The following is a 246694-nucleotide window of genomic DNA, read 5'->3' as shown; positions in this document are numbered from 1 at the left end:
AAAAGCAGAAAGGGGACTATCAATATCGCCACAGGTGGACCCAGGCCCTCGTAACCACCTGGCAAGAAGACACTGGCAATTTTTGTCGGCAGGGGTAAGCAACAGCCATTTCTGAGAGAAAAACCCAGAGGAAAAGAGTGAGATGTAGCCATCCCCTCCCATATCCCTTTTCCCCCACCAAAAATACCGTGACTGATTGTGCCAAACTAGGATTGCAACTACTACCTTCCTATATCTGCATGTGTCTCGGACAATATGAAGCGCAACATTTCTTTTTTTTTTTTTTTTTTTTTTTTTTTTGAGACGGAGTCTCGCTCTGTTGCCAGCTGGAGTGCAGTGGCCGGATTCAGCTCACTGCAAGCTCCGCCTCCCAGGTTTACGCCATTCTCCTGCCTCACCTCTCGAGTAGCTGGACTACAGGCACCCGCCACCTCCCCGGCTAGTTTTTTTTTTTTGTATTTTTTTTTTTAGTAGAGACGGGGTTTCACCGTGGTAGCCAGGATGGTCTCGATCTCCTTACCTCGTGATCCACCACCGCTCGGCCTCCCAAAGTGCTGGATTACAGGCTTGAGCCACCGCGCTCGGCCGCAAGCAAACCATTTCAAAAAGCGCCCACAAAGAAATGCTCAGACGAATTTATTCCTTTACTGGTTTGTTCCTAGCCAAAAAAGATGTTTCTGCTGTCTGAGGTATGCTGATTTCAGCAGTTGTTTTTTTCTATATGGCTATTCGTTTTTTTTTTTTTTTTTTCCTTTCACTCTCTCACTCTCTCTCTTTTTTTTTTTTTGGCTTCACTGTGTTGCCGTAGTTTCTTAAGTGGTGTCTTGAACCCTCCCAGGGCTATTTTGACTTGTACATAGCTATCTGTATATTTTTTCTTGGGGGAAGTGTAGAGTTAAAGGCTGGTATATCCTGCTCTTGCTCCCCCAAGTGATTTTATTCCTCCAAGCTAATATTTCAGGCTTTCAATTTACTCGTGCTTTCATCTGTTCAAACATAAGTAGAAATTACTTTTTCTCTCCACATTTAGATTTGCTCTATCTACTTTAATTGCTAATAGTGTCTTAGTCATAGGATAGATTAGTTAGAAAAAGTATATTTTTGACATTATAAATGATCCTTTCAATTTGTGTCTAAAAGTGGAAAATATTAGAGAGCTTAACATTTATTATTGTGTCCAGACCAGTATTTCCTCCAGATGACCTTTATTACAACAAAGATAATTTAATGAAGATCTCTCTAATGGTAAAGCTGGTGGCTTTGTGCTATTATAATATCCTTAAAATAAAGTGACAGTCTGGTGGAAAGACCAACTAAAGCAAGGGTTAGGAAAAAAACAGTTATTACCTTCATTTTGGTCTCACTCTGCATTAAGAGTTTTCATTGTGTCAAAGATTTATTATTCATTAAGTAACCTAATGTTCATTTAATAATAAATGGATCCTATTAAATATGATTTTTAAAATTATAATCACATTACTTTTATTCACATCTGTCTACTGATGCCATTCATAGATGAGAATGGTATAACGTTATTTTATTTTTTTCATTTTGCCACATCTTTATTTACTTAGGTTTATGCTATATCGAACAATGTATGTGTGGGAGTAATGGGTGATTCAGGAATGCATGAGGGGGAGGTTTAAGCTCTTTAACTTTGAGCAATTAAAATTAGCAACATAATATTGAAATACATGCATAACACTCAAGTGGTACTTTCAAAATAGGGTATATTTCCTCTGTTTATTTGTAGCTTTTAAATCCAGCTAGAAGTATTCTATTTCTTTTAGGCATCATAAGTCTGAGAGTCTGTAGTGAAAGCTACAAGTAGTAAATGATGCTAATTCATGTGCTCCCACCTGTGGAAGAATTGAATGTCTTAGATAAAAAAAGATGGTGCAATTGGTGTACAAAGTATCTTAGAATATAATTTGGTGGTGGTTTTTCTGTTTCTGTAGCAGAGTAACATATATAATATATCCAGGTCATCAAGTTATTTAAATATGCCTTTAAACAGGGAGAACTGAAAATAATACTGTGAATCCTGGTAAGTGTTTAAAAATAATGAGGAGAATATTGCCTTTAGAAAGTCAAAATTTTTGGTTTGAGACAGGGTCTTACTCTGTTGCCCAGGCTGGAGTGCAATGGTGCAATTATGGCTCACTCCAGCCTCGACCTCCTGGGCTTAAGCAGTCCTTCCCTGTCAGCCTCCCAAGGATCAGGGATGACAGGCTCATACCACCATGCCCAGCTAATGTTTTTTATTTATTTTTTGTACAGACTTAGTTTTGCCATGTTGTCCAGGCTTGGAATTAAGTTTTGTAAAATGTAGCTCTGGTATTGGTTAATAAAGCTAGACAATTTTTTTTTTTTTTTTTTTTTTTTGAGACGGAGTCTCGCTCTGTCACCCAGGCTGGAGTGCAGTAGCGTGATTTTGGCTCACTGCAAGTTCCACCTCCCGGGTTCATGCCATTCTCCTGCCTCAGCCTCCCGAGTAGCTGGGACTACAGGCGCCCACCACCATGCCCAGCTAATTTTTTGTATTTTTAGTAGAGACAGGGTTTCACCATGGTATCCAGGATGGTCTCGATCTCCTGACCTCGTGGTCTGCCCACCTCGGCCTCCCAAAGTGTTGGGATTACAGGCATGAGCCACCGTGCCCGGTCGACAAATTTTTTATACCAATGATTTTCATGAAAGTAAAACACTAGTTTGAATACATTTTATTAAAACATCCAATTAAAAGAAAGAACAAGGCTGGGCATGGCTCACGTATCATGGTGGCTATAATCCCAGCACTGTGGGAGGCTGAGGCAGGCAGATCACCTGAGGTCAGGAGTTCGAGACTAGCCTGGCCAACATGGCAAGACCCCATCTCTACTAAAAATACAAAAATTAGCCAGGCATGGTGGTGCACACCTGAAGTCCCAGCTACTCAGGAGACTGAGTCAGGAGAATCACTTGAAGCTGGGAGGTGGAGGCTGCAGTGAGCAGAGATCATGCCACTGCACTCCAGCCTGGACAACAGAGGGAGACCGTCTCAAGAAAAAAAAAAAAAAAAACGAAAAACAAAAAGGCTGGGTGCCGTGGCTCACATCTGTAATCCCAGCACTTTAGGAGGCCGAGGCAGGCAGATCAGTTCAGGTCAGGAGTTCGAGACCAGCCTGGCCAACATGGTGAAACCTTGGCTCTGCTAAAATACAAAAATTAGCCAGGTGTGTTGGCAGGCACCTATAATCCCAGCTACTCAGGAGGCTGAGGAGGGAGAATCACTTGAACCCCCTAAAGAAAAAATCCTAATCCTAACCCAGAAATAAAATGGCTCTACTCTAATGAATGGGAAAGTTTGTAATCTTTGAGATTTTACATATATAGACACACACACACACATAGTATGTATACATATACGCACTGTCAGTCAAATATTCACATTCTAAATGACTGTCAGAAATATTCCATGGAAACTTCATCTCTGAAGATTATGCATGTTTAAACTGAACATCATCTATCTACAGCAAATCACACTTCCCATCTTTGAACTAAAAGGAACCAGAACTTACCCCACCTCCTAACAAGCAATATTTGGTCCTATTGCTTCTAAACTATTGCAACCAGAATTCCAGTAACCAAAACATTTGCTGTGTTCTCTAGGCATATCAAGTGTTTTATTTAGACCATTCTGAGGATTTTGCTTTAAAGGCTTTACATGCAGCATTCAAGTATCTCTTAATATAAGACAGTCTAGTCTTTCAGAGATCATGTATCATCGAGGTCTGTAGAGTTTTCACTGTCATTTGCAACAAGAGCTTCTCTGTTCTCGTAAGTCCAGAAGCCATTCAAATCGATTAGAATGGTGGTTACCGTGTCTCCTTGATTACTGTTGATTAAATCCTGAAGAGAGATTTTCAAAGGATCCTTTGGTTTTACCATGTCAAAGATTTCATCCTGCAAAAGAAAAAAAAAAAAAAATACAATGAAATTTGATCCACTTAATTTCTATCACACATCGTGATCCAAAATTCAGGGCTGTCTGCATCCACTGAAGTACAGAGGAATAAAATTGAGGGCTGCCACTTGGGCTTATGTTAATTTTTTGTTCTACTTTTTTCTTTTCCATTTAACAGGCAGTTTCCTTTTCTCTACCTACAATCACAAAATTTTATTGGATAACTCCTTAGCTATGTGACAGCTATCCTTCATTTTGTAGATGAAGAAACCAAGGCTCAGTGTCTAATCCAGCTACATAGGTAATTAGTGGCAGAACTATTTAATGCAGTGTTCAGGGACTGCATGTTAACTAATTTCTTACATATTTTTCTGTTGCCTTCTAATTGGTGGTGAAACAAGATTTTGTCTGTAGTTTTTGTTTTTTTTATTTTGTTTTTGAGATGGAGTCTCGCTCTGTCATCCAGGCTGGAGTGCAGTAAAGCGATCTCAGCTTACTGCAACCTCCGCCTCCAGGATTCAAGCGATTCTTCTGCCTCAGCCTCCCGAGTAGCTGGGACTACAGGTGTGCGCCACCACACCCAGCTAATTTTTGTATTTTTAGTAGAGATGGGGTTTCACCATATTGGCCAGGCTGGTCTCGAGCTCCTGACCTTCAGTAATCTGCCTGCCTTGGCCTCCCAAAGTGCCGGAATTATACGCATGAGCCACCGCACCCAGCCTTGTTTTTTTTTTTTTTTTTTTTGAGACAGAGTTTCACTCTTCTTGCCCAGGCTGGAGTGCAATGTCGTGATCTCGGCTTACCGCAGCCTCTGCCTCCTGGGTTCAAGCGATTTTCCTGCCTCAGCCTCCCAAGTCGCTGGGATTACAGGCATACACCACCACATCTGGCCAATTTTTGTATTTTTAGTAGAGACGGGGTTTCTCCATACTGGTCAGCCTGGTCTCAAACTCCTGACCTCAGGTGATCCACCTGCTTCGGCCTTCCAAAGTGCTGGGATTACAGACTTGAGCCACTGTGCCCAACCCCTTCTTTTTTTGTGTGAGATGGAGTGTCCCTCTGTCACCCAGGCTGGAGTGCAGTAGTGCGATCTTGGCTAGCTGCAACCTTTGCCTCCTAGGTTCAAGCCATTCTCCTGCCTCAGCCTCCCGAGTAGCTGGGATTACAGCTGCGTACCACCACGCTCGGCTAACAAGGGTTTGGTTTAATTTTTTTTGCCAACAGTTCAACTCAATTAAACATCTAAATGTTTCAGAGATAGTGACAAAGCTTCATTTCCAATATTGATGTCAACATTTTATTAGGATAGGAGAGGAGTTCTTTCTGGATATGCATTAGATATCCAAAAAGAAGCTAAATTCTGCTGAAACTTACTGGAACATATAGAAGACCTCCTTCTATATTATGAAGTGTACAACAGATATTTACAGGGAATTAGTACATGTTTTCTAATCTTTTTATAGTAAAATTACCACAAAATTTGTAGTAAAATAAAATTTGTAGTAAAATTACTCAGGTGAACAGGCTTTTTGAGGTAGCATACTAAAAAAAAGTGCCTGAACCTAAACAGTTTCCAAGGCAAAAATTCAGTTTACAGTTGAATAGACTGCCATAGGATGTAGACTGTACTGACTGTCTTAATTTTCTTTTTTTTTTTTTTTTTCTTTTGAGACGGAGTTTCACTCTTGTTGCCCAGGCTGGAGTGCAATGGCGCGATCTCAGCTCACTGCAACCTCCACCTCCCGGGCTCAAACGATTCTCCTGCCTCAGCCTTCCAAGTAGCCAGGATTACATGCATGCACCACCACGCCCAGCTAATTTTTGTATTTTTAGTAGAGACGGGATTTCACCATGTTGACCAGGCTGGTCTTGAACTGCTGACCTCGGGTGATCCGTCCACCTTGGCCTCCCAGAGTGGTGGGATTACAAGCGTGAGCCACTGCGCCTGGGCCCCTGACTGTCTTAATTTTCAATTAAAATGAATGAATGCTTCCAATGAGAACACAGTGATGACAATACTAAAATTATAAACTATATAAATAGTCCTGAGGGTCCTGACTGTTAGAAGGAAAACTAACAAAGAGAAAAAAAAAAAAAAAAAAAAAAATAGTCCAAATGTGGTCTCAGTTCGTAATGATTTAAATATCAGTTCAGAACAAAAAGCAAATACTTGATTCAAATAGTACTTCATTACTTGCTTTCATATAAAATTTCATGTAATACAAATGACTATCTCATAATTATCTGGTAATATGTAAATTAAAGGAAAAGATAACCTTGACATCTTGAAATGAAACAGGATCTTGTCCATGGATTTTCATTAGTTCCTGTATGGCCTGTATTTGATAGAAATAAATCTGTAAGTAAAAAATGAAATACACAACATCCCCTCTCCTGCCCCACAACCCCTTTCTACTTATACTTCCTTTCCTATCAGACCACAAACCTCATCATTCTCTCTCTTGACAATCTTTTTAGCTTTCTTGACCTTATTCCACATCAATGAGCAAAACCTAAATTCTCAGTGTATTGACCTTTTTAGACCTGTATCTTAACTATTGAGAACTTCAGGAAAAAAAATAAAAAGACTACAGATTGCTGCGTCTACATAGGAATGTTCTCCAACTTCAAATGGGCCCTCAACGTGGCATCACAGTTATTCTGTTTGATCTGCTCCTCTCATTTTCCACGAATGTTATTCCTGTTTTCACTATTCTCTTAAGACCCCCAATGTACTGTCTCCCTTCCTACCCTACACTTTGCTTTCTACATAATACAAGAAATGGAGGTAGACCTCCCAAAACTCTTCCTTTTTATAAACTTTAACAAAAAAATGAAGAAACTGCTGTCATCCAGTGGGACTACAAAATACTTCAGGTGAGCATTATTCAGTGGAAATGTGAAGTTTAAAATACTTGGTGAATAGTCAACTAGCTTTGTTCCTAATGCCTACTCTGTATGTGTTAGCACTAATAATCAGAGTATCCATAAAGGAATCTCTTTGAAGTAGATAAGCATCTGAGTACACGCTATGTTAATATAGTAATAGGCTTGGATGGTATGATCTAGAGTGAATCATCCAGGCCCAGCTTTATCACTAGGATACTGATGTCCGAAAGCTCTATGAATAGCCCAGGATTATAGGGCTCAGCATTGGACACTTTTTTTTTTTTTGAGACAAAGTCTTGCTCTGTCGCCCAGGCTGGAGTGCAGTGGCCGGATCTCAGCTCACTGCAAGCTCCACCTCCCAGGTTTACGCCATTCTCCTGCCTCAGCCTCCCGAGTAGCTGGGATTACAGGCGCCCACTACCTCGCCTGGTTAGTTTCTTGTATTTTTTAGTAGAGACGAGGTTTCACCATGTTAGTGAGGATGGTCTTGATCTCCTGACCTCGTGATCTACCCACCTTGGCCTCCCAAAGTGCTGGGATTACAGGCATGAGCCACTGCACCCGGCCGATTTTTAAGTTTAATAAAAGCATTTACATAACAGATTTCAGAAGGAAATCAAGTCTGTTTTTAGTTTTTTATTTCTTTCCTATTTAAAAAAATATAAATGAGTTAAAGCTGATTTGACTAGATGTAAAATAAAATTATGTATATGTCAGGGGCTGTACTACCACTGGAAATACAAATATGTGATAAATTCTGTACTTGTGATGAAAAACTTGTAAGATGCTAAGCAGTTCAGAAAAGGTAGCTCCTTTCCACAGAAATTTTTATAGACTTTGGTAGTTGTATTTTTTTTTTTTTTTTTTTTTTTTTTTGAGACAGTCTTACTCTGCTGCCCAAGCTAGAATGCAGTGGCGTGATTTTGGCTTACTGCAACCTCCGCCTCCTGGGTTCAAGTGATTCTCCTGCCTCAGCCTCCCGAGTAGCTGGGATTACAGGCAAGTGGACCCAGTTATTGGGGAGGCTGAGTGGGAAGATTGCCTGAGCCCAGGAGTTGGAGGTTGCAATGAGCTGTGATCGTGCCACTGCACTCCAGCCTGGGTGACAGAGCCAGACGTTTTCTCAAAAAAAGAAAAAAATAAATAAAAATCACGAGTTAGGTAAAATGGTTACTAAATATTTAATTTACACAAAATGATACATCTTTAATTTGCTCCTTTTTCTAATTTCCTAAAGTAGATGCTGATTTTAGATCTTTAACGTTTTCCAATATACACATTCAATATTATAAATTTCCCTCTAGCCAGTGCTTTTGCTGCATCTCACAATTTTTTTTTCTTTTTGAGACAGACCCGGCCACAACCAAATGATACCTTAAGAAACGATGACTCACTAATGCAAATGAGACTTACCCTAAAGAAATAATTAAGTGAAAAGACATTCAGATATCCTTTGTTCTCAATATCAAGCAGTTTGAAAATATACTGTAGAGCTGCGGGTTCCTTTCTGTTTTCTAATGCAAGGACAAAGTCCAAGTATGTCTTATAGTCCTGCAGAACAGAAAATAATGTTCATTAGAGAGGCCTTAGTTGAAATTAACTTTCAAGTGCATATTAAGATTTGAAGCTATTTTGCAATCAAAGGTGGCAAATTTAATTTTTTCCCTAAGTTATGAAATGAGAAATCCATTTATATACTTAATATTGGTTTCTAGGAATTTTTTTTCTTTTTCTTGAGACGGAGTTTCACTCTTGTTGCCCAGGCTGGAGTGCAATGGCACAATCTCGGCTCACCACAACCTCCACCTCCTGGGTTCAAGCAATTCTCCTACCTCCTGAGTAGCTGGGATTACAGGCATGTGCCACCATGCCAGGCTAATTTTGTATTTTCAGTGGAGACAGGGTTTCTCCATGTTGGTCAGGCTGGTCTTGAACTCCCGACCTCAGGTGATCTGCCTGCCTCAGCTTCCCAAAGTGCTGGGATTATAGGTGTGAGCCACCACGTCCAGCCACAGGAATGCTATATACAATCTGCACAGGACGGTTTTGAGGACATAGTTTTTTTTTTTTTTTTTTTTTTTGAGATGGAGTCTCGCTCTGTTGTCCAGGCTGGAGTGCAGTGACACAATCTCAGCTCACTGAAACCTCTGCCTCCCAGATTCAAGCGATTCTCCTGTCTCAGCCTCCCAAGTAGCTGGGAATACAGGTGCACACCACCATGCCCAGCTAATTTTTATATTTTTAGTAGAGACAGGATTTTGCCATGTTACCCAAGCTAGTCTCAGACTCCTGACCTCAAGTGACCTGCCTGCCCCGGCCTCCCAAAATGCTGGGATTACAGGCATGCACCACTGTGCCCAGCCCTAGTTCATTTTTTTATGAGAGATTTGCTGTGTTAAACTATAGTTTTCTTTCATTATTCATAAAACAAGAACATTATTCTTGTTTTTGAGACAGGGTCTTACTTTATCAACCAGGCTGAAGTGAAGTGGTCACTACAACCTTGATCTCCCAGGCTCAAGCAATCTTCCCACTACAGCCTCACAGGTAGCTGAGACTACAGGTGCACGTCATCACACTTGGTTAATTTTTAAAATTCTTTGTAGAGATGGGGTATTCCCGTATTACCCATGCTAGTCTCAAGCTCCTCGGCTCAAGCCATCATCTGGCCTTGGCCTTCCAAAGTGCTGGGATTAGAGGGATGAACTACTGCATCCTGCTTCAAACTTTTGTTTGACTGACTAAGTTATAAACTTGTATCTTCATTTCAGTGCAGTTATTTTGAAAAACAAATTTTTCATCTGGAATGAATAGAACAGCATACTTTTTTTTTCTTTTTTTTTTTGAGACAGAGTTTCGCTCTTGTTGCCCAGGCTGGAGTGCTATGGTGTGATCTCGGCTCACCACAACCTCCGCCTCCCGGGTTCAAGCCATTCTCCTGCCTCAGCCTCCCGTGTATCTGGGATTACAGGCATGCACCACCACGCTTGGCTAATTTTATATTTTTAGTAGAGAAGGGGTTTTTCCATGTTGGTCAGGCTGGTCTCAAAACTCCCAACCTCAGGTGATCCACCCGCCTCGGCCTCCCAAAATGCTGGGATTACAGGCATGAGCCACCATGCCCAGCCTCAGAACAGTATACTTAAACTGCTATTTTAAAATATTATTTAAAATTTTAAATTCAGATTTCCAATAAGAAGCTGTCTTGAGATTGCCAGGCATTTTACAGTGAGCTGACACTGTTCTCATCCATACAAAGGCAAAATGTAAAGGCCAGAAAGACATAAAGAGAACAGAAAGCCTTCCCTATAAAAACAGGATACTCATAGATTTTTTTTTAATGGTAAAAAGTAGTGAAGTAATTGGGAGATTCTCACTTAGATAAAAATTTTATATTCTTAGAAAAGTTCCTTTCTGCATAAATTGCAGTAAAGAGTTAAAGAATGCAGATTGTGATCTGACTTCATCCACAGTTGTGGCCTCTGATTTTCTTTATTCACCAGGAATCATTATATTAATACTACAAGCGCCTCACTGTCTACTGTTTACAGCTGTGGGAGTTACAAAATAAACTTTCTGTGCCCTTTCCCCTCTTGTGTTATTAATAATGGTGTTATTTAGCAAACTGCTATTGAAGCTAAATGATAAAATGTAAGGCCCCCATTCTCATGACAGTATGACTATTTTTTAAGCATAACTGCTTTGGGAAATTTATCACATTCTTTTTTTTTTTTTTTTTTTGAGAGGAGTCTAGCTCTGGTCACTCAGGCTGGAGTGCAATGGCGCCATCTCGGCTCACTGCAAGCTACACCTCCTGGGTTGACACCATTCTCCTGCCTCAGCCTCCTGAGTACCTAGGACTACAGGTGCCTGCCACCACGGCCGGCTAATTTTTTTGTATTTTTAGTAGAGACGGGTTTCACTATGTTAGCCAGGATGGTCTCCATTTCCTGACCTCGTGATCTGCCCGCCTCGGCCTCCGAAAGTGCTGGGATTACAGGTGTGAGCCACCACGCCCAGCAGGACATTTATCAGATTCTTAACCCATGTTTTTAGCAGCAAAAATGGTGATTTTAAAATGCTGTTTAGAATTTTCCTTCTCAAGTATTTTGCATTGTCATAATAAAAAGACAAGTCCATGTTATCTTCAACTGCTCATATAGCCACTTCTAAAGACTAATACAACCTGATTCTCAGAATTAAATCATGGCATATGTGTTACTACATCTGACCTGGTAATTTAATGACAGAACTATCTAAATGAAAATAGCCATAATAATTTGCTAATGTTTCAGCTTTTTTTTAAGAGACATGGTCTCACTCTATAGGCCAGACTGGAGTGCAGTGGCCTCATCATAGCTCACTGCAGGCTCAAACTCCTCAGGTCAAGCAATCCTCCTGCCTCAGCCTCCCAAGTAGCTATACTACAGGCACATTCCACCCATGCCCATGTAATTTTTTTATTTTTTTTGTAGAGACAGTCTCGCTATATCGCTCAGGCTAATCTCGAATGACTGGCCTTAAGTGGTTCTCTGGCCTTGGCCTCCCAAAGAGCTAGGATTGTAGTCATAAGCTACCAAGCCTGGCCTCAGCCTTTTTTTTTTTTTTTTTTTAACTAGAATGCACTATTGTACAATAGGTGTACTGACAATGAAATCAACAAAATAAGCTTTTCTATTTGCCCTGAGGCCATAATGCAGATGTTTTTAAGTGAATTTACATTAAGACTAAAGGCTCTGAATCTCAAGTAATTTGACCAGTTTACACATTTTAAAGACACTGTTACACATTAATATAAATAATGCTGGGCCGAGTGTGGTAGCTCATGCCTGTAATCTCAGCACTTTGGGAGGCGGATCACCTGAGGTCGGGAGTTCAAGACCAGCCTGGCCAACCTGGTGAAACCCCATCTCTACTAAAAATAGAAAAATTAGCTGGACGTGGTGGCATGTGCCCATAATCCCAGCTACTCTGGAGGCTGAGGCAGGAGAATCACTTAAACCCAGGAAGCAGAGGTTGCAGTGAGCCGAGATCATACCATTGCACTCTAGCCTGGGTGACAGAGCAAGACTTTGTCTCAAAAGAAAAAAAAAAAAAAAGAAAAGAAAAAGGGCTGTATTACATCAAGAAAAAGGTTTCTGGAAACTCTGGGAGCCTAAACTTTTTAAACTTTGTAGCAGATTTAAACCACTACCATTTCTCCATCATAAGTGAGACACTCCTGGAAAACACGGTCTAAGAAGACATTGGTCATGGTAGCTGTTCCATAGCGTGAGAGTTCTTCTTTACTGAGCATGCCATTGTGATCTTTATCAAGATTCAAGTACTGGCCTTGGAAAGAAAAATAATAAAGACACTTATGACCACAATACAATTTTAATCAGAAGAATAGACTAACAAAAAGTTCTTTTTCTTGGTTAATATTTTGATTTTCAAACTATTCATGTTATGGTTAGGGTAGTGGCCTATGTATAATACTATCAGCTACCTTTGCAATCTTGATCAGAACAACCCTTGGGCTAGAAACAGCCAAAGAAAACCCATCATGAAGGTCATGGTCTAGGATGTTTCACTTACATCACTGTTTTCAGTTTGCAGTATTTTTAAACATTCCTAGGTTTCTAAATTAAATGGAGGTAAGAGGCGAACAAAAAGCACTGAAATGCCAGCACTTGAAAGTAGAGATAAGAACGCCAAAAGGGGCACTTTGGGAGGCCGAGGTGGATGGATCAGAGGTCAGGAGTTCCAGAGCAGCCTGGCCAACACAGTGAAACACCATCTCTACTTTAAAAAAAAAAAAAAAAAAAAAAGCCAGGTGTGGTGGTGGAAGCCTGTAATCCCAGCTCCTTGGGAGGCTGAAGCAAGGAGAATCGCTTGAACCTGGGAGGTGGAGGTTGCAGTGAGCCAAGATCATGCCACTGGACTCCAGCCTGGATAACAGTGCGAGACTCCATCTCCAAAAAAAAAAAAAAAAAAAAAAAGCCAAAGGAGTCAAAAGATCACCCAACAAGATAATGTAGAATAGCTCCATCAGTAGATCCTGGAAACAGCATTTTATCAACAAAGCATGACAACAGCTAATGCTCATAACCGTGCTCCTGAGTCAACAAGGATCAAATTACATTCTATTCTATTGAAAAGAAACTGTATAACTTAAAAAGGGTTCTGCTGGATGCAGTGGCTCATGCCTATAATTCCAACACTTTGGGAGGCCAGGACAGGTAGATTGCTTGAGCCCAGGAGTTTGAAACCAGCCTGGGCAACACAGTGAGATCCCGTCTCTAAAAAAAATTTAAAAACTTAGCCAGGCACGGCGCCTGTAGTCCCAGTACTGGGGTCGGTGGGGTGGGGTGGGGACACTGAGGTTGGAGGATCGAGCCCAGGACTTCAAGGCTGCACTGAGCCATGATCGTGCCAGTGCACTCCAGCCAGGGTGAGAGAGTGAGACCCTGTCTTCAAAAAGGTTGGGGGGAGTCCAAAAAGTTAAAACATTGGTATTTAAACAAGTAAATTTTGGTAATGTACAATACTAGAGCTTAAGGTAATTAAATGCTTTGATCTTAAGCTATATCAGTGTATGTATAAAACTGTCCTCTGAACACCAATCACCTGAAGAATGGATAATTCAAATTTTAGCATTATGATAGGAACATACCATAAACTCTTAGGGCAGAAGGAGCAGAAAACCAATTTGTTTCTTGACTCTCCTTGGACAGTTCCTCATCCCTTAGCTAATGGAACATAAAGACATAATTAGAAGATAGCAACTGTCAAGTGATACAATTAAGTAGTTTAAAAACATTTACCTCCAATAAATCATCTAGGAAGCTGCATGCTAAAATATCTTGAATTTTTATCTTTCCTTTAAGAACATAAAGAAACACAATTAATTTCATTTTAAGAAAATAGCAACTCATTTTAAAAAAAAATTTTTTTTCACAAAAGCAATCACACAATTGATATTTTAAAGCTTCTAGCTCTTATGCTCCACAGTCCTTAATACATATTGTTACAAAGAGAGAAATCTCCGCCGGGCACAGTAGCTCACATCTGTAATTCCAGTACTTTGGGAAGCCGAGGCGGGTGGATCACCTGATGTCAGGAGTTCGAGACCAGCCTGGCCAATATGGTGAAAGCCTGTCTCTACTAAAAACACAAAAAATTAGCTGGGTGTGGTGGTGGGCGCCTGTAATCCCAGCTACTCTGGAGGCTGGGGCAGGAGAGTCGCTTGAACCCAGGAGGCAGAGGTTGCAGTGAGCTGAGATCAAGCCATTGTACTCCAGCCTGGGAAACAAGACCAAAACTTCATCCCTATCCCGCAAAAAAAAAAAAAAAAAAAAAAAAATCTACAGGCAACATTTAATAACATCTCTACTTGTATACCTCAACTATATAAATCTAAGTGCTAAATTCTAAAATTATAGTGATGTCAGATTTTCAAAAAAGTTTGTGATTATAGATATAGTACTGCTAGTACATAAACAGGGATACTGTCTCCATTTATTTTTGGCAGGTTCTGGACTAGAAAGCAATACACAGGTGTGGTTTAAGAGCAGACAGATGAGAGTTTGTTTTCTTCTTCTTCCTTTTTTTTTTTTTTTTTTTTTTAAGACAGTTTTGCTCTTGTTGCCCAGGCTAGAGTGCAGTGGTGTGATCTCTGCTCACTGCAACCTCCGCTTCCCGGGTTCAAGCGATTCTCCTGCCTCAGCCTCCTGAGTAGCTGGGACTACAGGCACCTGCCACCACACCCAGCTAATTTTTTGTATTTTTAGTAGAAACGGGGTTTCACTGTGTTGGCCAGGCTGGTCTCGAACTCCTGACCTCAGGTGATTCACCTGTCTCAGCCTCCCAAAGTGCTGGAATAACAGGTGTGAGCCACTGCACCCGGCTACTGCTGCGTTTTTGTACAGAAGAGGTCTTGCTATCTTGCCAGGGCTGGTCTTGAACTCCTAGGCACAAGTGATTTCTCACATCAGCCTCCCAAAGCGCTGGGGTTACAGGTGTGAGCCACCACACCCAGCCCAGATGGTAGTTTAAATGCCACTTTTAAATATGTAACCTAGCTAAATCTCAGTTGCCTTACACATAAAATGTGGACAATAATGTACCTTCCTTATGGGGTTATGAAACGACAATGAATGAACACATGTAAAATGCTTAGCATACTACATAACAGTCAAAACATCTGATATTATTTTGTAAAATTTGAAAGAGAGAGTGTATATGTGTGTACTTAAGAGTAGAGGAGTTCAAAAAACACTGTCAGCTACCATATGCTGTGATTGGGTTCATAACTGGATTTTTTTTTTTGGACACAAGGTCTGGCTGTGTTGGCTATGTTGCCCAGACTAGAGTGCAGTGGCGCGATCTTGGCTCACTGCAACCTCTGCCTTCTGGGTTCAAGTGATCCACCTCAGCAGCTTCCCAAGTAGCTGGGACTATAGGCGCGCGCGCACCACTATATCTGGCTAATCTTTGGAACTTTTTTCTTTTTTTTTTTGAGATGGAGTTTCACTCTTGTTGCCCAGGCTGGAGTGCAACAGCGCGATCTCAGCTCACCACAACCTCTGCCTCCTGGGTTCAAGTGATTCTCCTGCCTCAGCCTCTCGAGTAGCTGGGATTACAGGTGTGAGCCACTGTGCCCGGCCAATTTTTGTATGGTTTTTTTTTTTGTAGAGACAAAGTTTCACCATGTTGCCCAGGCTGATCTTGAACTCCTGAGCTCAAGTGGTCCACCCAACTCAGCCTCCCAAAGGGCTGAGATTACAGACGTGAACCACTGTGCTGGGCCCATAGTTGGATTTTCAAGGACAGAAGGATAATCAAGCACTTTGATTTGGACTTCTCTGTCCTTTCCTCTGCTCCAGTTACATGTATTTAAGTCTGGGCAGGCTTGAACAGTTAATAAAACATACTGTTAATGAGGCCATATTTACCAATCCGATCCCCATAGAAAATGAGAAAAATATGCATCACGGCTAAATGGCTCTCATATCTCCAAATACATGTTTTTCATCAAAAAGAGAACAATTCTGCAGTATATCACATAGCAGAGACACCAAATCATATCCGAATAACTGGCTTCCTAAAATGGGAAGGAGGCATTTATGACTCATTACCCAGTTCATACTTCTTCACTGTTAGGTGACATCCCCCTATCTGTCACATAGCAGATTATAGTCAGTGCAAGTAAATCATAAAAGATCTTCAGATAAACATAACCAAGCATTGCTACTGTTTTTTGTACCTTTTTATCTCCTTGAAATTCACCAAATTTTTAATGGCAGTGACAGGAAAATAAATGACATTTTAAGAGTTTTCTGTAGTTATTGAGATTTAGATATAATAATATCCTCGTGTAAGTTAGATAAGATTTTCTTTTACCTGTTCTTAAAGGATCTAAAAAGAAGAAGAACTTCCTAACTGCTGTACAAACATAAAAGGAGTAGAAAGATTTTTCCAGACCATCTAATTGTGGCAAAGTAGGGATAAGTTCCAATATGTAGTTTTCTAAATCCTGAAAATAAACAAAATAAAGTGTCAAATGTCCAATCTTGATTCTTCATTACATACTAGAATATAATTTCATTACTAAAAATTATTCAGCATTAATACTATATTGATAAAGAAATTCATGACTATTTTAGTGGTAAAACTATTTTACATTAAATTTTGTTTCTCCTAATTTAAGTTTTAACATTTTTTGAAAAGTAGTCAATTCTACATAGTTCCAAATTCAAAGGGAACAAAGATATTGATTAAAAAGCCTCTCACCTATTTCTTCTCCCCAGAGGTAACCCTGTATTATCAACTTCTGATGTAATTTCCCGAAGGTAACAGATACAAATATGAACCAATACATATATATTTCTTCCCCTCTTTTTTTTTTTTTTTTTTTTTTTTGAGATGTAGTCTTGCTCTGTTGCCAGCCTGGAGTGCAGTGGTGCGATCTTGGCTTACTGCAACCTCTGCCTCCCAGGTTCAAGCGATTCTCTTGCCTCCTCCTGAGTAGCTGAGACTACAGGCATGCACCACCATGCCCAGCTAATTTCTGTATTTTTAGCAGAGGCAGGGTTTCACAGTGTTGTCCAGGATGGTCTTGATCTCTTGACCTCGTGATCCAGCCACCTCCGTCTCCCAAAGTGCTGTGACTACAGGCATGAGGCACTGCACCCGGCCTTTCCCTCTTTTTACACACAGGATGTATCAGCATACCGTGAAGAGTGCTTTTGTCATTCAGTAATATACTTTATAGTCATTCCATCTTGACTTTCAAATAGCTATATATCATATCATTGTATGGATGTGCCATATTTAACTAGGCCTCTATTGGGACATTTAGTTTTTTCCTAATATTTTGCTACATGAAAAGTAATACCATAAGGGCTAAGCTAATTATTCATTCATAGATATTGTGGAAGAATATAAAATACAATTTCTGTAAGTGGATCTGCTGGGTTGTGGCATATGCACATGTAGAAATTTGATAAGACACTGGGAAACTTCCCATCTCCCCATAAATGCCATGTGAATTTTATACTCCCATCAGCAATGTGAAAGCTATTTCTACAGTTCTGAATTCTGCACACAGGTGTCCCAGGAGCACCACAGTTAATGTACAGGGGTGCATCAGGATATTTTAAAATTTTGAGCGAAACAGCAACATTTGTCAGACACTGCATGATAGATATTGAAATAAGCTAGAACTACGTGCTCAAGGTAGTTCACATTTTCAATACTGGATCTCAATGTATTCCTTTTTTTTTGAGGCAGGGTCTCTGTCACACAGGCTGCTGGAGTTCAGTAGTATGATCTTGGCTGACTGAAACCTCTACCTCCCAGGCTCAAGTCATCCTCCCACCTCAGCCTCCTGAATAGCTGGGACCACAGAGATGCACCACCACACCCAGTTAATTTTTTGTATTTTTGGTAGAGATGGGGATTCACCATGTTGCCCAGGCTGGTCTCAAACTCTTGAGCTCAAGCTATTTGCCCACCTTGGCCTCCCAGCGTTGGAATTACAGTTGTGAGCCACTGTGCCTGGTGATTTAAATTTTTTAAATCATCCAGCCCAAAATGTCATGAATATATTCCTCTTTTTTTTTGAGATGGACTCTTGCTCTGTCGCCCAGACTGGAGTGCAGTGGCGAAATCTCGGCTTACTGCAACCTCCACCTCCTGGCTCAGCCTCTTCAGTAGCTGGGACTACAGTCCCGTGCCACCATGCCTGGCTAATTTATTTTATTTTATTTTATTTTATTTTGAGATGGAGTCTCGCTCTGTTGCCCAGGCTGGAGTGCAGTGGCGCGATCTTGGCTCACTGCAAGCTCCGCCTCCCGGGTTCACACCATTCTCCTGCCTCAGCCTCCCGAGTATCTGGGACTACAGGCGCCTGCCACCACGCCCGGCTAGTTTTTTGTATTTTTAGAAGAGATGGGGTTTCACCATGTTATCTAGGATGGTCTCAATCTCCTGATCTTGTGATCCGCCCGCCTTGGCCTCCCAAAGTGCTGGGATTACAGGCATGAGCCACCACGCCCAGCCAAATATATTCCTTTTAATGACATAAATCTTTGCAACGCTAGGTTTTGATGGTTCCTGTGGTAAAGTACCACACAAAAATCAGTGAACAGGAAATGAGGAGGACAAGTGTCCAGTCTAATTCCCAGGTTTAAGTAGTTGTACACATCCCATTAATAACTGTACTTAAGAATGAAATAAAAATATCTTCTTTCAACTTAAGTATATTATTTTTTCAAGTGGCTAATAAGCTTAATGAATACTCATTAAATTGTTTGGGATTAACTGGCTAGTACGTGAAACTGCTAGGGATTTCTTTTGACTCAGAAGCACTGTGAAAGAATTACTCAAACGCTAAAGGTGTCAATTCAAACTTTTTGATCTTTGCTAATTTGATAGGTGAAAAATGGCAACTTAGTGTAGATTTATCTGGCATTTCTCTTATGTGAAGTTAGTTGTTTCTTATGATTAAGAAGCATTTGAATTTTACTTTTTATACATTATCTATATCCTTTGTGCAGTTTTCTATTGGGTTAATGGCTTTCTTCTGGATTTCTGGGCACTTTTTATACATTAGGGTAATTGGCCATTTGTGACTGTTTCAGATATTTCCCCCAGTTTGTTGTTTTTTTTACTTTAACGTGGGCTTTGCCCTATAGATCTTCTCAAAATTTAGCTGAATTTATTGTTTTCTAGATTTCTGGGTTTTGTCATACTTAGAAAGGCCTTGCCTATTACAGGATTATATATTTAAAAGCCTCCCATGGTTTCTTTCTCTCTTTTTTTTTGAGACAGAGTCTCAGTCCAGTCCAGTCTGGAGTGCAGTGGTGCAGTCTCAGCTCACTGAAACCTCCACCTCTTGGATTCAAGTGATTCTTGTCTCAGCCTGACTAGCTGGGATTACAGGCACGTACAACCACGCCTGGCTAATTTTTGTATTTTTAGTAGAGAGGGGGTTTCATCATGTTGGCCGGGCTGGTCTTGAACTCCCGACCTCAAGCAATCCGCCTGCCTTGGCCTCCCAAAGTTGCTGGGATTACAGGCATGAGCCACTGAGCCTCGCCATACTTTGAGTTCCTTACATCCTCCATAGGGCATCCAGAAGGATCTTTTAAAATGTAAATCATATCCTGACAGACTCAGCTTAAAACTTCCGATGGTTTCCCATTAGCTTCAAAGTAAATCCAAAGTCCTTACTGTGGACTAAAAGGCCCTACATGTGGCCCCTGCCTACTTCTCCAACTTCATTTTCCGTTATTGTAATCCTTGTTCTAGCCACACTGGCTTCCTTCTGTTCCTAGAACAGGTCCAGGCTTAATTTTGCCTTGGAGACACTGTATTTGCCATTTCCTCTATACTATGTCTTCATAAGACTGGCTTCTTTCTCATACTTCATGGCTAAAACTTAATCCCTATCCCAAAAAGATGCTCCTTCCAGCCTACCTGAAATTGTCCACCAATCCCAGTCATATCCCTGCCTAGTTTACTATTTTCTTTTTCTTTTCTTTTCTTTTTTTGAGACAGAGTCTCGCTCTGTTGTCCAGGCTGGAGAGAAGTGATGCAATCTTGGCTCACTGCAAGCTCCGCCTCCTGGATTCACATCATTCTTCTGCCTCAGCCTCCTGAGTAGCTGGGACTACAGGCACCCACCACCACGCCCGGCTTATTTTTGTATTTTTAGTAGAGTCGGGGTTTCCCCGTGTTAGTCAGGATGGTCTCGATCTCCTGACCTCATGATCCGCCCGCCTTGGCCTCCCAAAGTGCTGGGATTACAGGTGTGAGTCACCGCGTCCGGCCTACTGTTTTATTTTCTACATGTAACTTGTTGCTATTTGATTTTATCTGCTTATAATTCAGTGTCTGTCTTCCCACTCTGCTAGAAAAAATAGGTCTAAGAGGGAACAAAAATTGTACTGTGTCCCTGGAAAGATTTTAAAGTATAACATTTAGTATGAGCTAACAGATTCCATCTACAGAAATTTGGGCAAAAAAAAAAAAAAAAAAAAAAAAAAAGAAAGAAAAAAGAAAAAAAGAAATCTGGGCAAAACAGATTGTAACAAAGTAAAACGTGAGCCCTACAAGCTTAGAATAATACCTGCCCCCAAATAAATGTTTATTAACTGCTTAACAAGATTTAATAAGTGAATTATACTTTGTATACTCTACTCAGATTATAAATGTTGGTCTGGAAGCCACTGTCTTTCAAATTAGTAAGACACAAAGCCTGGGTTTCAAAAGGCAATGGGCCAAGAATGGATGAAATACTTTGAGAGAAGTGTTTTCTTTCATTGAGAGAAGGGGAAAATTATTCCTTTTTAGAAACAACTATAGAAGTACACTGTTTCTCTTCTCTCCCGTTTGCCCATCTCTCTTTCAATCTTTGTTTCCATACATGGAAAGAGGCAAGACAAACAATAACAGGGGACCGTTTTTATAAATCAATATTGCTGTTTCTATAAATCAAGTGAACTGCTAACAAGAATTCTCAGAGCTAGAGAACTACTACAGTTTGGGACCTGACCTCTCAACAAGTACCAACAGGTGGCTAATTATGTCTTCCTTGCTAGAAAGAGATGGCCAGAAGCAAGAGCCTTTTATTGTCAAGTTGGTCTGAACCTTAAAGAGAATTGTAGTGTACCCCCTTGAAAGGTTTTACAGTATAACTAACTATTCAGAATGAGCTAACAGATTCTATCTACAGAAATCTAGACAAAACAGAATGCAACAAATTATAGCAGGAACCATACAAACTGTAACAAGAAATTTACATTTAACTCATATCTGAATAATTATTTGATTAATTAACCTAGTTTCTATTCATGCCCAACTCCCTTCCCCTCTCCCCTACAACCTTAAAAAATGCACTGCATATTTGGGAAAAAAGCCTGAGGTGAAAAATAAGTCCATATAATTTAGATACCCATATTTAGAAGAAGCATAGCCATTTGGGCCATGAAGTTATAATTATCTGTTGATAACTTGGCCTAATTACAGCAGTGCCTAATAGGAAACAAGCAGCCTCTTGGTAACTGACCTAGCAACCTTACACCCAGAGGTGGGAATACAGTCACATTCATTTTCTCTCTCATATTTTCTTTTTTCTTTTTCTTTTGAGACATAGTCTTGCTTTGTTGCCCAGGCTGGAGTGCAGTGGCGTGATCTCAGCTTACTGCAACTGCTTCCTGGGTTCAAGTGATTCTCTTGCCTCAGCCACTCTAGTAGCTGGGATTACAGGCATCTGCTACCATGCTCAGCTAATGTTTTTGTATTTTTAATAGAGACGGGGTTTCACCATGTTGGCCAGGCTGGTCTCCAAGTCCTGACATCAAGTGATCCACTCACCTTGGCCTCCCAAAGTGCTGGGATTACAGGTGTGAGCTACCGTGTCTGGCTTCTCTTATATTTTCTTAAAAAAAAAAAAAAGGTGCGGGGGAATTCTTGGCCCTTTAAAAAATAGTGACAAACTGATATGATTCATGAATAATCAAGAGTTTTTCAGTAATTTTAAATGTTAAAATGCTACATTCTTTTTATTTTCCCCTTTAAAAGATTTTTTTTTTTTTTTTGAGACGGAGTCTGCTTTTGTCGTCCAGGGTCAAGTGCAACAGCCTGATCTAGGCTCACTGCAACCTCTGTCTCCTGTGTTCAAGCAATTCTCTTGCCTCAGCCTCCCGAGTAGCTGGGATTACAGGCGGCCACCACCATGCCTGGATAATTTTTGTATTTTTAGTAGAGACAGGGTTTCTCCATGTTGGTCAGGTTGGTCTCGAACTCCTGACCTCATGATCTGCCAGCCTCAGTCTCCCTAAGTGCTGGGATTATAGGCGTGAGCCACCGTGCCCGGCCAAAAGGCCTTTTTTTATTGTTAAAGTTTGAAGAAAAAGAATCTAAAAAGGAATTTGTATAGTCAATATGCATTGAACACTTGTTTAGTAACACATGTCATTTATTAAAAAAAGAAAGAAAGAAAGAAAGAAAAAACCAAACCCCAAAACAGAAACATCCTGCGTCTCAGCAAAAACTATATGGAATCAACACCACCGAGGTCTGTGGAAAGAAAAAGAAAAATCTGTTCCCTTTGCTCTGCTGGAAGCTGGAAGGTGCTAGGCCCCTGTGTAGTAGTGCATAGAATTCTAGTTGCTTTCCTCTCTTGAGCGCAGAGTATACTACGTCTCCATGTGAATATGGACAGTAAGCATTTACCAACTTCTCCTTGTCTACCGTCTCTTGTTTAAAAAAAGAAAATAAATTTTACAAAATGGGGTTATAGAAGGTCAGCAAAAGGTAGGTTTGAAACGTTTGGATAGTTTAAAGTGAGCATTTTGACAGAGTCGCTTTTCCTTTGGCATGTTTAATTGTGATTTTTAAGGGACATCTTGCATGACATTTTTAAAATAAATTCTCTCTTTTTTTTTTGAGACAGGGTCTCCCTCTGTTGCCCAGGCTGGAGTGCAGTGGCGCAATCTTGGCTCACTGAAACTTCCGCCTCCTAGGTTCATACGATTCTCCCACCTCAGCCTCCTGAGTAGCTGGGATTCCAGGCGTATGCCACCACAGCCCAGCAAGTATTTCTATTTTTAGTAGAGACGGGATTTCACCATATTGGTCAGGCTGGTCTCACACTCCTGACCTCAAGTGATCTGCCCACGTTGGCCTCCCAAAATGCTGGGAGTACAGGCATTGGGAGTACAGGTATGAGCCACTGCACCCGGCCAATATATATATATTTTGTTTTGAGGCAGAGTTTTGCTCTTGTTGCCCAGGCTGGAGTGCAATGGAGCTATTTCGGTTCACAGCAACCTCCACCTCCTGGGTTCAAGTGATTCTCCTGCCTCAGCCTCCCGAGTAGCTGGGATTACAGGCATGTGCCACCACAGGTGGCTAATTTTGTATTTTTAGTAGAGACAGGGTTTCTCCATGTTGGTCAGGCTGGTCTTGAACTCCCAACCTCAGGTGATCCGCCCGCCTCAGCCTCCCAAAGTGCTGGGATTACAGGTGTGAACCACCATGCCCAGCATAAATCCTCTCTTAATGATGACTTTAACCCTGCCACTCCATAGGAGAATCAGTAGAATCTGTAGGATCTTATTTGGAATTGACATTCTCTATTGTAATTTTGTTTATTTTTAAATTTGTTTTTTGTTTCACTGAAAAGATGATGTTCAATTTTAAAAGTTGAAAGTGTACAAGTTGCTTTGTTACGGTAAAACTAAATATGTACATACAAACACACACAAACAGAAATAAAACAAAGTATTATATGAATAGCCTGTAATCCCAACACCCAGTGATAACTAGTTTACATTTTGATGTCTATAAGAGTTAATATAATGTCTATAAGGTTAATACTTACAGATTCCCGAAGGTATCCCTGCCCAGCGACATCATATAAACTGAGTCCTATTCTTGTTTGATGAAGCCAAACTGACAATAAACAAGAAAATGAAACGTAATTCTTAAGATTTATCCTTTAGATATGAAAAAGGAGATAAAGAGCTAGATTTGAGATGAGCTAATCTAGTAACTCTAAAAACTATTTCTTCTCACCACAAAATTGCTTGAAACAAAAAACTATAGAATGGCAGAGTTCAACAATTCTATCATGACTAAAGCTATAATAAAACTGACATCTTGAAGATACTGTTCTTTACCAATTAAACTTGGTGTTCCACCCAACAGGGACAGCTAGTATAATGTTATGCCTTCAATGAAGCTGCTTTTATTTCTGAGGTTAATTACAGCAACCAATTATTAAAGATTGTATACAGTAGGCTTTCACAGATTATTATGGCACTTGTAGGAATCATAAGTCCAAGCTGTTTAATAGATGCTCCTTGAAACTGATATCACAGTTGTGGGTTTGAAACTATCCTTTCAGTCAACTCAACTTGTAATATATTGGTAAAATAAAATTATCAGTAAATTGAAATTATTTCAAATCACCATACATTAAAACCCTTGGTTTAGCTCTTAATATTTTTAGTCTACTATTATCTTTAAGATACATGAGGGTTTAAAAACTTTTTGTTTTTTTATGATAACCTAAGTTTATGTAACACATCTTGGTCAAAAGAAAAGAAGGTCTACTTCAAACTTAGAGTGATTTCACATGGAAGAAATACTTATAAAAGCACAGACCAAAAACCTACTTGCTTCCCATATAAGGAGTTCAAGCACAGTAAAAATGAATCACCTTTTCTCATGACATAATTAAAGAACTGCATGATGGAAATTCTTCCATATGAATCTGTATGAAGGAGTTTAGCAAAGACTTTTGCTGTGAAAAATTGCCTAAGAAAAGAAAATAAAGATTTAAATGATCATAAGAGAAAATGCCTTCTACATAAAATTAGAAAACGGCATAAATTCATACAATTAAAAAATGAAAGAACAATAGAGACTGCTTAGAATTCAAAAACTAAAAATATTAAGCCCTACTTTTTTTTTTTTTTTTTTTTAAGAAACAGATTTGGCCGGGCACAGTGGCTCTTGCCTGTAATCCCAGCACTTTGGGAGGCCGAGGTAGGAGGATCACAAGTCAAGAGATCGAGACCATCTTGGCCAACATGGTGAAACCCCGTCTCTAGTAAAAGTACAAAAAGTATTTGTATTGGTTATTTATATTGTATTATACTGTATTTATAATTATAATTTTATTATATTTATAGTATTTATAATTATAATATAATTATTAATAATAATATATTATTCTTACTTGCACTTGGGAGGCTGAGGCTGGAGAATCACTTGAACCCGGGAGGCAGAGGTTGTAGTGAGCCGAGATTGTGCCACTCCACTGCAGCCTGGCGACAGAGCAAGACTCCATCTCCTGGCCTCAAGTGATCCACCTGTCTTGGCCTCCCAAAGCACTGGAATTACAAATGTGAGGCACCATGCCTAGCCTAAGTCATAAATGTTTGCTTTTTTTTTTTTTAATTAAAAGTTTTATTTTGCAGAGATGGGCATGTGAGTCACAGTGCCTAGCCTTGCATTCTTTTTTGTTTGCTTTTGTCTGTCTTAAGGCTGAAAGTGTCATAAACTATATATGTACATTTTTTTGAGATGGAGTTATTTAATAACTTCATACCAATGTGATTTTTTGACGGTAAATAATTTTATTAAATTTCATTAGTAACTTGACTCAAATGTCATACCATTTACTTCAATTAATATTTGAGGATTTGTTTATTTTTTTTAAAGGCAGGGTCTTGCTCTGTCACCCAGGCTGGAGCGCAGTGGCTTAATCACAGCTCATCCTCCCAGGCTCAAGCAATTCTCCCACCTCAGCCTCCTGAGTAGCTACAGGTATACACCCCCACACCCAGATAATATTTTTATTTTTAGTAGAGACAAGATCTCCCTAAGTTGCCCAGGCTGGTCTCAAACACTCCAGCTCAAGCAATCCTCCCACCTCAGTCTCCAAAACTGCTGGGATTACAGGTGTGAGCCAGTGTGCCTGGCCAATATTTGAGGCATTTAAAATGCTTAACATAACATATTCTTTTGTTAATTATATTATTCTTACTTGCACTTTGCTCCAGCCTTTTCACCAACCTTCAAAAAGTTTTCATAATTGATCATTGCTTCCTCTCCAATCATAGGTGGTGTCTGGTGTTTGTCCAGCAAAAACCATAAGTTCTTAAGAGAATTGTGGAAGTGAAGATGTTATAAGTTAAAAACAACAAGATTTTAAAATGTAGTTAAATGCGTGCTTTCCACTAAAATGATAGTTTGTTAGCAAAGTCAATATTAAGATAAATCTCATTTCCTATTATCTTTTTGATTACTAACAATAAAAATAACATGTATTGAGTGCCAACTAAGCTTTTGATATACACTTCCTCTTTAATCCACATAACTCTATGATATAGTTAGCTATCCCTACTTTAGAGATGATAATCCAAGCACAGAGATGTTAAGTCCATTGCCTAAAGTCATATAGCAGGGCTGGAATCTGAACCGCTGTAGTCTGACCCTACAGCAGTGGTTCTCAACCTTGGCTGCACAGTATAATCACCTAGAGCCTTAAACAACAACAACAAACAACACTATTTTTGGGGTATATGACCTATGTAAACTCAGCGGCTGCTTCTGGTGGGAACTGCTGCTTCAGAGCTTATGCAGTACCACTCTGTAGTATGGACTCCATTAGGCACCAAGAAATCTTGCATGATTTAAGTAGCACAAATGAGAAATGGTTAACATCTAAAGCAACTTTTTGCTTCGTTCTTACCTGTAATTCTTCATTATCTAACAGTTCTCTGCTTTTTCTTTGTAGAAAGACAGCTCTTGATTCCTCTCTTAATTTCTGTAGTAACACTTCATCTTCAGCAGGAAGCTGAAAATACAACATAAATTTCTACATGTAAATTTTAGACTACTGGATCCTGTAAAATGTATGTGGTCTCATAAAATAACTGTATGCCACAGCCTCAAATTATTTCTTGTATCTCACCTTAATTGTGCTTAACATTTGTTTAACAAAAACTGATCCACAGAGAATCAAGTGATCAGCAAGGCTGGATCTCTGCCCTGAAAAAGCTATTCTAAAAGCTAGTCTAGTCCAAGTTTCATTTTATTTCCTTAAAGCACTGTGTTTCCATTGTCACCTTAGAATGATATAGAATTGGCTGGGTGCGGTGGCTTCCTTAGAATGATACAGAATTGGCTGGGGGCAGTGGCTCACACACCTGTAATCCCAGCAGTTTGGGAGGCCAAGGCAGGTGGATCACGAGGTCAAGAGGTCGAGACCATCCTGGCCCCGCCTCTACTAAAAACACAAAAATTAGCTAGGCATGGTGGCATGTACCTGTAGTCCCAGCTACTCAGGAGGCTGAGGCAGGAGAATCGCTTAAACCCAGGAGGTGGAGATAACAGTGAGCTGAATTGTGACACTGCACTCCAGCCTGGCGACAGAGTAAGATACCGTCTCAAAAAAAAAAAAAAAAAGATATAGAATTAAATGAGGATTAACTGAAGACTGACAATTTCAAAACCACCTTTGCAAAATTATAACACTGAGAAAATGATGACAGTGAAAGAGATCTGACCTAACCAACTTCATCTTGTTTTTTTTTTTTTTTTTTTTTTTTTTTTTTTTTTGAGAAGGAGTCTCGCTCTGTCACCCAGGCTGGAGTGCAGTGGCCAGATCTCAGCTCACTGCAAACTCCACCTCCCGGGTTTACGCCATTCTCCTGCCTCAGCCTCCCGAGTAGCTGGGACTACAGGCGCCCGCCACCTCGCCCGGCTAGTTTTTTGTATTTTTTTAGTAGAGACGGGGTTTCACCGTGTTAGCCAGGATGGTCTCGATCTCCTGACCTCGTGATCCGCCCGCCTCGGCCTCCCAAAGTGCTGGGATTACAGGCTTGAGCCACCGCGCCCGGCCTTCATCTTGTTTTTAACCTCCAATCTGCCCTTGGTCATTCCTGGGCATGGGCCAAGATATTAATAAATTTGGGAGAAATTTAGTTTATGATTTAAATGGTAATAGCTCATCCCCAAACTAAACTGCCTTTGTAAAACTAATGAAAGGCCACCAGGTCAGGAGGATGACAAAGACCAGAATTCTGCTAAGATGGAGGCCAGTTAAATGATTAGCAGTCATTATTCCAGAGGTCACAAAAATCTGCAACATCCTCAATTACTCCTGTAAATAACATCACTATTGTAGTACACAGGACCGGCCTTTTGAGATGTCTTCTCAGGCTTTTGCACTTCTGACTACCCAGTGGCCCCTCTCGGACCAGCCACTCCTCTGTGGCCCCAACCCAGAAGCAGACTCAGCACGCAAGGACCAGGACTGTTTTTCTATAACCCTGTGATTGCATCCCCAACCAATCAGTAGCACTCATTCCCTAGCCCTCTGCCTACCAAACTATCCTTGAAAAACCCTACCCTCCAACTTTTCAAGAAGGCTGATTTGAGGAATAACAAAACTCCTGTCTTCCATTTAGTTGGCTCAATGTGTATTAAATTCTTTCTCTGTTGCAATTCCCATCTTGATAAATTGGCTCTGTCTGGATAGCAGGCAAGAAGAACCTGTTGGGTGGTTCTCACCTATAATTCTTCTTGTCCAGCAAAAACCATTTATTCTTCTTGTCCAGTTTTAGGAAAGTATGCCTGTTGAGATTGGATCACCTTCGTTCTTGGAGATGGTCAAGGCAGTGCCTATTATGTTGGCCTCCCAGGCAAGAGGGTTTGTCAACTGGGGTGATTTCCATGAGCAGAGCTTTAGAATGACTCATTCCAACCTGACTTAGAACAATCTACTTCATTTCTTCTTTTTTAAATTAATAATAGAGGCAGGGTCTTGCTATGTCGCCCAGGTTGGTCTTGAGCTCCTGGGCTCAAGCAATCCTCCCACCTTGGCCTCCCAAAGTGCTAGGATTACAGGCATGAGCCACCACACCCAGTCAGAACAATTTACTTTAAAGAGTTCTTCTTCCTCTTCTACATCTTAGACCCATTAAATGTACCTCAGTACACCTTAACGTCAAAACTCAGGGTTATGGTTTTTATCTTTCATTTCCAGGAACTAAGATGCCATCCCTCCCATCAGAAGGAACAGAGTTAAAGGAGTATAAACCAAAAATAAAATTCTAAGGCTCCCAGCCATCTGAATGGTCTTCCTCCTCAGTCAGGGCCCTTAAAATTTAACCTGAGAGACTGTTTCAGGGCATGATGGGAAGTGAGGGTCAAACATGCCTTATTATACCTCTCTGGCATTAACATCAACACAGACTTTAAGTCTAATAAGAAACATTTTGCAAGCTATTCTCTCTGAAGCCTGCTGGCTAAAAGCTCCACCTGCATGATAAAACCTTGGTCGCCACAACCTCTTAACTTAACCCAGACATTCCTTTCTGTTTGATCCCTGGTCTTTAGAGAAACTCAACCAAGTGTCAACCAGCAAATGTTTGAATTTACCTGTAGCCTGGAAGTCCCGCTTCAAATTGTCCCACCTTTCTGGACCAAACCAATGTATTTCTCAAATGTATTTGATTGATGTCTCATGCCTCCCTAAAACGTGTGAAACCAAACTGCACCCAAACCACCTTTGGCACATGTTCTCAGGATCTCTTGAAGGCTATGTCACAGGCCATGGTCACTCATATTTGGCTCAGAGTAAATCTCTTCAAATATTTTACAGAGTTCGACTCTTCGTCAACAGAAGAAACATTAGGAGGTGGGGATGGGGCTGCAGTTGGGGCTGACTGAGATTGTGTTCTAGTGACTAGTTAACCAGCTAATCAGCGAAGGAAAGAACTGGTGACTCAAGATAATAGATGTTTTCTCTGAAGCAGTGGGGACCATGGAGAGGAAGAAGAAAGAAGGGAAAGAACTTTTTTACAAATCCATAGCTGCAGACAGGAAACCATCTAAGATCTAGAGGTGGCCCAAGAGAGAAGTGACACGAAGACAGGAAAAAAAGGAGTTTCCCTCGGGAACCAGAAAAAGAAGGCAAAGGTTTGGTCCTGGAAGTACAAGAAAGTTCAGTCCTAGCCTCAGGAATGGGATCACACCATTCCTATCCAAGAGCTGTTAGGAATGACACACAGTAGGAAAGGGGGCTTGGGTCAGCTCACTCCCACTACGGCACTCTTTCATGCATTTCCACTGATTACAAAACCCACGCCATCATCTCACTGACACCACAATGTCTGAACCATGCCTTTTACTCAAAAGAATTCCAGTAACTAGCCTTAGGAGATAACCAGAGTTGTGGAGTGGGTGTCCTATCTAGGGAAGGAACACTGAACAACTGATTTAGAGCCGTGTTGCCCCTAGCCAGACCAGGTAGCCCACTGCTCAAGATAACCATAGCAACCAGATAATGCAGACCCGCATACTCTACCCGATCTGCTTTGCCCAGCCCAGCCTGCATACCCCACCCTAATATCACTCCCTGATTTTAAAAAAAAAGCCCTACCAGCTCTTTTCAGAGAGTCAGGTGCTCTCTCTCCCTTTTGCATTGAGAACCCAAGAACTTGTGTTCAAGTAAGATATTATTTAAGAATCCAGGTTAAATGAGATAATACAAAGGGCTCTGTGTGGGAAAAAGAAAGAGAGATCAGACTGTTACTGTGTGTATGTAGAAAGAAGTAGACATAAGAGACTCCATTTTGTTCTGTACTAAGAAAAATTCTTCTGCCTTGTGATACTGTTAATCTGTAATCCTACCCCCAACCCTGTCCTTGCAGAGACATGTGCTGTGTCTACTCAAAGTTTAATGGATTTGGGGTTATGCAGGATGTGCTTTGTTAAGTGCCTAAAGGCAGTATACTTGTTAAAAGTCATCACCATTCTCTAATCTCCGAGACACAAACACTATAGAAAGCCGCAGGGACCTACGCCTAGGAAAGCTATGTATTGTCCAAGGTTTCTCCCCATGTGATAGTCTGAAATATGGCCTTGTGGAAAGGGAAAGACCTGAAGGGTCTGTGCTAAGGAGGATTAGTAAGAGAGGGAGGAAGGCCTCTTGGCAGTTGAGATAGAGAAAGGCATCTGTCTCCTGCCAGTCTCCCGGCAATGGAATGTCTCGGTGTAAAACCTGATTGTATGTTCTATTCACTGAGGTAGGAGAAAACAACCTTAGGGCTGGAGGTAACGTGCTAGTGGCAATGCTACTTTTAAAGCCCTGAAAATGTTTATGGAGATGTTTGCATATGCACATCAAAGCACAGCACTTTTCCTTAAACTTATTCATGACACAGAGATCTTTATTCATATGTCTCCTTGCTGACCTTCTTCCTACTATGACCCTATGGTCCTGCCACTTCCCCTCTCTGAGATGGTGAAGATAATGATCAAAAAATACTGAGGGAACTCAGAGGCCGGGCCGGCTTGGGTCCTCTGTATGCCGAGCGCCGGTTCCCTGGGCCCACTTTCCTTTCTCTATACTTTGTCTCTGTGTCTTTCTTTTCTTAAGTCTCTCGTTCCACCTGACGAGGGAAACGCCCACAGGTGTGGAGGGGCAGGCCACCCCTTCACTCTGCAGTGCTTAGACACTCAATAAATGTCAATTCCCTTCTCTCTCCCCTAGGTTATCAAAAATATTCAGTTATCTAGCTGCCCCTGTTTAAGAAAAGTGTGAAATGCAAAAAGCAGTAAAGGTATGTATGATGTAATCCCATTTAAAAAAATACACTGATACCCACAAAAATATGTAGAAAGATTCATATAAAATGTTCTGTTTACATTGTTGGGTGATGTTGTTATGGGAAGAGATCAACTTGTTTAGCCATATTTTTTTCCTTTTCTACAATAAATATAGGCTAGCATTACTGGCATATGATTCTTAAAAGGTTGAGAAGTATATAGTATGTTGGAAGGTTTCCAACAAAAAATGTTCAGTGAAAATTTTGCACTTGAAGAAATAGTTCAGTATCCAGATAATTCACTTATATAAATACATTAACCTATAAGAACACCACTTAAATAAATGTTTACTATATTTGCAAATAATGTTATAATTAATAGAGTTAGAAGGTAACAGGTTCAAGGGACATCCAGCTAAGATTCCAGTTAACTTGTATAGTGGTTACATTTTCCATAATACTAAATAGATATTTTTTGGTAGACCTCACTTTCAGGTATAAATAGCTTTCTTTTTTAAAAAATAAATAAATAAAATTAAAAAAAAAAGATGGGGTGAGCCTGGCACAGTGGCTCATGCCTGTAATCCCAGCACTTTGGGAGGCTGAGGCAGGTAGATCACCTGAGATCAGGAGTTCCAGACCAGCCTGGACAATGTGGCAAAACCCCATCTCTACTAAAAATACAAAACTAGCTGGGTGTGGTGGCACGTACCTGTAATCCGAGCTACTTGGGAGGGCTGAGGCAGGAGAATTGCTTGAACCTGGGAGGCAGAGGTTGCAGTGAGCTGAGATCGGGCCATTGCACTCCAGCCTGGGCAACAGCGAGACTCCGTCTCAAAAAAAAAAAAAAAAAAAAGATGGGGTGTGGGGTGGTCTCACTATGTTGCCCAGGCCGGCCTCAAACTCCTAAGCTTAAGAGATTCTCCCTTCCTCACCCTCTCAGAGTAGCTGGGACTACAGGTGAATGCCCTACCATACCCAGGTTGTAAACAGCTTTTTTTCTTTTTTCTTTTTTTTTGAGATAGGCTCTTGCTCTGCCACCCAGGCTGGAATGTAGTGGCATGATCGCAGCTCACTGCAGCCTCAACCTCCTGAGCTCAAGTGATCCTTCCACCTCAGCCTCCTGAGTAGCGGGGACTACAGGTGTGCACCAACATGCCTGGCTAAGTTTTTTTGGAGAGACGAGATCTCACCAAGTTGCCCAGACTGGTTCTCAAACTCCTGGCCTCAAGTGATCCTCCTGATTTGATGGCCTCCCAAAGTGATAGGATTATAGGTGTGAGTCACTGCTCCTGGCCAACATTTTTTTTTTTTTTGAGACAGGGTCTTTGCTCTATCACCCAGGCTGGAGTGCAGTGACCCTATGGTAAATAGCTTTTCTTAAGGTCTATTTTGTCTATATGTCCCTTCAAGCCATTTTCAGAGTTTTGGCACAAGGAAAGAAATAGTCAAGTGAAATTCCTTTTTGTTTGTTTGTTTGAGATGGAGTCTTGCTCTGTCACCCAGGCTGGAATGCAGTGGCGTGATCTCAGCTCACTGCAACCTCCACCTCTCAGGTTCAAGAGATTCTCCTGCCTCAGCCTGCTGAGTAGTTGGGATCACAGGTGCACACCACCACTCCTGGCTAATTTTTGTATTTTCAGCAGAGACTGGGTTTCACTATATTGGTCAGGCTGGTCTCGAACTCCTGACCTCGTGATCCACCCACTTTGGCCTCCCAAAGTTCTGGGAATACAGGCATGAGCCACCATGCTGGCCTCAAGTGAAATTCTTTAAGTTTTCCATTTTCAACCGATTTTTTGGTTTAGCCTTGAGTAAAATTTTAAAACTTTATAACAAAGTGTTGTATACCTGATAACACAATCCAATAGAATACTTACTACTAACATCTATAATAAAAATTAGAAAAAGCCGACAGTTTAACAACTTTGTGTTTACATACCCACTTAAATCTAAACTTGGGGTTTTATTGGGCTCAAAATGTTTTATAATAGTGATAAGATCAATTACAATAAAATAATAAAAATACAAAATTTAAAATATAATCCTCTATTTTTAAAACATAAAATTCTGGTCCTATTTTTAAAATTACTTTTTTCTGGGGGTGGGGGGACAGGATCTAACTCTGTTGCCCAGGCTGGAGTGCAGTGACACAATCACGGCTCACTGCTGCCTCGACCTCCCGGGCTCAAGTGATCCTCCTGCTTCAGCCTCCTGAGAAGCTAGGACTACAGGCATGCATCACCATGTCCAGCTATTTAAAAAAAAAAAAAATTTTTTTTTAGAGATGGGGTCTTGCTATGTTGCTCTGGCTGGTCTCAAATTCCCAGACTCAAGCGATCCTCCCACCTCAGCCTCCCAAAGTGTTGGGATTATAGGTATGAGCCACCTTGCCTTGCCAAAAATTGTATTTCATTTTTAAACTCTGCAGGACATTTGATTAGACACTACTTACCCTATAATAAAACCGGGGAATGGTCTTATAGAATTCATTTGTGTTTTTTCTACCTCCTTTCCATTCGGAGTAATATTTTGTAAATAAATCCATTTCTTCATCTTTTAATTCTTGTTCACTTTTTTTTTCTGGTAACAAAACAGATTAAAGGGAGTACTTTTAAAATCAAGCAGTACTTTTACTCAGGTCATCCTATATATTAATAATTTAATTAAAATAGTTGCAGTGCCAAAAATGCCTTCACAATTGTGCTTAGACACTGAGCATATTAACTTTTCTGAAATACCAAGAATCACTATCTTCTACTGAAGCAGCCTCCTCTACATCTTCAACCATTTCTCAGCATGCTCCTTCTACTTCTGTTTATTGCTAAAGCTAGTCTCTTCCTCAAGTCATTACCTCTCCTATAGGACTCTGTAGAGTGCTCCTAATTCATTCAATGAAAAGAATTTACTGAGCACCTACTATGTGCAGAGAGCACTGTAGTAGACACGGAATGAGGGGTGAGCAAGACAGCGCCAGTCCCTGACCTTATGGAGTTTCAGCTTCACAATCACTGTTTCTCTACCTAATGTAGAGAAAACAAACAAACAAAAATCCTCTATCTGAAGCTCAAAACTCAGGGCTCTATTACCCTGCAACTCGCCTGCTATTGGCACGTGGCTGTCTCATTCAGCCAATTCCTCCCCACTTATTTGTGGACTACAGTGACCGGTATACAGTGCTCTTCACAAGGTCCTGCAATCATTTAGGACAAATAAACATTTATGTGGGTGACCATGGGTCCTACAACTCTAAAGACTTTCACCTCCAGTTCATTCTGCCACTTGGTTCTACAGCAAGATCACAGATTTTACTTGTACCTTTTCTGAAATCTTAAGCTCAAATATACTCTCAGATCATCCTTTCTGGTAATTCAAAACCTCACTGCCATAGCATTTCCACTTCAGCCTCACTGAGCTCTTGAATTCTGTGATCTGTTTTCTCAAAAGTTATTTTACTCTTTCTGGTCTCATTTCCTTCCCAACAAGCCTGTAATTGTTTCCTTGAATTCCTTTTATGACTGTATTTCTGCTGCATCTGTTAATTAATTTTTTTTTTTTTTTGGAGACGGAGCTTCGCTCTTGTTGCCCAGGCTGGAGTGCAATGGCACAATCTTGGCCCACTGCAACCTCCGCCTCCCAGGTTCAAGTGATTCTCCTGCCTCAGCCTCCTGAGTAGCTGGGATTACAGGCATGTGCCACCACGCCTGGCTAATTTTGTGTTTTTAGTAGAGATGAGGTTTCTCCATGTTGGTCAGGCTGGTCTCGATCTCCCGACCTCAGGTGATCTGCCCGCCTCAGCCTCCCAAAGTGCTGGGATTACAGGCATGAGCCACTGTGCCTGGCCTATTATGTTAATTTTTAACTTTAGACCAAACTTATAAGTTAATTTCTTTACTATGGCTCAGTGCTGTTGGAGAAAACTGCTAAATTTTTCAAGTAAAATCAAGACTGACAACTGACCACTGAAGTTAACAATATGGCGGTCAATGATGATTCTTGACAAGCAGGAATTTGAGACGAGTACAGATTTAACTAACAACTGTTTTAACAAATATTGCTGTAAGGGGAACAGAAAAATGAGGAATGGCTAGAGGTGGAAATTAAGTCAAGAAAGTTGAAGACGGGAGAAATACCAGCATGTTTATATGCTGATGGGAATGATTAAAGAAAAACTGATGATGCAGGAGAAGGGATAACTGCAAGAGTACATCCTGCAGCAGGCAAAAATGGAATCTACTACAAAGGATAGGATCTAGTACACTGATGAAGGAACCAGACTTAAGCAGGTGCTGTACAACCTATATAATTTGCTTATTATTTATTTCTCTCCACACCAAAGTATAAGTTCTATAAAGACAGGGATTTTTGGGTGTTCTAAGCTACAATGGTACTTGGCACAAAACAGGCATGGAATAAGTATCTGCTAAAAGAATGTAATGTGTTCAAGAGTTAAGGGGTCAAAAAAGCACATAAAGTACAGGTACTTTCTTTTTGTTTTTGAGACCGAGTCTCACTCTGTCACCTAGGCTGGAGGGCAGTGGTGTGATCTTGGCTCACTGCAACCTCCACCTCCTGGGTTCAAGTGATTCTCCTGCCTAAGCCTCCTGAGTAGCTGGGATTACAGACGCTTGCCACAACGCCTGGCTAAATTTTGAATTTTTAGTAGAGACAGCGTTTCACCACGTTGGCCAGGCTGGTCTCGATCTCCTGACCTCAGATGATCCACCCACTTCAGCCTCCCAAAGTGCTGGCATTACAGGCGTAAGCCACTGTGCCCAGCCAAGTACAGGTAACTTCTTTGAGAAGTTTTCCTACAAAGAGTGCAGAGAAATGCAGCAGAAGCTGGAGAGGGATGTGGGATTAAATGACTCTTTTTTTTTTTTTTTTTTGAGATGGAGTCTCATTCTGTCGCCCAGGCTGGAGTGCAGTGGCATAATCTCAGCTTACCGCAACCTTTGCTTCCCGGGTTCAAGCGATTCTCCTGCTTCAGTCTCCCAAGTAGCTGGGATTACAGGTGCGCACCACTGTGCTCGGCTACTTTTTGTATTTTTAATAGAAACAGGGTTTCACCATGTTGGCCAGGCTGGTCTTGAACTCCTGACCTCAAGTGATCCGCCTACCTCGGCCTCCCAAAGTGTTGGAATTACAGGCGTGAGCCACAGCGCCCGGCCCAAATGACTTTTTTTTTTTTTAAGACAGGGTCTGACTCTTGTCACCCAGGCTGCAGTATAGTGTCATGATCATAGCTCACTGCAGCCCCAAACTCCTAGATTGAAACAAACCCTCCATCCTCAGCCTCTAGAGTAGCTAGGACTACAGCGGTGCACAACCACCAGGGCTAATTTTTTTACTTTCTATTTTTGTAGAAACGGTGTTTCACGATGTTGCCCAGGCCAGTCTCAAACTCCTGGCCTCAAGCGATTTTCCCATCTTGGCCTTCCAAAGTGCTGGGAGTGAGCCACCCGGCCTCCCAACAACACTCCCCCCACCCACCCACCTTTTAAAAAGATGGGTGATATTAACAGCACACTTGTGCTGGTGAAAATGATCCAGCAGAAGGAAAATCTGACGATGTATGAAAGAAAGGATGAGGCTGGAAAGAAGTCAGTGAATACAGGAAAAAGAATGCAATCTAGTGGTGGAGTGGAGGGACTCTTAAATAGGAGCATGGACAGTTCATCATTTTAACAGTGAAGCCCGAGTGTATGGGCACCTGTGGGGTTGTGGGGCTGAAAGAAATGTTAAGGGGGACAGGTGAGGTTCTCCTTTGACTGCTTTTTTTGAGACTGAGTCTCGCTCAGTCGCCGTGGCTGGAGTGCAGTGGTGCAATCTAGGCTCACTGCAAGCTCTGCCTCTCAGGTTCAAGCGATTCTCCTGCCTCAACCTGTGGAATAGCTGGGACTATAGGCGCCCGCCACCACGACCGGCTAACTTTTTTTTGTATTTTTAGTAGAGACGGGGGTTTCACCGTGTTAGCCAGGATGGTCTCGATCTGCCGACCTCGTGATCCGCCCGCCTCAGCCTCCCAAAGTGCTGGGATTACAGGCCTGAGCCACCGCGCCCGGCCAACTGATTCTCCTTTCTTAATGAGATATATATTAAAAAAACAAGTTCATCAGCTTAAAGAAAGAAGTGCGTAGGGCAGACTGCAGGTGTAGGAGATGAGAAGAATGGACTGTAAAAGCGCCTGGGCGCTCACGTCTGTAATAGCAACACTTTGGAAGGTGGAGACGACTGCCTGAGGCCAGGAATTCCAGACCAACCCTGGCAACATAGCCAAGACCTCATCGCTACTAAAACTAAAAAATTAGCGGATGTGGTGGCGTGTGCCTGTACTTCCAGCTGCTTAGGAGGCTGAGGTGGAGGATCCTTTTGAGCCCAGGAAATCGAGGTTGCAGCGAGACGTCACTGTGCCGTGCACTCTAGCCTGGGCAACAGAGGGAGAGCCTGTATATAAAAAAAAAAAAAACCAAAGTGTATCTAGGGAAACACAGATTGGCAGTTTGGGAGATGAAAATGGAATGTAGGAGAATGAACGTCCAGGAAAACACAGTAGACATGACCGAAACACCTACTTTAGATTAGTGGACAGGTACTAAAAGTGAGATAACTCGGCGGGGCGCGGCAGCTCACGACTGTAATTCCAGCACTTTGGGAGGCCGAGGTGGGTGGATCACGAGGTCAGGAGTTTGAAACTAGCCTGACCAATATGGTGAAACCCCGTCTCTACTAGAAATTAACCCGCCGTGGAGGCGCGCGCTTGTAGTTCCAGCTACTCCAGAGGCTGAGGAAGAAGAATCGCTTGAACCCGGGAAGCGGAGGCTGCAGTGAGCTGAGATGCTGCCACTGCATTCCAGCCAGCCTGGGCGACAGAGCAAGAGACTCCGTCGCAAAAAAAAAAAAAAAAAAAAAAAAAAAGTGAGACAGCTCACCAAGGTTCTGTTTTTCTCCAGCCACTTTCAACAGCCCTTAGTGAGGGTGTGGAATAGGAAAGCTAGATTTAACGAGGTTAGTTAATAAGCAATGTGAAGGAGAAAAAAAAAAAAGGAAAAATGGATTATGAAATATAAAATGAATTAGGAGGGAAGCAAAAAGCGTGACAGTAAAAAGGCGGTAGGACAATTACAGGTCCTGGTGGGGTTGAGGCGTTGTTGGATCCGGGGTTCTAAGTTATTCTTCACAAGTTTAGATTAAGACCATGGAAGTCAGTGACTAAGGCTAAGTTTTTCGTTCCCCCAGACTCTGTCCCAGGAAAGTTTGGGTCAACCCGATCGGGATCCCTAAAGCACATTCCACTCCGCCTCCTTTGTGGGGAGGTTTCACAGAAGCGGAAAGTGCGGCTCCCCCTTGCTCCTCCTCCCCACCTCCCCACTACCTCTAGGAGTTTAGGGCCGGGCCATCCCAACGGGCGGCCCCTCCCAAAACTCACTGTTTGGACGGGTGTTGGGCGTCGCTAAGCGCCGACGAAGAACTTCTTTCCAGTCCATGGCCGACTCTCGCGCAGCAGCTTCTGCATTTGCTGTTTCCTACCTGCTCCACCCCTACCAACTCAGGCGTCAGCACCGCCAGGCCCCGTAAAGGTTAGGAAGGCCGCTCAACCACCATCTTGAACAAGGGCGGAAGTCTTGGCTAAAGAGGCAGAAACAATTACTGTCACTGCCGCGGAGAATACCGCTACCACGCTGACTGGGGGAAAAGCTATGAAAGAGATGGAAAATGGTTCTCCTTCAGGAGGCGTCCCAAGTTCACCAAGCCAGATTTTAAAGGCCAGGATAAGCCCGCGTTTTCCTTTATCGAGCGCCTTTGGCGCGTGCGCACCACGTGACCCAGGAGTTAATTGGTTCCGGCTTGAGGGAAGCGCTTTCACAATTTCTTTTCATTGTTCATTTCGGATATCTGTAAGCCCTCCAGGTCCCCTGAATGTAGTAGACGCTTCAGCAGCCGTCTCGTACCCCTTTTGCCACTAAATGCTTCCAAATTGCCTTTTTTCCTCGCCGCCAGGCCAGGCGGAACGCCTAACTCCGGATCAGTCTCGTCAGTCGGCGGGGGTGGCGCGGTGCATAGTGGGCACTGTAGTTTCCGCCGCGTTTATGGCCACGTTAAGCCTGAGTGCCGCGTTGAGTTGTTGAATGAAGTGAACTTCGTTTGTCAGCGATAGGTACACAGTCTAGGCAGCGCCCTTCCTGGATCTCTCTTCCTTTCAGCTCTTCACTCCGCATCCCTCCATCGGAGGAGCTTTGCGGTCTTTGGAGAGTTATGCAGGGTGAGGGCCACTAGACTTTGACTTTCGCCGTTGTTGCTGGTGGGCTGGAGTTGGAGGCTCCTGGATACGGTTTTGGCTTTATACCGCCTTTCTAGCAAGCTTCCCGTGGGAATCTGTTCCTTTTCAGGAGAACTGTGATCCACGTGAGTAAAACTGGGCGTTCCTTCTTGTGCTTTTTCCTCAGGTTCATGAACTGGAATGTAAGAGGCACCAGAGGATTCCTGCTCTGTCCCCTGGTTTGCGGCTTTCGACGTTGGACATCCCCGGATTGTTGTTTAATAGAGAAAAGTCACCTGCCTTCTTGCTATTAAGTAACCCCAAAAGCAGAACTTTGATTTGTCTGTAAGGAAGAAACACAAATCTTCTTTTAAAAAGCTGCACTTCGACTCTCCACCGCCAACCCCCAATCCCTTTAATTTTGCTTATAGAAGAGGGTTTTTTCCCAACATTTTTCTCACTATCTGGTGCTGATCTCACTGCATAATGACTTTCTATTTGTTTGGTATTCGAAGCTTTCCTAAGCTTTGGAAGAGCAACTCATACCTTGGGCTAGGCCCAGGGCACTCTTGTGTCTCTCTCTTTCTTTCAGACAGCTGTGGCATCAGGAACCAACAGAGGTTGTTTTCTCTTAAAACAATGTCTCCACAGAATACCAAAGCAACGAATCTGATTGCCAAGGCCAGATATCTCAGGAAAGAGGAGGGCAGTAATAAGCAAGTTTCTTCTGTTCCTCATTTTTTTTCAGCTGGAGCAGCTAAGAAGAGATCACAGATGAATCCTGAAAGTAAAGATCATGCCTTGCCACCTGTGAGGAACACTATTCAACTCCCAACACAACCTTTGAATTCAGAGGAGTGGGATAAACTTAAGGCAGATTTCAAAGGAAAGACCAGTTTTGAAAGATGGATCATTTCACAGATGGCTAACTGTCATAGCTCTGTAGATGTGGCTAAATCTCTGCTGGCATGGGTAGCAGCAAAAAATAATGGTATAGTAAGTTATGATTTACTGGTCAGATATTTGTATCTCTGTGTCTTTCATATGCAGACATCTGAAGTTATTGATGTCTTTGAAATTATGAAAACCAGATATAAGACTTTAGAACCTGGAGGTTACAGTCTTCTCATCCGGGGATTGATCCATTCAGACAGATGGAGAGAATCATTGTTGCTGTTAGAGGACATCAAAAAAGTTATGACTCCTTCTAAAAAGAACTATAATGACTGTATCCAGGGAGCTCTCTTTCATCAAGATGTAAACACAGCTTGGAATTTGTATCAGGAATTGCTAGGTCATGATATTGTTCCTATGTTGGAAACTTTAAAAGCTTTCTTTGATTTTGGAAAAGACATAAAGGATGATAATTATTCAAATAAACTACTAGATATTCTTTCATATCTAAGAAATAATCAGCTGTATCCAGGGGAATCATTTGCACACAGTATAAAAACATGGTTTGAGAGGTAATTTTGATTTTTTTATATGTATGTTTTTATTCTTTAATTTTTTTTTTGAGACAGGGTCTTGCTCTGTTGCCCAGACTGGAGTGCAGTGGTGTGTTCATAGCTCCCTGTAATCTCAAACACCTGGCCTCAAGTGATCCTCTCGCTTCAGTCTCCTGAGTAAAACTACAGGCATGTGCCACCATACCTGGCTAATTATTTTTAATTTAATAACTTAATAAACCTCAAAGTAGCCACTCTTTTTTGTTGTTAGTTGCTGAGAATCATTCTATTCTGATTATACTTTTTTCCATCTCTTAGTAAGGTTTATTTTCTCTTTAGGACAAAATTTTCTGTCTTTAAAAAAAGTAGCAGCATACATAATTTGTGCTAATCTTTACCCATCACATAAAAGTGAAATTATATGGCACTTTTAATTTTTATATATTTTTTTCCTTTTAGAAGGATCATTAATTTTGTTTTCTTAGGCATCTAGTATGATGTGAGTACTTAATACTACTTATGGCCAGTGTTCATAGCAAGAAAAGAATATAGCATTTGACTGGAACTGTCTCGGGCCATATTAGTGTTTTCAGAAGTTCCTCTAAAAATGTGATTATGTGCTTGTATTTATTCTGCCTACTCACTGTCTTTTTTTTTTTTTTTTTTTTGAAGACGGAGTTTTGCTGTTGTTGCCAGGCTGGAGTGCAGTGGTGCGATCTCAGCTCACTGCAACCTCCGCCTCCAGGGTTCAGGCAATTCTGCCTCACACTCCCAGGTAGCTGGGATTACAGGCATGCGCCACCACGCCCACCTAATTTTGTATTTTCTTTTTAGTAGAGACGAGTTTCTCCATGTTGGTCAGGCTGGTCTCAACTACCTCAGGTGGTCCGCCCGCCTCGGCCTCCCAAAGTGCTGGGATTACAGGCACAAGCCACCGCACCTAGCCTCAGCTTACATTTCAAAGGTGAGATTATAGATGACAGATAATATAAATAAGCCATATCATCCGAGTTGTTGAACTATAGCGAGTAGACAGAATAGGCCGGGCGGATCACCTGAGGTAGTTTTTCTTTTTTTTTTTTTTCTATATCATGTTTACAGAGCTTTGAAGTAGTAATTATGCTTAATTATCTTATTGAATATCAAGGGAGGAGCCCGGTTGTGAAAATTTTTGAATACCAAGGAGTTTGGATTTTATTCTCTGATCAAGAATGCTGAATATGGCCAAGTACTGTGGCTCATGCCTGTAATGTGAGCACTTTTAGAGACTGAGGTGGGAGGATAGCTTGAGGCCAGGAGTTCGAGACCAGCCTGGGCAACATGGCGAAACCCTGTCTCTACAGATAATACAAAATCTACCCTGGCATGGTGGTGTGTGCCGGTAGTCCCAGGTACTTGGAGACTGAAGCAAGAGGATCACTTGAATCTAGGGAATCAAGGCTGCAGGGAGCTGTGATTGTGCCATGCACTCCAACCTGGGTGACAGAGCAAGACCTTGTCTCAAAAGAAAAAAAAGTGCTGGAATGGAGTTTTACAAAGGCAATTGCCAAGTGAGAAGAGTAGATAGGAGAGGGATTAAGATTGAAAACAGGGAGATCTGCGTGAATACAATTTTAGGTTTAGGTGAGAGATGATGAGAATTAAGAACTGAGGAAGGAGAGAAGGCAGTAGAATCAGAAGAACTGATGGTAATATGTGGAAGAGGAAGGAGGAGAGGATACATTGATTGAACAAATACATCAATACATAGCTTTTGAATGCTTCCAGGTAGGCTAGGCATTGCAAGTGTTTTATAAAATCTTTTATGACATTCTCAATTTAATTGGGAGTAAAATACCACACAGTGAAATAACAGTGGTAGGTAAGAGGTAAATTACTCTGAGCAGGAGCAATTTCTGGCAGCTATATGGAGAAGGTAAGAGTTGAGTTTGGTATAGAGGTTATGCTACTAAGGTCAGCTGCTTTCTGTAGACTTGAAGATGAGAATTAGTTGGTGGGAGGAGAACCATAGGGAAGAAGGAGATCCAGAGCAGGGTACCAGCAGCTTCTTAACCTCATCCAGGATATCTGCCACTTTTTAAATTATACCGTTCTACAGAAGTGTCTTGAACTTTTCGGAGTTCTTGCTTATAAGAGTTTCCAAATATCATGAATGTCTTTCATTTCAGTAGGAATCTAACCTCATGATTTGGTTTTGCAATCTTCATAGTGTTCCTGGAAAACAATGGAAAGGACAATTCACCACAGTCCAAAAAAGGTGATGACCAATGTTTATTTTTAACTTGTTTGTTTTCAGTTTAGTAGGTTTTGTTGCTATTGATTGAAAAGTATTTAATAACATCTTAAGGATAGGATAATTACAAGTTTGTAATTAGAGTATCTGAGGAAAAAAACATACTTTGCATACAGAGACGTAGCAGTACCCAAAATGTTTTTCCAGTGCGTATTGTGAGCCTATATGATGTCTTAGAGATGTTTTTCCCTAGAGCTTCCAGACCCAGTTGTGTTTTAGGATTGATTGATTGATTGATTTAACTCACCAATATGATATTCCACATAATAGGAATTACTTTTAAAATGTCATGCGAGCTGGGTGCCGTGGCTCACACCTGTAATCCCAGCACTTTGGGAGGCCGAGGCAGGTGGATCACGAGGTCAGATTTGAGACCATCCTGGCCAACATGTTGAAACCAAGTCTCTACTAAAAATACCAAAATTAGCTGGGTGTGGTGGTGTACGCCTGTAGTCCCAGCTACTTGGGAGACTGAGGCAGGAGAATTGCTTGAACCCAGGAGACAGAGGTTGCAGTGAGCCAAGATTGTGCCACTGCACTCCATCGTGGTGATAGAGCGAGACTCTGTCTCAAAAAAAAAAAAAAGTCACCTGAGTCAGGCATGGTGGCTCATGCCTGTACCTGTAATCCCAACACTTTGGGAGGCTGACTTGGCAGATTGCTCAAGCCCAGGAGTTCAAGACCATCTTGTGCAACATTGAGAAACCCTGTCTCTAGAAAAAATACAAAAATTAGTCAGGCGCCAAAATACAAAAATTAGCTGGGTAGGGTGGCACGTACCTGTTGTCCTAGCTGCTTTGGTGGCTGAGGCAGGAGGATCCCTTGATCCTGGGAGCTTGAGGATGCAGTGAGCCGTAATTGTGACACTGCACTCCAGCCTGGGCAACAGAGTGAGACCTTGTCTCAAAAAAAAAAAAAAGTCATTCAAATGGCCGGTCTACTTTTTTGGTTTTTCTGGCACACTAATTTGTGATATTATCAGGTTTACAAAAAATTAGATGTATGTGATTATTACAAAGGTTTTAATGTTCTTTATTATTACCTTTTAATTTCCTCATTGTTCATTTCACAAAATTTTTTCCCCAGAACATTATTTGACATATTTAAATATTATTATTTAACAATTATAATTACAGTGGCCAGTGTTTGGGCTGTGGAAAAACCATAGAGTCTATTCAGCTGAGTCCAGAAGAATATGAATTTCTTAAGGGAAGAATCATGAGGGATGTGATAGATGGAGGTGACCAGTACAAAAAGACAACGCCTCAGGTGAGTCTAACAGGTTTGATTCCTTCTTGGATTGCTTGTCTAGAGCAGGGGTCAGCAATTTCTGTAAGATGCCAGATAGTAAATATTTTAGGCTTTGTAGGTCATCGGTCCCTGTTGAAACTTTTCAACTCTGCTGTTGTAGTTAAAACAGCCATAGATAGTACATAAATGAATAGACATGGCTGTGTTCCAGTAAACTTTATTCATGAAAACAAGCAGTAGGCTGGATTTGGCCTGCTGGCTACAATTGCCAACCTTTTGGAGAGATTGCTTTAGAATTTCATAGAATAATTGGGTTAGACCATCATCTGTTGGAGTCAATCCTATTATATCGGGACATAATAAGTGCACTTAAACTAAAAAGATGCTTATTTTTTCTGTAAGTGCTTCTAGAAAACTGTGTTTAAGTAGACTGCCATGAAAACATTGTGGTTTCTCACAACTTTTCTAGTCAAGAGTTTATCACGTTAACTGATTTGTGTATGTTGAACCATCCTTACGTCTCAGGGATAAATCCCACTTGTTGATGATGAATGATCTTTTTAATATATTTTGAATTTGGTGTGCTAGTATTTTGCTGAGGATTTTTGCATCAATATTCATCAGAGATATTGGCCTGTAGTTTTTTGTTTGTTTATTTATTTTGCTATGTCTTTGCCTGGTTTCGGTATCAGGGTAACACAGTCCTCATGGATTGAGTTTGGAAGTCTTCCCTCCTCTATTTTTTGGAATAGTTTGAATAGGATTGGTATTATTCTTTAAATGTTTGGTAGAATTGAGCAGTGAAGCCATCAGGTCCCGGGCTTTTCTTTGCTGGGACACTTTTTATTATGGCTTCCATCTCGTTACTTGTTATTGCTCTCTTCAAGTTTTTTATTTCTTCATGGTTCAATCTTAAAAGATTGAATCTGTCTAGGAATTTGGCCATTTCCTCTAGGTTTTCCAATTGATTGGCATATGGTTGCTCATAGTAGCCACTAACGATCCTTTGAATTTCTGCAGTATTTGTTGTAATGTCTTCTTTTTCATCTCTGATTTTATTTATTTGGGTCTTCTCTCCTTTTTTCTTAGTCTGGCTAAAAGTTTATCAATTTCATTTAACTTCAAAAAACCATCTTTTCATTTCATGATCTTTTGTATGGTTTTCTTAATTTCAGTTTCATTTATTTCTGCTCTGATCTTTATTATTTAGTCTCCCCATTTTGGGTTTGGTTTACTCTTGCTTTTCTAGTTCTTTAAGACACCTATTTGCCAGGTGCAGTGGCTCAGGCCTGTAATCCCAGCACTTTGGGAGACCGAGGCAGGTGGATCACCTGAGGTCAGGAGTTTGAGACCAGCCTGGCTAACATGGTGAAATCCCATTTCTACTAAAAATACAAAAAAAAAAAAAAAAAAATTAGCTGGGTGTGGTGGCGCGTGCCTGTAATCCCAGCTACTTGGGAGATTGAGTCAGGAGAATCGCTTGAACCCAGAAGGCGGAGGTTGCAGTGAGCCGAGATCACACCATTGCACTCCAACTTGGGCAACAAGAGCGAAACTCCATCTCAAAAAAAAAAAAAGATGCATATTTAGGTTATTTGAAGTTTTTCTTCTGTTTTGATATAGGGACTTACAGCTGCTTTTGTTATATCCCACCATGCTTAGATACATTCAATGTTATTGATAAGTAAGGACTTAGTCCCTCCATTTTGTTTTCTGATTGTTTTGTGGTCTTCTTTTTTTCCTTCCTTTCTTCCCTTTAATGAAGATGATTTTCTCTGGTGATACAATTCAGTTTCTTGCTTTTTATTTTTTGTGTATCTGTTATATGCTGTTTTTTTTTTTTTTTTGAGATGGAGTCTTGCTGTGTCACCCAGGCTAGAGTGCAGTGGCACAATCTCGGCTCACTGCATCCTCCACCTCCTGGGTTCAAGAGATTCTCCTGCCTCAGCCTCTTGAGTAACTGGAATTACAGGTGCACACCACCACGCCCAGCAATTTTTTTTTCTTGTATTTTTAGTACAGACAGGGTTTCACCATGTTGGTCAGGCTGGCCTTGAACTCCTGACCTCATGATCTGCCCGCCTCGGCCTCCCAAAGTGCTGGGATTATAAGCATAAGCCACCACGCCCGGCCTTGTTGTATGTTTTTTGATTGGAGGTTACCATGAGGCTCACTAATACATTTCTATAGCCTATTATTTTAAGCTGATAATAATTTAACACTGTATAAACAAACAAGCAAAAAGAAAACTAATAAAAACTCTACACCTTTACTTTGTCTCCCTGCTTTTTAACTTTTTATTGTTTCTATTTATATCTTATTGTACTATTAGTGTCTTGAAAAGTTATAGCAGTTATTATTTTTGATTGGCTCATTGTTTAGTCTTTTTTTTTTTTTTTTTTAATCAGACAGAGTCTCGCTCTGTTGCCTAGGCTGGAGTACAGTGGTGCAATTTTGGCTCACTGCAACCTCTGCCTCCTGGGTTCAAGTGATTCTCCTGCCTCAGCCTCCCGAGTAGCTGGGACTACAGGTGCCCGCCACCACGCCTGGCTAATTTTTTAATATTTTTTAGTTGAGACGAGGTTTCACTGTGTTAGCCAGGATGGTCTTGATCTCCTGACCTCGTAATCTGCCTGCCTTGGCCTCCCAAAGTGCTGGGATTACAGGCGTGAGGCACTGCCTCACTAAACTCATTGTTTAGTCTTTCTAAAGATAAGAGTAGTTTACACACCATAGTTACGGTGTTATAATATACTGTGTCTTTTTGTGTACTTGCTATTAACAGTGAGTTATATACCCTCAGATGATTTCTTATTGCTCATTAATGTCCTTTTCTTTTCTTTTTTCATTGAAATGGAGTCATGCTGTGTTGCCCAGGTTGGAATGGAGTGGCATGATCTCAGCTCACTGCAACCTCCACCCTCCGGGTTCAAGTGATTCTTGTGTCTCACCCTCCCAAGTAGCTGGGATTACAGGCACCCGCCACCAGACCTGGCTAATTTTTGTATTTTTAGTAGAGACAGGGTTTCACCATGTTGGCCAGGCTGGTTTCGAACTCCAGACCTCACGTTATCCACCTGCGTCGGCCTCCCAAAATGCCGGGATTACAGCTGTGAGCCACTGCACCCGGCCTACGTCCTTTTCTTTCTGCCTTTTTTTTTTTTTAAATGTAGAGGCAGGGTCTTACTATGCTGCCCAGGCTGGTCTCAAACTCTTGGGCACAAGTGATCTTCCCACCTCGGCCTCCCAAAGTGCTGGAATTATAGGCGTGAGTCACCAGAGCAACTGTCCTTTTCTTTAGGGCAGAGTAACTGCCCTAATCCTTTCTTTATTCATTGAAAGTTGAATTATTTGGCCGGGCGTGGTGGCTTACACCTGTAATCCCAGCACTTTGGGAGGCCAAGGTGGGTGGATCACCTGAGGTCAGGAGTTCGAGACCAGCCTGGCCAACATCGTGAAACCCTGTCTATACAAAATATATAAAAATTAGCCAGGCGTGGTGGCAGGCCTCTGTAATTCCAGTTACTTGGGAGGCTGAGGCAGGAGAATCATTTGAACCCGGGAGGCGGAGGTTGCAGTGAGCCAAGGCCAGACTATTGCACTCCAGCCTTGGCAACATAGAGCAAATCTCCATCTCAAAAAAATAAACAGAAAAAAAAAGAAAGTTGGATTATTTGGCCAGGTGCGGTGGCTCACACCTGTAATCCCAGCACTTTGGGAGGCTGAGGTGGGTGTGAATCACTTGAGTTCAGGAGTTCAAGACCAGCCTGGCCAACATGGTGAAACCCTGTCTCTACTAAAAATAAAAAAAAAAATTAGCCGGACATGATGGTGCATGCCTGTAATCTTAATTAATCGGGAGGCTGAAGCTGGGGAATCATTTGAACCCGTGAGGTGGAGGTTGCAGTGAGCCAAGATTGCACCACAGTACTCCAGCCTGGGTGACAGAGTGAGACTCCATCTCAAAAAAAAAAAAAAAAGAAAGAAAGTTGGATCATTCAATGCCTTGAGGTAGTCTTTTTTTTTTTTTTTTTTTTTTTTTTGAGACGGAGTCTCGCTTTGTTGCCCAGGCTGGCGTGCGGTGGCATAATCTTGGCTCACTGCAACCTCTGCCTCCCAGGTTCAAGTGATTATCCTACCTCAGCCTCTTGAGTAGCTGGGATTACAGGTGCACGCCACCACGCCCTTCTAATTTTTGTATTTTTAGTAGAGATGGGGTTTCACCATGTTAGCCAGGCTGGTCTGGAACTCCTGACCTCATGATCCGCCCACTTGGCCTCCCAAAGTGATGGGATTACAGGCGTGAGCTACCATGCCCAGCCCTGACTGTGTATTTTCAAATAGCCTGTCTTCAATCTCACTAATCCTTCTGTTTGATCCCTTCTGCTGTTAAAGGACTCTCATGCATTCTTTAGCATGCCAGTTACATTTTTCAGCTTCAGAATTTCTGCTTGATTTTAAAAAATTTTTTTCAATCTCTTTGTTAAATTTATCTGGTAGAATTCTGAATTCCTTCTTGGTGTTATTTTGAATTTCTTTGAGTTTACTCAATAGACCTATTTTGAATTCTCTGTCTGAAAGGTCACACATCTGTTTCTCCAGTATTGTTCCTTGCTGCCTTATTTGGTTCATTTTGTGATGTCCTGTTTTCCTGGATGGTCTTGATACCATGTCTGGGCATTAAAGAGTTAGATATTTATTGTAGTCTTTGCAGTTTGGGCTTGTTTGTACCTTTCCTTCCTGAGAAGCCTCTCCAGATAATTTAAAAGGACTTGGGTGTTGTGATCTAAGTTGTATCTGCTTTAGGGGACACCCAAAGCCCAGTAATGCTGTGGTAAGAGGCACTGCCTTGATGGTCTTGAACAAGATCAGGGAGAATTCTCTGGGTTACTAGGCAGAAGCTCTTGTTCTCTTCCCTTACTTTCTACTAAACAAAGAGAGTCTCTCCCTCTCATTCTGAGCCACCTGGAGCTGAGGATGTAGTCACACAAGTACCCTTGTGGCCACCACCACTAGGACTGTGCTGGGTCAGACCTTAAGCCAGCACAGCACTGGGTCTTGTCCAAGGCCTGCTTAACTACTCCCTGGCTACTGTCTGTGTTCACTCAAGGCCCTGGGGCACTACAATCAGCAGGTGGCAAAGCCAGCCAGGCCTGTGTTCTTCCCTGTGTTCTTCCCCCAGGCCTCAGCAGGTCCAGAAGTGCCATTTGGGAGCCAGGGAGTAGAGTCAAAAATCTTAGAAGTCTACCTGGTGTTCTATTGTATTGTGGCTGAGGTGGCATTCAAACCATAAGACACAGTTCTTTCCTCCCCTTTCCAGAAGCAGGGGAGCCCTACCCTGTGGCCGCCACCACCAGCCCACAGGGAGTTCTGCCAGGCTCCCACTGATGTTCTCCTAAGGCCCAAGGGCTCTTCAGTCAGCTTGTAGTGCATGCTGCCTGGTCTGGGACTCACCCTTGGTGCTCTACCCACCTCTGGCTGAGTTGGTATCTGAAGCTGGCAATATCAGAGTTTCACTCAAGGCCTATGATGTACTACCTGGATATTGCTGCTGCTTATTCAGGGCCCAAGGGCTCTTCAGTTAACAGGTGATGAATCCTTCCATGACTGGGTCCTTCCCTTCAAGGCAGTGTGTTCCCTTCTGGCTCAGAGTGTGTCTAGAAATGTCTATGAGCTAGGGCCTGGAAAAGGGGGTGTCTCATGACTCTGACCGGTACCCCATCCTGCTGTAGCTGAGCTGGTGTCCAAGATGACAAAGTCCTCCCCACTCTTCCATCTCCTCTCCTCAAGTAGAAGGAGGGGGTCTGTTTAGGAGACTGTGAGGTGTGGGGCCTAGCCTTAGGGGAGGTATGGCACCAGTACTCCCCTAGCTATCCTAGCTGGTGTCTCAGTAGGCCACATGCCCCACCAGTCCGCTGGCTCTGAGTCCGGTTCACCAGTAGGACTCACCTAGGAGTTACAGTCCTTGTGGCCTAGACTGCCTTTCAAATTTATTTACGGGCCCGGAGCATTTTGGCCCATGGTGGTGAGGCTTGTGGGAACTCCAGTCTCAACCACTAGGACGGGCAGTTTCCCTCTGGCTAGAGCTAGTTTCAATGCCCCCTTTGTGGGTGGGCATCAGCTGAGTTTGTTCTATTTTTGCTTTCTGCTGTAATGGGGCAGCACTGAGTTCAATGCAGTGTCTCATAATTGCTGCACTCTCCCTCTCCCAAACATTCAGATTCTTTCTCTGCACCACATTGCTGCTGCAGGGGGATGGGAGAGGAATGGCAGTGGTGATTCAAGACTGTTTTTCGTATCTCTTCAGTGCCTCTTTCAGTGATACAAAGTTAAAACCAGGTACTGTGAGTGCTCACCTGAGTTTTGGTTCTTTTGAAGGTGCTTTTTTTATATGTGTAGATAGTTGTTAAATTGGTGTCCTTGCAAGGGGATGATCAGTGGAGCCTTTTATTCTGCCTTCTTGCTCCACCCCTTCTCCTCTGTCTATGGTACTTTTGTCCTGCAGAGTTGAGTAGATATAAAGGAGAACATGTGGCCTACAGAGCCTAAAATATTTACCATTTGACCCTTAACAGAAAAAAATTGCTGATCCCTGGTATCAGTGAATATCATAAACCTCAGTTGAGGTCAGGAGTGGAGAAGTAATGAGTGTGAAGGAGCAGTGGCATCTAGGAGAGGGCCTCTCCTTTCTCACTGGTTGGTCCTATAACATACTATAGGATAATGAGCAGCTATTATTAAGAAGCATTGTCATAGGTTCTGGGGAGCCATTAAAATGTTTTAAGCAGGCCAGGCATGGTGGCTCATGCCTGTAATCCCAGCACTTTGGGAGGCCAAGGCGGGCAGATCATGAGGTCAGGAGTTTGAGACCAGCCTGGGCAATATAGGGAAACCCCATCTCCACTAAAAATACAAAAATTAGACGGGCATGGTGGCACACGCCTGTAGTCCCAGCTACTAAGGAGGCTGAGGCAGAAGAATTGCTGGAACCTGGGAGGCGGAGGTTGCAGTGAGCTGTGATTGTGCCACTATACTCCAGCCTGGGTGACAGAGCGAGACTCTATCTCAAAAAAAAAAAAAAGTGTTTTAAACAAAAGTGTGATATGTATATTTTAGAGAGACCTCTCTGGCAGCTGGGTGGAAAAAGGAGTTGAAAAGGATAAGATTGAGGCACTGAAGTTGAGTCAGAAGGCTGCTGAGTGATCCAGGCGTGGGATGATGAGGGAAATGAAAGCCAAAATAAGAGTAGAGGAGGACCAGCTCAGCTTTGAGAACATTTTAGGAGATAAAAATTGCACCATTTGGTTTGGCTGCAGTGATGGGAGAAGACAGGATGATGTTCAGGTTTTCGGCTTGGGTGATGGAATGAACAAACTCTCACTCCCTAATTCCTTTTCTTTTGTCACCCTGGAAAGATGCTATCTACCAGGAACAGGTGAGAGGAGAAGATAATTGAATATCTGACAATGGGGTTTTTTTGTTTGTTTTTGTTTTTTTGAGACAGAGTTTTGCTCTTGTTGCCCAGGCTGCAGTGCAATGGCGCAATCGCTGCTCACCGCAACCTCCGCCTCCTGGGTTCAAGCAATACTGCCTCAGCCTCCCGTGTAACTGGGATTACAGGCATGCACTACCACGCCCAGCTAATTTTGTATTTTTAGTGGAGACGAGGTTTCTCCATATTGGTGAGACTGGTCTCTCAAACTCCCAACCTCAGGTGATCCACCCACCTTGGCCTCCCAAAGTGCTGGGATTATAGGTGTGAGCCACTGCACCCGGCCCATATTGGGTTTTAATGTCAGCAGAAGATCCAGGACTTGGGTTCCAGCTTACAGGGGAGAGTTAATGCTGGAGGTTTGGGTACCATCAACGTAGTAGAAATAGGTTAAATGCTAAGAGTGCCTCAGCTCATCCAGGAAAACAGTGAGAAGAGCAGTGGGCTGAGTTCACAACTTTTTGGGGGTGTGATGGGGAACACCGGCATAGGAAGGAAGGTCAGAGAAGAAGTTTCATATATTAGAACAGTCAGAACAAGGCAGAAAGAATCTATTCAGTAGTGTCACAAATATCAAAACAGAGTACAAAATAGAGATTTAGTAAGGTGAGGACTGAAGGGATACATTGGGTTTGGCAACTAAGAAATCATTGATGACCTTAGGAAGAACAGTTTCAGTAGTTTAATGGGGGCCAAATTCAGCCAGGTTATAGCAGCTGAGTGAATACACGTTGAGTGTAAACTCTACTTTTGAGAAGTTTACATGAAAATTAGAAAGATGATATAGTGGTGGCTAGAGGATGGTGAGTCAAGAGAGGGTTTAGGGAGATAGGCTTGTGCCTGTTTGAAGGAAGAAGAAAAGAAAAGAAGGAAAAGAAAACAGAGATAAAAAATATTGAGTAAACAGGATATGTAGGAGAGAAAAAGTAATATTGCTGAGCAGAAGTAGCAAGGTTGCCAAAAAGAGCGCAAATGGGGAGGTTGGAAATGAAGGAAATATCATTTGAGGCTGTAGAAAAGAAAGTGAAGATGGGTGTGGATGATATATTGGTAGAAAAAGGGAACATTAGGAGAAATGATACCTGCTGTGTTAAGCAGTATACAAAATGAGAGAGATGAGAGTCAAGTAGATTACTAGAGAGAGTGGGGAAGGTTTGGAATGGTTCTTGAGGGGATGTCAAGATGCTAACTCAAGGCAGAAGGATTATGGCAGAGGGTGGGTGCTGAGGTTTGAATCTGTGAATTTGTATACATTACTCTGTGTGATTGTGTGATTTAATATATTTCCAACAGAGCTTGGCTCACCAAGAGCAGAAGTAGTAAGGACAAAGGGTAGCATTGGTCCAGAGTTTGGGTTTTGTTGGTTAGATGTGGCACATGATAGAGAGCAGGAGAAGGCGCTTCTGACAGAGTAAGTAGTTAACATGGTCTGCATGGGGTCCAGGCCAGATAGGAAAGGGAGAAAGGCCAAAGAGCACTATATGAGAGGATTTCAAGGGACTGGTTGGCTCTTCGCGCGTGCACGTGTGTGTGTGTGGTTTTGTTTTGGTTGGTTGGTTGTTTTTTTTTCTCACCATTTGTATTAATTTGCTAAAGCTGCTATTGTAAATACCACAGATCGGGTAGCTTTACCAGCAGAAATTAATTTTCTCACCATTCTGGATACTAGAAGTCCAAGATCAAGGTGTCGTCAGATATGGCTTCTCCTGATCCCTCTCTCTTTGGCTTGCCGATGGCTACCTTCTTGTGGTATCTTCACGTGACCTTCCTATGGTGTATTCCTGTTATCATCTTTGTATGTACAAATTTCCTCTTCTTATAAGGACACCAGTCAGATTTAATCAGGGCCCATCCTTATGACCTTATTTTACCTTAATTACCTCTTTAAAGGTCTATCTCCAAATACAGTCACATTCTGAAATACTATGGGTTGAGACTTCAACATATAAATTTGGTGAGGGGACACAAGTCATTATAATACTGTTCATTGTAAATATGTATTAATAAAACTATATTATATTCAGCATTTTAAATTATTTTGTGTTAGGAGCATTAGAAACATCTAGTTGACAAATAGCTGGAACTGCCTTCAATGTTGCTTTCCAAAGCTTGCCTATAATTTGAGATTATGAGGTATAAACCAAGGAATAATTATTAAATCCATGTTGAATACTTTTGTCTACTTAAAAAAATTATGTCAGCTAGCCTCCATAAGCACCTAAAATGAGCATTATAAAAGTTATTTTAGGCTTATATGTTTTCCCCAAATAGTACTCTTTTGTTCAAAACAAAGTAAATGAGATGATATTTCCCTCTAATGTAGTGGCTTTCAACCCTGGCTGCTGGTTAGAATACTTGGGAAGTGTTTAAAACTGCTACCTGGATGGATCCCAGCCACTAAGATATTAATTTTTTTTTTCCTTTTTTTTTAGACAGAGTCTCCCTCTGTTGCCCAGGCTGGAGTACAGTGATGCCATCTGGGCTCACTGCAACCTCTGTCTCCTGGGTTCAAGTGATTCTCCTGCCTCAGCCTCCTGAGTAGCTGGGACTACAGGTGCATACCACCACGCCTGGCTAATTTTTGTATTTTTCGTAGAGATGGGGTTTCACCATGTTGGCCAGGCTGGTGTCAAGCTCCTGACCACAAGTGATCCGCCCACCTCAGCCTCCCGAAGTGCTGGGATTGCAGGCATGAGATGCTGTGCCTGGCCAAAGATATTGATTTTTTATACAAGTTTTTTTGGTTTTGTTTTTTTAAAATTAGAGACAGGGTCTCACTGTGTTGCTCAGGCTGGTCTTGAACTCCTGGGCTCAAGTGATTCTCCTGCCTTGGCCTCCTAAGGTGCTGGGATTATAGGTGTGAGCCACTGTGCCCAGGAATATTTTGATTTTTTCAACTATTGTTTTATTGAGGTATATCTGACATACAGTAAGCAGCATATATTTAAAGTGTACAACTTTATGAGTTTTGACATATGTATATACCTGTGGAACTGTCACTGCAGTCAAGATAATGAACATATATATCACCCCCAAAAGTTTCCTCATGCCGTTTTGTAATGACTCCCTTGTCCTACCATCCCCAGGCAACCACTATGGAATCATACAATATATACATTTTTGGGGGGGTCTGATTTGTTTTATTCAGCATAATCATTTTGAGATTTCATCCTTGTTTTGTGTCTCAATTGTTCTTTCATTTTTATAATTGAGTAGTATTCCATTGTGTGACTGTTTTACAATTTGTACATTTGTTGATGGACATTTAGGTTATTTCCAGTTTGGTGCTACTATAAATAAAGCTGATTAGAACAGTCTTAGACAAGTCTTTGTGCTTTTGTTGTTAGTTTTCTAGGGCTGCCCTAACAAATTACCACAAACTGGGTAGCTTCAAATGACAGACATTTACTGTGTCACCATTCTGGAGGCTAGAAATCTGAAATCAAGGTGTTGGCAGGGTCATGCTCCTTTTGAAGGCTCCAGGGAAGAATCCTTCCTTCTCCTTCCTACCATCAGAAGCCAGATCCTGGCAATTGATGGTGTCCTTGGCTTTTAGCTGCATCACTCCATTCTCTGCTTCTGTCTTCACATGGCCTTCTCTGTGTGTGTGTATCTCTGGGGGCCGTGTCTTCTTCTTATAAGGCTACAAGTTATGGGATTAAAGCCCACCCTGATTTAGCATGACCTTGTCTTATTTCATTTACAAAGACCCTCTTTCTACATTCACGTTCTGTGTTTCCTGCTAGCCATAAATTTTGAGGTTACACTATTCAACTTACTACAGCTTTTTTTTCTCTTGGGTAACTCTCTTAGGACTGGAATGGTTGGGTCTTATGGTAGATGTCTTAGGGTAGATGTGTGTGTGTTTGTAGCTTTTTCAGAAACTGCCCAGCTGTTTTCCAGAGTAGCTGTACCATTTTGCATTTCCACCAGCAGAGTATGAGGGCTATAGTAGCCCCACATCCTTGCCAATGCTTAGTATGGTTAAGGTTAGTCTCTTTACTGTTCTAATAGGTGTGAAGTGATATCTCATTGTGATTTTAATTTAGATTTTCCTAATGACTAATGTTGTTGAGCATCTTTTTATGTGCTTAATTGCTATCCATGTATCTTTGGTGTAATATTCGTTCAGATTTTTTGCCTATCTTAAAAATTGGATTGTTTTATTATTGAGTTGTAAGAACTGTTTCTACATTCTACATATAAGTCCTAAGTCTGATATATTTTGCAAATATTTTCTCTCAGTCTGTGGTTGACTTCCATTTCATAACATGGAGATTCTGATTTAATTGTTTTGGCTTGGTGGAGTCCAGGTATTAGGATTTTCAAAACCTTCCAGGTGATTTTAAAGTGCAGCCGGAATCAAGAACAGTTGCTTCTAATGTGAGATTTTGAAGAACCTTAATGTATGGCAGCTTCTTTTCTGTTGAATAGCTTTGGGAGAAAAATCTCAGTTATTATATAAATTTTTAGCTTTTCTGTTTTAAACATTTGTTTACTGTAATTAGACAACATAGCCAGCAGATGGCAATAATGTTACATATAAATTATTCTAGGTATGACCAGGTCAGTCAGGTTAAAGGATTTGTTGAACTTTTTAAATATTAAACTGAAAGATATCTGTCAGTTTTGTGTAGGTCAGATTAGTGATAGTAGGTAGAGAAGAGAGTGGTATATGTGAATTTTAAGTGAACAAAGCAGAATTCCAAATAATTTGCATCTACTGATTTAACTACTGAAACTAATTGAGTGGGCATCAGTGAAGGTCAAAAAGTGAATTTGGAGCTAGGCACATAGTGTTACTTCAATGTTAATTAGGTTTTTTCTTATTTTCCTTCTTTTTTTCTTTTTTGTTTGTTTGTTTTCTTTTGTTTTTTGAGACAGGTTCTTACTATTCACCCAGGCAGGAATACAGTGGCATGATCATAACTCATTGCAGCTTTGAACTCCTGGGCTGAAGTAATCCTCCTGCCTCATCCTCCTGGGTAGCTAGGATTCAGGTGTGTGCCATCACATCTGGCTAATTTTTTTATTTTAATTTTTTTTGTAGAGATGGGGTCTCGCTATGTTGCCTAGGCTGGGCTTGAATTCCTGGCTTCTAGTGGTCCTCCCACCTTGGCCTCCCAAAGTACTGAGATTTCAGGTGTGAGCTACTATGCCCAGCCATGGTTCTTGATAATAACATTAAATGACAGTCAGATTTTTTATATTCAACTACAAAGATAAGAATTCAATTCTTTAATCTTTTCATTAGAGAAAATTTCAAACATATGCAAAAAGAGACTAATATAATGGACCCCCATCCTCCATGATTATTAACTCATGACCACTTTTTTTTTTTTTTTTTTTTTTTGACAGGGTCTTGCTCTGTCACCTAAGCTGGAGTGCAGTGGCACAATCATGGCTCACTGCACCTGGGACCTCCTGGGCTCAAGTGATCCTCCCACCTTAGCCTCCTGAGTTGCTGGGACTACAGGCATATGCCACAACACCTGGGCAATTTTTTTTTTTTTTTTTTTTTAAGATGGAGTGTTGCTCTTGTCGCCCAGGCTGGAGTGCAATGGCGTGATTTCGGCTTACTGCAACCTCTGCCTCCTGGGTTCAAATGATTCTCCTGCCTCAGCCTCCCGAGTAATTGGGATTACAGGCACCTGCAATGACGCCCAGCTAATATTTGTATTTTTAGTGGAGACAGGGTTTCGCCATGTTGGCCAGGCTGGTCTTGAACTCCTGACCTCAGGTGATCCACCCACCTCAGCCTCCCAAAGTGCTGGGATTACAGGCGTGAGCCACTGCACCCAGCTTTAATTTGTTATCTTATGTAGAGGTAGAGTCTCACTATGTTGCCAAGGCTGGTCTCAAATTCCTGAGCTCAAGCATTCCTCCCACCTCAGTCTCCCAAAGTGCTGAGATTGTAAGTGTTAGCCCCCACACACGGAAGCTCATCCTGTAAATTATAAATTCATTGTTTTGTTTTTTTTTTTTAGGAGATGAGGGCTTGCTCTTTTGCCGAAGCTGGGGTGCAATGGTGTGATCATAGCTCACTGCAGCTTTGAACTCCTGGGCTGGAGCAATCCTCCCACCTCAGCTTCCCAAGTAGGTAGGACTTACAGGTGCATGCCACCCTGCCCTGCTAATTTTTAAATTAAAAAAAAAATTAGATGGTGTAGAGATGAGGTTAGGGCTTGGTGCCTCACACCTGTAATCCTAGCACTTTGGGAGGCCGAGGTGAGTGGATTGCCTGAGCTCAGGAGTTTGAGACCAGCCTGGGCAGCATGGCAAAACTCTTTAATAAAAATGCAAAAAATTAGCTGGGCATGATGGCGGAAGCTTGTAGTCCCAGCTAGTCGGGAGGCTGAGGCAGGAGAGTTGCTTGAACCCAGGAAGCCGAGGTTGCAGTGAGCCGAGATCACGCCACTGCATTCCAGCAGCCTGGGCGACAGAGTGAAACTCTTGTCTCAAAAAAAAAAAAAAAAAAAAAAAAAAAAAAAAAAAAAAAAAAAAAAATTGTAAAGATGGGATCTCACTGTGTTGTCCAGGCTGGTCTCAATCTCCTGAGCTCAACTGATCCTCTTGCCTTGGCTTCCCAAAGTGCTGGGATTACAGGCATGAGCCACCATGCTTGGCCTAAATTCTCTTTTAAACAGCCTTCTTTGTTTCTCTTGTTGTAAAAAGTACTTCTTTGTAAAGTTGTATTTTTCTTGTACTTTAAGAAATACTTTAGAATTGCAGTTCTAAAGTATTTCTTATATATTTTATATATTTAAAAATTATTGAACATTCTAGAGAGCTTTTGTTTTTTGTTTTGTTTTAGAGACAGAGTCTCACTCTGTTGCTCAGGCTGGAGTGCAGTGGCGTGATCTCTGCTCACTGCAACCTCTGCCTCCCAGATTCAAGTGATTCTCCTGCCTTAACCTCCCCTGAGTAGCTGGGATTACAGGCATATGCCACCACACCTGGCTAATTTTTGTATTTTTAGTAGAGATGGGGTTTCACCATATTGGCCAGGATGGTCTGGAACTCCTGACCTCAAGTGATCCACCCACCTCGGCCTCCCAAAGTGCTGGTATTACAGGCGTGAGCCACTGTGCCCAGCCAGATACATATTAATTTATTGAATATAATATAAAAACTGATATGTAGCATAAATAATTTTTTTTTTTTTTTTGAGACAGAGTCTTGCTCTGTCACCCAGGCTGGAGTGCAGTGGTGCGATCTTGGCTCACTGCAAGCTCTGCCTCCCGGGTTCACGACATTGTCCTGCCTCAGCCTCCCCAGTAGCTGGGACTACAGGCGAGCACCACCACACCTGGCTATTTTTTTTGTATTTTTAGTAGAGACAGGGTTTCACCATGTTAGCCAGAATGGTCTCGATCTCCTGACCTCGTGATCCACCCGCTTCAGCCCCCCAAAGTGCTGGGATTACAGGCGTGAGCCACTGCGCCCAGCCTCAATAACATTTTTATAGAAAATAATTCTATTATCCAGAACAAAACCAATATTGGTGAGAAGAGTACATTGTCCTACATTTTTGCAGGTCTTTTCAATAATATGGCTTAATAAAAGATGGGTAGTTTTTTAGTTTTTTTTTTTCGTTTTGAGACAGAGTTTTGTTCTTGTTGCCCAGACTAGAGTGCAATGGCACGATCTTAGCTCACTGCAACCTCTGCCTCCCAGGTTCAAGCAATTCTCCCGCCTCAGCCTTCCCAAGTAGCTGGGATTATAGGCATGGGCAACCAAGCCCAAATAATTTTGTATTTCTGGTAGAGACGGGGTTTCTCCATGTTGGTCAGGCTGGTCTTGAACTCCCGACCTCAGGTGATCTGCCCACCTCAGCCTCCCAAAGTGTTGGCATTACAGGCGTGAGCCAACACGCCCAGCCGAAGACAGGTAGTTTTTTCAAAATAAATGGCAAAGAAAAACCCTTAGAATTAGCCCATTGGACTCAGTTTAGGTTATCCCAGTTTTGTTGGCAACATCCAAAACATCATAGTTAGGAGCCGGTCAAACATAGACTGGCTTCTCTCTATCAGTCCTGATTAGGGTGTTGATCGTGGCCATGTCATATATAACCTGTTTGATCTGGTGCTTGTTGGCTTTGATAACCACAGTGAACACAGATGTGGTATTGTCTTCACGGTCAGCTCAGTGGTTAAGGGGAACTTGATGGCATAATAGTAAAGCTTGTTTCTCCTGCAGGTTCTCTACTGAGGATGTTTGGCTACTTTCAAAGCCAAAGTGTGTTGGGCTATTGGAACATAGGTGACCTGCAGATCTTTTTTTGTGTGCGAATGGATGCCTTTCAGCACTGCCTTGTTGGCCTTCAAAGCCTTAACTTTGGATTTGGCTTTGGGAGGAGCAGGGATTTCCTTCTTTGCTTTCAGCATCATCATTTTGGTGAAAAGGGTTGATAGCTGGATTTTTATATCTGTTTCTATATTCAGTCTGTTGTGGTATGGCATTTTGGTTGAAGCATATGAAGAAAATGGAAGCTCATGGAAATAGGTAGTTGGAAAAGCAGAGAGGATTTTGTTGGCTCTTAGAGATAATCATAATTGTTCTTTGATACTATGCCCAAATTCTACTGTACACTTGTGAGCAAATGAGAGTGAAAACGGCATATAACATCTCAGTGTTATGAAAATAGTTTTAACTTTGCAGATCCCCTGAGAGGGTCTTGAGGATACCCAGCAGTCCTTGAACCACAGTTTTAGAAAATACTCTGGTTTAGACATAATTTTCTTTTTCTTTCTATTGTAAAAGTTCAAGTAAAGTTTATTTCCCTCTATTTTATTACACAAGCATATTAACAAAGGAAGCAAAAAAAAGACAACAGTCTCAGTACTCAGTATATTTTGTATTAGTTTCTTATGTTCTTTTTTAGTTTGTTTTACAAGACCCTTGTCACCCAAGCTAGAGTGCAGTGGCGTGATCATAGTTCATTGCAGCCTCAACCTCCCAGGCTCAAGTGATCCTCTCACCTTAGCCTCCTGAGTATTTGAGACTACAGGCACCTACCACCATGACCAGCTAATTTTTTAATTTTTTTGTAGAGATGGGAGTCTCACTTTGTTGCCTGGGCTTGTCATGAACTCCTGGGCTCAAGTAATCCTCCAACCTTGGCCTCCCAAAGGTTGGGATTACAGGCATGAGCCACTGCACCTGGTGCTTTTTTAGTTCTTATTGAGACTTCTTAATCATTTTCTTTTACTTTTCAAAATGGAAGTGGGTTTTATTCTGATTATAATAATTATTAAGTATAAAAAATTTCATCAACACTTGTGAAAAGGGGAAATTTTTTTTCTGTCAAAATAGCTATAAAGAAAGATAAAAGGCCAGGTGCAGTGGCTCACACCTGTAACCCTAGCACTTAGGGAGGCTGAGGCAGGTGGGTAACGAAGTCAAGAGATCAAGACCATCCTGGCCAACATTGTGAACCCCGTCTCTACTAAAAATACAAAAATTAGCTGGGCCTGGTAGTGCGCGCACTTGTAGTCCCAGCTACTCAGGAGGCTGAGACAGGAGAATCGCTTGGACCCAGGAGGCAGAGGTTGCAGTGAGCCGAGATTGTGCCACTGCACTCCAGCCTGGCGACAGAGCAAGACTCCATCAGGAAAGAAGGAAGGAAGGAGGGAGGGAGGGAGGGAGGGAAGGAAGGCAGGCAGGCAGGCAGCCAGGCAGGCAGGCAGGCTAGCCGGCCCACCCTGATCCATTCATTTTGAACTTTAATTTTATTATGTATTTATTTATGTATTTGTTTGTTTTTTGAGATGGAGTTTTGCTCTTGTTGCCCAAGCTAGAGTGCAATGGCACTGTCTTGGCTCACTGCAACCTCCACCTCCTGGGTTCGAGTGATTCTCCTGCCTCAGCCTCCTAAGTAGCTGTGATTACAGGCTCCTGCTACCATGCCTGGCTAATTTTTTTGTATTTTTAGTAAAGAAGGGGTTTCACCATGTTGGCCAGGCTGGTTTCAAACTCCTGACCTCAGGTGATCCGCCCGCCTCGGCCTCCCAAAGTGCTGGGATTACAGGTGTGAGCCACCGCACCCAGCCCCATTTTGAAGATTTAATGAAACTTTAATCATAATCACAGTCCCCATAATTCTGTGATTTAGAAGTTTTTAAATAAAGCTTTAATGATTTAGGATTCTCCTTTCTGGAAAAGAAAAGGAGGCAGGCAAATTGCCTGTGCTACATTTAACTGAGTTTTTAGGGTTAAGTTTAAAGCAAACCATTTGTGCTGCTTGATGGTATCTCTTCAGTTAATTGACAAAGAGGGGGCCTTCTGGTGTTTCTCTAAATACAAATTTAAGACAGGACATATGACCCAAATGAAATGTCGGTATAAGAACTTATCTAATTTAGGTCTTTAGGGATATATATTTTTTTCTTTATTTGGTTACAAACTGAAAGATGTGAACTGAGCTCTTTATCACAGTCTCCAGAGCCTTCTCTTTTCTCTGGGTTTGAAGATCTTATCATCTCTAAAATGAACTGTGGGGTTTTTTCCCCAGATTTAAATAAATGTTGTGTGGTAAACGGAAAACTTTGGGGGCTTAGTGATTTTTTTAAAATCTGAGAAAGAAATTTAATTATCTGCAAAATATTGTTTTAAGCCATGTATTTTAAAGTACAGGCATACTTTGAAGACATTGCAAGTTTGGTTCTAAGCGTTATTGTAAATATTGCAATAAAGTGGGTCACACAAATTTTTTGGTTACCCAGGTCATATAAAAGTTATCTTTCCGTGGCTGGATATGGTGGCTCACACCTGTAATCCCACTGCTTTGGGGCCTAGGCAGGAACACTGCTTGAGGCCAGGAGTTCGACTCCAGCCTGGGGAACATAGTGAGACCTCATCTCTACAAAAAATTTTTTTTTAATTAGCTGGGCTTGGTGGTGTGTACCTGTAGTCCTAGCTACTTTGGAAGGCTGAGTTTGTAGGATCACTCAAGCCCAGGAGTTTAAGGTGACAATGAGTTATAATTGTGCCACTGAATTCCAGCCTGGGCGACAGAGTGAGACTCTGCCTCTAAACAATAACACAACTTATCTTTCCACTATGCTGTAGACTATTAAGTATGCAATAGCATTATATCTAAAAACAAACAAACAAACAAAAACCCAAAACTGTATATAGATACCTTAATTTAAAAATACTTTATTGCTAAAAAATATGCTGATGGTCACCTGAGCCTTCAGCAAGTTGTAATCTTTTTGCTGATGGGGAGTCTTGCCTTGATGTTGATGGCTGCTGACTGATCAAAGTGGTGGTGTTTATTGAAGGCTGGGATAGCTATGATAATTTCTTTATTTTTTTGAGACAGGGTCTCACTCTGTCACCCAGGCTGGAGTGCACTGGCAAGATCATGGCTTACTGTAGCCTCCACTTCTCAGGCTCACATGATCCTCGCATTTCAGCCTCCTGAGTAGCTGCAACTTCAGGCTCACATCACCATGTCTAGCTGATGTTTTCTAATTTTTTGTCAAGATGGGGTTTTGCCATGTTGCCCAGGCTGGTTTCGAACTCCTGGGCTCAAATGATCCACCCGCCTCAGCCTCCCAAAGTGCTGGGATTACAGGCATGAGCCACTGTGTGGCAAATTCTTAAAATAAGACAATAATGAAGTTTGCCACATAAATTGACTCTTCTCGTCACAGAAAATTTTTCCGCAGCATGCAGTGCTTTTTGAAAGCATTTTACCACATTAGAACTGTTTTCAAAATTGGAGTCAGTCCTCTCAAATCCTGCTGCTGCTTTGTCAACTAAGTTTACATATTCTAAATTCTTTGTTATCATTTTAACAATATTTACAATGTGTCCACTAGGAGTGAGTTTTATCTCAAGAAATCACTTTCTTTGCTCATCCATAAGAAGAAATTCCGAATCCAAGTTTTATTTTGTGATTGAAGCAATTCAGTCACATCTTCAGGCTCCCCTTCTAATTCTAGTTCTCTTGCTATTTCCACCATATCTGCAGTTCCTTCTTTCACTGAAATTTTGAACCCCTCCAGGTCATCCATCAGGGTTGGTGTCAACTTCTTCCAAACATGTTACTGTTGATATTTTGACCTCTTTCCATGAATCACAAATGTTCTTAGTGGCATGTAGAATGGTGAATCCTTTCCAGAAAGTTTTCCATTGACTTTGCCCATATCCTTCAGAGCAATCACTGTCTATGACAGCTATAGCCTTACAAAACATATTTTTCAAATAATAAGGCCAGAAAGTTGAATTTACTCTTTGATCCATGGGCTTTAGAATGGATGTTGTGTTGGTAGACATGAAAACCACTTTCATCTCCTTATACATCTACATAAGAGCTCTTGGGTGACTACGTGCATTGTCACTGAGCAATATTATTTTGAAGAGTCTTTTTTTTGGAGCAGTAGGTCTCCACAGTGGGCTTGAAATATTCAGTAAACCATGCTGTAAACAGATGTGCTGTTAGCCAGGCTTTGTTCCATTGATAGAGCTTAGGCAGAGGAGATTTAGCATAATTGTTAAGGACCCTAAGATTTTTGGAATGGTAAATGGGCATTGACTTCTATTTAAAGTCACCAGCTGTATTAGCCCATAACAAGAGAGTCAGCCTATCCCTTGAAGTTTGGAAGTCAGGCACTGACTTCTCCTCTCTAGCTATGAAAGTTCTAGATGGCATCTTCTTCCAGTAGAAGGCTGTTTTGTCTCCACGGAAAATCTGTTGTTTAGTGTAGCCACCTTCATCAGTGATCTTAGATCTTCTGGATAACTTGCTGCAGCTTCTACATCAGTACTTGATGCTTCACCTGGCACTTGTTTTGTTTTTTGTGTTGGTTCCACCCGTCTTTGCCTGTAACCTCCCAGCAGCCTATATGTTGCACTTTTTAATTTTTTTTTTTTTTAATACAGTGTCTCATTCTGTCATCCAGGCTGGAGTGTGGTGCTATGATCATAGTCCATTGGGGCCTCGAACTCCTATGCTCAAGCAATCCTTCCATCTAAGCCTCCCGAGTAGCTAGACTACAAGCATACCACCATACCTGGATCATTTTAAAATTTTTTGTAGAGATTGGATCTTGCTATGCTGTGCAGGCTTATCTCAAACTCCTGACCTCAAGTGATCCTCTTGCTTCAGCCTCCCAAAGTACTGTGATTACAGATTGAGCCACCATGCCTGGCACCTTGCATTTTTATGTTATGGAGATTGCTTATTTTCTGAAACCTTTTGAGCCAAATTCTGCTAGCCTCCAACTTTTCTTCTGCAACTTCCTCACCTCTCTTAGCCTTTGTGGAATTGAAGCATTCAGGCCTTGCTCTGGATTAGGCTTTGGCTTAAGAGAATGTTGTGGCTGGTTTGATCTTTTATCCAGACCACTAAAACTTTCTTCATATCAGCACTAAGGCTATTTTGCTTTCTTATTTATTGGTTCACTGAAGTAGCACTTCTAATTTCTTTCAAGAACCTTGCATTTGTAAAGTTTGGTACCTAGCTTTGGCCTATCTTAGCTTTTTTTTTTTGAGGCAGAGAGACAGTGTCTCGCTCTGTCACCCAGGCCGGAGTGCAGTGGCACAATCTCGGTTACACTGCATCCTCCGCCTCCCAGGTTCAGTTGAGCAATCCTCATGCCTCAGCCTCCCGAGTAGCTGGGGATTACAGGCATGTGTCACCACACCCGGCTAATTTTTAGTAGAGATGGGGTGTCACCATGTTTCCCAGGCTGGTCTAGAACTCCTGGCCTCAAGTGATCCGCCTGCCTCGGCCTCCCAAAATGTTGGGATTATAGGCATGAGCCACCATGCCCAGCCCTATCTTAGCTTTTGACATGCCTTCCTCACTCAGCTCAATGATTTCTAGCTTTTGATTTAAAGTATAAGACCTGAGACTCTTCCTTTCACGTGAACACCTAGAGGCCATTGTAGAATTATTAATTGGCATAATTTCAATATTGTTGTGTCTCAGGTAATAGGGAGGCCTGAACAGAGGGAGAAAGATGGGGAAATGGCTGTTGGTGGAGCAATCAGAAGTCACACAACATTTATTTTCTTTTTTTTTTTTTGAGACAGAGTCTCGCTCTGTCACCCGGGCTGGAGTGCAGTGGCCGGATCTCAGCTCACTGCAAGCTCCGCCTCCCGGGTTTACGCCATTCTCCTGCCTCAGCCTCCCGAGTAGCTGGGACTACAGGCGCCCACCACCTCGCCCGGCTAGTTTTTTGTATTTTTTTAGTAGAGACGGGGTTTCACAGTGTTAGCCAGGATGGTCTCGATCTCCTGACCTCGTGATCCGCCCGTCTCGGCCTCCCAAAGTGCTGGGATTACAGGCTTGAGCCACCGCGCCCGGCCAACATTTATTGATTAAGTTTACTGTCTTACAGCAGCACAGTTTCTGGTGCCCTAAAACAATTACCATTCAAGTGTGTTGGTGCAAGAATTCTGGCCAAAAATGTGAAACTTCTAGAAAAATCAATGAATTCAGAATTTTAGAAAGGTTAAAAACTTAAAAGGACAAGCAGGTCACTCCTAGCAGTGGCCTTCCCAACGTCAAATGCTTTCCTTATTTCTTCATTGTTTTTCTTTTATGTAACACTTGACTGAAATTCTACCAGCTGGGATCCAGTCTTTTTTATGAGATTTAGCTTGAAGCAGTGTACTTTCCTGCTAAAGCATAGCTGAGTTTGGCTTTACAAGGAAATGAGAATTATGTGTGGGTATGGGTGTTTGGCTGCTGCTGTTTTAGAGTTGGGTTGGTGATTTTTCATAGAGAACGTTTTGAGGGGCTGATCTGAGGGGGGTGCTCAAGTGGAACGTTGTATGTGGAGTAGTGTGCTAGAGACAGAGGGATAAAGTCACCTTTACGAGGTTTAAACAAGGTGGGAGTGTGCAAAGTCTAATTTTTGTGACAATACTACAAGGAAGGCAGCCTCCCCTTTTTTGCTAAACCTCAGAGAGGTTAAGTGACTTGCCAAGCAAGGTTTGTAAGTAACAGAAATAAGATTGGAATGCACATCTGTCTGATTCCCAAATATGAGTTCTATTCATTAAGCTTCCCTGTATTCATAATGAAAGGGTCACTGAAAAATTTAATAAGATATTGTTCAGTGTTCTTCATTTGATGAAAGAAACTGTATACTATATTTCTGACAACAGTTTCCATCTTGGATTATCTTGACTTTAAAAGATTAAAATGAAATAAATTGGGTGTTTAAAGGAGCATGACTCAGTTATCTGGAACGTTTAGGTATATGTAGAGTGCATTATTCCCCCAAACTGCAAAGTAGAAGGGAGTATTATTTGTATTCTTAGAGAAGGTTAAGAGGTCCTCACTCAAATACTAATTCTGTTTGTTAACTAATTTTAACTTGCTTTTTAAAAAGCAAATATTTATATAAGGGTTATTAGAAGCTAGTCACTGTTATGAGTACTTTATAAATATTAACTAACTTAACATATATCTTTATAATAACCTTGGGAAAGTTACTTCAGCACTTTGTTCTTTTTCCTGGTCTTTAAACAGAGACAGTTGGACCAGATGATCTCCAAAGCCCACTCCAGTTCTGCAATGTTAAGGCTTTCTAACTAACACATACATATAGTTAGTTATGTGTTAAGAAAAGTTAGATAAGTTCAGCTTTTCCTAGTGGGAGCAGAGATGAGAGTGGAGCCCCAAAGACAGTGCAGAGTAGGACAGGAAGTTGTGATTTAGGTGAATTAAAAGTGCAGAGTCTGTATGTAGCACAGTGTCAGTTTGGGAGGGAAGGAAGGCAGCATCAAATCATTGCTGAGGTTTTGATGATGTGAAGCTCTTTAGTCTACCTCTCTCCTTTCCTTAATATCTAAAGGGAGAAATTCCAAGTTGTTATGTCTTGAGCAGAGCACATGACACCTCCTTATTAACCAACACTACTTTTTAGCTATAGGTTGAAATATGGCTCGTGGTTCTTCAAGATTTTAAGAAATAGGGAATAGGAGAGTTAAGGATTTGGTACATGAAAATATCAAACCTGAATCTGATCAAGCATCTAGAGCTCACTACTAATTTACTGGAAATACAAGGGGGCAGAGGAATATGTTAAATTACGCCTTAAGGCTACAATTACCAAATACCATCTGTGGGAAACTACAGGACAACCCAGTTTCTTCCAATAAATCAATTGAAAAAGAAAAGAGAAAGAGATGGAGCAATGACCTATAGATAAAAGCAATTTGAGATAAAGCAACCATTTGCAGTGTATGGATCATATTGGACCCTTAGTTCCTGATTTGAACAATCAGGAATCTGAACACCAGTTATTGGAGGTATTAAGAAATTTTTGCGGTGGCTCAAGCCTGTGATCCCAGCACTTTGGGAGGCCGAGACGGGCGGATCACGAGGTCAGGAGATTGAAACCATCCTAGCTAACACGGTGAAACCCCGTCTCTACTAAAAAATATGAAAAACTAGCCGGGCGAAGTGGTGGGCGCCTATAGTCCAAGCCACTTGGGAGGCTGAGGCAGGAGAATGGCGTGAACCCGGGGGGCAGAGCTTGCAGTGAGCCGAGATCGCGCTACTGCACTCCAGCCTGGGCGACAGAGCGAGACTCCATCTCAAAAAAAAAAAAAAAAAATTTGTTGATTTTTATTTAGGGTTAATAATGTTAGTGAGTTAAAACTCCCTTTTTTTTTTTTTTTTTTTTTTTTTTTTTGAGGCAGGGTCTCAATCTGTCACCCAGGCTAGAGTGCAGTGGTACAATCACAGCTCACCATAGCCTCAACCTCCCAGGCTCAGGTGATCCTCCCACGTAAGCCTCCTAAGTAGCAAGGACTACGGGTGCATACCACCACACCCGGCTAAGTTTTGTACTTTTTGTAGAGAGGGGATTTCACCATTTTCCCAGGCTGGTCTCGAACTTCTGGGCTCAAGTGATTGCCCTTTTTGGCCTCCCAAAGTGCTGGGATTACAGGCGTGAGTCACCGTGCCTGGCCCAAAGTCTTTAGATTCAGAGCTAAACACTGAAATATTTATGGATGAAATGATGTGATGTCTAAGATATGCTTCAAAAATAACTGGGAAATAGGGGATGGAATAGATGGAGTTATATATGAAACAAAATTGGTCATGAGATGATAAAGCTAGTTTATGGGTTCATGGGGATTTATTATACTATTCTGTCTGCTTTTATATATGTTTAAGATTCTCATCTTGAAAATCTTTTTTTAAAAGCTGACAAAGGGCTGGCTGTGGTGGCTCACGACTGTAATCCCAGCACTTTGGGAGGCTGAGGTAGGAGGATCACTTGAGCCCAGGAGTTTGAGACAAGCCTAGGCAACATAGTGAGACCCCGTGTCTATTAAAAAAAAAAAAAAAAAAAAAAAGCTGACAAATACACATATGCTTTCAGGATAGAAGTTATGAAAAGGGAGATTATAAAACAATGCTTTCTTAGTGATTTTCATGCAGAAGCAAAATCTTCCTATAGTAAAGGTTTCCTCAAGTAAACATTATATGTTCATTATAATATATATAGTATATATTCATTAGAAAGGATATAACCGGTTCAAAAATACCACTATAGAGAGTGAAAGTCCCCTTCTTAAAGTACATGATACTTTTTAAATGTTGAAAATTGTCATGACATTTGCACATGTTTCTTTTTCCATTTTTGAAATGCACAAGATAAAATTTCTTAATAGAATAGAACTAATTTAGATTCAGAGTCAGTTCTATAAAGGTTTCCTACTGTACTGCATTGTTTTTGCTTTGCAAAGAGGTTATTAACATTTTTTTTTCTGGGTTGGGGAGGAGATTTAAAAAATCCTGTACAGGTTTTTAAAAAATCCTGTACAGGTTTTTAAAAAATCCTGTACAGGTTTTTAAAAAATCCTGTACAGGTTAATCCATTGTGTGGTAAAAGCTATAGCTAAAGAGGCAATGTGGAATGCTCCAGTGTGCACAACCCCTGCTTTTATCACAGGTGGCAACTGCAGATTAATTCTGGTGTGGTTAGGCTTTACACAAAGGGAAACTTGAACCTGAGAGCCTATGTCCCCAACAGTGCTAATTGGGAGATGTGGAGTGAGGGGATTTCCACTCTTTATAAGATCTCCGGTGCATTTCCTCTTTGTTTTTGCATTTTCCTTGGCTATGAAGCAGCTGCAGAGAAGTAAAATGTGATTTCCTGCATTTAGGAGTTCTGGCTTTTCTTTCAGAGACTTATAATTGGAAGGGTGGAATGCGTATGGATTAAGCTACCTACAGGGCTAAATTAAATGTAGATGTTTTATTTTTGTTTTTGTTTTTGTAATGAGTTCATTGCATTTGTGCCAGGAGTATTTTTGTTCAGATGTTTTGAATTAGCAGATAACTCAGGTTGTCTCAAAAGCAGGCTTCTCTCTAGGCTGATCACTGCTTTAACAGTGTGATTCTTTGCAAGCTGACTGAAAAACCACTAATGGCAAAAGTGCATTCTGTCATATTAATAAAAATACTGTAGTTCCTTTGCAGATTCATACAGTATAAATGCTTATCTTGATTACTTAACCTGCAGAATTTTCCAAAATGAGAAAAATAGGCAGAGGATATTTTTCAAGAAAATATGGTAAGGCCATATCAAGGTACAATGTTCCCAGATACAATGTCAGTGGGAATTGAAAAGAACTTATTCGCAGAGTAGATGCTCAGGCATCATTAGACTTAGGTGAAAGTTCTTATCATAAATTAATGCTTTTTTTTGTAGTCATTGTCAATATTTCTTGTCCTATTAACGATAGTTGATTTTTTTTCTTTCTTCTTTTCTTTTTTCTTTTTTTTTTTTTTTTGAGACGGAATCTTGCTCTGTCACCCAGGCTGGAGTGCAGTGGCACGATCTCGGCTCACTGCAAGCTCCGCCTCCTGGTTTCACACCATTCTCCTGCCTCAGCCTCCCAAGTAGCTGGGATTACAGGCACCCACTACCACACCCGGCTAATTTTTTATATTTTTAGTAGAAACATTAGCCATGTTAGCCAGGATGGCCTTGATCTCCTGACCTCGTGATCCTCCCGCCTCGGCCTCCCAAAGTGCTGGGATTACAGGCATGAGCCACCATGCCCGGACGTTCATTTTTTTCAAAATATACTTAGGAGCCTATCCTAAACATGGGCCAGACCTTAGGATATTTTTGGATGTGGTTTCTTCCCAAGTCATTCACCATTGTGTTGATGGTACAAGGCTTCTCCACTTGCAATCAGAGAAACGTGAAATGACTATTAGTAAACAAGAACTGATTATTAAGGACCAGATTAGCAGAGCTGGATGATCAGATCCAAACCACAGCATTCATTATTACTGTTAACTATGTGATCAGTGAAGCTAAACTAGTATTTAAAACCCAGGCACCCACCACCACACTCGCCTAATTTTTGTATTTTTAGTAAAGACAGGTTTTCAGAATGTTGGCCAGGCTGGTCTCGAACTCCTGACCTCAAGTGATCCGCCCGCCTTGGCCTCCCAAAGTGCTAGGATTATAGGTGTGAGCCACAGTGCCTGGCCTGTTAGTTTCTATTAATAAGTACCCAACACCCTAAACAATTCAAGGCATCTTAATCTCCATTAAGAACAACAACAAAATAATTTTTGTCATGCTGTTAAATCTATCACTGTGGATAAAACTGGTGCAAACTGGTCAAATGGATCCAACAAACACTGATGTCCAAGTTGGAATATTGGTAACTATTAATAATGCATAACTCTTGGTCAATAGTTTAAAAGATCTTCTCTTCTTTTTCTTTTTGAAGGTTCTCAAAGAGCTTTGTTGTTTTGAAATATGTTGTTGAGCTTCCCAGTTTGCTTTCTCATCCTCAAACTGACAATGTTTTTTCTCTGATTCTTTGTATTATGCTTCCTTTTCATTTGCTCATGGCGCTGCCATTGGAGCTCAACTTCAGAGTCCTTCAGTTTTTGAGCTTTTTTTTTTGACCTTCATTTCAAACACCTGCTCCATCTCCAGCTCCATCTTCTTCATTTTAGCTACATACTCCTTTCTTCTTCCATTTGTGCCAGAAGTCTCTTAGCCCTTATTTGTTATCAACTACATTATAAGTCACAACTGCCAGTTTTCTGCTTTCATAGTGGGCATTTAATAACGTCTTTCAAATCATGCATATGTGTTATTAACATATTTCTTAAAATTGTAAAAACAATGTTCACCATTTTTAACTTTAGCAACACCCCAAGGATACTGCCTTCCCCTAACCCTTTTGCCATTAAGTTCAATGATACAGTATTACTACCTACCTAAGCAAGAGGTAAATGGTCCTTCATCTTTTTAACAAGCTTGTCGTCCTCTTCATCTGTTTCTGGAAATTTATGTGTTTTAAGTTCTTAGATTTCTTTCATTATCTGTTTTAAAGTTATTATCTGGTTTAATTCCATGTCCTGAAGGAGCAATGAAGTATAAACAAACCTGCACCCTGTTATCGGGCACCTGACATCTGTTCACTCATGATTCTGCATTTAGGTAGTCCACAGATTTACTATCAATGTAGTCGATAATGAGCTGCCAGCAATTACTATTATCTACTGCATCTGCAAATCCTGGGGTATCAACTATTGTAAGCAGCAACTTAACACTACCTTCTTTGATTAAAACTTTGGATTGTTCCTCCTGTACAGTCTTTTTAGTAATAATTCTATGAGAAAGACTTGGATATTCTGGAGAAAGCAAATCTATGAGGAATCATGAGTAGATTAATGTTGTCTTTACTGGATTTCCCACTACCATAAGTGTGAATTCAAACCTTCTCTTCACTGATTCTCTGAATACTTGATTTCGGAGATTGGCAGATCCCACATATTTCCATCATTCCAGTTGTCCAGATTCCAACAGAAGAAATCCACAGAGGAACCACAGTGCTGCTGTTGACGCTCCTCTCCTAAGCACCAGTGGATCTTGCACTCCAGGTCATTCTTTTCAAAACACTGATGTAATCCTGTTACTCCCCTGCCTCAAAACCTTCAGCAGTTACCCATTCCTGCCCTGAAAGTAATTCCTCCAGTTTGGCCGCAGCCTACTTTTCAGGCCATATTGCTTACCATTCTCCTCTAGAGACACTGCTTCAGCCAGTGCCAGCTAATTAGTGGCTCTAGACTGCTTTGTATTTTCTTCCTCTTCTTTTTCCCCTTATCTAAAATATACTTCTACCTCCAAATCCTGTTTTTCCTTCATGGCTATCTCAGTCCCTTTTCTGTCACACAGCCTTTTTTGACCTCTGTAGTCTGCATTTATCTTTTCTTCCTTTGAACTTGTAGCATTTATTAACCCTGGCACACATCTGGCTATTGGTCCTATACTATGTGTTCTTGTTTTAGTGTTTAGTTTTTCACGTTAGTGTCTATTGTTATTTCAACCAGATTAGAAACTCTGAGGGACAGGACACCCTTTTGCGTATTTTCCACAATGCGTGGCATCCAGTAGGTGTGTGTAATAAATATGGTTATTTATACATTAAATAATCCAGTGTTTACATTTATTATGTCATAGCCACCATTTCAGTTAATCTTTACAGTAACTTTGAGGGAATGAGTATTTTCTCTCCTTGACAAATGAGGAAACTGAGGCTCAAAAAAGTTCAGTAACTTGCTGAAACAACACAGGTTAAATGATGAAGTCAGGATTCAAACCCACATCTTTGGACTCAGTAACACATGTTGTTTAACCATGCCGGTAATTCTCCCTCCTTATGAGACTGATGTATGTTTTTTGAGGATGGGAAATTACCTACCACTTAACTTACTATTATTTGCTTAATAATGGCAGAAGAAAAAGTGTGCAAACCTGGATTTGTAGTGATTCCTAGCAGGAATAATGAAACAGATTCAAACTGTGCCAAAGTTCACAGGAAAATAGAATTTCCCTTAATCTCGTTGATTACTGGTGGAATGACTCATCTTCCAGTTGTACGTTGCTCTTGAGTTACTCAGATATTTGTATAAGTTAGACAGTGGAGGGAAAACCACCAATGAGATGTACAAGACACGTCATTTGAGCTGATGAATGTTCCCGGGATATCCCCAAGATTTCTACCTGAATATTCTTGCCTGTCCTATTTACTGTTTGACTCTTTCACCTTTTGGTTTTCTTTCAGAGTAAAATCACTTCCCATTTCCTTTCTGCTTTCCACTTGGATAACTTTCACAGGCTACTCTCTTACTACTGCAGTGCACAAAGATTTACTGTCTACATATTTAACATTAGTCAGATTTACTGTTGAATTTATGCACTAGAAATTTCAGGAATTTAAATTTTTACTTTTTCATTCTCTTCTCTGCTTCCGATTTTTTTTCACTAAAAGAGACCAAAAATAACCCAAACCATATTCTTTTTATAAAAAATTAGCAATAGAATTGAGTAGAGATGGTAGTAAATTCTGCTTCATTTCTGTGGGAATATTGAAAACTTGATGGCTTCTGCAAATGATTGATAAATTGTTTCTGCTTTATAAAGAAAGGAAATAGCTCATTCAATTCAATGAAGTCATTAGTAAATGGAATTAGAAATAAAGATTGTGTATTTTTTTGTTGTCATTAATTTGGTCTTTCTGTCCGCATCCCAGTTTTCTCACAGGTTTGTTTTGAGGATAGATCAGAAGACATATGCACACTGTAAAGCATAAAGTAATCCTTAAGGATGCACTACAGGCAGTCCTCAGCTGAGAAACTTGATTTATGAACCATGCATACATGCATACTACAAAGGGATGGATCTTAACTCAGTCTAGTGCCCTTTGAAGGTGACAAGCTAAATGGTCTTTTTGGCCCCTGAATCAGAATACCTGGGAACAACTGAAATGTAGACATATTTTTCTTATACATGTGGGAGCAGTTAGGTTATGGGTCCTTTCAGGGATTCATCTACTCTGCTGCCATGTGAAGACAGGAGCCCATTTCTCAGTCAGGAATAGGAAGCAGGAAAAGTTACTTTCCTGGTATCCAATGTTAAAACCCAAAGAGTTTATAAATGTTGACAAACTATTGGTAAAACTTGTGGTATTATTATTTACCTAAAGCACATACAGGGGCTTTTATAGTATAGACTTTTTACAGTCAAATCTAATTTTATTGAGTCCTTACAATAGCCCTTTGAAGTATGTATTAATAGCCCCGCCCCACTTTATTCCTGAGGAACGTAAGGCTCAGAAAAGTGAAGCGACTTGATCAGTGAAGGGGCTTAAGTTTTCTACACGTTTCCTTTCAAAGACGAAGGGAAGTTAGGCACTGTGTTGGCACTTTAGAACAGGTTCTGGGTTAGTTGTGAAGCAGAGGGGATTTCCAGGGTGTGTAAGCACGAACAAACTCCTTGAATGAAAGCAGAATTTTTTTTTAAGTAGTTAACAGCATTTTGGGGTTTGCAGGACTCAGGCTGTGTTACTGCCTTTTTTTCTTTTTTTCTTTTTCTTTTTTTTTTTTTTTTTTTTTTGGCCTGATTTGTTTCTTTCTAATTTAGGAGCAAGATTTTATAATTAAAAATATATTGCCCTTTGCCCTTTCTTTTAGCCGTTCTCCATAAATCTGTCAGAATATGATATGAAAAGGAAGGAGAGTGGGATTAAAAATAATATAGCTGATTCTGTCTAGAAATTTAATTTCTAAACTATCTTTACCTGAGTTAGATCTTTCTGCAAAGCTCAGACAAGATTTAAGAAATAACTTTAAACTTGTAAGTAAATTCTGTTCTATCTGGAATTTATAGGAGAATGTATTAATACTTGGAAATAATACCTAACTGCTAGGGAGCATGCATCTTTAGCTCATGATTCTAGATGATTGAGAATTTTTTAGGGAAAGTTTTTCAGTCCTTCATGTAGTTGATAGTGGGCTATCATTTTATATTTCAAGATTAAAAAATAGATAATCTTCTTTCTCCTTCCTCTCCTCTTCCTCTTCTCTTTTTTCTTTCTAGCTGTATGGAATGACAATTTAATTATTCATTGAGTCTTCTATTAATGAGTATTTAAGTGGTTTCAAATCCTTCACTGTTACAAAAGTGCCACAGTGAATCACCTTAAACATTTGTAATTTCTCACATCTTGATATAGATGTAAGATAGATTCCCACAAATTGAATTGCTAGCACAATGGAGACATATTAATTTTGATTGGCCTTCATGGAAATTTTATCAGTATATACTCTGATCAGCAAAATATGAGAATTCTTTCTCCACACCTTTAAGATTCAGTGTGCTATCAAACATTTTGATCTTTGCCTATATGAAGTAAAAAATAAAATTGCAGTATAGGATTAATTTACAGTTTTCTTGGAGCGTGGTGGAGCAAATTTTCATAGGTTTGAGAGTCACTTATATTTATTTTCTGCAAACTGTTTGCTCCTGTCTTGCCCGTTTTTTGAGTTTTGACTGTTTTCTTATCAATTTTAGGAGCTCTTTATTTGAAAAATCATCTGTGATTTAAATTACAATTTTTGAAGCTTTACTTATGTTTTTTTCTCTATGAACATTTTAAAATATTCATATTTGTCAGACTTTCCTTTTATGGCTCCTGGGTTTCATATTTAGAAAGATTTTTTCTGTTGCAAGGTTATTGAAAAGCCAACAGACACAAAAACTTCCTTTTGCTCCCTACACTTTTGTTGTTTTTCTCTAAATTTTTCATCCATTTGGAATTTTTTTCTGATGTGAGGTATAGTTCCAACTTAATTTCCTCCCCAGCTAATTAGCCAATTGTGTCAACATCATTTGTTTAGCAACCCATATTTTACCCGACTAGTGATAAAGTGGGATGTTACTTTTAGCATGTACCAAATTCTTCATATGAATATTTAGGTCTCTTTTTGGACCTTCTTTTCTGATTCACTAATCTGCATACTTAACAGTATGACACTATTTTGATTATTATAGTTTTATGATATATCTAATATCTATTAGAGCTAATTTTTATAACTTGGGTTCTGGCACTTTCTTTAATAAACTTACCAGAGGTAAATATTATACGCCTATGATAAAATGTATTAGTAATGTTCCCTGGGGCAAAATCATGTTTTATATATGTGACAGAGTCCTATTACCAATAGCTTTTAAGCATTTTTGAACACAACACAGATACAATATACATATATGTAATAACACATTTATAAATGAAAAAAATGTGTACATTAAAAAAATTATGGACTCTTGCTATATTTGTTGCACTCTATTTTTAGTTCTGTTTATTTCTCTCTGAAATGCTGGTTGCAACTGTATTAAATTGATCTCACGACCTAGTAAGGTGTTGTGACCTGCAGTTAAAAAACCACCTTATTATTTGATGTTTTAAATCATAGCCATTCTAACTGGTGTGAGATGGCTATCTCATTGTGGTTTTAATTTGCATTTCTCTGATGATTAGTGATATGGAGCATTTTTTCATGTTTATTAACCACTTGTATGCCTTCTTTTGAGAAGTTTCTGTTCATGTCTTTTGCCTGTTTTTTAATGGGGTTGTTTTTTGCTTGTTGAATTAAGTTCCTTATAGATTCTGGATATTTGCCCTTTGTTGGATGCAGTTTGTAAATATTTTCTCCTATTCCGTAAGTTGTCTGTTTAAAGTAAATAGTTTACTTTGCTATACAGAGTCTCTTTAATTAGTTAATTAATTAGGTCCCACTTGTCAATTTTTGTTTTTGTTGCAGTTGCTCTTGGGGACTTAACCAAAAATTATTTGCCAAGGCTGAAGTCAAGAAGGGTATTTCCTAGGTTTTCTTCTAGGATTTTTATAGTTTGAGGGTTTACATTTAAATCTTTAATCCATCTTGAGTTAATTTTGATATGTGGTGAAAGTTAAGGGTCCAGTTTCATTCTGCTACATATAACTAGCCAGTTATCCCAGCACCATTTATTGAATAGGAATTCCTTTCCCCATTGCTTGTTTTTGTTGGCCTTGTCGAAAATCAGGTGTATGTAAGTGTACAGCTTTGTTTCTGAGTTTTCTGTTCTGTTCCATTGGTCTATATGTCTGTTTTTGTACCAGTATGAGGCTGCAGAGAAAGGGGAATGCTTATACACTGTTGATGGGATGTAAATTAGTTCAGCCACTGTGGAAAGCAGCCTGGAGATTTCTCAAATAACTTAAAACAGAGCAACCATTTAACTCAGCAATCCCACTGCTGGGTGTATACCCAAAGGGAAATGGATCATTATACCAAAAAGACACATCCACTATATGTGCATTGCTGCGATACTCACAATAGCAAAGACATGGAATCAACCTAGTGCCAATCAGTGGTGGATTGGATAAAGAAAATGTGGTACTATACACCATGGATACTACGCAACCGTAAAAAAGAACAAAGTCATGTCCTTTGCAGCAACATGGATGGAGCTGGAGGCCATAATCCTAAGCAAATTAATTCAGGAAGATACTGCAAATTCTTATAAATGGGAGCTAATCATTGAGCATACAAGGGCATAAACATGGCAACAACAGACACTGCAAACTGCTAGAGGGGGTGGGGTGTGGTTTGAAAAGCTACCTACTGGGTACTGTGTTCACTACCTGGGTACAGTATACCCATGTAACAAACCTCCACATGGATCCCTTGTATCTGAAACAAAAGTTGAAATACTAAAATAAATAAAAATAAGGAAAAAAGAAAAATACTTCATTATGTGTCCGGAATTGGTGGGTTCTTGGTCTCACTGACTTCAAGAATGAAGCCACAGACCCTCACGGTGAGTGTGACAGTTCGTAAAGATGGTGTGTCCAGAGTTTGTACCTTCAGACATTTAGACGTGTCTGGAGCTTCTTCCTTCTGGTGGGTTCGTGGTCTCACTGTCAGGAGTGAAGCTGCAGACCTTCCTGGTGAGTGGTGCAGCTCATAAACCCAGTGTGGACCCAGAGTGAGCAGCAGCAAGATTTATTGCAAAGAGCAAAAGAATAAAGCTTCCACAGTGTGGAAGGGGACCCAAGGAGGTTGCCGCTGACTGGCTCAGGCAGCCTGCTTTTATTCTCTTATCTGGCCCCACCCATATTCTGCTGATTGGTCCACTTTACAGAGCGCTGATTGGTCCGTTTTGACAGAGTGCTGATTGGTGTATTTACAAACCCTGAGCTAGATGCAGAGTGCTGATTGGTGCATTTACAATCCTTGAGCTGGACACAGAGTCACAGAGTGCTGATTGGCGCACATACAATCCTCCAGCTAGATATAAAAGTTCTCCAAGTCCCCATCTGGTTCGGGAGCCCAGCTGGCTTCACCCAGTGGATCCTGCACTAGGGCTGCAAGCGAGCTACCTGCCAGTCCCAAGCCGCACCTGCACTCCTCAGCCCTTGGGCTGTGGATGGGCCCGGTGTGGGACCGGTGGCCACTGAGCAGGAGTTGGTGCCCGTCAGGGAGGCTCAGGCCTTGCGGGAGCCCACCGCAGGTGGAGGAGCTCAGACATGGCAGGCTGCAGGTCCCAAGCCCTGCCCCAAGGGGAGGCAGCTAGGGCCGGGTGAGAATTTGAGTGCGGCTCTGGTGGGCAGCACTGCTGGAGGACCCGACGCAACCTCTGTAGCTGCTGGCCCAGATGCTAAGCCCCTCACTGCCCTGGGCCGCCCTGCTTGCTGGCCGCTCCGTGTGCAGGGTCGGCGGAGCCTGCACCCATGCCTGCGGGAACTCAAAGGGGCCCGGGAGCGCAGCCCCGGTTCCCACCTGCGTCTCTCCCTCCACACCTCCCCACAAGCAGAGGGAGGAGGCTCCAGCCTCAGCCAGCTCAGAGAGGGGCTCCCACGGTGCCGTGGCGGGCTGAAGGGCTCCTCAAGTGCCGCCAGAGTGGAAGCCAAGGCCGGTGGCTGAGGAGGTGCAGAGAGTGAGGGCTGCTAGCACATTGTCACCTCTCAATTAGACGTATCCGGGTGAAATACCGTTAGTCCTTATTAGTCTCTTTTGGGGAGGGAGTAGGGGAGTGGGAGTGATGTATCTCCTTAAATAAAATAGGGAGACCACATCAAAGAAAGTAGGATTTCTAAGCCAAAAAACTCATGAAGGGCATTTGCAAAGTTTCTTTCCCATTGTTTGCAGGTACCTTGCAGGGAAGGGCAGCAGTCTTGATTGGCATGCCTTGCTTAAGAATACAGGGCACACTACTGAAATATACCGTATAGGAAGAAGGAAATACTATTATAGTGCATATGCCAAGAGGTTTAGGCCCCATGTGTAAACTCCATGATCCTTAAACGTAGTTGTTTTGAGGTCTTCTGGTTTTTGGGATTTCTAGCTTGAATTTCTTAGTTTTGAGATGGGGTCTTACTATGTTGCCCAGGCTGACCTGGAACCCCCGGGCTCCAGCAATCTTCCTGCCTCAGCCTGCTGAGTAACTGGGGTCCAGCTTGATTTTTGTTGCTCTGAGGGATAGTACAAGAGAATGAACTTCTGGATTTTGAACCCCAAGTTCACCATTTACTAGTTAGGTGATCTGCTTAACTTCCCTGTGCTCTATTCTCCTAATCTGTTAAGTGGGAAAAATGATAATATCTACCTCATACCATTGTTTCAGTAATAAGAAAGTTAGTATATGTAAAGTACTTAGAATTTTTGTTTCTTAATAGCATTGTGATCTACATGGCACATGGAAAGCACTATGTAAGTTTATGGTATTATTTGACTCGGAAGTGTGTAGGATTTTTTTCTTTAACCTCACAATTAAAAATTTTGTGGGAATGTGATTAGGTGATTTTTTTCATTGTTTCCCTGAATTTCATGTCATGTGTCCTTTAAAATGCAAGGTTTTTTTTTGGAGACAGAGTTTTGCTCTGTTGCCCAGTCTGGAGTGCAGTGGCACAATCTTGGCTCACTGCAACCTCTACCTCCTGGGTTCAAGCAATTCTCCTGCCTCAGCCTCCTGGGTAGTTGGGATGACAGGCGCTGGCCACTACGCCCAGCTAATTTTTGTATTTTTTGTAGAGACAAGGTTTCACCATCTTGGCCAGTCTGGTCTTGAACTTCTGGCCTCAAGTGATCCACCCACCTCAGCCTCCCAAAGTGCTGGGATTACAGGTATGAGCCACTGTACCCAGCCAAAATGTAGATATTTTTTATTCTTGAAGTTTTATTTAAAAAAAAAAAATTCTTCTTTTTGTTTTGATTTATTCCTTGAGAACACCCTTTTGAGGCTTAAAAGTTGGATCTCTGTTCTCTGTCCCTCATACCTATAATGTTCTTTCTCTTAACATTCTTTTTCCTCTTTTCTTCTGCACTGAAGTAGAATTTCTCAAAATTTGTGCTGCATTTCATGAAATCCATGTTCTAGTATATTAGTTCTAATCTTTACTGCTTTCAAAGCATATTTAAATTCTGTTGTTGCATTTTTTTCATTTCTATTTTATTTTTGGATCTCTTTGCATCTGTTGCTATTCTCTCCTTAAAGCTTATTGCTCTTTCTTCATAGATACAACCAAATTTGTCCTCTTCTTCTCTTCTTTGAGGGATCCAGGCAGAGGTCTTCTAAATTCTGAATTGTATTTGAGTTTCAGAACATGCTTTTATCTGAATCTTTTTTTCTTTCTTTTTTTTTTTTTTTTTGAGACGGAGTCTCACTGTCGCCAGGCTGGAGTGCAGTGGCGCAATCTCAGCTCACTGCAACCTCTGCCTCTGGGGTTCAAGCGATTCTCCTGCCTCAGCCTCACAAGTAGCTGGGACTACAGGTGCGTGCCACCATGCCCAGATAATTTTTTTGGTATTTTTAGTAGAGACAGGGTTTCACCATGTTGAACAGGATAGTCTTGATCTCTTGACCTTGTGATCTGCCCGCCTTGGCCTCCCGAAGTGCTGGGATTACAGGCATGAGCCACTGTGCCTGGCCTATCTGAATCTTTAAGGCAAAACTCCTAACAAATGTTGCTGTATCTTTCATTGGCCTGTGATGGATTTTTTCACCCTATTGAATTATCCTTGAGAAAAGAGATCCATTAATGCTCAGCATATGCCATTAGGTAGATGGGCAGAGTGTACTTACCCCTTCATTGTCCTTTTGGATGCTGGCGGTTTCCACCTTTTGGATCTAGACTCATCAGGATATTAGTCCAGTTTATCTGGTAAGCTGCATGAAGATGGGGCATTTTCCCACTCTGGCTTATCGAGTCAGATGTGGTTTATAATTCTCCTCTGAACAGCATATGACAGATTATTCCTTGGTGTCATGTACTTGTCTTACCTCACTTTCAGTACTATTACCAGCTTATACCACTCCTCTTTAGATGATGAAGTGTCCAAAGATGTTGTGTTCTCCTAACTCTCCTGCCTTGAAGGTTAATTACTTAATTAGGATAGAAGAAAACAGCTAATGGGCCACCTGGATTGAGTGGTAAAGGAAACTTGTTTGAGAGATGTTTGACATGTGGTAAGGAGACCATCACCGTTTTTTCTGTTTAATGCAGCCCTTGTTCCTGAAATTGAGTTAAAGTATTTTTCCTGCTTTACTTTGAGTCACCTCTACTCTTTTTTGTCTCAAAAAGTGGAGAAATGCGCTAAGATAGTTTGTCTCCATAAATTACCATTGATTACCATTGATCATTTGGTTAGGAGAACTCTCCCAAACTTCTCTTTAGTTTACAGTACTGTTGTTGCCAGTTTAAAATTTCTCTAGCCTCCGTGTTAGTTGTTAGGTTGCAATGATACTTTTTAGCCATGTGGCTTCATTTTCATTAAGGCAATCATGTTAATGTTCTTATTTAGGATCGACTTCTATGGTTTAAAGAATGCACAGGAAGTAATTAGATACAGAGATGCATTTTTTATTGTTGTTCCCATGTTAAGAGCACTGCTTCCAACCAAAATAGCTGGTATTCCCCTGTTTTTCCACATCTACTATGACTAAAGCTAGTTTCTTTAAAAAGACCTTTCTCACTTAATATCCTACTCTAGCAACTAAGAAGAAATAAGTGGAAAACAATAATGCATACTCAAAACTTTACGTAAAAAGCAGTGATTGTCACATGTTAACTATATCCATGTACTGCAGACACAGATTCTAAGGATTAGAAAAAAGGGAGTGTTAAAGCAACTGGCTTTACCACCACATTCTTCCCCCGTTCCTTCTTTAGTTAATAGACACTTGAATTGTTTTCAGTTTTTGGCAATTAAGAATAAAGCCACTGTTAACATTCAATATAAGTCTTTGTGTGGATGTGTATTTTCATATTTCTCCTGCGAATACTCATAAATGGGACTGCTCAGTTTTATGATAAATATATGCTTAACTTTGTAAGAAACTGCTGAATTATTTTCCAAAGTAGTTGTACCCTCCTGCATTCCCACGAGCAATGTTTGGAAAGTCCATTTGCTCCACATACTTGTCATGGGTCAGTCTTTTTAATTTCGGCCATGCTAGTGGGTGTATAATGATATCTTGCTATGGTTTTAAATTTGCATTTTCCTAAAGACTAATGATGTTGAGTATTTTATAATAGTTATTGGACCAAAGGTTATTGTTATCATCTTTGTAACATTGATATGATAAGATTATCTAATCGAGAGTTGATATTCAGGTTTTGTCACTTGTCCCAATAATGTCCTTAACAAGCTTTTCCTTCCTCTAGATCCAAACTATGACCACACATTGGGTTCAGTTGTCATGTTTCTTTGGTCTCTTTTAATCTCAGTTTTCTTTGTCTTTCTTAGACCTCAACTTAAAAAATAATAATAATAAAGCATAGGCCTATTATTTTGTAACATGTCTCTCAATTTGGGTTTATCTGATATTTCCTTACGATAAGATTTGGGTTGGCATTTTTGGCAAGAATGTTACAAAAATTATGTTGTAACCTTTTCAAGGGCATTGTATCAAGGGCCCCACCTGTGAATATTAATGATGACTTTATATGTTGCCCAAGAAATTTATGCCTATTCTGATGTTGCTAAGAATTTTCCTGTTTTCTTCTAGAATTTTCATCATTTTGGCTTCTAGGTTTATGATCTATTTAGAAATATTTTTTGTGTGTGAAGTGAAATAGGGATTGAGGTTCATTCTTTTTTTTTCCCCAACATTTTGCCTTATTAGCTTTTCCTATTTCTTTTATTTTTGCTTATTATTATTCTACTTTCTTTGAAATTTAATTTGGTCTTCTTTTTCTACCTTTTTAAGTTGAAAACTTAGGTCAATTTTTATGACCTTTCTTCTTTTTATATAAGTATTTAAAGCTATATATTTCTTGCTACATACTAGTAACACTGCATCCCCTGAATTTTGATATGTAATTTTTATTATCACTTAGTTCAAAATATTTCCTAATTCCCTTTGTAATTTTTTTTTGATCCTTGGGTTATTGAGAATTGTATTTAGGAATATTTGCGGCTCTTATAGATATTTTACTGCTATTGGTTTTTTGTTTAAGTGTGTGTGTGTGTATGTGTGTATCAGCAAATATACTCTTTAAGATCTCAGTATTTTGAAATGTATTGAAACTTATTTTATGGTTAGTCTATTCTCATACTGCTATAAAGAACTGCCTGAGCCTGGGTAAATTTACAAAGAAAAGAGGTTTAATTGACTCAAGGTTGTGCATGGCTGAGGAGGCCTTAGGAAACTTACAATGATGGCAGAAGGGGAAGCAGGCACGTCTTACATGGCAGCAGGCAAGAGAGCATGTGAGAGCACAGGAAAAACTACTGTTTATAAAACCTTCAGATCTCGTGAGAATTCACTCACTATCATGAGAACATCATGGAAGAAACCACCCCCATAGTCTAATCACTTTTTACCAGGTCTCTCTTTCAATACCTGGGATTACAATTCAAGGTGAGATTTGGGTGGGGACACAAAGCTGAACCATATCAATGGCCTAGCTTGTGGTCTGTCTTGGTAGATGTTCCATGTGCACTTGAAAAGGAATATGTAGTCTGCTATTGTTGGGCATAGTGTCCTACAGATACAGATTTGTCTTCTAAGTCCTTACTGATTTTTACCTACTTGTTCAATCAGTTATGCAAATAAGGTATTGAAATCTCCATCTGTAATTGTAGATTTACCTATTCCTCCTTTGTTCTGTCAGCTTTTCCTTTATCCACATCTTGAAGCTCTATTCTTATGACTTTGATGTATTGATCCTGTCATCATTATGAAATGTCCCTTCTTTTTGTAGTATTCCTTTTCTTCCAAGTCTATTTTGTCTAACATTAGTGTCACCATTCCAAGTTTCTTAAACTTACTGATGCATGATACATATTTTTCCCTACTTTTCACTTCCCACTTATTCTGTATTAAAGATAAGTACATCTATTATAGATAGCATTTTTTATAAGGTTGGATTTAAACATTTTATTTTGCTATTTGTCCCAGATGGGTCTGCTTTTTGTTCTTCAGTTTCTCCTTTCATGTCTCCTTTTGGGTTAATCCAATTTCTTTTAATTTTTCATTTAATTCATGTATTGGCTTTTATCTATACCTTTCTACTTTTTTTTTTTTTTAACTTTTTAAAAATTTTATCAGCTCTGGCCTACAGATCTACATTATTTTTTAAATGTACGATTTGAACTTTACAATCTGAATCCTTAACTTAATTCAGTCTACTTAGAATTTATATTGAACCATTTCACATGAAATATCAGAACATTATAGCAATAGGATTCCATTTACCACTTCCTGGTCTTTGTGCTATTGTTTTATTGTAGCTTAAAACATATGTTACATCTGTATATGTTTTAAGCCCTATAATGTAGTGCTGTGATAAGCTTTGCTTTAAGTAGTCATATGTCTTTTAAAGAAATTAAAAGAGGAAAAAGTATATTCTTTTTTATAAATACCCACATCTCTATCATTTTATTTTTGGTGTTTTTTCATTTCTTCCAAGTCTAGCTTTTCATCTGATATTATTTCCCCAGCCTGAAGAAATTGCTTTAGCATTTCTTTCTTTCTTTTCTTTTCTTTTTTTTTTTTGTGACAGAGTTTCACTCTTGTTGCTCAGGCTGGAGTGTAATGGCTCAGTCTCAGCTCACCACAACCTCTGCCTCCCGGATTCAAGCAATTCTCCTGCCTCAGGCCCCCGAGTAGCTGGGATTACAGGCATGTGCCACCACACCCAGCTAATTTTGTATTTTCAGTAGAGATGGAGTTTCTCCATGTTCGTCAGGCAGGTCTTGAACTCCCAACCTCAGGTGATCCGCCCGCCTCGGCCTCCCAAAGTGCTGGGATTACAAGCATGAGCCACCGCGCCCGGCCTTCTTTCTTTTTTATAGAGACAGTATCTTGCTATGTTGCCTAGGCTGGTCTTGAATTCCTGACCTCAAGTGATCCTCCTACCTGGGCCTCTCAACATGCTGGGATTACAGGAATAAGCCACGGCACTGGCCAGCTTTAGTGTTCCTTATGTTGCAGGCTTGCTGGTGATGAATTCTCTGTTTTCATTTACCTGAATATATCTTTATTTCACCTTAATTTTTTTTGGCCTCAATTTTTAAAGGATATTTTTACTAGATACAGAATTGTGGATTGAAAGCAGTTTTGTGTTGTTGTTATTTTATTTGTTGTCTGTCATCCTTTTAAAGATGTTCTCTGGCCCCATTGTGTCTGATGAGAACTAAACTGTCATTTGTATTATTATTCCTTTTTATGTAATGTATCCTTTTTTTCTGACTGATTTTAAGGTTTTTCTATTTTTGATTTTCATCAGTTTTACTATGATGTGCCAAGTTACAGTTTTACTTTGGTTTTCTTTGTGTATATTCTGCTTTGAATTTGCTCTGCTTCTTGGGCAAGTTATGTATTTCATCAAATTTGGGGATGTTTTGGCCATTCGAATACTTTTTACTGCTCTGTCCTTTCTATCTTCTCCTTCTGGACTGTAATTACACATGTTAATCTGTTTGATATTGTACCACAGGTTACTGAGACCCAATTCAGCTTTTTGTTTTCATTAAATTGTATAATTTTTTGTTGCTCTGCCTTTCATGTTCACTGACTGTTTCTTCTGCCATCTCCAATCTGCTGTTAAATCCATCCTATGAATATTTTATTTCACATTTGTGGTTTTTGGTTCTATAATGTTCATTTTGTTAATTTTTCTAGTTTACAGTCTCTGTGGAGATTTTCTTTCTTTGTGTTCATTATGACTATATTTACCTTTACTTTTTTTTTTTTTTTTTGAGATGGAGTTTCACTCTGTTGCCCAGGCTGGAGCACAGTGGTACAATCTTGGCTCACTGCAAGCTTCGCCTCCCAGGTTCAAGTGATTCTCCTGCCTCAGCCTCCCAAGTCGCTGGGATTACAGGTGCGTGCCACCACGCCCGACTAATTTTTGTAATTTTAGTAGAGACAGGGTTTCACCATGTTGGCCAGGCTGGTCTCGAACTCCTGACCTCAGGTGATCCACCTGCCTCAGCCTCCCAAAGTGCTGGAATTACAGGCATAATTCTTGATTATATTTGCAATAGTTACTTTATAGTTCTTATCTGCTAACTCAAGCATCTACACTTTGGATTGGTTTCCCTCTTTCTTTCTTTTTTTTTTTTTTTTTTTTTTGGCAGAGTCTCACTCTGTCACCAGGCTGGAGTGCAGTTGCACGATCTCAGCTCACTGCAACCTTTGCCTCCCGGGTTCAAGCAATTCTCCTGCCTTAGCCTCCCAAGTAGCTGGGACTACAGGTGCACGCCACCATGGCCAGCTAATTTTTTATTTTTAAGTTAATTTTTTTACTTTTAGTAGAGACGGGGTTTCACCATGTTGGCCAGGATGGTCTTGATCTCTTGACCTCGTGATCCGCCTGCCTCGGCCTCCCAAAGTGCTGGGATTACAGGTGTGAGCCACTGTGCCCAGCCAGTTTCATTTTTGTTTTTGGAGATGGAGTTTCTCTCTGTTGCCAAGACTGGAATGCAGTGGCATGATCTTGGCTAACTGCAACCTACGCTTCCCGAGATCAAGTGATTCTCTTGCCTTAGCTTACTGAGTAGCTAGGATTACAGGCATGCACTACCATGCCCAGCTAATTTTTGTATTTTTGGTAGAGGTGAGGTTTCACCATGTTGGCCAGGCTGGTCTTAAACTCCTGACATCAAGTGATCCACCCACCTCAGCCTCCCAAAGTACTGGGATTACAGGCTTGAGCCACTGTGCCCAGCCCAGTTTGGTTTATTTTGAATCCCTTTTTTCTTGACTGTGTGGATCACATGTTTGTATTTTTTTATGTTTATTAATTTTTAATTGTGTATCAGACATTGTGAATGACACATTGCAGAGGCTTTAGAGATTATCTATGTTTGTCTGGAAATTACTGATTTTTTGCTAATTTAGTAGGCTGTTAAAGTTCTTTAGACTTAGTCTCCAAACTATCTCCCTTGCAGTGGGTAGCAGCTGAGATCTCTGCTTAGGTTTTTTAAGTCTTTCAGCTGTTGCTTTTTTGCTGGGCTCTTTGGAATCTTCTCCAAGCATGTGCAGATCATGTTTTACCCAAGAATTTGAGGAGATTTATGTGCAAATTTTGTGGTTTTATCCTTTCTAGGATTCCCCATCATTTTCCAGCCTCTGGTTGCCCCAAACTCTGTCTTCTCTATCCTCAAATCAGTAAGTTCTGCAGCTTTCTGCTTGATTTCCAGTTGTTCCTGCTGGTCACACTGTCTGGAGATTGCCCGCTGACCTAGACAAATTTTACCTGGTATAATTCCCTTCTTTTCTTTATTTTCCCAAATATAGTGGCATTAAAAAAAAACAACCCTTTATTACTATTATTATTATTGTTCTCTCTCATGGGTCTAGGGGTTAATGAGACTTTGTTGATGGTTCTTGCTTGGGTCTCCTATGGTTGTAATCAAATAGGGGCTAGGGGTCATCTTGAAATCCCCCTCAGTCTTATCGGTGTGGTAATTGATGCTAGCTGGCTGTTGGCTGGGATTCCGTTGGACTGTCAGATGGAACACTTACATGTAACATCTACTTGGGCATTCTCAGGATGGCTGGTTTCCAAGAGCAAGCATCCTGAGAGTGAGAGCCAGATGAATGCTGTATTATCTTTTATTTCCTAGCCTCAGAAATCACATAATGTCACTTCTGCCACATCCCATTCATTGAGGCAGTTACAAAGGAGAGCCCATATTCAAGCACAGGGTATTAGACACCACCTTTTGAGAGGGGAGTGTCAACTAATTTTCAGACAGATTTTAAAACTACCAAACCTTTCAAATGTCATGTCCTCTCCAGTTTCTGCCTGCCTTTGCTCATTCTTTGGTACTTTCAAATCGTTGGGTATTTATCTAAAATTTATATTATTATCTAGTAATCCAATACAAACTATTCCATCATTACCAGAGGTGGAACTCCCTCCCCTCTTTTTTTTCTCCATAGCATTCTCACATTTAATATTATTTACTTATTTACTTGTTTTATTTTGTGCATCCTCCCACTAAGCTCCATTAAGTTGGGGTTTTTTTGTTCTGTTTTGTTTTGTTTGTCTCTTTGATAAACTGCTAGGCATATAGTAGGTGCTCAGCAAATATTTGTTGAATTAATGATTGACTGAATCTTTACCTCTCCAAAACAGCCATAAGTAAATAAAAGCTCTTGATGACAAAAGAGGACCTATACGTTTTACAGCCTTGTTCTTTCAGCACAGTTGCAATGGTAGAGTGGCATATCTAAGGTTCACTTCTCCTTGGCTTACAGAACAGGACTTAGAGATTTTGACAGTTCATTCTTATCATAACTATCATGTGGGTTAATTTAGAAGTCTAGATAGGCCAGCTGCAGATCAAATGAAATTACATATGAAAGTGCTTTGTGAAGTGTAAAGCACTATAAGATTATAAAGTGTGTTAGATAATTGTTTGCAGTTGCATCCATTAGGCTGGCTTTTTCAGATTGCATTTTGAGAATATTGCGTGTGTGTGTGTGTGTGTATTTTTAAGGGATGAATATTTTGAATTATCAAAACAGTAATAAAGGTTACTGCAGTGTGTTTATCATAAAGTCCTTGCTAAGTTCTTATTAATGTTTTGTCTGACTTTTCTTTATTAGGAACTTAAGAGATTTGAGAACTTCGTAAAATCTTGTCCTCCTTTTGATATTGTCATTGATGGCCTCAATGTTGCCAAAATGTTTCCTAAAGCTCGTGAATCTCAAGTTGTAAGTATAAGTTTTACTTTGTTATTCCACATCTCTAGAAACATTTATTGTATTCATTTATGACCTTCTTGGGGCTCTTAGCTCCTCAGTTTTTCTTCCTCTAAAACTAAGGTCCTCAGGGTGCCACAATGACCAACTGCATGCTCCCCTAACATTTTCTATTTTCATCACGAATAAGTTGCTCTTCAAGGCTGGGAGAAAGCGATTAAAAGTGAGGAATTAAAAGAAAGATTGCAATGCAGGGCCAGATTTTCCCGTTTTGTGTAAAACTAACTTTCTCCTGGGTCTCTGCTTTCTCTTTGGGATCACTCTGTCATTTCCCTGTGGGTCATATTCTTATATTTGAAAATTATCAATATACAGTATTAAGAGATATTAATCACTCGTTACTCACATTTGTTTTTTCCAAACATAGTATGTTCATAAATTAACCTAAGCAGTTTTTTTCTATATGGTAGCCATTTGTCAATTTATAAATGCGCTACTAGATTTTAATAAGAATACCATTTTTCATAGCAGCAATTAGCAGTTACTTTAATCTCTATTTTGCAGATTAAAAAATTGAGGCTAATTTTGTATAGTAAATCTATAGAAAACAGTCATAATATCAAAATTGGATTGTAGAGAGCTCCTGGGTTTCAGACTTGTGGCTCTTATCACTGGCAATCTATAGCCATTCATCTGTAATTAAACTGTGTCTTAAAAATTGCTGCCACTGGGGGGCACAGTGGCTCACGCCTGTAATCCCAGCACTTTGGGAGGCTGAGGCTGGCAGATCACCTGAGGTCAGGCGTTCGAGACCAGCCAGGCCAACATGGTGAAACCCTGTCTCTACTAAAAATACAAAAATTAGTTGGGCATAGTGGCACATGCCTGTAATCCCAGCTACTTGGGAGGCTGAGGCAGGAGAATTGCTTGAACATGGGAGGCGGAGGTTGTGATGAACCGAGATCACGCCATTGCACTCCAGCCTGGGCAACAAGAGTGAAACTGTCTCAAAAAAATAAAAAAGTAATGATAAAAGGAATAATAAAATACATAGGTATTATTTTTATATTTGAAATTCAAGCCTGTTTAAGATTGAGGAGCCTTAATGGGAAGAATAGAGAAATTTGCTACAGTTAAAAACAAAACAAAACTAAACTAAAAAACATAAGCACTGTTAAAAGACAACAAACTACAAAATGTAAGCCGGGTGTGGTGGGTCACGCCTGTAATCCCAGCACTTATGGGAGGCCGAGGCGGGTGGATTGCCTGAGGTCAGGAGTTCGAGACCAGCCTCGCTAACATGATGAAACCCCATCTCTACTAAAAATACAAAAAAATTAACTGGGCATGGTGGCACATGCCTGTAGTCCCAGCTACTTGGGAGGCTGAGGCAGGAGAATCGCTTGAACCCGGAAGGCAGTGGTTTCAGTGAGCTGAGATCATGCCACTGCACTCCAGCCTGGGCAACAGAGCAAGACTCTGTCTTAAAAAATAAAAAATAAAAAATAAATGTTTACAGTATGTGACAAAGAGCAAATTTCCTGACTGTATCAGGACTCTTACAAACCTATAAGAAAGAGATGAACCGGCTGGGCATGATGGCTCATGCCTATAATCCCAGCACTTTGGGAGGCCAACGCGGGTGGGTCACTTGAGGTCAGGAGTTCAAGACCAGCCTGGCCAACATGGTGAAATCCCATCTCTATTAAAAATGCAAAGATTAGCCGGGCATGGTGGCGGGTGCCTGTAATCCCAGCTACTTGGGAGGCTGAGTCAAGAGAATCGCTTGAACCCGGGAGGCAGAGGTTGCAGTGAGCTGAGATCATGCCATTACACTCCAGCCTGGGTGACAGAGTGAGACTCTATCTCGAAAACAAAAAAGAAAAAGATGGACCATGCAGTGGAAAAGTGGTTTAACTTTATTCATATTTATAGATACAGAGATTAAAATATTTATCTTCCAGATTGGTAGATATTTAAAAGTTGGTAATATTCAGTGTTTACAATAGTTTGAAGAGGTAGGAAGGATGGTATCAGTGCAGTATTTTTGGTGGATGATTTGTCTATAACTTTCATCATCTAAAATATTGAAATTCTACTTTCAGGAACTGAAACATAGTAACACTAGTACATAAAGAAATGTATTCAGATATGTTCATTATTGCATTATTGGTAAGCAGAAAAATCTAAACAACCTAAACATCTATCAATCTAAAGCCCAATACATATTTAAATATTCATTTTTGTGAATAAGGTAAACTTATATGTGCTGCTGTGGAACAGTTGTCAGAATGTAAGTGTAAGAAGCAAAATGAAAAACAACATGCTTAGAATTGCTCTACTTGTATTAAAAACAAAGCAAAAAATTACCCATCTATAGATAAATGTTTGTTAGATAAGTTTGCATGTGCATGCCCAAAAAATTTCTAGAAGCTTAACACACACACACACGTGCGTGCACACACACACAGTTTAACAGTGTAGTTACCTTTGGGAATTGGGAATAGAATACTGTATAAGAGAATGAGAGGATTTCTGGTTTTTGTTTACATTTTTTGAATTTTCTTTTACCATGAGTATATATTACTTTAAAATTTTAAAAATATCAGGAAAGGAAAAAGGTTAAAAAGCATTCTTGGTAAATATTTTTAAATAATTTTATAATACTCTGTGTCTTGTGGATACACAATAATTTTTAAGTCATCTCTTTGTTGTTAGACAAATGAGGCTTTCCATTTTTTACTATGATAAGTAATACTTTGGAAGACAACCTCTGTGCATGTTTCATAGGATGTCTTTGGAATAGATTTTCAGAAACAGGACTCTTTAGTCAAAGAGTATGTATATTTTTAAAGATCTCACTATATATTGCCAAATTGCTTTCCAAAATAATTATAATAATTTATACTACCAGCAAAAGTGTGTAATGGTGCCTAAATATAACACATTTCTTTAAGGTTACTTATTACATGATTGTTTCAGCCACTCACCTATGCCATGAGTCTGCTAAGTGAAAAGGACTGGACGGTTTTTTCCCCATTTTTTAGGTCAAACAGATTTTTTTTAATGTGGAACAAACTTTAATGAAATAGTTCCAGAAAGGGAATATTCTTCATTGTCTTTTATGTCCTTATCTTTCTCTTAATACATTACCTTTAAGTGTACATAAAGGAAAAATTAGGAATTTGAAGTTCTATAAGTCTTAAGTTTTTTCCATCTTTGAAGAGATTTCCAGATTTTTTTTTTCTGTGGAATGATGTACGTATTATTTATGCTCTTCCTGTAAGCTCTCTGCATTATATGTTACACATTTTTCTCAGTCCTTTTACATTAATGGTTGATTATATATCTAGTATTATTCTCTGTAAGTTCATTAATGAGAAAATAACTTTTTTACATTCATTGTTTAAGGAGTAGCACCATTATCACATATCTTGATCTCAGAGTCTATAGCTTAAGGGTGATAGAGATTAAGGAACTAAAAAAAGAAAGTTCTAGTTGTGAATGTATTTTATTTTCTCAATTTTCAGATGAATCTTTTTTATATTTTAATTTTTCTGAAGTCTGAGTATATGCTATAATTAATGTCAGTAGAAACTTGACAGCCACCATGTAGAGATTTATTGGTGACCATCATTGCCTGGGTGTGTACAAAATTAGCCATATATAGCGTATGTCTATTCATCTGTTTGCCACGTCAGTTGAATTAGTTGTATTTGTACCTCCACACGCTGTTACACTGTTTAATTTTAACCTAAATCTTTTTTTTTTTTAACTTTTATTTTAGGCTTGGGGGTACATGGGAAGGCTTGTTACATACATAAACATTTGTCAAGGGGGTTTGTTGTACATATTATTTCATCACCCAGGTATTAAGCCCAGTACCCAATAGTTATCTTTTCTGCTCCTGCCCCTTCTCACACACTCCCCATCAAGTAGACCCCAGTGTCTGTTGTTCCTTTATTTGTGTTCATAAGCTTTTATAATTTAGTTCCCGCTTATAAGTGAGAACATGTAGTATTTGGATTTCTGTTTCTGCATTAGTTTGCTAAGGGTAATAGGCTCCAGCTCCGTCCACGTTCCTACAAAAGACATGATCTCGTTCTTTTTTTGGCTGCATAGTACTCCATGGTGTATATGTGCCACATTTTCTTTATCCAATCTGTCACTGATGGGCATTTAGGTTGATTCCATGTCTTTGCTATTGTGAATAGTACTGCAGTGAACATTCGTGTCTATGTGTCTTTATGGTAGAATGATTTCTACTCGTCTGCGTATATACCCAGTAATGGGATTGCTGGGTTGAATGATAGTTTTGCTTTTAGCTCTTTGAGAAATTGCCATACTGCTTTCCACAATGGTTAAACTCATTTACACTCCCACCAACAGTGTATAAGTGTTCCCTTTTCTCTGCAACCTCACCAGCATGTATTATTTTTTGACTTTTCTTATAATAGCCATTCTGACTGGTGTGAAATGGTATCTCATTGTGATTTTGATTTGCATTTCTCTAATGATCATTGATATTGAGCTTTTTTTCATATGCTTGTTGGCCACATGTTTGTCTTCTTTTGTGAAGTATCTGTTCATGTCCTTTGCCCACTTTTTAATGGGGTTGTTTTTCTCTTGTAAACTTGTAATTTTAACCTAAATCTTAACTTTAAATATTTGCCAAAGGTTTCCTGACAGTGTAATAAAAAACAGTGGAAATTGACACTTTTCCAAGACTAAGGTACAGAATTTTAAAGCAAGAAGAGGTTGTTATGACTGATTTTTTTTTATAAAACCATATTTTTTATTTTTATTTTTTAATTTTTATTATTATACTTTAAGTTCTAGGGTACATGTGCATAATGTGCAGGTTTGTTACATATGTATACTTGTGCCATGTTGGTGTGCTGCACCCATCAACTCGTCAGCACCCATCAACTCGTCATTTATATTAGGTATAACTCCCAATGCAATCCCTCCCCCCTCCCCCCTCCCCATGATAGGCCCCGGTATATGATATTCCCCTTCCCGAGTCCAAGTGATCTCATTGCTCAGTTCCTACCTGTGAGTGAGAACATGCGGTGTTTGGTTTTCTGTTCTTGTGATAGTTTGCTAAGAATGATGGTTTCCAGCTGCATCCATGTATGACTGATTTTTGCATTTTGAAAAGTTGTCACTGAACCTGCAAACTTCTACCTGCCAATACCTTTCCATAGACATTCAAGCAAAGTTGACTAACTTCCAGAATGGCATAATTCAAAGAAAGAGAAAGCAATAATCAGATGTGAAATACAGGTAAGCTCTAGTATTTTTCAACCTGTCTCAGTGTCATACTGTTGGTCCTAAAAATGTTATAAAAGTGAAGATGAATAGCACAGGCTCTAAGGAGAGTGGTATGTAATGTGTCACCATGAGGATGTACAGAACTGTTATGGCCAAAAGTGATCTAGAACAAACAGCCTTCAACTCAGATATGAAAGTGTATACTTACATGTTAATTGTGATTCCAAAACAAGGTTATGGTATGGAACTATGTGGATTAATGTATGATTTCGTTGGTTACTGAAATAGTATACTTTTTTGTTTGTTTTTTTGCTTAAAAGTTATTTATTCCTAAATCAATGTTTCATCTTATAGTTTCTGGCATCTTAATAATGAAGAAGTATGATTACAAGATGTGCTAAGTGGAACTGTGGACTATGAAGTCCCTGGGCTCAAGACACCCCCAACCTCAGCCTCCTGAGTAGCTGGGACTACAGACACGTGCCACCATGTCCAGCTAATTTTTGTATATATATATATATATATATATTTTTTTTTTTTTTTTTTTTGTGGAGACGGAGTTTTGTCATGTTGCCTGGGCTGGTCTTGAACTCCTGGGCTTAAGCAATCTGCCTGCTGTGGCCTCCCAAAGTGTTGGGATTACAGGTATAAACCACCGCGCCAGCTAGATTTTGCTTTTGACACAGTTGGAGACTTGGCCAAGTCATGTCTCAATTCTTTAATGTTGGCTTTTTTTTCTTTTTTATTGAGAAATATAATATTTATATACCATAATATTCACCCTTTTAAAGTGTACAATTTAGTGGTTTTTACTGTATTCACAAAGTTTTTCAATCATCACCACTATCCAATTCCAGGACATTTTCATTTTTCTTGAAGAAACCTCATACCCATTAGCACTAACTCCCAATTTCTTCCTCCCCTTGGTCCCTGGCAACCACTAGTCCTCATTCTGTCTTTTCCTTTTTCCTTTTTTCTTTTTCTTTTGAGACAGGTACTTGTGTTGCCCAAGCTGGAGGGTAAGGGTGCAGTCATGTCTCACTGCAACCTTGACCTCCTGGGCTCAAGTGGTCCTCCTGCCTAAGCCTTCCAAGTAGCTAGAACTACAGGCACACACCACCAGGCCCAGCTAATTTTATTATTTATTTATTTTTTCATAGAAACAGGGTCTCACTGTGTTGCTCAGGCTGGTCTTGAACTCCTGGCCTCAGGCAGTCCTCCCAAAGTGCTGGGATTACAGGTGTGAGCCACCATGTCCGGCCTTCTTTACATCTTTATGAATTTACCTATTCCAGGCATTTCATATTTTCACTTAGCATAGTGTTTCAAAGTTCATCCATTTTGTAGCAGGAATCAGTATTTCATTCCCTTTTATTGCCAAATCGTGTTCCATTGTATGGATATGCCACATTTTTTTCATTCGTTCTGTAGTTGATGGACTTTTGGGTTGTTACCGCTTTTTGGCTATTATGAATAATGCTACTATGAACATTTGGGCACAAGTTTTTATGTGGACATGGGTTTTCATTTCTTTTGCCTATGTACCTGAGAGTAGAATTGGTGGGTCATATGGTAACTTTGTGTGTAATCTTTTGAACTTCTCAACTGTTTTCCAAAGCAGCTGCATCATTTTGTATTCTCATCAGCTGTGTATAAAGGTTCCAATGTCTCCACATCCTCACGAACACTTGTTATTTGTCTTTTTGATTGTAGTCCTCCTAGCGGGTGTGAAGTGGTATCTTTTTTTGTTTGTTTTGGTCATGTAAGAAATGCAGGAAGTAGTATCTTTTAGTTTTTTTGGTTGTTGTTTTTTTTTTTTAATAGATGATGGAGTCTACTGTCACCGAGGCTGGAGTGCAGTGGCATGATCTCAGCTCACTGCAATCTCTGCCTCCCGGGTTCAAGCAATTCTCATGGCTCAGCCTCCTGAGTAGCTGGGACTGCAGGCGTGCACCACCATGCCTGGCTAATTTTTTTTTTTTTTTTTTTTTTTTTTTTTTGTATTTTTAGTAGAGACGGGTTTTCGCCATATTGGCCAGGCTGGTCTCAAACTCCTGACCTCAGGTGATCCACCTGCCTCAGCCTCCCAAAGTGCTGGGATTACAGGTGTGAGCTACCTCACCTGGCCCAGTATCTTGTAGTTTTGATTTGCATTTGTTAATGATGCCTGATGTTGAATATCCTTTAATATATTTATTGGCCATTTGTATATCTTCTTTGAAGAAATGTCTTTTTTTTTTTTTTTTTTTTGAGACGGAGTCTCGCTGTGTTGCCCAGGCTAGAGTGCAGTGGTGCGATCTCAGTTCACTGCAACCTCCACCTGCCAGGTTCAAGTGATTCTCCTGCCTCAGCCTCCTGAGTAGCTGGGATTACAGGTGTGCACCACCATGCCCAGCTCATTTTTGTATTTTCAGTAGAGACGGGGTTTCACCATGTTGGTCAGGCTGATCTCGAACTCCTGACCTTGTGATCTGCCCATCTCGGCCTCCCAAAGTGCTAGGATTATAGGTGTGAGCCATCACACCCAGCCGAGTTATAGTTTTTAACTATATACCAAATATTAGATCTTTATCAGATATATAATCTGTAAGTATTTTTTCCCAGGCTTTGGATTCTCTTTTCAGTGTTTTGATGATATCCTTTGAAGCATGGAAGTCCAATTTATTTTTTCTTTTGTTGCCTGTGCTTTTGATGTCTAATCTAAGAAATCATTGCTTAGGGGCCGGGCGTGGTGGCTCATGCCTGTAATCCCAGAATTTTGGGAGGCCAAGGCAGGTGGATCAGAGGTCAAGAAATGGAGACCATCCTGGCCAACATGGTGAAACTCTGTCTCTACTAAAAATACAACGATTAGCTGGGTGTGGTGGTGGGTGCCTGTAGTACCAGCTACTCACGAGGCGGAGGTTGCAGTAAGCCGAGATCGCGCCACTGCACTCCATCCTGTCGACAGAGCAAGACTCTGTCTCAAAGAAAAAAAAAAACAAGCAAAAAGAAAATATTGCCTAATCCAAGGTCATGAAGATTAATGCCTTTGATTCTTCTAAGAGTTTTATAGTTTTAATTCTTGCACTTACAATGTTTGCATTCTTAGGGAAACGGTTCAATCTTGAGTACATGATAAGGCAACATAATTTAGAATATACTGAGATTAAAGGGGACTAACCTTCACCCTATTTATTTTTTTAACCTGTAAATCTAGGCAGACTAAGTCTTGCTACTTATCTTGTAGCTGTTTTTCAAGTGTAAATTGTATTTTGCTTAAAGTATTTTTGTTGTTGTTTTTAGAGATGGGGTCTTGTCATGTTGTCCAGGCTAGTCTCAAACCCTTGGGCTCAAGTGATTCGCCTGCTTCAGCCTCCCACAGTGTTGGGATTATGGGTGTGAGCCACGGTGCGCAGCCTGCATAAAGTAATATAATTCCCTGATTTCAAATTTTGAGAAAAAGAAAAATTCTGAGCTTTTTTTTTTTTTTTTTTTAAAGAAGAGGGAAGGGTTCTGAGTGACTAGCAGATTGATTATATAGCCTACATTTTAAGAAGAATAGTTATAGAAACTTGGCAGGGAATTATTAGGTTGATTCAGTTACTGTTTCTTGAGCACCTGTTCCAAGCCAGATAGTGTTTTAAGCTGTGAGAATATGACCATAGATCAATAACAGGAATGCTAGGCACAAGGTTAGGCTAATGGTTGTGTTATCTAAACAAGAAATGCATATTGTGCATCCTGTTGTCTATTGACAATGATTCTTGTGTTTGTGCATGACTCTTTTCCTTAAAGATTTACTTGAATTGTCAGAATGGAAAATAATATTTAGCCAAAATACATGAGATAAGTTTTTTTAAAAAATAAGTATTGCAGGCCAGGCATGGTGTCTCATGCCTGTAATTCCAGCGCTTTGGGAAGCTGAGGTGGGTGGATCCAGAGGTCAGAAGTTCAAGACCAGCCTGGCCAAGATGCCAAAACCCTGTCACTACTAAAACTACAAAAATTAGCTGGGTGTGGTGGCACTTGCCTGTAATCTCAGCTACTCGGGAGGCTGAGGCAGGAGAATCACTTGAACCCAGCGGCAGAGGTTGCAGTGAGTGGAGATCATGCCACTGCACTCCAGCCTGGGCGACAGAGCGAGACTCCGTCTTTAAAAAAAAAAAAAAAAAGGGCCGGCCGCAGTGGCTCACGCCTGTAATCCTAGCACTTTGGGAGGCCGAGCTGGGCAGATCATCTGGGTCAGGAGTTCAAGACCATCCTGGCCAACATGGTGAAACCCCATCTCTACTAAAAATACAAAATTAACCGGGTGTGGTGGTGCATGCCTGTAATCCCAGCCACTTGGGAGACTGAAGCAGGGGAATCGCTTGAACCCAGGAGGCGGAGGTTGTAGTGAGTCGAGATCGAGCCATTGCACTTCAGCCTGGGTAACAAGAGTGAAACTCTGTCTCAAAAAAAAAAAAAAGTATTGCAAATACTTTTAGTATTTAGTAACATTTAAATCTCTAGAATATGTTGTTATTTTGAAGAAACTATGACTAAATTTATTTTTTTTTAATTTTTATTTATTTTTATTTTTTTGAGATGGAGTCTTGCTCTGTCACCCAGGTTGGAATGCAGTGGCATGATCTTGGCTCACTGCAACCTCTGCCTCCCAAGTTTAAGCGATTCTCCTGCCTCAGCCTCCTGAGTAGCTGGGATTATAGGCATGTGCCACCACGTCTGGCTAATTTTTGTATTTTTAGTAGAGATGGGGTTTCACCATGTTGACCAGGATGGTCTCGATCTCCTGACCTCCTGATCTGCCCGCTTGGCCTCCCAAAGTGCTGGGATTACAGGTGTGAGCCACGGCGCCAGCTGACTAAATTTAAAAGTATTAGTTATAGACCCTTATATTCTACTTGAGTCAACTTTTATATAGCACTTGAACCAACATCTCTTCATCATTATCTGTTGCAAGGTATTTTAGATTTTCTTGAATTGGATTTCTTTCTTTTTTAATTTAATAAACTTAATTTTCCTAGAGCAGTTTTAGGTTCTGTATTTCTTTTTATGAACAGCCATTTCCCTATATGTTATTTGGACTCTTACAAATACTTCTGAACAAAGCCAAGCATGGAAGCATGCACCTGTTATATGATTTGGTTATGTCCCCACCCAAATCTCATCTTGAATTGTAGCTCGCATAATTCCCACATGTTGTGGGAGGAACTTGGTGGGAGATAATTGAATCATGGGGGTGGTTTCCCTCATACTCTTCTTGTGGTAGTGAATAAGTCTCACGAGATCTGATGGTTTTATAAGAGGTTGCCCCTTTCCCTTCTCTCATTCTCTCTTGCCCACCACCATGTAAGACGTGCCTTTTACCTTCTGTCATGATTGTGAGGCCTCTCAAGCCACGTGGAACTGTGAGTCCATTAAACCTCTTTTTCATTATAAATTACCCAGTTTCAGGTATGTCTTTATCAGCAGCAAGAAAACAGACTAACACAACCGGTAATCCCAGCACTTTAGGAGGCTGAGGCGGGAGAATCATTTGAGCCCAGGAGTACAAGACCAGCCTAGGCAACATAGCGAGACCCCATCTCTACAGAAGATCAAAAAGATTAGCTGGATGTGATGGCATGCACCTGTGGTTCCAGCTTCTCAGAAGGCTGAAGCAGGAGGATTGCTTGAGCCCAGGAATTCGAGGCTATAGTGAGCTGTGATCATGCCACTGCACTCCAGCCTGGACAAGAGTCTCAAAAACCGAAACCCAAACCAAACCAAACCAAAAACAAAAACAAAAAACGAAAAAAAAACTGGAGTGGGTAATTGGCACTACTATCCACCAAATTGCTCAAGCCAAAAACCAAGTATTCCAGCCAGCCACAATTACTCTTTCTCACTACCCCCATATCCAGTAGACTGACAAGTTTTCTTGGTTTTAACCCCCCAAAATATCCCATAGTCTAGTCGCTTCTTTCCATCTCCATTTACATCATCTCTCACCAAAACTCCTAAGTGATCTCCTTGCCTTTTTTCATGCTTGCCTCAATAACTTCCCATTACACTTAGAATAAAATCCAAGTTCCTCATCATGGATTATAAGAACTCTCATTATCTGGTCTTTACCTCTCTTTTCAACCTCATCTGGTTTTTTCTCTTTGTCTTTCACTGAATTATAGGTATACTAGAATTTTTCCTGTCCCTCAAACATGCTGAATTTGTTCCTGCCCCCAAATCTTCGTGCTTGCTATTTCTTTAGTATTCTTCCATCTTCAAATGACTGGATTATTATCAGCACCTCAAAGATTTTTCTTGATTCTTCCAAAGTAACCTCATTCTGCCTCATCATTTCTGTCTGTATTTTCAGTTACATCAGGATTGCCAAGTCTAGCCCAGGAACTAGAGATGAGTTTCAACATGGCAATGCAAAACTGTCTTTGCCTGGATTCTCTTTTTTTTTTTTTTTATTCTCTTTTTCAATATCAAGTTCCTTCATAGTAGTTTTATGTGAAAAGAGACCATGCTTTTGTTGACCATTTATCCTAGAATGATCAGGGAGGGAATTCTAAGTCTCCATGACTCATACTTTACAAGTACCTTTGTAACTTTCATTTCAAGAAATTAGGTTTTCTTTTCAGTTATCACTAATAATTGGTGCTGTGAGACCCCCTTGAGGAGGCAGGGACAACATAGTATAATAACTTTCCATTAAGAAAACAAAAGGAGTGGCTGGGTGCAGTGGCTCACACCTGTACTGTAATCCCAGCATTTTGGGAGGCCAAGGAGGGTGGATCACCTGAGGTCAGGAGTTCAAGACCAGCCTGACCAACATGGTGAAACCTTGTCTCTACTAAAAATACAAAAACTAGCCAGGCGTGGTGGCGAGTGCCTGTAATCCCAGCTAGTAGGGAGACTGAGGCAGGAGAATCGCTTGAACGTGGGAGCCGGAGGTTGAGTGAGTCAAGATCGCGCCACTGTACTCCAACCTGGGTGACAGAGTGGAAAAAAAAAAGGAGAAAGACAACAAAAGGATATAAAGTGGAAAGCTTCTAATGCTGCATTTTCTTTCTCATTCTCTCTTCCCCCACACACCTACCCATGATTCAGTCCTGATGCTTTTGTTCTTTGTTCCTTTTGCAGCTTGCATTTTGGATTTTCAGTGTTTATAGCTGAATATATATATCCTCTAATAGAGGATATATGGGGGAAAAGCACATCATTTTAGTTAATCATGCTAGCTGTTCAAAATTCTCCTCCCTATTTCTGTGGATAACTGAGAATTAGTTAAAATGGCTTCAGCAGAATGAAAATGTATAATGTAATTTAAAAGAATTATGGCTGACACTAGCACTGAATGCTTTCATTCTTATAGCATGCTTAGGGCATTGAATAGAGAGTGGTTTGGTGAAAACACTGTAGAATTTGTTTTGATTGCCATCTCTTAGTTGGTTTTACTACAGTGAGAGAAAAATGGAGGCAAGAGTATTAGTCATTAAAGGTCATTTAGCGAAGTGTTTATTTGGCAGTAAGTTCTTATTTTTCTGCCACTCAAGTTATTTTATTTCTTTCTGTCGATTTACATAACCTCTTGTAAAAGTTTCAATACCATAAAGCACCTAAGATACAGTAGACTATGCCCAGTATTTTTGTGTGTATATAATCCCGGGCATATATATATATATATATATATTTTTTTTCCCCCAAACTGTAGAAATGTTGAGTTTCTCAATCCCTGTCCTTGAAATTATGTTTCAATCATGTTAAAGTGGGAAGGAAACTTAAAAATACCCTATTATGTTTACAATAGGAAATGTTAAATTAAATATTGAAGTAGAATTTTTATCATACCTCCTTAACTTTTAAATACCCTTTTCCATATAATTGTTTCTCCTGCTTAAAGACTCTCTCTTAACATCTGGCTTTAGAGGTGGAATGTCTTGTTCCTTATGTCCCAAAACTTGGGTGTCTTATTCACACTTGGATGTCCTTCTGGAAGAACATACTGTCCTCATGTCTGCTCTGAGAAGCTATTTGAGGATTTTTTTCTTTTCTTTTCTTTTTCAAATACATATATGAGGACCAGCATATTAGAGTTTGTATGTATGGGTTGAAAGTGGAGGGATGGGATTAATACTAGAGGCAGGCATGCTTACATTAGGGAGAAGAGAGAGACTGCTGCCCAGGTTGAAAGAGAAATGCTGCCATAAGAAGTCAAAAAGTCCTTCACATTCCCTTGTAAGTTGTATTTCTAGGTATTTTACTCTCTTTGTAGCAATTATGAATGGGAGTTCACTCATGATTTGGCTCTCTGTTTGTCTATTATTGGTGTATAGGAATGCAACCCAAATGCCCATCAATGATAGACTGGATAAAGAAAACATGGCATATATACACCATGGAACACTATGCAGCCACAAAAAAGGATGAGTTCATGTCCTTTGCAGGGACATGGAGAAAGCTGGAAACCATCATTCTCAGCAAACTAACACAGGAACAGAAAACCAAACACCTCATGTCCTCACTCATAAGTGGAAGTTGAACAATGAGAATACATGGACACAGAGAGGGGAACATCACACACCGGGGCCTGTCAGGGGGTGGTGGCCTAGGGGAGGGATAGCATTAGAAGAAATACCTAATGTAGATGACGGGTTGGTAGGTGCAGCAAACACCATGGCACATGTATACCTATGTAACAAACCTGCACGTTCGGCACATGTACCCCAGAACTTAAAGTATAATAAATTAATTAATTAATTTTTTAAAAAAGTCAAAAAGTACAACTTTCTGGATCTAGCTCAGCCTTCTGTCAAACAGCTCAGTAACCTCAACAGCCATTACTGTATTAAAGAAAGTAGCATCCAATATATAATCTTCAAAATTATAAAGAAAATCTTAAACTAGGACTAGTATATCCTATTTCAAAAGATAGGCAAATTGTGATTTCTTTTTTGAAAATTTATAATTGTAAAGAAAATCCTAAAGTGTAACTATTCTGCATAATTAAGAAGGCAAGAAAATCATAATGCTTTTCAAAAAGTTCCTCTCGCACATGATTTTAAGTTTTATTGTTTATCTTGAAATTCATTTATATTAAACTTATATTTGAACAGTGTTCAGATAAATGTGGTATTAGCATATGCAGTGTTTTATTATATAAAATATTTTACTTATAGATATTATAAAACATTAACTAGGCATACTCTCTTATACCATAAGATATGTGGAGTCAGTTTGGTACTGTATCTATTCAAAATATACAGTGATGTATCAGTTCCACTTTCAGAAATCTGTTCTGAGGAAATATTTGCACAGGTACATAAAGATACATAATTTTTGTTGTATCTCTATAATAGCAAAAAATTCGAAATTATACAGAAACCAAATGAATACTGGAGGTGAGTTTACTGACATAGAAAGATACCCACGATACATGAAAAAGACAAGTTGAAAACAAAATGTACAGGATGACCCCAGTTTTTGAAAATAAAAAAAAATTACTGTGCATGTGTTTATGCATATTCAGGGAAAAAAACCTGGAAGTAGAAATTCTTCACTGACCAGTCACTTTTTTCTTTATATAGTTATGTGTTTTTACAAATACTTACTCTAGTTCTTTTTAAAAACTCACAGGTATTTTAAAGATAAGAAACTAAAATAAATCATCAGTGGTATAAACTTAAACACTAATGTTTCTGCCATTCTGCAGAGTATTAATTCTCAAACTTGAGTTTGAGAAACTCAAAAACAAGCAATTTTATAAGTCACATAGGTCTTTTAATGATTCTTAGGGTAGAAATCTATTTTTTTAACTACATATGTGAAACTTAGGAAACTAGAACTTAGTTCTAAGAGTGATATACTTCTTTCATTTTAAAAAAAGTTTGTCATATTTTCATAACCAACAGTTATGTTATTGAGGAGTTACTTTAGTATTATAATAGTTTAAAGTACCTAGATTATGACTTTAAAAAACTTATGTTGAGTAGCCCAAGGAGAATGTATAAATTGGGAATGTATAAATTGGGAAAAACCTCAGACTTAAAGTAATTATATGTAATATCAAAGCAATGTAATTGTAAGTTTCTCCCTAGGGAATCTGAAATATCACCCAACAAATATCACCCAAACAAGTCACTGTTAGTGTGGATTCATGGAAGAAGATCTAAAAATAAATAAATCAATAGAAATGGTAAACTTGGGCTGTGAATATTAAAACAACTAATCAGGTAGCAGCATTTAAATCCTATATCAGGCCAAGCATGGTGGCTCATACCTGTAATCCCAACACTTTTGGAGGCTGAGGTGGGAGGACCACTTGATCCCAGGAGTTAGAGACTAGCCTGGGCAACATAGTGAGACCTCCCTGCCCTCTGCCATCTCTACGAAAAATAAATTTTAAAAAATAAGCTGGATGTGGTAGCACACACCTGTAGTCCCACCAACTCAGGAGGCTGAGGCGGTGGGAGGATCACTTGAGCCCTGGAGATCTAGGCTGCAGTGAGCCATGATTGCACTGATGCACTCCATCCTGGGTAACAGAGTGAGACCCTGTCTCAAAAAATAAATATTTTTATCACATGGGGAAAAGTAAATCTAATCACAACTCCTTAGTTTTAAGGAGTTAACTGCTGGGTAGTCTAGGGTGATACAAGTGACTTGAGGAAATACATTTGCATTCATGGATGCCAATCCAGAAATCACTAAATAACACAAAAGAATGGTTGTTTTTTTTCTTACTATTCATTTTTCATGACATGGCAACTCAGGGAAGTCACATTGCCCTGGGTCAAACAGTGCCAAGCTGACTACTTCCTTTTGTCATGTATCACTTCACCCACTCTTGTCTTGACATGTGTAAGAGTTGTTTTGTCATGTGACTGCTGGGATAGTCTGCATCACTCAGAATTATTCTTACCAACTGCTAATGAAGTTAATGATCAACTGTCAGCTGGGTTTTTAGTGAAGTGATCAAGGGCATAACTAGCAAGATGAATGGAGCCAGGCAAAATTTCTAGAGTGATTTGGCTTCATAGTCCTTTCTTTTCAAATGTCCCAGAAAGGAACATTCTGCATAGTGTTTGAAACAAGATTTCCCCAATTGTTGTAGAAGTCAAGTGATCCAGTGTCTTCCAACAGCTTTAAAAACACTGTGTTGCCAAGCTCCCATATCTGTCCTCTCTCTGGCAAAATCCTAATAGCAAGTTGATTTCCCATCACTGATGCGTCATTGATAATGTCTGTGTAATAACCATTTAGGGTGTGGTGGGATTGTCTCTGTGAGTCATTATTGTGTATATCTTGCTTCCATGACAGTGTTTTAAAACACTCTTCTTGAGAATGTGGTAGGAAGAGGCCACTTATGAAAATATAATATCCATTTGACCAAAAAAGTTTAAATATTTTTGTCAGTAAGGTAAATGGCAATTGCAGAGTGAGTAGTAAATTTACTTAAACTTTTTATAAAGCTATATAAATTATTCTTACCTAATTATTACAGTGGTAACACTTTATTAATCATAATTTTCTGGTAATGTTTATTTTAAAACAGCATTTTTTTTCTTTTTAAAATTGTTTCTGGCCGGGCGCGGTGGCTCAAGCCTGTAATCCCAGCACTTTGGGAGGCCGAGACGGGCGGATCACGAGGTCAGGAGATCGAGACCATCCTGGCTAACACGGTGAAACCCCGTCTCTACTAAAAAAATACAAAAAATTAGCCGGGCGAGATGGCGGGCGCCTGTAGTCCCAGCTACTCGGGAGGCTGAGGCGAGAGAATGGCGTAAACCCGGGAGGCGGAGCTTGCAGTGAGCTGAGATCCGGCCACTGCACTGCAGCCTGGGCGACAGAGCGAGACTCCGTCTCAAAAATAAATAAATAAATAAATAAATAAATAAATAAATAAATAAATAAAATAAAATTGTTTCTATTTCACAATTTTCACTAACATAAAGGCTGGTTTTTATCCCGGTCAAATACAATTAAGATCAGTTGATTAAGATCAGTTCAGATCTTAGATTTTTTTTGCAGTGATTTAGACATAGCTTGTTTTCTAGATAGTATTAGGAAGGGTATATTGTTCCTTAGAGTATTCGCTCTGTCACCTCAAGTAGATACTCCTTACTGATATATTATTTCTACCCCATTTTGTCTTATGAAAGATGTAGGATGGTTATAATGTATGCGATACAGAAAATAAAATAAACTTAAAATAAATTAATGTAAAAAGGATACAAAGAGAAAATAAGCTTAGGGAAATAAAAGGTTTAAGGTTTGTGCACAAAATGCATATGGTGAAGTGCTCTATTAATTTGGCTGTAAATTCTGTCAACAAACCTGAAGATAGATAACATGATCACTTAAGAGCAGGGGCTCATGCTTTTATCTGCTTGCACATCATTTATAAGTACCTCACATTCTCATCATAAACATTTCTCTTTCCTGAAGAGATTCTCCAAGGAGGTAGGCTAAGATCAGGGGCAGAAGAGAGAGATCAGAACTTTGGAGAATGGGGAAGTTTGAAGGAACACCCAATTCTGATATATCTTCCAAAGGAGCTATTTCCACTATAAGACTCATTCATTTATAGGCTTCACATAATTCATAAGATTAAATAGAAATAAATTGTTCAGAGAATGCTCCATTATTCCTAATATTGAAACCAAAGGGATTTTTCCTGTGGACCCTCACAGGGCAGGGCCATGTGGGCTCTCTGAGTACTATTCCCAACATTCTTGTTAGGAGCAAGTGAATGGATTGTGTAAGCATCAGCAGTAAAGGAGTCAGGAGAACCATGAGTGAGCTTGAGAGAGGCTTCTGAAAGTACTGAACAGGCCTCAATAACTCAGCAAAAACTAATGCTAGGAAGTTGGTCAGAAGACTAAATAGGAAGACTCCTGCCCTTTGACCCTTTTGGAAAACGAATTTTTAAGCTGATGTTTCACTTCAGATCCACGGTAATCCACAGCAGTGCTAGACCTTGTTTTAAAATTTTATAATTATAGTTTCATTTTAGTTTTTTTTAAAGTTTGGTTACAAAAAGAAGCATATGTCCCTAATATTACTGCTGTGTAGTAAGCACTCTGAAGAGGTGCTTATGTAAGTTCTAGTATCAGAATTGCCTTCAATGTCTGTTAAATAATTATAGTGAGGGCTGGGCGCAGTGGCTTATGCCTGTAATCCCAGCACTTTGGGAGGCTGAGGCGGGCAGATCACGAGGTCAAGAAATCAAGACCATCCTGGCCAACATGGTGAAACCCCGTCTCTACTAAAAATACAAATATTAGGCCGGCCATGGTGGCTTACGCCTGTAATCCAAGCACTTTGGGAGGCCGAGGCAGGTGGATCACCTGAGGTCAGGAGTTTGAGACCAGCCTGACCAACATGGCGAAACCCCATTTCTACTAAAAATACCAAAAATTAGCCAGGCATGCTGGCGGGCACCTGTAATCCCAGCTACTCTGGAGGCTGAGGTAGGAGAATTGCTTGAACCTGGGAGGTGGAGGCTGCAGTGAGCCGAGATCATGCCATTGCACTCCAGCCTGGGCAACGAGTGAAACTCCATTGAAAAAAAAAAAAATACAAAAATTAGCTGGATGTGATGGCATGTGCCTGTAATCCCAGCTACTCGGGAGGCTGAGGCAGGAGAATCGCTTGAACCTGGAAGGCAGATGTTGCAGTGAGCTGAGATTGTGCCACTGCACTCCAGCCTGGCAACAGAGTGAGACTCCATCTAAAAAAAAAAAAAAAAAAATTATAGTGAATATTTGCTATAGTTTGAATGTGTCCACTCCACATTCATGTTGAAACTTAATTCTCAGTTTAACACTATTAACAAGTTAGGCCTTTAGGAGGTGATTAGGTCAGTGAGGGCTCTGCCCTCATGGATGGGATTACCACCCTTGTAAAAGGGCTTCAGGGAGTGAGTTCAGCTCTTTTTGTCCTCTTTTCCTTTTGCCTCACTGTGTGAGGACACAGTGTTCAAGGTGCCATCTTGGAAGCAGAGACGCAAGGCCTTCTCCAGATACAGAACCTGCTGGCACCTTGATCTTAGAGTTCCCAGCCTCCAGAACTCTGAGGAAACAAATTCCTGTTCTTTATAAAGTACCTAGTCTCAGGTGTTTTGTAGGAACAGACTGAGACCGTACTATTTATTTAATGTGGAAAAAGAAGCTTGCAAAGTCAACCTGACATCATTTAGTTTAGTCAGTCTTACCTAGACTACAAATACCTAGAAATTGCTTATACATGTAAAGTTACAGAATTAATTTAAATGGAAACTTTCCAATTATAATAGGTCTCTCTCTCCATGTTATGTTATGAAAACCTCTGTTATATCAGGAAAATCTGAAAATTTTCTCATCTGCTGAGGAAAGAGATAACAGGTAATCTTATTGAGTTTAAACTTGGAGGATAAATGGAAACAGCTGTTCATCTTCAAATGAACCAAAATAATCCTGCAAAATAAAAATACAGTATTTTAACAGTATTCATATTTTACCAAAAGAACTTGAAGGTGAAAATCCCAAAAGCCACAACAATTCCATGATTGTGAAAATATTAAGTATGCAAAATTTTTGTTTGTTTTGTCTTTCTTTTGAGACAGAGTCTCCACTCTGCCGCCCAGGCTAGAGTGCAGTGGTGCGATCTCGGCTTACTGCAACCTCCGCCTCCCAGGTTCATGCAATTCTCTGCCTCAGCCTCCCAAGTGGCTGGGATTACAGATGCCCACCACCAGGCCCAGCTAATTTTGTATTTTTAGTAGAGACAGGGTTTCACTATCATGGCCAGGCTGGTCTTGAACTCCTGACCTCGTGATCCGCCCACCTTGGCCTCCTAAAGTGCTGGGATTACAGGTGTGAGCCACCACGCCCAGCCTAAGTATGCAAAACTCTTAATTACTCTCCAGTATTTTGTTTTAGCATCTCCATTTCTTATATCTCATTTAAACAATATTTTTAAATTAGTGTCATATTATTTTTATTAATAAAATAATTCTTCAGGAAGAATTGACTTTTATGATATTTATTCATCCCATCTGAGAAAATTATATATATATGTTATATATATAGCAGATTTTAAGTTTTTTTTACAATAAGACTTTTATTTTAGAATAGTTTTAAATTTATAGAAAAGTTTCAAAGATAGTAGAGTTCTCATATACCCCACACCCAGTTTTTTCTATCACTAAGATATTAGTATGGTACATTTGTCAAAATTAGTGAACCAATGTTGATATATTACTGTTAACTAAAGTCCATACTTATTTAGATTTGCTTATTGTCCTTGTTCTCTTCTGGAATCCCATCCAGGATACCATATTATATTTAGTCATTTTGTTTCTTAGGCTTCTTGTTCCTATGACAGTCACTCAGACTTTTCTTCAGTTTTGATGAAGAAATTGACAATTTTGAGAATAATGGTCAAATATTTTGTAGAATGTCCCTCAATTGGGATTTCTATGTTGTGTTTTTCATAATTAGACTGAAGTTGTGGGTTTTTTAGTAGGAAGACCACAGAGGCAAAATGCCATTCTCATCATACCATATCAAAAGTAGATAGTATCAACATAACTTATCACTGTTGATGTTAACCTTGATCACCGGGCTAGGAAGTTTTGTCAGCTTTCTCAATTGTCAAGTTACTCTTTTTCCCCCTTGCCATACTGTACTCTTCAGAAGGAAGTCACTATGTGCAACTCTCAGTTAAAGAGCTGGCAGGAAGAGTTATGTTTCACTTCCTTGAGGGCAGAGTATTTACGTAAATTATTTGGAATTCTCCCCATGAAATTGTCTGTTCTACCTTGTTTACTTATTTATTTATGGTAGTATGGACTCAAGGATATTTATTTTTAGTACTTTGGATTGTAATCTAGTACTACTTTATTTTGTTGCTCACAGTGTTCTACCTTTAGCCATTGCAAGCTTTTTGTTGCTGTAGGTGTTTTTTGTTTATGTTTTTTTAGTACTTCCTTACTCTCTGGCACTACAAAATGCCTCATTGTATACAAGATTTTATTCATTTATTTATTTAGAGACTGAGTCTCGTTCTATCACCCAGGCTGGAGTGCAGTGGTGCGATCTTGGCTTACTGCAGCCTCCGCCTCCCAGGTTAAGTGATTCTCATGCCTCAGCCTCCTGAATAGCTGGGATTACAGGTGTGCACCACCATATCTGGCTAATTTTTGTATTTTTAGTAGAGACGGGGGTTTCACTGTGTTGGCCAGGCTGGTCTTGAACTCCTGACCTCAGGTGATCCGCCCACCTGGGCCTCCCAAGGTGCTGGGATTACAGACATGAGTCACCGCGCCTGGTCACAAAATTATTTTTTAAAAGCTAAAAAACATGATAATTAGGTAGGTTCTTCCAATCGTCTTTAAAAGAAAAATGCTGTTCCTGTTTTTAATTATTGAGGGCAATTAAAGGAAATGTGTTTCTGCCACTCGGTGTCACAATTTTGGCCAGTCACCTTATTATTTTTTTTTTCAGGGATTAATCTTATTTGCGGGTTGTCTTTTTGGAGGATTAGCATGTATTTTTGATTTTTGTTTTTGTGTTTCCTTAGCAATGAAGTAAGAAGGGCACAGATAAAAGGAGAAATTTAAGCAATTAGTATAAACTTATTTAGAGCAGCTCTCCTATTACTGTCTCATGCGATCAAAAGGTGGTTTTTTGTTTGGTTGGTTAGTTTGGTTTTTTTATTTTTTAGAGACAGGGACCACCCAGGCTGGAGTATAGTGGCGGGATTATAGCTCACTGCAGCCTTGAACTCCTGGACTCAAGCAGTCCTTCTGCCTCAGCGTCCTGAGTAGCTAGGACAACAGGCATGTGCTGCCACACCTGGCTAATTTTTTTTTTTTTTTTTTGAGACAGAGTCTCGCTCTGTCGTCCAGGCTGGAGTGCAGTGGCCTCATCTCAGCTCACTGCAAGCTCCACCTCCCAGGTTTACGCCATTCTCCTGCCTCTGCCTCCTGAGTAGCTGGGACTACAGGTGCCCACTACCACGCCCGGCTAGTTTTTTTGGTACTTTTTTAGTAGAGACGGGGTTTCACCGTGTTAGCCAGGATGGTCTCGATCTCCTGACCTCGTGATCCGCCCGTCTCGGCCTCCCAAAGTGCTGGGATTACAGGCTTGAGCCACCACGCCCGGCCTACACCTGGCTAATTTAAAAAAAAATTTTGTAGCGATGGAGTCTTGCCATGTTGCCCAGGCTGGTCTTGAACTCCTGACCTCAAGCAATCCCCTCACCTTAGCCTCCTAAAGTGCTGAGATTACAGGCGTGAGCAAGGGCACTTGGCCTGAAAAGTGGTTGTTAAAACTCAATTGATAGCACCAGTTACCTCCAAAGGAGAAGTTTAAATAAAACGTTGGTTTTTGATATTACGTATTTGTATAGTGTTAATTTTTTTAATAACAAGGTTTTTTAAAAATAATCTGGAAAATAATAAAGGTTTATTTTTAGAGTTACTGGAAATGCAAAGAAAAGAACTTACCCTTTCTGTGGTTTGAAATACTTTAGAACTTGAGAACTTTTTTCCATACTTGATGCACTCAAAAGTTTTGATTATTTTGCATTGATTTTGTTGGGCTGTACCTGTTTTTCACTAGTTTAGCTGTGCTAATGAAATTGGCACTTCGGCTCAATTGTTTTTATTTAATTGCAATGATCACTTTAGCATTTGAAGAGTCCGAGGCCAGCTTGGGCAACATGGCGAAACCCTGTCTCTACAAAAAATGCAAAAATTAGCTGGGTGTGGTGGTGGGCTTCTGTATTCCCAGCTACTTGGGAGGCTGAGGTGGAAGGATCACTTGACCCCAGAAAGTGGAGGCTGCAGTGAGCCAAGATCACACCACTGCTCTCCAGCCTGCAAGACAGAGTGAGACTCTGTCTCAAAGAAATTAAAATTAAAATTAAATTAAAAATCCAGATTTTAGTCTAAGGATATTCTTTTGATAGAACCAATCATTTTATTATTGCATGGAGGCAATAACAACAAAAATTCTCCTTTGAAGATAAAGCAAGAACATCCTCAGGTTATTTATTGAATTGGTTCGTTAAATTCTGAACCACTAAGTATGTACATATTGTATAGTTATCTTGAGCTTTGTATTTCACAAATGGTATCTGTTACCTCCCTTAATCTGGCAACCACAAAAAACTTCCTGTGGAGGAACACTTTGTATTCTTAAGTAATACTCTACTTATTTACCTTTCTCCTTTAATTTTTTTTTCTTCCACTTTAAACCTTTGTCAAAGGTGATACTCGTGTCACATGGTCGTGTTACTGGAAAGTAGTATTGGGAAAAGATTTGAGAAAGAAATGAGAAGAAAAGTTTTTTTTCTGCTTGAGAAAGAAAATAGGTCAATGAGACCACAAAACCTAACATTTAGTTTTATGTGTCAAGACTCCTGCCTTGCTAGTCACAAAGTTACCCCTTAAGAACACTGTTCAATTTCTTTAATGAATCACATTCTAGTTACTTTATGATTTTATTATATGTTTTTTAAGATATTGCTATGCTACAAAGTTACCAAATTTATTTGGCCTGTCTTCAGTGACCACAACTACATTGATCTGAACATCCTAATCATTTTATTCATCAAGTATTTTTTGAGGCGCTCCTTGTTTTAAGACCCTGTACTGGGTGTTTCAGAAGTACAAAGGTGAAAGAAACATAGTCTTTATCCTTAAGAGTTTTATAATCACTTGGGGGAAATAAGAAAAAAAAAGATAAATATCTGTAACAGAAGACAGTATCAGCAACATGTTCATTGTACCAGTAACTCTATGTACAAGAACTGCAAGTAACATTTCTTAGATTTCTCAGATTTTCTTATAGTTCAGACTAGTCTTTCTGTCCAGTTGTTCAGAAGCATTAAGCCTCTAAGGTATTTCCAGTTAACTTATTATAATGGCCCCAACATCTTTTGCTTTTTTTTGGTTTTCACTAACATTAAGAATTTCACATGTACCAGCAACTGTTTTGAGTACTTTATACACATTATCTCATTTAATCCTCTCAACAGTCTAATAAAGTATTATTTTTATTTTACAGATGTAAAAACTGAGGGTTAGAGAAGTCAAGATACTCGCCCATGATAAATTCAGAGCTAGTAAATATCAGAATTGGGATTCAAACTCAGAATTTCTATGCCAGAACCTGAGCTTAATGATACTATTATTTTCTCTCTCTATGGGCTTTGTCAACATTCTTCACATCTGCTCTCTTTCTTTTAAAAAAATGCAGTTTTTGTTGTTGTTGTTTTGAGATGGAGTCTCGCTCTGTCGCCCAGGCTGGAGTGCAATGGCATGATCTCAGCCCACTGCAACCTCCACCTCCCTGGTTCAAGCAATCTCTTGCTTCAGCCTCCCGATTAGCTGGCATTATAGGTGCATGCCACCATGCTTGGCTAATTTTTTTGTATTTTATTTTTTAGTAGAGATGAGGTTTCACCATGTTGGCCAGACTGGTCTTGAACTCCTGACCTCAGACAGTCTGTCCACCTCGGCCTCCCAAAGTGCTGGGATTACAGGTGTGAGCCACTGTGCCCAGCCTACAGTTTTAAATATAGAGACAAGGTCTCGCTATGTTACCCAGACTGGTCTCGAACTCCTGGGCTCAAGCAATCCTCCCACCTTGGCCTGCCACAGTGTTGAGATTAAAGGCATGACCCAGCATACCCAGTGATACCTGCTCTATTAACAGAGAAAAGCAGTTTCAGAAGGGAAAGAAAACTTATTAATGGTTTTTGTTTGTTTTAATTCGGTATTTATGGTTTTGAAGTAGAAAATATTCAGTCTAGCAAATGACTCAAGTTTGTACTATCACCATGGTGGCTTCATACACACAGTTTGTTTTTGTTTTTTCTCACACCTCTCAGGGATGAAAACGTAGCTTTTTCACTGGGCTAATTTCTTCTCACCTTTCAGGTCTCAACTTGGGAGGTCCTCTCCAGGAAGTCTCCCTTAATCTCCATCCTACCCCTGCCACCAAGTCCTCTTCAGTCTGTGCACTTGTCCCCTCCTGTGTTCTCTCTAAGAAGCTTATTATAATCTCTGTCATACCACCAGTCACACCATTGCAATGATCTCAGCTCCTTGACAGCAGGGACTGTTCTTTGTTTTAGAAATCACAATATCCAGCATGGTGTTTGGCATGTCATAGGCACACACAAAAAAAAAAATGTTGAATGAGTGTTTGACTTGAAGTGCATTTTCAGACTTGCAGAATGTTTGGTGACTCCTTTTAGTCTGTGTTTTTGCATCAAATGTGACTTGTGATAGAGTGCTGCTTATGATGGACATGTCCCTTTTGATCCTCTAGTCTTTCTGGCAAAGAAGGTGTGTTTTTCATATCTGAATCCTTGAGCTGGGAGAGGAGTGAGGGAATGATGTTAGCGAATTCCCTGAGTGAGGTAGAGGACACTGTTACTCTGCTTCCTTCTTCCCCTGGTAAGAATGTGGCCAAGCTTTAGAGTTTGGAGGAAGATAATCACGATAATATTAAGCCCCAGAGATTATCAGTAGTAGTTCACTGTTTACTGGTTGGGACTTCTGTTTTAAGTACTGGCCAGGTCTACTCTGTTCAGACCCATAGCTGTTTTATACAGCTTTATATTCCCACCAACCAGAGCCAGGTTTAAACTTTGTAACTCGAGATGATAGATCATTCCTGAGTGTTCACTTCCAACCTGAAATCATCTTCTTTACCATAAGTCTATAGACTAGCAACATCATCATATATCAGAAGGCAGGAGAACTGCACACCATCCCACCACCACTGTTTATTGACTGGGTGATTATAGGTAAGATAGTGAGCCCCTCTGGGCCTTAATCATCTCCTTTCTAAGGTGGGAATGCTAAGATTTTATGTTCCTGAGACCATGGGGCTGAACTGGATTTTTTTGTCAAGGTCCATTCCATTTCCATATTAAGATGCATAATTTATATGAAATATTTATCACATTCTAATGCTCACTTAGAAGGACAATTAGAAGTTTTCTTCTCTGTAGGGATTATACATATATCATTTCTTTGTAATTTAACTGTTGAAATCTTAACACATGAACTTATTACATTCATGGTTGTGATTTTAACCCCTGCATTTTCCTGCTTTTAGGATTATTAATATCACATGAAGGCCTCTCTTTGTAAATTTTTCTTCCCAAGGTGGCTGTTTTTCTTTCTTTTTTTTTTTTTCTTTAAGGCTAACAGCCTAATATGCCAAACAAATGTATACCGTCAGGCCATTTACGTGGGGATGGCAGAGCCCTTTGGGCACATGCATACATTCATATCAGTACATGAGATGCATGCTGAAATGTTAATGTCTACACGCTTTAACTCTCTACTCTCAAAATTCAGTTCTCGAATGTAAAGTAAAAAGACCTTACAATTCTACTTTATTAAAGGCTTACTTCCTGAAGGCAGAAATCAGACAAGGAAAGTTAAGAACTGTTGTAGTCACAAAAAATTACCTTCTTCACTATTACTACAAATACATTGTTGTGTTATTCACCATCAATAAAGAAACTACAAAGTATACAGCATTTTTAAAGAGAAGGGTATCTGTAACAGGTCTTCTAACCCTCTCATTCATTCCTTTTTCTATTATTTCATGTTGCTACAGCCTTCCTGTTTCCCTTTTTATCAGCATTTTATTTATAAAATGTTCAAAAATACAACAAAATTTAAAGAATATGTTATAGTGAACACTTAACACAGCTGTCTCCTTAGATTACACTATTAACATTTTATTGTACTTGCTTTCTTGGGTATCTATCCCTCCATTCATTAATCCATGTGGGTTTTTAAATGCATTTCATAGCATATTGAAGAGGTCTATATCTATACCTATTTCTCTTTTGATGAGTTTCATTTTTCTGCTAAAATTCACTGAGCTCAAGTATGTAGGCACAATTACATCTTCTTACTGACTTATGTAAGATGTAACTCATATCACTGGCCTTATTAGTACTGTGCTGTCAGCCTGTGCAAAGTGGTTTTCATAGAGTTGACCAGTGACATTCTAGATTAGCACCAAAAGAAATATAATGTGGTTTTAGCTGGGCATGGTGGTGAGCACTTGTAGTCCCAGCTACTCCTGGGGCTGACACAGGAGAATCCCTTGAGCCCAGGAGTTCAAGGACTGATGGGGCAGACTATTATTTTAGTGAGGCCCCATCTCTGAAAATAATAATAATTTCTAAAAATTATAAAGACAGACATATAATGTAATTTTAAATGTTCTAGTAGCCACATTTAAAAAGTTAAAATTAATAGGTCAAATAGTTTTAAATTTTATTTAACTCAGCACATCCAAAATGTTATCATTTCAACATGTAACTTAAAAATTTTTTTTTTTTTTTTTGAGACAGAGTCTCGCTCTGTCGCCCAGGCTGGAGTGCAGTGGCCGGATCTCAGCTCATTGCAAGCTCCGCCTCCCAGGTTCATGCCATTCTCCTGCTTCAGCCTCCCGAGTAGCTGGGACTACAGGCGCCCGCCACCTCGCCCGGCTAGTTTTTTGTGTTTTTTTTAGTAGAGACGGGGTTTCACTGTGTTAGCTAGGATGGTCTCGATCTCCTGACCTCGTGATCCGCCCGTCTCAGCCTCCCAAAGTGCTGGGATTACAGGCTTGAGCCACCGCGCCCGGCCAAAAAAATTATTAATAGCTGGACATGGTGGCTTACGCCTGTAATCCCTGCACTTTGGGAGGCCGAGGCAGGCAGATCACTTGAGGTCAGGAGTTCGAGACCAGCCAGGCCAACATGGAGAAAACCCATTTCTACTAAAAATACAAAAATTAGGCCGAGCATGGTGGCTCACACCTGTAATCCCAGCACTTTGGGAGGCTGAGGTGGGTGGATCACCTGAAGTCAGGAGTTCAAGACCAGCCTGGCCAACATGGTGAATGAAACCTTGTCTCTACTAAAAATATAAAAATTAGCCGGTCCTGGTGGCCCATCTGTAATCCCAGCTACTCAGGAGTCTGAGGTAGGAGAATTGCTTGAACTTGAGAGGCAGAGGTTGCAGTGAGCCAAGATTGCACCACTGCACTCCAGCCTGAGTGACGGAGTGAGACTCTGTCTCAAAAAATAAAAATAAAATAAATAATAATAAAAATAAAAATACAAAAATCAGTCAGACGTGCTCACTTGAACCCAGAAGGCAAAGGTTACGCCACTGAACCCCAGCCTGGGTGACAGAGTGAGACTGCCTCAAAAAAAAAAGTTATTAATGAAATACTTTACCATCTTTTTTATAGTAACTTTTATACAAATCCAGTACATCTGAATTCTAATTAGCTGTACTTCAAGAGCTCAATGGTAGTAATATGTAGCTAGTGGCTTCCATGTTGGACAGCAGTTCTAGACCTTCAGACATAGGAGTACATTCCTCCTCATAAATTTCCATAGTCTGTATATACTGAGTTAGCAGCCAAATTTCCTATTAAATGCAAAAGAAGTAGTGATGTTCATCACAGCAAGCCCTAATTATACTGTTTCATGTTAAGGTCAGTTTTAATTTTAGTTTCCTTGTCAGAAACTTCGTAGGATTTTTTTTTCCTTTATTCATCTCTCTTGATTTCTTTTTTGTTTTGTTTTGTTTTTTGAGGCAGGGTCTCTGTTGCCCAGGCTGGAATGCAGTGGCTGCAACCTCTGCCTCCCAGGTTCAAGCGATTCTCCTACCTCAGCCTCCCAAGTAGCTGGGATTACAGGCCATGCCACCACAGCTGGCTAATTTTTGCTTTTTTGGTAGAGATGGAGTTTCACCAGGTTGGCCAGGCTGCTCTGGAACTCCTGACCTCAAGTGATCCACCCTCCTTGGCCTCCCCAAGTGCTGGGATTACAGGCGTGAGCCACCATGCCCAGCCTCTCTTGATTTCTTGACATATATGCTCAGTTGAATTACATTCCCTCTAGCAACGTTGAGTTATTTTATTACTTGTCTTCCATCCTTCCTCTAGTTTCATACACCACTAATATATCTTCTCTTATTTTCGCTAGAGCACTCTCTCTAAATGAGATAAGATCTTTAAATTTCTCTTATAAAAATAAAAAACACATGCTAGTGTTAAATTATTAATCAGCACACAGAATTGTAAAAATTAAAATTAACAGTAGAATTGTTTTGTATCCTAATTGTGGTGGTCATTAAAATGCACAAAAACTGCACACATACTCACAAATGGAAAAAAAGAACTTAGTTAAGTATTATGAATTGAAGTTTTTATTTTATTTGACTAGAAGAAAGACCTTGGCTGAGTTACTGGAAAAATAATCCTACCTATAAAGTGCAAACTCAGTCCCCAATAATTACTTGTCAAAAGCATCTATATTCTTCCTTTCACACTAACAAAATGGTTAATTTTGGATCATGAATACGTTTAATCTTATTCTCTGCTTTGAATTATATTTCATCCAGAAAATGAATGAGGTAAAAATTCACATAAAATATATCTGACTTCAGATATATCTTGGTTGTTTTTGTTTTTAACTTTTAGTTTGCAGTTGTGAGTTTTATTCAGCCCATAGAAAAAGACTTATACAGGGAAGTCAGCAGGAGTGGCAAGAATAGCTAGTATTCTGACAGTGGCAGAATTTTGCAGGAAGAGGCTCATGTTGATAAGTATCCGTTATCTTGAAAATCAATGCATGTGACTAGCTAGAAATACCTAAGTCACCCTAATTTAGATACTAGATAAATAAATTAATTGAGATATCTAGAATACTAAGATATGCCTGCTGGGCTTCTGGAAAAGTTTTCTTTTTCTTTTCTTTTGCTTTTTTTTTTTTTTTCAAGACAAGGTCCTCGTCTGTTTCCTAGGCTGGAGTGCAGTAGCATGAAATGGCTCACTGCTGCCCTGATCTCCCAGACTCAAGCTATCCTCCCACCTCAGCTTCCCAAGTAGCTGAGACTACAGGTGCATGCTACCATATCTGGCTAATTTTTTAAAAATTATCTTTTTGTAGAGACACAGGGTCTTACTATGTTGCCCAGGCTGGTCTTGAACTGCTGGGCTCAAGTGATCCTTCCAGCTCAGCCTCCCAAAGTGTTAAGATTATAGGTGTGAGCCACCACGCCTGGTCAAAACAGTTTTCTTTAGTAAAGCAAATTACTATAGGCCTCATGCTCATATCCTATTACATCATAATGAACAGTGATATACATATATAGGATTGGCTTAGGTACCATAGTGGAACTGGTGAACATTTTTTAGTGGGTAACACTACAGACATATTTTTAAAGTTTTTCATATATTATCTGTTTTATTGTCTTCTCAGCACTTCTCAAACATCTTATTTATTTGTTTTTGTTTACTGACAGCTTCCCGCTTTCAAAGCATGTAAGTTCCATGAGAGCAGAGACCTGGCCTCTTTCATTTACTGCTATATTCCCAGCACCTAAAACCATGCCTTGCATATAATGGCTGCTCAGTAAATATTTGCAGAAGAATGAATGATCCTTGTTTTTACAAATTCATCAATAGACAGATAACTATCAGCCAAGAAGAAGTACAGGTATACTGCAGAGATATTGCAAGTTTGGTTCCAAACCACTGCAATAAAAAGAGTCGCACAAGTTTTTTGGTTTCCCAGTGTATGTAAAAGTTATGTTTATACTATACTGTAGTCTATTATGTATGCAATAACATTATGTCTAAAAATAATGCACATACCTAAATTTTAAAATACTTTATAGCTAAAAAATGCTAAAATCATCTGAACCATCAGGGCATCCTAATATTTTTTTCTTGGAGGGTCTTGGCCTCAATGTTGATGGCTGCTGATCAGGGTGGTTGTTGCTGACAGTTGGGGTGGCTGTGGCGATTTCTTAAAGATAACAATGAAGTTTCCTCCATCGATTGACTCTTCCTTTCACAAAATATTTCTCTGTAGCATACAATGCTGTTTGATAGCATTTTACCCACAGTAGGACTTCTTTGAAAGTTAGAGTCAATCCTCTTAAACCCTGCCACTTGCTGTATCAATTAAACTTATGGAATATTCCTTATCCTTTGTTATCATTTCAACAATGTCCACAGCATCTTCCTCAGGAGCAGATTTTGATTCTGTCTCAAGAAACCATTTTCTTTGTTTCTCCATAACAAGCAACTCCTCATAGGTTCAAGTTTTATTAAGAGGTTGCAGCAATTTAGTCCCATCTTTAGGCTCCCCTTCTAATTCAGGTTCTCTTGCTGTTTCCACATCTGCAGCGACTTCCTCCACTGAATTTTTGAATCCCACCAAGTCACCCATGAGCATTGGAATCCACACCTTCCAAACTCCTGTTACTGTTGGTGTTTTGACCTCCTCCCATGAATCATGAATGTTCTTGGTGGCATGTAGAATGGTGACTCTTTTCCAGAAAGTTTTCAATTGATTTTTCTTGGATCCATCAGAGGAATCACTATGGCAGCTATAGCCTTATGAAATGTATTTCTGAAATAATAAGACTTGAAAGTGTAAATTATTCCTTGAGCTATAGGCTTCAGAAAGCATGTTGTGTTCACAGGCATGAAAACAGCATTCATCTCCTTGTATAAGAGCTCTTGGGTGACTAGGTGCATTGTCAATGAGCAGTAATATTTTGAAAGGAATCTCTTTCTGAGCTCGTTTTCTGGGCTTAAAATACTCAGTAAATCATGCTGGAAACAGATGTGCCGTCATCCAGGCTTGTTGTTCCATTGGTAAAGCACAGGCAGGGTAGATTTAGCTTAATTCTTAAGGGCCCTAGGATTTTTGGAATGGTGAATGAGCGTTGGCTTCGACTTAAAGACAACAGCTACATTAGCCCTTACAAGAGAGTCAGCCTGTCCTTTGAGGCTTTGAAGCCAGGCATTGACTTTTCTAGTTATGAAAGTCCTAGATGGCATCTTCTAATAGAAGGCGTTTTTGTCTCCACTGCCAATCCGTTGTTTAGCATAGCCACCTTTATCAATGATCTTAGCTAGGTCTTTGGAATAACTCACTACAGCTTCTCCATCAGCACTTGCTACTTCATCTTACACTTTTATGTCATGGAGATGACTACTTTCTGTAAACCTCATGAGCCAACCTCTGCCAACTTCCTGCTTTTCTTCTGCAGCTTTCTTGCCTCTCTCAGCCTTCATAGAATTGAAGAGAGTTTAGGGCCTTGCTCTGGATTACGTTTTGGTGTAAGGGCATGTTGTGGCTGGTTTTATCTTCTACCTAGGCCACAAAAACTTCATCTCAGCAATAGGCTGTTTTGCTTTCTTTATCATTTGTGTGTTCACTGGCGTAACACTTTAAATTTCCTTCAAGAGCTTTTCCTGGTTGGGCATGGTGGCTCATTCCTGTTGTCCTAGCTTGGATAGCTGATGGGAGGATCACTTGAGCCCAGGAGCTGAAGGCTGCAGTGAGCTATGATTGTACAACTGCACTCCAGTCTGCAGAGTGAGATCCTGTCTCCTTTAAAAAAAAAAAGGAAAAACCCTTTTTCTTTGCGTTCACAACTTGGGTAACTGGCACAAAAGGCCTAGCTTTTAACCTATCTTGGCTTTCAACATACCCTCCTCACTAATCATCTCTAGATTTTTATTTAAGGTAGGAAATGTGCAACCTTCCTTTCGCTTTTGAACACTTAGTGGTCATCACAGGGTTAATTGGCCTGATTTTTATATATTGTGTCTCGGGAAAGGGGGAAGAGAGGGAAAGAGATGGAAGAACAGCTGATGGGTGGGGCAGTCAGAACACACACAACATTTATTGATTAGGTTCTCCATCTTATGTGAGTGTGGTTCATGGCACCCCAAAACAATTACAGTAGTAACATCAAAGATCACAGATCACTATGACAGATATAATAATAATGAAAAATTGGAAATATTATGAGAATTACCAAAATGTGACATAAAGACAAGAAGTGAGCCCATGCTGTTGGAAAAATGGTGCTGATGGACTTGCTAAACACAGGGCTGCCACCAATCTTCAATTTGTAAAAAATGAATATCTGTAAAGTAATATGCAGTAAAATAATGTGTACCTGTATCATATTCCCTGCGCATCTGCTTAGTACACTTTAAAGACTGTTAATGGTGATGATGATAAAAGCCACACATTCTTTATTCATCACTTGTCAGAATGTTTATTTGTTTATTTTAGTGAGTCATCCTTCAAATAAGAGGAAAACAGCATGTTCTTTCAAAGAATACTGTCTGGGAAGCAAGGGTACTTCTCAGATCTAGGAGCAGGAGAATGAGAAAAGCTGATATGACAAGCCCTATATTATTTTTGAAGAAGAGTTGTGTAGTATTTTTTATGAATAGCTATTTGTAAACCAGCCTAAATAATGAAACTGTAGGAGTTTAGAATAATATCCCAGTACATTAGGTCAATTATATGGTCAGAAGCCCCAAACAAATATTGAGTATATTCTCATTATGATTTTGTTTTCTGAAGTTAAATGGAATGATTTTTATGCTTATCTTCTGTTGCATCTTAAAAGGATATATTATTAATAGACAAATGCAGAAGTTGTGTGGTTTTATAAATTCTTTATTACTCTGACTTGTCAAGCAACAGGGCAAGAATGGACATGTTTTTCTAAAATAAAACTTTTCTCCATCTTACATGGGTGTGGTTCCTGGCACCCCAAAACAAAGCTGGGGCCGGGCGTGGTGGCTCATGCCTATAATCCCAACACTTTGTGAGGCTGAAGCGGGTGGATCATCTGAGGACAGGAGTTCGAGACCGGCCTGGCCAACATGGTGAAACCCAGTCTCTACTAAAAATACAAAAATTATCTGGGTGTGGTGGTGCACACCTGTAATCCCACCTGGGAGATGGAAGTTTCAGTGAGCTGAGATCGTTCCACTGCACTCCAGCCTGGGCGACAGAGCAAGACTCCCATCTCAAAACAAAACAAAGGTGAGTGTCTTGAGTGCCTTTTGAGTATAGACCTTCAGACTTTCTGAGGATTGGGAAAGCATTTTTTTTTTTAACCTTGAAATATTTATTGAGTAAAGAATTGCAGGATCAGAAAAATAAGCTCTGGTTAGGATTTGATGTGGGGCTTTATTTTCAGCTCTGTTGCTACTTCCTTTTATGATCTTGGGTGGTCTCTTCTATTCGAACCCCAGTTTCCTTGTTTATAAGGAGATAATGAGGAGACCAGATTTAATAATCTCTAAAGATTCTTTCAGCTCTAAAAACTTAATGATTCAAGCAGGTTGCCTCTGAAGAACAATGCATTTCTTCCAAAAGAGGGTGCTGTGGTTATTTCTCAGTACTTTAGCATCTTCCTGAAAGGAACTGAAAAGGGTAGAATCTCAGCTTAATTTTGTGTCTTCAGACTCCCAACTTTTGAGAAATAGTGTCTAATTCCTTACTTTATTTAGATGAGGTGGTATAAACCAATTCCTGATGTTACTGACACTTTAATTAAGTTTCAAAGAAAAAAAAAATACACGTAATTCTACCAGGCAAATAGACAGTTTTGTCAGATATGGTGGCTCCCAGCACTGCAGGAGGATCACTTGAGGCTGCTAGTTTGAAACCAGCCTGAGCAACAAAGTGACCCGGACTCTAAAAAAAAAAAATTAAAAATTATCTAGGAATGGTGGTGTGTGCCTATAGTCTTAGCTGTTTGATCAGCTTGGAGGCGGGAGGATTGCTTGAGCCCAGGAATTCGAGGTTTCAGTGAGCTATGATTGAGCAATTATTTCACCACTGCACTCCAGCCCTGGTGACAGAGTAAGACTCTATCTCTCTTTTTTTTTTTTCTTGGGGGGACAGGGTCTCACTCTGTTGCCCAGACTAGAATGCGGTAATGTGATCTCAGCTCACCACAACCTCCGCCTCCTGAGTAGTTTGGATTATAGGTGCCCGCCACCACGCCTGGCTAATTTTTGTATTTTTAGTAGAGACGGGGTTTCACCATGTTGGCCAGCCTGGTCTTGAACTCCTGACCTCAAATGATCCACCCGCCTTGGCCTCCCAAAGTGCTGGGATTACAGTGGTGAGCCACCACACCCAACCGTAAGAATCTAGCTCTAAATATATATATGTGTGTGTGTATATATATATGATATACATGTGTATGTATGTGTATATATGTATGTGTATGTATATATGGAGAGAGTTTTAACATTTTGATGTATTTTCACTCTCATTCAACTTCTTCCCATAAAATTGAGAAAATATATAAATTGTATGTGCGTGTGTGTCATTTTATTTGTTTTTGTCTTTTTCTTTTCTGGGTTTTTTTTTTTTTTTTTTTTTTGACAAGGTCTTGTTCTGTTGCCCAAGCTGGAGTAGAGTGGCATGATCACAGCCCACTGCATTCTCAACCTCCTGGGCTCAAGCAATCCTCCCGCCTCAGCCCCTCGAGTAGCTGGGACCAGAGGCATGTGCCATCACACCTTTCTAATTTTTTTATTTTTAGTAAAGATGAGGTCTCACTATGTTGTCCAGGCTGGTATACCGCATTTTATTTATCCATTCATCAGTTGAGTTGTTCCTGCTTTTTGGCTATAATGAATAATACTGCTGTATAAACGTTTGTGTGCCTGTTTTTGTGTTGACGTGTGTTTTTATTTCTCTTTAGTATATACGTAGGAGTAGAATTGTCGGTTCATATAGTAACTCTTCTATTAGGTTTTTGAGACACTGTCAGACTTTTTTCTCCAAAGGGCTGTACCATTCTACATTCTCACCAGCAGTATATAAAGGATCTAATTCCTCCATATCCTTGCTAGCACTTGTTATTAACTGTCTTTTTTATTATAGTCATACTAATAGGTGTGAAGTGGTATTGCAAGTGATTTTTGACTTGTATTTCTCTGATGGCTAATGATATTGAGCATCTTTTAATATGCTTATTAGCCATTTGTGTGTATTCTGTGGAGAAATGTCCATTCAGATCCTTTGCATATTTTTAAATTGGATTAATTTTCTTTTATTATTGAATTGTAAGAGTTCTTTATGCATTTTGGATATTAGGTCCTTGTCAGATATATATTTGCAAAAAATTCCTCCCATTCTGTTTTTGGCTTCACTTTCTTGAAGATGACTTTTGAAGCACAAAAGTTTTTAATTGCGATGATGTCCAGTCTACTTTTTTTCTTTCGTAACTTGTCCTTTTGGTTTTGTACCTTAAGAAACCATTGTCTAGGGTGGGCACAGTGGCTCACATCTGTAATCCCAGCACTTTGGGAGGCCAATGTGGGTAAATCACCTGAGGTCAGGAGTTCAAGACCAGCCTTGCCAACATGGTGAAACCCCGTCTCTACTGAAAATACAAAAATTAACCTGACGTGGTGGCAGGCACCTGTAATCCCAGCTATTTGGGAGGCTGAGGCAGGAGAATCACTTGAACCTGGGAGGCAAAGTTTGAAGTGAACCAAGATTGTGTCACTGCACTCCAGCCTGGGCGCATTGTCTAATCCAAAGTAACAATGATTTACATCTTTTTTTCTAAGAGTTTTATAGTTTTACATTTAGGTTTTTTTTTCTCTTTGAGTTGATTTTTGTACATGGTATGAGTCCAACTTCACTTGTTAGTATATGGATATCTAGTTGTCCTGGCACCATTTGTTGAAAAGACTATTTTTCCCCTACTTGAATTGTCTTGGTACCCCTCTTAAAAATGAATTCACTGTAAATGTGAAGGTTTATTTCTGGACTCTCAATTTTATTCCATTGATCTGTTTTTCTATCTTTATGCCAGTACCACACAGTCTTGATTAGTGTAGCTTTGTAGCAAGTTTTGAAGTCAGAAAGTGTGAGTCCTCTAACTTTGTTCCTTTTCTAGGTTGTTTTGGCTATTCTTAGTCCTTTGAATTTCCATGTGAATTTTAGAATGAGTTTGTCAATTTCTACAAAGAAGCCAGCAGAGATTTTGATAGAAGTTACATTAAATCTGGGGTATGTTGTTTTAATTTGCATTTAGAAAATAAATAATGGGGCTAACTTTTTTCAAATGTTTGTTAACGGTTTTAGTTTCTTCTGCAAATTCATATCGTTTCTGTAAGCCAGGAAATCCCTGACACCCTCCTATCAAGAAACACAATAGAACCGGACATGGTGGCTCATGCATGTAATTTCAGTACTTTGGGAAGCTGAGGTGGGAGGATCACTTGAGCCTAGGAGGTGGAGACCAGCCTGGGCAACACAGTAAGACCCTGTCTCTACAAATAAATTTAAAAATTGGCTGGGTGTGGTGGTGTGCACTTGTAGTCCCAGCTACTATGGATGCTGAGGTGGGAGGATCACTTGAGCCCAGGAGGTCAAGGCTGCAGTAAGCTGTTATTGTGCCACTGCATAGTAGCCTGGGCAACAGAGCAAGATCCTGTCTCACTCTCTTGCCCAGGCTAAATGCAATGACTCAATCTCAGCTCACTGCAACTTCTGCTTCCTGAGTTTAAGCCATTCTCCTGCCTCAGCCTCCTGAGTAGTTTGGATTACAGGTGCCACCGCCACACCCAGCTAATTTTTGTATGTTTAGTAGAGATGAGGTTTCACCATGTTGACCAGGCTGGTCTTGAACTACTGACCTCAAGTGATCTGCCCACCATAGCCTCCCAAAGTGCTGGGATTACAGGTGTGAGCCACTGCGCCCGGCCAATTGTACTTTGAAGTACTAAGGAGTTTAGAGCCCCAGATATTCTATGTGAAGATCATGATGCTCATGTTTGTTTTAATAAGACTCTGGTACAAAGGGTCACATTTTCATAGAAGCTACACTTTTTCAGTTCCAAGACCAAATAAAGACAGGCAGCCCTCTTATCGGTAAAATTGAAAGTTGATGGCTCAGGGTTAGGGTCATTCCTTGGTAATGTTGAGATGGTTGGGCTGGTCTAGAACAAATATGTACAGTGAAACTTGGAAGTGTTGGCCACCTTCATGGCCTTGAAGACGTTAGCTCTGCACACCGTGCTATGGCCTTACTCCTGTCCTGCGATCAGATAGGGCATGCCTGGCCAGTAATGGTTCTCCATACAGTCTGCGACCACTGGTGTTTCCCAGTCCACTGCCTGCCAGGAATGTGACTGCAGCAGAGGAAGGTGGTCAGGAACATGGTGCATGTGGCTGAGCCCCTTAGGAGTCTCTGCATGGCAGAAACGTGCCCACCTCCGGGTGGGGCCTTCTGCTGCCTTCCTGCTCAGATTTTCTAAGCCCATTCTGTAAAATTAATAGCAAGCTAAAGGTTGGTGAGATAGGCCTATGGAGACATTTTTTCTACAAAGGGACATGCAGCATTTGTGAAAACTGTTGGCCCACATGTGACAGTGTTTAGGTCCTGAGGACTTGAAAAGTGGTAGCCACTCAAAAAGCATACCTTGCGCCTTACCTGCATGATTTGGATTTGCTGTCATTCTCTAAGTGACCATGACATTTGTGGGTACCTAATGGCACCCTACATGTTGGACACAGCTTCATGCATTGCTTAGAGATAGACTGGTACTGAGAAATTTATAACATTGCTAGTTAATTTACTGGCAAATTCTTGTATGCCTACTTAGTATTTGCTTGTATCAAAATACCTCTCTTTATTGCCTAGAGAGTAGAGGTCTCAGTTTCTGGAAACATTGCAGAAAAACTTTCCTAGCTTTCCATGTGGTAACTTCCCACATGGACTCTATTTTTTGAATTGTTTGTTTTTTTTCCACCAGGCAGGAAATGGCTAGAAAAAAGTTTCTTAAATTTAGAAAGTCTTAAAGTCTACTTATCTAAATTATCTGCCTCCATCTTCACACAACTGCTTTCTCTGTGTGTTGTCTCTTTTTGTCTCAAAAGGTCGTTGTATTTAATACACACATGGGTAGTCTAGGAGGATCTCATCTTGAGTCCTTAACTTGATTGCATTTGAAAAGATCCTTTTCCCAAATAAGGTTACATTCACAGGTTCTGGGTGTTAGGACATAAACATATATTTTTGAAGTTCACCCTTCAACCCACTATACCACCATGTCCCCTATCTCACTTTCCTTTATGCCAGATTCACTTTACAACACTCCAAACAAGGAGTTTCAGGTTTGTAGTCATGACATATTCATCATTTTATGTCTATATATGCTGTTTATGAACAGCTCTAAAGGTTAAAAATTATTCCTTATATTGACCTAAATCTATGCTGGGATAATATTTGAGAACACATTCCAGATCTCTCCTGCACAGTTAATAGGGAGTGAGAAAGACTAGTCCCATGATTCTCAGGTTGAGGGGGAATAACACATGCACTGCTTCTCCACCATTCTGATACGGCATTGTAGGAAGTATAAGATCCTCTCTAACACCAGCCCGGGAAAAGCCTCAGACTTAATGAACAGTTCATGACATTGTGAGCCAGTTGTGATGGAAATGTAATGAATCCCCTCCAGGAGGGTTGGTAGCAAACAAAAGATTGAGGAACAGCAATTTCAGTCTTCCTCATGATCACCATTCAGATGAAGACAACTACTATATTTTCCTGAGTCTGTTCTTTTCCAAGATCTACACCTTTAATTTTAATTATTCCCCTATGACATGGCTTTTATTCTATTCATTCAGCAAGTATTTATTGAGGGCTTAATATGTGCCAGGCAGTCTAGTAGGTATTAGAATGATGCAGGGATGAGTATCCTAGAATCCATGTCATCTAAGATTATAATTTGGGGGAGGATGTAAACAAATAAATAGCAAGACACTGTGATAAGTATTTGGATAATGTTAAGTATAGGATCTAAGGGAGCACAAGCAGAGATACCTAAGCCAGTGTTCTGAAGATCAAGAAGAAAGGTGGGAGGCAGGACAGATTCACATTCCAGGCAGAGGAAGCAGCCAGTACAAATGCCCACAAGTTGTAGTGGATATTAGCTGGGTTTTTAGATGCCCAGCATCCTCATCCACTTCCTGTTTTAGAGCCTTGCCTCCCATAGGGGAGAATGCAAGGTGGTTCCAGGCAATTGGCAGGACTGGGACTAGAGTGAGGAGAGTGAGGCACTTGACTGAGCTGTAACATTTAAGAGGATACCAAAAAACTTATAATTAAGACAAAGAATATTTTAATCCAATGTTTATTAAAATCATAATTGATGCAGAAAAATCCATGATGAATAAAATATCAAAACTTTAAAGAAAGACATGATCAGTATAATTGGTTTTCCCTTTTGCCTCAAGCTCTAATATGACTTGGTATGGCACTGCTGTTGATTCTTTCTTTAAATTTTTCTAATGTATTTCAACATGGATTTTTTTTTTTTTGCATTAATTTTGATTTTTTGAAATATTGTTTATCTTGATTGGAGAGTTTTTTGGTGCTCCTTGAAATTTTGTGCCAAAAATGAGTGCCTTAGTCACCTCACCCTGACCCAGCCCTACAACTAGTATATACACACAAAACCTGTGCTTGGTAGTTGTGCTGTCTCCTGGGGCTTTGGCTCTGGAGCATAAATGTGGTTAGAGACATTTCACAGTGGCAGCAGCAGGGGTTAGTATCCTGCTATGACCTGGCCTCTCATGGTCATGCCCATTTTCTGAGCTGTTGTTCTGGTATTCAAGAACCATATTTTCTTCATTTTTGGAAATCACAGTCATGTTTGTTTATCTTCAGACTTCTATTCTTCCCATTCTCCCTTCTTTAGAGATAACCATTAGTGGTTGTATATTAATATATGCAAGCTTTCTTGGTATCTAAGGATGAAATTTATCCAGGTATAGCAAAAGGAATTCATCGGAAGTAACTGTTTTTTTCAGTCACTTCACTTGTCTTGTACTTCTTTTGCCATTTAATCTTTCTCCATCATTTCCAATCTGAACATAACCTTGAAGATTTATTTTTAGTTGTCATTTCTTAATATTATATTAACCTCCCCAAACACAAAAATACTTTCTGTTATCTTTAGCTTAAGAAGAAGAAGAATAACAGTCACTGAACCTGGACACATGAACAACAGAGATTAAAGGATGCCAGATTCAGAGGCCCTCACTAAAAGCAAGCACCAGAGGCATCCATAAAGAAAACAATGTTCACCAAGAAACAACTGGAAGATTTAGAGATGTTATTCATTAAGAACCCATACCCAAACTCCAGTCTGTAGAAAGAATTGCCTCAAAAACTGGCATATCTCCAACAGTACTACAGCTTTAGTTCAAGAACCTCAGAGCAAAACTCAAGAAATGAAAATACAACCATATTCAATAAAAACAACAGAAGACTCAATAATAACAATTACCTTAGGGAAGAGTGGAGAGAAATATTGGCACACCACCCAGATCCACTACTGGTGCCAGCCCTGCCTCTCCAATTTCTATAAATCATCTGGCACCTTCAGTCCAAGTTAATATGTCGCAATTTTAACACAGATAACTCTGTTGGCCATAAAATACCCTATTATGACTCCTGCCAAGACCATAATATATACTGCCCTTCCCCATTTTGGACTCCCAAGTTCTTTGCCCAAGTTCTGATTCTTTGGTCTCTTCACCTAGGTAGAACTTAACTGGCCGTTCTGACTTGCAAGAGAGAAAAACAATAGAGTAGCAAAAATGGTTTACCTCATGCTGGGCATTACCTTTCCTGATAGTTTAATGAGTTTGTGCTACTCTTCACATTTATCCTATAATAAATGAACCTCTACCTGTTTTTGTTTTGTTGCTTCTCTCAATTTTTCCCCATCAGAGTCAGTTATAATTTTGTTTTTGAAGTCTTACCTTCTATCTGTCTTGGGCTACACTCCCTGTTGTAGTTTCTGGCTTAGAATTACCTATCCTACCACTGAACGCTTGAAATTTACTCTCTTAGGGTCAAGGTTCCAGGTTTCCTTTGCTGTTACAACACCGAAGCTGACTAACATACTGTCTTCTTATAAAACTCTTGTCACCCCACATCACTTACAGTTTCCTTCTTGTCAGTCATTATAGTCTTGGAAAGCAGTTCTCTTTGTTGTTTTCTCCACTTTCTGAGAAATGAAATTGTCGATGTGGTATCACCTTATCAGGTGCTCTTTTTTTTTTTTACCAGAATGAAACCTCTCCCCAATGCTGGGAGAGGTGATGTTTCCCGTTACTACTGTATATTGTGTCTATATCTGTTTTGTAATCTATATTAGGAAATCATCACTATATCAACCACAACAGTATCACTAGAATAGAACATACTTTACTAATGTCATGAGCCGTAGTGACACTTGCCTCCTTGTATTAACCTTCTAAGTGTACTTTAGACTTTAACTTTTTTTATTTTTTTTGAGACGGAGTCTCACTGTCTCGCCCAGGCTAGAGTACAGTGGTGTGATCTTGGCTCACTGCAACCTCTGCCTCCCGGGTTCAAGCAATTCTCCTGCCTCAGCCTCCCAAATAGCTGGGATTACAGGCACGCACCACCTCGCCCAGCTAATTTTTTATGTTTTTAGTAGAGACAGGGTTTCACTGTGTTAGCCAGAATGGTCTTGAACTCCTGACCTCGTGATCTGCCTGCCTCAGCTTCCCAAAGTGCTGGATTTACAGGCGTGAGCCACCATGCCCAGCCTAGACTTTAACTTCTTCGTGTACATTGTTCAGATTCCAGAGATTGTTATTAGGAATGAGGCCAGTCGCTTATTTTCCATCTACTTGAGTTTTTGCTGATACATTATTGGAAGACTCTACTACTAAATAATAATTTTAGGTAGCATACCAGCACCTCTAGTACCTCTGTATGGGAGTTCTGCTCAGTTTTAGATAATCTTATGAGATTGCAAACTCTATCCCATCACTGGCTTTAATGCTGTCATATATCTAATAAGGGAAGTGATACATTCCTTGCTTTCTGTCTCATTTCCTTAAAGGCATGGCAGACCTGGAGGAGATGAACACTTAAGGAACCTGAGCAAGTGGCGTACTGTTTATCTTTTAGCTAGCACTATAAAGCCAGAGATATGAATCACAGAGGAAAGAAAGGACAGAAAAAGAGAGTGCTTCTTCAAAAATAGAAAACTTTTTTTTTAAGTTACACCTAGTGTCATAATACTACATATATCTAGAGATATTCTCTATCATAGGAGCCAAAATTTGTCTTAAATCAGATAAATATCTAAATTATCCAGGACAGATTTTATTTAGCAAATATTCATATAGAGCTTACTGTGGGATATATGTTCAAAGTGCTTTATGAACAGTAATTTATTGAATACTCATAGCAAGTGGAACCTCCTATCAGATAGGAACTACTACCAGTTCCCATTTTACTAATGGATGAGGGAAATGAGGCTTAGAGAGGCTAAGTAACATCCCTAAGGACTCACAGCTAGTAAGGGGGAGAGCTGGAATCTGAATTCAAGAAACCTGGCTTCAGAGTCTATGCCCTAAACACTGCTTATGCAGCCTCTCCAATATATTTTCTTCCTAAAGTTCCAATGGAGAATGATACAACTCATACTAGAAAATACCCAATGAGTGTGAAATACTGTTTGTGTTTAAAACAGCTAATTAAGGACTTTGTCATATGTGTAACACTTTAACCTTCTTAGTTATAACTTGGCCAAAAGCTGTTTAGTTAAAACAGTGTTCCTTCTACATATTTTTGTCTGCTTGGCCTCCCACCTGTTTCCTAAGATTCAAATTAGACGGTTGGTATCTAGCTCTTGTTTGTGTATATTTGACCATGAACTCCTTTTTTTTGGTCACATGTGTTCTGAGATTGTGGAAAGTTTATTGATTTTGTCCAGGGCTAGATGAATGATGTCCTTTAATCTAATTCTCTTTTACCTTAATTATAGTTCTCACCTGCTGATTATTTCTGCCTACCCATATTCACATCCAATATTCTCCTCCATGTAAGTGTTGCTAGTATGAGAAATTTTTTTCCATGTTTGCATAGGTTTTATTTGATTCTTTCCTAAATGTATTAATCTTTATTGTTTCAAGAGAAACTTTATTGTAGTTAATATAGTATGACATACCACATACATGTATTTACTAGGACTTCTGAATACGTTTACTGAGAACTTGAATACTTTGGTATAGGAGATTTTTCTCCTGTAATGAAGGAAGCCCCAAGAAGCTAAATCAGTAAACAAAAAGCTAAGGATTCTGTTTAATAGCTGCTTTTTTACCCAACGCTTGGTGTATACTTTTTTCTTTCTTTTTTTTTTCTTTGAGACGGAGTTTTGCTCTTGTCGCCCAGGCTGGAGTGCAATGGTGCAATCTCAGCTCACTACAACCTCTGCCTCCCAAGTTCAAGCGATTCTCCTGCCTCGGCCTCCCAAGTAGCTGGGATTACAGGTGCCCACCACCATGCTCAGCTAATTTTTTATTTTTAGTAGAGATGGGGTTTCACCATGGTGACCAGGCTGGTCTCAAACTCCTAAGCTCAGGTGATCCACCCACCTTAGCCTCCCAAAGTGCTGGGATTACAAGCATGAGCCACTGTGTCCGGCCCACTTGGTGTATTTTAAAATGTGTTTATGCTTTCGTTTTTGGTAGCCATGACATCTCCCTGGCAACTGTACAGCCTGTCTCATCTATAAATTATAGTGAAGATTAGAAAACAGCTTAGGGCTGGGCACAGTGGCTCATACCTGTAAGCCCAGCACTTTGTGAGACGAAAACTGGCAGATCGCTTGAGCTTAGGAGTTCAAGACCAGCCTGGGCAACATAATGAAACCCCGTCTTTAAAAAATAATATAAATAAACAAATGAGAAAAGAGCTTAAGAAGTATAGCTCCTAAATCACTTGCCTCTAGCCTAACCAAAGCTGTAACATTAAGTTTTCATTAGACTTCTGGTGACTTAATGATACCTGTTGTTACTCTCATAAAACCACTAGCTTAAGTATGTATATTTTACTATAGTTGGTATATGTTCTAGCTTTCCTAGTCTGTGAAATATTTAACAAAGACCCTCTGTTGTTAATATTTGTGCCATGATGTTTCTCAAATTAACTATTTGGTTTTAGCCATGTAAACTTTCAAATACAAACATTCAATATTCACTAAATCTTTATTGACTCCTTGTCATGTACCAGGCTCTGTGCTAGATATTATGACACATGCAAAGATGAATAAAATGTAGTTCCTTCCTTTGTTTAGGGGTTTATAATCCCACAAATACCTAAATCACTAATATGTAGAATATTTACAAGGGCTGTAAGAAATGTTTAGGCAAAGAGCTAAAACATTCATAGGCAAAGGAAAACTACTTTTAGCTAAAGAGGGATCAAATAATTCTTTATGGGGAAATTGGCATTTAATCTGGATCTTGACAGGTTAGACTTTGATAATCAGATTTGGGGAGTGGAAGAGGGGCTGATTCAGACAACAACACTGTTCAGATAGCACCACATAATAAAGTAGTACTTTGGAGACAGGCAGTGATGGGTTGGGGGGAGTAATAAATATTGCCTAACTTTGTTCTATTATCAAACTTACAGCAACTTTACTGTGACGAGATTTGAGAAGAAAGATAAAATTTAATACCCAATTGAAAATAGATGGTTAAACAAACAAGCAAAAATTATTCTTATTATTATTTCATTATTTTTTGAGACAAAGTCTGTCTGTATCATCCGGGCTGGAGTGCAGTGGTGCAATCATGGCTCACTGCAGCCTCAAACTCCCAGGCTCAGGCGATCCTCCCACTTCAGCCTCCCAAGTAGCTGGGACTAGAGACATGCACTACCACGGCTGGCTAATTTTTGTATATTTTGAAGAGACAGGGTTTCACCATGTTCTCCCAGCTAGTCTTGAACTCCTAAGCTCAAGCGATCCACCCTCCTCTGTCTCCCAAAGTTCTGGGATACAGGCGTGAGCCACCGTGCCTGGCCCCAACAAAAATTCTTACTGTCCTTGTGATATTGGTGGATTTTGATTATCTCTAAAATCAGATTTCTTCCTTTTGATTATAAGAAATAGTTTTAATGGATTCCGCTTATTTTCGTCAAAAGTTATGTTAGCCGGGCACGGTGGCTCACGCCTGTAATCCCAACACTTTGGGAGGCCGAAGCGGGCGAATCACGAGGTCAGGAGATCAAGACCATCCTGGCCAACACAGTGAAAACCCGTCTCTGCTAAAAATACAAAAAAATTAGCCAGGCATGGTGGCAGGCGCCTGTAGTCCCAGCTACTCGGAAGACTGAGGCAGGAGAATGGCGAGAACCTGGGAGGCAGAGCTTGCAATGAGCTGAGATCACGCCACTGCATTCCCACCTGGGTGACAGAGCAAGACTCCATCTCAAAAAAAAAAAGTTGTTATGACAATACAACACATTGGCATAATGTCCCCTTAGAAGCATGGAAATCATCTGTGCCTTCCTTCATTCAGGTTTCTCCAGCTTGTACCTATAAATCCAAACCAGTCCATTAGCTTTTAATGTTCTTCTTCCTCTTCCATCCTGGTCTATCCTTAACGTAAAAGAACTCCCACCAAAAATATCCCTACTTCTCCCAGGGACTGTCTACTTCTCAGAGAGTCCCAGTTTATATCTTACAGCAGAATGAAATAAATTGGAATTTGGGCATATTTTAAACATTTTTTTTTAATTTTAGTTTAAAATTATGATTTTTTTCTTCATTGTTCATCGTTAAGTAACAACTAATTTTTTTTTTGCACAAGCCCACAGAAATATGTAACAGGTAATTTAAAGACTTAAAATCAGCTGGGCGCAGTGGCTCATCCCTGTAATCCCAGCACTTTGGGAGGCCGAGGTGGGTGGATCACGAGGTCAGGAGTTCAAGACCAGCCTGGCCAATATGGTGAAATCCCATCTCTACTAAAAGTACAAAAATTAGCCAGTTGTGGTGGCACATGCCTGTAGTCCCAGCTACTTGGGAGGCTGAGGTAGAAAAATTGCTTGAACCCAGGAAGCGGAGGTTGCAGTGAGCCAAGATCGCCCCACTGCACTCCAGCCTGGGTGACGGAGCAACGAGACTCCGTCTCAAAATAAATAAATAAATAAATGAAGACTTAAAATCATAAGTGCTAGCTTTACAATATTACTTTTGAAAAGATAATAGCCAGTCCATTGAGCATTATTACCTTTCCTTGTGTGTGAAAAAGAGAAAACATAACATGTAACTCTGAATAAATGTAGAGTTAAAAAAAGAATTTCAACTTCTGTTTTAGATTCTGGGACTACATGTGCAGGTTTGTTACATAGATATATTGCATGATGCTGAGGTTTGGATTACGAGTGATCCCCTCACCCAGAAAGTGAGCATAGTACCCAATAGTTAGTGTTTTCAACCCTTGCCTTCCTCCGTCCATCTCCCCGCTAGTAGTCCCAGTGTCCGTTGTTGCCATCTTTTATGTCCATGAGTACCCAATGTTTATCTCGTACTTATAAGTGAGAACATGCAGTATTTAGCTTTCTGTTCCTGTGTTAATCTGCATAGGATAATCGCCTCCGGCTGCATCCATGTTCCTGCAAAGGATATGATTTTGTTCTTTTCTATGGCGACATAGTATTCCATGGTGCATATGTACCACATTTTCATTATCCAGTCCACCATTGATGGGCATCTAGGTTGAGTCCATGTCTTTGCTGTTGTGAATAGTGTTGTGATGAACATATGAGTTCATGTGTCTTTTTGGTAAAATAATTTTATTTTTAATGTATACCCAGTAATGGGATTTCTGGGTTGAATGATAGTTCTCTTTTAAGTTATTGGAAAATCTCCAAACTGCTTTCCGTGGTGACTGAGCCAATCCATATTCCCACCAACAGTATATAAGCCTTCCTTTTTCTCCGCAGCCTTGCCAGCATCTGTTTTTTACTTTTAAATAATACCATTCTGACTGGTATGAGATGGGATCTCATTATGGTTTCGATTTATAGTTCTCTGATGATTAGCGATATTGAGCATTTTTTCATGTTTGTTGCCCACTTGTATGTCTTCTTTTGAGAAGTGTCAATTCATGTCTTTTGCCCACTTTATAATGGGACTATTTGTTTTTTGCTTATTAAATTGCTTAAGCTCCTTATAGATTCCTGGATATTAGATTTTTGTTGGATGCGTAGTTTGAGATTATTTTCTCCTATCTGTAGATTGTCTGTTTCTTCTGTTGATAGTTTCTCTTGTTGTGCAGAAACTCTTTAGTTTAATTAGGTCCCACTTGTTGATTTTTGTTTTTGTTGCAGTTGCTTTTGAGGACTTAGTCATAAATTCTTTCTGAAGGCCGATGTCCAGAATGGTGTTTACTAGGTTTTCTTTTAGGATTCCTATAGTTTGAGATTTTATGTTTAAATCTTTAATCCATCTTGACTTAATTTTTGTGTATGGTGAAAGGTAAAGGTCCAGTTTCATTCTTCTGCTATGACTGGCCAGGTATCCCAGCACCATTTATTTATTTATTGAATAGGGAGTCTTTTCCCTATTAATGCTGGTATTTTAAAAGGGCATGAAGATGTTAGCGTATAGTATGCCAGCCTTTTCATTTCACTTACTCCCCACTCCTCATAAAATACTTTGTTTCCATTATGCCCTGTAGATGGCAGTACTTATATGGAAAACGTAAGTTGAGAAAGCTCTTTGAGAATGATTAGCAGATGGGGTCTTTAAGGAGTAAGGTTTAATTGAAATGTTCTTTCTTTGTCAATTTTTTTCATTCACCGGATTTTTTTCAAACAATCACAAACTTTCTTTATCACTCATGATGTTTCCGTTGAGTTTTCTTTCACCATCGCCTGACCTCCCTAGACCCCACTTTTGTTTCAGAAGTCACATGTTACACAATCATTTTCTCTTTAGAGGGCAGTGATTAGAAACTAGGTGATTACATGTATGATAGGATCCTGTGTAAGTTCTGGGTACATATTTTTTTCTCAAGAAGGTCGAGTGCCAGCCAGATATCATTACTGTAAATTCTTTTTTGTTTTTTCTTTTTTTTTTTTTTTTTTTAGACCAAGTCTTGCTCTTTTGCCCAGGCTGGAGTACAGTGGTGCAATCTCTGCTCACTGCAACCTCTGCCTCCCAGGTTCAAGCAATTCTCCTGCCTCAGCCTCCCTAGTGGCTGGGATTACAGGTATGTGCCATGACTCCTGGCTCATTTTTGTATTTTTCGTAGAAACGGGTTTCGCCATGTTGCCCCGGCTGTTCTCTAACTCCTGGACTCAAGCAGCCCACCTGCCTCGGCCTCCCAAAGTGTTGGGATTACAGGCGTGAGCCACCACACCCAACCCATTACTGTAAATTCCGATACCGGGAAAGCAGTATCACATAGCTTTCAAATATGATTTCATTACAAATTTACAGTTACAGGGTCAATCAAGTATATCTTTGAGTGGGAGAAAGTAACTCATTCAGGAATATAAAAAGCTGTCTTGTTCTCCCTAAACATTGAGGATTTTGACTGTGGTATTCATTTAGTAAGTATTTATCGAGTACTTATATGTTAGGCACTGTGCTGGGTAGGCATCCTGCATTACAATAATGAAAGGACATAGGCCCTACTTTCAGACATGCCTTTTCAAGTTAGTGAAATGTGGTGATTCTTGTAAGAGAGGTATGTGGAAGATACGGTAAAATCACAGAATAGGGATAGATGGTTATGGTAGATATTACCAATTAATTACAACACACTTTCCTTCCGAGTCTGCTGGTCTCATATTCCTTCACAACACTTGAGAAGCTAGTATTGTTCAATCAAAGAAGACATGCAAGAAACCTGTTGCCTAAACATGGCATAGTGGGAGTAGTGCCTAAGATACTACCTAGAAGTGTTATGCAGTATGCCACCAACTGTGTAAATACAGGAAAAGAGAACACACATACACACACACACACACACACACTTGTTTGTTGATGTCTAGTCTCTAGAAGGCTACCCAAGAACTACCCAAGAAATGGATAATACTAGTTGCCTCTGGGGAGAACAACTAGGTGACTGGGGGATAGAGTGGGAGAGAAACTTTTTATTGAATATCATTTGGTTTCTTTTGGAGTTTGAGCCATGTGAATTTATTACCCATACAAAAATGAAGTTGAAGGTTTACTACCTTACATCACATTACCATATCTGAGGAGAATATATATACCAGTTGTCTTTTATTTGGTGGCTTGTATAATCTACTAAACTCCCAAACATATACTAAATAGAATAAAAGTATTGCCAAGGATCATTTAAGTATCCTGTAACACTTTTTGTTTTGGTTATGGGGAATTACCAGTTTTTATTTTTCATGCCTCTCAACTAGTATATCCTGATAAACCTTGAGTGGCTGTGAGTGGGAGTGGTTCCTCCCACAAAAGCCAACTATAGATTTTTTTATATATACAGCAAAGTGCTATGTGTTTTTGTGTTTGTTTGACTTTGTTGTTTTAATGGAAATTATACATGAGGTGTGCCAGGTAATCCTGGCAGAAAACAGATTATGAACAGAAGACATACAGTTAGTAAGTCCATTTGCATTGCTCAGAATTTAGAGCAAATTAACATATTTCCTTGTTGAGATGAATTGGAGTAGTTATAGTAGGATAGATAGAGGCACCAACTCTCTTGAAATAAATTTTTATAGCTGAAATTTAAGAATACTGGAAATGTGAAAAGAAAGTCCTTTGAATCAGCGATACCCAGGGGTCCTTAGAAATTCGATATGTGTTTATGGATCATGTAAAGATGATGTTGAGGGTTGTAAAGTATAGGTTTGTTCAACCTAGGGAACTTTAGGCCTGGTTGAAACCTGATAAATAAAACAGAATGAAAGTCACGTATACACAAGGAATTGTATAAGTTATGAACTTTATATACATGCATACTTGCTAAAGCACAATATATAGTCAGTAAACATCAAATGGCTGGTTAATCTTTATGAACTCTGTTTCTGTTAATTGGATAATAAAAACAGCTAATACCATGGTAGCATATAACAGTTTACAGATCACTTCTGCAGTGTTTGTCTCACTTAATCATAGGTTCAAGATTTTATTAATATTTGGGGAGATGGTTTATATCATAATGAAAATCATGTCTTTTATTCTGATTTCCATCTCCCTGTTTGGTATGGCCATGTAGAATTTTTTTTTTTTTTTCATTTTGGAGTGTTTTTGAGACAGGATCTCGTTTTATCACCCAGGCTGGAGTGCAGTGACACAAACATAGCTTACTGCAGCCTCAGACTCCTGGCCTCAAGCGATCCTCTCACCTCAGCCTCCCAAGTAGCTGGGATTATAGGCATGCGCCACCATGCCTAGCTAATGCAAAAAAAAAAAAAATTGTAGAGATAGGGTCTCACTGTGTTGCCCAGGTTAGTTTCTAACTCCTGGCCTCAAGCAATTCTCCTGCCTCAACCCATATAGAAGTTTTTGATAGAAAAACAGCAATTATGTAAACTTTTCTTAACATACTTAGCCTACCAATTAAGAAGAAAATCTCCTTCTCTGCTAACGTGGTGTTTCCACCCCTTTTTATTACTTAATGTTTGCTTGGTCCATAGTAAGTCCTTGCCAGAGCATGGTAAAATCTGGTAATGTCCCAAACTGTTTCTACCATTCCTTCTCCCTCCGTTTTTTTTTTTTTTTTTTTAAATAGGCAAAGAGTCTTGCTTCGTCACCAGGCTGGAGTGCAGTGGTGTAATCTTGGCTCACTGCAACCTCCACCTCCCAGGTTCAAGCGATTCTCCTGCCTCAGCCTCCTGAATAGCTGGGACTACAGGCGCATGCCACTACGATCGGCTAATTTTTTTGTATTTTTAGTAGAGACGGGGTTTCACCGTGTTAGCCAGGATGGTCTTGATCTCCTGACCTCATGATCCGCCTGCCTCAGCCTACCAAAGTGCTCGGATTACAGGCGTGAGCCACCGCGCCCGGCCCTCTTTCCTCTTTTGTAACAGGTAGGAATTCCATTCCAAGGTTCTGGATTTTTGGACTCACTGTCTTAATCTCTTTCACTTGTAAGAAATCCATCTCTCTTCTGTGATCTCAAACTTCAGTTTCCCCTTTTCTTTTCATTCATCAACCCATTCGGCAAATACTTATTGATCATCTTAAGCATCAGGCCCTGTTTTATGTGCCAGGGATACACCGATGAATTAAATAGAGAAAACTCCTTTCCCTCATGGAGCTTACATTGTTTCTGATAGATACTTACCATCAGCTACTGCATTGCATAACTCCACAGGGCACCATTCATGTTGTAGTCTGTGTGAATATTGCCTCTAGAGTTGTTCAGTGCACAGCCAGGTTAGTTCTATACAGTAGTCCTTAGTTTTATACTGTGCTTAATTAAGATGTCTGTCAAAACTAATTTCCTATAGTAAAATCAGTCAGCTTCCACATTCCAACAATTGCCAAAGTGCAATCCCTTCGTTTAAGAAAAGCATGCAGTCCTCTCCATGGAGTGGAAGAGGATTTTGTGGAGAAACCATCCTTTGTATTTCCTCGGATTACCTGTGTTAGGCCACCCTAAAATTTGCAATTTGCTTGTTGCTTCTTTCTTTACCTTCAGCAGTATTGAAGGATTTTTTTTCCTGTGTCTTTGAGTAGTTCTCTAATTTTTTTCTTTTCCATTTTTTTCTTTTTTTTTTTTCTCTGCACAGAAAAACCATGTTCACATTTCTTTTCCTTTACAATGATTATGGCATGTTCTTTTCCTGAGCTGTGCAGTTGGTTCTTCCACCTTGATTTGTGTTCATTAAATGTGCAATTAGTAAGAAGTCTGCTCTGCATTTTGAAGACAAAGTTAGAATTCATGTATTTATTAGGAAGAGAGATGTAGAAAAATAATACTGTTAGATTCCATTATAATATTTTCTTGCTTCATGACTCTGCTCAGTACTCTTAAGTTCGTTAAAGCTCAGGCTTTCCTTATGATCAAAATATGGATCTGAAAAACACTTATTAATACTACTTACTCTATACCCTTATATAGAAAATAACTGAATTTGTCTAAGAAATCATGTAAAGACGCATCTTACAATGAAATGTGTGCTCGAAGAGAGTAATTCTTTGTGCATGTAGGGTTGGAAAAGTTGAGAAGTACGTTTACTTGCACGTCATTATAGTTGAAATCAGATGGAAAGGTTTAGAGATTGTGCAATTAGGGAATGTTTTCTACCCACAGATTCTCTAGCTGTGTGTTTCACATTCATTAACAATTAGGCCCAAGGATACTTGGATTCACGTCTGCTTTGGAAACTATTTTTTCCAAATATTGTATTTCCTAGATCTTTACTGAAATAATCAACATTAGGTATGAACTGCACCAACTTTTCTCTTTAAGGTAGCTTTGTTTGTCCTTTGATCTTTTCTGTCCATGTTCAGCCTCTTAAAACCATCTCTGCTGCAAATGTCATCTTATATGGTGCAGTGAGGCACTCTTTCAAATAATTTTTGGATGTATGCTAATCATATATTAGACACAAAGGCTCCTACTCCCCTAGGCCTCACTTCCCTCTTGGCACTTTTACTTACTTCATTTTTTTTTTAGACTTCAAATATGATTAACTCTCTCAAATCCTTTCCTCTTTCAACTGTTGTTCCTTTTTTTTTTTTTTTTTTTTTTTTTTTTTTTTTTTTTTTTTTTTTTTTTTTAAGAAATGGGGTCTTGCTGTGTCACCCAGGTTGGAGTGCAGTGGTGTGATCATAGCTTATGTAGCCCCTGAACTCCTGGGCTCAAGCAATCCTCCCACCCAGCTCCCAGAATAGCTGAGACTACAGGCACATACCACCATGCCCAGCTAATTTTTTTTAATGTTTTTCTAGAGACAGAATCCCGCTTTGTTGCCCAGGCTAGTCTCAAACTCCTGGCTTCAAGTGATCCTCCCACCTTGGCCTCCCAAAGTGCTGGGATTACAGGCATGAGCCACCACAACTGTTCCCTATTTTTAATATCTTACAACTGAATGCTTTAATCCTGGGCAACTTAGGATACATCTTCACTGCCTAATTGAAATGGCACTCTTTCAACGTTACTAGTAACCTCCAAGGGGAAACAGAAGCTAATATTTTTTTGAAGGAAAATTTGTATTATTTTAATTATTTTTATGTACGGAAAACTCAACAGTGTACATTTAACCCAGTTTAGTGCCAAGTTCTTTAACCTTTGCCTTTTCAAGCTTTGCGATGCGAGCCACAGACTTTGGGACTCAGGACGTTGCCTCCCTAGTGATGGAGGATCTCATTGTATCTGTCGTTGTAATTGGTCCTGATAGCTTCCACCAGCTTAGCCAAAGTGCCTTTGTCTTCTGAGTTAATCTGTGTAAAGTTGAGAGTGGTGCAGGTCTTCCTGTGAACTAGATGTCCCAGTCTTGCCTTCCCCTTGATAATGCAGTAAGGGACCCTCATTTTATGACACAAGGCAAGCAGGAAGACCACCAGCTTGATGGGATCCACTTTGTGTGCAGTCACCACCAGCTGAGCCTTCTTGTTCTCCTCCAACGTGGTGACGGTGTTAACTCCTACTTGAAGGACAGGTGGTCTCTTAGTGGGGACGTCCCCTTTGCCAGCAGCTCTCTTCTTGGCCCAGGCAAACAGCCTCTGCTTCTCCTCTTGGGAAGCTAATATTTTTTAGTACCTTCCGTAGACCAAGCAAAAGTTGCCAATGCTAGACACTTGTATATGGAGTACCTCATTTAATTCTTACAGCTGTTATTGGTATTACCTCCTTAAGAATGTGGAAACTAGCTTTCTAACTTGGACCCGGCAGAATGGCTCCCGCAAAGAAGGGTGGCGAGAAGAAAAAGGGCCGTTCTGCCATCAACGAGGTGGTGACCCGAGAATACACCATCAACATTCACAAGCGCATCCATGGAGTGGGCTTCAAGAAGCGTGCCCCTCGGGCACTCAAAGAGATTCGGAAATTTGCCATGAAGGAGATGGGAACTCCAGATGTGCGCATTGATACCAGGCTCAACAAAGCTGTCTGGGCCAAAGGAATAAGGAATGTCCCATACCGAATCCGTGTGCGGCTGTCCAGAAAACGTAATGAGGATGAAGATTCACCAAATAAGCTCTACACTTTGGTTACCTATGTACCTGTTACCACTTTCAAAAATCTACAGACAGTCAATGTGGATGAGAACTAATTGCTGATCATCAAATACATCAAATAAAGTTATAAAATTGAAAAAAAAAAAAAAAAAAAAAAAAGAATGTGGAAACTAGCCGGGCGAGGTGGCTGATGCCTGTAATCCCAGCATTTTGGGAGGCCAAGGTCGTGGATTGCTTGAGCTCAGGAGATTGAGACAAGCTGGGGCAAGGTGACAAAACCCACCTCTACCAAAAAAAACAAAAACAAAAACAGAAAACAAAAAATTAGCTGGGCAGGGCGATACACACATACAGTCTCAGCTACTGGGGAGGCTGAGGTGGGAGAATATCTTGAGCCCGGGAGGCAGAGGTTGCAGTGAGCCGAGATTGTGCCACTGCACTCCAACCTGGGTAACACAGCAAGACCCCATCTCAAAAAAAAAAAAAAGAAAAAAGAAAAAGAAGGAAACTAAGACCCAGAAAAGCTTAAGTAACTTGTCTCATAGCTAGTAAATGGCAAAGTAACATAATTAGACATGTCTCATTCCAAAGTCCTTGTTCTTTCCCCTGTAACACACTGTTCTTTATATTTTAACATACTGATCTATTTATCTATTTTCTTGAAATACCACGGTAGACTCTTTGAGACATGCTTTTCTGGTTCTCTTGGATCTCCATTGCTTTAATCACTAACTCATAAATAGCTAGCTTGCTCTAGTTTCTCTCCTCCTCATCTAAACTTCTCAAAAGACTGGTATACAATTCTTTTCTTGCTACCCATTTGCTTCCTAACCCCTAAGCCCACTGAAGTCTGGCTTAGTCTCCATCACTGCATTGAAAATGCTCTCCCTCAGGACATCAGTAATTTCCTAATTGCCAATTTTGATGAACATATTTTAGTCTTTATCACTCTTTTTCTTCGTTTAATACTTTATTTATTCCTTTCTTCTTGAAATTGTCTATGTCTTTGAATTCTGTGGACTTCACATTCTTATCCTTCTCATTACACTCTCTGACCATTCCTTGTTCTCTCTTGTTTTTGAACTTCCCTTCCTTCTCTTACTCCTTAAATGTTGGTATTCTCTGATGTTCTATCTCTACATCTTTACCTTAGACAGGTACTTCAAACTAAATACTGTATGGCCAAAACTGAACTTGCCATCTTCCTGCCAGACATGTACACCAATAGGTGGTACCAGTCATTCACCAAGTCTTGCCAGTTTTACCTCCTAATTATTTCTCTCTCTCGTCTTTCTTTCTCTCTCGTCTTCTTTCTCTTTCTTTATTTTTTCTTTATTTCTTTCTTTATTCTTTCTTTCTCTTTTCTTTCTTTCTCTTTCTTTCTTTCTCTCTTTCTTTCTCTCTCTTTCTTTCTTTCTTCCTTTCCTTTCCTTTTCACCTTTTCTTTCCTCCATCCCTTCCTCCCTCCCTCCCTCTTTCCCTCCTTCCCTCCTTCCTTCCTTCCTTCCTTCCTACCTTCCTACCTTCCTTCTCTCTCTCTCTTTCTCTCTCTCTCTGTTTGTCTCTCTCGCTCTCTCTCGACAGAGTCTTGCTCTGTCACCCAGGCTACACTGCACTGGCACCATCACAGCTCACTGCAGCCTCAACCTCCTAGACTGAAGTGATCCTCCTGCCTCTGCATCCTGAGTAGCTGGGACCACATCACATCCAACTAATTTTTGAATGTTTCGTAGAGACAAAGTCTCCCTATGTTGCCCAGGCTGATCTCAAACTCCCAGACTCAAGCGATCCTCCCACCTAGACTTCCCAAAGTGCTGGGATTACAGGCATGAACCACCGTGCCCAGCTCTGTTTCTCAAATCCATTCTCTTCCCTTCCTCTTTTACCATATCCTTCTCATTAGATCCTTATTAGTACCTGCTTAAATCGCTACCATAGCCTCCTAACTGGTTTCTCATCTTCAGTTTTGTTTCAAATCTATCCTCTTCCACAGGCAAAAATGACCATGTAACTTAAATCGATTTACAGTTAATGTTGACTAGGGAGATATCTGAATATATTAAAGTATAGTTCCCCTTTCCAATTTTGCCTTTTTACCTTCTTAAACTTTTATTTTTTATTTTTTATTTTTTTTTTTTTTTGAGACGGAGTCTCGCTCTGTGTTGCCCAGGCTGGAGTGCAGTGGCTGGATCTCGGTTCACTGCAAGCTCCGCCTCCCGGGTTTACGCCATTCTCCTGCCTCAGCCTCCCGAGTAGCTGGGACTACAGGAGCCCGCCACCTCGCCCGGCTAGTTTTTTGTATGTTTTAGTAGAGACGGGGTTTCACCGTGTTAGCCAGGATGGTCTCGATCTCCTGACCTCATGATCCACCCGTCTCGGCCTCCCAAAGTGCTGGGATTACAGGCTTGAGCCACCACGCCCGGCAATTTTTTATTTTATTGTGTGTGTGTGTGTGTGTGTGTGTGTGTGTGTGTGTGTGTGTGTGTATTTTTTTTTTTTTTTTTTTTTGAGACGGAGTCTCGCTCTGTCACCCAGGCTGGAGCACAGTGGCGCTATCTTGGCTCACTGCAACCTCTGCCTCCCGGGTACAAGAGATTCAGAGATTCTCCTGCCTCAGCCTCTGCTGGCACACAGGTGCATGCCACCATGCCCAGCTAATTTTTTTTTGTATTTCTAGTAGAGGTGGGGTTTCACTGTGTTAGCCAGGATGGTCTTGATCTCCTGACCTTGTGCTGCACCCACCTCAGCCTCCCAAATGCTGGGATTACAGGCATGAGCCACCATGCCCAGCCTTAAACTTTTAAATTAGATATAATATCTGTTCATTAAGTCAAACAAACAAAACTCTAAATACAGTGCACATAGCCATTCTAGGTTAACACATTTTTTTTTCTTTGCATTTTATGTGAAGGGCCAGAAACCGAACACTCTATTAAAGGTGGACACTGTGCTTAAACAATCCTATGAAGTAATTAGATTTTCATTTTACAAATGAGAAAACTGAGGTGCAATTAAGTCACTTCCCTGAGATCATTAATACAAGTAACAGATTCAGAATTGAAATGCCAGTCTGACATCAAAGTCTGTAGTCTTTTACCGTGCCATACTATCATGCCCTGTGGTGTGCATTTGTAATTTCCAAACCCACATATCTAGACTGCCCCTCACCAGGTAGTTCTCTGGATTTGTTTACACCTCTAGGTTTGGACAGCCTACCAGTGTCAGAAATTAGGATTTGGAGGATGAGTATGTATAGGAAAATGACACAAAGAAAGCAAGGTTGTAGGAAAGGTAACCTGGCAATGTCACAGGAGAAACAGCATTGAAAGACCAACCGGCCACGTGCGGTGGCTCAAGCCTGTAATCCCAGCACTTTGGGAGGCCGAGACGGGCGGATCACGAGGTCAGGAGATCGATACCATCCTGGCTAACACGGTGAAACCCCGTCTCTACTAAAAAAAAAATACAAAAAACTAGCTGGGCGAGGTGGCGGGAGGCTGAGGCAGGAGAATGGCATAAACCCGGGAGGCAGAGCTTGCAGTGAGCTGAGATCCGGCCACTGCACTCCAGCCTGGGTGACAGAGCGAGACTCCGTCTCAAAAGAAAAAAAAAGACCAACCAAAAGACCTAATGACATCTTGAACTAAAGTGATGACAGTGGAATCTAAAAAAGAGGAAAAGAATGTGCTTAAAGGAATTAAAGTCGAGGACTTTGGGAAAAATATGTCAATTCTGTTGTCATAAAACCTATTAATTCTCTTAAAATCTTAACCCTTTTAAGGTTAAGATTCATTAAGTGAAACAAACAAAACTCTTTAAATACAATGCACATAGCCATTCTAAGTGAACATATCTTTTTTTCCTCTGTGTTTTATCTGAAGGTCCAGAAACCAAACACTTTATTAAAACTGGACACTGTGCTTAAGCAGTCATATGAAGTAAGGCATATCAAAGCTTTGTTAAGGCATAACAAAGCTATATATAAATGTATCACGTTGTGCTTTTACAGCCTAACAATAACAATAGGTAGTCTTTTACAGCTTACAGAGCCCTTTCATAAATATTAAGTGGTTCGATCCTCACACATCCCTATGGACTAAGCAGTTGTACTTTTCTTACTTTACGTGTAAGGAAACTGGCTTAAAATGCTGTGACTTGCCCAGAGGTAACAGCTCTCAAAACACTACACTAGGCCAGGTATGGTGGTGGCTCACAGCTGTAATCCTAGGAGATTTTTAGGAGGCGAGGTGGGCAGATCTCTTGAGGTCAGGAGTTCAAAACCAGCCTGGCCAACATGGTGAAACCCCGTCTCTACTAAAAATACAAAAAAAAAAAAAAAAAAAAAAAATAGCCAGGTATGGTGGCAGGTGCCTGTAATCACAGCTACTTGGGAGGCTGAGACAGGAGAACCCAGGAGGCAGAGGTTGCAATGAGCCAAGATCGCGCCACTGTACTCCAGCTTGGGTGGCAGAGTGAGACTCTGTCTCAAGAAAAAAAAAAAGCTACACTAAATCCACTTCCTATGCTTTCTCCAGAGATGTCTGCTTCCCCAAAAACAAACAATATTTTTTCAAAGTACATGATCAAGCTGGAGCCCCTTTTCTCCTCAGCATTTGAATAACCAGCTTATAAATAAGAGTTTATTTATTAGATCAGGCAATGAGCTGATGAAGAACAAGAACGGACTACTTTATAGTGTTCATAAAATTAGATGGCTAGTCTAAATTTTACAAACACGGTTCTTCTGACCTTTGACAGGTTACATGTACATGACTCATTGTTTCTTTGGCATTTCAGACATTGCCTGCAAGCATTATGTGAATGAAGCCATACCAGTGTCATGCCAACTCATGAACTATCCTGCCCTGTACAACGAAAGAAAACCGAGGGTCTTCTGCTCTGGCCTCTATAGAATAAATTAGAAAAGTTGACTGGGCGTGGTGGCCCATGCCTGTAATCCCAGCACTTTGGGAGGCAGAGGTGGGCAGATCACCTGCGGTCAGGAGATCGAGACCATCCTGGCCAACATGGTGAAACGCCATCTCTACTAAAAAATACAAAAATTAGCTGGGCATGGTGGCGCGCGCCTGTAGTCCCAGCTACTCAGGAGGCTGAGACAGGAAAATCGCTTGGACCGAGAAGGCAGAGGTTGCAGTGAGTGGAGATTGTGCCACTGCACTCCAGCCTGGGTGACAGAGTGAGACTCCATCTCAAAAAAAAAAAAAAAAAGAAAAGAAGAAATTAGAAAAGATTTTGAAACAGAGAGCTTAGTAGGAATGTTGTACTGATTGGCATTAGAGTTAGTGGTTCATCAGTCATATCACTGCTACCAAGGTTATGTCAGTTTCCTTGCATTCTGCATATACACATTTTTATTTTAGCCTTCTTTAAAAATACTGTGGTTCCTGCTTCCTGGGTAGTGGTCAACTTTTTAAACCATTTTTTTTTTTTTTTTTTTTTTTTGGTTTTAAAATTTACCCTGGTGGGTTTTCTTGATCTTTGTTTGTTTACCCCCATCCATAGCTACGTGTGTATGCACATGTGCAGGTAGTCACAGCCATTTGCAAGGCAACCAATTGTGTTTTGAGACAGCAAATAATTTCAGGGACAGCTGTGGTGCCTCCCACCTTCTTTTAGTGGTGTCACTTTTCCTATGCTGTATTAGCTATACAGGTGTTGGAAAAGAACCAACATTTAGTTCAAGTAAACATCCTTGGACTAGCATTTAGGATCACACTGGATCTCGTCATTTTTTTTATTCTACAACGTATCAGAGGTTCATAGCAGTTTTCTGGCTGTTAGATTGTTCTTAAAATTTAAAATCTTCACCTATTGAGTTACCCAAGCCAGCAATCACAGTGATTTCTACCTCCTTGTTCCTCCTTCTCCACATTGACTAAATCAACAAATTCTGCTGATATTGCCTCCTCAATTAGTTCCTCTGGTCCTGCACTATCCAATATGGTAGCTACTAGCCAGTGGGTCTGTTGAGCACTTGAAATGTGGCTAACCAAATTGAGATGTGCTGTGTGAAATAGTCAGCCCTCCATATTTGTGGGTTCCCCTCATCTGTAGATTCAACCAACCACAGATCGAAAATATTTGAAAAAAATTGTGTCTGTACTAAACATGTACAGACTTTTTTTTCTTGTCATTATTCCCTAAATAATATAGTATAACAACTACTTACATAGCATTCACATTATATTAACTATTATAAGTAGTCTAGAGATGATTTAAAATATATAGGAGGGAAGGCCAGGCACAATGGCTCACACCTGTAATCCCAGCACTTTGGGAGGCTGAGGCGGGAGCATCACTTGAGGTCAGGAGTCCGAGACCAGCCTGACCAACATGGTGAAACCCCATCTCTACTAAAAATACAAAAATAGTAGGGTATGGTGGCAAATGCCTGTAATCCCAGCTACTGAGGAGGCTGAGGTAGGAGAATCGCTTGAACCCGGAAAGCAGAGGTTGCAGTGAGCCAAGACCATGCCACTGCACTCCAGCCTGGGTGAGAGAGGGAGACTCCGTCTCAAAAAAAAAAACAGAAGTATACGAGGATGGCAATTTTATGTCAGGGACCTGAGCATCCAAATTTACAGTTAAACTTTTGGCTCTCATTTGTGGCTCACATTATATTTCTCTTTGACAGTCTGCTCTGGTTTATTTTGGTCTTAGACCCTTTTAATCTCTGACTGTTGCTGAAGTCTAATAATTGGCCTCAATACATTCCGAACCTCAGTGAGAATGTTCTTTCTGAAATGGACATCTGAAACTGTCGCTTTCTTGCTACTACCACCCTTCAGAGGCTTCTCATCACAAAACCCAAAATCCTGTGTGCCTTGTGCAAGAGTCCTGCCTACCTCCCAGCCTCGACTCTCACCTTTCCTCAGCTTCTCCTCTCTCCCACCCTGCACTGTACACTCCACTGGTCCTAAAATTCTTGTTATTCCCTCAACATACCATACCATTTCACTCATTTGTGCCTTTGCTTTTGCTGATTCTTTAATCTAGAAGATTAAAGAAGTTCTAAACTGGGGAGTTACATTTTAGCTTTCAAAGCTGTTCATAGGCTTCTCTTTTCTCCTACCCTGTTGATTCTACCGACACCTTTTATTTACTCCCACTGGGCTCTAAACTCACTGAGGACAGGGACTATGTCTTGTTTACTCTTATATCCACCTGTGCTTCAGGTAGTACCTGCAGCAGAAAAGGTACACCCATTTGGTAAATTTGTGTATTATTTGTATTGCATTAGAATAATATACATTACAGTGATTTATTTATGTCTATCTTCCTACTATGGAATTAATTATTTAAAGGAAAGAACTAAATCTTATTGATAGAAAGATCTAAATATCCCTGCACCTCAGGTAGCACCTATCATATGTGGATACCATATAAATATTTGTGTTGACTTTAATAAACTCAGGCTGAACCTGCTCTGTATATATTGTGATGACTTTCAGATTAACCTTTAGACACATTCATAGGGTTACTGTCTTGGAAGATTTCTAGGGATCCTCATTTATTTTTGGTCTTTGGGGTTACTGTATGTTCTGCTGTTGGTGTTTTTCACTCTTTGGTTGTTGTTTTTCTTCCTTTACAAAGATAGTATACATGTTTATTGTTGGGGTGGAGTCAAATCATTTCAAATGATAGAAAATGAAAGCCATCTCCCTAGTCCTGTTCCCCAGAAGAGACCACTGGTAACAGTGTAGTATGTATCTTTTAAGACTATTTTCAGCACATACATACATATGTATTTTGCACAAATATGGCATAATTAAATATATTGTTCTAAAATTTACATTTTCATCTAGCTGTCTAGCGCGCTCTCTCTCTCTCTCTCTCTCTATATATATATACATCTCACATATTTCCAAGTGCAATATTTTGGAAGTTTTAAATAGTCAGATTAGGGCCATGTTTGGTATTGCAACTTTGTTCCTGACCTGGGTAGAGTGCTGGGCTTAGCTGACATATTTTACAATCAAGTGATCACTCCTGACATTATTTGCAGAGTGCTCTTACCAGCAGAGGAGAAAGAGCTACTGTCCCCAAAGACTGGAGCAAACGGCCCTGAGGGAAGTGCAAAATGTCTTTGGAGTGTTATTTCTTTTATCTTAAAATTTAGTGCAGATCTTGCATTCAAAGACATCATGGTATATCTGTGTTTGTTTTCTTTTTTTTTTTTTTTTCTTTTTTTTTTTACAAGGAGTTTCTCCCAAAAAACTGAGCCTGAAGTAACGGTCACTCCAGGAAGTTATGTCTTGTTTATCCTATGGCTTCAAGTACATTCAGTGTATTGCCATGTACTGCTCATGTACACCCCAGCTGAGAAATATAGTGTTAGGTTTCCAACAAAAGTACCTAAGGATTTCCCACAGTTCACGTAAGAAGGATGCAAAAGATGTTACTGGAATAATCATAGTCACAGTTAGCCGTAGAGTAAAGGACAGGGCCCAGTATGGTGGCTCACGCCTGTAATCCCAGCATTTTGGGAGGCAGAGGCAGACAGATCTCTTGAGCCCAGGAGTTTGACACCAGCCTATGAGCAACATCTCTATGTTGTAGAGACGAGAGTCTCACTACTCTCGTCTCTACAAAAAAAAATACAAAACTTAGCCAGGTGTGGTGGTGCACCCCGGTGGTCCCAGTTACTTGGGAGGCTGAGGCAGGAGGATGGCTTGAGCCCAGGAGATTGAGGCTGCAGTGAACCATGATTGCACCACTGCACTTCAGCCTGGGCAAGAGTGAGACCATGTCTAAAAAGAAGAATAAGGGACAGATTTAATAAGGGAATGTTTTAAAAAGAAAGGAGTTAAAATTGAGAGTTATATGCTACAAGAAGAGTGACCGATTAAGAATGTGGGTTTGTGGTTAGAATTGCCTAGGTTTGAAACCTAGCTCTGCTACTTACTGGCCTGTAACTTTGAACTAGTTTCTTAACCTTGCTGTGGCTCAGTTTCCCCATAAGTAAAAGGGAAGTAGGAGTGGGTGGTAATAATGGTACCAAATTCATAAGGGTGTCTATGAGGATTAAATGGTAATGTGCATAAACACATTAATATTTAAAGTACTTTTGACACATAATTGCCTATTAACTCATAGCTAAAGGTGAAAAAAATGGAAGATTCTTCTTTTTGGTTTAGATCACTTTTTAACCTATATGCCTGAAAAGAAGAAGCTTAAAACAGCTCTTCTACCAAGAACAAACTCAGACCATCCATGTTTCTTCCTTGATTCAAGTATAGTGAATACATTTGTCTCATTTTATATTCTAATTACTCACATCAATCCCTGTTATTGCTTCCCACCATTTCCACTTTCTGTGTCCCATTTCTGCCAAGAAAAGCAGAAGTAAGGGAGATGTGAGGGCTTGGGGATTTCTAAAAACTTTTCATAAATCCTCATTGTTATATTGAACTATAGTTATGTTAATGTAATATTTGCCAAATCTTCCCTCTGGGAAGCACAAAGAATTTCCTCCATTAGAGACTAACATTTTAACTTTTTAGAGGACAGGTATTATGGTGTTACATACATAATATGAGAATTACTCAATTATGAGAGTTCATTAAATATAATTTAATGCAGAAACCCACTTTAAAAAAATTTTTTTCCCCTTATGTTTACTTATCTTCTTGGATATCATCTTTCTTTTTTTTTTTAAGAAACTCCATTTTGCACATGGGGAAACTTAGGCTCTTAATTTGCCTCAAAGGCACAAAGTACATTACTGAGCCTGAATAACTGGGTTTAAACATATGAGGTTGCTATTTTTGTACATCAAAAATGGTAGAATATTGGCAATTTATGTGGTTCTCTAATAAATACAAAGCCTCTGTGTGTGTGTGCATAAAATAGATCATGTATGAAGACTGTTTAAATGTAAATGTGTAGTTTAAAGAGTAAATAATAAAACTAACACCTTTATACCCACCAGTTGGGTTAAGAAGTTCCCTGTATGTCCTGTTGAACCTCTTCTAACCTTGTCTCCTTTCCCCTACTAACTTCTTCCCCAACTCTCCACCACAGTCAGGTAACATAATCCTGACTTCTGTGTGAATAATTTTCTTGCTTTTCATTGTTTAGGATTGAAAAACTGAGGAGCAAGCTCAACTCTAGCTGTGTGAGGAAGGGGCAAGATTGTCACTATCAGATGAAAGCTCCCTTGAGACGATAAACTGAGCAAGGTCTTTGGTTTATGATCTGGCTTTTTTCTTTGGGAGCTCCTTCTGGGGAAGTCAGAGCTCAAGGTCAAGTCTTAGGAAACGGAAGGTTTACCACAGTCAGGGCATCTGGCAAAGCTGTAGTTTGGACCAGGTACCCAATAACATGCCACAGAAAATATGGTCAAACAGAACAAGTTGCTGTTTTTCTGCCTCTAAACTCACCATGGCTTTCCCTCAGCTTTCAGGAGTAGGTCAAAGCAAATTTTTCTTACATTTTCAATAGACTGCAAATCTTCACTGATTAAGCCACCATGGAATGTCAGGGAGTAAGGAAACTCTGGACTGTGGTTAAAAGAAGCCAAGTACAGGCTCACTAAGGCATTCTATGATCCTGTTAAAAGGATGGTGGCCATGCACAGTGGTTCACACCTCTAATACCAGCACTTTGGGAGGCCGAGGCAGGCGGACTGTTTGAGGCCAGGAGTTCAAGACCAATCTAGCAACATGATGAGATTCCCATCTCTACTAAAAATACAAAAAATTAGCTAGATGTTGTGGTGCACACCTTTAATCCCAGCTACTTGGGGGGCTGAGGCAGGAGGATTGCTTGAGTCCAGGAGGTCTAGGTTGCAATGAGCCCTCATTATGCCACTTGCACTCCAGCCTAGGCAAGAGAATGAGACCCTGTCTCAAAAAAATAATAAAGTGATGGCAGTGGGGATCTTGGTGATGACAGTATGCAATGTGACTATCTCTTGAGTCACTTTTCAATCTGGATTAATTGTCCTCTGTATCTGATACACAGCAATCATCCTGGGATCTCCCTTCACCATCCTCTGGGGGATTCCCATTACCGTTCTCCTGTATTGGAACTCCAATTTCCTGTCTTCCTCTTTCTTGGATTAGTCTCTTTAGTGAAAAATTCTCCAGGAGCTTCTCAAAGAAGGGTACATGGGAGGTAAAATTTTTGTGAGTTTCCATGTCTGAAAATGTCTTTATATTATTCTTACACATGATGGTATAGCTGAAAATAGATCTCAGGTTAGAAATAATACTATTTTAGCCGGGCGCGGTGGCTCAAGCCTGTAATCCCAGCACTTTGGGAGGCCGAGACGGGCGGATCATGAGGTCAGAAGATCGAGACCATCCTGGCTAACACGGTGAAACCCCATCCCTACTAAAAAATACAAAAAACTAGCCGGGTGAGGTGGGCGCCTGTAGTCCCAGCTACTCGGGAGGCTGAGGCAGGAGAATGGTGTAAACCCAGGAGGCGGAGCTTTCAGTGAGCTGAGATCCGGCCACTGCACTCCAGCCTGGGCAACAGAGCGAGACTCCATCTCAAAAAAAAAAAAGAAAGAATACTATTTCAGAATTTTGAAGGCAGTGTTTTATGCTACCAGTGTTACTCTTGAAGTCTGAAGACATTCTGGCTCCTTTTCTTTTGTATATGATCTGCTTTATTCTCTCTGGAGGTTTTTGGAGTCTGCTTTTTGTCTCCAGTGTTTTAAAATTTTGCAGTGCTGTGACTTTGTATGGTCTGTTTTCATTCATTGAGTTGAACACACAAACTATTTCATTCTAGAAACTGATATCTTCTTTTTTTTTTTGAGACGGAGTCTCGCTCTGTCGCCCAGGGTGGAGTGCAGTGGCCGGATCTCAGCTCACTGCAAGCTCCGCCTCCCGGGTTTACGCCATTCTCCTGCCTCAGCCTCCCGAGTAGCTGGGACTACAAGCGCCCGCCACCTCGCCCGGCTAGTTTTTTTTTTATATATTTTTTTAGTAGAGACGGGGTTTCACCGGGTTAGCCAGGATGGTCTCGATCTCCTGACCTTGTGATCCACCCGTCTCGGCCTCCCAAAGTGCTGGGATTACAGGCTTGAGCCACCGCGCCCGGCCTAGAAACTGATATCTTCTTATTTGGGGAAATGTTCATTGGTTATTTTGTTGATGATTCCTTGCCCTCTGTTTCCTGGTTCTCTCTGTCTAAACTCAAATAATGAATCTTCAGACTTCTATCTCCTACCCCAGCAAAAGCAATATGTAACAGAGGGGGCAAGGGTGTGTGAGTCTAGGAATCTAATGCTTCTTCAGCAGTTTTCCCCAATTCTCCTTAGTTCAGCCACACACTTACATTAAGTCTTACTCCTTTACTTCTAGTTCTGGAGTCTTTTGAAAATTGGGTTGGTTTTTAGCTTACCTCTCTTCAGATTTGATTTTGTTGGTCTGTAAAGTCAGTTACCACTTGTTTATCTGCTTTCCAGCTTCCAAAATTTTGTTGCTATTGTCTCCAAAGTCATTGTGGATTTGTCATTTTAGAAGGTCTATATTATAGTTTGTTTGTTTGTTTGTTTTTGAGATGGAGTCTCACTCTGTTGCCCTGGCTGGAGTGCAGTGGCGCGATCTCGGCTTACTTGCAAGCTCCGCTTCCCAGATTCACGCCATTCTCCTGCCTCAGCCTCCGGAGTAGCTGGGGACTACAGGCGCCCACCACCACGCCCGGCTAATTTCTTTTTTTTGTATTTTTAGTAGAGATGAGGTTTCACTGTGTTAACCAGGATGGTCTCGATCTCCTGACTTCGTGATCTGCCCGCCTCGGCCTCCCAAAGTGCTAGGATTACAGGCTTGAGCCACTGCGCCCGGCCTATATTATAGTTTTAATGGAATTTCAAGTGGGATTAAGATTAGATGCTTGTGTTCAGTTTGCCTTAACCTGAAAGTTTGTGTTCTACTCTTACCAAGTGTTGACAGAGATTATCACAAAAACCACCCAAATCTGTGATAATGCCAAAAGAAACTCTTTTTTTCTCTGTCTTTTGTTTTATTCTTTCCTTTTCTTTTCTTTTTTGCTCTTTGTTTTGGAGGTGGGGAGAAATAGTAAGGATTGGGAGCTCTAAATTCCCTAATCCAGTCCCTATTGTGTAGTAATAGCTAACATTTATTGAATATTTTCCCATGTGCTTTGTGTCTACATACATTATCTAAAGTAACCCTCATGATAACCCAATTATTATTTCTACTTTACCAATGATAAAACAGACTCAGAGAGGAAATGTAACTTCCCCAAGGTCACACAGTTGGTACATAGTAGAAGTAGAGTCTGAACCCAGACAGCCTGATGCCAAAGCTTGTGCTCTTAATTATGATTATTGAACTATTAAGTAATACAAGTTGGAAAAGTCTCTATTATGTGTCTATCCAGTTTTATTTATGTATAAGTCTTTCCACTGCAGAGCTTCATAGGGTGCTTAAAACATGAACTGGAGATGTCTAAGGTGTCCCTCCCTCCCTTCCTTCCTCCCTCTTATCATTTTTTCTGCATCCAGTCATCCATTATAAGGTGTCTTTTTATATAGCCAGGTATTTTGTATATTTCTAACAGACAGTACTTTACCAGAAAACGGAATCAATAACCATAGCGTACAATTGTGTGTGGCTTTGTAGCAAGACAAAAGCTGTATGAATTAGTGCAGCCATGTCCAGGCTCCACAAATTTTCAAGCTTCTGAGCTCCCCACTCATCTTACTCTTTCTCTTCTAGTCATGAAATGGAGCTCTTTTATCCTGACAGTATTCATATACTTTCCCAGAGTGAGCAAATTATTCCCTATATGGACTGGACCTAGAACCCTCGGGGGAATTTTTAATAAACCTTTTGAGAGCGGAAATTTAAATGCATCAAAATAAGTTAGTTTAATCTTCCTGAAATTAGTTTTCAGCCTTCAGAATACCTATCCTTTCTTGCCTCACAGGATAAGGAGGAAACACAGATATCTTACAGAGAAAATAAAAGGACCAAATGCATATAAATGTTTGGAGAAAAGTCACACTATGAGTCAGGTGGCATATCTGTCTTCTAGACAGCTTTGACTCTCAGCTAACTGGGGAAATCCATCTAGGCCAACAATTTAATAGTTTTCTAAAAGACTGGATGACTGTGTGGGTGCTAATGGCATCAGAGAAGATAGTGGTGAGCAGGAAACATCCCACACTTGACAGGATGTTCCCAAAGCAGGAAGGGATTTCTCTTCCTCCGTAGAATTGTTTCATTAACTAAGGATAAGAGATAATTGAAATCTCCCTAAAATACCAAAGACTGACGAAAGCAAGATATAGGACATGGTGGGTCTAATGTAAACCAGTGGGATCATTTATGACATTATAATGAAGTAATAGTATTTTGTATATATCCATATATCCATTTTTCCCCCAAGAGATTCAAAGTGCTTTACATAGTGAGTCAGTCATTGAATACTTTTAGATCTGTGTACGAAGAGGTAGAAGTAGGACTCCTGCTCAGTCAGCCTCAGCCTCTCTCCTCTGGATACACTACCAGACTTACAAAGCTTGCAGCTTACATACCACCAGGTGAAAGTTTCTTTTTCTTATCTTCCATTTCTCTCATTTTCATCAAGTGCTAATCTGTCTGTTGTATGGTATATAGCACTTAAGTAGTTTCAGCAGGACAATATGATTAAGCTTCCTTTAAATAAATCATAATCTCTTTCTCTCTCTGCAAGCAGCAACAGCTGTCAAAGGTAGAACTGAGGCCAAGGCGGCACCAATGGGGCAGGCTGCTAGTGAAAATATGACAAGAATATTTGAAACTAGAAGCCTCGAGCCACAGCTTTGTTAGGTTTCCTGCGCTCTCCCCCTTGGTGGCATTTTCAGAGGTACACAGAGAAATGTTGAATATAGCAGTCACTTGAGAAATACAGAGACACTCTATGTCTGGGACAGAGATTCTCATCCCAAAACTTAGGTCAAGAAAAAAACAACAGGAACGAAGACAAAGAAGGGACTTAAACTGGATATTAGCTAGCCTGCAGAGAGTAATAACATAAAAACAAGTAGAAAGCTCCACTGGACTAGTGTAAGTTATGAGTTCCCTGTTTTTCTCCACTGTAAATTTTGTGGCGAGCACAAGGCATCAATTACAGGCATTATGTTTGTGATCTCCTAAGTTCTGGAACACTGCCTCAGGAGAGTTCATCAATCATTGTCTTCGTCCCTAAAGTGGTCTTGCATTCTCTCAGTTTGTGGGAAATAATTGTCAAAATTAGTAAATGCACATGAAAGAATATTTACTTTTCTTGCTTTCTCTTGTCTGCTTTTGACTTAACCCCATTATATCCTCAAATCCAGCCAGACTCAAATAGGAAAATTTCCACCCAGGACAATTAATTCCAGTTCAAGCCCCAAGTTACCATGAGGTTCTTTAGTGAGGTAATCACATAAAAAGTGAAGATGGGCTGGGCATGGTGACTCATACCTGTAATCTCAGCACTTTGGGAAGCAGAGGCAGGAGGATTGCTTGAACCCAGGAATTCAAGACCAGCCTGGGCAACATCATGAGACCCTATCTCTACAAAAATTTTTTTAAAAAACTAGCCAGGTACAATAGCACGCACCTGCAGTCCCACATACTCAGGAGGCTGAGGTGGGAGGATCGCTGGAGCCTGGGAGATTGAGACCACAATGAACCATGATCATGCCACTGCACTACAGCCTGGATAACAGAGCAGGATCAAAAAAAAAAATGAAGATGAATTATTTCCTGGCTTTTTTGTTGTTGTGGTTCTTAAAGACCAGTGTGATAGTATATTTCCTGGTTTAGTTTCCCAAACAATTGTAGAACTGGTATTAGAAATCCTTTATATTAGTACACTATGTGGGTTACCTGTGGTTATTTTAAGAACTTCCATTTTTTTATGGAATTTTAAATATCTCAGCTTATAAATAACTAAAGATACTGTCTTAAATATCATATATTTAAAATGAATTTGCTCTCCTTTCATGGTTCAGGTTCTGAACTATAGCTATGTGAATGTGTAACGAGGAGGCGGGTCAAAGACTAAATCACTTTACATCCTTCCTGGTATGTACACTCACATGGTTTTATCTGAGAAAAGGGGCCGGGCACAGTGGCTCACGCCTGTAATCCCAGCACTTTGGGAGGTCTAGGTGGGCAGATCACTTGAGGCCAGGAGTTCGAGACCAGCCTGGACAACATGGCAAAACCCTGTCTCTATCAAAAATACAAAAACTAGCTGGGCATGGTGACGCATGCCTGTGGTCCCAGCTACTTGGGAGGCTGAGGCAGGAGAATCGCCTGAACCCAGTGAGCCAAGATTGTGTCACTGCACACCAGCCTGGGTGACAGAGCGAGACTTGGTCTCAAAAAAAAAGAAGAAGAAGAAGATATCTTACACCCCTCAAGTGCATGGTGCTTTGCTCCTCAAACACCCTACCTACTCCCAGTTTGGACTTAGAACAACTGCTGACCATTTTCAGGGAGAACAGTTTCTACTTTAATCAGACTCCCCTTCTACATCAGGTCCTTTAGAGGAAATTATTCCTGAGTTTAGGGATCTGTGAACTTCTTCTGGTTCCTGAAGAGCTATTTACATTGATTCATTTTACACGTAGAATAACAACATCAGAAGCTGCCAGGAAATGACACGTATGGATTATCCAAGGAGTGCCAGACTAGCTGAATAGAACTGAGGTCTGCTCCTAACTAACTCAGATAAAGTGGAGCTTCTTCTCACCATCCCGCGACTCATTCATTAAAGGGAGGGAAGTTGAACAGAAGGTAGAGAGGTAGATGAGGAAGGAAATGTACTTAAGCACTGACACATGGCCTCCCTGAATCACCTTATCAAATAGGCCCCTACTTGTTTCCTAAAGTCATTAAAAGAGGGAGATATTGCCAGAAAGAACTTGCCTTGAGAGCCAGGGGGTTTTGAGATCCTTTTTTTTTTTTTTTTTTTTTTAATTTTTTTGGAGATGGCCAATCTCCATTTTATTTTCTCCTTTTTTAGAAAAATTTTTTATTTCTGTAGGTTATTGAGGAAAAGGTGGTGTTTGGTTCATGATTAAGTTCTTTAGTGGTGATCTGTCAGATTTTGGTGCACCCATCACCCAAGCAGTATACACTGCACACAATTTGTAGTCTTTTATCCCTCACCCCCTTCCCACTCTTTCCCCCTGAGTCCCCAAAGTCCATTTGGTCATTCTTTTGCCTTTGCATTTTCATAGCTTAGCTCCCACTTATGAGTGAGAACCTTCGATGATTGGTTTTCCATTCCTGAGTTACTTCACTTAGAATAATAGTCTCCAATTTCATCCAGGTTGCTGCAAATGCCATTAATTCATTCCTTTTTATGGCTGAGTAGTATTCCATCATATATATATACCACAGTTGTTTTTGTTTTTTTCTTTTTTCTTTTTGAGACGGAGTCTCCCTCTGTCGCCCAGGCTGGAGTGCAGTGGCATGATCTCGGCTCACTGTAAGCTCTGCCTCCCAGGTTCATGCAGTTCTCCTGCCTCAGTTCCCAAGTAGCTGGGACTACAGGTACCCGCCACCATGCCTAGCTAATTTTTTGCATTTTTAGTAGAGACGGGGTTTCACCGTGTTAGTCAGGATGGTCTCGATCTTCTGACCTCGTGATCCTCCCACCTCAGCCTCCCAAAGTGCTGGGATTACAGACATGAGCCACCACGCTTGGCCTATACCACAGTTTTTTAATCCACTCGTTGATTGGTAGGCATGGAAGTCATTATACGAAAAAGACGCAAGTTTATAGCAGCACAATTCGCAATTGCAAAAACAAAATCCTTTCTTTATGTTACCATGTAGGAACTCCTTGACTAAGTCCCTAATTTCTTTTTCCTTTAGCTTCTTTATTCTCTAAACGAGAAAACACTGCCAACTTCCCTCATAAATTGCTATGAGAAATAATAGAAAACTATCAAAGATAATTTCATCTTTACATGCAAAAAATTGTATGTAAATAATGTTTAATATTTTTGTTAATGATAACTTGATACATTTTAATAACACGGTAAGGATAGTGGAGGAGTAGGGGAGGCACAGGTGCAGGCAGGAGGGTACCTGAGGAATTCCTACCTTGGACCAGAACACAAAATCGTGGATCCTATACTGATATAAATTTAAAATAGTAGCTCCAATTACTAATAGTAAATAAATAGGAAGAATGATATTAGATGACTGACATTTCAATTATGTTTCTACCAGAAAGTGCATTTTGGCCAAATATTAACATGAAACCAGAAGTCAATCATGGCCAGGCATGTTATCTCACGCCTGTAATCCCAACATTTTGGGAGGCCAAGGTGGGAGGATTGCTTAAACCCAGGAGTTTGAGTCTAGCTTGGGTAACATGGTGAGACCCCATCTCTAAAAAAGAAAAAAATTAGCTGGGTGTAGTGGCACATGCCTGTGGTACCAGCTACTCAGGATGCTGAAGCAGGAGGATGGCTTGAGCCCAGGACATCCAGGCTGCAGTGAGCCATGTTTGTACCACTGCTGCACTGCAGCCTGGGTGACAGAGTGAAACCCTGTCTCAAAAACAATAACAAAAAAAAAAAAAAAAGAATTAAAAAGAAGGTAGTCATTGTCCTCTCTGGCTGTCTTCTTTCATGGTGCAGGCTGGATGCTGAGCCCTGTAAATCTCCCCACTGGGTGAACTGCTGCTACCTGTGGGTGTGGCTGGTCTCCAACCATGACTGGGCTTTACCCTGTCCAGCTCTCTCTACGTGTCTGTAGTCAGCTCCTGTTCCTAGTCCCCACACCAGCCTATATCTCATCTCCACTGTTGCCCTCAAGCCTCCTACTCCACCCCCTCCACCATCCCTCTGCCAATGACTTGCCTCCTGTTGCTCACAGAAAATAGAAAATATCAGGATGAATGACTTCACATCTCTACATACACACCACATACACACACCTACACACAAACCACACAATCAGATTTTCCTGTTTTTAGACCTACCCTTTTCCTGCCATCTCAGTCACAAGAGGTGTTCTGTCCACCTGTTCTCTAGATTCTGTCCCCGGCTTTCTCAGGAACCTTGTTTTCTTTTCTGTGCCCATATCTTCAGCCTCTACCTTGCTACTTGCTTTTTCTGATCAGAATATGAATATTCTCAAGTCCCTTCCATCCTTAAAAAAATTGAGAAACTTTCTGCTGGTTGGGTGCAGTGGCTTATGCCTGTAATCCCAGTACTTTGGGAGGCCAAGGCAGGCAGATTGCTTGAGGTCAGGAGTTCCAGACCAGCCTGGGCAACGTGGTGAAACTCCATCTCTACAAATAATACAAAAATTAGCCAGGTATGGTGGTGTGCACCTATACTCCCAGCTACTCAGGAGGCGGAGGTGAGAGAATCACTTGAGCCCAGGAGGTTGAGGCTGCAGATAGCGTGATTCATGCCACTGCAGTCCTCCAGCCTGGGTGACAGAATGAGACAAACACACACACACACACACACACACACACACACACACCTTTCTCCCTTTGCAGTGAAGCTTCTGGGAGGTGGGATTTGGAAGAGGCCACAACACTCAGTATCTGAAATGAAGAGCAGAACTGATTGTTTGTTCAGACAAAATAGAGCTATACTTGTAGGACAGAGTCTCTCTAGGCAAAACAAACTGCATCCTTATATAGGATTTAGGGAACCAACTGAAATCTCACTCCTGCCCCCTCTGGCATCATCAGAATGACTCCCCTGGGTTGCAGGCCACACTTTGGTTCTATCTGACATGGGTTCCCTGTAGCACTGGTACATAGCCGCTCCCTCCTTCTTGAAATGCTCCTTATAGTCCCTTTCTGAGAGACCACTGTCTCCTGGGTTTTCATCTTTTTGGTCATGCTTCAGTCTCTGTTACAAACTTTTCTTAGCACCCCATCCTTCAAATAATGGTATTCCTCAAGTGTCATCCTCCATTATCTTCCCTCCAGAGTCTTTACCTATCCTGTTACAGCTCATCTACTCTCTGGTGGCACCTGCCATTGCATGTTCCCTGACTCCCAAATCTTTATTTGCAGCCCAGATCCCTCTCCTAAGTGGTAGAGAGCCACATAACTGGCAGCCTACTAGATCTCTCCCACCTTGGGATATCAAAAGCTCCTCCTCTCATAGACTCCAGCTGTCCAATCTGTCTTCCTTTGTCCCTCTCCTTATTTCCCATATCCAGTTAGTGACTAAGTCTGCTCCGTTCTGCTTTACTAACTCCCAGAGGGCTCTGTTCTCTTCATCTTTACTGCCAGTTTTTTCATTATCTCTTGCCTGAATTACTGCAGAACCCTCCTAATTGATCTCCCTTTTGTAGCCCAGCCTTCATGCAGTCCACAATTTTGATCTCTCTTAAATGGAAGTCATGTCACTCTCCTGTTTTGTTTGTTTGTTTTTTTGTTTGTTTGTGACAGAGGTTTGCTCTTGTTGCCCAGGCTGGAGTGCAAGGGCGCGATCTCAGCTCACCACCACCTCCGCCTCCAGAGCTCAAGCGATTCTCCTGCCTCAGCCTCCTGAGTAGCTGGGATTACAGGCATGCGCCACCACACCCAGCTAATTTTGTGTTTTTAGTAGAGATGAGGTTTCTCCATGTTGGTCAGGCAGGTCTTGAACTCAGGTGATCCGCCTGCCTTGGCCTCCCAAAGTGCTGGGATTACAAGCATGAGCCACCGCGCCCAGCTCACTCTCCGGTTTTAAATCCTTTGATTTTCCCCCATTGCTTTCAGGCAGGAAAACACTTTACAGAACTTATAAAGACCTCTGGGATCTAACCCTTGCATTCATTTCCAGTCTTATTTCTGGCACGTCCCATGTCATCCTCCCACACCTCTGCTTGAGTCACATTTGACACCTTGCAGTTCCTCAAATTCAGCATGCTAATAAAGAGCCTACACCTTCAACTTGCTGCTCCTGTCCTTGGAAATTCCCATTCCTTGCCGGGCTAGTTCATCTGAAAACTCAGCTCAGCTGTCACTTCCTCTGTGGTGACTTCCCTGACCACCTTCCTCACCCACAGTCTGATTGAAGTGCCCATCCTTTGTGTTCTGTCTTAGTGCATACATTGTATTATAATAATTTGACTGCAAAGTCCTTGAGGTTAGAGATAACTGCGTTTGGTTGTTTTTTTTGTTTGTTTGAGACAGAGTCTCACTTTGTCTCCCAGGCTGGAGTACAGTGGTGCGATCTCGGCTCACTGCAACCTCTGTCTCCTGGGTTCAAGCAATTCTCCTGCCTCAGCCTCCCGAGTAGCTGGGACTACAAGCATGTGCCACCATGCCCGGCTAATTTTTTTTATATTTTTAGTAGAGACAGGGTTTCACCATGTTGGTCAGGCTGGTCTCAAACTCCTGACCTCAAATGATCCACCTGCCTCAGCCTCCCAAAGTGCTGGGATTACAGGCGTGAGCCACCATACCCAACTGGAATAACTATTTTTTTATATCTGTATCCCAAGTACCACATGCCTAGTGACTTACAGAGGAGGTTCTTGTTAATCTTTGATAAATGAACTGGCCTTTTCAGTTCATCAGGACCATAATATTTTATTTTATTAAGAGATAGGGTCTTGTTGTGTTGCCCAGGCTACACTTGAACTACTGGGCTCAAGCAGTCCTCCTACGTCAGCATCCCAAGTAGCTGGGACTACATGCATGTACCACCAAACCCAGCCTCTAGATTCAACTACCAGTTTGCAAGAAGCATAGAAGACTGGAGACTATGTTACATGATACCATAGGGATGCAGTCGGTAAAATCTAAATGGAGGAAATTCTCCATGAGCAATCATATGCCTTAAACTATAAGGGAGAAAAGCTAAATGGAGAAAAAGTTTCTACAGAGTCTTAAGAGAGATATCAGGCAATTTCAATGTATGGGAATTTTTAAGATCCTTATTCAAAAAACAATTATGACTCAGAAATATGAGTCATTTATGTTACATTTATGTTACATAAATTTTATATTAAATATATTTTACAATAATAGAACATTTTATTGGGTCGGGCGCAGTGGCTCATGCCTATAATCCCAGCACTTTGGGAGGCTGAGGTAGGCAGATCACTTGAAGTCAGGAGCTTGAGACCAGCCTGGCCAACATGGTGAAACCCTGTCTCTTCCAAAAATAGAAAAATTAGCCAGGCATGGTGGTGAGCACCTGTAATCCCAGCTATTTGGGAGGCTGAGGCATGAGCATCACTTGAACCCGGGAGGCAGAGGTTGCAGTGAGCCAAGATCATGACACTGCACTCCAGCCTAGGTGACAGAGTGAGACTGTCTCAAAAAAAAAAAAAAAAAAAAAAAAAATTGTACTTATCTTTTTTTTTTTTTTTTTTTTGAGACAGAGTCTTGCTCTGTCACCCAGGCTGGAGTGCAGTGGTGCAATCTCAGCTCACTGCAACCTCCATCGCCCAGGTTGAAGCGATTCTCCTGCCTCAGCCTCCCAAGTAACTGGGTTTACAGGCACGTGCTACCACCCCCAGCTAATTTTTTCGTGCTGGTAGTAGAGATAAGGTTTCACCAAGTTGGCCAGGTTCGTCTCAAACTCCTGACCTCAAGTGATCCACCTGCCTTGGCCTCCCAAAGTGCTGGGACTACAGGCATGAGCCAACAAGCCCGGCCTGTGCTTATCTTTTTTTTTTTTTTTTTTTTTTTTTTGAGACGAAGTCTCGCTCTGTCGCCCAGGCTGGAGTGCAGTGGCCGGATCTCAGCTCACTGCAAGTTCCGCCTCCCGGGTTTACGCCATTCTCCTGCCTCAGCCTCCTGAGTAGCTGGGACTACAGGCGCCCGCCACCTCGCCCGGCTAGTTTTTTGTATTTTTAGTAGAGACGGGGTTTCACCATGTTAGCCAGGATGGTCTCGAACTCCTGACCTCGTGATCCACCCGTCTCGGCCTCCCAAAGTGCTGGGATTACAGGCTTGAGCCACCGAGCCCGGCCTTTTTTTTTTTTTTTTTTTTTTTTTTTGAGACAGAGTCTTGCTCTGTCGCCAATGGTGGAGTGCAAAGGTGCGATCTTGGCTCACTGCAGCCTCCACCTCCTGGGCTTAAGCGATTCTCCTGCCTCAGCCTCCCGAGCATCTGGGATTACAGGCGCCTGCCACCACGCCCAACTAATTTTTGTATTTTTAGTAGAGATGGTGTTTCACCATGTTGGCCAGGCTGGTCTCGAACTCCTGACTTCATGATCCGCCCACCTCGGCCTCTGAAAGTGCTGGGACTATAGGCATGAGCCACTGCAACTGGCCTTGTGCATATATATATATATATATATATATATATATTTTTTTTTTTTTTTTTTTTTTTTTTTTTGAGGCAGAGTCTTGCTCTGTCACCCAGGCTGGAGTGCAGTGGCGCAATCTCGGCTCACTGCAAGCTCTGCCTCCTGGGTTCATGCCATTCTCCTGCCTCAGCTTCCCAAGTAGCTGGGACTACAGGCACCCACCACCACGCCTGGCTAATTTTTTGTATTTTTAGTAGAGACAGGGTTTCACCGTGTTAGCCAGAATGGTCTCGATCTCATGACCTTGTGATCCACCCACCTCGGCCTCCCAAAGTGTTGGGATTACAGGCGTGAGCCACCGCCCCCGGCCCCTTTGCTTATCTTTTAAAGTGTTCTTATATTTAGAAATGCATTCCAACATATTTACAGATGAAATGATATGTCTGGGATTTGTTTCAAAATAATCTGACAGAAGGAAGTGAATGGGTATATAGTTGAAATTAGATTGGCTGTGAGCTGATAATTATTGCAGCTGAGTGATGTGTACATGGCAGTTCATTATGCTATTCTGCCTGTTGTTGTTTATATTTAAAATTTTTATGATAAAATCCTTTTCTGTTTGTTTTTTGAGACTAAGTCTCGCTCTGTCGCCCAGGCTAGAGTAGTGGCACCATCTCAGCTCACTGCAACCTCCTCCTCCCAGGTTCAAGCAATTCTCCTGCCTCAGCCTCCCAAGTAACTGGGACTACAGGTGCTTGCCACCATACTCAGCTAAGTTTTTTGTATTTTTAGTAGGGGCTGGGTTCCACCATGTTGGCCAGGCTGGTCTCAAACTCCTGACCTCAAGTGATTTGCCTGCCTTGGCCTCCTGTCCCGACCTGCAGGACAGTCGAACAGACCCTGGAAGGGGGAGTGGGAATGGAGGAGACAAGAAAACACGAGAAATGGAGACAAGACAAATAGCCTGATCAAGTCTCGTTTAACGGCGGCGGTGCAATGCCTTATATAGGCTGGCAGGGAAGAGGAAGGGCTCAGAGCAGGCGGGGAGGAGAATAATGAGAGACGTCACCAGGCGCATGCTCGGTAGACTTAGTCTTTCCCGGGCATGGGAGGTTATCTAAGCGCGGGCGGGAAAAGTTCACGCGCGCGGGTAAAGTTGATGATGAAGAACCAGGAAGTGTGCCATCTTGTCTCCACAATGCGGAGCTTAAGCAACAGAGGCCGTGGCAATTTCCGGGCCTCACGGCTCCGGACAGCCTCCCAAAGTGCTGGCATTACAGGCGTCAGCCACCATGTCTGGACTGATAAAATCTTTTATTGTTGTAAAATATATTTAATATAAAATTTACCATTTTAACCGTTTTTCAGTATACAGTTCAGTGGCATTAACTACTTCATGTTGTTGTGCAACTATTGCCACCATTCATCTCCAGACTTTTGTCATCTTCCCAAACTGAAATTCTGTATCCCTTAAACAATAGCTCCTCATCCCCCTCTCCCTGCTGCCCTGACAACCACCATTCTGTGCTCTGTTTATGAATTTGACTACTTTAGGTAACTTACGTAAGTGGAATCATTTGGTATTTGTCCTTTAGTGTCTGGCTTTTTTCACTTACTTTTCAAGTTCGTCGATGTTGTAGCATGTATTAGAATTTCATTCCCATTTAAGGCTGAATAATAATCTATTATATGTATATACCACATTTTATCAATCCATTCATCTTTCAGAAATTGACATTTGGGTTGCTTCCAAAACAGTTTTTAAGTTCTTTCCTGGAGGTATCCCATAATGAAAGTTCTTATAAATGAGGTATATTGATGATAGTTATCTTGCTGAGGAACAGACATAGAATGTTTAATTTCTGAAGACATCAGATTCCAACGGCTTTAGAGTTTCTGAACAGCTACAATCCATACAACCTCAGGAAGTGCCATAGACTGCAGAGGAGGAGGTAAAAAGGTATAAGCACAGGGAAAGGAAGTTAGCATTTGCTGTTTAGGATTACTCAGCAAAGCTCTTGCTCTCATTGGCCTCTCTTACCTCCCAGACAGATTTTCTGTTTCCGGAGCATCCCTACTCAGTTATTTCTAACCCATGTAGCCCTGCCAACTATATTTTTCCCCTAAGCTCAGGAACTACTTTTCATCAGTTTTATGCCAAAAGTTAATGTGTCACATATGAGTTAAAAAAAAAAAAAAAAGGCCGGGCGCGGTGGCTCAAGCCTGTAATCCCAGCACTTTGGGAGGCCGAGACGGGCGGATCACGAGGTCAGGAGATCGAGACCATCCTGACTAACCCGGTGAAACCCCGTCTCTACTAAAAAATACAAAAAACTAGCCGGGCGAGGTGGCGGGCGCCTGTGGTCCCAGCTACTCGGGAGGCTGAGGCAGGAGAATGGCGTAAACCCGGGAGGCGGAGCTTGCAGTGAGCTGAGATCCGGCCACTGCACTCCAGCCTGGGCGACAGAGCGAGACTCCTTCTCAAAAATAAAAAAAAAAGCAACTCATCTCCTCCTACTGGAGATAAGCCAAATTAGGGTAGAAGCCAAAACAGAAAAAGTTTAAACCAAATATGAATCTAAAACGTGTTTTTGTTTGTTTGAGACAGGGTCTCACCATGTTGCTAAGGCTGGTCTCGAACTCCTGGGTTCAAGACATCCTCCCATCTCGGCCTCTCAAAGCACTGGGATTACAGGCGTGAGCCACCGCACCTGGCAAAATATGTTTTTATTCTTCTGGGTTTTAGAGAATTATCCTTAATCATCTTGAGGAAAAACGATAGACAGAAAATTAAAATTTAACCCCGATAGTAATCAGAATAAAGAAAATACAGTGGCAAAAGGAGACCATATTTCAAGGAAAAATGATTTTGTGAAAAGGAAAAGTGAAATAGTAGGAAATATTGGAAACAGAAACCCCAAATCAGAAGAGAGAAAAAAGAGTTTTAAGATGATAAATTTGACTTGAGTAAGCCTCCATCTTCCCATTCCAGAGGTCTGGGCCAAGTGTACTCCTTATCAGTAAGGGAAGGTATCACTAAGGAGGACCAGTGATGTCTTGTGTGGGATAGGGCAAGCAGGGGATGGGGGCGGGGCAGAGTGATACCTTATTTTAGGTTAAGCTTGAGGTATTGGTTACTCAGGAGGTATTAGTTCTGGGATCAGTTTGGAATGTTAGATATGCTCTAGAGTGAATCGTGTATTGTTTATTTTGTTCTGCTATGTGGTCCAGACTCCAGAATTTATCCTTCCACTTTTATCACACAGTTATGATTACCATAGCTGAATAAGAAGGACTAAAAATGAGGTAAACTGATTTTTCTACTTCATTCTTTCTTTTCAAAATTGTTTGAGCTATTCTACTTCCTTTGTCTTTACTAGCTAATAGCCTTCCAATTCATGAACCTGGACGGTGGTGTTGAGTTCTTCTATATGCTTGCTGATTTTCTGTCTAGTTGTTCTCTCAATTGTTGAGAGAGGAGTGTTGAGGTCTCCAACTGTAGTTGTAGATTTGGCTATTTCTCCTTTTGTTTCTGTCAGCTTTTGCTTTCACATATTTTGCAGCTCTGTTGTTTGGTACACACATTTAAGATTGCTATGTTTTCTTAGATTGACACTCTTATCATTGTATAACATCTTTTGCGTCTCTGGTAATTTTTTCTGCGCTGAAGTATATTTTATTTAATATTAATGTAGCCACTCCAGCTTTCCTTTCATTGTTTGCATGCTATATAACTTTTTCCATCCTTCTACTTTCCACCAGTCTATATGTTTATATTTGAGGTTTTTTCAAGATAGCATATAGTTGGGTCATGTTTTTTAATCCACTCTGCCAGCCTCTATCTTTTAATTGGTATATGTAGACTTTTTATAGCTCATACTGTTATTGATATGTTAGGGCTTATACTTGCCATTTATTTTTGTTTTCTGTGTTTTGTCTCTGTTTTACTTTTCCTCCCTTCCTATGGACTACTGAACTTTTTTAGAATTCCATTTTTATTTCTCTATAATGACTTTTAAAAATCTACAGTGTTTTTTTCTGGGTGCTATAATTCTAGCACTTTGGGAGGCTGAGGCAGGTGAATCATTTGAGGTCAGGAGTTCAGAACCAGCCTGGCCAACATGGTGAAAATCGGTCTTTACTAAAAATACAAAAAAAAAATTAGCCAGGCATGCTGCCATGCTCCTGTAATCCCAGCTACTCGGGAGGTTGAGGCAGGAAAATTGCTTGAACCCGGGAGGCGGAAGTTGCGGTGAGCTGAGATCATACTACTGCACTGCAGCCTGGGGTACAGTGAGATTCTGTCTCAAAAAATAAATAAAATAAAATAAAATCTGTAGTGTTTTTGAGTGTATCTTTTTGTATAGCATTTTTAGTGGTCACTGTAGGTGTTTGGGGGGTTTTTCATTTTTTCTGTGTGTGTTTTTTTTTTTATTTTGGTGGGGGTTTTTTCAGATAGGGTCTCACTCTGTTGCACAGGCTGGAGTGCAGTGGCGCTCTCATAGCTCATTGCAGCATTGATCTGTTGGGCCCAAAGGATCCTCTCACTTCAGCCTCCAGAGTAGCTGGGACCACAGGCACATACCACCATGCCCAACTAATTTTTTTCATTTTTGGTAGAGAAAAAATCTTGCTTTGTTTCCCAGGCTGGTCTCAAACTCCTGAACTCAAGCTGAGGCAGAAATTAAAGAAAGAAAGAAAAAATAAAATTTAAAAAAAGAGAAATAAGGTTTTGTATATTAGGCTGACTTGTCCCAGAGGCAGCAACAGGCACAGTCCAGACCCAAGAAAAGTCTTGATAATACTATCTAATGTGTCCTGAAGACTCTCCCAGTACTCCCTCAACGTAAGGAAGAGAAAAACGAATTTTTCTTTATCTTATAGAGTGAGTTTATAGATTCCTATTCTCTGTAACTAGTATTCTGCTTTACCTTCAAGTATTCTGCTTTACCTAAACAGTACAGTGAAAGTACAGTACAGTGAAAGTCATGAGCCATCTGAGCAGGCCTAAGCTACAGCCACCTCGGTGCCATAGTGAATGTCATAGAATAAGCTAGTGGCTTGCCTAGCAAGGCACTAAGGCAAACCTAGATAACAGCCATCTAGGTTACATAGCAACAGTCATGTGTAATCCTGAGTTATACACCTATCACAGTTTGATTAACTGTCTTTGTTCTGCCTCTGTATTCTTGCTTTCACACCACCATAAGTTTGTTTCAGGCTAGCCCACCCCCTTTTTGAAGGGTATGTAAAAGTCAAGTGCTGTCTTTGTTCTCAGCCCAGTTTTTTAGATGTTAAGTCTGCTAGGTCTGAGTGCACTCAATAAAGATCATCCTGCTTTACCCCGAAGTGTCTGTAGTCCTCCTGATTCCTACAACAAAGCAATCCACCCAACTTGGCCTCCCAAAGTGCTGGGATTACAGGTATGAACTACCACACCCAGCCAACTCTACTTGTTTTATACATACACAGACACACACACATACACAGCATCATAGTCTACTGATGTTATTTTTTTTTTTTTACCAAGTTTTCTGAGTAAGACTGCCTCTTTCCTGTCTTTTGGCTAAAGAGAACAAGCCTTTGTTGGGTTTTCTTTGTCTGCACACATTGGCATTTCTAGGTTGACAGCTTCTTCAGCTCCAATTCTGAGATATATGTGGCAAAAAGAAAACCCAGGGAACTCACAACCATGTCAGTCCTTGTGTGCTGAGGTCTCCAGCCAGTTTGCCATTTTTCCCTCTACCTTTCCAAGTCTTCTTATGTTCATTTTATATATAATGTCCAAGGTTTTGAGTTTCACTTAGTGGGAGACATAGGGAGAAGTACATCTACTCACTCCATTTTCCCTCCTGGTTTCACTTTTGATCTAACATAGAATCTTAAGTTGAATTTTTTGTATTTTTTTTAAAAACTATTCCAAGTATACCTATGACACTGACTCAGCCCACTGGATCCAGCCTTGTAATTTACCCCAGAAGAAGTGGGTTCATGGCTGGACTCTCATGGAGTTTCAGGCCGGGGCTTTTATGCTGCACACTCATCTTTTTCCCTGTGTCTTTCATTTATTCTCCTTGTTTTCATTGTTTTCAGAGAGCTGCTTCTAGTAGAGACTTCTCAGCCACAAGATGGTTCCCCAGAGTAGTTCAAGATAGGCTTTTCTGCTCTTCCTTGGCCCATCTTTAATGTACTATTAGTAAACTCAAGACCATTTATCTAAACCAGGATATAGCTATGAAGACACAACAGTATTTATCTTTAAGCCATGTTTTCCCAGTTGCCTGGAAACTTAAGCAATCAGTATCAGAAACAGTTTTTGTTTGAATTTTTTTATAATTGTATTATTATTATTATTATTTAGAGATGGGGTCTTGTTGTGTTGCCCAGGCTGGTCTCGAACTCCTGGCCTCAAGCAGTCCTCCTGCCTCAGCCTCCCAAAGTGCTGGGATTACAGGCCTGAGCCACCAGACCCAGCCTATGTCTTTTGAGCTATTTGAATCCATGAATCAAAGTTTACTAGTATAGATGTTTGCTCTTTTATTACTAACCCAACTTTTAAAATAGCTTATAAGATTATGTTTAAACATACATAGAATAGCTTTCTTTGCCATGTCTACTGAGGAATGAAGACCATTCTCAGCAATCAGACTGTCCACATTCCAGAAAATGGTGACATTACTGTAAAGGGACACACAGTTATTGTGAAAGGCCCCAGAGGAACCCTGCAGAGGGACTTCAATCACATCAGTGTAGATTCAATCTTCTTGGAAAGAAAAAAAAGAGGCTCCAGGTTGACAAATGGTGGGGAAACAGAAAGGAACTGGCTGCCGTTCAGACTATTTGTAGTCATGTACAGAACATGATCAAGGGTGTTAACACTGGGCTTCCATTACAAGATGAGGTCTGTGTATGCTTACTTCCCCATCAATGTCATTATCCAGGAGAATGGATCTCTTGTTGAAATCTGAAATTTCCTGGGTGAAAAATATATCCTCAGGGTTCGGGTGAGACCAGATGTTGCTTGTTCAGTATCTCAAGCCCAGAAAGATGAATTAATCCTTGAAGGTAATGACATTGAGCTTGTTTCCAATTTAGAGGCTTTGATTCAGCAAGCCACAGCAGTTAAAAACAAGGATATCAGGAAATTTTTGGATGGTATCTATGTCTCTGAAAAAGGAACCGTTCAGCCGGCTGATGAATAAGATCTAAGAGTAGTCCAGCTTCTGAAATAAGATGCCGGATGATTCCTGAGACCTATTTGTGATATTTAAATGATGCAAAAGACCTATTGATTTGGAAAGAAAAATAAAATAAAATAAAAGTAAAAACTAAATAGAACAGAAAGAGTGGTAAATAGACATTAACAGTCTTTGGGTAGTGAGCTGTGAGTCATTTGTTCTTTCATTTTTCAAGTTTTCAAATATGAGCTACTTTATGATGGATGAAAATGGATATTGGGCATATTCTTCAGCTAATCAGAAAATAATTATTAATGAAAAAATATATTTATGACCCATCCAATATGTGTAGAGCCAGCATATATGTTTTCTTTGTCTTGATAGTTACATAAGAAAATATTGGAGGCTGGGCACGGTGGCTCACGCCTGTAATCCCAGCACTTTGGTAGGCCGAGGTGGGTGGATCACCTGAGGTCAGGAGTTTGAGACCAGCCTGGCCAACATGGTGAAACTCCATCTCTACTAAAAATACAAAAATTAGCTGGGTATGGTGGTGGGTGCCTGTAATCCAAGGTACTCAGGAGGCTGAGGCAGGAGAATTGCTTGAACCCAGGAGGCGGAGGTTGCAATGAGCTGAGATTGTGCTACTGCACTCCAGCCTGAGTGAGAGAGCAAGACTCTGTCTCAAAATAATAATAATAATATTGGGTACTCCGTTACTAAAGGCAGGGACTATGGCTTAAATTTCCGTAGCTGTGATACCTACCATATGCCTTACACATAGAGAAGTCTAGGAAATAACTGCCTGAACACAGAAACCATTATTCCTAGCTTTGAAGGAAAGAACTATATTTTACTAGTTGTAAATCTCTGGGTTTGGTGTCCTCAAGGTTGAGTGTTTCAAGGTTGAGTGTTTCAAGGTTGAGTGTTTCAAGTGTTTCAAGGTTAAGCTAACACTCAAGCAGGTTTAGCTCAACCTGCAAGTTGAGCTAAACTTGAATCTGAAGTGGGCAAGTTGGGCAAGTTTAGCTCAACTTGCAGGTTGAGCTAAACTTGAATCTGAAGTGGGCAAGTTGTGCCCGTTCTTTTATTTTTAAGAGATGGTGTCTCACTCTGTTGCCCAGGAGTGCAGTGGTACATTTGTAGCTCACTGTAGCCTTGAACTCCTCAAGCAATCCTCCTGCCTCAGCCTCTCATGTAGCCAGTACCACAGGTGCATGCCACCATGCCTGGCTAATTTTTATTTTATTTATTTATTTATTTATTCATTCATTCATTTTTTGAGATGGAGTCTTGCTCTGTCGCCCAGGCTGGAGTGCAGTGGTGCGATCTCAGCTCACGGCAACCTCCACCTCGCGGGTTCAAGCAATTCTCCTGCCTCAGCCTCCGCAGTAGCTGGGATTACAGACGCGCACCACCATACCCAGCTAATTTTTGTATTTTTAGTAGAGATGGAGCCGTGTTGGCCAGGCTGGTCTTAAACTCCTGACCTCAAATGATCCGCCTGCCTCGGCCTCCCAAAATGCTGGGATTACAGGTGAGAGCCACGGTGCCTGGCCTAATTTTTTTTTTTAAATAGAGACGAGGTCTTGCTGTGTTGACTAGGCTGGTTTAAAACTTCTTACCTCAAGCAGTCCCCCAGTCTCATCCTCCCACAGTGCTGAGATTACAGATGTGAGCCACCATACCCAGCCCATTCTATGTCTTAATTATAGAACTAATAATTAGGGATAAAAAAGCCAACTACTCCTTACTGAAATAAGATTAGCAATGGAGTGGACAAAAATTCAGTATCGGTCCAAAGCAATAAACAGTAATATTTTTAAAATTCAGCTGGCCAGGCACAGTGGCTCACGCCTGTAATCTCAACACTTTGGGAGGCCAAGGCAGGTGGATCACGAGGTCAGGAGTTCCAGATCAGCCTGGCCAATATGGTGAAACCCCGTCTCTACTAAAAATACAAAAATTAGCCAGGCATGATGGCGCATGCCTGTAGTCCCAGCTACTCTGGAAGCTGAGGCAGAAGAACCCAGGAGGCGGAGGTTGCAGTGAACTGAGATTGCGCCACTGCACTCCAGCCTGGGCGACAGAGCGAGACTTCGTCTCAAGATTAAAAAATAAAAAAATAAAAAATAAAAAAATTCAGCCCTTGCTAATACATTATTAGATCATCAGAGTCTACATGTATATTGGATATAACAGGTACTAATGTAATATTTGATAGCTGATTAAATAAATGAATTAATTTTATTTATTATAAGACTTTAAATAATGTCCTGAAAATCTACAGAGGAGTAACTTATGAGTAAAGAGAAGCTAGACTAAAATAAATACCTTTTCCAACCAAGACCCAAGAAAATTAAGGATTTCTGTAAGACCTTTCAACTTGTGGTTTTTGTGGGCCCAGCAATTCTTATAAAGATCTTTTATATTTCTGATATATGATTATATAATACAAGTTATAGTTTTTTCAGCTTTTGTTTTACTTAGTAATATCCATTTATAGCTTAGTTTAATAGGTGGTACATACAAGTAATTTATGTACTTTTCCTTATGAAAAATTGAGTATAGGCAAGCTCACCAAAGTACTAGATTTCTAAAAACCCAAGTCTAGACCTTTGAGGAGTTCATGTGCACACGATGAAGTAGAGGCCGATGGGAAGTGGAGAGAATGGGGATAAAGTAACTGACTGGAAAGTAGGCTACAGGGTAGAAATCGACAGATCTTTTGTAGAAAAGGGAATTTCAATGAAAGGAGGCAGTATTAACAATCAAGTCATAACATAGAAAAGTCACTGTCTAGTCTAATCATTTACAAACTTAAAAAGAAGTAGAAGCCTTTATTCAAATCAAAACTTATGCAGAATACCAATGTGATAAATATGTAAAGGTTGAGCTGTTTGGGTTGAAACAAGGTTTGAAATGTATAGGAAACGAAATCCTAGGAAACAAAATCCCATCCCTCTTGAGCCTCTCTATCTCTATCCTAGTGGGCCCTAAAGAGCACAGTTTAAAACAACTGAGGCCTGGCGCGGTGGCTCAAGCCTGTAATCCCAGCACTTTGGGAGGCCGAGACGGGCGGATCACGAGGTCAGGAGATCGAGACCATCCTGGCTAACACAGTGAAACCCCGTCTCTACTAAAAAATACAAAAAAACTAGCCGGGCGTGGTGGCGGGCGCCTGTAGTCCCAGCTACTCGGGAGGCTGAGGCAGGAGAATGGTGTAAACCCGGGAGGCGGAGCTTGCAGTGAGCTGAGATCGAGGCCACTGCACTCCAGCCTGGGCGACAGAGCGAGACTCCGTCTCAAAAAAAAAAAAAAAAAAACCGGAACTAGGCTGGGTGCAGTGGCTCACACCTGTAATCCCAGTGCTTTGGGAGGCCAATGCAAGAGAATTTATTGAGGCCAGAAGTTCAAGGCCAGCCTGGGCAGCATAGTGAGATCCCATCTGTACCAAAAAAAAAAAAAAAATTAGGCTGATCAGGCTGGGCATGGTGGCTCACGCCTGTAATCCCATCTCTTTGGGAGGCTCAGGCAGGTGGGTCACCTGAGGTCAGGAGTTCGAGACCAGCCTCACCAACATGGTGAAACCCCGTCTCTACTAAAAATACAAAATTAGCTGGCCATGGTGATGCATGCCTGTAATCCCAGCTACTTGGGAGGCTGAGGCAGGAAAATCGCTTGAACCCAGGAGGCAGAGGTTGCAGTGAGCTGAGATCATGCCATTGTACTCCAGCCTGGGCAACAAGAGCAAAACTCTGTGTCTCAGAGAAAAAAAAAAAAGCCAGACGTGGTGGCTCACATCTGTGGTCCCAACTACTCAGGAGGCTGAAGTGGGAAGATTGCTTGAGCCCAGGAATTCAAGGCTGCAATGAGCTGTGATTGCACCTGCGCACTTCAGTCTGGACAACAGAGTGAGACCCTGTCACACACACTTACAAAAAAGAAAAACCTCTCTGCAATGTAGCCTGACCAACAGGCAGATGTTAGACATTAATGTGTAATAGGGAAGCATTTTCCTCAGGCTTTCAAAGATGGGAAATTATTATGGATTGTTTTCTTACCCCTTACCAGAAAAGAGTGCTTCACCATTGAGGTGGCCTGCTGGAAAAAATCACTCCACTAATTCGAGAGTCTTCGCTTGACCTTTTGGGGTTCTGGCTTTGTGTTTTTTAGCTCTTGAATGTCTTCTCTCAACTAGCCAAACAGAATCTGCGACTACTGGTCCTAGGCCGGAAGCACATGTTCACCATTGAGGTGGCCTGCTGGAAAGAAATCACTCCACTAATTTGAGAGTCTTCCCTTGACCTTTTGGGGTTCTGGCTTTGTGTTTTTTAGCTCTTGAATGTCATCTCTCAACTAGCCAAACAGAATCTGCGACTGCTGGTCCTAGGCCGGAAGCACATGTTAAAACAGAGTTTCCGGTGGAGAAAGGATGAGATGGCAGAGGTGCAAAAGCAAGCCAGCTGTTTTTTCGCTGATAACATGTAAGTGTTGGAGGTAACAGGTGAATTATACAGTGCTCCAGACATCTGCTTATTAGTTACCTACTTTAAAACCTATTTTTAAAATGCATGTGTATATGTATACTCACCCTCATTAAAAAGAAAAAAAAGATTTGAGACAACTTACAAAACTACTTTCTTCTAAAAAAAAGAAAAACTACAGTTTCTATGGCAGGATAAACTTAAACCGATGAGGAAATCAGGATAAAGGAGAAGTGGGGAGAAGATAAGTCAGGAGTGAGATTAGTACACCGAATACATGCCATAAGATCCTAAGTAGATCATTTAGCAAATACTTGACCAACAGGAACACTTTCTATGTTCTTGGAGAAAGAGCAGTGCCCTCTTAGAATTTACAATAAACAGATAAACAAATAAACAGGTAATGTCATTCCAGGCAGTGATTAGTACTATGGGGACAATAAAGCAAGGTAGATAGAGTTTAGGTAAGGGATAGTTCAGAGGGTTGTGAATGGGGGGTCAAGAACAGCCTTTCTGAGGGGGCAAATTCGATGAGGAGTGAGTTATTTGAGAAAGGGGGAGAGGTGGTGGGAAGAACATCCCAAAAAACATGAAATATTTTAAAAGCCCTGAGGCAGGCCAGGCTCACGCCTGTAATCCCAACACTTTGGGAGGCCAAGGCAGGCGGATCATGAGGTTGGGAGATGGAGATCATCCCGGCTAACACGGCGAAACCCCATCTCTACTAAAAATACAAAACATTAACCGGGCGTGGTGGCGGGTGCCTGTAGTCCCAGATACTGAGGAGGCTGAGACAGGAGAATGGCATAGACCCGGGAGGCGGAGCTTGCAGTGAGCCGAGATCGCGCCACTGCACTCCAGCCTGGGAGACAGTGCGAGACTCCATCTCAAAAAAAAAGAGCCCTGAGGCAGGCATAAGCTTGGCATGTGTTTGAGGAAAGCAAGAAGGCCAGTTGGGCTATAATAGCAAGAGGGAAAGTAGTAAGTTCTGAGATTAGAGAGAAGGCAGAGACCCCAATACAGAGGACCTTACGGATCCTGATAGATAAGCAGGAGGCCTAGATTTTATGCTAAATGTAAGGAGAAAATTGCTATTGAGCTGCAGCTTCCCAGGAAGCCAAAGGAACATGGTAAACATGGTCAGTAACAAAACCTACAGTAAGCCAGCCACGGTGGCTCATGCCTATAATCACAGCACTTTGGGAAGCCAAGGCAGGCAGATCACTCAAGATCAGGAGTTTGAGACCAGCCTGGCCAACATAGCAAACCCCATCTCTACTAAAAATACAATTAGGGCCGGGCGCGGTGGCTCAAGCCTGTAATCCCAGCACTTTGGGAGGCCGAGACGGGCGGATCACGAGGTCAGGAGATCGAGACCATCCTGGCGAACACGGTGAAACCCCGTCTCTACTAAAAAAATACAAAAACTAGCCGGGCGAGGTGGCGGGCGCCTGTAGTCCCAGCTACTGGGGAGGCTGAGGCAGGAGAATGGCATAAACCTGGGAGACGGAGTTTGCAGTGAGCCGAGATCACGCCACTGCACTCCAGCCTGGGCGACAGAGCGAGACTCTGTCTCAAAAAAAAAAAAAAAGAAAAAATACAATTAGCCAGGTGTGGTGGCACACGCATGTAGTTCCAGCCACTCGGGAGGCTGAGACAGTAGAATCACTTGAACCTGGAAAGCAGAGGTTGCAGTGAGCTGAGATCGTACCACTGCACTCCAGCTTGGATTACAGAGTGAGACAGTCACCAAAAAAAAAAAAAAAAAACAACCAACCTACGGTAGCTATAAAGTAAGAAAAAAATAGCTAATTAGGAGGACTACAGATCCGCAACAGCACGTGTGAACTCAGTGCACTCTTGTGCATTGAGGTTTTCATATTGTTTATGCTAACAAAACTTTATTTCCAACTTCACTTAGATAATGAATGTATATGCCTCAGCCCCAAATCTAGATTTCAGAGTCTGAATGTGATGACTTCAAGATTTGTCAGTATTCTCCAAATCATTTATTTTATTTTATTGAGACGGAGTCTCGCTCTGTCACCCAGGCTGGAGTAGTACAGTGGCATAATCTTGACTCACTGCAACCTCCGCCTCCCGGGTTCAAGCAATTCTCCTGCCTCAGCCTCCCAAGTAGCTGGGATTACAGGCACCCGCCACCATGCCCAGCTAATTTTTTTATTTTTAGTAGAGATGGAGTTTCACCATGTTGGCCGGGCTGGTCTCGAACTCCTGACCTCGTGATCCACCTGCCTCAGCCTCCCAAAGTGCTAGGATTACAGGCATGAGCCACCTCGCCTGGCCCCCAAATCATTTATTATTTAAAAAGTGCAATGGTTCTCAATGCATAAAGCAAGGGAGAAGCAAACCTCTCATCCAGTTCCCAAACCACATCCCTTCTTTTTTTAGCTGGAAGATGGTGCTTCCATTTCTCCAAGAGCAGAAGACCTAATGGCAACATGGGGTAGACAGTAAGATTGCAGGCTTGGGAATTAGTTTACCCAGGTTGAGATCATGGCCCTGCCACTCCCTGTTTGGGAAAAGTGTTTCCTTTCTCTCTGTCTTCCTTATCTCCTGTGTAACCTTTATGGGGTTGTTTTAAGGATTAAATAAGATAATACTTGTAAATAACTCATGTAAAACTCTTGGCACAGCACCAAGTACATGGAAAACATTTATGTTAGTTGCTGTCATGATCATTATTGTTTTCCTTATATGGAAGAATTACATAAATTTGAAGCGTTATGACCAAGAAACCTGTTGGAAAGTGGTCTCACTGCTTGGTTTGGGGTCTGTATTTGTTGCACCAGCTGAAGTTCCAAACTCAATTGTAACGATCAATTCACTGACCTTCTGTGGCTTTGGATTTGAATATTTAAATGTTTATCACTAAATCTGTTTTCCACTAATGTACTAAAGAAGCTTTTCAAACATACACTAGAGAGAATAGTATAGTGAATAGCGAGTCCCCATGTAACTGTCACCCAGCTCCAACAATTACCATCATTTTGCTAATTTTGTTCTATAAACCACACACTTTTTTTCTTTTTCTTTTTTTCCTGGAGAGTTATAAGGCACATTTCATCATTTTATCATTTCACTTGAAATACTTCAGGATAAAGAAAACTTTAAATGGTCCTATTTAGGGTCATTTGAATCAAGGCATAGGGCATATCACAAGTTGCAGTCTGAATCTCCTAAAGCAAGGTCGTTACTGCCATTTTTACAGCACATTTATTAAAATGATAAGTGCTAAGGTTGATGGTCTGTTGGAGGCTTTGAGTCACTGGCTCTTACCAAAGAAGATGTTTTGGGGTGCTGATCCAGGTGACTGTCTAGAAGCTGCTCTGAAATACCAGTTCAGCTTCAGGGGCAGCCAGTTATTTGGTGGCTTGCAAGAAAGTCTCATCCTGCCCTAGTAGTATTTTGGGTGTTTCTTGAATTTGGGTGAAGAGAGAGGGAAAAGGTGTGCTCTGTGATAGATAAGGCAAATAGGAAAAATGCCCAAAGAGAAGCAACTTTTAAGTGTGAGGAGAGCACTGTTAGAATTCATTGGTCTAGTGGATGAGTCCAGTAAGCTGTGAGAATCCCAGGCACAGCATTCCATTCCCCTCAGCTTTCCGTCTGTGTTCTAGATGGTATTGCTTACCAGCTAAGGACTTTCAGGTAGTTCTTAAGTATTACTAGGATCATGCTGGTCAAGAATTCAGAGGCACCTCTAAGGAAAGTAAGTAAAAAGTGTAGCGAAAAAACGCTGTCTTCTGCCTCTTCAGCTGTGCTTGATTGTGTTCTTTCTTATGCCTGGTTCAGCTCAAAGGATGATCCATTCCTTCTGTATGCCACACTGCACTCCGGGAATCACTGCAGGTTTATCACAAAAGACCTGATGCGGGACCACAAGGCCTGTCTGCCTGATCCCAAAACCCAACGCTTGTTTTTTAAGTGGCAGCAGGGACATCAGCTGGCAATTATAAATGGGTTTCCAGGATCAAAACTGACCTTTCAGGTAATGGTATCTGTTCTCTATGTAATATTAACAGAGTCAAGTATACAGTAAGAATGTGGCATAGAAAAAGAGTGTCACAACTAACTGAAGGTTCTAAATGCTTTATTTTTCTCAGTTTTAGGTTAGTATTTGTTACTAGCCAGTTCCTAGAAAGAGTTTGCTAAAAGTTTTCATAAGCCAACCTCAAATTAATTAAAACATTTAGGGGCCGGGCACGGTGGCTCACACCTGTAATCCCAGCACTTTGGGAGGCCGAGGTAGGCAAATCACGAGGTCAGGAGATCGAGACCATCCTGGCTAACATGGTGAAACCCCGTCTCTACCAAAAATACAAAAAAAAAAAAAAATTAGCCAGGTGTGTTGGCGTGTGCCTGTAATCCCAGCTACTCAGGAGGCTGAGGCAGGAGAATGGTGTGAACCCTGGAGGCAGAGCTTGCAGTGAGCTGAGATCACGCCACTGCACTCCAGCCTGGGTGACAGAGCAAGACGCCATCTCAAAAACAAAAACCAAAAAACATTTAGGATATCACCAATTTTGACTTCAATTAATTATGTCATAAATTATGACTTTTTTTTTTTTTTTGGAGATGTAGTCTTGCTCTGTCACCCAGGCTGAAGTGCAGTGGCACAATCTCGGCTCACTACAGCCTCTGCCTCCTGGGTTCAAGCGATTCTCCTGCCTCAGCCTCCCGAGTAGCTGGGACTACAGGCACATGCCACCACGCCCAGCTAATTTTCGTATTTTTAGTAGAGACGGGGTTTCACCATGTTGGTCAGGCTGGTCTTGAACTTCTGACCTCATAATCCGCCCACCTTGGCCTCCCAAAGTGCTGGGATTACAGGTGTGAGCCGCCGTACCCTGCCATAAGTTATGACTTCTTATATATGTTTTTATTTTTGTTTATTTGCAATAGCTCAAATTACTTATTTCTTATCGTTTGTTATACTTTTAAGTAATTTGTTTTCCCTGTTTAATTCATTTCTATGACACAGTCTCAATTGAATTCTTTGATTCTAGTTAAGGTATCTATAATATAAGGACACATCTTGTGTGAAAGCAAAGGGAGAGAATCCAAAGTGAGTTATTACAGAAAAGTACACTGGCCCGTGGTACAATAAGGTTCAATGGTCAGAAAATGTTGGCCAGGCGTGATGGCTCACGCAGGTAATCTCAGCACTTTGGGAGGCCAAGGCGGGTGCATCACTTGAGGTCAGGAGTTGAAGACAAGCCTTGCCAACATAGTGAAACCTCATCTCTACTAAAAATACAAAAATTAGCCAGGCGTGGTGGCGTGTGCCTGTAATCCCAGCTACATGGGAGGCTGAGGTACAAGAATTGCTTGAACCCGGGAGGTGAAGGTTTCAGTGAACTGAGATTGTGCCACTGCACTCCAGCCTGGGTGACAGAGCAAGACTCCGTCTCAAAAAAAAAAAAAAAACAGAGTTTAGGGGAGTGGGGAGATGTTGGTCAAAGGAGAAAAAATTTCAGTTAGATAAGAGGAATAAGTTCCATGATGACTGTAGTTAATAATTAATAACAATGTATTGTATCCTTGAAAATTGCTAAGAGTAGATTTTAAGTGTTCTCACCACAAAAATTGTAAATATATAAGGTAATGCTCATGTTAATTAGCTCAATTTAGCTATTCTACAATGTATGCATATTTCAGAAACATGCTGTACATGATAAATATGTATAATTGTTATTCGTCAATTTAAAAATAAGTAAGAATGGGCCGGGCGCGGTGGCTCAAGCCTGTAATCCCAGCACTTTGGGAGGCCGAGACGGGCGGATCACAAGGTCAGGAGATCGAGACCATCCTGGCTAACACGCTGAAACCCCGTCTTTACTAAAAACTACAAAAAACTAGCCGGGCGACGTGGCGGAGCCTGTAGTCCCAGCTACCCGGGAGGCTGAGACAGGAGAATGGCGTGAACCCGGGAGGCGGAGCTTGCAGTGAGCTGAGATCCGGCCACAGCACTCCAGCCTGGGTGACAGAGCGAGACTCCGTCTCAAAAAAAAAAAAAAAAAAAAAAAAAATAAGTAAGAATGGCTGGGTGTAGTGGCTCACTTGTGTAATCCCAGCACTTTGGGAGGCCCGAAGCAGGAGGATTGCCTGAGCCTAGGAGTTTAAGACTAGGCTGGGCAACATGGTAAGACCCTGTCTCTATAAAAGTAAATAAATAAGAATATCCAAACAATAGATTTGTAGTAAATATGGTATCAAATGATACCATAGTGATTCAAGATATAGTTGAAGAACTATTAATTTTTTTTTTGAGACGGAGTCTCGCTCTGTCGCCCAGGCTGGAGTGTAGTGGCCGGATCTTGGCTCACTGCAAGCTCCGCCTCCCGGGTTTATGCCTTTCTCCTGCCTCAGCCTCCCCAGTAGCTGGGACTACAGGCGCACGCCACCTCGCCCGGCTAGTTTTTTTTGTATTTTTTAGTAGAGACGGGGTTTCACCATGTTAGCCAGGATGGTCTCAATCTCCTGACCTCGTGATCCGCCCGTCTCGGCCTCCCAAAGTGCTGGGATTACAGGCTTGAGCCACCGCGCCCGGCCAAGAACTATTAATTCTTAAGTATAATAAAGGTATACAGATATTGATCTTACATTTATAAAATAAAACCTTATTTCTTAGAGATACATACTGAAGTATTACAGAAGAAATTACATATCTGAGGTGGAGGGGGCACCATATGGATGAAATAAGACTAGAGATGAATTGATAATGGCCGAACCTAGGTGATGAGTACATGGGAGTTCATGATACCATTTCTCTACTTTTGTATGCAATTGTTCCTTGGTATCCATGAGGAATTGGTCTCAGGACCTCTCACAGATACTAAAATCCTCAAATGCTCAAGTCCCTTATATAAAATGGCATAGTATTTGCATATAACCTACACACATCCTCCTGTATACTTTGAATCATCTAGATTATTTATAATACCTAATACAATGTAAATGCTATATAAATAGTTTATATAAATGCTATATAATAGTATGCTATATAATAAAATGCTATATAAATAGTTTATATTCTGTATTGTTTAGGGAATAATGCCAAGAAGAAAAAAAGTCTGTACATGTTCAGTTTTTTTTTGTTGTTGTTTTTTGTTTTCAAATAATTTCAGTCCGTGGTGGTTTGCCAGGGATACAAAACCTGCAGTTATGGAAGGCTGACTGTATTTGAAATTTTTCACTCACACACACAAAACTGATGAGCCAACAAAAGAACATCTGTCTTACATAAATGTAATACTTCTATAGAGAGTCTTTAGACTTAAAAATGAGACCTCTCAAAAAAAGAAACTCCTAATGCTAGGGCTCATCTTCACAGAGTTAGCTGCCCTTTGAAAATCCATTATTAAGTGAGATAATCCATTATTAGTATTCTTCTGAAGCAAACTTGAGAAGTGTCAGAAAGAGAAATGGCCAGGTAGCCCTTTAGTGTTGTTCTCAATGTTTTGTTCTCTTTTTAATTCAACAGCATATTCTCAGCTATGACACAGTGGTGCAAACAACTGGAGACTCGTGGCACATACCATATGATGAAGACCTGGTAGAAAGATATTCCTATGAAGTACCAATCAAATGGCTTTGCCTCCACCAAAAGACATAGAGACTCTTACCTCTACGCTAAGTTTGTGTTTGAGTACCCTCTGGGTTGGCATCAGAGGCTCTTGAGTTGGTGTTTGTTGAGAGCATTGCCTCTATCCTGAGGATAAAATGATTCTATTAACAGTGTTGACATTGATTTTTTAATGAAATGAGATAAAATATCTTTTCATAGCCAGCTGCATTTTTTTCCCCTAACATTTGTTTTTGGAGGCTTATCAAGAGTTGGAGAACTCAGTGTAGAGCAAAACCTACATTTCTCCTACTGGGCCAGCTATTCCACTTAGCTTGGGTGACAAGTAGTGCTTTTGTTATCCATTTTTTGCTACTTCTGACCTTGCCTTCCAGGCCTACCAATAGCAGAACCAATCCATCTGTCCCTGAGATACTCATGTTGTTTCAAATCCCTTCTCCCTCTTTGGACATAGTCTCATTCTCTGTATGTTATGCCCTATCCACATGGAATCATTTTATCGTCCTCTGTAATAAACTGGCCAAGATACTAAAAGCTTACTATTAATAGCAATTTTTAATTACTTATCATCCAATTATTTGGATTGGAGAAGAGGGGGCATTCACTCCTCTTTTTCTTATTTTTTTTTGGAAAAAGAGTCTCACCTAACTCTGTCACCAGGGCTGGAGTGCAGTGATGCGATCACAGCTCACTGCAGCCTCAAACTCCCAGGCTCAAGCAATCTTCCTACCTCAGCCCTCCTGAGTAATTGGGACTACAGGCATGTACCACCAGGCTTGGCTAATTTTTACATACTGTATTCAATAGTCAAGAACAGGCAAAAACTACTCTATTATGATAAAAATCAGAATAGTAATTGCCTGAGGAAAGGGATATAAGATAACTTTCTCGGGGTGATGGAAAGTTTCTTATATTGATTTGGGTAATAGTAATATAGCTATATGTATATATTAGTTAAAATTCCTCACAGTAAACATTTTAAATTGATACATTTACATTTATGACAATATACCTCAAAAAAAGTAAGTTGGAGTAAAAAAAGGTAATTATTTACATGAAATAAACAATGACCTCATTTACATCAAACCATATACATTTAGGGTATGTATTATGTACAGAGAAACAATTCAGGAAAATCCAAGGAGGGGACATTTTATCTTCTTACCCATTTACTGAATGCAACATCACTGGACACCAAGACAAAAGAGCTCTCCAGGAAAACATTGGATATATTGAGAGCATTAAAAGATACTGAGAAAGCCCTAATAAATTCAGTCTGTTCATTTTCCAAATTTCATAAACTACATACTTAGAAAACTGTGCTTTCAGCAAGCTAAACTTCTTTTTTAAGGAACTATCATAGTTTTAAGAAAAACATTTTAAGAAGACAAAAAGTATTTATTAAGCCCATCTAAAAGCCTAATGCAAATTCCCAAAAAAGGAGCACATAGAGATAGAGGAGGAGGCCAACATGGTGCCTCACACCTGTTAATTCCAGCACTTTGGGAGGCCAAGACAGGAGGATCACTTTAGGCCCAGAGTTGGAGACCAGTCTGGGCAACATAGCAAGACCCTGTCTCTTTAAACAAAAAAGAAAAAAGATGGAAGAAGCTACAAGAAGAAACCTAGAACTTTAGAGCAGGAGTAAACCTTAGAGCATGTAAAGTCTATTTTGGAGATGAGGAACAGACCCAGAAAGATGACCTGGCTTCCCTGAGTCCCACAGCTAGTTAGTGCAGACATTTCAGCCATAACCCACCTCTTCTAATTCCCAAATACTCTTTCTTCCACTGGCACATAGAGATGGGGGAGGGGTCAGGGCATGGTGGCCCACACCTATAGTTCCAGCACTTTGGGAGGCTAAATGGGAGAATTGCTTGGAGCCAGGAGTTGGAGACCAGCCTAGGCAACATAGGGAGAGCCGTGACAACAAAAAATTTAAAGATTAGCTGGGCATGGTAGCACATGTCTGTGGTCCGAGCTACTCAGGAGGCTGAGGTGGGAGGATCACTTGAGCCCCAGAGGTCAACGCTGCAGTGAGCTATGATCATGCTACTACACTCCAGCCTGGGTGACAGAGCGAGACCCTGTCTCAAAGGGAGGGAGGTAAGAATGAGAGGAAGGAACAGGGGAGTACATCTTTTAAGGGCCCAAGTATCCTGAATGGCTCACCAGTATGGAACATTGTGGTAGAGAAATTACATTTTAAAACAACTCTAATACCATTTAGAAACAAAACCCTAACTTCTGCTTGAGATAAACTGAGGTACATCAGTCCCTTGTCCAGGAGTGGGGAACCAGTGTAGGGTTGCTCAGAGTAAATTATGCTGCCACAGTGACCTTGCGGAGTACAGGGATTCCCTGAAGGAAGCCCTGGAACCAGACACTTAGGCTGCCCATTTGTGTTCTGATCATTTGAGTGAAAAAAAAAGCTACCTGTCAAGCAAGCTCCTGGACACCACGAGAAGAAGGAATTATTTTAAAAGTTGTACTCTTAAATCGTTAGTATCTTTAAAATCAGTTGTGAACAATGAAGGATTTGAAAGAGCATTGACTTTGCCACTTAAAAGTATTTCTAAAATACTTTGTACTTGCCCCTGGCATTCTGAATTTATACTCTTTTCCTCCTACTGTTCTCAGACCCAGTGAAAAGAAAATCTCAAGGGAGAAGGCTGAGTTTATTCTCTCAGGGCTCTGTTGGGACTACCTCATCTGAGGTGGCTTGTTCTTCATATGCAATTAATATTCTCCTCAAGTCTGTACTTAAGTATAATTACTGCTTCCTTGGTCCTCTAGCAGATTTCTCACCGTTTTGTTTTTGTTTTGAGACAGAGTCTTGATCTTTTATCTAGGCTGGAGTGCAACGGTATGATCTCGGTTCACTGCAACTTCTGCCTCCCGGGTTCAAGCAATTCTCATGCCTCTGCCTCTCGGGCAGCTGGAATTACAGGCACGCGCCATGACGCCCGGCTAATTTTTCCTTTTTTAGTAGAGACAGGGTTTCACCATGTTGCCCTGGTTGCTCTCAAACTCTTGGCCTCAGGTGATCCACCCACCTCAGCCTCCCAAAGTGCTGGGATTACAGGTGTGAGCCACCCGACACAGCCTGAAATGAGGCATCTCTATAGTCCAGCAGCCCTACAGGAGGCAGGAGGGGAGCAAGAATAAGAAGGGAAATTTGTAGAAGGCACTTAGGAGTGAGCAGAAAGGAAATAGGACCAGCTTTTACCTGCGCAGTCCTGGCCAGTGACAAGCAGTCTGCTTAAGTCTATGCTAAATAAACAAAGGAAGTTCCATTTAGAGCTCTACATAGAGGAAGCCATAGAAAATAACAGGATGAAAATACAAGAGACAGGAACACAGATGAATAAATGTAATAAAATTTGAGAAATAATCTTTAATTTTCTTTCATCATCTCCATCTATACTTTTTCATGATTTTCTGACATTCCCTCTCCCCAAGTTTAGTTTTTTGTTTTTAGTTTTTTTGTTTTGTTTTGTTTTGTTTCATTTTTTGCCATTATTTGATCTGACGAGTGCTTCCAGAGGCTGTACTACGTACACAACTTGCTTTTAAGTGGTAATTGAAATAAACAGGAAGACAATTATCTAGTCATGATGGCAGCTAAAAATAGTTTGTTTTGCTACTAGAGTGCCCTCAGAAGTATACTCCTATCTAATGGATTGAGTTATTATGATAACCGTGATAATTTGTTGTAAATAGCAGTAACATGGGAAGGTTTTTTTTTGGTAACTTCTGACAAGAAATTTGATGTAGAGAGTTAATATCGAGCACATTAAAATGACTACCCCACTCATCTCTTCAGTGCTAAAAGCCAGCCCAAGAAGCAAATACTTAAGAAATCATTAGTAGGGGCTTTAATTTTGAATATGTTAAACATTAATTCATTTTAATGAGACCAGGTCAGTTTGCCTCATCACTCTCAGATGGACTAGAACATTATATAGATAACAAGTTCAGTTCACATCTAAATAGTTAAAGTCTACTATTAAAAGAAGTTTCCTGGCCAGGTGCGGTGACTCATGTCTGTAATCCCAGCACTTTGGAAGGCCGAGGCGGGCGGATCACCTGAGGTCAAGACATTGAGACCATCCTGGCCAATATGGTGAAACCCCGCCTCTACTAAAAATACAAAAATTAGCTGGGCGTGGTGGTGTGCACCTGTAGTTCCAGCTACTCAGGAGGCTGAGGCAGGAGAATTGCTTGAACCCGGGAGGCGGAGGTTGTAGTGAGCTGAGATTGCACCACTGTACTCCAGCCTGATGACAGAGCGAGACTCCATCTCAAAAATAAATAAATAAATAAATAAATAAATAAATAAATAAATAAATAAATAAATAATAAAAGAGGTTTAAGAGGTTTCTTGTGCTTTCTATGACTGCATCAGAACAGAGAATGTCAGTATCCAATAGGATACCAATGGAATTCCCTGACAATTCCATCCATGTGGCCCTGCTGGAGCAGGGTAGTGTCCTAAGCTGGGAGAATGGGATGGAGCCTCCACCTCGTGAAGTAGCTTCCTTTGGAGGTGGCTATGGCACGTCTTCGGAGAGGTAAGTCCCTCACCCAGACTTGTTGCTTAGATGTACTTATATTACTGATTCTTTGAAAATAAATCATTCTTATATTTTATTCCTCTTTTCAATGACCTTGCTCTAGAATCCAAAGCTGCTTTTTTTTCTGTCCTGTATTCCATGACTGGACAGTCTATTGCTATTAAGTTGTTATACGTATATATTTTTCTATACATATATACTCATTTTTTATTTTTCTATACATATATACTTATTCTCTATGAACTCTTTTGTAACATGTTTTTTTTCACCTGACAGAAAATGAAAAATTTTCCCCATTCTTATAGTCACTTAATCCTCATGTATTCTTTTTGCGTGTGTTTGTGTGAGATGGAGTTTTGCTCTTCTAGCCCAGGCTGGAGTGCAATGGCGCGATCTCAGCTCACTGCAACCTCTGCCTCTCTGGTTCAAGCAATTCTTCTGCCTCAGCCTCCTGAGTAGCTGGGATTACAGGCATGCGCCACTATGTCCAGCTAATTTTGTATTTTAGTAGAGACAGGGTTTCTCCATGTTGGTCAGGCTAGTCTCGAACTCCAGACCTCAGGTGATCCGCCCACCTCAGCCCCCCAAAGTGCTGGGATTACAGGTGTGAGCCACCGCACTCGGCCTCATGTATTCTAATAATAATGTAAATTCATAAAAAGGGGCAGCCACCTTAAACTAGAGCATTGCTGGACACCATAAAATACTACTTGCATAGCTGTATACTCACAAATTTCTACTCAAGGCTTGCTCTGTTCAGAAGGAAATCTGTGTTCACAGAAGCTGAACCCTGATAGTAGCTATTGGCTCAAATTAAGGGTCACGTCCTTTGGCACTTAGTGCTATTCTGGTAGGAGTGGTCAAATCCTTGATGTAATGGGTCTTTTCTAAGTCAGGACCCTCTGATCTCCAACTCCTAAAAAAATAAACTCTGGTCAGACCATGTTTTTAAAGAGAACATCTAAGGAACAATTGCTGCTTTATACAGATAAAGAACGTTTTATTTTTTAAAGCAAATCATGTAACTCTTCGTTCATCAACCCACCAAGGAAAATTTATGTGAGGAAATCAGTATTGATTAGTTTGTACTTTATACATGTTATAAGAATGTACTTTTCGGCCTGGCATGGTGGCTCACTCCTGTAATCCCAGCCTTTTGGGAGGCCGAGGCAGGTGGATCACCTGAGGTCAGGAGTTCAAGGCCAGGCTGGCCAACATGGCAAAACCCTATCTCTACTAAAAATAAAAAATTAAAAAAAAAAAAATGTGCTTTTCTTCCACTCCCACTGCCAGTATCACCAGAGATTCCAACTCCATCCACATTTTGGTCTCATTGTTTCTTTTCTTTTTTCTTTTTTTTTTTTTCTTGAGTTGGAGTCTCACTCTGTCACCTAGGCTGGAGCACAGTGGCGTGATCTCAGCTCACTGCAACCTCCACCTCCCGGATTCAAGCGATTCTTAAGCCTCAGCCTCCCGAGTAGCTGGGATTATAGGCACGCACCACCATGCCCAGCTAATTTTTGTATTTTTAGTAGAGACAGGATTTCATCATGTTGGCCAAGCTGGTCCTGAACTCCTGACCTCAAGTGATCAGCCCACCTTGGCCTCCCAAAGTGCTGGGATTACAGGCATGAGCCACCGCACCCAGCCTGATCTCATTGTTTCTTAACTCCAGTCTCATGATTTGTTGTTGTTGTTGGTTCTAGAAATGGGGTCTCACTGTGTTGCTCAGGCTGCAGTGCAGTAGCTATTCACAGGTGTGGTCATAGCTCACTGAAGCCTCAAACTCCTGGGCTCAAGCAATCCTCCTACCTCAGCCTCCCAAGTAGCCGGGATTACAGGCACGCACAACCACGCTTAACTGATTTGGTGATTTTTGGCTCCCTATGAGATGGCCAACCTTTTTGATTAGTTTCAGGATTGTAAACTTTCAAGTTTCTTATTTTGTCCACAGCCTCCTTACCTGCCCCACTCCTTTAACCCAACCACCATTGGGTTAAATTCCCATTGACCGGTTCTTGGACATACCCCTTCCTCACCTAGGAAGCTTCTATTGCCCTTTCTCATCTGACTTTGCTTGCCTTTCTCCCTACCCTGCCTGTCAAAGCATTAATGAGAGGATAGCTTCAATAGCAGTGCAGATTCTTTCATACTTTTTACCTCCTTTGATCTCCATCTTTTCAATTCTAAACCTTATTTTGAGTAGCCACAGACCATTCCACGTTCTCCACTCCTATATACCATAGTATTGCTAGAAAAGTCATGAAATTCCCATTAATTTCCTGAAGGAGCTCTCCCAACCTTTGCAGTCTTAACTCTGCAAAAGTAAGTTGCAAGCAGCTAATCTCCTGGAGCCTTCATTTCCTTTTCTGTTAAGTGGGGAAGATGGGCCATCACAGTGCTTCTCAAATTTAATGGGCATAGAATCACCTGGGGATCCCACTCAAAATGGCAGTTCTGATTCAGATCTGACATACCTCATGATGCCAGTGCTGCAGACTATAATTTGAGAAGTAAGGGCCTCAATGAGCTCCACAATTATATAAACAATAGTAATAAAACGACACCCGTGAGTCCAAGTCCTGAGTCAGTCACATCAGTCTCACGCTCAGCAGACTTAACCAGAAAGTAAAAGCCATCTGTTGTGAACCTCTTCATCAATGTTTGCCTTTTCCAATAATTTTCCTCTTCTGAATCTTTTCTCCCTTTTCTTTCCTAGGTTACTTTAAAAAGAAAAAAAAATATATTTTTTTTAAATTAAAAAATAGAGACAGGATCAGGTTGGTCTATGAACTCTTGGTCTCTATCAGTCCTCCTGCCTTGGCCTCTCAAGGTGCTAGGATTACAGGCATCAGCCACCACTCCCGGCCCTAGGTTACTTTTTCCACCTACTTCCATACTGTTCCTTCTTGCTGAATTGGGATCTTGTTATCAGTTAATTGTTTTCCTCCAGCTCTTTCCCATTTACTTATAAATAGCTTTAGGCTTCTGACTGGACAAAACTGTGCTTTCCCAGAGACAGTTTCATAGCAACTTTCTCAAAAGAAGGCGTCATCTCTATCACTGGTTTCTTTCCAATTCTACATTTGCATCTGAGCAGCTTCACCTGAGACACTCAAACTGAACCACTTTGAAAACAGCTTATTCATAATAGTGTAATTGACAATAATGAAATTGGAAGTAACTATTCAAAATAAGGGAAGAAGTAAATAACTATAGTTTAATTTTTTATTTTTTGAGACAGTGTCCTGCTGTCACCCAGGCTGGAGTGCAGCAGCAGTGTGATCATGACTCACTGCAGCCTTGACCTCCTGGGCTCAAGGAATCCTCCTGCCTCAGCCTCCTGAATAGCTGGTACTACTGGCATGCTCTACCACCCCCAGATAATTTTCTAACCTACTTGTAAATTAAAAAAAAAAAAAAATTTAGCGACAGGGTCTCACTATGTTTCCTAGGCTGGTCTTAAACTCCTGGCCTCAAGCAATCCACTTATCTCAGCTTTCTAGAGTGCTGGGATTACAGAAATGAGCCATTGCACCTAACCTAAACGTAACTTTTAATGTTACAATGATTAAAATGATACTTTGGGAGGTCAAGGCAGGAGGATTTCTTGCGTCCAGGAGTTCAAGACCAGCCTGGGCAGCCTGGTGAGATTCCCCCCATCTCTACAAAAAAGACAAAAATTAGCTGGGCATGGTGGCATGTGTCTGTCATCTCAGCTACTCAGAAGGCTGAGGTAGGAGAATTGCTTGAGCCTGGGAGGCAGAGGTTGCAGTGAGCCAAGATTGAGCCATTGCACTCCAGCCTGGGCAACAGAGACCCCACAGGGTCAGGCTAGAGTGCAAAGGAAAGATCTCGGCTCACTGCAACCTCTGCCTCCTGGGCTCAAGCGATTCTCCTTCCTCAGCCTCCCAAGTGGCTGGGACTACAGGCACACGCCACCACACCCAGCTAATTTCTTGTATTTTTTAGTGGAGACGGGGTTTCACCATGTTGGCCAGGCTGATCTCAAACTCCTAACCTCAGGTGTTCCATTCACCTTCACCTCCCAAAGTGCTGGGATTACAGGCGTGAGCCACCGTGCCCTGCTGATACTTTGTACATTGGCATAGAGTCAATGAAAAAGCAGCTCCAAAATGGTATGTCTAGTAAGATCCCTTTTTTTTTTTTTTTTTTTTTTTTTTTTTTTTTTTTTTTTTTGAGGCGGAGTCTCGCTCTGTCGCCAGGACTGGAGTGCAGTGGCCAGATCTCAGCTCACTGCAAGCTCCGCCTCCCGGGTTTACGCCATTCTCCTGCCTCAGCCTCCCAAGTAGCTGGGACTACAGGCGCCCGCCACCTCGCCCGGCTAGTTTTTGTATTTTTAGTAGAGATGGGGTTTCACCGTGTTAGCCAGGATGGTCTCGATCTCCTGACCTCGTGATCCGCCCGTCTCGGCCTCCCAAAGTGCTGGGATTACAGGCTTGAGCCACCGCGCCCGGCCAAGATCCCATTTTTTAAATGAAGGAAAGAAAATACTCGGCTAGTCAAGTGTGGTGGCTCACACCTGTAATCCTAACACTTTGGGAGGCTGAGGTGGGAGAATCTTTTGAGCCCAGGAGTACAAGACCAGCCGGGGCAACACAGGGAGACCCTATCTCTACAAAAAAAAAAAAAAAAAAAAGAGAGAGAGAGAGAAAGAAAGAAAGAAAATACTTGGAGGAGAATGTCTGGAAGGAATAACATTTCATTGATTCTACAATGTTAATAGATATCTCTGGATGTTGGGTTGTGGATGATTTTTACTTCATCTTCTGCACAGTCTAAAATTTTTACAATAGGTGTAATAGGATATTAGACTAGAACTTTTCTTTTTCTTTTAGGAGATGGGGTCTCACTCTGTTGCCCAGGCTGGAGTGCCATGATGCAATCATAGCTCACTGCAGCCTCGACCTCCTGGGCTCAAACAATTATCCTGCCTCAGCCTCCCAAGTAACTGGGACCATTGGCACACACCCTATAAGGTGGACACCACCACACCTGGTTAATTTATTTTTTGTAGATACAGGGTTTTGCCACGATGCCCAAGCTGGTCTCAAACTCCTGGGCTCAAGCAATCCTCCCAACTTGGCCTCCCAAAGTGCTGGGATTATAAATAGGCATGAGCCACGGCATCCAGCCTTTAAAAATTTCTTGCAGATAATCTCTCCTTTCCATTCCTGTTGCTACTTACCCCAGTTCAGACCTTCAAAAACTTTCACTTGGTCTATTATCAATAGCCTCCTGGCTGACGTCCCCAGTGACAGTTCCTCATAAATACAGCTACCAAGTTTATCTTCCCAAAGCATAATTCTAGTCTTGGCCACTCTCCTTGCTCAAAAACATTAAATGTCTCCCCATAGCCTTCCAACTAGATAGAGCATAAATTCCTTAGCTTAGTATCCAAGGCCAGCTCCTTTCATTTGTACCCTAATCCAAAACATTTTTTGTGTCCTAGTTAAGTTAGGCCATTGCCTAGCTTGCCCTAAACACAGGCTCTTTTCTTCTTCCTCTGTTTATTTATGCCACTCCCATTCCATGTTGCATTGTGGTACCTACCACATTGCTCCTAACATTGCTCTTAACACACCTGTTAAGAGTTCTCCCTGTCCTAAGCTGAGCTTGGACATGCATCTTCCAACAGGTAGTCTTACATTCCCTCTGGCCCATGAGCATATAAGGTCATTTTCTCATCTGTGCTGCTGTTACACATTTCCTTATGGACTACAGACTGCCTCATGTTAGCTTTGCTTTCATTCTTGTTTCATCTTCCCCATGGAACTCTGGTGGGGATGCCATCAGGTTCATCTGTGTGTCTCCCAGAGCAGCTGGCCCAGCTTCTTGCCCAAAGAGGGGGCTCAGTAAATGTTGAATTACTTTGGAGAAGTTGTTTGAAAATGTCTTCCTGATTTTTACCTCTAATGCCTACTTCTCCTTTAAGTGAATTCCCCTCTTGCTCCTTGGTATTTTGTGTGTGAGCTGGCTAAGTGGGAACTTAATCTGTGGTGTCTGATGCCTCACTGATCCTCAAAAAATAACTTCTCAGTGCCATCCTCTATAATCATATGATATATTCAGTGAATTAAAGGTTTATTCATTAGACTTCTACTCTGTACATGGTACTGTAGTAACAAATAAAACTTGCTATGTACTTGTTTTTTTTTTTTTTTTTTTTGAGATGGAGTCTCACTCTTTTGCCCAGGCTGGAGTGCAGTGACACAATCTCGGCTCACTGCAAGCTCTGCCTCCCGGGTTCACGCCATTCTCCTGCCTCAGCCTCCCGAGTAGCTGGGACTACAGACGCCCGCCACCACGCCCGGCTAATTTTTTGTATTTTTAGTAGAGACGGGGTTTCACCGTGTTAGCCAGGATGGTCTTGATCTGCTGACCTCGTGATCCGCCCACCTCAGCCTCCCAAAGTGCTGGGATTACAGGTGTGAGCCACCGCGCCCGGCCTCTTGCTATGTACTTGTAAGACATCATCCCAGAGTTTTTAATCTTTGGAATGTTTCAGTGCCTAAATCTGCTGGCCGTGGTTGATTTTTGGAACTTGCCTTTGTTTCGCCATTATGGATGAAATACATTTAGAGTGAAGTTTGAGGATCTCAGCTGAGATTCATCAAGTCATTCAAAAGCAAGTAGAAAATAAAACTGGAGTCAGGTGCAATGACTGTAATCCCAGCACTTTGGGAGGCCAAGGCGGGAGGATCGCTTAAGCCCAGGAGTTCAAGACCAGCCTGGGCAATATAGTGAGACATCTCTACAAAAAAATTAAAAATCAGCCAAGCATGGTGGTGCATGCCTGTAGTCACAGCTACTTGGGAGGCTGAAGTGGTAGGATCACCTGGGAGGCAAAGGTTGCAGTGAGCCAAGATCGTACTACTGCACTCTAGCCAGGGTGACAGAGCAAAACTCTATCAAAAAAAAAAAAAAAATGTAGCACACTCTTGCTTTTCTATCAATAACTGGACTCTCAAGAACTAGTTTCTAAATTAGTGGCTGAAAATATTGGTCAAAATGATCAGAAACCTCATTCATTTGCATTTTCTCTCTCCCTCTCTCCAATTACCCTCAAGAGAATTTGGTTCATTCTGAGCATCACAGATGACTTAATTTTGTGGTAAGAAAATAGGAATTAGAGTAAGCCAATTAGGAAACCTCAAGGAAGAGGAAGTGTCTCTAGGCTAAAGGGAAGGCTGTTGAGTCTTATTTCCTCTCTGTTCTTGACTCACTTTCTTAGTGACCGGCCAATCTCTGCACCTCCCTTTCCCCACCCTCAGGAGCTGGGGGTGGGGATGGGGAATAGAGTGAATAAAGTCTAAATAAAGTTCATAAAGATTCCAAGATGTAGGGAGGCACCATGAAATAATTGATCTTGCACTCCCATCCCCCATTAACATTAATGGGTGAGGCTGCATGTGTGTGAGACATGATAGGTAAGAATTAGCTGCTTTCCAAATTAAGACAGTGAGTTTCACTTCTGAATAATAGCAGTGTGCAGTGCAGGCCCATGCAGTGCAGGCCCATGCAGTACCTGTTTGATTTCATTCTTTACTAGGGATAGATTAAAGCGAAATAGCTGACAATTCAGGCCTTATTCATCAGTGGGCCCCCTTCTTTCCCAAAGAAGCTGAGTTCCAGTCAAATAGTAGGTGGCTTAATTTCACCGTAGTGGACTCTATGTCTCTTAAAGTGGGTATAGCATACTCACCTGTTTGAGAGAAGAAACTGAGATCATGGTCACCAAGTAATCTGTGGCAAGGCTCAGATTCAAACCCAGTGCTGCTGACAGAGCAGAACCTGGCCATTTTCTTTTTTTTTTTTTTTTTTTTTTTGAGACGGAGTCTCACTCTGTTGCCCGGGCTGGAGTGCAGTGGCCGGATCTCAGCTCACTGCAAGCTCCGCTTCCCGGGTTTACGCCATTCTCCTGCCTCAGCCTCCTGAGTAGCTGGGACTGCAGGCGCCCACCACCTCGCCCGGCTAGTTTTTTGTACTTTTTTTTTTTAGTAGAGACGGGGTTTCACCGTGTTAGCCAGGATGGTCTCGATCTCCTGACCTCATGATCCGCCCGTCTCGGCCTCCCAAAGTGCTGGGATTACAGGCTTGAGCCACTGCGCCCGGCCAACCTGGCCATTTTCAAAGTTCACGATATGACCGTTCCCTTCTCCCACCCTTCCCCATCTTATTTTTCAGTGGAGCTTTTGCTGTTCTCTCAAGCTATAAAGGGCTTCCTGTGTTAACATGCCTAAGGGGAAGCTGTATGTTAAAAACCACCAATGGTTAAGCCCAAGCCAGCTGGGGTCTTCCGTTGTGTCTTCCAGTATTGTGGGGAGACCCATGAGAATTCTCAGTGTTTTTCAAAGTCCTTGGCTTCCAGAAACAAGAAGCTGAGCATCAGGTTCTCATTTAAGGCAGAGCTTGGAAAAACGAGAAACATCAAAAGTCGTAAGAGGGTAATACTGAAGTTATTATAGCTAAAAACAAGGTGAACTGAAAAGCTAAAGGTTTTGGCTCGATAGAGGGGTTCATGCATAATTGTATTTAAATGTCCTTTGAGTTGAAGTGATACAAGTTTATTCCCTCCAAACCAAAGGACAGCATTTATTTTGGGGAATGGCTGAGAGAATCCAGGCACAGAACCACATTGACTGGTTAATAAGGGGATGGCACAGAAGGGAAATAATGATAGTTGTGTGACTGCTCTCTTGCTAAACACTGTATTGCATCCACCATTGGTACCAGAGGGTAGAAGAACCACACTAGATGTCACGGACAAGGGGGCAGAGGAGTGTTGCTTTATTGGAATCTGTGGTTTGAAGGGCTTTGAAGGGTTTGAAGGGGTTTGAGGGCTTATGAGAAGCATAACCTCATGTAAGTTGCCTCATGTAAGTCACAGAAGTCATACCCCAAACCACATTTGGTGCTCCATTTGTCCCTTTCCTTTACCCATAAATTTTTTTTTTTGTTTGTTTGGTTTTTTTTTAATTTAAGTTCTAGGGTACATGTGCACAACGTGCAGGTTTGTTACATATGTATACTTGTGCCATGTTGGTGTGCTGCACCCATCAACTCGTCAGCACCCATCAACTCATCATTTACATCAGGTATAACTCCCAATGCAATCCCTCCCCCCTCCCCATAGTAGGCCCCGGTGTGTGATGTTCACCTTCCAGAGTCCAAGTGATCTCACTGTTCAATTCCCATCTATGAGTGAGAACATGCGGTGTTTGGTTTTCTGTTCTTGCGATAGTTTGCTGAGAATGATGGTTTCCAGCTGCATCCATGTCCCAAAGGACACGAACTCATCCTTTTTTATGGCTGCATAGTATTCCATGGTGTATATGTGCCACATTTTCTTAATCCAGTCTGTCACTGATCGACATTTGTCCTTTACCCATAAATTATAGAACTAGAGTAGAGAAATTTCATACTCTTTTCTCCTTCTCCAACACTCATCCAGAATGACTGAAGTCCTAGGTAGCGAACCATAGCTACTGGGGTGCAGGAAGAACTGAAGGATCTGAGAAAGATAAAAAAGGGAAAGATAAAGAGCCAGGTTCTTCTCCTCAGGGAGGAAGCTCTGAATTAGTGAAAATCTGGCCAGAGTCCTACGTCTTTCTTTACCCAGAACTGCTACATCCCTAGCTCTGTCCTTGCTACAGCTGTCTTTTGGGGCCCCTTAACATCGGGAGACTCCCCTAAGATGTGTATTGCAAGTGGCCAACTCACAGGGCACTGTGTTTCAACACCTACTAATATCATGTGGAAACACAGCCTTCATTTTTCTATTCCCTGCCTCACTAAAACTGCCAGCAGAGCACCTTAAGCTAAGGGCTTACATTCTTATCTTGCCTTTAAACACCATGTGATTCAGCATGCCTGCAGTCTCTGGGAATCTACGCTGCCACTTTCTACCTTTGCCTTGTGGGTAACCCCTACCTTCCACCTACCTCCACCCCCAGGGGAGAATGTGGGCCTTGCCAAATGGAGGCCCCCAGGAGATTTTCCAAGACTCACGAGATGTCAAGTCATCTCTAAATTTTTTCAAAAAACCAGAAAGTCATTTCAAAAAGTCTAACTTGATGGCCCCACAGAGAGGAAGATCAAACTTTCCACACAGACACAGCAAGTCTGCCACCCAGGCTTGTGTTAGAGCTGCAGTATTGGTACCCAGACATTTCTGAAAGCTCCCTGACCTAGGGGAAAGTCCACCTGAGTGAGTAGTTTAGCTGCTGCCTGGAGCCCGATGGCACATATTTATGAAGTCAGCTTCCAGGGGATTTCCCTTTGTGATGGAATTGGCAAAGGTTTTGTCTTTCTGAAAGATTTCCCAGAGGAATTCATTTGCCTATGTGAAAAAATCTCAAATTCTAATATAAAATTTCTGACCTTTTAGGGTTTTGAAATTTGGATCTCTCATTTACTGATATATCTTTTTGAATAAAGAAAAACAAGGCCGGGCGCGGTGGCTCAAGCCTGTAATCCCAGCACTTTGGGAGGCCGAGACGGGCGGATCACGAGGTCAGGAGATCGAGACCACCCTGGCTAACACGGTGAAACCCCGTCTCTACTAAAAATACAAAAAAAAAAAAAACTAGCCGGGCGAGGTGGCGGGCGCCTGTAGTCCCAGCTACTCCGGAGGCTGAGGCAGGAGAATGGCAGAATGGCGTAAACCCGGGAGGCGGAGCTTGCAGTGAGCTGAGATCCGGCCACTGCACTCCAGCCCGGGTGACAGAGCAAGACCCCGTCTCAAAAAAAAAAAAAAAAAAAAAAAAACAATTAAACATAATAGAAAACCTAAACAGTGAGAATGCATATTCAACAAATGTTCTGAGTGCTTACCTCAGGCTAGGCACTGTTTGGTATTGAGGATACACTGGTGAACAAAACAGATGTGGCTAGTTGGGCATGGTGGCTCATGCCTGTAATCCCAGCATTTTGGGAGGCCGAGGTAGGTGTATCACTTGAGGCCAGGAGTTTGAGACCAAACTGGCCAACATGGCAAAACCCTGTCTCTACTAAAAATACAAAAATTAACCAGGTGTGGTAGTGCATGCCTGTAATTCCAGCTTCTTGGGAGGCTCAGGCATGAGAATCACCTGAACTCAGGAGGCAGAAGTTACAATGAGCCCAGATCGCGCCATTGCACTCCAGCCTAGGCAACAGAGCGAGACTCCATCTCAAAAAATAAGCCAACAACAACAACAAAAACAGATGTGGCCACCACCCTTAAGGAGCCTGATTTTTTTTTTTTTTTTTTTTTTTTTTTTGAGACAGAGTCTCGCTCTGTCGCCCAGGCTGGAGTGCAGTGGCCGGATCTCAGCTCACTGCAAGCTCCGCCTCCCGGGTTTATGCCATTCTCCTGCCTCAGCCTCCCGAGTAGCTGGGACTACAGGCGCCCGCCACCTCGCCCGGCTAGTTTTTTGTATTTTTTAGTAGAGACGGGGTTTCACCATATTAGCCAGGATGGTCTCGATCTCCTGACCTCGTGATCCGCCCGTCTCGGCCTCCCAAAGTGCTGGGATTACAGGCTTGAGCCACCGCGCCCGGCCAAGGAGCCTAATTTTTTATCCTAGCTTTCAGTTTATGTTTGTGTTGAAAATGAAGTTGATTCCTTCCAGGAAGTATCCTTAAGAGTATTAAAATATATACACCATCCAAAATCCTGTGCCCAGCTTAAATATCACAAGAGGGGATGAAGATTTGTTTGAATGTGTGAAATAATTCTCATAGACTGCAGGGTGTGTGATATGAATGATTTGAAATATCCCATCACAGCCCAGGTATACCATCCAAAATCCTGTGCCCAGCTTAAATATCACAAGAGGGGATGAAGATTTGTTTGAATGTGTGAAATAATTCTCATAGACTGCAGGGTGTGTGATATGAGTGATTTGAAATATCCCATCACAACCCAGGCATGCTGGCTCACACCTGTAATCCCAGCACTTTGGGAGGCCAAGGCAGGAGGATTGCTTAAGCCAAGCTTGTCCAACCCATGACCTGCAGGCCGCATGTGGCCCAGGATATCTTTCAGTGTAGCCCAACACAAATTTGTAAACATTCTTAAAACATTATGAGATTTTTTTGCAATTGTTTTTAGCCCATCAGTTATTATTAGTGTTAGTGTAGTTTATGTGTGGCTCAAGACAATTCTTCTTCCAATGTGGCCCAGGGAAGCCAAAAGATTGGACACTCCTGGCTTAAGCCTAGGAGTTTGATACCAACTAGTAACTGTCACAAATGGAATTTAAATTCAGATTCAAATAAAAAAGGATGAACTCCTAACTCCCACGCCATAAGGGATTCATTCATTCAATTAATATTTATTGAGCACTTAATATATGCTGGTTATTGTTGAAGTTGCCTGTGCTGTATCAGTGAACAAAACAAAACTCCTTGCCATCGCAGAGGTTAAATTGGGGGTGAGAATGAGGGACAATAAACAGTGAATAAATTTATAATTTTTTTTTTTTGAAACAGGGTCTCACTCTATTGCCCAGACTGCAGTGCAGTGGCATGATCTCAGCTCACTGCAACCCCCACCGCCAGGCTCAAGCGATTCTCCTGCCTCAACCTCTCCTGAGTAGCTGGGATTACAGATGCACACTGTTAATCCATGGCTAATTTTTGTATTTTTAGTAGAGATGGGGTTTCACCATGTTGGCGAGAGTGGTCTTTAACTCCTGACCTCAAATGATCCACCCACCTCAGCCTCCCAAAGTGCTGGGATTACAGGTGTGAGCCACCATGCCCAGCCTAAATTTATGAATTATGTAACAGAAAGAAAAAAGATACTCAGGAGGCTAAGGCCAAAGGATCCCTGCAGGCCTGGAGTTTGAGGCTGGCCTGGACAATACAGTGAAACCTAGTCTCTAAAAAAATTTTTTTTAAACTAGCCAGGAGTGTTGGTGTGCAGCTGCAGTCCCAGCTACGTGGGAGGCTGAGGCCAGAGGATCACTTGAGCACAGGTATTCAAGGGTGCAGTGATCATGCCACTGTACTTGTCTGGGTGAGAAAGCAATACCCCATTTCGAAAAAAACTAAAAAAGCCAGAATAACAGAGCCGGAACAAATAAAGACAGAGGGGGGAAGTATAAGGGAATTAATACCACTGCAAAGTTTTGGCTCTGAAGACTTGGAAAATGTGGTACAAGGGGCGGGAATTGACTTGAGAGGGAGTAGAGGAGATAAGGAGTTATCTTTTAAACATGTGCGGTTTTGAGGTGCCATATGTCTTGATGTGAAAAATATCCCATTGGCAATTAGAGAAGATTCAGCTCCAGAGAAGGGTCCAGCTAGAGACCTAAATTTGGGAGACACCAGCATAGAGCTAGCTGTTGAGGCTGTGGGACTAAGTTCATCCTCCTAGCAGCCTTACCAAGAACTCTAACTATGACTATGCAGGCAAACAGTAGGAATTACAGTATACCAGGCTCTTTCAGAGTCTGAGAAGACAAAAGTCTTCAAAAGGTCAAGAGGAGTTGGTCCTGAGAGTAGGGACCTGAACCAGAAGCAAGGGAAAACTTTTATCAGTCCACTTGGGAACTAGCCAGTGCTGGAAAGTACCCTTTGTGCCAGATATGCTGTATGCATTTACCGTTTTCTTAACCATGTTTCAGTTTTGGATTTTTTAGATTAATAAAATTGAAATTAATTTTTAAAAACACTCTTGAGAGATTGGAATTCCCTTATGAGAGTCTTAGAACATTTTTCCTTTAAAATAGAAAGTGAGTTTAGGAAATACATTAAAGAGGTAAGAATCCCTACTTCAGTATTACAGCAGGCATTACAGTGCCACAAACATTAGTGTATCTTGCCTTCTTTATACACAAACCATCTGTATCTGGGGAGAAAAACAACTATTCTAACATTATGTTTTGCATTTTATATTCATTAAATAGTAGTGTGCCTTGGGGGAAGTCAAAATAGGCACAAATTTGCGATTTGAAAAGCCACCTGCTGTTCTCCGGGAGCTACTTCGCCAGCTTGGAATTGCTGTCATTAATCCATGCAACACTAGCTGCCATAAGCCCCATCTCTTCAGCTCTAGTTCAGTATTAATCAAGGGTGCTTAACCTCATTACCCGTATTTCAACCTCAGTTCCACTTTCTTTTTTTTTTTTTGAGATAGATCTTCCTCTGTCGCCCAGGCTGGAGTGCAGTGGCGTGATCATAGCTCACTGCAGCCTGGATCTCCTGGGCTCAAGCCATCCTCCCACCTTAGCCCCCAGAGTAGCTGGGACTACTGGCGCGCGCCACCACGCCCAGCTAATTTTATTTTTTAGAGACGGGGCCTTCCTATGTTGGCCAGGCTGGAGTTCCACTTTCAAGACTAAAAGTTAGCCGGGCACGGTGGCTCACGCCTGTAATCCCAGCACTTTGGGAGGCCGAGGCAGGTGGATCACTTGGGCTCAGCAGTCCGAGAGCTGCCTGACCAACATGGTGAAATCCTGCCTCTACTAAAAATACAAAATTAGCCGGGCGTGGTGGCGCACGCCTGTAATCTTAGCTACTCGGGAGGCTGGTACAGGAGAATCGGTTGAACCCGGGATGGGGAGGTTGCAGTGAGACAAGATCGCGCCATTGCACTCCAGCCTGGGCAACAAGGGCGAAATTCAGTCTCAAAAAAAAAAAAAAAAAGACTAAAAATTGTCGGGGCTGCTGGCCAAAGGAAGATCTTGCCTGGTTGTCAGAAAATAATGCTCTTTCCAGCGGCTACTTGAACCCGCTTCCTTCAGTGCCTAAATTTAACAGCTGCAGCTACTGCAGCTGCAACCTGTTTCCCCCGTAATAGGAACCAACGTGGAGGGTAAAAGAGGTTAGGAAGAAGGCAAGCCAGCAGTCTGACCAGACACATAATACATGTAAGAGACTTGTTAATTACACGGACTATTTAGGTCACATTGATAGGCAAATCACTATTCTGGGCCCCCAGGAAGGCTTTTCGTCCTTGCTATAGTCAATTCATTCTCCAGATGAAAGCCTGAAACCGCCACGACCCAAGTTTCACCTCCAATCCACTCAAGAGGCCGGCTTGGCGCAAGCGCACACCTTGGAAGTCACCCCGCCCTCCATCCACCCCCCACCCCCCGTGGGGGGCGGGGCCTCAGAACTCAGCGCTTGAACTGGCTCCAGAGCCATGAGTTTGGCGTGCAAGAGCGGAAGAAATGCGGCTGATACCCCGGAAGCAGTCGCTGCAACTTCCGGGAGGTGCTTGTACGCCAGGTGCGGGAGCTACGGGACCCAGGGATTGTGTTTGAAGTAGTGCTTCTACCAACATGTCCCGTGGTTCCAGCGCCGGTTTTGACCGCCACATTACTATTTTTTCACCCGAGGGTCGGCTCTACCAAGTAGGTGAGTGAACCAGGTTCGCCTGTGGTCCACCTGAATTGCCCTGTCATGGTACGGCCTGGAGCGAGCAGACGCGGCCCGAGTTTAGTCTGGGGCCGAAGCTGGGCCGGAGCTGGGAAGGGAGAACGGCTGAGGCTGGATTGAGCTCTGTGGTGTTTGCACCCCCGTCTGGACGCAGGGATCGGGGGCCTGAAGGCCTGGCTCTCTGCAGGGCTAGCGGCCACACTGTCTAGACCCAATGGAGAGTCAAGGAAGGTAGGGCTGTAATGCCTGACTCCGGCTTCCTGAGGCCCCTTCACTTATTGCTGGCGAGGCACAAGGCCTGTTTCTAAAGGGTAATTGATTCGTTAACGTCTCAACTAATATGCCTCCTCTCCGTTTTCCTTTGTTTGCAGCGTGGACTTCCTGTGGTTAATTCCACACAGGCATTCGGAGCCTGCTGTGTACCAGACACTGCTAGTCCTAGGAGATACAAAGATGAATGTTACCCCTCTTCCATACTGAAGCTCGCAGCTTAGAGTGTCAGATACGTTACACGGATAACAAAAATTAGAAGTGCCAATTTATAAGTATCTACAGAGTTCAAGACATCTTTGGGAAACTGATAGAATGAGTGACTCTCAGTTCTAGAGCTGCTCTTGAAATTGGCATCCCCTTTTTACCCACATCTATTTGAATGCTCCAGTAATTTAAATGCCGATTCTGAGTTGTAGATGAGGTTCTGTGTACTAGTTTACTGAAGAACACCTGTAGTGGAAAGAAACTATCAGTTACTCGGAATAGGAATGTATTTTGTTGCGTTGAAATGGTGTCAAGGTTTAGGTTATGATTATAAGCCAGACCCTTGACCTCCTGCCATAGAGAATTTAGTGTCAGGAGAGCTTGATTTACATCTGGTCCGTGATAGTTTTATTTTTGAATGAGTTCAGTGGCTCCGTGCCTTGCACAGTAATATAATCGTCTGTGCTTGGAATCATAAGGAGAGAATTGGTCTGTAAATGAGGTTCTCTTCATCTGTAAATTTTAGAAATAAAGATAACTGGGAATGAAACTGCTCAGTGTATTACTGCATAGTGTATATAATGTAGCAAGAAACATCATGATGTTGGATAATTCAATAGCCCTTTTAATTTATCCCCAATTGAAAAACATGATTAAGGATAGAACAAAGAGATAACTATCCTCAACGAATTTTCATTTATTGTGTTAAATTCCTGAGTTTTAAATAATTTTCATATATCAGACTACTGCTTTCAGTGTTCTATTCGTGATTTTTAATGTGTGAACAGGAAAAGTCACTCCGAGACCTATACTTTGTTTCTGTATACTGTATTGTGAAATCCAGCCATAAAACATAATCGTTAATGCTTCCCAGATTTGGTGAGTAGAAGGGCTGAACACAGTGTCATTGTGATAGTTTTAAAAGATTTGGAAGAGAACATCTATCTGAAAACAAGTTCATTATCTAGACAGAATTTTTTTTTTTTTTTTTTTTTTGAGCCTTTGAGACGAAACTTCCCTCTTGTTGCCTAGGCTGGAGTGCAATGGCGGAATCTCGGCTTACCGCAACCCCCGCCCCCCGGGTTCAAGCATTTCTCCTGCCTCAACCTCCTAAGTACTGGGATTACAGGCATGAGCCACCATGCCTGGCTAATTTCGTATTTTTAGTAGAGACAAGGCTTTCTCCATGTTGATCTCGAACTCCCGACCTCAGGTGATCTACCCACTTCAGCCTCCCAAAGCGCTGGGATTACAGGCATGAGCACCCGGTCTAGCACCGGCCTAGACAGAATGATTTTAATCTCTGTGAATAACACACTCCCTCTGCTATTCAGGACATTAATTAGACATTGTTAGGAAAAAGAAAGTGAAAGAATAGTATGAGCAAGCAGTTTAGTGGTGAAGAGTTCAGGCCCTGGAGTCATGCCTGGAGTCAAATCTCTGCCCTGCTCCATACTAGCTGATATGGGCACTTGCCAGGCATGTAACCTTAGCCTTAGTTTCTCTTTCCAAAGTTGGGCTCATAATCATTCTTCCTTAAATGGTGGTTTTGAGGATTAACTAAGGCAATGTATGTAGAGTGCTTAACGTGTGCCTGCCGCATAGTAAATGCTCAGTGAATGTTAGATGCTTCTTTGATTCTTTGGCCCACTTTGTTTTTCGGTCTATTAGATTGGTACCTCTGTATGGAATATTTCCCTTTTTATGGGTCCCTCCATGCTTAGTTCTCCAGTAAAATATATACATAATAGTAATATTCTTCAACACTGTCTGTTTATAAACTTTAGAATCCTCCAAAGACAAAGCATGGAAGGATTACAGACTACAAGTTGTTAACATTGACAGTAGGAAAATAATATTTTTTAAATGGGATGATGGTGAGGGGAGATTAATGAAAGGTAAGTATGCTCCTTCCATACTTGGGACTCAAAAGATAAATGTTGTCGGCCGGGTGTGGTGACTCAAGCCTGTAATCCCAGCACTTGGGGAGGCCGAGACGGGCGGATCACAAGGTCAGGAGATCGAGACCATCCTGGCTAACACGGTGAAACCCCGTCTCTACTAAAAAATACAAAAAAAAAACTAGCCGGGCGAGGTGGCGGGCGCCTGTAGTCCCAGCTACTCGGGAGGCTGAGGCAGGAGAATGGTGGGAACCCGGGAGGCAGAGCTTGCAGTGAGCTGAGATCCGGCCACTGTACTCCAGCCTGGGCAACAGAGCGAGACTCCGTCTCAAAAAAAAAAAAAAAAAAAAAGTTGTCTGAAGTTCATATATCAAAAAATAGAGGTATACATTTAAAGTTATAATGCTTGGCCAGGTGTGGTGCCTCATGCCTGTAATCCCAGCACTTTGGGAGACCGAGGTGGGCAGATTACCTGAGGTTAGGAGTTGAAGACCAGCCTGACCAACATGGTGAAACTCTTATCTCTACTAAAAATACAAAAAATTAGCGCCGGGCACGGTGGCTCATGCCTGTAATCCTAACACTTTGGGAGGCTGAGGTGGGCGGATCACCTGAGGTCAGGAGTTTGAGAACAGCCTGGCCAATGTGGTGAAAACCTGTCTCTACTAAAAATACAAAAATTAGCGGGGCATGATGGCAGGTGCCTATAATCCCAGCTACTCGGGAGGCTGATGCGGGAGAATTGCTTAAACCCGGGAGGCAGAGGTTGCAGTGAGCCAGCATCATGCCATTGCACTCCAATCTGGGTGAGAGCGTGAGACTCCGCCTCAAAAAAAAAAAAATTAGCTGCGCATGCTGGCATGCCTGTAGTCCTAGCTCCTCAGGCAGCTGAGGCACAAGAATCGCTTGAACCTAGGAGGTGGAGGTTGCATTGAGCCAAGACCATGCCACTGCACCTCCTGGCTAGGTGACAGAGCCAGACTCCGTCTAAAAAAAAAAAGGTTATAATGCCAATCATAATTATAAACATAATTTATAATTATTAATAACATTATTGACAGTGTTTGCTCCCAGGGAGTGGAGAGAAAGACTTTTTCTTTTTCTTTTTTTTTTTTTTAAGACGGAGTTGCACTCTTATTGCCCAGGCTGGAGTACAATGGCACGATCTCAGCTCACTGCATCCTCTGCCTCCCGGGTTCAAGGGGTTCTCCTGCCTCAGCCTCCCACGTAGCTGGGATTACAGACATACGCCACCATGCCTGACTAATTTTGCAGTTTTAGTAGAGATGGGGTTTCACCATGTTGGTCTGGCTGGTCTTGAACTCCTGACTTCAGGTGATCCTCCCACCTCGGCCTCCCAAAGTGCTGAGGTTACAGGCATGAGCCACTGCTCCCAGCCTGAAATATTTCTCTTAATGTACATATGCAAGTTGTATGTGTGTGCATGTATTCATATGTTAAAAATTGTAGAACACCTAGCTTTGTAATTACTTTTGGGAATTGCCCAAGTTTCTAGAGGGAGGAGGTGGGTTGTGGGGGAATGGGACTGAGGCCCTAGTTGGCCAAATTCAGCCTGGCTACTTTTAGGCCCTTCTCTTCTGTTTGCTGATCCTTTGCTGGATAGGTCTGGCAAAGAAGAGGAGTAGTCATTTGGATTTGCTTGCCAGGTGTATGTGAGGTGTATGTGAGCATTGCCTGGTTGCTACAAAGAAGGGAGCATGCTATTAGGGAACTAGAAAGAAATAGACTGGTGGAGACATACTGAAAATAAAATATAGAAGTGTCATTGTGTATTGAAGCCAGAATTCCTGAGTTGAAGTCCTTGCTGCATACCAGCGCTAAGAACTTTTTATCTGTAAAGATAAAAACCACCAACCTTATAGGGCTTTAAGGATTTAATTAGTCAATAAATGTAAAGTCTTAAAATATTGCATCGTATATATATAAAGTAAGCACTCAATTAGTGTTTTCTGGGTTTTTTTGTTTGTTTTTGAGATAGTCTCGCTCTGTCGCCCAGGTTAGAGTGCAGTGGCGTGATCTCAGCTCACTGCAGCCTCCGCCTTCTGGGTTCAAATGATTCTTCTGCCTCAGTCTCCTGAATAGCTGGGATTACAGGCGCCTGCCACCATGCCAGGCTGATTTTTTATTTTTAGTAGAGGCAGGGTTTCACCATGTTGGCCAGGTTGGTCTTGAACTCCTGACCTCGTGATCCGCCCACCTCGGCCTCCCAAAGTTCTGGGATTAGAAGTGTGAACCACCATGCCCCACCTTCAATTAGTGTTTTCTGTAGGGGATGCTGTCAAGAAGAAACAAATGGCTGATGTAAATGGAGTCAGAAATTTCACAAATGACTGAGAAGTACTTACCATTTGCCTCTTTTGCAGTTGAAAAAATGTTCTTATTTCAAAGCAATATTTCTCAACCCAGGCTTCTCATGCCCTCCTTGAATCTGATTTGAAATTCAATGCATGTGTGTGCATGCATACACATACATACATACATGTGCATATATACATAAATATGTACATAACTACACGAAAAAGGTGATAGGATCAAATACTGCTGTATTTTCAAACCTTATATTCCCCCTCCCCCAGTGCCAAGATTTCTAATGACCCCACCCCCTTGAGGAATCACTGTTCTAAAGAGTAAAAGGTTAAGAGGCACTTTATAGTGAACCACACATCTCAATTACGTAGCCTAAAAGTTTAGGGAAAAGCAAATTAGCAGCTTCAAAACAATCTTAATAACAAAAGTTTTTTTTTTGCCACACAGCATTGAAATTGAAGGTGAATATACTTTCCTTGCCCCAGTAGAACATCCCTTGTTTTTTAATAACTAAACTCATAGAATGTGTATCTCTCAATTCACTTTTGTTTTTCAAGCCTATGTTTATATGGAAGAAAATCATATTTACATCCTGAAACTCTACAGCATTCTAAACAAAATTATGGGTGGGAAAAGTCTTAAGTTACATTTCTAATAATTGGTAGGACCTCAGAATCACCTGTAAATGCTTTGCAAAGCCTGATGAGTGACATAAAGGAAATATATATCTCTGCTGTTCTCACAGCCTGAGCTGTGCACACTATGAGCCATCGTCTTGCATTGTGTGCTTGTCCTGAACATTTTGCCTTTTATGTTTAGCCACTGTATTTTTCTAGTATACAAATGAATCTCAGAAAAATTGGGGAAGTGTTGGAGAAAATTGTAGGGAAGGAAACAAAGCAAATAAGATATTAATGTGGAAGTAACATTTCTACATACAGAATAACTGTTTATACCATTTTGTTTGAGCAAGGAAGCAATTTACTTCTTTACCTAATGGTTTGTTGTTGGGTTGAACCGTGAAACTGCATGGTTGTTTTGTAGAACTACAAAAAAAAAGTTTTGACTTTTTTTTAACCTGTAAAAATGGCAGTTTTGTGTGATTCAATCTAATACTTAAGTATTTTACTATGTATTTAAGATTTAGAAAATTGGGGGCTTGGAGTCGAGTGTAATGCATTATAATTTTTCCCATTTAAAAAGTGGAAAATGGGGCTGGGCATGGTGGCTCACACCTGTAATCCCAGCACTTTGGGAGGCCGAGGCGGGTGGATCTCCTGAGGTCAGGAGTTCGAGACCAGCCTGGCCAACATGGTGAAACCCTGTCTCTACTAAAAATACAAAAATTAGCTGGGTGTGGTGGCAGGCGCCTGTAGACCCAGCTACTAGGGAGGCTGAGACAGGGGAATTGCTTGAGCCCAGGAGGCGGAGGTTGTAGTGAGCTGAGGTCGCACCACTGCACTCCAGCCTGAGCAACAAAAAAACAACTCCATCTCAAAAAAAGAAAAAGAAAAAAAAAAAGGAAAATAGACTATCATTTATTATTTTCTTGCATAATCTTGGACATTCAAGAATACTTTACTCAGTTTTGGAGTTTTGTAAGTTTCCAAAATTTTAGCCCAAACCAAAATATTTGGTGATGTAAATAGTGTTTAAGTACTGTTGCCAACATTTGAATCCTGACTTTAAAAAATATCCTTTTAAAATGCTGCCCATAAGCTATTATTTTTATCTTTATTTCTTTATTATTATTATTATTATTATTATTATTATTATTATTTTGGAGACAGAGTTTCACTCTGTTGCCCAGGCTGGAGTGCAGTGGCGCGATCTTGGATCACTGTAACTTCCAACTCCCTAGTTAACTCAATTATCCTGCCTCAGTCTCCCAAGTAGCTGGGATTACAGGCATGCACCACCATGCCTGGCTAATTTTTGTATTTTTAGTAGAGACAAGAGTTTCACCATGTTGGCCAGGCTGGTCTGAAACTCCTGACCTCAAGTGATCCACCTGCCTTGGCCTCCTGAAGTACTGGGATTATAGGCGTGAGTCACTGCATCCAGCTATTTATTTTTTGAGACAGGGTCTCACTCTGTGGCCCAGGCTGGAGTGCAGTGGTGTGATCGTAGCTCACTGTAGCCTCAAACTCTTGCGCTCAAGAAATTCTCCTGCCTCAGCTTCTCAAGTAGCTGGGAGTACAGGTGTATACCACCATGCTCAGATAACTTTTTATTTTTATTTTTAGTAGAGATGACATCTTGGTGTTTGCCCAGGCTGGCTTGAACTCCGGGATTCAACTGATCCTCCTGCCTCCACTTCGCAAAGTGCTGGGATTACAGGTGTGAGCCACAGTGCCCAGCCTCCTTTTTTTTTTTTTTTTTGAGATGGAGTCTCACTCGGTCGCCCAGACTAGAGTGTGGTGATGCAGTCAGCTCACCACAAGCTCTGCCTCCTGGGTTCAAGCAATTCTCCTGCCTCAGCCCCAATAGTAGTTGGGGTTACAGGCACCTGCCACCACGCCCGGCTAATTTTTATATTTTTAGTAGAGACAGGGTTTCACTATGTTGGCCAGGCTGGTCTTGAACTCCTGACCTCAAGTGATCCACCCACCTCAGCCTCCCAAAGTCCCAAAGTGCAGGGATTACAGGCATGAGCCACCGCGCCCGGGCTCTTTTTTCTTAATTGGCCTTCATGTACCATAGGTTGTCTGTATCTGCTCTAAACCATGATACTACTTTTTACCCTGCCAGTGTTTCTTTAAAAGATACTCTAGGTGTTGTCTCTAGATTCTTTGTTCTGGCAGTTTCCATTTTTCTGGAAATTATTTTAATTCTTTGTTCTGGCAGTTTCCATTTTTCTGGAAATTATTTTAAAACATTTAATGGCGGTAGCGTTAAAATTGGGATTCATTTATACAAGCCTTTATTGAAATTATGCGCAACTTGATGAGTACTAAATAGTACAAAAAGTGTGCTATAGGAAGTGACTAACTGCCTAGGAGAGCGGGGAAAAGCTTCTCAGAGATGAATTGGCCCAGATGAAGATTAAATAAGGAAATTTGGGGGACCAGTGCATAGATCAGTCAGTGTGGATGGAGTATAGACAGTAACAACTGGAAGAGTAATTATAGCAATATTTTGAAGGGGCTTGAGTACCCTGCTAGAGTTTGGACTTTGTTCCACGTGTTTTGGACAGAGCTGGGGTGGGGGGTGGGGGTGGGGGGTGGCTTTAAGAATGGCAGGGTAATTAAGTAACATAATAGGGAAGTTGAGTGTAGAAATGGGATTACAAAGGGGACTGATGGTTCACACCTGGAATCCCAACACTGCTAAAGCAGGAGGATTGCTTGAGGCCAGGAGTTCAAGACTAGCCTGCACAAAATAACAAGACCTTGTCTCTGCAGAATATATAAAATGAAATTAGCCAGGTGTGGTAGTACACACCTGTTGTCCCACATACTCTGGAGGCTGAGGTAGGAGGATTGCTTGAGCCGAAAGTTTCAGGTTGCAATGAGCTACGATCACACCACTGCACTCCAGCCTGGACAACAGAGTGAGACCTTGTCTCAGAAAAGAAAATGAAAAGGGGACTGATGGCAGGAAGAACAGTTAGAAGAGGTTTGCTCAGTATCAGTAATTCATATAAACCCTAATGAGTGAATTAAGGTAATAAGAGAGAAAGGATGGAGGGGTCTCTTGAGCTTATTTTTCAAATTTTTATTATAGAAAACTGTAGACAAATGTAGATAGATTAGTATAGTGACCTTCATGTACCCATCACACAGCTTCATCTGATTTCAATATTTTGTCATTCTTGGTTCCTCCCTTTCCCACACACTCTCTTCTAGAGTATGTTAAAGCAAATCATAGGTATAAGAGTGGACGTTTCTTGGGAAAAGGTAAGAGGTTAGAGTCAAGAGTGATAACCCAGGTTTGTAGCTTAAAAAATGAGTGGTTAGTAATACAATTATGAAATAAGGACTGTAAGAAAAGAAGCAGGCTTATAAAGAGGAAGAGTTTATTTTTAGTCATGTCTGTGGCTAATAAGCATAGGTATTTGGAGAAATAGACATTTATGATTATAAGTCCAGAGCTAGAGAAGACAGATTAGTAGTGATTATCTAGGTTATAGCTGAATCCATGGTATAGGGTAAAATCATCCAGGGATGGAGAAAATAATAGAATTCTGGGAAATACCATTATTTCAGGAGCTGGCTGAAGAGATGAAAGTGGTGAAGAAGATTGAGAAGGGAAGTTCAGAGAAGAAGGAGAGGAATAATAGAAATGATATTCCTAACAAAGAACTTTAAATTTGGCCAGGCGCAGTAGTTCACACCTATAGTCCCAGCACTTTGGAAGGCCAAGGCAGACAGATCACTTGAGGTCAGGAGTTTGAGACCAGCCTGGCCAACATGGTGAAACCCCGTCTCTACTAAAAATACAGAAAAATTAGTTGGGTGTGGTGGTGTGTGCCTGTAATCCCAGCTACTTGGGAGGCTGAGGCAGGAGAATTACTTGAACCTGGGAGGCGGAGGTTGTGGTGAGCCAAGATCGCTCCACTGCACACCAGCCTAGGTGACAGAGTGAGACTCCATCTCAAAAAAAAAAAACAACAAAAAAAAAACCACTTTAAAATCCAGTTGGTCAGTTACACTGGCCACATTTTATGTGCTCAATAGCCACATATGACTAATGACTATCATATTGGACATTGCAAATATAGAACATTGCCAGCATCACAGAAATTTCTGTTGGACAGCACTGGTCTATATAAAGAACGAGGGCCCCCTTAATGAATCCTGGTAAATTCTCAAGTGCATTCTCTGTTGAGAAGCATTTTTTATATGTAAAATGTTTTTTATTTTGTGGGACAAAAGTTTATGTGGTAGGGAAGATACTCTTTTATCTTTTGTGGCTTTTACCTTTTTGCATTATTAAGCAATAAGCATGTATTCATTTATTTAGTTCAGGGATGACGGACGCAAATGCTTACACAGACCAGATAAGTAATGCCAATGAGTGAAACAGGCTGGGTGAAAGATAACAGGAAATGGTGGGACCTGTGGAAAACTACAAAACACCTGCTCAGCTTAGGTGATTTTTTTTTTCTCTGTGGCCAGTTGCTATGTAGGATTGGGGATCAAGTGTTACTAGAATTTTTTTTTTTCCCTAGGAAAAACTTAATCACCTCTGTAAAGACCCTCTGCCTGCTTTTGCCATATAAGGTAAAATTCACAGGTTCCAGGGACTAGGACATAGATATCTTTTGGGGATGCATTTACCAGTCTACCAGAGGGTTAATGATTTTATTGACTCAAAGAACCAGTTTTTGACTTAGCTGGTTTTTCTCTTGTTGTCTGTTACTCTTGCTTGATTTCTGGCCATGTCGTCCAGGCTGGTCTCAAACTTCTGGGCTCAGGTGATCCTCCTCATTCAGCCTCCTAAAGTGCTGGGGTTACAAGCAGGAGCCACCACACACAGCCAGAATCACTACAAATTTAGTGGCGTTTAAACAATACACATTTATTATGTCATAGTTTCTTTATGTTTTTCATTTGTTGCCAGTAGTATTCTACACATAACAACTAGGTCAAGGTGGTTGCTAATGTGGTTCCGTTCTTTTTTTTTTTTCTCTTTCCATTTCTAACATTTGCTGAGTGGCAGTGTTAAAATCTTCAACCATGTGGGACTGGCCATTCCTCCCTGTAAGTTTGTCAGTTTTGAAGCTCTCTTATAAGGTGCATATATATTTATGTCTTTTTTATGAATTGATCCTTTTACCATTATGAAATGTCTGTCTTTATCTCTGATAATATTTTGTCTTGAAGTCTACTTTGTCTGATATTAATATAGCCACTTCAGCTTCCTTATGCTTAACTGTTTATGTGGTAAGCTGCTGTTTCATCCATTTATCAGCATGTTTCTGATAGATAGCATATAGTTGGGTCTCGCCTTTTTTTTTTTTTTTTTAATCTTGAGACAAAGAGTCTCGCTCTGTCACCCAGGCTGGAGTGCAGTGGCCCGATCCTAGCTCACCGCAACCTCTGCCTCTCAGATTCAAGCAGTTCTTCTGCCTTAGCCTCCCAAGTAGCTGAGATTACAAGCATATGCCATCATAACCGGCTAATTTTTGTATTTTTAGTAGAGGCAGGGTTTCACCATGTTGGCCAGCATGGTCTCGCACACCTCCTGAGGTGACCCACCAGCCTTGGCCTCCCAAAGTGCTGGGATTACAGGCATGAGCCACTGTGCCTGGCAGGTCTTGCTTTTTTATCCATTCTAACAATTTATGCCTTTAATTGGAATATTTAGTCCTTTAACATTTAATGCGGTTGTTGATATGGTTAGATTTATAGTTTATTGTTTTATTATTTGCTTTTCTGTTTTATTTGCTTGTTTGTTCCTCTGTACCTCCTTTCCTACCTTCTGTTGGATTGAGTAGTTTTTAGAATTTCATTTTAATCTATTAATTTTTTGGTTACTACTTTGCTTTTTTTTTTTTTTTTTTTTAGTGATTGCTCTAAGGATTATATACATCTCTTAGTCTTCTTAGAGTTAGTATTTATCACTTCACTTAAAATGTAGAAAACTTGGCCGTGCATGGTGGCTCACGCTTGTAATCCCAGAACTTTGAGAGGCTGAGGCAGGCAGATCATCTGAGGTCAGGAGTTCAGGACCAGCCTGGCCAATATAGTGAAACCCCATCTCTACTAAAAATACATAAATTAGCTGGGCGTGGTGGTGGCACCTGTAATCCGAACTACTCAGGAGACTGAGGCAGGATAATTGATTGAACCCAGGAGGCAGAGGTTGCAGTGAGCCGAGATCGTGCCATTGCACTCCAGCCTGGGCAACAAGAGCAAAACTCCATCTCAAAAAAAAAAAAAAAAAGTGCAAAGCTTGAAATGTTACTTACTCCCTTTCCCTTCTATGAAGTAATACATCTACATATTTTAGAAACTCCACAAGTCTTACAACTTTTCCTTTAAAAAGTCATGTATTTTTAAGGAAGGGAATAAAATAATTCTTTGTGTTTGCTCAGATATTTACCATTTTTGATGTTGCTCATTTTTTAAGATCAGAATTTTTATCTGGCATCATTTTTCTTCAGCTTGAAGAATTGTCTTTAGCGTTTCTTGTGCCCATCTGAAAGTGTCTTTATTTTACCTTCATTCTTGAAGGATATTTTTGTTGTGTGTATTCTGAATTGGCAGGTTTTTCTTTTCACCCTTTAAGAATGTTATTCCACTATCTTCAGATTAAATCAGCAGACATTTATATATTGTTCTCTTGTATGTAATTTGTTTTTCTCTGTTTTCAAAATTTTTTCTATTTTTGGTTTTCAGACATTGGACCATAATGAATCTATATGTAATTTTCTTTGTTTTCATTCTGCTTGGAGTTTTCTGAGGTTCTTTAATCTGAAGTTTTTTTGTCTTTTGCCATATTTTGAACATTTTTAGCCATTATTTCTCCAGATTTTGTTTCCCCATTCTTTGCTCTCCATATAGGATTCCAGTTATACATGTCTTACACATTTTGATGTAGACCCACAGATTCATTGTTTTTTTCCAACTATTTTTTCTGCCTTTTTAAGATTGGATAATTTGATGCATTTTCATATTCACTCACTTTTTCCTTTCTCACCTCCGTTCTACAGTTATGTCCATTTGGTGAATTTTTAAATTTTATGTATTATACTTTTCAGTTCTACAATTTACTTTTGCTTCTTTCATTTTTTCTTTGCTGAGATTTCCTGTCATTTTTCATTTTGAGAACATTTTCCATCATGTCATTGAGCATAGTTACAATAACTGTTTTTAAATCTTTGCTAATACACCAACATCTGGGTCATCTCAGGATTGTTCTTTTTGAGAATTAAACACAATATTCCTGGGTTTTGTTGTTTGGTTTTGGTTTTGGTTTTTTAGTTTGACTTGGTTTGTTTTTTGGTATGTTGAGAGTTCTGGATTGTATCCTGGACATTTATGAATGTTATTTTGTGAAGACTCTGGATTCTGTTACATTTCTCCAAAGAGTGTTGACTTATTTTGTTCTAGTAGGCAGTTAATTTGGTTATTCTCAAGCTACAAAGTCTGTCTCTTGGGTGGCATCTTAAATCTCACTCTGTTTCTTTTATCCTTAATTGGGCCGCTTGGAGTCTGCCTTGTGTGTGTTGTTCTGGAATCTGCCAGAGATTTGGGCAGTGTTTATATATAGAAGTTGGGACTCTCACTCCCTAGTGCTCTCCTTTCTCTCCCTCGTTTTTCTAGCAGCTATTGTTACCCCAAACTGTTCTCTAGTTCTTCAGGCCAAAAAGACTGAATTTTCTGTGGGAGTTCAGCCTTTACTGCTCTCAGATTATGAGCCACAAAAATGGGAAGCTCAACTCATGCCATTCCTTTCTCCAGCTGTTGACTTCCCCTCTAGAATCTGACTTTGTGGTGTCTTTAGGTAGTTGTTGTTTTGTTTAGAGTTAGTTTTTATTTGTGGAGGGCTGATCTGATAGAAGCTTTATTAGCCATAATCAGGATCAGAACCAAGAAGCAATGTGAAAGTTGTACAGCTCGCCCTCCATATTTATGGGTTCCTCATCCATGGATTCAACCAGCTGATCATAAATATTAAGGGAAAAAATTGCTCCTGTACTGAACACATACAGATTTTTTTCTTGTCACTATTCGCTAAACAATGTAGTATAACAACTATTTAGCATTTGCATTGTATTAGCTAGTGTAGTGTAAGCTAGAGATAATTTCTTTCTTTCTTTCTTTTTTTTTTAGATGGAGTCTCACTCATTGTATTAGCTTGTGTAGTGTAAGCTAGAGATAATTTCTTTCTTTCTTTTTTTTTTTAGATGGAGTCTTGCTCTGTCGCCCAGGCTGGAGTGTAGTGGTGCAATCTCAGCTCACTACAACCTCCGCCTCCCAGGTTCAAGCGATTTTCCTGCCTCAGCGTCCTGAGTAGCTGGGATTACAGGCATCTGCCCCCATGCCCGGCTAATTTTTGTGTTTTTAATAGAGACAGGGTTTCACCATTTGGGCCAGGTTGGTATTAAACTCCTGACTTCAGGTGATCCACCTCTCTCTGCCTCCCTAAGTGCTGGGATTACAGGTGTCAGCCACCATGCCTGGCCAAGTTAGGGATAATTTCAAGTATACAGGAGGATATACATAGGCGATGTGCAAATACTGTGCCATTTTATATCAGAGACGAGTTTCTGTGGATTTTGGTATCCATGGGAGGTCCTAGAACCAATCCCCACAGATAGGGAGGCACCAGCTTTTTTTTAGAAGTTATTTGTAGCATAGGCTGAATGCAGTGGCTCACACCTGTAATCCCAGCATCTGGGAGGCCGAGGTGGGTGGATCACCTGAGGTAAGGAGTTCAAGACCAGCCTGGCTGGCATGGCGAAACCCCATCTCTGAAAATACAAAGATTAGCCAGGCGTGGTGGTGCACACCTGTAATCCCAGCTACTTGGGAGGCTGAGGCAGGAGAATTGCTCCAACCCAGGAGGCAGAGGTTGCAGTAAGCCAAGATCGCACCTCTGTACTCCAGCCTGGGCGACAGAGTAAGACTCCATCTCAAAAAAAAAAAAGTATTTGTAGTGTAATGGGATGGTAAAATTTTGCTATTATAATTAACCAATTAAATTGGGGTTGTGGCTCATACCTGCTGTAATCCCAGCTACTCCAGAAGCCAAGGCGGGAGGCTCATTTGAGACCAAGAGTTTGAGACCAGCCTGGGCAATGTAGTGAGACCCCATCCCTAAAAATTTTTTTTAAATTAGTTAGGCATGGTGATACCCACCTGTAGTCCCAGCTGCTCGGGAGACTAACATGGGAGGGTCTGAATCAGAAGTTTGAGGCTGTGGTGAGCTATGATTGTGCCATTGCACTCAGCCTGGGTGACAGAGCAAGATGCTGTCTCTTGCTCCATAATGATAATAATGATAAAACCAGTTAAATCCAAGCCATATTTGAAGATTTCTTTTCTTTCTTTTTTTTTTTTTTTTTTTTTCCTGAAACAGGGTCTTGCTCTGTTGCCCAGGCTGGAGTGTAGTGGTGTGAGCACAGCTCACTGCACCCTTGACCTCCTGGGCTCAAGTGATCCTTCTGCCTCGGCCTCCCAAGGAACTGGGACCATAGGCGCACCACCATGCCTGGCTAACATTTTTTTGTAGAAACAGGGTCTTGCCATGTTGCCCAAGCTGGCCTCAGGCTCCTGGGCTCAAGTGGTTCTCCTGCCTTGGCTTCCCAAATTGCTAGGATTATAGGCATGAACCACTGCACCCAACCAAGGATTTCCTTAAGGCGATTTTTCTATAATCATTTTTGCTCTATTCTTTTGTCATCTCTTAAATATTTAGCCATTTAGAAATATTTGATGATTTATTACAGTTTCTATTAAAGGAGATTCTTTAGCGTGATAGGCAGTAGCTTTCGCAGCTGGTCCTCATCACCTGTGACTTTTTGAACAGATGAGGCCAGGGCTCAGACTCAGTGCCCAGAGTAACACTCGAAGACAGAATTTTGAAATAATCTGTTACATGTGAAAATGTAAATAATGATTGAGATTATGAATAATTATCTAAAAGTTATCTTCTGTGTTTTCATATTTTCTGCCATGAACATGTATTGATTTTTGTTGCTTTTCCCCTGATTACAAAATATGTACCCAGGCCAGGCACAGTGACTCATGCCTGTAATCCTAAGGTGGGAGGATCACTTGAGCCAAAGAGTTTGAGACCAGCCTGGACGACATAGCAAGACCCCATATCTATTTTTAACTAAAAATAAGCAGGCCAGGCATAGTGGCTCATCCCTGTAATCCCATCACTTTGGGAGTCTGAGGTAGGAGAATCGCTTGAGTCCAGGAGTTTGAGACCAGCCTGGGCAACATGGGAAGACTCCATCTCTACAGAAAAAAATTTGAAAATTAGCTGGATGTGGTGGTATACACCTGTGGTCCCAGCTACACAGGAGGGTGAGGCTGGAGGATCGCTTGGGCCCAGGAAGTCGAGGCTGCAGTGAGCTATGATCATGCCCTGGTGCTCCAGCCTAGGCAACAGAGCAAGACCCTATCTCAAAACCCACCAAAATATGTGTCTATTATTAAATTTAAACATTGCAGAGAGTGGCCTGGTGGCTCACGCCTGTAATCTCAGCACTTTGGAATGCTGATAGGGGAGGATCACTTGAGCTCAGGAGTTCAAGACCAGCCTGGGCAACATAGTGAGACCTAATTTCTACTAAAACTTTTTTAAAAAAGAAAAATTTGGGCTGGGTACAGTGGCTCACACCTGTAATCCCAGCACTTTAGGAGGCTGAGGCAGGCGGATCACCTGAGGTCGGGAGTTTGAGACCAGCCTAGCCAACATGGTGAAACGCTATCTCTACTGAAAATACAAAAACTAGCTGGATATTGTGGCGGGCACCTATAATCCCAGCTACTCAGGAGGCTGAGGCAGGAGAATCACTTGAGCCCGGGAGGCAGAGGTTGCAGTGAGCTGAGATCATGCCACTGCACTCCAGTCTGGGTGATAGAGCGAGACTCTGTCTCTAAAAGAAAAAAAAAAAAATTTGCAGAAATATATAGCATATAAATTGGTAGTCTCATCTGTAATCATACTGTCCAAAGACAACCATTATCAGTTATACTACATGGTACCAAAGTAGATTTTTTGTAAGCTATTATTTTGATCCTAGTGTTTTAACCAATAGAATAGAGTGACAGCAGCTAGAAGTGCATAAGCTGAAGTCTGTTACAGATAGAGTCATATGTTGGCCTGGCGTGGTGGCTCACGCTTGTAATCCTAACACTTTGGGAGGCCGAGGCAGGCAGATCACCTGAGGTCAGGAGTTCGGCACCAGCCTGGCCAATGGGGTGAAACCCCACTTTACTAAAAATACAAAAACTTAGCTGGGCATGGTGGTGCACACCTGTAATCCCAGCTAGTTGGGAGGCTGAGGCAGGAGAATCGCTTGAACCTGGGAGGCAGAGGTTGTAGTAAGTTGAGATCATGCCACTACACTCCAGCCTGGGTGACAGTGAGACTCCATCTCAAAAAAAAAAAAAAAGATAGAGTCATATGTTGTAGGTAACACGAAAATTGCAAAAAGCATGATCCAGAAATATTCAACTTGGTAGACAAAAATCAATGCAGAATAATCAAACAGCAATTAAAACTGCATGTGGTCAAATTAGTTACTGACCAAAAGTTCACAGAAGTATTAAGTCTGGAAAAAATTTAGAGCAGCTAAATTTGACCTGGGAAAACCAGACTTAGAAATAGTGGCCACAAAAAAAACTTTTGAAATGACAAAACATCATTGATAAAGATGCAGTATGATCTTTATGATCAGTATGCAGTATGATTGGGGTGGGGAGCACCTGTAATCCCTGCACTTTGGGAGGCCAAGGCAGGCGGATCACCTGAGGTCAGGAATTCAAGACTAGCCTGGCCAACATGGCGAAATCCCGTCTCTACTAAAAATACAAAAATTAGCCAGGTGTGGTGGCACATACCTGTAATCCCAGCTACTTGGGAGACTGAGGCAGGAGACTAGCGTTAACCTGGCAGGCAGAGGTTGCAGTGAGCCGAGATCGCACCACTGCACTCCAGCCTGGGTGACAGAGCAAGACTCTGTTTCAAAAAAAAAAAAAAACTTTATTGGAAATTGGATGCATCAGCCTAATGAAAATAATTTCAGTAAAATGAAAATGGAAGAAATGGAGTTGGTTTAACTGTGACTTATGGTCATTATTATTATTTTGATTTTGCACATCTTGGAATCCTATATGAGCCTTCCGTGTTCGTGTAGCTCTTTGTCATTGTTTTTAATGACTATTTATTATTTCATTGCAAGAATCTACAATAATTTATTCCAACTTAAAAAAAAACTGTTCTGTTTTCCAGAATATGCTTTTAAGGCTATTAACCAGGGTGGCCTTACATCAGTAGCTGTCAGAGGGAAAGACTGTGCAGTAATTGTCACACAGAAGAAAGTACCTGTAAGTAATACTGCCCAAATAGTTAATTACAGAATACAAGAATTTTTTGGCCAAGTGCAGTGGCTCACGCCTGTAATCCCAGCATTTTGGGAGGCTGAGGTGGGCAGATCACCTGAGGTCGGGAGTTCAAGACCAGCCTGACCAGCATGGAGAAAACCCATCTCTACTAAAAATACAAAATTAGCCAGGCGTGGTGGCACATGCCTGTAATCCCAGCTACTTGGGAGGCCAAGGCAGGAGAATCGCTTGAACCTGGGAGATAGAGGTTATGGTGAGCTGAGATCACACCATTGTACTCCAGCCTGGGCAACAAGAGCGCAACTCCATCTCAAAAAAACAAAAAGAATTTTTCATGGGTTTGTAGAAAAGTGTTTTTTTTTTTTTTTTTGAGATGGAGTCTCGCTCTGTCGCCCGGGCTGGAGTGCAGTGGCTGGATCTCAGCTCACTGCAAGCTCCGCCTCCCGGGTTTACGCCATTCTCCTGCCTCAGCCTCCCAAGTAGCTGGGACTACAGGCGCCAGCCACCTCGCCCGGCTAGATTTTTGTATTTTTTAGTAGAGACGGGGGTTTCACCATGTTAGCCAGGATGGTCTCGAACTCCTGACCTCGTGATCCGCCCGTCTTGGCCTCCCAAAGTGCTGGGATTACAGGCTTGAGCCACTGCGCCCGGCCGAAAAGTGTATTTTTATATACAAATATTAACATAAAAAAACAGCAAATATTAACATGATTCTTGCTTTAACTCTGCTTTCCTGTCATCCAAGAAGTGTCTATTGAACATCTATATACAGTTCAGCTGTGTGGACAGAATTAGCATATTAAACTTTGTGGTGTGATTGTAAGCATAATGGGATTTAAGTCTTTTGTCTTTGGGGACCTTGAGACATTTTTATTAAGCTATTGTTTGTCCACAGGGAAAGTATCATCTAGAAAAGGAAAATAGAGCCCCTCGAAACCCTTTTTTTAAAATTGATTTTAACTATAAAATGGTCAGAAGACATTTATTTTACAGCTTATTTTTATGGTTCCATAGTATTGTTTTCTCCAAGAAGCAGGGCAAATTAAAAAAACATAATTTTTTTTTATTATAACTACACAGAAACCTGTACATGTTTTTTAAAATTATCTTTGTTTATTTTGCTTATTAGGACAAATTATTGGATTCCAGCACAGTGACTCACTTATTCAAGATAACTGAAAGCATTGGTTGTGTGATGACCGGAATGACAGGTAATTAGCTAGACATGTGTAGATATACAAGCCTTTTGTTATTTTCTTCAAACTATTTTGAGTTTTGTATTAATTTTAAACTTATTCTGATTGCCTGATTTTCAGGTGCCATGAGTGGATTTGCAGTCTTCAAGACTAGTATCAATATTTTAAGAGTATTGTGAGCTTTTTTGAAATTATACATATAGTATAATTAAATGTTTATGCTACTGTCAGAGAAACTGGGCTGAGACCCCTTTCATAGATGATTTTATCTTATTTCAGCTATTGTTAGTAGTTTAAGGGGACCTACGTCAGTATATCTCAAACCTGGTTATAATGGCACCGGTTAGAAGTGAGTGAGAATTATTATGAAAATTATTTTAGATTGGGCACAGTGGCTGACAGTTGTAATCCCAGCACTTTGGGAGGCCAAGGTGAGAGGATTGTTTAAGACCAGGAGTTCAAAACCAGCCTGGGCAACATGGTGAGACTCCATCTCTATAACAAATGTAGAAATTAGCTGGTGGCTGGGCACAGTGGCTCACACTTGTAGTCCCAGCACTTTGGGAGGCTGAGGCAGGTGAATCACTTGAGGTCAGGAATTCGAGATCAGCCTGGCCAACATGGTGAAACTCCGTCTCTACTAAAAATACAGGAAAAGGCCAGGCATGGTGGCTCACACCTGTAATCCCAGCACTTTGGGAGGCCGAGGCAGGCAGATCATTTGAGGTCAGGAGTTTGAGACCAGCCTGGCCAACATGGTGAAACTCCATCTCTACTAAAAATACAAAAATTAGCTGGGCATGGTGGCGCACACCTGTAATCCCAGCTATTCCAGAGGGTGAGGCAGGAGAATTGCTTGAACTCAGGAGGCAGAGGTTGCAGTGAGCTGACATTGCACCGCTGCACTCCAGCCTGGGCAACAGAGTGAGACTCTGTCTCAAAAAATAAAAATAAAAATACCAAAAAACTTAACCAGCTATGGTGGCAGGTGCCTGTAATCATAACTACTCGGGAGGCTGAGGCAAGAGAATTGCTTGAACCTGGAAGGTAGAGGTTGCAGTGAGCCAAGATCATGACACTGTACTGCAGCCTGGGCAACAGAGCAAGACTCCATCTGAAGAAGAAAAAAGAAAAATTAGCTGGTATGGTGGCACATCCCTGTAGTCCTAGCTACTCAGGAGGCTGAGGTAGGAGGCTGCAGTGAGCTATGATGGCTCACTGGGTGCCAGTCCAAGACCCCATCTCTAAAAAATAAATGAAAAACTAATTTACTAATTTAAGCCTAAAAACAAAGATTAAGAAAGATTATTCTCCTTAATACTTTTGTTGTTTATTTGTTTGTTTTTGGAGACAGTCTCACTTTGTCACCCAGGCTGCCTCTTCCTCCTGGGTTCAAGCAATTCTCATGCCTCAACCTCCCGGGTAGCTGGGACTACAGGTATGCACCACCACGCCCAGCTAATTTTTGTATTTTTAGTAGAGACAGGATTTCGCCATGTTGGCCAGGCTGGTCTCGAACTCCTGGCCTCAAATTTTCCCGCCTATCTTGGCCTCCCAAAGTGTTGAGTCACCATACCCTGCCTCTTTAATGCTTATTCTTACTGGATACTTGTAGAAACTATTTTGACTGCTAATGAAAGGCTCAGTATAAAAGGGCAGTACTGTGTAGAGAGCTTAATGTTTTTAAATTTTTTTTGTATACTTGTTGATGAGTTATTTAGTATTCATTGGGGGACAAAAAGCCATAGTGGACCCTTTCTCTTTAACTCATATATATCTATATGGTGGGAAAATTGCCTGGCTAAATTGCCTGGCTTTCAGGTTTGTTCTTTCCTTCTAACCAGATAAACCTTTGTTTTTTATGCTATAAGCTGACAGCAGATCCCAGGTACAGAGGGCACGCTATGAGGCAGCTAACTGGAAATACAAGTATGGCTATGAGATTCCTGTGGACATGCTGTGTAAAAGAATTGCCGATATTTCTCAGGTCTACACACAGAATGCTGAAATGAGGCCTCTTGGTTGTTGTAAGTATGCTAAGAAGTCTCCCAAATAATTGATGAATTGTAACTTTCTACAGAACATGTATACAGAGTTATTTAAATAACACTTGAGTTCTGAACATGTGGTTTGGAAAATAGAGTGGGAAAATCTTTTTAACAAATCAGAACTAAAGGATAGGTTTCACAACAGTATGTCAGGCATTATCTTTAAGCTTTAGATGCTGTTAGACTTTTTATCAAAATCGTTCCATTTGGAGTATGTGATTTGAAAGATGCAAGTCCTAATTTTATTAGGATGTTGTAATGAGATTCTACTGCAATTCCAGATTACTAATTCCATAGAAATACCTCCATCGGGCATCTTAACAATGTAGCTGTTTCTTTTGACCACCCTAAAGAATTAGGGTCACACACAGGTCTGTGATTCACATTTTTAGAATAAATTTCTATTTTTGAAAACAAGTAAAATTGTATTGGGAGAGGGATGAGATTTACTGATTTTTAGATGTAATGTAATAAATTAGCCTGAAAAATTCAATGCATGTTTGTTTCTGACATTGTGTCTTTCATTTATGAGCATTAAAGCAGTCAGTGTAATGATTTCTGTTTAGCATCTGACCCTCTTGGCTTCTCACTTAAAAATTACTTAAATCCAGCTGGGCGTGGTGGCTCAAGCCTGTAATCCCAGCACTTTGGGAGGCCACAGTGGGTGGATCACAAGGACAGGAGATCGAGACCATCCTAGCTAACATGGTGAAACCCCGTCTGTACTAAAAATACAAAAAATTAGCTGGGCGTGGTGGCGGGCGCCTGTAGTCCCAGCTACTCGGTAGGCTGAGGCAGGAGAATGGCGTGAACCCAGGAGGTGGAGCTTGCAGTGAACCGAGATTGCGCCACTGTACTCCAGCCTGGGTGACAAAGCGAGAGTCCATCTCAAAAAAAAAAAAAAAAAAAAAAATTACTTAAATCCTATTCATCTTGCAAGACCTTGAAGGAAAGAAGTATTTGTTGTTTCCCCAAGCAGTAAGTGGGTACCTTTTTGTGTTGCCCTTGTATTTTGTATATATCAAATATAAGAAAGCAGTTAAACCTTAAGTACTTTGTTACCTACACTGAGTAGAAAGAAATTTAATGATGGTGTTTATTTTAATTGTATGCCTATAATGTGGTGACATTAGAATTGTAGTAACAAAGTTACATGTATAGAATTTAGAGCTTGGTTTGTGTGACTTACTAGAGGAGTATATACCAACAGTAATGAAGATGAGCAGTGTAAAGGTGAGCAGGTAACCTGTAAGTGTATTTCAGTTTGCACCAGCATTGCCAAAGTGTGTCCCATACACTGTTCCCTGGAACCTTAATAAGTATTTCTTAAAAAAAATAAAAATTTAAAAAAGGGTATTTCTTGGTCAAACAAACTGAGGAACTACTGAGTTAAAGTGAAATAGGTCAGTCTGCAACAAAATATTTCAGAACATTTAATATGCTATTATTCCAGAAAAGGTATACAAAAGTGTTTCTGGGCCCGGCATCGTGGTGCACACTTGTAATCCCAGCACTTTGGGAGGCCGAGGCAGGAGGATCACTTGAACCCAGGAGTTCGAGACCAGCCTGGGCAACAGCGAGATCTCGTCTCTTAAAAAAAAAAAAAAAAGTGTTTTTGAGGTTTCTTTGACCTGGCAACATCTTGAAGGATTAGGGTTCAAATAAACATGCTTGGATAACAGCAAGGATTGGAAAAACTATTTTTGAATTATATTTGTAATTATTCAAACTGTTTTTTTAATCTGTGATAAATCCTTTTGTGAAGTGGGAATTTATCTGTTACCTAATTTACCTGTGGTGATAACCTGTATTTTGTTTTTCAGTTTTCTTAAAGGAAAATACATACCCTAAAATTGATGGCTAAAGTAATGATTAGCGGCAGCTATGTGACACCACCAAGAAAGAGGAGATGTCATTGAATAAAACTAAAACATATTTAACTAGGGTCTTTTCTCTTTTTAGGTATGATTTTAATTGGTATAGATGAAGAGCAAGGCCCTCAGGTATATAAGTGTGATCCTGCAGGTTACTACTGTGGGTTTAAAGCCACTGCAGCAGGAGTTAAACAAACTGAGTCAACCAGCTTCCTTGAAAAAAAAGTGAAGAAGAAATTTGATTGGACATTTGAACAGACAGTGGAAGTAAGTCAACTAAAAGGAGCTGACTTTTTTTTATGTTATATAGAACAGTGAGGATCTTTGTATAATTTCTATAAAAAGCTATTCCTGAACTATATTCTAGGATTCAAGTTTGTCAACTTAATAATGAAATTGATATCATACAGCTGACATAGACAAATTTGGGTTACTTTTATTCACTCAATTCATTATTTCATAATGTATTTGAGGTGGCTTTCAAGAAGACACATATAGTAGGAAAATATAAATAAAAATAGGAACCAGCTGGGCATGGTGGCATACACGTGTAGTCCCAGCTACTTGGGATGCTGAAGCTGGAGGAGTGCTTGAGTCCAGGTGGCCAGTCCTATTTACTGCCAGGAAATTAAAAACAAAAATTTTAGTAGATTTGGAGTGTTTAAGTCTGGAATTAAAACCATTCTGAACATGCTAACAACATGCTTCTGATAAATGACCAAATAAAAATTACAATCTAATGCTTTTACGTTTGGTTTCAAAGTATGCTTAAAGGAGATAAAAAGCTAGTTCGTGTTCAGGAAGTACTGGGCCCTGTCTAAATGTTTCTTGAAGGTTTTTAAAATTGCAATTCTTAATTAATTATATAAATAACCACATCAGGTATAAAAACACTTAAGGCCAAGCATGGTGGCTCACACCTGTAATCCCAGTACTTTGAGAGGCAGACAGATCACCTGAGGTCAGGAGTTTGAGACCACCCTGGCCAACATGGTAAAACCCCGTCTCTACTGAAAATAGAAAAATTAGAAAAATTAGCCGGGCATGGTGGCAGGCGCCTGTAATTCCAGCTACTCAGGAGACTGAGGCAGGAGACTTGCTTGAACCCACAAGCCTGAGGATGAAGCGAGCCAAGCTGGCGCCACTGCACTACAGACTGGGCGACAGAGTGAGACCCTGTCTCAAAGAAAAAAAGCAAAACAAAAAAAATCAACAACAAAAACACTTAAAACATTCTTAAATTGTTTTTACTGTAAATTCCTTGAAGGTACAGGGAGTATAATTCATCTTTATCCTTTTCCCATTTCACCCCAAGTGCTAAGTGAAGCATAGTGCCTGGGTCATGAAGCCAATAAACTTTTGTATAAATCATCCTGTTTAATTAATGGACCCCTTTATTATTTGACTTGGTAGAGACAAGTTTCTCATCATTGGGAGGCCATGCATTAGGGTTAAGCAGTCTGTTAGTAACATTGAACTACCTCATTAAAACACGGAGCTCCTGATTGACTCCTGATTTGAATAAACTAGGAATGAGAAAACCTTGGAATCTCTAAAAAATACAACATTTTAACATTACGTACTCTTTTTCAGACTGCAATTACATGCCTGTCTACTGTTCTATCAATTGATTTCAAACCTTCAGAAATAGAAGTTGGAGTAGTGACAGTTGAAAATCCTAAATTCAGGTGAGTGATATTGTGGGCCAAATGCAGACTAGAAAGGTGGAGGCATGTGAGTCCATGTGTCCTATAATTTGTGGGGGAAATCTTTTTTCTGTAACTATCATTATAGTTTTTTTTTTCTTTCCCCAGCACCTGAGATCTGTTTTAAAACTTACTGTATTCTCTTTAAGAGTCAGATATGAAAGCTTTTCTCCTTATTTCAGAGTGGTTTTATATCTTAACACCAGAGATAACATAAAGTTACCTTCCTACCTTCCTTATGTAAGGAAAAAAGTTAGCATAGTGTTTTCTTTTTTTTAGGTTAAGGCCAATACAAATTCAATTCCCAAAGTAGTAGTTTGCAAGTTTTTCAGATAGAACTTTGGTTATTTAGTGGTTATTTAAGTAGAACTTTTAGGAGCAATATGAGCTACTGGTATATGTCAGACCCTTATCTGGAGATCTTTGGAAAGCCCACATTTTGAATACAGCTATTTGACTTGCAGATGCTGGATATGGGTGTGTGTGTTCTTACTCACTAAGTGACTAACTCCCACACATCAGCCTTATAGCTTCCATGATTCAAATCCATACTGAGTGCTTCACATAATCAGCTCATTTAATCCTCCCAGCAACCCTGTGAGTCAGTTGATATACCATGGACCAGGATGCTGTTATATTTAACTAATGAAAACACTGCAGTTAAATCCACAGATGCAAGGAACTACTGGGAGGCATTTTAACTATGAGGTGTATCTACTGTTAGATCACAGCCATAAAGACACATGGTCATGGTTGTGGTGTGGGGTACGGGAGTGGTAAACTAAGCTTAACTAGACCTTGAAGAGGTTTTTCGTGGTGTTTTTCTTTTTGTTTTTTGTTTTTTTCCTAATTTGTTCTTTTGGTTGCCCACAGATAAGTCAAATAAACATGACAGATTTAGAAGAATTCATAGGACTTTAAAAAAAAAAAAAAGACAGGAGCTGGGTGATGTAGCATGCATCCGTAGTCTCAGCTCCTCAGGAGGCTGAGGCAAGAGGATGGCTTGAGCCTTGGAGTTCAAAGCTGTAGTGCACAATGATAGTGCCTGTGAATAGCCACTGCACTCTAGCTTGGGTAACATAGTGAGACCCCATCTGTTTAAAAAAAAAAAACAATAACAGCCACAACACCACCAGAACCGAATCTATCCTAGCTTTTTTTTCCCTATAGGAAGAAGTCATAACTTGGATTGGGGTAGGGGTGGAGAGCAAGTTGCTTTCGAAAAAGGTGCCTTTTTTTTTTTTTTTTTAAGCAATAAAAATTTCAGCAGTAATGATTTTAAAATCTCTCTAAGGAACCTACAATTAGTTCTTGTTTTCTTTTCTGTTTGGAGACCTTCCTGCCACCTTTAAACTTGTATTTGTATCTGTTATTTTTAAAATTGGTAAGGAACCAAAAACCTTGTCTTCAAAAAACTTTGTATCATTTATAAGTTCTGTGATAGTAAATATATGTAAATAATTACAATACATAGCATAAGCATCAACAACTATTTAAACTACTTAATATTGCCTTCAGTTGCACTAAAAAATGTCCTTTTGGCCGGGCGCGGTGGCTCAAGCCTGTAATCCCAGCACTTTGGGAGGCCGAGACGGGCGGATCACGAGGTCAGGAGATCGAGACCATCCTGGCTAACACGGTGAAACCCCGTCTCTACTAAAAAATACAAAAAAAAAAACTAGCCGGGCGTGGTGGCGGGCGCCTGTAGTCCCAGCTACTCGGGAGGCTGAGGCAGGAGAATGGCGTGAACCTGGGAGGCAGAGCTTGCAGTGAGCTGAGATCCGGCCACTGCACTCCAGCCTGGGCGACACAGCGAGACTCCGTCTCAAAAAAAAAAAAAAAAAAAAAAAAAAAAAAAAAAAAAAAAAAAAAAATGTCCTTTTGACAAATTTTACTTGTTAAAAGTCTAGTAGTAATAGGTCACATTAACAAGGTTGCCAAATAATTGATTCCTTTCAAGGCAAACATCATTTAGAAAATACATGTTCAGGGCCGCACATGGTGGCTCACGCCTGTAATCCCAGCACTTTGGGAGGCCATCGTGGGCAGATCACTTGAGGTCAGGAGTTTGAGACCAGCCTGGCTAACATGGTGAAACCCCGTCTCTACTAAAAATACAAAAATTAGCCGGGTGTGGTGGTGGATGCCTGTAATCCCAGCTAGTTTGGAGGCTGAGGCAGGAGAATTGATTGAGCCCAGGAGGTGGAGGTTGCAGTGAACCAAGAGTATGGCACTGTACTCCAGCCTGGGCAACAGGGTCAGACTCCATCTCAAAAAAAAAGAAAATATATGTTCAACATGGAGCACTCTCTGGCTGGTAGACTATTCATAGAATTACAACTTTATTTTCACTGAATCTGAACACTTTAATATGTTTAAAATTTCTTCACGAATTTTTATCTTTGAGCTGACATAAATTTGAGTTATACTACATATAAATGTATTTTGATGGCCGGGCACGGTGGCTCACGCCTGTAATCCCAGCACTTTGGGAGGCAGAGGCAGGCAGATCACGGGGTCAGGAGTTCCAGACCAGCCTGGCAAATATGATGAAACCCCATCTCTACTAAAAATACAAAAATTAGCTGGGCGTGGTGGCACGTGCCTATAGTCCCAGCTACTTGGGAGGCTGAGGCAGAAGAATCACCTGAACCTGGGAGGTGGAGCTTGCAGTGAGCTGAGATCACGCCACTGCACTCCAGCCTGCGTGACAGAGCAAGACTCTGTCTCAAAAAAAATTAAAAAATGAAAATAAATGCATTTTGACATAGAAGCTAAATAAAATGCTTTATAGTTTAGCTTTATATTATTCAGTTGAAATATTTTCTTTCTTAGCTGTAACTAAAGAATTTTGTTTTCAAGATACAATTCTAAATCTGTTGTCAAATAAGTAAACATTTTTGTGTATAGGTGAAGGTGATATAATATCTGGGAATTCCTTCAAAATAATCTGAGGGAGGATAAGTGTGTGTAGATTGGTTTATAAATTGATAATTGTTGAAGTAGGTCAATAGGTATATGGGAGTTGATTATACTATCCTACTTTTACGTGTGTTTGAAATTTTTTTTTCAAATGGTTGGTTTTTTTCCCCCTTTTGCCTTCTAGGATTCTTACAGAAGCAGAGATTGATGCTCACCTTGTTGCTCTAGCAGAGAGAGACTAAACATTGTCGTTAGTTTACCAGATCTGTGATGCCACTTACCTGTGTGTTTGGTAACAACAAACCAACATTATGGAGGTCCCTGGATTAAAAAAGGAACCTCTCCCACTCCTCCTGCCACTGAAGTGGTTAGGACTCTATATAAATAAAAACAACACTTTTGGAAAATAATTGCATCCTGTTGTTTTCACCTCCTATTTTAAAATTTATTTTTGACGCCTAATGTACATATTTATGGGGTACAGTGTGATGTTTCGATACATGTATACATTATAATGATCAAATTAGGGTGATTAGTATATCCATCACCTGAAACACCATGTTTTTGTGGTGAGAACATTTAAAATCCTCTCCTCTAGCTATTTTGAGGTACACAATACTTGATCTGTTTTTTGTTTTTTGAAACAAAATCTTGCTCTTTTGCCCAAGCTAGAGTGCAGTAATGTGTTCATGGCTCACTGCAGCTTCGAACTCCCTCGTTCATGTAATCCTCTCACCTCAGCCTCCTTAGTAGCTGTTACTGCAGGTGTACACCATTGCACCCAGCTAATTTTATTATTTGTTTGTAGAGTTGGGGTTTTACTATGTTGCATGGGCTGGTCTCAGACTCCTGGCTGGCATTAAGCGATCCTCCTGCCTCAGCCTCCCAACATGCTGGGATTACAGGCATGAGCCACAGTGCCTGGATCCAGAGTACCTTACTGTTGACTGTAGTCACTCTGCTGTGCAATAGGATACCAAATCTTACTCCTTTTTTATTTTTTTTTTGAGACAGGCACTTGATCTCACCCAGGCTGGAGTGCAGTGGCAGGCGTGCTCATAGCTCACTGCAACCTCAAATACCTGGGGTTAAGCAGTCCTCCCACCTTAGCCTCCCAGGTAGCTAGGACTATAGGTATGCATCACCAGGCCTGGCTAATTTTTTATCTTTTAAAAAATTGACATAGGGGTCTCCCTATGTCACCGAGGCTAGTCTTAAACACCTGGCCTCAAACGGTCCTATCCATCTCAGGCTCCCAAAGTGCTGGTATTACAGGTATAAGTCACTGCACTGGGCCCCTCCTTTCTTTTTTCTTTTCTTTTTTTTTTTTTTTTTTGAGACGGAGTCTCGCTCTGTCCCCCAGGCTGGAGTGCAGTGGCTAGATCTCGGCTCACTGCAAGCTCCGCCTCCCAGGTTCCCACCATTCTCCTGCCTCAGCCTCCCAAGTAGCTGGGACCACAGGCCACCACCTCGCCCAGCTAGTTTTTTGTATTTTTTAGTAGAGACGGGGTTTCGCCGGGTTAGCCAGGATGTTCTCAATCTCCTGAACTTGTGATCCGCCCGTCTCGGCCTCCCAAAATGCTGGGATTACAGGCTTGAGCCACCACGCCTGGCCTGGGGCCCTCCTTTCTAATTGTAACTTTTTACCTGTTCACCACCTTCTCCTCATCCCTCCCACTACCACCTCCAGTAACCACTGTTCTATTCACTACATATAAATCAACGTTTTTAGATTTGGCATATAAGTGAAAATGTGGCATTTGTCTTTCTGTATCTGGCTTATTTTCACTTAATATATTATCCTCTAGGTTCGTTTGTGTTATAAATGACAGGATTTCATTCTTTTTAATAGCTGAATAGTATTCCTTTATGTATATATATCACATTTTCTTTACCCACTCATTCACTTTGAACACTTAAGTCAGTTATATCATGGCTATTGCATATAGTCCTGCAATAAACATGGGATTGCAGATAACTCTTCAACATATGGATTTAACTTCCTTTGAATACATACCAAGGAGTGCAATTGTTGGGTCATAGAGCAATTCTGTTTAATTTTTTGAGGAACATTCATTTTGTTTTCCATAATGGCTGTACTCATGTACATTTCCCTTAATTGTAAAGGTTCCCTTTTCTCCGCATCCTCAACACTTGTTAGGTTTTGTCTTTCTGATAATAGTCACTCTAACGAGTGAGGTGATGTCTCATTGTGGTTTACCTCCAATTTTAAGTATTAAGCCTTTGGTATATGCAGACAAATATTCACGATCTTCACATTGTAGCTTTAGTCATTTTACTGACACTGGTACAAGTTTACTTGGCTTAAGAAATTTCATAGCCGGCCGGGCGCGGTGGCTCAAGCCTGTAATCCCAGCACTTTGGGAGGCCGAGACGGGCGGATCACGAGGTCAGGAGATCGAGACCATCCTGGCTAACATGGTGAAACCCCGTCTCTACTAAAAATACAAAAAACTAGCCGGGCGACCTGGCGGGCACCTGTAGTCCCAGCTACTCGGGAGGCTGAGGCAGGAGAATGGCGTGAACCCGGGAGGCGGAGCTTGCAGTGAGCTGAGATCCGGCCACTGCACTCCAGCCTGGGCGACAGAGCGAGACTCCGTCTCAAAAAAAAAAAAAAAAAAGAAATTTCATAGCCGGCCGGGCGCGGTGGCTCAAGCCTGTAATCCCAGCACTTTGGGAGGCCGAGACGGGCGGATCACGAGGTCAGGAGATCGAGACCATCCTGGCTAACACGGTGAAACCCCATCTCTACTAAAAAATACAGAAAACTAGCTGGGCGAGCTGGCGGGCGCCTGTAGTCCCAGCTACTCGGAGGCTGAGGCAGGAGAATGGCGTAAACCCGGGAGGCGGAGCTTGCAGTGAGCTGAGAACCGGCCACTGCACTCCAGCCTGGGCGACAGAGCGAGACTCCGTCTCAAAAAAAAAAAAAAAAAAAAAAAAAAAAAAAAAAATTCATAGCCAGCATCAGGCGTGCTGGCTCACACCTGTAACCCCAACACTTTGGGAGGCCTAGGTGGGCAGATCACTTGAGCTCAGGAGTTCAAGACCAGCCTGGGCAACATGGTGAAACCCTGTCTCTACCAAAAATATAAAAACTTTGCGTGCACATCTGTGGTCCCAGCTACTCAGGACACTGAGGAGGGAGAATCACTTCAGTTTGGGGGATAGAGGTTGCAGTAAGCAGAGATTGTGCCACTGAACTCCAGCCTGGGTGACAGAGAAACCCCCATCTCAAAAAAAAAAAAAAAAAAAGCCAGAAATGTAAACTGTAGCTGTATGGTATAATTAAATAACAAACTACAACTTTGGTTTTGAAACCTACTCTGGCCAGGCACTGTGGCTCACACCTATAATCCCAGCACTTCGGGAGGCTGAAGTGGGAGGATTGCTTGAGGCCAAGAGTTTGTGATGAGCCTGGACAACATAGTAAGACCTTGTCTCTACAGAAAATGTTTAATTAGCTGGGCATAGTAGCCTGCACCTGTAGTCCCAGCTACTCGGGAGGCTGAGGCAGGAGGATCACTTGAGCCCAGGAGTTCGCTGCTGCAGTGAGCTGTGATTGTGCCACTGCACTTAAGCTTGGGTGACAGAGTAAGACCCTGTCTCCAGAAAGAAAGCTGCCCTGACTGTAAGTTGGCATGTGAGGCAAGGCCTTTATTTTACAATATCTCATTCAAATAAGGTATTACTGAATGTGGACTCCAAGTCCTATTGAATGCTTTAACTATAATGAAAGGATTAGTATGATCTTTAGTAGTTTTGAGAAAAGCATTTATACTCAGCAAGAACCAGTTTTTCAAGAGTACAAATTGTAGTTACCTTCAGGAAACAGGGCTAGAAAAGTCAGAATGTGTGTAGTTTTTTGTTTGTTTGTTTGTTTGTTTGTTTTTTAGAATGTGTGTAGTTTCTGTGCCTCCTTAATAAGTACTTGAAGATAACATTAAGGAATTGGTTTATATTAAAGTTTGGAGACCCAGCATCACAATGTTCAGGAAAAAAGAACAAACTGTATATTCATGGTAACTTTTTTTTTTTTTTTTTTGGAGACACAGTCTTGCTCTATCACCCAGGCTGGAGTGCAGTGGCATGATCTGGGCTCGCTGCAGCTTCCACCTCCTGTGTTCAAGCGACTCTACTGCCTCTGCCTCCTGAGCAACTGGGATTACAGGCACCTGACACTGTGCCTGACTAATTTTTTTGTTGTTATTGTTTTGTATTTCTAGTAGAGACGGGGTTTCACCATGTTGGCCAGGCTGGTCTCGAACTCCTGACCTCGTTATCCACTTGCCTCGGCCTCCCAAAGTGCTGGGATTACAGGTGTAAGCCACCACACCCAGCTGTAACCTGTGTTTTCTTTAAAGTCCCCAGACTGGTGACCTGAACCACTAATTAGAGACGATTTTAAAATCTTGGGAAGTCTAAGGGTAATATATTTTGTGTCCTCTTTTGCACAGAGCAAGTCTGGTGCTGTTGACCTCATGCAAGTGAGTGTGGCTGCAGAGTCTTATGCCAACTCTGCAGAAGTCAGAGTTGCCCTTGTTTCTGCAGCCATCAGGCCCACACAAGGGGAGGCCACATAAATATATGACCAGTAGAAGCAGGAAACTTCACCAACCACATCCTCTTCAGAGCTGTCAGGAATAGTAGTTTCCTAACAAGGAAGCAGGGTTCTTCCTTGTTCTTCCAGGTGGTTGTTCTGGGATTACCCATCCTAATCCACTAGGCTCTGTGAAAGTGCTGCCATCGTTTCGAAAGTGGGGTCTATGTAAAAGGACTAATCCTCTAAAGACAAGCTGAATTTCCACACCCTTAGAGCCTTGACTGATTTCACCCTCCTAGGATCAGTGGATGAGAGACTAGCAACTAATTCAGTTTTACTGTTAGAGGCTCCTTTTTAGAGGTAAAAAACTAAAATTCTGTAATTTGTTAGAAAAGTACATTTTTACTTATAAGGCAAAATCTAGATGAATTAGGATTAAATATAGAATAGTTTTAAATATTGGTTATGCTTAATTAAAAGAATGAGAAGAAATAGAAAAGATCAATTTAAATAGGTGAACATTAGGCTGGGTGCAGTAGCTCATGCCTATAATCCCCAGTACACTGGGAGCCCAAGACTGGCATGGCAAGATTTTGTCTCTACAGAAAAATTCTTAAGATTGGGTCAAGTGTGGTGGTGCACACACACCTGGAGTCCTAGCTACTTGGGAGGCTGAGGTGGGAGGGTCACTTGAGCCCAAGAGTTCAAGGCTGTAGTAAACTATGATCACAACACTGTACTGTACTCCAGGCTGGGTGACAAAGCAAGACCCTTTCTCTAAAAATGAAAATAAAAGGGTAGACACTAAATACTGTAATTCTGGCTGGGCGCGGTGGCTCATGCCTGTAATCACAGCACTTTGGGAGGCGAGGCAGGTGGATCACCTGAGATCGGGAGTTCAACAGCAGCCTGACCAACATGGAGAAACCTCGTCTATACTATAAATGAAAAAAATTAGCCGGGCATGGTGGTGCATGCCTGTAATCCCAGCTACTCGGGAGGCTGAGTCAGGAGAATCGCTTGAACCCGGGAGGTGGAGGTTGCAGTGAGCCAAGATCATGCCATTGCACTCCAGCCTGGGCAACAAGAGTGAAACTCTGTGTCAATCAATCAGGCAATCAGTAAATCTGTTTCTTGTTTTGTTTTTTAGACAAACTACCTCCTAGAATGGATAACAAAGGGTTAATGCAGAAAGGTTATACAAAATGCCAAGAAAAATGCCTGAAATCTTTTTTTTTTTTTTTTTTTTTTTTTTTTTTTTTTTGAGACGGAGTCTGGCTCTGTCGCCCAGGCTGGAGTGCAGTGGCCGGATCTCAGCTCACTGCAAGCTCCGCCTCCCGGGTTTACGCCATTCTCCTGCCTCAGCCTCCCGAGTAGCTGGGACTACAGGCGCCCGCCACCTCGCCCGGCTAGTTTTTTGTATTCTTTAGTAGAGACGGGGTTTCACTGTATTAGCCAGGGTGTTCTCGATCTCCTGACCTTGTGATCCGCCCGTCTCGGCCTCCCAAAGTGCTGGGATTACAGGCTTGAGCCACCGCGCCCGGCGCCTGAAATCTTTAAATATCTTTACCCAAAGAACATTTTGATTAGTAAGAAATTATAAGAATACAGACCAGGCACGGAGGCTCACGCCTGTAATCCCAGCACTTTGGGAGGCCCAGGCAGGCGGATCACTTGAGGTCAGGTGTTCATCTGACCAACATGGCGAAACCCTGTATCTACAAAAATACAAAAATTAGCCAGATGTGGTGGTGCACACCTGTAATTCCAGCTGCTCAGGAGGCTGCAGCAGGAGAATCACTTGAACCCGGGAGGCCAAGGTTGCAGTGAACTGAGATCGCACCACTGCACTCCAGCCTGGGCAACAGAGTGAGACTCCGTCTCAAAATCAATCAATCAATCAATAAACATAATACAGATATGAAGCCAGGCACAGTGACTTATGCCTGTAATCCCGGCAGTTTGGGAGGCCAAGGGGGGTGGATCACTTGAGGTCAGAAGCTCAAGACCAGCCTGGCCAACTTAGTAAAACCTCGTCTCTACTAAAAAATACAAAAATTAGCTGGGCGTGGTGGTGCACACCTGTAGTCCCAGCTACTTGGGAGGCTGAAGCAGGAAATCGCTTGAACCCGGGAGGCAGAGGTTGCAGTGAGCTGAGATCCTGCCACTGCACTTCAGCCTGGGCAACAGAGCTAGACTCAAAAAATAATAATAATACAGATATGATTTTTTTAAATATGAGAAATATTATAATTCTGACACTCAGAGGGATATGTCCAGACATTCATGAACGTGAAGCTATTTGGGTAGACATGAGGCTTTCCTTCTCTTGATACCACATTTTTCATAAACAGTATTGTTATTGTACCATTTAGGTTACAAGTCAGCAACAAACCAGGTACTCAGCTCCCTCACTAGCCTCCAAATCCAAGATCCAAATTTGTGCCACAACCAAATTATTACATTAACGATCTTCACATAGGGGCACACACCTGTAGTCTAGCTATGCAGGAGGCTGAGGTGAGAGGATCACTTGAGCCCAGGAGGTCAAGGCCGTAATAAGCTGTGGTCACGCCACTGCACTCCAGCCTGGGGGACAGAATGAGACATCTGTCTCAAAAAAAAAAAAAAAAAAAAAATCTAAATTAACATCATAATGGTGAATTAGTTTACATTTTTTTGTTTTGTTTTTATTTATTTTTATTTTTTGAGATGGAGTCTCCTTCTGTCACCCAGATTGGAGTGCAGTGGCACGATCTCAGCTCACTGCAACCTCCGCTCCGAGGTTCAAGTGATTCTCTTGTCTCAGCCTCCTGAGTAGCTGGGATTACAGGTGTGTGCCACCATGCCTAGCTAATTTTTGTATTTTTAATAGATACGGGGTTTCACCATGTTGGTCAGGCTGGTCTCAAACTCCTGACCTCGTGATCCACCTGCCTCAGCCTCCCAAAGTTTTGGGATTACAGGCGTGAGCCACCGTGCCAAGCCTGTTTTATTTTTGTAGAGACAGGGTCTCGCCATGTTGCCCAGGCTGGTCTCCAACTTCTGGGCTCAAGCCATCCTCCTGCCTCAGCTTCCCAAAGTGTTGGTATTACAGGCGGGATTACAGTCACCATACGTAGCTCCAAGATGGCTTCTAATTCCATTTATTTTACATTCTGGAAAACCCAGCTGATACAATAAGAAATGAAATTTAAGAGGTATTGGAATGGAGATAGAATTATAATTTGCTATTTAGATTATTTACCTAAAAAAATAAGAAAATGACCTAATATGGTATTAGTCTTTATTGGGACAGGCCCTGTTTTAGATACAATATCCTTTAAACTGGTTTAAGTTGAACATCTATAATTTGCTTGTCTGCAGTTCTAAAATTCAGGAAGTTCTTAAAACTCAGCTGGCTTTTATTATCTCACTTTATTTCTGCAGAAATATGAATGTGCTTAATTATAGGGTGCTGCCCCAGACTCCAGTGGTAGAATTATGGAATATATGGTTTAGACATCATATTACCTCTCTAAAATCCAAAATGCATTATATCCCAAACACATCTGTGCCGGGCATGGTGGCTCACGCCTATAATCCTCTCTCTTTGGGAGGCCGAGGTGGGCAGATTGCCTGAGCTCAGGAGTTCCAGACCAGCCTGGGTAACATAGCAAAACCCCATCTCTATTAAAAATACAAAAAAAAATCAGGCTTGGTGGCGCACGCCTGTAGTCCCAGGTACTTGGGAGGCTGAGGCACAAGAATTGCTTGATCCTGGGAGGCAGAGGTTGCAGTGAGCCAAGATTGCACCACTGCACTCCAGCCTGGGCCACAGAGTGAGACTCTGTCTCAAATAAAAAAGAATCTGCATCCTGGCTAACACGGTGAAACCCCGTCTCTACTAAAAATACAAAAAAACTAGCCGGGCGAAGTGGCGGGCGCCTGTAGTCCCAGCTACTCGGAGGCTGAGGCAGGAGAATGGCGTAAACCCGGGAGGCGGAGCTTGCAGTGAGCTGAGATCCGGCCACTGCACTCCAGCCCCGGCGACAGAGTGAGACTCTGCCTCAAAAAAAAAAAAAAAAAAGAATCTGGCCCCATGCCTTTTGGATAAAGAATAATAGACCTATACTATTATTATTTCACCCTGTTGTGGGTGAAAAAAAAACAAAAACAAAAACTGAGTCCAAGTTAGGTAATTTGGCCAGGATCACACAACTACAATGTGTCAATGACAGGACTAGAACACACAATAGTCTGACTTCAAGATGCATCTTTGTCAGGACGTTAGATGAAATCTACAATCACTTTTTCTCAGACTGCCCCCTCCCCAACCATCCCAAAAATGTCTAAAAAGTAAATACCTTTCCTATATACCAGGAATAAATGTTTAGTAAATTATATAAGTATGGCACAATAGCAACAAAAATATAAATAGGAATCGTTCTAACTGGAAATATTGACCCACATGAAGGAAAGTAAAAAACTTGACTGCAAGACCTCCTGCTGCTAGATGGAAGTGCTGACAATTGTAAAGTCAGTTCTTTTCCAAACTAATGTGTAGACTTAGTCATTCTAGTCAAAACACTAAAAAAAAAAAAAAAGTTTTAGCAACAGACGTTAGCATATGTTAAGAATTTAATATATGATAAAATTAGCACCACAAATCAATGGGAAAATAATTCCAGGGAGAAAATAACTATGTAGGAAAAAATATTCCTCATCTTACATCTTACATCAGAATAAAATCTAAGAGGCTTCAAAGAGTAATTAAAAATATATATATTTAAAAAGAGAGCTAGAAGAAAGAAAAAGAGATGGAAAATAAAATAGTTTAGTTGAAAAACAGATCTCCACATGGTGATCCACTTTCTAAACAACAACAATGCACTTTGGGAGGCTGAGGTGGGCAGATCAGCTGAGATCAGGAGTTCAAGACCAGCCTTGAAACCCCATCTCTCGGGCCGGGCGCGGTGGCTCAAGCCTGTAATCCCAGCACTTTGGGAGGCCGAGACGGGTGGATCACGAGGTCAGGAGATCGAGACCATCCTGGCTAACACCGTGAAACCCCGTCTCTACTAAAAAATACAAAAAACTAGCCGGGCGAGGTGGCGGGCGCCTGTAGTCCCAGCTACTCGGGAGGCTGAGGCAGGAGAATGACGGGAACCCGGGAGGCGGAGCTTGCAGTGAGCTGAGATCCGGCCACTGCACTCCAGCCTGGGCGATAGAGCGAGACTCCGTCTCAAAAAAAAAAAAAAAAAAAAAAAAAAAAGAAACCCCATCTCTACTAAAAATACAAAAAATTAGCCAGGCCTTATGGCAGACGCCTGTAATCCCAGCTACTCAAGAGACTGAGGGAGGAGAATCATTTGAACCTGGAAGGAAGAGGTTGCAGTGAGCCAAGATCGCACCATTGCACTCCAGTCTGGGTGACAACAGTGAAACTCCATCTCAATAAATAAATAGATAAATAAAAATAAAATAACAATGGATAAAAATCATGAAGGGAAAACAACTGTATATTTCACTACTTAAAAATGTAAAATTGGCCGGGCGCGGTGGCTCAAGCCTGTAATCCCAGCACTTTGGGAGGCCGAGACAGGCGGATCACGAGGTCAGGAGATCGAGACCATCCTGGCTAACACGGTGAAACCCCGTCTCTACTAAAAAATACAAAAAACTAGCCGGGCGAGGTGGCGGCGCCTGTAGTCCCAGTTATCCGGGAGGCTGAGGCAGGAGAATGGCGTGAACCCGGGAGGCGGAGCTTGCAGTGAGCTGAGATCTGGCCACAGCACTCCAGTCTGGGTGACAGAGCGAGACTCCGTCTCAAAAAAAAAAAAAATGTAAAATTTTGTTAACAACAAGACCCCATGAGCAAAGTTCAAATAGTGAGAAAATATTAACACATAAATAGAAAAATATACCAACAACAGACAAGTCATGAAAATTTTCTAGTCTAAACCTGAAAAAACAACTCAATAATTTTAAAATGAAAATTGTAAGATAACATATTTTCTATCAAATGACTAAAACTTTTACATTGATAGCACATAATATACTTGGCATATGGCAAGTGTTTCATAAGTATTTGTTGTATGAAGGAATGATGAAGTACATTAAAAGTTAGCTACTCCAGGCCGTGCTCAGTGGCTCACACTTGTAATCCCAGCACTTTTGGAGGCCGAGGTGGGCAGATCACGAGATCAGGAGTTTAAGACCAGCCTGGCCAATATGGTGAAACCTGCGTCTCTACTAAAAAATACAAAAATTAGCCGGGTGTGGTGGCATGTGCCTGTAGTCCCAGCTACTCTAAGGAGGCTGAGGCAAGATAATTGCTTGAACCCAGGAGGCGGAGGTTGCAGTAAGCTGAGATTGCACCATTGCACTTCAGCCTGGGCAACAGAGCAAGACTCCACCTCAAAAAATAAATAAATAAATAAAGTTAACTACTCCTTTTGCTGGTGGAAGTACAAACATGTTTCTGGAGGGCAATATGGAAATATTTATCAAGAACCAAAAAAAAAAAAGAAAGAAAAGTTATCCCATTTGTTTGTTTTTGTTTTTTTGAGATGGAGTCTCGCTCTGTCGCCCAGGCTGGAGTGCAGTGGCCGGATCTCAGCTCACTGCAATCTCCGCCTCCCAGGTTCACGCCATTCTCCTGCCTCAGCCTCCGGAGTAGCTGGGACTACAGGCGCCTGCCACCTCGCCCGGCTAGTTTTTTGTACTTTTTAGTAGAGACGGGGTTTCACCGTGTTAGCCAGGATGGTCTCGATCTCCTGACCTTGTGATCCGCCCGCCTCGGCCTCCCAAAGTGCTGGGATTACAGGCTTGAGCCACCGCGCCCGGCCAAGTTATCCCATTTGTAAGAATGTGTCTAAGAGAAGTAATTAGAGATGAGGAATTGTGTCAGAGTAATTTTTATGTACA

General features: G+C 41.0%; 4 protein-coding genes and 2 pseudogenes across 11 annotated transcripts; 4 read left to right on the top strand and 2 right to left on the bottom strand.

The window, feature by feature from the left end:
* Window positions 1-3634: 3634 nt before the first annotated feature.
* Window positions 3635-39517, bottom strand: PPP2R3C (protein phosphatase 2 regulatory subunit B''gamma). Of its 2 annotated transcripts, XM_010385587.2 has the most exons (13): window positions 38882-39517; window positions 33908-34035; window positions 26589-26693; window positions 25881-25993; window positions 24549-24646; window positions 23709-23779; window positions 16220-16352; window positions 13642-13697; window positions 13491-13566; window positions 12030-12166; window positions 8249-8386; window positions 6223-6282; window positions 3640-3945 (listed from the first exon to the last, which is right to left on the bottom strand). In XM_010385587.2, the coding sequence occupies exons 1-13, from the start codon at window positions 38937-38939 to the stop codon at window positions 3757-3759; spliced, it is 1362 nt and encodes a 453-aa protein (XP_010383889.1). In that variant the 5' UTR covers window positions 38940-39517; the 3' UTR covers window positions 3640-3756. The 2 variants fall into 2 exon arrangements, with proteins under 2 accessions (XP_030785715.1, XP_010383889.1); XM_030929855.1 differs by lacking the exon at window positions 33908-34035 and having other exon boundaries at window positions 3635-3945.
* Window positions 39518-39521: 4 nt separating this feature from the next.
* Window positions 39522-188314, top strand: PRORP (protein only RNase P catalytic subunit). Of its 5 annotated transcripts, none has more exons than XM_030929851.1 (8): window positions 39522-39610; window positions 39900-41178; window positions 43370-43417; window positions 44590-44722; window positions 90101-90208; window positions 180014-180162; window positions 183976-184171; window positions 187667-188307. In XM_030929851.1, exons 2-8 carry the CDS (start codon window positions 40199-40201, stop codon window positions 187796-187798), a joined length of 1746 nt encoding a protein of 581 aa, XP_030785711.1. In that variant the 5' UTR covers window positions 39522-39610; window positions 39900-40198; the 3' UTR covers window positions 187799-188307. The 5 variants fall into 5 exon arrangements, with proteins under 5 accessions (XP_030785711.1, XP_010383870.1, XP_030785713.1 ...); XM_010385568.2 differs by having other exon boundaries at window positions 39532-39715; window positions 187667-188314; XM_010385575.2 differs by lacking the exon at window positions 39522-39610 and having other exon boundaries at window positions 41112-41178; window positions 43332-43417; window positions 187667-188314.
* LOC104679864 lies at window positions 71816-73097 on the bottom strand (annotated as a pseudogene).
* Window positions 144964-145443, top strand: LOC115897421 (60S ribosomal protein L31). The gene has a single exon (XM_030929856.1). It carries the CDS (start codon window positions 145002-145004, stop codon window positions 145377-145379), a length of 378 nt encoding a protein of 125 aa, XP_030785716.1. The 5' UTR covers window positions 144964-145001; the 3' UTR covers window positions 145380-145443.
* Window positions 175121-175841, top strand: LOC104679830 (annotated as a pseudogene).
* Window positions 188315-207481: 19167 nt separating the features above from the next.
* PSMA6 (proteasome 20S subunit alpha 6) lies at window positions 207482-235634 on the top strand. 3 transcript variants are annotated; one of them, XM_010385545.2, is made up of 7 exons: window positions 207495-207717; window positions 225366-225460; window positions 226608-226689; window positions 228546-228701; window positions 230685-230863; window positions 232190-232284; window positions 235409-235634. In XM_010385545.2, exons 1-7 carry the CDS (start codon window positions 207642-207644, stop codon window positions 235464-235466), a joined length of 741 nt encoding a protein of 246 aa, XP_010383847.1. In that variant the 5' UTR covers window positions 207495-207641; the 3' UTR covers window positions 235467-235634. The 3 variants fall into 3 exon arrangements, with proteins under 3 accessions (XP_030787047.1, XP_010383847.1, XP_030787046.1); XM_030931186.1 differs by lacking the exon at window positions 235409-235634 and adding an exon at window positions 233473-233508 and having other exon boundaries at window positions 207502-207717; XM_030931187.1 differs by lacking the exon at window positions 225366-225460 and having other exon boundaries at window positions 207482-207717.
* The last annotated feature ends 11060 nt before the right edge of the window (window positions 235635-246694 follow it).

The sequence above is a fragment of the Rhinopithecus roxellana genome, chromosome 5 (assembly GCF_007565055.1).
Source record: "Rhinopithecus roxellana isolate Shanxi Qingling chromosome 5, ASM756505v1, whole genome shotgun sequence".
NCBI lineage: Eukaryota > Metazoa > Chordata > Mammalia > Primates > Cercopithecidae > Rhinopithecus > Rhinopithecus roxellana.
Note: the sequence above shows the minus strand (reverse complement) of the source record. Positions and strands in the feature narration are given on the sequence as shown.

Coding starts and splice junctions, on each gene's coding strand:
- PPP2R3C (XM_010385587.2), bottom strand. CDS start 38,939: ATGGACTGGAAAGAAGTTCTTCGTCGGCGCTTAGCGACGCCCAACACC. Junction 25,994..26,588: donor TAGATAATGAAGAATTACAG/GTAAGAACGAAG, acceptor AATTCTCTTAAG/AACTTATGGTTTTTGCTGGA. Junction 8,387..12,029: donor TCACTTATGATGGAGAAATG/GTAGTGGTTTAA, acceptor TCTGTTCTGCAG/GACTATAAGACATACTTGGA.
- PRORP (XM_010385568.2), top strand. CDS start 40,199: ATGACTTTCTATTTGTTTGGTATTCGAAGCTTTCCTAAGCTTTGGAAG. Junction 43,418..44,589: donor TTCACCACAGTCCAAAAAAG/GTGATGACCAAT, acceptor TTATAATTACAG/TGGCCAGTGTTTGGGCTGTG. Junction 90,209..180,013: donor AAGCTCGTGAATCTCAAGTT/GTAAGTATAAGT, acceptor TGTGTTTTTTAG/CTCTTGAATGTCATCTCTCA.
- LOC115897421 (XM_030929856.1), top strand. CDS start 145,002: ATGGCTCCCGCAAAGAAGGGTGGCGAGAAGAAAAAGGGCCGTTCTGCC.
- PSMA6 (XM_010385545.2), top strand. CDS start 207,642: ATGTCCCGTGGTTCCAGCGCCGGTTTTGACCGCCACATTACTATTTTT. Junction 225,461..226,607: donor TCACACAGAAGAAAGTACCT/GTAAGTAATACT, acceptor TTTGCTTATTAG/GACAAATTATTGGATTCCAG. Junction 226,690..228,545: donor TGTGATGACCGGAATGACAG/GTAATTAGCTAG, acceptor TTATGCTATAAG/CTGACAGCAGATCCCAGGTA.